Source organism: Nomascus leucogenys, chromosome 22a (genome assembly GCF_006542625.1).
Source record: "Nomascus leucogenys isolate Asia chromosome 22a, Asia_NLE_v1, whole genome shotgun sequence".
Taxonomy (NCBI): Eukaryota; Metazoa; Chordata; class Mammalia; order Primates; family Hylobatidae; genus Nomascus; species Nomascus leucogenys.
Window position 1 is genome coordinate 124991721 of NC_044402.1, and position 250088 is coordinate 125241808.

The 250088-nt window shown below is 40.1% G+C and overlaps 2 protein-coding genes and 1 pseudogene across 3 annotated transcripts; all 3 read right to left on the reverse strand.

Annotated features, from left to right (window-relative positions):
- Positions 1 to 30990: 30990 nt before the first annotated feature.
- Positions 30991 to 54845, reverse strand: FAM124B (family with sequence similarity 124 member B). Of its 2 annotated transcripts, XR_004027820.1 has the most exons (3): positions 53783 to 54514; positions 53126 to 53250; positions 30992 to 32501 (listed from the first exon to the last, which is right to left on the reverse strand). XR_004027820.1 is itself a non-coding variant. In XM_003272427.3 (2 exons), the coding sequence occupies exons 1-2, from the start codon at positions 54512 to 54514 to the stop codon at positions 31866 to 31868; spliced, it is 1368 nt and encodes a 455-aa protein (XP_003272475.2). In that variant the 5' UTR covers positions 54515 to 54845; the 3' UTR covers positions 30991 to 31865. The 2 variants fall into 2 exon arrangements, 1 of the variants encoding a protein (XP_003272475.2); XM_003272427.3 differs by lacking the exon at positions 53126 to 53250 and having other exon boundaries at positions 30991 to 32501; positions 53783 to 54845.
- Positions 54846 to 126803: 71958 nt separating this feature from the next.
- On the reverse strand, positions 126804 to 240525 carry CUL3 (cullin 3). Its single transcript, XM_030802796.1, has 16 exons — positions 239934 to 240525; positions 211197 to 211394; positions 189168 to 189281; positions 168053 to 168213; positions 166972 to 167086; positions 164517 to 164745; positions 159685 to 159830; positions 158783 to 158959; positions 156500 to 156670; positions 155811 to 155918; positions 153230 to 153354; positions 150596 to 150692; positions 148678 to 148812; positions 134755 to 134941; positions 131082 to 131227; positions 126804 to 127275 (listed from the first exon to the last, which is right to left on the reverse strand). Exons 1-16 carry the CDS (start codon positions 239997 to 239999, stop codon positions 127144 to 127146), a joined length of 2307 nt encoding a protein of 768 aa, XP_030658656.1. The 5' UTR covers positions 240000 to 240525; the 3' UTR covers positions 126804 to 127143.
- On the reverse strand, positions 152256 to 153141 carry LOC105739468 (annotated as a pseudogene).
- Positions 240526 to 250088: the final 9563 nt, after the last annotated feature.

Below are 250088 nucleotides of genomic sequence, written 5' to 3' on the forward strand. Positions count from 1 at the left end.
CTGCAAAGTGCACATATTTAAAATTACCAGCCAGCTAGCTAGGCACAGTGGATTGCGTCTATAGTCCCACCTACTGGGAGGGCTGAGGTGTCAGAATCGCTTGAGCCCAGGAGTTTGAGACCAGCCTGAGCAACTTAGTGAGAGCCCATCTGTAGAATAAAAAAAGAGAAAGAAAATTACCAGCCAACAATGTAGTTGTCCTAAATCAGACCCAACACAATTACACAATTTGGATTTTGGACTCTGTGATGGATTATATGATGGAAAGAGCTGGGAACCTCAGGAACAACTGGCAAACCATAAGCTTCTGTGAAGTGCGGAAACATTCGTGGGACAAGTCAGTGACCTCTTGTATGATACAGAAAGATCTTTATGCAGGAACTGGGTTAGGGGATGCAGAAGCCCCCTGCATCTCTCTTGACACCACAGGGGACAGGTAAGAATGGTAATAAATAAATGAGGCTCCAACCCAGGCATTTGGACAAACACAAACACAAAGAAAATGGATCCATAGAAGGCCTGAAAAAAATAATAAAGATAAAAGGAAAAATAAACAAATCAGGAGAGTGAAGAGTAATGGAAATAAATCCAAGAGCTGGTTCTTTGAAAACAAAATGAAAATTTAAAACACACACACACATGGGCTGGGCACGGTGGCTCACGCCTGTAATCCTGGCACTTTGGGAGGCCAAGGCGGGTGGATCACGAGGTCAGGAGATCGAGACCATCCTGGCTAACACGGTGGAAACCCATCTCTACTAAAAATACAAAAAATTAGCCAGGCGTGGTGGCGCGCACCTGTAGTCCCAGCTACTCGGGAGGCTGAGGCAGGTGACAGAGCGAGACTCCATCTCCAAAAAACACACACGCACACAAGTAAATCATTACCTGGTCAATTGGTTCTCAACATGGGTGATTTTGCCCAGACCCCACCCCAGGGGCTATTGGGCAGTGTCTGGAGATATTTTGGTTGTTACAAGGGTGGGGAAAAGGTTGCCACTGGCATCTGGGGTAGAAGTGAAAGACGCTGCTAAACACCCTACAACGCCAGGACAGTACCCCGCAACAAAGAATTATTTGGCCCAATATGTCAGTTCTGCCAAGACTGAGGAACTCTGATTTAATCTAATCAAGAGAAAAGGGTAGAAAGTACACATAAATAAAATGAGAATGAGGACAGAGAAATAGCCTAGCTCAAGGACATTTTTTTAAAACTGTAAAACACTTTTTACTCAAATCTAAGCAAATGACTTCACTCAACTTTAAGCAAATGACAGTAATGTAAACACTGTGAATGCTTAAGAGAGTTTGCTTACTTAATAATCTTCTCAGAAAATATGGATTACCAAAAGAGGCTGCAGAAAAGACAAGACTTCTAAACAAATTATGATAGAGAACATAGTGAAAATTGCAAGAGAAGACAGAGAGAGAACGAGGGAGAAAAATAGTTCTGTCAACATTTTAAGGAACAGATTCCAATGTTTTTTAAATTGTTTCAGAGCATAGAGTAGAGAAAAAACAGTCCTTTTTCAAAGTTGAAGTTACATATGATACCAAAACGTGACATAGCGAGTCAATGCAAAAGGAAATTACAGTGCAATTTCAATTCTGAATGTTAATGTAATGAAATATTAGTCGGACGATTCTGTCAGCACTTGAAAGCAATAATACATGATGACCTGGTGGTATTCATATTAGGAATGGAAGTTTCACCTTAGGAAATTTCAGGTAACTTACCCCTTTAATAAATTATAAAAAATTAATATGACCATTTTTATTATTTTTGAAAGGCATTTGATTAAATTCAACATCTGTCCCTTAAAAACAGAATAGATACATATCTTTGTGTCATGAATTTATGCCCTTTATAACTATCTACAGGATATACACACATATATTTATATATAATTATGTTTAGTTAAATATAAAAGTACATGTTAAATATGTGTTTTTTTCCCAATGCCATCATGAAGAACAGAAAGACTTTTTCTTAAGATAGGCCATTCCAAATATTTCATAGCCAAGAATATAGAGATTATTTCAGAAATGAGCACATGACACAAATAAAACCAAGTGAGTTCTCTCACCTAGAATTGGGAGCTACGCCTGGAAAGTGGCTTTTTATGCAGTGGAGTGTCAGTCTTTAGCATGACTTTGGATTTGTGATTGCAAAGCCTGACTGAGCCTTTAGAGATGTAGAGAATCCAGTGAAATTTGTTTACAAAATTATTAGAGTCCTGGTCTTACCAAATAGGAGGGATACGAAAAGAATTCAGAATTAGAATTAATGAGTTAATTGTTGGTTGAGTTGAACCCAACCAAGTGTTGAGATCAAATCTGATTTCAGAATTAGATAATGTATAATTTTAAGAGGCCTTTAAGACCACTCCATTTGAGAGGCATGGACTTGAAGTCCCTCTTGGCTTAATGGCCATGAAAAAGGGCTCTATTTGTCCCTGTGAATGGTGCAAAAAATACTCTCCCATTATGTTACTCCAGATCTATGCCCCAACCAAGACTGCTGGTTGTATGCAGCTTCATTAAGTATAGAAGTAAAAACAATCTATGCACATTGAGTAGTATAAACATTGTTAATGCTTAAGAGAATTTGCTTACTTAACAGATTAGCCTAGTCATTCCAGTGTAAAAGGGCATTTGAGTAATTAATTTAGGCTTGAATCTTTAAGATGAAAGGAATAAGAGAAATTGACTAAGGTCATAAAAGGTATAAAAACATGTAAGAGAAGTTAAGATTCTCCATATGTACAGTTTTAATGCATCTGATTTATCAGACTAAGATTTGAGAAGATTTGTGCGTTAATCAGGCATTTAAAGTACTTCAAAGAAAATAAAATACATTACATTTATAAACACAGTTTAAATGTTTAAGGGAATTTTAGTAGGTTATAAAAAGCACCCTTAAAAGTGATTTTTGCAACTTGCTAGAGTTATAAATAGATGACAAGATTCATAATTTAATTTTCAAAGCTTAAGGAAGGACTGGGTTTCTAAATTTATAATTTATTAAAGTTATAAATTTTAATAAAGCCAAATTTTTACTTAATAAAATCAAATTTTAATTTTGGCATACCTGGATTAGAACCCGAGTAATCTTATTTAAGCACAAACTCCTCCCTCAATAACACTAAAACCCTCACTTTTACTTGGAAATCACAAGCACTCAGGACACGTCAGCCTGGAGAGCCTGGGGCCGTCTTTAGTGCTATAGGGAGAAGGCTGCCCAGGAGCAAGGCCAATGCAGAAGGCAGAACCAAGAGATGAAGAGATGGCCTCTTTTAAACCTCTGTATCCCACCATGCCTGAAATCTGACCTACCCTGAACTTTTGTGAGCCAATACAGTCCTCCTTTATGTCTAAATTATTCTGAGTTGTGATTTTTCTCACTTGCAAATAAAAGCATTCTAATTGAACATCTTCTTCCTTGCGATCTTCTCCCCCAGCATTTAAATTAATGGTCATGTTAGGGCAACAAATTATCTCAATTTACTTACACATAAATTGTTCATAGTCCATCTGTAAAGTGACTAGAAAGTAATCAGACAAGTTATAGCATTTTTGCTCTATCAGTGGAACGCCTGCAAATCAGAGAGGAAGGAAAACAGGACACTCAGTAGGAAACTGGACAAGGAATATTAAAATGCAATTCAGAGAAGAAAACGGAGTCTTCTCTAGGGTCAGAGGAATGTAAGTTAAAACAACCCTGAGATTCTATTTTCATCCATCAGATTGCCAAAAATTTAGAATTTTGATAAAATCATTTCTTGACAAAGATGTGAAAAAACAAGAATTATGCACTGTTAGTGGGACCATAGTTTATGTGTTCATTTGGCAAACAGTCTGGCAAGATTTTGTGAAATTGAGCACACCAATATCCTCACACGCAGCTTTTCTACTCCTGAGTCTATAGGCCAGAAAAGTTATCTCACAGATGCCCAAGGGACCAGGTACTAGTGGGATGAATACAGCACCGGGGTTTCCAGGAGTCAGAGACAATAAACATGCTCATCGAAATGAAACAGATAAGTAAAATGTTCACCACATATACACTATAATGCTGTACAGGAGGAAAGAGAAAGGAAGGAGGGAACTAGCTGCACATACAGAAACATGAATGGATCGCCAAACCGTAACACTGAAAAAAAACAAAAGCTCACCCGCGTAATCCCAGCACTTTGGGAGGACAAGGCAGGTGGATCTCTTGAGGCCAGGAGTTCAAGACCAGCCTGGCCAACATGGTGAAACCCTGTCTCTACTAAAAATGCAAAACTTAGCTGGGCGTGGTGGCAGGCGCCTGTAATCCCAGCTACTTAGGAGGCTGAGGCAGGAGAATCGCTTGAACCCAGGAGGTGAAGGTTGCAGGGAGCTGAGATTGCACCATTGCTCTCCAGCCTGGGCAACAGAGCAAGACTCAAAAAACAAACAAACAAAAAAGGAACAGAATGGATCTAGGGCACAATACCATTTCGGTACATTTTTTAAAGCAAGAGCAATACTGTGTGTGTTTCATTGGACACACATCTAAAGAAACTTGCTAAAAGTAGCTTGGAAGGGCACATAGTAAATATACAAGACGTGAGGAGGGGAATGAAATTGGGAACCAGGAGTGAAGAGAGAGGAAAATAAAATTAAAATAAAAGAGGGGCTGCAGCATAAAATGATGGTGATGAAGTGCCATGAAATTAGGAGCACAAATCAGCTCAGTTTAATGCCGCTAAACAATCTTGAGGATCATACTGTGGAACGGAAAGAAAAAAAAAAGAGAAATAACTTAAATTTCCCCCAAAGGAAATCTGGGCTTATAAGCGCAACAGAATCGCCTGCAGTTACTACAATTTACCATAGATGCTAACTGTGTAGTGAAATGGACGTTTATGAAATAATAGTCTGTGGCCGTAGCAGAGGGAAAATAGAACACAGGATTACATGGAAACCATGGTTGCAACTACATCAAAAGGATAAAAACGCACAAGAACACAGGGAAACAGATGTACGTGTAAAGAAGAGGAATCACAAATTTTCTTTAACAGAAAATCAAGTCGGGCACAGTGGCTTACACCTATTATCCCAGCACTTTGGGAGGCCAAGATAGGAGGATTGCTTGAGCCAGGAGTTCCAGACCAACTTGGACAGCATAATGAGAACCCATCTCTACCAAAAATAAATACATAAAACTAGCCTTGACCTCGAGGACTCAAGCGAGCCTCTTGCCTCAGCATCCAAATTAGCTGGGATGCTGAGCTACTTGGGATGCTATTTGAGAGCTACTTGGAATGCTGTTGCAAGAGGCTCACTTGAGTCCTGGAGGTCGAGACTGCAGTGAGTCATAAATGCACCACTGCATTCCAGCCTGGATGACAGAGCAGGACCCTGTCTCAAAAAAAAAAAAAAAAAGGAAAAAGAAAACAGACAATTATAAAGTACTTTTGAAAATAAGGAATTAACAGAATATATGAATTGATACAAGAATCACATCACGATTGCCCTTCTTAGCAGCCAAATATTGGCTATGGCTTCCTTGTTTGCTTTTAAGATTATAGCAGCTGGGCTCTACCACATGCCCCCAAAGCAAACTGTTCAAAACCCAGATGCTGAAAAAGACCTCAGAAGAGATGTGAGGGCCGGGCGCGGTGGCTCACCCTTGTAATCCCAGCACTTTGGAAGGCCGAGGTGGGCGGATCACGAGGTCAGCAGATCGAGACCACGGTGAAACCCCGTCTCTACTAAAAATAGAAAAAATTAGCCGGGCGTGGTGGCGGGCGCCTGTAGTCCCAGCTACTCGGAGAGGCTGAGGCAGGAGAATGGCGTGAACCCGGGAGGCGGAGCTTGCAGTGAGCCGAGATTGCGCCACTGCACTCCAGCCTGGGCGACAGAGCGAGACTACGTCTCGAAAAAAAAAAAAAAAAAAGATGAAGAGATGTGAGGAAATTTGACAAAATGTTTACAGTTGTTCTAGGTAGGTGTCATTACATGAGGCTGTGATGCTATTTTCTGTACTCTTTTGCATATTTGAAAGATTTGATAATTAAAAGTAAATATAAATTAGTGTGATAAGATGCAAAATGGGGCCAGGAGCGGTGGCTCACTCCTGTAATCCCATCACTTAGAGAGGCTGAGGCAGGTGGATCACTTGAGGTCCGGAGTTCGAGACCAGCCCAGCCAACATGGTGAAACCCCGTCTCTACCAAAAAAAGTACAAAAATTAGCTGGGCGTGGTGGCACATGCCTGTAGTTTAGCTACTTGGGAGGCTGAGGCAGAAGGATCACTTGAGCCCAGGACGTGGAGGTTGCAGTGAGCCGAGATCGTGCCACTGCCTTCCAGCTTGGGCAACAGAGTAAGACCCGATCTCAAAAAAAAAAAAAAAAAAAAAAAATTCTAAATGGCCATCTCAGAACCTGGCCCGGAGGGGGTCTGCAGAACACCCTGGTTCCTCTCCCATCCCCTCCAGAGCTCCCCCCACGAGACCTCGGAGTTGGCACCATCCCTCACCTGTCACCACCTACCATGGTCATTGTTTTTTACCTGTTGCCAGACTTGCCCACTATCATTACTAAAACGGTCAAGCTTTTGTTGGAACCATTGGTCATTTTCATCCTTCTCTGTAGACAGTGGAGCAGATCACCTCCATCTGGGGATGAAACTCTGGACGTAGGAACAGAGGAGCAGCAGCAGCAGCCTCCACCCGGGAGCTCAGGCCACAGGTGCCTCGGCTGGAATGGTGCTGTCTGGTGCTGCTGCTATTTCTACTGCAACCACCACCGCCCTGATGTAGGGCCTCCCAGGCATTCTTGGCCCCTGGGCTTCTTTATGTCAGAAATTTAAGATGTGCCTGATCACCATTCTGTGGGGATATTCTTGTAAAATAAAAATGCCTAAATATGGAAAAGGGGGAAATCTGGAACTCGGCCATCAGCAGTGCCTCTTAGTCTATTAGCGGCCTGTGACCCGGTTCTTCCATGTGGACGCCCTGGGCCGATGATTCCCAGGAGCTGTGGGAGCCCGGGTGGGGTGGGGGGAGAGCAGGAGGGAGGTGCTGAGAAACTCCTCTACTACCAGCTTTGGAACAATCGGTTTGACTTTTTTCCTAGCCTACGAACAATGCTGCCTCACTTTTTGTTGTCTGCTGGTGGATAATCCAAGACCCCAAACCTAAGATGACAAGATCACAGTAGGTGCGATCGTTCTGCTCCAATTCAGGGCTTTTGAACGTTGGGCCTTTGCTTCACTCTTCTGATGCCCTGGGTTTTATTGAGAACTATCCCTCGATAACTCCTCATCCCCCTCCTTCTTCCCTCCTCATCTCCTCTTGTTCTCCTCCTCCTTTTTTTCTTCCTCCTCCATCCTCCTCATTCTTCTTTCTGTATCTGATTATCAGTCCCAGCCATGTATTGAGTTCCCATAAACTTCTTGAGCTTCCCTGAGAGCTAAAGAGACTTGACACCTTCCCTGCCCATGAAGGAGCTTCTCATTTAGTTGGGACAATAAGAAACCACATGAAAAGTTGAGCCTGTGGGTGTGCAGTGGGAGCTGTGTACTAACTCACCAGGACATTCAGAGCCTCCTCAAACAGCCTGGGAGAAATGTGTCCACTTAGCACCTCCTAACCAGCAAGAACTCAGCTGGGGCTGTACAAAGGTTAAATCTTCAAAGGTCAGGGTGGTATTGGGGGTTTTTAATGATGTGAGAATTCTGCCCTCATCGGCCTCTCAATTGCTCGTACTTTTTCAGAGCTAGAACCCAAATGGGATGCTATCATATTAAGGCATAGGAGGACAGGATTCTAAGGAGGGCCTAAGACATGCTGTCTTTGCACAGGTCCAGAAATCAACGAACATACTCAGGATATGCACCTCGCTCTGACAGGGGGATGTACAGGGTGAGCAGGGCCCTGGATTCACATCCTCAGGAAACCCAAAGGACTCCATCAGCCAGGTATTGCTCTGGAGGAGCAAAATGAGCCCTCCTTCCCAGTCCTATTTCCACTCGGGTTCCAATGAGCCATGTTAGAATAGGAGGGAGTGGTTTTAACACGACTCAGGATATAATTTCTTGATTGATTTCCTTCGTGTTTCTCCCCAGAAGATTAAGACTATAGAGCTGTTTAAGACGTTGTCAGGCAACTCTTCCTTTTACATACCAGGGACCTTCCATATTTTAGGATCCTGATTAATTTTTTTATTTATCTAAATTATTGCCACAAACAAGACCTAGATTCTTATTTTTAATCAAAAAGCAAAAAGACCTGTATTTGCCCCCTACAAATACACACTCTTTCCATGTTCAACAAAGAATATTTCCTGCTCAATCTTAAATAACACTTAAAAGTTACGGGGTGAGAGGGTGATGAGAAGGGTGAAATAGGAATAATAAAAGACCAGGAAGAAATATCACGAGAACAACAACCTCTCTCCAAAATAGTGTCACAGCCACATGGACAGCCTTCAAGAGGCAGACAAATTACAGAGTCCGTGCAGCAATTCATGAGAATAAAATGATTGAATATTGCATAGGAGATGGATCACAATTAACATCTATGAACGTCCTATTTTGGGGGGGAAAACAAGCTAGTTTCTGATACATTTTAGAAAAGGTTTATGTTAGTTTAGAATCAATGTGAAGTTTTCCCTGTTAGTAATATTTTGCTTATTTTAATTTCCAGTGGTTGGAAATGTTCTCTGTAGATAAGGTTTACAAAATATGTAGCCCGATTTTATAACAGATAATCCTCTCATTCATTAAAAAAAAAAAAAAAAATGAGGCCGGGCGCGGTGGCTCATGCCTGTAATCCCAGCACTTGGGGAGGCAGAGGTGGGCAATCAGGAGGTCTGGAGATCGAGACCATCCTGGCCAACATGGTGAAACCCCGTCTCTACTGAAAACACAAAAAATTAGACGGGCATGGTGGCACACCCCTGTAGTCCCAGCTACTCGGGAGGCTGAGGCAGGGGAATGGCGTGAGCCCAGGAGGTGGAGATTGCAGTGAACCAAGATCAGCCTGGTGACAGAGCAAGACTCTGTCAAAAAAAAAGGAGTAAAATCAGTATAGGAGGTAGCACCAATCATCTCTGACAAACACAAAGAAATTTGTAATAATTATCTATGAAGGAATGCTTAAAATGGTCAGGAGTTCCTAGGAATTACAGCAGATGTCCTGGTGTTTTGGGTATTTGGCCCCAAATCTGCTAGGTTCAGCCCATCTGAGAATAAACATAAGCTAGGGACTTGTAGAGACAGCGACAGTGGCCCCTTCCTTGCTTCAAAAGGTTTGAGGGTGTTTTTCACCAACTTTAGGTTAGTGCAGATTTTTTTTTAATTTAGTGCAAATTCTTGTAAATATATGTAAGGCAACAAAACAAGAAAATGAAAGGACTGATCAAAAGCAAGTGACAGAAACTAATCCATATTTAAATGAAGTATTGCATAATCAACTCTCAGAATGAAAATACTTCCATTTCTCATCACAAGGTGGCGATAGTACCCCGCTCATTTACTATAGATGCACCCAAGGCCCTGGGAACTTGCAAATACTCATTAAAACAGTGAGAGTGTACATTGCGGATGTGTGACACCTTTTGCCTGTGCAGGTCAAGATTTCTTCAATGAAACGGAATTAATTGGGTAAATATTTACTGAATGCTACACTACAGGAAGCCCAAAGATTCTTGGTTCTGATATAGACCTCGCGGTGTTACCTCGACACATATTTTAGTCTTCTAGAACAAGATAGACTCTTGAGTGGGTTCCTGGCAAGGTCTCAGACTATATTGGCTTGGATATAACTCCAATAAGACATAGTCTTGGAATTTTCCGAGATGCAGATAGTCTAAAATTGGCTTCCTTGTGACAAATTACCACAAATGGTAGGGATTCTTTAAGGCCAGTTGGAGTGGCCTGGGTGCCAGCCTCGTTTTCTCCGTATTTGTGCCCCCGATGACAGAATTGCAGGTGGCCTGGCTTAAAGTGGACCTCCCATCATCACATCACCTCCACGCATCCTGTCCCTACTCTGACCCCTCAGAAGGGATATCCTCTCTGACCTGCAAGTGGCCAAAACACTTTGAGACTTTTGGCTGGGGAAACCAGCAAAACCCACCCACTGCCGAAGCCAAGCCGACTTCCATTTTTCTTAAAAAAGTACATTTTGGCAGGGCGCGGTGGCTCACGCCTGTAATCATAACACTTTGGGAGGCCGAGGCCGGCAGATCATGAGGTCAGGTGTTTGAGACCAGCCTGGCCAATATGGCAAAACCCCGTCTCTACTAAAAATCCAAAAAAATTAGTCAGGCGCAGTGGTGCGTATCTGCAATCTCAGCTACTCGGGAGGCTGAGGCAGGAGAATCACTTGAACCTTGGAGGCGGAAGTTGCAGTGAGCCGAGACTGTGCTACTGTGCTCCAGCCTGGGTGACAGAGGAAGACTCTGTCTCAAAAAATAAAATAAAAAAATCTAAAAAATTAAAAATAAGTAAATGAAAAGTACATTTTAATGTAAGGCAATTAATTTGAGTTCATTTGGACAAATGGAGAACAAACATCAGAGTATCATTAAGAGTATACACTTATTTTAGCTTAATGAAATTTTGTGTGTACATATATTTCATTCATTAGAAGCATATTCTTTCATTCTTTTCTCCATTTGGATGAATGCATAGTCCACTCTGCACCCACCTTCTCACTAAGCTCATCCTCTCTATGATGCTATGTTCTTTTAACCGCCCCATGCCACCTGCATTAAAAATGTTTCCTGGCCGGGCACAGTGGTTCACGCCTGTAATCCCAGCCCTTTGGGATGCCAAGGCAGGCAGATCACCTGAGGTCAGGAATTCGAGACCAGCCTAGCCAACATGGGGAAACCACGTCTCTACTAAAAATACAAAAAATTAGCCAGACATGGTGGCACAAACCTGTAGCCCCAGCTACTTGGGAGGCTGAGGCAGGAGAATTGCTTGAACCCGGGAGGCAGAGGTTGCAGTGAGCCAAGATCGCACCACTACGCTCCAGCCTGGGTGACAGAACCAGACTCGGTCTCAAAAAAAAAAGACCTGTTTCTTTTTGGTTCTTGAGAGACAGACTCTCTAGAAATTTCTAAATTTCTAATTTAGAAATTTACCAGCAGTACGCTGCTGGGCAAGTTAAAACAACACAACTCTGAGGGTCGTGTGGGATGAACTGGGTTCACAGGTGCACAGCACGTGGCACAAGGCCCGGCACAAAACACATGCTCTGGGCGTGTTCGCCGTTCCTATTCTGATTGTTCTATATGTCGGGCAGCAGTTTCCCCACTTGTGTCTTTTTATTCTGATGCTTTGACATCTAGGACCTTGCTGACTCTAAAGAGACTGCCTGAATAAGGCCAGCCAATTTCTAGAGATAGTAAAGGACTCACCTGCAAGTGCACCTTTCAGATGCCAAGCAACCACCCCAGAGTCCACACCCAGCCACCTCCTTTAGCATCTCTCATAGGGCCCTCAGACTCAGGCCACTATTCCCCTGCCCTAATCACCCTAGAGCCAAATACCAGACAACCAGACACAGTCCCTCCACCCCAGAGCTCACTAGAATTATTCAAACTAGCCAATCCTAAGCCTGCTTAGCCCACCCCTCCAGGGAAACCAGGATAAAGATTCTTACCCACTATTCCCCTCACCCCTTCTGCCTCCTGACTTGCCCTGGTGCTCCCCCATGTGGCTCTGAATGGTGTGGCATGCCCCCTCCACCAAGAGCTGTGAGCAATAACTATCTTTACAATGGCAGTCTAGCAGTTGTCTCCTGATCTGTTGGCCTCACCATAATTAAATTATATATAATTGAATCATAATATAAGTATGAATAATATTCATAATTGAATAATAATAAAATCTACATTTTAAAACATCATTTTAATAAGGTTCAAGACAGTTTTGAAATATTGATATTTTCAACATGATTAGAATAAATTTATACCCATAGATATGATTGCCAACTATAATGCATAGAATTATTATGTAACATCTATTATGAACTAAACATTCTACTGTGTAATTTAGAGAATATAAGAACTTTTAAAATAATCTTTAGTCTTCATCACCCCTCATTACTCCTTAGAGGAATCAGGTACACGTGCAACATAGCATGGATGATAAGACAAACTGTGATCATTGCCATTACAGAGATACAAGGAAATATGGAAGGGTAGGAAAAGGAGAGACTAATTATGGGAAGAGATTTCCATCGTGGATAGAATCCAACATATTTAGGCTGGGCGCAGTAGCTCACACCTGTAATCCCAGCACTTTGGGAGGCCGAGGAGGGCAGATCACTTCAGGTCAGGAGTTCGAGACCAGCCTAGCCAACATGGTGAAACACTGTGTCTACTAAAAATACAAAAATTAGCCAGGCGTGGTGGTGCATGCCTGTAATCCCAGCTACTTTGGGAGGCTGAGGTAAGAGAATCCCTTGAACCTGGGAAGCAGGGGAACGCAGTGAGCCGAGATGGTGCCATTGCACTCCAGCCCGGGCAACAAGAGCAAAACTCTGTCTCAAAAAAAAAAAAAAAAAAAAAAAAAAAAAAAAAAAAAAAAAACAAGAAAAAGTAAAGAATTCAACATTTTTATTTCCTTTTATATGTTCTACATTTCTTTATTCAGTGTTAATTTGGAGATTTACAAAGACTTAAAAATCATTTTTTTAAACTAGTACATTCTTAATTCAAGTAAATCATTGCCACCTGACAAGCTTTTTAGCCTCCAATAGAACAAATTATGAGTCTTTACTGCACACAGTTCCTTCTAAGAGTGAAATGAATCACGAGAACTTGTTATAGTTGGAGAGCTCAATTATATACGTGGGCAACTTACATTTTGTTGCCAACTAACTTGGCCTCGTGACAATCTAGTAGGCTGCAAGTTTGCTTGGCATAAAGTTTAACTAGGAATGAAAATTAGCAAAAATAGAAATTTTTTATCCTTCTATTATATAGTTTGACTACTTCTGTGGATTATTGTTTTTCCACTTAAAGATAATTTTTATGATCAATAAAGTATTACACAAACAAGAATCCACTTAACACTAATATCAATTAGGCATCAGCACGTCCCTGTGATGTACATGAGTCATCTTACATAAAAATGACTGCAGTGATTTTTAACAGGAATTCTAGGTAGTCCCACTAAGACTGGGACTTGTGAGGCTCATATGCAATGACAGGTGTCTTTCTTGCCTTTTCTCAGTTGCTGTCTTCACCTCTTCCAGGTAAAAATGGCCTTGATGAGGCCATTGCTTTCTGCCACTGGCCCTTTCCCACCGTGTCTGTGCAAACGCCCTCATGGCCTCTTGTTAGCCTATATGGCATCCTTGTGTAAATTGGAAAAAGGAAAACTTTCTTTGAAACTTTCAACTGCCCCCTCTAAAAAATTATCTTAACAGACATGAATCCAAAAATGCGAAAGCAGTGAAGGTAGTTCCTCAAGTGTGCACACCCAACCTGTACAATATGATAGGACCCTGGTTGCATGTGCAAAAGAGAAATGTACCTTCCTGTCTATCCCAGTGAATACTGGATGTCTGTGTCCATGGCTGTTTGACAAAATGCTAGTGTTTTACAATTAATAATATAGAACCAAAGTTTACAGTTTTTATCAATTAATATTCCAGGTTATTCCAATCATAACCCCACTTCCCATCACTTGCATTCTGATCATCTTAGTTCTGAATTAGAGCTAAAGGATACAGTTTATGCTGGCAGAATGAAAACATCCCTGGACCCCAATCTCTAATGGTGACCTGGGATTGATGTACAGAATTGTGAATTTTGTTCTTCTGTCCCTTTTCCTCATCCTTCTAACTGTGGATACATCTTTATTAAGAAAATGACAAGAGGCCAGCTGCAGTGGCTCACACCTATAATCCCAGCACTTTGGGTGGCCAAGGTGGGTGGATTGCTTGAGTCCAGGAGTTTGAGACCAGCCTGGCCAACATGGCAAAACCACATCTCTACTAATACAAAAATTAGCCAGGCATGGTGGTCCACACCTATAGTCCCAGCTACTCAGGGGACTGAGGCAGGAGGATCAATTGAGCCCAGAGGTTGCACCACTGCACTCCATCCTGGCTCATAAAGTGAGGCCCTGTCTCAAAAATGAAAGGAAGGAAGGAAGGAAGGGAGGAAGGAAGGAAGGAGAGAAAGAAAGAAGAAAGAAAAGAAGAAAGAAAGAGAGACAGAGAGAGAAAGAAAGAAAGAGAAAAAAGAAAGAAAGAAAGAGAAAGAGAGAAAGAAAGGAGGAGGAGGAGGAGGAGGAAAGGAGGAAAGGTGGGAAGGAAGGAAGGGAGGGAGGGAAGGAAGAAAGAGAGAGAGAGAAAGAAAGAAAGAAAAGAAAGAAAGAAAAGAAAAGAAAGAAAAAGAAAGAAAGAAAGGAAAGAAAGGAAGAAGAAAGAAAGACATGGAAAGATAAAAAAGTAGAGTAGACCAGCTACATTTACATTTTTACATTTTTTGGAATGAAAAATAATGCTGAGAACATTTCTGTGGGTGTCAGTGGAAGTTAATTATCACCAAATCAAACTAATAAAGTAAATAATAATGTATATTACTACAAAAAATCAAGTAAGGTTTACATGGGTTTATTCTTCAATGCTACCTTGTCTTAGTCCGTTTTGTGTTGCTATAACAGAATACCTGAGACTAGGTCATTTATAAAGAAAAGAGGTTTATTTAGCTCATGGTTCTGCAGCCTGAGAAGTTCATGAATGGGAGATAGCATCTGATGGCTTCTGGTGAGGGCCTCATGCTATATCAAAAGATGGCGGAGGAATGAAAGAGGAACTGGGTATGTGAAAATAGGGAAAAACACAAGAAGCAAACTCATTTTATGACAACTCACTCTTGAAGGAACTAATGTATTCCCATGAGAACTAACCCAGTCTCATGAGAAAGACATTAATCCATCTTAATGACCCAACTCCCACTTAAAGGCACCACCTACCAACACTGCCACATTGAGACCAGGCCTTAACATGAGTTTTGTTGGGAACAAACCATATTCAAACCATGGCATTAGGTATGGTAGGTACAAATAGGTATATTTGTTAGTATTTTTTGTGGAGTCAAAATAATGAGGTTTAAAATGATGTATTAGATTAATATTCACATTCTCTTAAAAAATGTATTTTCAGATCTTTTATACTACTGAATCACATACTTACAATGCATGTTTATCATGCCTTGCCCTCACCAAATACACACACACATACGTTTATCCACAAACACTACACACTATGTAATTGGTTGGGAGTTGAGGGTGTCAACGTGTGGGTATGCCCATGAACATACATTCACCCTGGGAACATCGTCTCCATGTGTTTTTGTGAAAAGATTTGAGAATTACAGTGTATGAGTTTCCCACAGCTGCTATAAAAAATTACTACAAATTGAGTGACTTAAAACAACATCAATTTATTATCTTACAATTCTGGAGGCCAGAGTCCAACATGTATCCGACAAGGCAAAATTCAGGATGTTGGCCAGCCTAGCTCCTCCTAGAGGCTCTAGGGAAGAATGTGTTTCCTTGGCTTTTTTGCCTTCTAGAAGCCACCTGCATTCCTTGGTTCATGATTCCGTCCTCACATCCCACCACCCTCTTCCTCTTCGGTAGTCAAATCTCCCTCTGCCTCCCTCTATAAATTCATTTACACTACAGGATAATCCAGAATAATCTCCCCATCTCAATACCTTTAACTTGATCACATCTGCAAAATCCCTTCTGCCATGTAAAGTAACATTCACAGATCTGGGGATGAGGAACTAGGTATTCTTTGGTGCCGGTGCTCAGCTGGCCACATGTGGCAACGTCATGAAGAGGCAGGAATCAGTGAGTCAGACAGCCTGGGCTCCACTTACTAGTTGGCAACAATTTATACTCTTTTTGCTTCAGTTTCCTCATTTAACCAATGAGGAATATTATAATAGTAACTCTCTTGTGGGGTTGTAAGAATTAAATGAGTTAATAAATGTAAAAATCTTAGACTCTGAATTGTACACTTTAAAAAATCTTGTTTCCTCAGCCATATTGAGTGCCCATCACGATTATTATTATTCTACCAAAGAATTGCACATCCCAAAGACAGACACAGACACACACAACCCAGGCTCATTTTGTCTTTTTATTTTTCTTACCTTGGTTCCAGGCCCACAGCCAATGGGTGCTGGCTCTCCTCTGTGTTTTCCAAGCCCGGTGCTTAAGATGCCCAGAACCCTCCAATTCTCCCTGTGGCAACCCCTCACTGATTGCCAGGGACCTTGATTCAGCTCCTGTCACACTAAGTGAAAGGTCCTGTTGCCACGGCCGTTTGGCAGCTGAGAGTGAGATCTTGGACCGATTCCTTTTTCCCCATCCTGCTCCCGTGATCTGATTTCTCTCCCATCAGGCTCAAGCCTTCCTTCTCCCCTCCTCTGCATCACAAAATCACCATCCAGAGACACATACTCCTTTTTTCCTTCAGTGTTTGTCGTGGAACAGACTTGTACCATGCAGTCACTCCCAGCTCCCAAGTCATCCATCCGACAGCAGGTGACCTCACTGGGTCTTTGTGCAACTCTGACTCAGGGGTAACTAAACAGAAAACTGCAGAGCTATCGGCCAGGCGCAGTGGCTCACACCTGCACTTTGAGAGGCCAAGGTGGGCGGATCACGAGGTCAGCAGATCGAGACCATCCTGGCTAACACGGTGAAACCCCGTCTCTACTAAAAATACAAAAAATTAGCCGGGCGTGGAGGCGGGAGCCTGAAGTCCCAGCTATTCGGGAGGCTGAGGCAGGAGAATGGCGTGAACCCCGAAGGCGGAGCTTGCAGTAAGCCTAGATCATGCTACTGCACTCCAGCCTGGGCGACAGAGAGTGACTCCATCTCAAGAAAAAGAAAAAGAAACTACAGAGCTATCAAATGAAAAAGGAAAGCCTTTGCTTTTGTGTGAAAACTGAGGCTCTATCACTTCTTTCTTAATACATTTAAAACATGGCCTTCATCTCCTCTTCCTGGATACCCTCCTTTTCACGCCACTCGGGGCAAGAAAACTGGTCACAGCCTCACATGACAGCTGAAAGGATAGAGAATGTAAGTTTACTTCATCACGTACCTTTCTATTTCCATCCACTTCTGTAGGCTTTCTGCAGAAGTAACCCAACAAAACCTAACACAGGCACAGGAGCTTAGAATCTTAATGTTACCACGATATAGAGATGTGCTGGTCTGTAGTGTAACTGAATGGTGCCCTACCGTATTAAATTCAAGTGCTGATAAAGAGCGCACTTTTTAGACTTAATCAAACCTGCCCAGGACACTGATATACTTTTGCCTTTTTCTTAAATGATGCTCACAGCAAAAGGGAAAAATTTTCCTTGTGACGCTGACTTTGGCTGTCTCCCTGGACTATCTCTTCTTTATATGCAAGCTGCAAATATTCACAAAGTCAAATTAGGCATCAAATTCAGACTCGCCCAGACTTTCATGGGTGTGACTGAAAGCAAACTCTGGCCCACGTCAGTGTGGTCAAAACAGATGAGTAACCATCGAAGGAGGTGATATGCTCACTAATTATATATCTCGAGGATCTGATCCCAATCTGGCTTTCATTCCTTAGGTTTTCATTCCTATGGCAGGCTTTTTTAGGGCAACATTTACAAAAAGATGCTTATGTTTTTACACTTTTGCACTTGGGAAACATTTTTGTGGCGTCTGCAGCGCCCTTTTAAAGCTTGCTCATTTAGCATAGCAATGTGCGATGTAATTGAAACCTGTTTCTCTGGAGTACACCTCCTACTTTCTTCAAACATGGGAGAACTGTTCTCTTGCAGAAAGCTCCAAGAATCCATTTAAATCCCTGTGGTTGCAAACCAGGCCAATATTTCCTCGGTGCCCAGCACTGTGTGGCTGCTTGGTAGCAGGCAATCAAGACAGACTTCATGGGAAGCTGGTTGGAAACACTCCATGTACACAGGGTGGACACACACAAACCCTCAAAGCGGTGGGGCATCGGTGCTGTCGTTTAATTATCTTTGTGACTGTGAAGTGTCTCACTAGAAATTACTCCATTAAAACTTCTTCCCAGTAGGTGTTTCAGACTGATGAGGCAGCGGCTCAGGTGGTAGAACATGGTAATTATGATTTTTTAAACAACTAGATGGAAGGCAGTCAAAAACAAGTTTTAGTCTCTTACTTTTCAATCTATTAGAACCACTTTACTGCCCATATGAAGGCTTCTTTTCATGCCTCAATTGTTCTGGGCCAATTTAAGAAAATTAAAAATTTGGCAAAGGGATTGACTTGAAAAAGAAGAGTTAGAGTAAAAACATACTTAAAGGCTCTGGCCACACATGGTTCAAGCCTTGGTAGCTTACCCTGTAATTTGGTATGAGAAAAATATTGGGAGGAATGGGAGAAAGCCAAAATTATTTACAGCTAGAATCCAAATAAAAGCAAATCTATGCAATGTGTGGGCTGTATTTATAGTTGTCTTTATCTATTATTAATAACAAAGTCAGCATGTAGCATAATACTTGGCACATAATTTTATTGCTCTGAATTATGGGGCAGAAATGATTGCCTGGAATTATGAAAAACAGGCCTCAGGGAAGTCATATTAAAACCAGGGATCCACACATATGTACATACATACCAAACACTGACACAATAGGTTAAGAGCAGCACCAAATTTATGGACAAAGTGCTAAGGGGCCACAGTCCAAGGAAATCCAATCTTTCATTCTTTCTTTCCCTGGTTCAGGCACTGTTTTATGTCCTATGGATACAGTTATGGAGATGACAGACAGATCCTAGCTCTGATGGAGTGAAAGAGAGAGGAGAGTTGAGTGGGGAGAGACAGAAAGAGAGCAAGCAGTGGAGTGGGCAAAGAGAGGGTGACATGTAATACAAATTAATGACTGAACCAGAAAAGATTATATAAGCGCTCTGTTGTAAGTTGATGGTAGCCCCCCAAAAGGTTATGCCCACACCCTAACCCCCAGAACCTGTGAATGTGATCTTATTTGGAAAAACAGTTTTTGCAGATGTTATTAAATTAAGGATCTTGAGATGAGTTCATCCTGGATTATCTGAGTGAGCCCTAAACCAAATGACAAGTGTCCTTATAAGAGACATAGAGAAGACACAAAGAAAAGAAGGCGATGTGAAGACAGGGGCAGAGACTGAAGCTAGGAAAGGCCTGAAGCCTCCAGAAGTTGGAAGAGACAGGGAAGACTCTCCTTGGGTCCCATGAAGGCAAGTGGGCCTGACAGCACCTTAATTTTGGACTTCTGGCCTCCAGAACTATGACAGAATAACTTTAACTTTATGCTGTTTTAAGCCATGAAGTACATAGTCATCTGTTACAACAGCCCTAAGAAAACTAATACAGGTTCTAAAGGAAACAAAACAGATTGAGGGTCACTGTATGCTGGGGGATCTCACAAGATCAAAAGGCATTGAAAGATAAGCAAAGCCCACATCCCAGGACCCTGATATGGCTTGGCTATGTCCCCATCCAAATCTCATCTCAAATTGTAATCCCTATAATCCCCATGGGTGGAAGGAAGGACCCAGTGGGAGGTGATTGGATCATGGCGGCAGGTCCCCCCAAGCTGTTCTCCTGATAGTGAGTGAGTTCTCACAAGAGCTGATGGTTTCATAAGGGTCTAGCATTTCCCCTGTTTGCACTTCTCTCTCCTGCCACCATGTAGAGAAGGTCCTTGCTTCCCCTTCGCCTTCCGCCATGATTGTAAGTTTCATGAGGCCTCCCCAGCCATGTGGAACTGTGAGCCAATTAAACTTCCTTTGTTTATAAATTACCCAGTCTCAAGTATTTCTTTATTGTAGTGTGAAATGGACTAATACAGATCCCCTCACAGGGGACATGCAAAGGGTCTTCCTCACTTATTGCCAGGTACAGTTTTGGCCAGAAATGGATGCCTGATTTTGCTGTCTCCTCTCTCTTCTGTCCCTTTCCTGCGCAGGGTCCTTCCCTGTAGCCCTGTGGGGCTGGCTCCCTCCCTCCGGTCCCCCCATCCCTCATTCCAACAAATGGACCCAGAGCCACGGCCCCACCAATCAGAGAGCCCTGCCACACAGACCATCCGATTGGCCCAGGAATGGGTGTGTGACTCGGGTCAGGCCAATCAGAGTTCTCCCTGGGGATTTTCTCATGGAGCTCTCCGAAAAGACAAAGTCTTCCCACTCCAGGGCTGAGCTGGTGGGATGTGGCTCTGGGGCTGTGATCCCCTGACGACAGTCTTTTTAGCTACATGACCCAATAACTTTCCTTCTCTCTCTTTTTGTCTAAGTAATCCATTCTCAGTCACTCTTGCTTATAAATGAAAGGACCCTACACTAATTTGAGGCTCTGTCCTGGTAACCTAGGCCAGACCACATGTGGCCTGCAGGATTTGTTTTGTGTAGCCTGGACAATAGTTAACAGTAGGACCTACTTCTCTAAAGGGAACCTGCCTCCATCTTTGTGTCCCCTCCTGCTTCCTTCTTAGCCTGCTAAAGGAGTAGGAACAGGGCCCCTTACTGTCAAAGCTGTGGAAGAGGAGAAAGGAGCAAACCAAAAGGAAAAGAGTAAAAGAATCAAAGCCAACAGAACATCCAGAACCTCAACTTCTTAACATTGTGCCCCAATTTTGTACTTGGCCTTAACCCAATCAGTTTTGCACCTGTATCAGCCTCCGTTATTTGCTGTAAGAGCAGAACTGATTCTGGCTGATTCAGGCTGACAATGAATTTATCAGAAGGCTGGAGAACTGGGCTCAGAAAACACACGAGAACTGTGGCAGAATCACAACCAAAATCAGGCCACAGAACCAGGTGGGTCCAAAGGCTCCGCCGCCCCCACGGTCAAAGACTGGACATCACTTCTTCCTTTGACCAGAGCAATGCTGACCACGTCCCCTCCCCACCCAAAAGAAATCTGCCGCATTCTTGAGTGTGAGCGTCAAAACTCCAGGTGAGACTAGCTGACTGTCCAATTGTAAGTCGTGAGCCCGTCAGGGGAGATGGGGATGGGACATCTTTCAGGTGAGCTCTGCCTCCCACCAAGACTCCTATGGGGGAACTTTCTAAGCATTAATTAACTTTTAAATATCTACCATGTCTTCTCTTGGGGCGAAGCGGAGGGGGAAAAAAGGATTTGGTGATTTGACCACAGTAATTTACATAGTGTTACAACAGTGCCCTCTAGTGACAGACTTTTGATAGGGTGAAAAGCAAGGAAAATAGATACACATCCCATAAAAAGTCCTGCTGAAACTCAGTCCTGCTTAATTCTGTGAATTAGATCATTGCACAAAGCAAGAGAAGATTCCCAAATGCAACTGCAATCCCGTGAGAGGACATAAATGAACCATGACTTTTAATGGGTCTTAGCTTGAATCACCCACCATCATTGCCCGCAGGAACTCAGCCCTATATAATGAGAGTGACAGCATCATTTCTGCTGTGACCCTTGAGCATCGCTTGACCGAAAAGAAAAGCTGCTCCTTAGAAGCCCCCACATCCCCAGATCCCCTCATTTGAGCTGCACCCAGGGCTCCTGCAGTGATTCTGGCTGGTGGAGCCCTGTGAAGCCTGAACGAGCTCTGGGATCTGGCTCACAGGACATGCCTGTGGGACCAACGGAGGAGGCCCAAACCTTAGGGGTGAGCTTCAGATAGAGCACAACAGCACAAACCATGAAAGACACGTGCAGTGATGCTTGTACGCTAATAAGGATGAGATGAGGAAGAAGCTACTGCTGCTGTCATAGCTCTGCAGCCAACAGGCAAACTAGGAAAAGTACATAGCTGAGAAAAACAGAAAGGGCTCTCTGGAGTGGGCCCAGAACTTGGGATACAAACATGAATGATATAGTTCATGTCTGCTATGGTCTGAATGTTACCCCCCCACCCCGCCCCCAGAATTCATATGTTGAAGCCTAACCCCCAATATGATGATATTTGGAGGTGGGACCTTTGGGAGGTGATTGGGTCATGAGTGTGGAGTCCTCGTAATGGAAGTAGTGCCTTTAATAGAAGAGGCACCAGAGAACTGGCTCTCTCTGTCTCCCTCCACCACATGAAGACACAGTGAGAATGTGGCCATTTGCAGGCCAAGAAGAAAGTCCCCACCAGAACTGGACCATACTGGCAGCCTAAATGCAGATGTCCAGCCTCCAGAACCACAAGAAATAAATTGCTGCCCAGTCTATGGTTTTCCGTGATAGCAGCCTGATATGGTTTGGCTGTGTCCCTATGCAAATCTCACCTTGAATTATGGCTCCTAAAATTCCCATGTGGGAGGGTCCTGGTGGGAGGTGATTGAATCATGGGGGTGGGTCTTTCCCCTGCTGTTTGCACAATATTGAATAAGTGTCACGATATCTGATGATTTTATAAAGGGGAGTTCCCCTGCACAAGCTATCTTGCCTGCCACCATGTAAGATGTGATTTTGTTCCTCATTCACCTTCCGTTATGATTATGAGACCTTCCCAGCCATGTGGAACTGTAAGTCCATTAAACTTCTTTTCTCTATAAATTATCCAGTCTCAGGTATGCCTTTACTAGCAGCGTGAAAACAGACTAATACATAGCCCAAACTCACTAAGACTATATCTTACTTTCTGGCTTCCAGAGAATGGAAGCCTCTTCCACATTCCTATTCCTTGCTGTGCATTTGTTGAACAAACTATTTGTAAAAGCAGCTACTCTGGTCCTGACATTGGGCTAGGGCTTGGGTGCCAGGGTTGCTTTAATAAGGTGTTAGCTGGTCAAGCCCCTGCAGCAGGGATTTTAAACTGAAACCCCATGACAAGAAGGAGTCCACCAGACAGGTCTGGGCAGAAAGCTCCAGGCAGATGGAACAAGTGGGGCATGCTTGAGGAGCAGAAAGGAAACCAGGGTGGTGCCAGTTGTGTGTGTGCATGGTGTGGAGGCAGCGTGGACTGTGTGAAGCTCAGGTCACTCTTCTTGCACCCCTCTTCCTAATAGATTGAAGCCAGGCTGTGGGCTAGTGGTCAGAGACACAGACTCTAGCCTGACAGCCTGGCTTCCAATCCTAACTGTGCCCATGACTCATCGTGCAGTCCAGGATTAGGCTCTAGACCTCTCTGTGCCCCAATTTTCTCAACTGTAAAGTTCGGATCATCATAGCACCTACCCCACAGGACTTTTGTGAAGACCAAAACGTTCAAGAGAGTGCCTCGCATGTGGGAAGTGCCAGACGGCTCTGTCCTCAGTATCAACTCTAATTCAGTATTATTGTCTCTCCTTAGAATTATTGTCCTCCACATAAACAGACACTTTTCAAAAGAAAACATACATGCGGCCGACAATCATATGAAAAAAAGCTTGACATCACTGATCATTAGAGAAACGCAAATCAAAACTGCAATGAGATACCATCTCACACAAGTCAGAATGGCAATCGTTAAAAAGTTAAAAAATAACAGATGCTGGTGAGGTTGTGGAGAAAAAAGAATGCTTATACACCGTTAGTGGGAGTGTAGATTAATTCAACCACTGTGGAAGACGGTGTGGAAAGTCCTCAAAGACCTACAGAAAGAAATACCATTTGACCCAGCAATTCCATTACCAGGTATATGCTCAAAAGAATATAAATCGTTCTATTACAAAGACACACACACACACATAGGTTCATTGCAGCACTGTTCTCAATAGCAAAGACATGGACTCATCCTAAATGCCCATCAATGATAGACTGTATAAAGAAAATCTGATACACATACACCATGGAATACTATGCAGCCACATAAAAGAATGAGATCTTTTCCTTTGTAGTGATATGCATGGAGCTGAAGGTCATTATTCTTAGCAAATTAATGCAGGAAGAGAAAACCAAATACTGCATGTTCTCACTTATAAATGAGAGCTAAATGATAAGAACACGTGGACACATAGAGGGAACAACAGACACTGAGGCATATCAGAGGGTGAAGTGTGGGAGGAGGGAGAGGATCAGGAAAAATAACTAATGGGTACCAGGCTTAATATCTAGTGTGACGAAATAATCATACAACTAACTCCCATGACACAAGTTTACCTATAAAACAAACCTGCACATGTATCCCTGAACTTAAAAGTTAAAAAAAAGAAATAAGCTCAGTTAAGAGCAGCTTTTTGCTTGACAATATAGATGTTTATGTAAGAAAGGCCTAAGTTGCATTTTTGACACATGGAAGAAATTTTATATATGACAAAATTATTTTGAGCTATAATCAATGAAACTAATTATGATAATATTCAGAAGTAAATGTCTAAAAACAAATAAAAATAATAATGTCCAAAAAAGAAATAGACAATGAATACTTCTTTTATTAAATTTTGAATATGGAATCATACCAATTAAAGGTAAAAAGTAATAAAGTACAAAAGAAAAAAAGAATTGTTTTTCTCAAAAGACTCACCTCAGAAACATCTGTGGCAGAACTGGGATTTGTGAAAATAATACATTTCTTCTTCCAATAAGAGAGACCTTGTGTCTCCAATAACCCAGCTAGGTTCTCTGGAATACCAAGACTTTTTAAATAATTATATTAGAAAATAAATTTTGATGAAATCATGTTTTTAATAACATACATCCTAATTATGTGGCCTGGGGGCCATAAGCACCTTTTCCTCTTACTTGCTACAGCGAATTTTAAACGTTGTGAGTTGTGAGACATGTTTAAGAAACATCTCAAACCTTGGGTAAGGATTTAGTAGGCCCAAAACGAGGGAGCTGTGGATGCAGAGATCAGTTTGTTTCTAAGTGACATGGGTTTCATTGACCCAGAGCAGAATCCTGAAATGAACTGGAAACCAGGGAGAATTTCCCCAGAGATCTCTTCTTTCTCATTCTCTGAGCTTAGGCAAGGAGGCCCATTTAGAAGTTGCAGCTGCATCACAGCCCCTTGAGGGAATCCTGGGAGATGCAGCAAAGAAAAAGTATTTTAAAACAGAGCAAAGGATAAAGAGAGGATCAAATTGAAGCACAAAAAGAAGGGAGAAACAGAGGGAGAGAAGGGAAAAGAAATAAAAAGGGAAGGAAAGGGAAGAGAAAGGAACAGAGCGAAAGGGAAAGACCAATCCATGATGGCTTAGAGAAGATGCTAGGAAGTCACACGGTAGTGAGTTGTTCAGGAACTTCTGAATACATTTTGTAACATGGAAATGTAATTGAGGAGCTTTTAATCAACAGAAAATGCAGTGTGTGCTTGTGGCTCCATTCTTCTGTTTTATGTTTCCCTTCCCCTTTCTCCATCTTTCTCTGGGAGGGAAGGAAGAAGCCTTTCCACCAGCACCCCTTCCATGCATAACTGGAGTGACCGAGCAGGTTGTTGAAGGGCAATGGAAAGACCAAGGCTGGCCTACAAAGTTCCCTTCAAGCAGAAGGCACATGGCAGCTGCTGCTGAGGCTCCAGCTTCACCTGCCTTTGAAAACCAAGTGTTTCCATCTCTTCCTATCATCTCCTGCCCCACCCTCAAATCTCACATCCCTTGCTCTACTTCCACTAACAGACTAATATGTTTGCCAGCTTCCAAATGTTACCATCTCTGTTAACGTTTAGCAATGAACAAATAATACCTGCAAAAAGTGTGAAATATTATTAATAGGGTTAAAAATAACCAAACAACTGCAGTGCAACTGATTTTTAATATGCCTGTACAGGCATACCTTGTTTTATTGTGTTTGCTTCATTGTTTTTCTGCAGATTTTGGGTTTTCTTTTTTTTTATTTTACAAATTGAAGGTTTGTGGCAACCCTGCGCCGAGTGAGTCTGTTGGCACCATTTTTCCAACAGCATGGGCTCACCTCATGTCTCTGGGTCACATTTCAGTAATCATCACAATAGTTTAAACTTTTTCATTAGTATTATCTCTGTTATGGTGATCTGTGATCCTTGATCTTTGATGTTACTATTGTAATTATTTGGGGGCACCACAAATAGCGCTCATATCCATCAATGTCATATGTGTTGTAACTGCTCCACTGGACGGCCATTCCCATCTCTCTCCCTCTCCTCAGCCCTTCCTACTCCTTGAGACACAACAGTGTTGAAATTAGGCCAATTAATAACCCTACAGTGGCTCCTAAGTGTTCAAGTGAAAGAAAGAGTTGCACCTCTCTCACTTAAATTAAAAGCTAGAGGCTGGGCGTGGTGGCTCATGCCTGTAATCCCAGCAATTTGGGAGGCTGAGGTGGGCGGATCACCTGAGGTCAGGAATTTGAGACCAGCCTAGCCAACATGGCAAAACCCTGTTTCTACTAAAAAAAAAAAAAATACAAAAATTAGCCAGGCATGGTGGTAAGCACCTGTAATCCCAGCTACTCAGAAGGCTGAGGCAGGAGAATTGCTTGAACCCGGGAGGCGGAGGCTGCAGTGAACACTCCAGCCTGGGTGACAGAGTGAGAGACTCTGTCTCAAAAACAAATAAGTAAATAAATAAATAAATAAATCAAAAGCTAGAAATGGTGCAGCTTAGTGAAGATGACCTGTCAAAAGCTGAAATAAGTGAAGTTTCTTGCACCACACAGCCAACTTGTGAATGCAAAAAAAAAAAAGTTCTTAAAGAAAATAAAAAGTGTGACTCCTGTGAACACATGAATGATAAGAAAGCAAGACAGCCGTATTGCTATGTGGAGAAAGTTTGAATGGTCTGAGTAAAAGATCAAACCAGCCACAACATCACTTTAAGACAAAGCCTAATCCAGAACAAGGCCCTAACTCTCTTCAGTTCTGTGGAGGCTGAGAGAGGTGAGGAAGCTGCAGAAGGCAAGTTTGAAGCTAACAGTGGTTGCCTTGTGAGTCTGAAAGAAGGAAGCCGTCTCCATAACACAAAAGTAAAAGGTGAAGCAGCAAGAGCTGATATACAATCTGCAGCAAGTTGTCTGTGAGATCCAGCTAAGATCGTTAATAAAGGGGCCACACTAAACAAAATATTTTCAATGTACATGAAACAACCTTTCACTGGAAGAAGATGCCATCTAGGACTTACACAGGGGAAAAGTCAATGCTCAGCTTCAAAGCTTCAAAGGACAGGTTGACTGCCTTGTTAGGAGCCAGTGCAGCTGGTGACTTAAAGTTGAAACCAATGCCCATATACCATTCCGCAAATCCTAGGATCCTGAAGAAGTATGCTAAATCTACAGTCTGTTCTCTATAAATGGAAAAAGAAAGCCTGGATGACAGCACATCTGTTTGCAGTTTTACTGCAATATCCACTGTTTACTGAATATTTTAAGCCCACTGTTGAGACCTATTGCTCAGAAAAAAAAAAGTTCCTTTCAAAATATTACTGTTAATTGACAATGCACTTGGCCACTCAAGAGCTCTGACGGAGATGTACAAAGAGATAAACGTTTTTTTCATGCTTGTTAACACAACATCCATTCTAGCCCATGGATCAAGGAGTCATTTCTACTTTCAAGTCTTAGGATTTTTAAAATCTAATTTGTAAGGCTATAGCTGCCATAGACAGTGATTTCTCTGAAAGACTTGAGCAAAGTAAATTGAAAACCTTCTGGAAGGGATTCACTATGCCAGATGCCATTAAGAACGTTTGTGATTCATGAGAGGAAGTCAAAATAGCAACTTGAACAGGAGTTTGGAAGAAACTGATTCCAGCCCTCATGATTGACTTTGAGGGGTTCAAGACTTCAGTGAAGGAAGTAACTGCAGACTTGAAAGTAGAACTGACTCTTTGAACCATGGGCTAGAATGGATGTTATGTGAGCAGCATGAAAACAACAGTCATCTCCTTGTACATCTCCATCAGAGCTCTTGAGTGACCAAGAGCATTGACAATTAGCAGAAGAATAGCAAGAGAACTAGAATTAGAAGTGGAGCCTGAAGATGTGACTGAATTGCTTCAGTGTCATAATAAGACTTGAACAGATGAGGAGTCGCTTTTTGTGGATGAGCAAAGAAAGTGGTTTCTTTAGATGGAAATTATTCTTGATGAAGATGCTGTGAACATTGTTGAAATGACAATAAAGGCTTTAGAATATTCCATAAACTTAGTTGATGAAGCAACAACAGGGTTTAAGAGGATTGACTTCAATTTTGAGAGAAGTTCTACTGTGGGCAAAAGGCTACCAAACAGCCTCACATGCTACAGAGAAATCTTTCATGAAAGGAAGAGTCCTGATTGACGTAGCAAACTTCACTGTTGTCTTATTTTAAGAAATTGCCACAGCCACCCCAGTCTTCAGCAACCACCACCCTGATCAGTCAGAAGCCATCAACATCAAGTCAAGACCCCTCACCAACAAAAAGATTATGACTCCTTGAAGGCTCAGATGATCATTAGCATTTAGAAATAAAATATTTTTTAATTAAAGTATGTACATTGGTTTCTTTCAGACATAATGCTATTGCACACTTAATAGGCTACTGTATATTGTAAACATAATTTTATATGCACTGGGAAACCAAAAAATTCCTGGGACTTGCTTTATTGCAATATCTGCTTTATTGCAGCAGTCTAGGACTGAACCCACAATAGATGTGGATTTTATTTATAGAAAAATAAAGCATTCTGGCCGGGCGCAGTGGCTCACGCTTGTAATCCCAGCACTTTGGGAGGCCGAGGCGGGCGGATCACGAGGTCAGGAGATCGAGACCACGGTGAAACTCCGTCTCTACTAAAAATACAAAAAAAATTAGCCGGGCGTGGTGGCAGGCACCTGTAGTCCCAGCTACTCGGAGAGGCTGAGGCAGGAGAATGGCGTGAACCCAGGAGGCGGAGCTTGCAGTGAGCCGAGATTGCGCCACTGCACTCCAGCCTGGGCAACAGAGCGAGACTCCGTCTCAAAAAAAAAAAAAAAAGAAAAAGAAAAATAAAGTATTCTGATCATCAGAAGACTTTCAGATTTAAAAGGTGACACATTATACATTTTAGGGAATACCATATAATTAATTAAGTCTAATTAATTTGATAAATTGGATTGAGCTAGTTCATAGTTTATCCCTGTTGTATATAATCTCTATTGAACTTTGGGATGTATTTGATTATTTGTTATAAACAATTTTCCTCTTAGCTACAGAAACATAAAGTAAATGGCACATGTAGTACAAATCTTAGAAAGGTGGATTTATTTTTTATTGCCTCATTGATTTCACTAAAACTTGTTTCAAAAAAAGTCCTTTGTTCTCATGACATTTTTAAACTGTGGGTCTGAAGGACCAATGGTATTAATAATACACTATATTTTATAATATACAATATAATAATCATAAAAAACTCACATTTATAATGCTTCATGAAATCCAGATGCTTTCATATACATCATCTTGATTCCCCTAACAATCTTTTGTTACAGTTGATAAAGCAACAGAGGACAAAGGAGCCTGACATGTTCAAGGTCACATCAATAGTAAATTTAAAAAGGGAAACCAAAATCTGGGCCTCCCCCACCTAGTCCACTAGTATTTCCATCCCATCATGTCGTAAATTGAATTCCTATGTTGAGTAGTGTGATGGTTAATACTGAGGGTCAACTTGATTGGATTGAAGGATGCAAAGTATTGTTCCTGGGTGTGTCTGTGAAGCTGTTGCCAAAGGAAATTAACATTTGAGTCAGTGGACTGGGAGAGGCTGACTCACCCCCAGTCTGGGTGGGCACCATCTAATCAGCTGCCTGCGTGGTTAAAATAGAGCAGTCAGAAGAATGTGGAAGGACTAGACTGGCTGAGTCTTCTGGTCTTCATCATTCTCCCATGCTGGATGTTTCCTGCCCTTGAACATCAGACTCCAGGTTCTTCAGCTTTGGACTCTTGGACTTACACCAGTGATTCGCCAGGGGTTCTAGGGCCTTCGGCCATAGACCGAAGGCTGCTCTGTCGGCTTCCTCACTTTTGAGGTTTTGGGACTTGGACTGGCTTTCTTGCTCCTCAGCTTGCAGACAGCCTATTGTGGGACTTCACCTTGTGATTGTGTGAGTCAATTCTCCTTAATAAACTCCCTTTCATATATACATCTATCTATCCTACTAGTTCTGTTCCTCTAGGGAACCCTGCATAATACAAGTAGGATAGAATAGATGACATTTTAAGGGTATATTATTTTACAAGTCAATTTTGTAAGGTGACTAATTCACATTTCTCAATATTCTTTCTAATTTTCAGGTACTTATATTCTTGCCCATGTATTATATTAAGAAAATTTAGGTAACATCAAAAAAAAGTGGGAAGGAAATTTCAAAACTTCTTCCTGCTGTGCTTATTCAAAGTTCAGTAGTTCAACTTCCTTTTTTGTTTTAACTCTTATTATAGAAAGCCATACAAAGCTCTTCATCCCATTTTCTAAAATCAAATTGTAGTCTAGGGGAGAGAGAGAGAGAAAATGGGAATGAGAATATGTTGATGTTTTAAGGACAAAAAATATCAATTGAGGAGTCTTGTCTTTGTCCATTTACAACTCTCCTCCGTTTCTATCCCTTTTGCTGAGAAGAGCAACCAAAATCAGCCTAGACTCACTCTTGCAAGATTTGACTTTAGGGCTAAACTCATCTCTGTGTCCAGTTAGGTGTAGTAAGTCTCCAAGTCTCCGAAAGATCCAGCTAAATCAACATTTACACTCTTATGTAACATCTGTTCTGAGAGTGAAGTTCATGGAATTGAATAACCTTATAAATGAACTGAAACACAGGCCTCGGGTTTTTAAAAAATGTGTGTACAGACATAACCAAAAAATTCAGCATATGGGCGACGAGAATTTGTCCATTGCAATTATAATTGCAATTCATAATATGCCCAGTCTCCACCTGCAGATTGCAAATGCTTATCATACCATTACGTGGCCAGTGTGGGCCTCAACTGTGGAAAAAGCTTTTGGAGGAATATATTTGGAATTCAGTATCTTTTTAAAAGTTGATAGAATGAATTTATCATAGCGGTGAAACCATAAACAATTTTTGGGTTTCATGGCCCCAGAATGTATATGTACCATATACACAATGTCTTATTCAAATATAGGCATTCAAAAAATGTTTATTGAATGAACATATATAAATGAATGAATGAGTGCATTTTGTAAAGGAATCTGGGGGTCAAAATGTGGCCAGAAGAACCTAAGTCCTGCTCCAGTGACCAGATCAACCAGTCCAATTTTCCCACTGTGCTCAACGTTCCTCTTTGGTTTGTAACAAGAACCACTGTCCTCTTTGACATAGTGCAGAAACAAATGAGAAGCAGACGAGCAGGAAAGCCCTAGAGCCTAGCATCCATGTTTAACCTGATTTTCTGGCTTCCAGTATTTTGGCTCATTAAACAGGAAAACAAAATTAACTGTTTATAATTTTCAAAACACTTTGCATTTTCACTCATTCCAGATACAAACAACTTTAAAGGCAAAAATCACAAGGAGGGTATGTGAACAAGGCCTAGTTACCAAAAGAGGTCACATGAAATTTAAAAAGCATTCAAGAATAAATAGCAGTCCATATTGTCCAGGGGGATGAGCTATGCAACCTAAGTAAAAATTAAAAGCAAATTAAAGACACTAATTAGTGTTGTATAACATACTGATTCATTTGCATACAATGCAATTATCCTGATAGGTGCTGGATTCAACACATCCAGCTGGGTGAGTGCATCTCCAGGGAACAAAAACATTCGGTTTTTTCCCTGTGTGTTGGCTGTGTTCTCTTATGACTGTGATGGCAAATAAACAATCATTCCCAGCACCTTTAGACTTTGAACATTTGAAATAAAATCAATACACGTTGCACATGGGGAGCATTCAGCCCCTCTCAGAGGAACAACTAACAGGCTGATTCTGGGTCAGTACTCCATTTCTAGAACATTTTATCTGATCTTGTGTTTTAGAAAACCACATTTACTTTATGCTATATAAAGAATTCTTCTTCATCTTCTTCTTTTTCTTCACCCTGAACTTGCAGATGAAAGAGACATTTTGAAATTGTCTTCCTGGTACCAAGGTCCCTCTGGCCAGCAAGTGGCAAAGGAGAGACTCTTTCCTTAAGGACACTGTTGTTTTTGGAGGTAGCCACCCCCAAGGAAGAGGCTGGCAAGCAGAATGGTGGCTGGCTGGTCTGCAAATCCCTTGGAAATCCGCCAAAATAAGTCTGCCTGGGTTCAGAATTTATGATGGTCAACCCTGTGTCAACATTCGTCTCGGCCTCAAGCTTCTGAAAGCTGTTTTCCCGGTTGAGGACCTTCATTCTGGCCTCGGATTCAAGGTGATGAGAAGACAGGTGCAGGTGGGCACCCATAGCTGGGCTGCTGACCTGGAATGACCGGCCACAGCTTTTCCACGAAGTGCCAGCACACCTGTCTGTTGTGGGGCTCCCACTGGGCTCAGAAAGCTCCAGAGAATGCCCCTGGGATCTCTTGCCCTGGTTCCTCTGGCTCCTGGGTTCTAAGGTCCTCTTTGCAGAGATAGAAGTCAGCCTGGAGCCCAGGGGAAGCATGCCAGCTCCCAAGGTGCCATTCTTAACACCAAGTTCTGGATTCAGCTGGACCTATGGGAAAAGGAAAGGAGGAATATACGAAACATAATTTCCATTAACTAAGTGCCAAGAGCTGACTATGCCTCATTCACCCTCTGCCATGCCATGCCCATAGCAGACTTTCAGTAAATTTGGTTGAATTGAATAGAAGTGATAAGTACAATATAGTTATGAGATATCTAATCAGACCCAGCTCCAAATACCTCTCTCTGGGACTCCCTAAATTAAATTTTTGACAGGGGTAAGACTTTGGGAATCAAATGGCCAATTGACAACAACACACTTCTGGTAGAGCAAGTTGTTCAAACAATGCAGACATTCACAGATGTCATTCGGTGACCTCACTGGAGGTTGTAAATGATGTATTTATTAGCAACCATGCAAAAAAAGAAATTTAAAAAGCCACCAAACCATGTGGTTAAAGTTAAGATAAGGATTGAAGTAAGAATTCAATCTTCCAAAGCTGGTGATCCTTCTTTTAGATCATGCTAATAAAAATATGTATCTTGGGCCATTCTAAGACATGTGACCACTCCAGGCAGGCTAATAACTTGGCAGCAATATTCTTTAAATTCTTAGGGCACCATTTATTTAGATTAGAGGCCTGGTATTGTGTGAGAAAACAAAAAGGGGGCGTGGCTTATATGGAAGTTTAGGTGTTTTAATCCTTAGCAATTCCACTCTGGTTACAAACTTACAGACCCCACTCAGCAAAACCCTCACCCTGCAGTTGACTGCACTCTCCCTCCACAGAATGGAGTTCACTGACCCCCCTTTAAGATTTCGACCCTTGGGAGCCTTGCATCCTATTCCATGCACAACACTCTTCCCAAGAAGGTTTCTGGAAAAAGGCAATTTTTTCCATTTCGATAACAGCCCTTGGAAATTGGTATCCAGGATCCATTCCTACCTGGCCCAGCCCCAAATCAAATATCAAGAAGAATGGTACGGAAGAACTTGAAATAAATACTACTAACTGAAAGAAGCGTATCTGGGCTGATGCCTGTAATCCTAGCCCTTTGGGAAGCTGAGGTGGGAAGATTACTTGAGGCCAGGAATTCAAGACCAGCTTGGGCAACTAGCAAGACCCCATCTTTACAAAAAATAAAAACATTAGCCAGACGTGTGGTGCATAATTATAGTCCCAGCTATTTAGAAGGCAGAAGAGGGTGGATCCCTTGAGCCTAGGAGTTCGAGGTTAAATTGAGTTATGACTGCACCACTGCACTCCAGCCTGGGTGACAGAGAGAGACTATATGATGCCAACTATATGACACTTTGGAAAAGGCAAAACTATGAAGACAGTAAAAAGATCAGTGGTTGCCAGGGGTTGGGGGGAGGGAGGGATGAATAAGTGGAGCACAGAGGACTTTAGGGCAGTGAAATTACTCTGCATGATACTGTAATGGTGGATGCACATCCTTATACATTTGTCCACACCCACAGAATGTACGACACCGAGAATGAACCCTAATGTACCCTATGGGCTTTGGGTGACAGTGATGTGTCATTGCAGGTTCATCAGTTGTAACACGTGTACCACTCTGATAAGGGATGCTGACAGGAAAGGAGGCTCTTTTCGGGGGGAAGGTGGTATACGGGAACTCTCTGTTCTTTCTGCTTAATTCTGCTGTGAACCTACCACTGCTGTAAAAAATAAAGTCTATTTCAAGGGAGAAAAAATAATGATACATATTTATCTTACAAGGCAAGAAGGCAGAAATGAGGGCAGTGAGAAAACAGGTCTAGAAATGAGTAAATTCTCTCATATACACACACACACACAGAGCATATTTGTTTGTATAGATGACGCACAGTACATCTCAATTTTCTGATAGAAATGGTGAGGTGCCTATTACCAAGCTGCAAAAACAAACACACAAAAAAACAAGGACTTCCACTGATTCTTTTAGAATAGAAGTTGGCAAATATTTTCGGTGAGGAGCCAGACAGTAAATATCTGAGGGTTTGCCGGCCATATGGTCTTTATCCCAACTACCCAACTCCGCCGCAGAGCAGCCATAGACAATGTATAAATGAATGGTTGTGTTCAGTAAAACTCTATATATGAACACTGAAATTTGAACCTCATTTTTTTTATGTGTCATGAATTTTTTTCCAACCATATAAAAATAGAAAACTATTTTTTGTTCCCGGGCCACAGTTGACCAAGCCCTATTCTAGATCAATGATTCTCTCTCTTTTTTTTGAGACAGAGTTTCACTCTTGTTGCCCAGTCTGCAGTGCAGTGGCGCAATCTCAGCTCACTGCAAACTCCGCCTCCCAGGTTCAAGTGATTCTCCTGCCTCGGCCTCCCTAGTAGCTAGGATTACAGACATGCACCACCACGCCCAGCTAATTCTGTATTTTCAGTAGAGACTAGGTTTCTCCATAATGGTCAGGCTGGTCTCAAACTCCTGACCTCAGGTGATCCACCCGCCTTGGCCTCCCAAAATGCCGGGATTATAGGAGTGAGCCATCTCTCTATCTTAAGAAGTTTTTTTCCAAACCATTTCTTACCTGGAAGCCCAAAATATGAAGCAATCTAATTAGAGCAGCCCTGGTTGAAGTACACAGGGTAGCCTCTGTCTACTGGACCCCCTCTCTAGTTCCCCAGGGCTTCACAGAACCAGCTTGAAAACCGCTATTCTAGAATATCTAAATTCTACCCCTGGGCCAAGCCAGTTCACTAGAGAGCCACACACACACCTGAAACCCCCATCCCACATGTGCTTGCACTGAACCACAGTTGAGTGTGGTGCCCCAGAGTGTGAAGAGAGCTTCCGCCAGCAACAGAAACTCTCTCTAGGGGTGACACTATTGAAGGGATGCTCACTGCACCGCAGGACCTGTCCTTATGCAAACCCATAGGAGAAATTTCTGTTCCCAAACTTTGCTGCACAAGGGAACGTCCTGGGATCATTCAAAAACAATGATGCCTGCTCCCAGCCCATGACTTCCGGATTTCATCAGATCAGAGTACACCTGGCTATCAGAATTGATAAATCTCCCCAGATAATTCTAATATGCAACAAAGTTAGGGAACTACTGCCATGGACCCAGAAAAGCTAGGCTTCAAGTAGTCAGTTAATTTGTGATCGCTGTGAGTCTGTTTCTTATCACATGCAGCCGACCTCCTCCTCCACATTTCTGATAAATTATTTGCCTAATTTCATTTTCCTGTCTCTCTCTACATTTCCCTTTGCTCTAATTCCACAACCCCGCCCCCGCTCCCTTTCTTCCTTCTCTCCTTCCTTCCTCCTGCCCTTGGTTTCCTTTCTTTCCTTTTCATCTGTTTGTTTTTTTAAAAAAGTCTTATCATAAAAGTAGTAATTTATCACCATAAAAATAATTTGATTGTACAAATGTGTAAAATAAAAAGTAAAGCCTTCTCCCCACCCCAACCTCAAATCACCCCCAAATTCTCACTTTCCAATGAAAACTATTTGCTTATCCTTTCAAAATCAGGAGGAAAAAATACTATCTCCGAAATGTCAGCTGGGGTTTCCCTTCCCCTGGAGAACAAACTCCCTCAGTCCTTCAAAGGGCCAACTGTCATTATTGCCTCTTGGAGAATCATTTGATACTGTACCCTTGTATCATAATGTACCTTTTTATTTGACCCAATGACATCTTCTTCTTCCAGAAATGGAAACTGGCATGGATATTTCCATACTCAGAAATGGTTCAGGGGTGATATTAGATTATCCAATCTGGAGAAAGAAATCAATAACTTTGACTCTGGGGCTTGTATTTCATTCTCTAGCAACTGTGAACAGAGAGAGAAGCCTGAGTAATCTCCCCCTTGCCACCTAAATCAATGTCAGATCATAATGAAATTGGTCCTGAAGCCCCAACCAGTGCCAAGACATCTCAGGGCAGCCAGGAAGCGCCCTCCTGGGCCAGCCCAGCTCACCCCTCCACTCCCCTCTGTCATCCAGTCCCACAGCCCCTCCACTGGGCCTTCTCCACCTGCAAATGTCCCATCTTTGAAAGATTCTATTTAAGCCGGGCATTCTGAGGCCACAGGCTCTGGCACTCGATTCCCCATCACATCTGCTCTTCAACATCAATACTCCCAATCCCCAGCTTCTCCCTCTCAGCGCCTCCCATCCACACTGCCTTTCAGAGCCAATTTGAGTCCAAAGACTATCACTTCAACCACTTCTTCACCAATACCTCCAACTCCCCTTGCTATTCCCATTCTGTCACAGACTTCCACAAAATCTCCTCACCTTTCATCCATCTACCTGCCCACATTTTCTGAACATGTGCTCAGGATGCCACAGAAATGCATGGGTCTGTGAAATGGGTGCCCCATGATGGCGTGGTTTCCAGCCTCTCCCAGGCTACCTGCCAGTCCGCCTGTTTCCTTAGTCACCTCTCTCCGTTCACCCAGCAGCTGTTCAAACCTTCAAAACTGTCCTGAAACCTTCAGCAGCACCATCGCCCCCGCTCTCTCTCATCAGATGGTCTGGCCATCTAGATTACCAAGGAAGCAGACGCTGTCACCAGTTAGCAACACTCTCACTGCTACCGTGAAACTTACCTGCAGCTTCACCATTGTCTCTGGGTGAAAGTGACTGGTCCCTGGGCCAAGATTCCCATCACCTCCCGCCTTCTTGGTGACCCTGACCTATCAATTATTCATTTTTCCCACTTTCTTATCTTGGATGTTTAATCTCTCTCCCTCTCCTTCTCTTTCTCTCTCTCTGCCTATTCCTTTCCAACAGCAGTTAAACTTGTTCAAATCTCCTGTCTTGAAAAACACATTATTTCCACCTTCTCTTTCCCTCCAAGTTTCTCTCTCCTCCCCCTTCACTGTCAAACCTCTATATAAAATTTGTGTACAGTCACGTTTTTCTACAAACCTCCCCTTATTTTCTCTACCCATGCCACTGACAAGATAAAATCTAAGCCCTTGGATGTGGCCTGCCTCACCCTTTACTGTCTGCCTCTTCTTACACCATGCTGGTAATTCCCTCCTACCACTCCACTGAAATTGTTCTTGCCAAGGTCATCTACAATCAGCCTGCTTCTCATCATTTTTCTTGAGCTCTTGGTAGAATTTGACCTTGCAGTCTGTACTCTATCCTGAAGTCTTTTTCTTCAGCTTCTTGGCCAACAAATTCCACTGGATTTTCTCCTGCCTTTCCCTCCACCCCTTCTCCGTTTCCATTGAGGGAGCCTCTTCCCTTGTTGGTTCATTTAATGTTGTCATTCTTCAGAGCTGGCCTGGGTCCTCTTTTCTTCTCACTGTACCTGCCCCAGGGCAATCTCATGGGCAACTAGGCCTTCAGTTATCATCGAAATGATGAAGGCTCCCAAAAGTGTAACTACACCTCAGATCTGTCCCTTAAGCTTCATCGCCTCTTAAGCTTCATACTTATCTATCCAACTGCCTTCCAGCCACCAATCCCTCAAACACAACATGCCCCAAATAATCTGCACCAGGAACTCATATCCCACCTCACACCAAGTCTGTTCTGCTTTCTCTTTTCCCTATCTTAGAAGATGGCATCATTAGCTCCCACATGACCCAAGGAAGAGCATCAGTCACCCTTCTCCATACCCCGGGTACAACCAGCCACCCATCCCCATGGACACTTCCTCTTATGGATCGCTGACATTCCACTCTCTCTGCTCCCACTGTCATTCACCCTGGAGCAGGCCGTCATCACCTCTTGTCTGAATTACAGAAATAGCCATCCAATGGAAGTCCCCACAGATGCTGTCACCTCCCACAAATCCATTCTCCACTCCCCTACCAGAGGATTGGATCACACCCTCGTCCTGCTTCAATGATGCCCTACTCTTCTTAAGATAAAATCTAAGCCCTTGGATGTGGCCTGCTTCACCCTTTACTGTCTGCCTCTTCTTACACCATGCTGGTAATTCACCACTTTCTCCATTTCAGCCTCCACATGCTGAAATTGAACATGATTTGCCCTTTCCTATGCCAGGGTTCATATATATTATTTCCTCTATGTGGGATGTGCCTCCTCTAGCCCTTTTTCCTGAAACTTCCTCTCATTGTTAGCTCCAAGCTTACACAGCATCGAGAAGGAAGCCTTCTCAATATCACTAATCTGATTTATGTGTAACTAAATATCAACTCTGCCATTTATTAGCAGTAGGATTTTAGACCACTTACTTAATATTTCTGTCCCTCAGTTTCCTTATATGGAAAAGAAGATAAATAAGTGCCAACATCATAGAGTTGCTGTGAAGATTAAATGATAGTTGTGCCATGCATGCATTTCTTACTATCATCATCAGTAGTATTATTACTAGCTCTCACAGCACAGTCTGAACTTCTCGTATCTGAGTACTCGCCACACCATTTTGTACTTGGCTATTTACTCCTCTGTCTCTTCCCATAGAGTTTGCAATCTGGAATAGCAGGGTTATATACACCTTCTTTGTTATCGTATGTCCAGTGCCTACCACAGTGCCTAACATTCAATAAGTAATCACTAAATATCTGTTATATAAATAAATAAATAAAGCTTAATGCTTAGCAAAGTATGAATTTTTGCACATAGAAATGAATGAGAATGTACCATCTATAAACTAGGCCCCAAATTATTTTACATTAGGTGGACGTAAAGTCTTAAGAAAATTCATAATGATTTTTATTACTATGGCTAGACATTTGTGCAATCTTCTTAAGAGAGCGGAATGTCCACTTTTTTTAAAGAGAAGTCTAAGATCCTTAAATCATAGGGCAAAAGTGAGTGTTACGTTATTAACATAGAAATGCAGATGTTTGGCATTGGAATGAAGAATTTCCAGCAGAAACATAATGCTGAGTGATTGAGATGAATCCCTTCAGGGAGAATTAAGCTCTTGCCAAAAAACAAATTGAAATGCATTTGTAGGAATTCTGACCATTTAGAGATCATCTGTCTAAGAAATATTTGTAAAATGTTACAGATTGAGAGCTAGGTTCTTCAAGTTCAAGGAACATCAGCATTATGTGATTAACAGGAAGATGGTCACTCATTTATAACTCTAAACTCTTGAAAAACAAGTGAAAATACATCATTGAAAAATGATTAAGCTGTTAAGGGGCAGACTCGTATCATGAAGGGAAAATAATGTTTCTCTGTAAGTGATTCCAAGAAGATAGCAAGAGAGGATTTCTTCAACACTGGGGGAAAATAATGACTGCATGGAAACAATTTAGGTAGATAATAAGAAACCTCTAAACAGTGCCAGGCTCACTTAAGGGCTGAAACCAGACTTTTGCAATTAACTGATCCTTTGAAAGGTACTTATCTTCATCAATTGGCCAAAACCACCAATGGCAACGTGCTCTCCTATAATAGCAGGACCCTCCTGAGCAATGCCTCTTTCACAGCAACATAAAGTATTGAGCGAGGGTGTAGAAGTGGGAGTGTGTGTGTGTGTTGGGGGTGGGGTATGTTGGAGTGGAGCTGGAGAATGGGAGGGGAATGAGGGAAACTAAGAGGGAGTTAACAGAGCCTGAGAGCGTACAGCTGAGAGACTCAGAAATGAGAACATGGAGCCCTCAAGAAATGAAGGCTCCATGAAGAAAATAAATTACTTACTTGCAGAGACATTATGTTCTTTTATTTTAAATGGCAAATAAAGAAAATGGAAATGAACACAGCTAAATATCTGTTGATAAAACAAAATGAAACACACGCTTGCTTATGCCAAACCAGTTTCTGTATATACCTTCTTTAAAGAGATAAACTTATTTCCTGAAAACAAATAGTCAGTCAATCAACAAGTATTTCAGAACCAGCTATCTGCCAAGTACTCTACTGGAAATAAACATGTGTAATAAAATACTGAAAAGAGAAGGAGAGTCATAAAGTCCCACATTGTAAAATACAAGAATGGGAAAATATATAATCAGTTACATGTTACAAAGATTTATGTATGAAATGTTCTAGTTAGAAATGGGAATTAACGTGCCCTTGCGCTTCATGAGAGGTTTCAAAGAGGAAGTGGAATTTGATCAGAGCCTTAAAATTGGATAATTGAAGATTAAATGAATGGCATCCTTGGATAAGGAGTAGCTCAGGCAATGCATGGATACAGATGTACATACCATGGAATAGTATTCAGCCATAAAAGTAAATGAAATTGTAATAAATGCTACAGCACTGATTAACCTTGCAAACATCATGGTAAGTGAAGTCAAACACAAAGAGACAAATATTGTATGATTTCATTTATATGAGGTACCAAGAATAGGCAAACTCATAGAGACAGAAAGTAGAATCGAGGATACCAAGGGCAGGGGAGAACGGTGAGTTTGATTTAAAGGGAACAGAGTTTCTGTTTGGGATGACGAGAAAGTTCTGGAAATGGATAGTGGTGATGGTTGCCCAACACTGTGAATGTGCTTAATGCCACTGAATCATACCCTCGAAAAATAGTTAAGATGGTAAATGTATTGTTATGTGTATTTTACCACAATTTTTTTTAAAAGAAAGAAGGCTTCCTAATTTTTTTTTTAAAGGTGAAAATCGTAAGTTTTTGTCTCACGTATTTTACCACAATACATTAAATATGGAAAGCAAAGGTGTGGGAGTGAGCCCAGAGCTCTGGAGGGAAGAGGAGGGTAAGAAGGCTGGGATGGTGAAGAAGTGAAGCAGCAAAGGGAGATTCTTTTTTTATTTTATTTTTTGAGATGGAGTCTCACTCTGTTGCCCAGGCTGGAGTGCCGTGGCATGATCTCAGCTTACTGCAGCCTCAAAAAAATAAAAAAAAAACTATTTAAAAAAATAGTCAATCAACAAGATTCAGAACCAGCATCTGCCAGACTCTACTGAAAAAACATCAAAAAACTAAAAGAAGGAATCAAATCCACAGAAAAAAAATGAAAATAAATCAGTTACTGCCTCAGCCTGCCCCGGTTGTAAGCTGGGATTACAGGCAGGCGCCACCACATCCAGCTAATTTTTATATTTTTAGTAGAGACGGGGTTTCACCATGTTGGCCAGGCTGGTCTCAAACTGCTGGCCTCAAGCGATCCGCCTGCCTCGGCCTCCCAAAGTGCTGGGATTACAGGCGTGAGCCACCACAACTGGCCTGCAAAGAGAGATTCTAGTAGGGGTCTGATGTGAAGGTCTTTAAAGCCAGGCAGGGGTATTTTAATTTGATTTTCTCACCTTTTGTTATTGAACTGAGAAGGAACATAAATTTGGCAGTCATTTAAAAATGTATTTTGATAGCGCTGTGCAAGATGAAACAGAATGCCTGGAGCCAGGGCAAAGGCATTATAATGCCGTAATAATAATGTGCATTTGAAGCAATGTGGGCTTAAAGCAGGAAGGCAGGAAGCAGAAATGATTCCCAAGGAAAATTAAAACAGCTGGGGACTGATTAATGTGAGGGTTCTGAGAAAAAAGGAGGCTTTAAAAACAACTGATGTTTCGAAACCTGGGCAACTGGGAGAAGAATGAACGGAGCTGGAGAAGTTGAGGGCAGGGAGAGGAGGGCTGCAGATGATGACTTGGTTTTGCCTGGATTGAGTCTGGGATGGGGATGAGACATTATGTTTAAATGGTCTATAGGGAGTAGGAAAGAGGCTAAAACCTCAAGAGACAGAGGAAATTCAAGTACAGGATTAAGTTGAACAAAGTGATAACCAACCCCACAAGGCGATTTTTATTTCGTAACCTCAGTGGGGAAATCTTTGGTGCATGGCAGTGGTCCTCATTTGGGGTGATTTTTGTCTCCCAAGAGCCATTTGGCAAAGTCTAGAAATATTTTTGGTTGTCACAACTCGGGGGTGAGTGGGCCAGTGTTACTGACATCCAACTGAGAGAGATCAGGGCTGCCAGTAAACATTCTGCAATGCACAGGACACCCCTCACAACAAATAATTACCTCATCCAGAATATGTCAATGGTGCCAAAGCTGAGAAAACATGATTTAGAGAGAGGAAAAAACAGTTGAGTCTTTGAAAACACACACACACACACACACACAGACAGACACACAAAAAAGGAATAGTCAGAGAGAATGAACCCCTTAATTAAAAGAACTGGGTTATGGCAGCCCACAGAGGAGAGGATTTCAAGAAGGCAGGAGTGGCCCACATGTACCAATGCTGCTGATGTCTTGTCCTCAAGCACTGCTGGCCCTCCAGAGAGCAGATTCATCAACTGCTAGAGGAAGACTCAGGGTGCAGAATGGCAGGTGGAGAAGCACCATCAGTTTGTAGCGGAAGGCGGCAAAAACAGACAGCTCAACTGAGAAGCCAGACATAGAAAGAAGGCAAGACACCAGAGCCATCGAGCCAAGGAAAATCTGCTTGTTTGAGTTTGAAGGAGATGACAAGGGCCTCTGGTAACAGAGAAGAGAGACTGAAAATGCTGTGAGCTCATCGAGTGAGCAAACAAATGGGAGAGAAAGGCCCAGAGAGGAGAAACCTCACAGGAAGGAATCCCACCAGCGGGCGTGAACATACACCGCTCGGACGTTTACCAATTAAATCAGTTGGAGGAAAGATTCCCCCAATACGTGTCAACAAACTTAATTTTATTTTTTTTTTTTTTTTTTTTATTTTAAAGACAGAGTCTCGCTCAGTCGCCCAGGAGTGCAGTGATGTGATCTCAGCTCACTGCAAGCTCCACCTCCCGGGTTCACACCATTCTCCTGCCTCAGCCTCCTGAGTAGCTGGGACTACAGGCACCCGCCACCACACCCGGCTAATTTTTTTGTATTTTTTTGGTAGAGACGGGGTTTCACCGTGTTAGCCAGGATGGTTGCGATATCCTGACCTTGTGATCCACCCACCTCGGCCTCCCAAAGTGCTGGGATTACAGACGTGAGCCACCGCGCCTGGCCAACAAACTTATTTTTAATTAGAAGCTGGAAAAGAGCCTCTAATGAAAAAGAAACACTTGGCAGGGTGCGGTGGCTCACGCCTGTAATGCCAGCACTTTGGGAGGCCGAAGTGGGTGGATCACGAGGTCAGGAGTTCCAGATCAGCCTGGCCAAGATGGTGAAATTCCATCTCTACTAAAAATACAAAAATTACCTGGGCATGGTGCCGCGCACCTGTAGTCCCAGCTACTGGGGAGGCTGGGGCAGAATAGCTTGAACCCAGGAGGCGGAGGTTGCAATGAGCGGAGATCACACCACTGCACTCCAGCCCAGGTGACAAGAGCAAGATTCTGTCTCAAAAAAAAAAAAAAAGAAACATTTGTTGGTAATCTTGCAATTTTAAAAAATTCTGTTTGCAACCTTATCCAGTAGGTTATTCTTATTAAAATCTTGCTAAGATATGAAACGGAAAGTGTCATCAGATAAACTGTCATTAAACTTGGTAAGAGGAAAAAGTATCAAGTTTCGCTACAGTGTTAGAAATAAAAGAAGTAGATTATCTAAAACAGGCTGAATTATTTTGTTTTAAACGATCAATTCTATGTACTATATTCTTTAAAATTGTAATGGAAATCAAAACACTATATATTCACAAATATTCTTTTTAAAAGAAAACAAAAATTGTGTGTTAAAAGCTTGAACTTTGGAGACAGAGAGACCTGAGTTTGAAACCTGACTTTATCCTTGCTTCCTGGGTGACTATAGGCAAGTTGTTTAAACTTTCTAAACCTCGATTTCCTATCTTTAAAGTGCAGATATTTATAATGAAACAACACAACACAGTGGCTGGCATATAAATGTTCATTAAATGTTATATATAATATCATATTATTAGATAATCTGTTGTCCTTAGGTAGATTATGAAAAGCTATACACAGGCACTTAAAAGATTGATAATTGTGTCAAATATTTTTGGAACTTTTTTTAGCAATCTGACTTTCAGAGTCAGTATAGTCTCAGTATAGGGAGGTAACATATGTTGTAATCTTAAAATATAATATTAAAATCTCTTCAACTATGTACCATACTCAATACAATTAATGCTAAATATCTTTTGATTGTTTCCAAAAATTGAACTGAATTCTACCCTTAAGAGATGAGGATTTGGGCCTGGCACAGTGGCTCACATGCCTGTTATCACAGTACTTTGAGGCCAAGGCAGGAAGATTGCTTGAGGCCAGGAGTTCAAGTTCAGCCTGGGCAACATAGCAAGACTCCCATCTCTACAAAACATTAAAAAATTATCCAGGCATGGTAATGCACACCTAGAGTTTCAGCTACTCAGGAGGCTGAAATGAGAAGATCACTAGAACCCAAGAGTTTAAAGCTGCAGTGAGCTATGATCATGCCGCTAATGCTCCAACCTGGGTGACAGGATCAGACCCTCTCTCTAAAAAAGCAAAGAAAAAAGATGAGACAGGCCAGGCATGGTGGCTCATGCCTGTAATCCCAGCACTTTAGGATGCTGAGGCTGGCAAATCACTGAAGCTCAGGAGTTTGAGACCAGCCTGGGCAACATGGCAAAACCTGGTCTCTACAAAAAATACAAAAATTAGCCGGGCATGATGGTGCACATATGTAGTCCCAGCTACTCCGGAGACTGAGGCAGGAGGATAGCTTGAGCCTGGGAGAGGGAGGTTGCAATGAGCCGAGATCACACTACTGCACTTCAGTCTGGGCAACAGACCAAGACTCTGTCTCAAAACAAACGAACAAACAACCAAAAAAACAGGTGAGATAAGAGATAAAGTTTTGTCACCAACGAGGCTATACACAGTATAGTTACAGAAGCTTCAAGATGCAGGAGACCTTAGAAAATGACCTAGGCCAGGGTAGTCCAATACAGTAGTCATCAACCACATAAGGCCATTTAAATTGTTAAAATATAATAAAATTAATAATTCTGTTCATCAGTCTCTCCAGCCATATTTCTAATGCTTAGTCGCCACATGTGGCGAATGGCCACCATATTGAATAGCACAGATATAGAATATTTTCATCATCACAGAAAGTCCTGGAGGACAGTGCATTCGTCTAGAGAAATGGGTCTCAGTTGAGAAACGGGTCTCCATTGAGAGCATATGTGTGAAACCAAACCTTTTAAAATCACATGACTTTCTCCCACATGGCTGTCTTGGAGAGTTATGTGGATTCTAGCTCAGGTGCTGATTGCAGGGGATCCAGAGGTGAGGCCCCAGGACTGCAAGAAGGCTACACAGGCATGAGTTTCAGCTCATCCATATAATTAAGTCGGGAAAAGCCTTCAGAATGGATGGCTGGCAACCAACATGTGTTGTCGAGATGGCACACCCCAGATTGTACTGATGTTATACTCTTGTTCTGTTACTGATCTGTCCTGCCCAGGTCGCAAGAATAGGACACCACCCTATCCTAAAACCTCCCTAGCTTCCAGGGGGGTTTTATCTTGTAATTTATAAAGTTTTCCTACAGAACATCAAACAATGGGGGTGGGAGGCGAGATGTGTGTGAGCTTTCCCACTTAGTCAACTTGGGAAGCAGTCACTCTTATCAAGGAAAGAAGACCTAGAAGGTGGACCTCAGAGAGGAAGGGAGAAAACCATCCTCCTTCACTGTGTGAGTTTGGCCTGGAGCACCTCCAGGAGAAGGGGGTACAGAAGACTTGGAGGAGACCTGGGAGGGACCTCAAGGCCATAGCTTGCCTGGGAGCTCTGAGAATAGCGACATCTAGAGATGCTTGTAAGTTATTCTTCTGGCCTAGAATTCTTTGGGGGGTTTTTCCCCACCTCTTTATCCTCAACTCTTCAGAAAGATCTCGTTGAAATTGCAGCTTGGTCTCAGCAGTGTTTGGGGATGGTTCCATAAGCCCAGAGTGGTGGCAGCAGCAGTTACTGGTGGAGGACACAGGGCCTGCAGCAGATGCTGATCTCTCCAGGGGCAATGGCAACACACAAGCAACTGGGGGCCCAGTGAGGAGACCAGGACAGAACCTAAAGGACCTGCTCTAGCACACCTGAGAAGCCACATCTTAGGGACTGAAAGCCACCAAGCAACACTGACTTCCATGACACCACGATCTCCTCGTCCTCCTGGCTTTGTGGTTGCTTCTTCTCAGCGTCTCTCACTGGTTCTTCTTCCCTCTCCTCCAGAAGTGCACACATTTTCCAGGCACTGTCTTTACCTCTTCTCTCTCTACACTCTCTTCCTTGGTAATGTTGATCCTTCCCAGGGCTTCAGCCACCAACCCCACCTATGCCCCTAGCCCATGCCCTTTCCTGAGTTCCAGCCCTCAGAGACCACCTGACCATGGAATCTCTTCATCTGAAAGACCTGCAAGCACTTCAAGCCCAATGTGTCCAGACTCATCATCACCTTCCTCTTCTTCACCCTCCATGTCCAATTACTGCCAAATTCAGTCAAGTCTACCCATGCAATTTAACCTCCTATTTCCATTACGAGTTCCCTATTTCAAAACTGCACCGGCTTTGACTGGAAAACTGAAGTCCCCTCTGAAGTGGTCAGTCAAGCCCCCTTCCAACCTGTCCTATTTGATGCTAACAGGATTATGGTCCTAAATTATATATTATAGGTATGAGCATGTCTGCCCCTTCTCTAAACACCATAATAAATGGATTTCTTCAAATCCCATTTTGTGTCCTCCTGCACCCATTTTCAGTGGACCAAAAATTCTCTAAACTCCTTTGAACTCTCCAGCCTTACACTTCACTATAGCCCATTCAGTCAATCTCCCAAGTCACACTTCCTCCATGTTACTTGACATCCTCGGTCAATTTCACCTTCTCCTTCCCTACACACAAGGTGGGTGGCTGCAGCTCTACAGTGCATTTCCTGCAGGCTGCCTGGTACTGCAGGCACTTGCAGGAGGGTCCAGCTCCTCATTAGACCACGAGGGCAGTGTGATCCCGCACAGAGCACCCACCCAAAGGCTAACAAGGTCATGGCTGTCACATCTCCCACGGGGCCATGAAATATAGACCTTGCTGAGCGTTTCAAGTGGCTTTGAGGAAGGTTTATCATTTAATTTATAAAGTTTGCCTACTGTACATCAAACAGTATGAGAAGATCACCAATGCTAACTCAGTGACCTAGAATTCAGAGTCTGCCAGAGCCCGACACCAAAGTCATGGCCTCTACCCTTGGATTGCCCATGCCGGGGGCGGGCGGCAGGAGATGAATGCATCAGCAGGTAACTCAGGGGAGAAGAGTCATAATGCAAAAAGTTGAAAAAAAATCTATAAAAAGTACAAAAAATACAACTTTGGACACGGGTCTCAGCTGTGGAAAGCTGAAAGCCAGCAGTAGTTGACTAGAGATACTGCATGTGGTTGATTTGACAAAATAGCTTATTCGACTGAGGGCACAGTTTAAGTTGCAGGAGGTTTAAAAAAAGAGGTGGGCATCTTCACCCATGCTACTTTCCCCCAGAACACAAAGACACTGTCACTACCACCAGAGGCAAAAGCACAGGGAGAAAAGCAGAGGGACTGTTTGAATGAATAAAGGGAAGGTTGAACCCACTATCATTTTGCACCCACACTAAGAATTGAGACAGCAGAATTAAAACTGCCAAAGGAAAAACAACGTCTGGCCCAGAGCAAGAACTCAACAAAGTTCTGAGGAATGAATAAACGTGGACTTGCCTTCTCATGTACTCGTACATTCATTTACTGAGCATCTATTTGATACGCTCATATCACTGTCATCAAAACCATCCATTCTAGACTCTGAGAGGCATCAGACGGTCTGTAATGGCAAGAGGTCATGCGGAAAACGCATTGCTCACTGGGCACGCTGGCAGAGACAGCTGACAGCCTCTCACATGCACAGATCACAATTGCACCGCAGTTACATGGTCTCCAGGAGCTTCTACTTTACCAAGCACCACCATGTACATTCTCTCATTTGACCCTCATAACACAAATAATCCATGTCAGTTCCATTCATAGGACTCATCAGTGACTGCTCATTACATCAAGGATAGAATAGAAGCTACTTAGCCAGGGTTCATTCATAGAAGGATGTTTTTGCCTACCATGTGCCAGACACTGACCTTAGGTTCTATGTTCACGGGAGTGAGCCCAAAAGGTCTCCCCGCTCTCAGCACTTACATTCCATGGCTGACCATGTTGCCGCTGATCCAGCCTCAGGCCACCTGCCCCTCCTCTTCCCCTGACTCCCCCTCCCTTCACTCCAGCCACATGAAACCTCAGGAAGTTTGCTGAGCATGGCCCGCTAAACAGCACCACACCAACATCGTCACCCACGGTCACCTGTTTGAGACACCCTTGCTCCCTTCTCCAACTGGCTAATTCCTCCTGGGCCATCCAGTTCAGGCAGATCTGGGCATTGCTCCTCAGGAAAGCTTTCTCACCGCCCCCCCCCTCAGCCTAGCTCCCCTCACATGCAGGTCTTCTGCACACATGCCTCCATCCTGGCCATGTGGAGGGATGGTCTGCAGAGAGGTTAGTTTGTGGTTATGGTTCTTCCTTTAATAGGTATCATTTTCTTACTTTTGCTGAACATCAGCCATTTGGGGCCACTTTATATTTGTCTCCTCTGCCCTGATCTTCTCTGGAGACCCACAACCTTCTCTAAGAGTCCCACAGAACACCACACAGCATCTAGGGGTAGAAGGCAGAGCCTTTGCCTCGGGGCTAAACTGATCCATATAATCTCACTTTCCTGCATGTAATAATTGATTTAGAGAAGAGAATCTGATCCCAGTTGGTCTAACTGAAATCCAGATATTTTGTTGGGCCATGGTGGTGCAAGGCACTTGGAATCCACATGAAGGATGTAGCCCTCAGAGCTGCTGGCAGCCAGCTGGCAACCCTGGCGGATGCCCGGCTGAGGATAGGGCCAAGACAGCAGTAACAGAGCTGGGATCTGGATCCTGAGTACACAGTGTAAGGCCTGACTACTCACTTACAGAAGCCAGACTCGCTACCCAGCCCCTCTCCCCAGGACCCAAGGAAGTTTAGGCTGGATTTTCTTTTCTTTTCTTTTCTTTTCTTTTCTTTTCTTTTCTTTTCTTTTCTTTTCTTCTCTTCTCTTTTCTTTTCTTCTTTTCTTCTCTTCTCTTTTCTTTTCTTCTCTGCTCTGCTCTTCTCTTCTCTCCTCTTTTCTTCTTTTCGAAACAGAGTGATATGGTTTGGCTGTGTCCTCACCCCAGTTTCATCTTGAATTGTAACTGCCACAGTTCCCATGTGTCGTGGGAGGAGCCCAGTGGGAGGTGATTGAATTATGGGAGCGGGTCTTTCCTGTGCTGTTCTCGTGATAGTGAATGAGTCTCATGAGATCTGATGGTTTTAAAGATGAGAGTTCTCTGCCCAAGCCCTCTCTTTGCCGCCTACCGCTATCCATGTAAGACGTGACTTGCTCTTCCTTGCCTTCCGCCACGATTTTGAGGCCTCCCCAGCCACGTGGAACTATGAGTTCATTAAACCTCTTTCTTTTGTAAATTCCCCAGTCTCAGGTATGTCTTTATCAGCAGCGTGAAAACAAACTAATACAGTAAATTGGTATCAGTAGAGTGGGGCATTGCTGAACAGATACCTGAAAATGTGGAAGCGACTTTGGAACTGGGTAACAGGCAGAAGTTGGAACAGTTTGGAGGGCTCAGAAGAAGATAGGAAGATGTGGGAAAGTTTGGAACTTCCTGGAGATTTGTTGAATGACTTTGACAAAAATGCTGATAGTGATATGAACAATAAGGTCTAGGCTGAGGTGGTCTTAGATGGGGATGAGGAGCTTATTGGGAACTGGAACAAAGGTGACTCTTGTTATGTTTTAGCAAAGAGACTGGCAGCATTTTGCCCCTGCCCTAGAGATTTGTGGAACTTTGAACTTGAGGGAGATGATTTAGGGTATCTGGCAGAAGAAATTTCTAAGCAGCAAAGCATTCAAGAGGTGACTTGGGTGCTATTTAAGGCATGAGTGAATAGTGAATGAATTCACTCATAGTAAATGAGTCTCCCAATATCTGATGGTTTTTAAAACAAGAGTTTTCTGCACAAGCTCTCTCTGTTTGCCACCATCCATGTAAGATGCGACTGCTCCTCCTTGCCTTCTGCATGATTGTGAGGCCTCCCAAGCCACGTGGAACTGTGAGTCTAATTAAACCTCTTTCTTTTGTAAATTTCCCAGTCTCTGGCATGTCTTTATCAGCAGCGTGAAACAAACTAGTACACAGAGTCTTGCTCTGTCATCTAGGCTGGAGTTCACTGGCAGAATCTCGGCTCACTGCAACCTCCACCTCCCTGGTTCAAGCGATTCTCCTGCTTCAGCCTCCCGAGTAGCTGGGACTACAGGTGTGCACCATCATGCCCAGCTAGTTTTTGTATTTTCAGTAGACAGGGGGATTTGCCATGTTGGCCAGGCTGGTCTCAAGCTCCTGGCCTCAAGTGATCCACCTGCCTCAGCCTCCCAAAGTGCTGGGGTTACAGGCCCAAGCCACCACGCCCAAGAATTTTCTATCCTGAAAAATTCACTCCATTTGAAGAATGAAAAGCTATCTGGGAGCTACAATGTGTTGTCTTTGGATTATGGCTGAGCCTTTACACACTTTCCTCAGGCACTTTTATTATATGACACCAGAAGCAGAATTTTCCAGAAGGCGATCTCTCACTCTGTTTGCAAAAGCTTAGACTCATGGACTTAACAAGAGGAGATCAAAGCGTGTTTTGGAGTGAGGAAGCAGAAGTCCCTGAGGTTTGGAGGTCAGGACAAAGGTGATGTCCAAGGGAGCTATCAAGAGTGAGAGGCAGCTGGCCGGGCGTGGTGGCTCAAGCCTGTAATCCCAGCACTTTGGGAGGCCGAGGTGGGCAGATCACGAGGTCAGGAGATCGAGACCATCCTGGCTAACACGGTGAAACCCCGTCTCTACTAAAAAATACAAAAAATTAGCCGGGCGTGTTGGCGGGCGCCTGTAGTCCCAGCTACTCGGGAGGCTGAGGCAGGAGAATGGCGTGAACCCGGGAGGCGGAGCTTGCAGTGAGCCGAGATCGCGCCACTGCACTCCAACCTGGGGGACAGAGCAAGACTTCGTCTCAAAAAAAAAAAAAAAAAAAAAAGAGTGAGAGGCAGCTGGGTGTGGAGCTCATGCCTATAATCCCAGCACTTTGGGAGGCTGAAGCAGGTGGTCACTTGAGGCCAGATGTTTGAGACCAGCCTGGGCAACATAGTGAAACCCCATCTCTACTAAAAATACAAAAATTCGCTGGGCATGTTGGCAGGCACCTGTAGTCTCAGCCACTTGGGAAAGCTGAGGCACAAGAATTGCTTGAACCCGGGAGGCAGAGGTTGCAGTGAGCTGAGATCACACCATTGCACTCCAGCCTGGGCAACAGAGTGAGGCTCTGTCTCAAAAACAAGAGTGAGGGGCTGATGCCCCATTCACACCTGAGAAGTGGCCAGGCTCCTGGGACAATCCAGAGAGGAAGAGGGCTCTCTTCATACAGTTGTATCATACAGTTTCTCTTTATCCAAAAAACCCTTCTACACTCCCCAAATGTGACTCAACTTTCCAAAGTAACAAAGTTGTTTAAACTGTGGTTCCATAGCAAAAATGTCAGTCAGCCTTAAAGACAGGAATGATTAATATCATGTCCCTTGCTGCACACACACATTACATTTTTGTTTGACCATGAGGTTGATTTTAAGTACTAGAGAGTCACTAAAACTGAAAGAAATTTTAGATGCCTTGGAAATTATGGGGTTTTATAATAGGCAACTAACAGAAACAGTGCCTCTCTACCTTATGTGAACAAGAAGGTGAATAATTTGGAAATCGTTTAATATAGAATCAATATGATTCATATTTTATTAAAAAGTCAAAGTGATGACAACAAAATCAACCAAATGGAAAGACATCTCATCTTGTAGTCTCTTATTACTTTATCCAATAGGCCTTAAGGAGCTTCTGACCATTTCTTAAGGACAGAAGCCACAGGATATTTTGCTGTGAACATCACATTCATCCCCCTGCTTGCACATTTACACACATACACTGGACTGCAGCGGCTGACCACATGAACTTTGAGGGTAGATAGATACTTCCTATCTTGGGCAAATAACTGACCCCCTGGAAAGCTCAGTTTTCTTATCTCCAAAATGGGAAAAATAGTAACTTCATAGGTTGTTATAAGTATTAAATAAAATTATCAATTTAAGAGAATCCTTAGTATAGGGCATAATATGAACAATAATAGCTAAAATTGAGTTCTTGGCACTATCTTAATTATGTATTTTATAAGTGTCAGGTCATTTCCTGTAAATAAGTATGAGAGAGGATGATGCTAATTCTCTGGTGCCTTTATTGTGCTAATGAAGAAACTGAGGCCCACAGTCATACAGCTACTAAGTGTCCAGGCTCACATACCATGAAAGGCAATGCACGGCAGCTATCATGACTAAATACACACATGCTATGTTAGGTTTTCGAGGATGTTTACAAAGGAAGGCTTTAATTTCAAGATTTTTTTAAGAAATCATTCTATTTAACTTGGTATGTGGTAAAATTTGACAGTGATGCAAGATGCTTAAAAATTAAATCAATACGAGTTGACGGGTGCAGCAAACCAACATGGCACATATAACAAACCTGCATTTTGTGCACATGTACCCCAGAACTTAAAGTATAATAATAAAAAATAAAAAATAAGTCAATAGCACTGCAAACTTAACATCCCTAAACAAGCTAGGCCAACATAGTGAGACCCCGTCTCTAGAAATAAAATAAAATAGCCAGACATGGCGGCATGTGCCTGTAGTCCCAGCTAATCAGGAGGCTAAGGTAGGAGGATCACTTGAACCCAGAAGTTGAAGACCTCAGGGAGCTATGATGGCATCACCGCACTCCAGTCTGGGCAACAGAGGAAGACTCCCATCTCTAAAAAGTGAAAAAATTAAAAATTATAAAAACCGTCTCTAAACACAAGTATGACTTCAACTTCCTTAGGTCGGATGAGAAGAGCTTGTGACATTCCTGAGCCCAAAGAGTAAACAAAGGATAGGGGTATAGTTGATGGGCATTTAAACGGCAAGCCTGAGAAAGGAGGCTGATTCTTTATAAAGATTCTGATCTTTATAAGTAGAATCCTGTCTGATTCTACTATAAAGTACTTGTGTCAGCTGCAAATTCATGGAATCTGAACTTTATTATCTGTCAGATGAGATTTTATGAGATCAGTGATTCTCGACCCTGTTACAGATTAGAGTCATCCAAGAAGCTGTAAAAAAGTTACCTAGGCCTGGATGCTCCCAGAGATTCAGATCAAACTGGGCTGGGGTGGGAATTTATGAAAGGCCCTAAGGGACGCTAATGTGCAACCAAGTCTGAGAACCACTAGCTTAGGCTCATTCCGATGTAAAATTACACAGCTCCATAAGCCTCTACAAGATCTGAGACAAAACAGAAATACCTGAAGCAGAATCTTGTTGCCATCATAGTCCTGAGTCTGCCACCTGGTGCTGCTGATGGGAATGCATGGATTGGGTAGCAGAGGCACTAATTGGCCGATCTCTTGAACCTTAAACTGCAGCACCGAAGACTCTTTGGGGTCTACTGACATTCCCGGGGGCAGCTGCTTCAGGGAGAGCTGCAGAGCAAAGCTCTTGGAGGCATACAGCACGAAGAAACAAAAATTGGTCTTTTGCAAGGTCGCTTCTCTCTGCAGGATCATCTCGTAGAGTCTGATGGCGTCTTCATAGTTATCAAAACTGCAGTACAGCGTCACCCTCAGGATCTCAGAGCCACAGTGCACCTGCCTCACCCCCCAGATGGGCATCTGGCTGTCCAGGCTGTAGAACTCCTGATTGGCAAAAAGGTAGGGACACAGCCTTCCCCGAGTGTCCTGGGTGGGGTAGCACTGCCATGGCGAATGCTGGAAAGAGTCCAGGACGCGAAATAGCCGATCCTCTCCCGGGCTTTCCTGCAGGAAGAGCAACACGGACATCCCTGGAAACCGGGACCGCTTGGAATGGGACTTCTCACAGTATTTCACAGGACTGGCCCGTTCAGACACCTGAAAGAGCCGGACCTCTGGGCAAATGCAATCCAGGAGCTGGTCCAGAGTCCTCTGCAGAAGCGAGCCGTGCCCAGAGTTGGCAAGAAGATGGACAGTCATGGCCAGAGGCCCCTGTGTCTCATCCATGGAGGAACTGCCTGAGGATGACAAAGACAGCGTGTGTAGAAGGCCCACTGTTCAAGTTTCTGAAATGAATGAAGAAACGGCCCAGCCTTCAGCCCGCCCGAAAACCTTCAGCTGTAGCGGCTACTTCTGAGCAGAGCTCTTAACACGTGCTCCTGGCCACCCGTGGACTTGCCGCAAGAGAAGCTCACACCAGCTCGGGTTCAGCAGCCTCCGCTCTCCACACAGCAGCAGTGGGGTCACGTCATCCAGCTTGTGCATAATGTAACTGCTTGTGTTTAGCCTTTTCAGGCGTTCCCCAGGGTTTCTGTATGACCTAAAAACCTACAATCCTGAGAAACACCCAAATGGGCGGCTCTTACAGACACTTAGTAAAGGAAATGACCGGGCAAAAAGGAACATGAGTTGGCTCTGTTAGGCTGATAGCAATCTGTTTAGTTGAAAAGACATCCATCTTATCAACCTACAACGGGTTCTCATTTCCTACTTATGGTTTACAGTAGCCTGCTCCCCCAATCTGAATACAATGACTTCTTGAAAACAATTCTCAAAACTTGACCCTTTGCCAGTTTTTTGTTTTTTTTTTCCTTTATCTCTTTGTTTCATTTCGTTTCTGAACATTTTCTGCTAGGGCATGAAGAGAAGACTTTATCTAAATAATTTTGACTTCACTGAAAATTATTTGCTGTACTGAAAATTCTGAGTGTACTAAAAAGACACTGAGAAAATTAGTCTTCCCTTATTCACGCAAATTCTTTAGGAAGAGTGAGAGCTTTCCAATAATTGCTCATATAATTATAATAATAAATAATTATAATTAACAATTGTAATTATAATTTTTAGTGTCTGTTGAGGATCTACTATGTACCAGTCATAAACTGTTCTAATTCTTAAAGTAATTTTTTTTGCTTTGTTTTGGAGATGGAGTCTTGCTCTGTCGCCCAGGCTGGAGTGCAGTGGCGTGATCTTGGCTCCCTGCAACCTCCACCTCCCAGGTTCAAGAGATTCCCCTGCCTCAGCCTCGCCAGTACCTGGGACTACAGGTGCACCACCACGCCCGGCTAATTTTTTTGTATTTTTAGTAGAGACTGGGTTTTGCCATGTTTACCAGACTGGTCTCGAACTCCTGACCTCAGGTGATCTGCCCGCATTGGCCTCCCAAAGTGCTGGGATTACAGGCATGAGTCACCACACCTGGCCCTTAATGTAAATTAATTTAATCTTGCAACAAACCTATGAAGAAGAGATTATGAGCCCCAAATTACTGATGAAGAAACTGGGGCATAGAAAGGCTAGGTAACTTGCCCAAGGTCTTACAGCTAAGAAGTAGCTGAGGGATGATTTGAACCCAGGAACTTGCTGCACTGCCTCTCTGGGGCCTTGAAGTCCCAGCCTGGGTATTCTTCTTCTTGTAAGGAAAAGATACAAAAGCCAGTTCTGGTTAAAGATCTAGATTTGCAGACTCTTGAGCTGTTGAATCTTAAATGGAATAATCTTCAATGAGAATGTTGTCAAGCTCTAAACAACACTCACCCTAAATATGTTCTAAATACTGATTTAAAAATTATTTGTGGCCACGCACAGTGGCTCATGCCTGTAATCCTAGCACTTTGGGAGGCTGAGGCGGGTGGATCACCTGAGGTCAGGAGTTCGAGACCAGCCTAGGCAACATGGCAAAACCCCGTCTGTACTAAAAATACAAAAATTAGCCAGGCAAAGTGGAGCGTGCCTGCAGTCCCAGCTACTCAGGAGGCTAAGGCACAAGAATCACTTGAATCCAGGAAGTGGAGGTTGCAGATCCCACTACTGCACTCCAGCCTGGGTGATAGAGCGAGACTCCGTCTCAGAAAATAAAAAACAATAAAAATAAATAAATAAATAAATAAATAAAATATTTTTAAAAAATCATTTGCTCTCCTGATAGCTGTGCTCCTCAACAGGTATGAACAAGCACTTTTTCTAAACACAATTCTTCTTAAAAGAGGCAATTGGACCAGGCGAAGTGGCTCACAACTGTAATTTCAACACTTTGGGAGGCCAAAGCAGGACAATCGCTTGAGCCCAGGAGTTCCAGGCTGTGCGGATCTAAGTTCATGCCACTGCACTCCAGCCTGGACAACAGAGCAAGACCCTGTCTCAAAGAAAAAAAGTGTACTTTAAAAAGGGCTGTAAAAAATTAAAATAAAAGAGGCAATTTATGAATCCTTATAATGAAACACAGTGTGACAATTTTTTACATTAAAAAATACTTTTGTGATAAAAATATAACAACTTTTACTTTATATATCTGGATTCCTCTAATAGTATAATACTCTAATTTAAAGTAAAATATTACTGTCCAAGAAAAGGAGTTATTTCTATTCAGATTCACCATGTAAATCTAACCTACAATTCTAATCATTTGTGTTTCATAATTCCTATACTTTTTGCATGGGAAAAATACATAAATACAATTTATAACAGAGGAATTGTTTCCTAGTTATTGTGAGCAGCTCAGTAATTAAATTCATCTTGTTTCAACTTTTCAAAAAATCATTAGAGGATTTTTTTTTTGGCATTACAGATCTCAAGCTTTTTTAAGAAAACTCAACAGCATTCATGTTATGCATTGGCATTGGAAGCAGATAACTTTCTCATCTCTCAGTGTGAACACTCTCCCTTCCGCAACCCTTCCATTCACAGAGCTGATTGTACTTTAGACAAAACTATAGTTTTTGAAATAGGCTTTGAAATTCTGGAAATAACTCTAAAGATTTGAGGAGAAAAATTGTTCCCCTGAAACCACAATATTAACTCACAACATTTTGTACAAGGTAAGTGTTAAAGCTCTTACATAGGAAAAGATTTTGTTTCTTGATATTATCTTCCATCTAATGTGAAAAGACACTTTTTCCCTCATGAGGTTGTCATTTCTTTCAGGATCGAAAAGATTTCATTAATCTGTTGGCAGCCGAAGTGCCAACAAATCCAGGGGCAGGAGGCCAGGGAAGAGGGGGACCAGCCTCATTTCTGACTGGCTGTCTCTGTGATTACTTCCCCAGGAACAACGTGAAATACTGACCTTCCCTAAACCGCCTCCACCTTTGGTCACTGCCTTCCACCCACAACAAATGCCAGATTCTCAGCTGTGCACCACAACACTGTTTTAGCATGGTGCTTCTGTTGAAGGCACAGATGAAAATACTCAGGGAAATCATCAGCTTTGACTCTCAGCACCCAGACAGCTGTCACTTCAATTCTCTATCTTATTTTTCTTAAACTTGGCAATGATGCCCAGGTTTCTGCAGTCATCAGCTCCTGAATGGCAGATGGTTGGTCCACTCCTCACAGCAAATGAAGGGGCTGGTGATGAGTTGCTCAAGCAAACCTAGAAAATCTGAGGCTCTGTTGGAACCCATGAAAATCCTCGGGGATTTGTCCTTTCTACAAAATACAATGGGATGCATTATAACCTCGAGATTCCCACCCACCCCCAACCCAGGAAAACTCTGAGAGAAAGTTTCTTTCCATCTTTAATTTATAAAATATGTTTATCTCACATGTCGAGAGCCAGGCGTTGCACCAGGAGCAGAAGATAGAATCATCACCATCCCCCACTTTGGAGGGGCACCCTAAATGATGCAGTCAGTGCCATGATAAAGGGCACTGCAGGATGTATGGAGACCCCATGGGGAGACACTGAGTTAGATGAGGGGGCCAGGACTGTCACACACTGGTGCAACTGCAAGCAGTTCAAGGTGGCTGGAGTGGAGGTTCAACAAAGAGGTGGGTGGAAGGAAGCCAGGGGCCTGATCAGGAAGGGCCTTGCAGGCCACTTTATGGGGATCTGACCAGAACCACCTAAAAGTCAGCATGAAAAGGGAAGTGATGCTTTGAGGAAGCCACGGGCCCAGCGAACTATGCAAAGTCAAAGGACAGGTTTGTTGGCTGGTTGGATGCAGGCAGAAAACTGCGGTGGCTAGTCCAGGAGGCATTCCAGGGTGGTACTTGCAGATGTTTGGGTGAGGCTGTCAGTCACCAAGTAAGGAATACTGGAAAGGAAGGCAGCTGGGAGTGAGGATGAGGAGTGCAGGGTGGTTGTGTTGTGCGTGGAGGCCAGTGGGATGGCCAGAGTTGAGATGTCCAGTGGCCTTTTCACTACAGCTTTCAAGGGAGCAGTAAACCAGAAAATAGGAATTGGGGAACCGCTGGTCTTCAGGCAGCCATAGGAAAGGATGTGACTACCCAGAAAGAGAAGACACAACAAGGACGGAAGAAGGAACAGGATAGGATTCCAGGAGTACCCAGTTTAAGAGACAAGCAATGTTTAAGTGGCACCTAGGGCAAAATGGAGAGTGGAGTGTGTTATGAGGACTTCAGAACGTGGCCTTGGCTGGGCAGACAGCATCATTTAGTGTTTCAGGCTAACATTTGTGACTCATTCCCCCTTCTCAATTAGGCAAACTCAAAGAAGCAGCTGTCACCAAGCGAACCTCAGAGCCATTCAAGCCTCTGTTTTCCTTGTTCCCAAACAACCTTAACTCTGGTTCTTTGTGTGATATTCACTTGCTAACTAGAGGCAAGGCATTCTAGAACCTGGGGCACTACTTGGAGAAAAGGTGTGGAGAAGGGACCACATGGTGCTTATTTTCTTAACTCCTGACTGAAGCCTCCAACCCTGAACCTACAGCACAGGACTAAATGGATCTGTCATGAGTGAAGGAATCTTGGCATCTCTTAAGGGATCAGAATCCCAGGGAGGCTGAGGGACTTTCCCATCACCACACAATTGGTTATTGGCAGAGCCTGGATTTCCGGGTTTTAAACCATGCTCCCTCACCACTCCTAAGGGGACAATACCATGTAGCTATTCAGGTAAGAGCCATTTAGGCTCAGGACACATAAAAAGGAAAACCAAGCTCCAAAGAGTAGGGATTATTCTCAGAGCCCTAACATTATTCCTGTCCCATACTCTAGATGCCTCTTGTATTAGTACATTTTTATACTGCTATGAAGACATACCTAAGATGGGTAATTTATAAAGACGAAGAGGTTTAATTGACTCCCATTTCCACATGGCTGGGGAGGCCTCACAATCATGGTGGAAGGCGAAGGAGGAGCAAAGTCCTGTCTTACATGGTGGCAGGCAATGGAGCGTGTGCAGGGGAACTGCCCTTCATGAAACCGTCGGATCTCGTGAGACTTATTCACTATCAAGAGAACAGCATGGGAAAAACCCACCCCTGTGATTAAATTACCTGCCACTGGGTGTCTTCCAGGACACATGGGGACTACGGGAGTTACAATTCAAGATGAGATTTGGGTGGGGACATAGCTAAATCATATCACTTCTGGTTAATGTGTGCTTCCCTATGATGGGCACTCCTAAGCCAGTGCCATCCTTGTGCTCAGCCCTTCCCCGCCCCCCCGCCCCCCCCCCCACACATATATCCCAAAGGCCCTTGGGTCAGGGCTCCAGGCTTCTCCTGGGAGTTTTGGCAGAAACAGCACCAGACAAACAATGGAGGGCTGTGCACTCCCATGGGCTCCTTCTAGGGCAGAGGTGGGGAAGGAGGAAGTGGCCACAGTAAGCGCCTTTTTCATGCTGCTGTGGCTCTTAGCTGAAAGCTTCTCTCCTAGTTTCCCAGAGGACACCTCCTGCCCAGCCCCAAACAATGCTATCAGGTTCCTCTTAAATTGCCATCTGTTTCCCCCTTTTCCAGAACAATGCAGCCCAGTCTCAGCCTGTGAGCTGATACCCTGTGTTTTCACAGGTGCACACAAAGAAGGCATGTTTCCTCCTCACTCTTTGTTGTGGTCTTCTGCTGTGACTTTGTTTCCCGTGCTCTGGTCAGTTATAGTTCTCAGCTAAGGCAGAGAAGTCATGTGGAACATGCCGTGAGTCAGAGGGCTGGCCGTTCCACCTGGTTCTGCTGCTCACCCAGCGAGGACCTGAGATTCCTAAATTCTCAGGTTTGGTTTCATCATTTGTTGAAGATAACAAGTAGCAATGGTGATAAGTAACCTGACTTTCTCAACAGAGGACCAAAGGAGCTAAATACCCCAAGCTCCCAAGTGCTCTACTACTGTAGACATCCCAGTGTGAAAGATTTTACATTTCACATTATTTTAACTCCTCAAATAAAATCCAGTAAGTGCCATAGGGAATAAAGTAGTGTACATTATTTTAATGAAATACTATGCAGCTGTAAAAACAACAACAAAAACAAAAGCAGCAAGGTGCAGTGGCTCACGCTTGTAATCCCAGCACTTTGGGAGGCCAAGGTGGGCGGATCACCTGTGGTCAGGAGTTTGAGACCAGCCTGACCAACATGGCGAAACACCATCTCTACTAAAAATGCAAAAATTAGCTGGGCAAGGTGGTGGGTGCCTGTAATCCCAGCTACTCAGGAGACTGAGAAAGGAGAATTGCTTGAACCCGGAAGGCAGAGGTTGCAGTGAGCCGAGATCACAGCACTGCACTCCAGCCTGGGCAACAGAGCAAGACTCCATCTCAAAAAAACAACAACAAAACCACTGAAAGAGGCTGGGCACGGTGGCTCCTGCCTATGATCTCAGCAAGTTGAGAGGCCAAAGCGGGAGGATTGCTTGAGCCCAAGAACTGGAGAACAGCCTGGGCAACATGATGAGACCCCTGTCTCTTCAAAAGAAATTTTTTTAAATTTTAAATTAGCCAGATATGGTGGAACACACCTGTGGTCCTAGCTACTTGGGAGACTGAGGTGTGAGGATCACTTGAGCCCAGGAGGTTGACGCTGCAGGGAGCCATGATTGCACCACTGCACTTCAATCTGGGCAACAGAATTAGACCCCATCTCTAAAAACAAAAAACAAACAAACAAACAAAACAAAAGAAAGAACAAACTTTGGAGATGTAGGGGAATGAAAAATGACTTCCCTCTACCCTTATAGGTTCTTTGGCTAGGCTACAAGTTAAATTGACATGAGACAGATTAACAGAAGAAAAACTATATTTAATTATGTACGTGTACATGGAAGTCCCACAAAATATGAGGCTCAAAGAAGAGTATGAGACTTTCAGATAATTAAAGCTTCTATAGCATTGTGAGCTACAGAAAGGAACAGAAGCTTGGTGCATCTGGGTAGTGGTGAAGAGACAAGTTATGGGAGGGTGAGAGGAGGAAATGTCTGGTGAATAAAGGTTGTCTTGCTATGCCCTATGGTTAACAATAACTTATTGTAAATTTCAAAATAGCTAGAAGAGAATATTTGGAATGTTATCAATACAAAGAAATGATAAATGTTTGAGGTGATGGCTATCCCAATTACCCTGATTTGATCATTACACATTTTATGCATGTATCAAAATATCATGTGTACCCCATAAATACATACAATTATCATGTATCCATTTTTCAAATAAATAAATTAATTAAAAGTCTCCCAGGTGAAAAAAGCTGTCTCCGAGCAGCCCTCTTCCTGATAAAGATACTTTTACCTAGAGAGACTTCCTTAATAGATGTAAATTTCTTCCATAGGACAGCTTTTCAGAGCTACTCCTGTGTCTGCAGTTTCTCAGAATAACCAGCTCGAAATATGCCAAAGAAGTATATTTTGGGGTGGCATATTCTGGTCTCCTAAGTCATATTTTGGAGTGATGTGTTCTCAGCCTCAACAGAACTAGATCTGGCAACAGCTAATAAGGTTGAAGATTTACATAAACTGTACCTCAGCGCTTGCCCTCCCAGGTATAATCTCTGGAGAAATTCTCTGAAAACACACAAAATAAGACAGATTCAAGACTTTTTGTAGCTGCATTGATTGAAATACCAAAAAAATAAAAACCAAGGAGGCAGGGGTGAGGAGAGAGGACTCTCTAAAGGCATACTAGACAAGGCACAGTGGCTCACATCTGTAATCCCAGCACTTTGGGAGGTCAGGGCAAGAGGCTCACTTGAGCCCAGGAGTTTGAGACCAGCCTGGACAACATGGCAAAACCCTGCCTCTACAAAAAAAAAAAAAAATACAAAAAATTAGCCGGGCATGGTGGTACGTGCCTGTAGTCCCAGCTACCTGGGAGACTGAGGTGGGAGAATCACCTGAGCCTAGGCCCAGGAGATCAAGGCTGCATTGAGTTATGATCATGCCACTGCACTCAAGCCTGGGCCACAGAGAGAGATCCTGTCTCAAAAAAAAAATTAAAATTAAAAAATTAAAAATTTAATGTACACCAGTAGAAGAATAGATCATCGATTTTATTACATACTTATAGTAACATATTTATGTTAAGGAAAATAAATGCTCCCCATTTTAGTTTGAATGAAACTTGCAAACATAATGTTGAGTGAAATAAGTAAGTTGCAGAAAGTGCATACAGAATTATACCATTGATATAAAATTTGGAAATATGAAAAAACTCTCCAATGATTATAGATATAAACCCCAGTAATCAAAGAAAAGAGAAAATCCTGGGGATGAGAAACAGCAAATTCAAGTTGAGGGTTGCCTCAGGTGTGTGTAGGGGAATAAGATAAGTGCATTGATAATACTTCTTTATTAAGCTGGGTAGTAAGTACAGAAATACTCATTGTATGATCTTTTAGACCTCTTTGTTATGCACACACCTCAAAAGATGGCTTCATCACAGTGTTAAATGAAACAAAAGCACATATAGGATATGATCCTTTTCCTATAAGAACTATATATGTGCATATTGTATATGTGTGTATGATTGGTAAACATAGAAAAAAAGCCTGGAAGAATATCAGCCAAATTTGTATTCATAGTATATCAATAGTGAATACCTCTGGGAGATAAAATCATAGGGTCCAAAAGCAGGTTCATTTCTTACTTCCTATATTTCTGCATTATTATCACAGATAAATTACACATCTAATAAACACCATGTATTAGATGTGTAATTAAATAATAAATAACACATGAGCCAATTTGAATAACACATGAACTATAGCCTTCGAATCTCAGTTCTAATGTTTCTTAACAACTACTATGTAGTTCAGGAACTGGGCTAGATGCAGCAGATATCATGATTAATAAAAATTGATACAGCCCTGGTTCTCGTGGTGCTTATATTCTGGTGGGAAAGTCAGATATTAATCAAATACTTCGACTATCCTTAAAGTAACATGGCACCTATATTAAATGCTAGATAAGTTACACAGGATTTGACCTATTCATGGGGGTCAGAGACCATCTTAGCAGAAGAAGCTTGAGCTGTGATCTTTGAAGAGGAGCAGGAGTTAACTGGGAGAAGTGGGCCAAAATCGGCCTATGCAAAGGCGTCACGGCAGGTGGGAGCCTGGTAGAATGAAGGGCTGGTTTATGTAACTGATGGTACCACGTGCTAAGATAGGAATTTCTTCAAGAACAAGTTTGGCTAGGGTGTTGGCAAGAAGGCTTTTGTTGGAGGAGCCTCTGGAAAAATGCCATGTGATTCAGAATGCTCCCAGTAACTCAGAGAAGCAGCAAATCCAGATAATTACTGGACAGACAATAAGAATAGTTGCTAATACTTATTGAACACTTAACTTTGTACCAGGTATTGTTTTAAACACTGATACATACTAACTAATTTAATCCTCACCACAACCTTATGAGGTAAGTACTATCACTATGCCCATTTTACAGATGAGAAAACTGAGAAAGAAGTGGAAAAACAGGAGAATAGAAGTTTTCATCATATGACATCTAGCTATGTAATGCCAAAAGAATCTCTAATTATTGTAGTAGAAAAATGAATGAATATATATTAAAAATATATATCCTTTTTTTAAATTTTACCAAAAAGGCCGGGCGCGGTGGCTCACGCTTGTAATCCCAGCACTTTGGGAGGCCGAGGCGGGCGGATCACGAGGTCAAGAGATCGAGACCATGGTGAAACCCCGTCTCTACTAAAAATACAAAAAAATTAGCCGGGCGTGGTGGTGGGCACCTGTAGTCCCAGCTACTCGGAGAGGCTGAGGCAGGAGAATGGCGTGAACCCGGGAGGCGGAGCTTGCAGTGAGCCGAGATTGCACCACTGCACCCCAGCCCGGGCGACAGAGCGAGACTCCGTCTCAAAAAAAAAAAAATAAATAAATAAATAAATAAATTTTACCAAAAAAATGGGATTCACTGAACTGGGAAAAATAGCTGTGTGCTCCTGGAGGGCTAAGATCACATCTATACAACCAACCATTGGCACAATGCCTGGCGCCTAGTGGGCACTTCACAAATGTGTGCAACCGTAAGGTGGAAGCTGAATAGATATGGTGAATTTTCTACTTGATGCATTACATGACCTCTAGTCCCCAACAGAAAAATGTTAGTTCTTTGTCCACAATTTGAGTCATAAGTCAACCATCATTGATCAGCAATAGCAATCTTCCTTCATGAGAAGTTTAAGAAATGATCCCTCCTGAAACAAACAAAACAAAATAACAAAAACAAAAATCCTTCCGAGGGTTTGCAAGAGAAATTACAAATGTTGTTATAAATGTTCACTTTGCTTTTAGACAAGTGCCTTTCTAAATTAAGGACTTGCATTTATGAAGTGACACATCTATAAATTGGTAAGGATGACGCCAACTGACTTCAAACCATAAACAATTTTTAAACACTTAAGGTGCACCTTTAAAAATAAGCTAGAAAGGGGCTAATACCACACCTCACTATTTGCCAAAGATGATGCTCCGTCAAAAAGTCTGACTTTAATTACCATGTAGATTACAAATAGAGATGGACAGTCTCATGGCAAGAAACAAGGCTTCTTATGCCAACCTGTAAATCATTAAAGCCTGTTCCACGTAAAGCTGACTAGTCAATCCGACCGAAACTAGCGTGCCTGGACGGGTCGGTTGGCCCTGCAGAGCCCGGGGCTTTGCTGTGCTCCGTCAGCTGTTCTTCTTCTACTCCTAATGGGCCTCCATTCCCACTTTATATTTATATCCCAGCTGCTTGAAAAGGCCACGGCTATGCCGACCAGACAGCAAAAATAGAAGAGGAGGAAATAACCATTCACATTAATAACCAATCCATTTTTAAAGCCTGAAACAGGAATTTTGGTCTATTCAGCTTCATGAAAGAATTTTTATAAGACACAAACTGAGACTGTGGTTTCTATGGCTGCCTGGTACAAATATCTTGTGGCTGAGTTTTCCTCCAAATATGAATCATTTTGAAAAGCTTTCTAAAGTTATCTGTGGTATCTATTCTGTGGCATAATACGTGAGAAAAATAGGGGCAGCTCTTGAATTACACACAGTCTAAATATAAACAATAATATTGCTCAAATACACAACTTTAAAAGCTGAGTTTGAACAGTGGGAAGAGAACTGGTCTGGGTGGGAAGAGGACCCAAGCTGGAATCCTCACTGTGTTATGCACAAGGCCAAGTGGCTTTGCTCATTCCCAAAACAGGCCAGCCAGCTCATGGCGATTAGTGAGATAATGAGCTTGCATGTCCCTGGCACAGGATCTGTGCCCGATAATGCTTTCCTTTCTTTAGCGTAGGCAATGTGTGTACTGAATTTCAGTGATTTCATTCGGTACTACTCTATGTGCTTGCTCCATATTTTTAATCCAAGCAGTTCTAAGCGACTTTATGAGAACACACATTTTAACATAAATGCATTTGAATTTACTGTTCTTAAGTAGAAAGCTGAGTGGTTTCTATATAAGGGAAATCTAAAGCCTATAGGATAGAAATTATCTGTTCAGCAGTCCTACTTGAAGATTAAGAACAGGGACTTTTTTTGGTGGGGGGGTAGGAGGGATGGAGTCTCCCTCTGTCACCCAGGCTGGAGTTCAGTGGCGTGATCTCAGCTCACTACAACCTCTGCCTCCTGGGTTCAAGCGATTCTCCTGCCTCAGCCTCCCCAGCAGCTGGGATTACTGGTGTACACCACCATGCCTGGCTAATTTTTGTGTTTTTCGTAGAGATGGGGTTTCACTGTGTTGGCTAGGCTGGTCTCAAACTCCTGACCTCAGGTGATTCACCCACCTCAGCCTCCCAAAATGCTGGGAATATAGGCATGAGCCACCGCACCTGGCCAAGAACAGGCAGGGACTTCTTGACTCCTGGCTCCTTAACCATTACAGAGGCTCCCTACACACGGAAAGGCAAGAGCCTGTCAGAAGAGGCTACTAATGGGAGGAGGGAAGAGAAAAAATGAAAAAATTGTAGTTGCTATTAATGTCTTAAGTCATCAAGCTCAACAGCTATATGGGACCTTAGAAGTCTAGTCCAGGGCCAGGCACAGTGACACATACCGGTAATCCTAGCACTTTGGGAGGCCAAGGTAGGCGGATCACTTAAGCTCAGGAGTTGAGACCATCCTGGGCAACATGGTGAAACCCTGTCTCTAAAAATTACAAAAATTAGCCAGGCATGGTGGCATGCAACTGTAATCCCAGCTACTCAGGAGGCCGAGGTGGGGGGATCGCTTGAACCCAGGAGGCGAAGGTTGCAGTGAGCTGAGGTCATGCCACTGCACTCCAACCTGGGCAAGAGAGTAAGACCCTGTCTCAAAAAAAAACCAAACCTCCCACCCCCCGCAAAAATAACACAACAAACAAACAAACAAACAAAAAAACAAGTCTAGTCCAATTTCCTGACCTTTTAGATTGAGAGTATAAGACTAAAGAAAATAGATTGCCTCAGCACACCCAAGTTTAATATGGTTTTAACTGCAACTAGAAAGCAGTCTAATGGAAGCACTTTAGTCTACAGATGTAAAAATATAATAATAATACTTAACCCATACTAGTTAACCAGTGGGTATCATTTTCTAAATATTTCATGTAGGAGTCATATATACAGTGAGAAAGACAGAGTCCCGCTCTGTTGCCCAGGCTGAGTGCATTGGCGCAATCATAACTCACTGCAGCTTTGATTTCTTGGACTCAAGCCATCCTCCCGCCTCTGCCTCCCAAGTAGCTAGGACTACAGGCAGGTGCTACCATGCTCAGCTAATTTTTTTTTTAGTTTTAGTTTTTATAGAAATAGGGTCTTGCTTTTTTGCCCAGACTGGTCTCAAACTCCTGAACTCTGGCTATCCTCCCACCTCAGCCTCCCAAATTGCTGGGATTACAGGCATGAGCCACCACACCTGGCCACATTTTTTAAACGGCAATTTTCTGTCATTATGAATGAAGAACGCTTGCCCCACATCCCCAGTGCATGCGCCCTGGAAAATTTAAAGTTATTGGAGAGAATACTAGTACTAATTTGCCATTCTGTCATGGGGGCTTTCTTTTCCATATGAGAATACGGTAAAAAAGCAGACCAGATATAACTCACTGAAAGGTAAATTCAGGAAACATCTTCCCACTTAATACACTCTTCTTACCAGGGAGATAACTTACAGAGCTGGGAGGGAATTGCATACCTAAAAGCAATCAGGGTGTAAAGATTGCTGGCTGTCTGAAAAGTGAACTGAGAATGAAGAACGGGTAGAAGGAAATCACGGTGGGCATTCAAAGGAACTGGGCACCGAATCAGTGAAAAGTGCCCATTGACTCAGATTCATGGAATAATCAAAGGGAGTTTGCTATAGAACAACTACATGTAGAACTGTACTCAAGTCAAGGTCAGGGCTTTATTTATTTTATTTTGAGACACAGTCTCCCTCTGTCACCCAGGCTGGAGTGCAGTGATGTAATCTCAGCTCACTGCAACCTCTGCCTCCCAGGTTCGAGCAATTCTCCTACCTCAGCCTCCCAAGTAGCCAACACTACAGGCACGTGCCACCACACCTGGCCAATTTTTGTATTTTTAGTAGAAATGGGTTTTTGCCATGTTAGCCATGCTGGTCTCGAACTCCTGACCTCAGGTGATCCGCCTGCCTCGGCTTTCCAAACTGCTGGGATTACACGTGTGAACCACTGTGCCCGGCCAGGGTTTTTATTTTGTTTTACGTTTTCTCTGCTCGAGTTTGGGTTTCAATAAACCCTAGGTTTAAGTGATCAATTATGTAATAAAGATACCAACTTTTATTGAGATGGCAAGACTAGTGTGCCCATTGTTGCCTTCATGCTTAACAATTAATAAAATAAGGCTAAGTGTTACAGAATAGCTAGCCAGATTTCCTTGTTAAGTTAATGATGTGGAGAGAGAGGGAAGGGCGTAGTCTAGGTTAAAAGAGACTTAAGAGCTATAATAACCAAACACAATATGTGGACCTTGACTGGATCTTGTTCAAATAAGCCAACTGTAAATGACATTTAGGGACAATTGGAGAAACTTGAAAAAAAAATGAGTATTAAATGCTACTGAGGAATTACTACTAATTTTGTTAGATGTGATAATGGTATTGCAGGTGGGTAGGAAAATGTTCTTACTTTTCAGTGATGCAGTTAGTACTTATGGGAGAAATACCATGATGTCTATGATAACTTTAAGAAAAATAGTAGATTAAATAAATTAGCTAATTAGAGTCTGCTATGCTCATTGGCCATCCAAAGCAAACAGACCTTGAGATTTCATTAAGGAAAAGAGCAGCCATTATTTGACATCCCTTGAATTAGTTTACCATGTCCATTTACTCTTACAGTAAATGGTAAAACTCTCCAGTACCATGGAAGCTATATTTCTTAAAAGAAATGAAACACTTTACATTTGGGTATTAGGATCATTTGAAAGTAGAGATTACTAATTTCATAAATGTATATTTTTATAGCATTGTTTTTAATTTTTAAAATGCCTCCAGACGGGCGCAGTGGCTCACGCCTGTAATCCCAGCAATTTGGGAGGCTGAGGCGGATGGATCACAAGGTCAGGAGTTCAAGACCAGCCTGGCCAATATGGTGAAAGTCCGTCTCTACTAAAAACACAAAAATTAGCCATGTGTGGTGGTGCGCACCTGTAGTCCCAGCTACTTGGGAGGCTGAGGCAGGAGAATCACTTGAACCTGGGAGGTGAAGGTTGCAGTGAGACGAGATTGCACCACTGCACTCCATCCCAGGTGACAGAGCATGACTCCGTCTCAAAAAAAAAAAAAAAAAGAAAGAAAGAAAGAAAAAAAGAAAATGAAAATGAAAAAAATGTCTCCAATGACACTTGGTTTTGGCTGTGGGATAGTTTCAAGCAATAAAGCAGTAATAGTAAACATGATGGGAGAAAGCATGGAGGAAAAAAAAAGCCACAGTTAGGTTCTCCCAATAAATTAGACGATATACTTTTCAAAGTGTTAAAGACATGACCAGCAAATCCTTTCTTAGCTTCCTTTTCTCCACTCATAGGTTACGCCAGCTATGGATTCTCCTCTGGGTGGGCTGGAAGGTAGAGAGACAGTCAATGTGGTTTTGAAAGGGCAGGCATCATTGTTCCTGATCTCATCAGTGAACATTTTCTGACTGCTTGGAATGATGCAGTGAGAGCCATGGCCAAAGCAAGCCACCGACAATTGGACAAGAGGCGGCTTTGCAACTGCCACCCCCAGGGCTTCCTGCAGGCACTCAACACCTTGCAGGTCCTCCCTCTGTGAGCACAGACTTTGTCCTCTTTGTGTTAACCTGAAGTATTAGCTTTGACAGCTGATACCTGGCATTTGCAAGGTAAAGCCAGGGTTAATTTATGAGGCATATTTTCAACTCGCTGTTAACTAAAAAGAAAGTCATCATATTCAAAAACGGTCATGATGACAACTCCCATGGGGATGGTAAGTTTGGGCTGCACCATTTTCTCCCCTTGACCCTGCTCCTCTCATGACAAACAGCCTCAAGTTTTGAGAAAGCTGGTGAAGGTTGGGAGAATTATACACTTGGCATGGATGGAATTGTTTTTCTGGGCTTCAGGGAATGGTGCCCTCATTAGCACCACATTCTTGTCAAACGAGCTAACACCACTGCTCTCCACTCTACCATCTATATTAATTTTATCTCTGATTTTACAGAGAGATACTCAGAAAATGTCTTTAAAAGATTTCTATAAATATCCTAATCATAATATCAACAAACATGCTTTTAAAAAAAATCTTGGAAACAATAGTCCATTTGCCTAGTAATTAGTTAACACCCAAGCATGCCTTCAAAGGAAAGCATGACACAAGCACTGTGAGATTCCTATCTCCGTGATCAATGCAGGCTCCTGAACAACAGGAAATACAGTGTTAAAAGAATTTAACTCTACTGGAACTGCAGCTTTGAAGATAGGAATATTTATGCCAGGCTTTGTTGTTCTGAAGTTACTGATTTGTCCCCAGTCACCACATAGGCTCTTAAGAGGTCTAAGAAGAAACTTCCAACCTACAGGGATATATTGGATTCCATGATCTGCAGAATACATAATTCTACACTAAAGCTTTCTGTCTATAAACACACACACACACACACACACACACACAAACACACCCAGGACATTGGTGTTTGTCTGTTTGTTTGCTTGCTTGCTTGTTTTTTTTGAGATAGGGTCTCACTCTGTCACCCAGGCTGGAGTACAGTGGTGCAATCATGGCTCACTGTAGCCTTGACCTCTCAGGCTCAAGTGATCCTCCCATCTCAGCCTCCCAAGAACTGGGACCTCAAGTCCACCACCACACCAGGCTAATTTTTTAAGAAATCTTTTGTAGAGACGGGGTCCCACTGTGTTACCCAGTCTGGTCTGGAACTCCTGGGCTCAAGTGCTCTTCCCACCTCAGCTTCCCAAAGTGCTAGGATTACAGGCATGAGCCACCACGCTTGGCTCTGACATTGTTTACCTTGTTATTAATGCACTGTATTTCACCACAATCAAACCGTTGAAAAATTCCTCCCTGTGTTTGGTCAACATAATTTTGAAATTAAATACTTTAAGACATAGATGGAAGAGCCAAAAATACTTATTTGATCCATCGTAGTTATCATCTACCTCATTAAAAATAAAAATGACTACTTTTCCAGAAAACCTATCAGCCTATGTAATTTTAATTGTTCATTTGCTTTCAGGTTGAAAAATATATGTCTTATGCCGAGCACAGTGGCTTATCCCTATAATCCCAGCACTTTGGGAGGCCGAGGCAAGTGGATCACCTGAGGTTGGGAGTTTGAGACCAGCCTGGCCAACATGGAGAAACCCCATCTCTACTAAAAGTACAAAATTAGCTGGGTGTGGTGGCGCATGCCTGTAATCCCAGCTAGTCGGGAGGCTGAGGCAGGAGAATCACTTGAACCCAGGAGGCAGAGGTCGCAATGAGCCAAGATCGCGCCATTGCACTCCAGCCTGGGCAACAAGAGCAAAACTCTGTCTCAAAAAAAAAATATATATATATATATATATCCACACACATATATATATATATCTCTTAAATGTCAATGATATCTTCCATAGATGCTTACCCAGTGGCCTAAATCTGAAGGATGTGCAGCCATGAATGTGGAATTCGCTAAGCTTGAAATCCTGTTTTCAGGCTCAACACTAGATTTTCTAGGTCTTGACACTGTTTCCTTTCATCTCTTTTAATCATGCCCTGAATTCCTCCGGCACCATGGGACCAGCCAAAATACAGGTATCTATTCAAAAATTTTAACTTTGCACTGATGCAAAGGAATGCTCTGGAAATTTAAGTTAACCCACTGCCTCCACTTTTCTCTCTAGCTTAAAGCTCAGGAAACCAGAAACAAATACTAACATTTCTCTCCAGAAAAAATAAGGAAATAAACGTGCAGGAAGCTTAGGATAATATTGTCACATTGAGAATCTGTAAAAGTAGAAAAAAAAATGCCTAAATTTCAAATAGGATAATAATAAGTTAGAATGCAGCCATACACTAGGAGAATACTGAAATAAATTGTGGCATTTTGTGTGTGTGTGTGTGTAGGGAGGGTGCAGGAAAGAGATTCTCACTCTGTCGCCCAGGTTGGAGTACAGTGGCGCAATCTCTGCTCACTGTAACCTCCCCCTCCTGGGTTCAAGGGATTCTCCTGCCTCAGCCTCCCAAGTAGCTGGGATTACTGGAGTGCGCCACCACACCCAGCTAATTTTTTATTTTTAGTAGAGACAAGATTTTGCCATGTTGGCCAGGCTGGTCTCAAACTCCTGACCTCAAGTGATCTGCCCGCCTCAGCTTTCCGAAGTGCTGGGATTACCAATGTGAGCCACTTCTCCCGGCCAACATTATCATTTTAGAAGCTGCTTTCTAATGCTACCGACTGATGTAAAACTGCTTATGTTAATGTTAAATTTTAAAAGTAAGGATATAGGCCAGGTGCGGTGGCTCATGCCTATAATCCCAGCACTTTGGGAGGCCGAGGCAGGTGGATCATGAGGTCAGGAGATCAAAACCATCTTGGCTAACACGGTGAAACCCCGTCTCTACTAAAAGTACAAAAAATTAGCTGGGCGTGGTGTAATTCCAGCTACGGGAGGCTGAGGCAGGAGAATGGCATGAACCCGGGAGGTGGAGCTTGCAGTGAGCCGAGTTCGCACCACTTGCACTCCAGCCTGGGCAACAGAGCTAGACTCTGTCTCAAAAAGAAAAAAAAAAAAAGTAAGGATATAATATTTCATGCATAGCATATTTCTAATTTTGCTAAAGAAATCTTTATAGGAAGAACAGTTAGGAAAAAAACGTGAATCTCTGAATTATGGAATAACTATGATGTTTTTCATTTTTATCTTTTTGTATTTTCCAAATTATCTGAAATGTACATTTAGAACTTCTATAAAAATAAAACAATAAATTTTTTAAAAAATAAAGTTGTCTAAGCTGGGCATGGTAAGGTGCACCTGTAATTCCAGCTACTCAGGCAGCTGAGGCAGGAGGATCGCTTGAGTCTAGGAGTTCGAATCCAGCCTGAGCAAAAAGTGAGACCCCATCTCTACAAAAAATTTAAAAATAAAATAGCCTAAGTGCAGTAACTCCTTCCTTTATCCTGCACAAAAATGTCAGGTAAAATGAGTCCAAATGAGTTCAAAGTTCATTGGTGAAAACAAAATGTTTAGATTTTGCAGTAGTTTGTGCATTTGTTTTATAATAGATTGAAAAATTTCAAAGCAAATAAAACATAAAATAGAACTGTACATATCCATGATATACATTTACATTTCAAAGGCAGAATCTTAACTGTACATGTGTATACACACACACACACACACACACCAGCAACATTTTACCAAACACAATACCATGTGTTAATTTGAATTTTAGCAAGCTCTTGCAAGCAACTTTTTGAAAGCTCCCTTCAAAACTGATATCCCTATTTTCTGAGACCCTAAAGCATATTGATTTTTCTTTCTTTCTTTTTATCAATAATTACATATTGAACACTGATTATAGGCCAAGCACTATACTAGTGAATAGGTATACATTAACAAATAAAGCAGATATGATCTCTGCGTTTTCTCTTGCTCTCACTAGAATATAAGTATCAATGAATACTACTAAGCTAGTACTCATTACAACTCACAACAGCTCTGTTAAGGAAAAGAACCTAGTGGGGCTCCGGTATACATGAGATGTCGGTAAAGACTTCTCTGAAAGATGAGGAAGAACCAGCCATAGGAATAGCATTCTAGGCAGCTGGGGCAGCATACACAAATGTCCTGGGACAGAAAGGCATTTGCTGTGTTTTGGGAACTGCTAGGAATACAGTGTAGCTGAGGCAGGGTAACTGGTAGGAGAATGATATGGGGTGGGTGGGGTTACAAAGGAGGTTGGCAGGAGTCACAGCAGGGAGTGGCTTCTGCAGGCTGTGGTAAAGGGTTGGATTTGCTGCAGCAGAAGCCAATGGATGATTGTAAGTGTTTAAAAAACATTTTGTTTTTAACTAAATATAGATTCACAGGAAGTTGCCAAGTTAGTACACAGATTTCTGTGTACCCTTCATCCAGCTTCCCCCAGTGGTGTCATCTTACATATATATATACATATATATTACAATATCAAAATCAGGAGATTGGCATTGGTGCAATACTATTAACTAGATACAGGTCTCATTCAGCTTTTATCAATGTTTACATGCATTCATTCATTTGTATACACGTATATAGTTTTATGCAATTTTATCCCTTGTATGGATTCTAGCAAAGGATTCTAAATGAGTGATATAATCTGATTTATGTTTTTGACATCAACTGCTAAGAGGAGAATGGGTTGTGTCAGAAGACCAGTTAAGAGGCTGCTACTTTAATGCAGTGAGGACCAATAGTGGTTCAATCCAGCATTGAGGCAGCAGAGATGGTGAAAATAAATGGAATTATTGGGAGGTAGAAGAGGTGGGGCCCACAAGGCTTGGGGTAAACTTGATGTGAGAGATGAGAGAAGGGAAGAAATGAAAATACTCACAGGTTTCTGGCTTGAACAGCTTAAACAGCCAGGTGGGTGGTGATGTTTACTGGGAGGATGCTACTTCGTCAAGGAGAAGGTTTGGTGGAGGGTGTCTTGAACGTATAAATTTGAGATGCAGATGAAAGAACATTGGGTGGAAGATACACATTTGAGAGTCAACAGCATAAAGACACTATTCAAAGCCAATAAAAGGCCTTGTGCAAGATCACCAATGGGGTAAGTATAAAGAGAGGAGATGAGCCAGAGCAGAGTGCTGAGCAACTGAATACCGTAAATAGCACATGCTTTTCTGGCCTATCATTTGCTTGTCATTGCATCAATAATCTCCTTAGAGAGACTATCAACCTCAAGCTGCAGAGATCCTGCCTTATAATCCTGCTCTATTCTTGACAATGTCTGGCATGGTTCTGTGCACATGAGGAATGCTCAATGAATTCACTTCCATTCAGTAAATATTTGCTAATCATGACCAATTGCACTAGGGAGACAAAGAAGACCCTTGGTTAATTGGTTCAACAGTTACTCCCAACTTCCACCTGTATTAAAATAATGAAGTGAATGGAGTCAGATTAGACATTTTCCTCTCTTCTGATATTGATTTGACTGTACAAAAAAGATATCAGGCCAGGCACAGTAGCTAATGCCTGTCACACCAGCACTTCGGGAGGCCAAAGTGGGAGGATTCCTTGAGCCTAGGAGTTTGAGACCAGCCTGGGCAGTACAACGAGACTCCATCTCTACAAGAAATATTTTTAAAAATTAGCTGGGGCTGGGCATAGTGGCTCATACCTACAATCCCAGCACTTCAGGAGGCCGAGGTGGATGGATCACTTGAGGCTAGGAGTTTGAGACCAGCCTTGCCAACATGGTGAAAACCCATCTCTACTAAAAATACAAAAATTAGTCAGGTGTGGTGGTGCATGCCTGTAATCCCAGCTACTCAAGAGGCTGAGGCATAAGAATCACTTGAACCTGGGAGGTGGAGGTTGCAGTGAGCCAAGATCATGCCACTCTACTCCAGCCTAGGTGACAGAGCAAGACTCCATCCCCCCCCACCCCCAAAAAATTAGCTGGGCATGGTGCCACACATTTGTGGTCCCAGCTACTTGGGAACTTGGGAGGCTGAGGTGAAAGGATCACTTGAGCCCAGGAGATCGAGGCTGCAGTGAGCCATGATCACGCCACTGCACTCCAGCCTGAGTGACAGAGCAAGACTCTATCTCAAAACAAAACAAAAGATGTTAATTTAAAATATTTCATATTTTCTTCTCAATACTGACACCAGCCACCTCTAACAGTGTTTTTTAAAGTCTTAATATCTTATTGAAAAGGACACACAAAAAATGGAGAGATATTCCATGCATTAATTCCAGCATTAATTCTTCTGATCCATAAATCAGAAGAATTAATATTATTAAAATGACCATAATAACTAAAGCAATCTAAAAATTCAATACAATTCCTATCAAAATTCCAATGACATTTTTCACAGAAATAGAAAAAAACCCTAAAATTTCTATGAAACTAGAAAAGACCATGAAGAGTCAAAACAATACTGAGCAAAAAAACAAAGCTGAAGACATCACACTATCTGACTTCAAAATATATTAATAATACAAAGCTATAGTAAGCAACGCAGCATGGTATTGGTATAAAAACAGATACAGAGACCAATGGAACAGAATAGAGAACTCAAGAATAAGTCCACATATTTACAGCCAAATGATTTTCAACAAAAGCACCAAGAACAAACACTGGGGAAAGGGCAGTCTCTTCAATAAAAGGTGCTAGGAAACTGGATATTCATAGGCAGAAGAATGAAATTAGATCCCTATCTCCCATCATATTTAAAAATGGACTCAACATGGATTAAAGACTTAAGTGTAAAACCCAAAACTGTAAAACTACTAGAAGAAAACACTTTAGGACATTGGCTTAGGCAAAGATTTTATGGGTCAGACTTCAAAAGCACAGGCAACAAAAACAAAAATAAACAAATAGGACTGTATCAAACTAAAAATATTCTGCACAACAAAGACGAGAATCAACAGAGTAAAGAGACAACCTGCTGGATGGGAGAAAAGTTGTGCAAACTATTCGTCCGACAAGTAACCAACATTCAGAATATACAAGGAACTCAACTCAGTAGCAAAAAACACAAATAATCCTATTTTTAAGTGGGCAAAGGATCTGAACAGATGTTTCTCAAAAGAAGGAAGACCAATGGCCAACAGGTATATAAAACAATGCTCAACATCACTAATCATCAAGGAAATGCAAATCAAAACCACAATGAGATATCATCTTACCCCAATTAGACTGGCTATCATCAAAAAGACAAAAAATAACAAATCCTGGCAAGGATATGGAGAAAAGAGAACTCTTATACACTGTTGGTGGGAATGTAAATTAGTACAGCCATTATGGAAAACAGTATGGAGATTTCTCAAAAAAAAAAAAAAAAAAAAAAAAACTAAAAATAGAACTACCGTACTATCCAGCAATCCCACTACTGGGTATTTATCCAAAGGAAAGGAAATCAGTATATAAAAGATAAATCCACACCCCCATGTTTTTGCAGCTCTATTCACAATTGTCAAGAGATGGAATCAACCTAAATGTCCATCAACAGATGAGTGGGTAAAGAGAACGTGGTATATATACACAACAGAATATTAGTCAGCGATAAAAAAGAAAAAATCCTGTCATCTTCAGCAATATCAATAAACCTGGAGGATATTATGTTAAGTGAAATAAGTCAGGCACAGAAAGATAAATACCACATGTTCTCACTATGTGGGAGCTGAAAAAAATTGAACTCATAGAAGTAAAGAGTAGAATTGTGGTTATTTGAGACTGAGAAGGATGGAGGAAGGCGAGGGTAGAAAGAGGTTGGTTAATGGATGCAAAGTTACAGCCTGATGGGAAAAATATGTTCTAGTGTTCTGTAGCACTGTAGGGTGAACATGATTAACAATAATTTACTATATATTTTCAAAAAGCTAAAAGACAAGAATTTGAATGCCCACAACACAAATGATAAATGTTAGAGGTGATGCATATGCTAATTATCTTTATTTGATCATTACACATTGTATATATGTACTGAAATATCACTCTATCACATAAATATGTACAATTATTATGTGCCAACTAAAAATAAAAAGGAAAAAAGAACACAATTATTAAAATCACATTTTTGGCCAGGTATGGTGGCTCATGCCTGAAATCCCAGCACTTTGGAAGGCCGAGGCAGGTGGATCACCTGAGATTAGGAGTTCAAGACCAGCCTGGCCAGCATGGCAAAACCCCATCTTTACTAAAAACACACAAAAAATTACCCGGGCATGGTGGCACGCACCTGTAGTTCCAGCTACTCAGGAGGCTGAGGCAGGAGAATCACTTGAACCCAGGAGGGGGAGGTTGCAGTGAGCCAAGATTGCACCACTGCACTCCAGCATGGGTGACAGAGTGAGACTCCATCTCAAAAATAAATCAATTAATTTAATTAAATCACATTTTCTTAATAAAAATATGTATTTTTATGAAAAAAGTCATAATCTTAAGAGTAATATTCCTCATTTTATTTTTTCATATTTAATGACATTGCTGAACAAATGGAAATTTTGATGTTTGGGGGAAGAAAGTACAAATTTCCTAGAATTATCATATGCCAAAATAACAGTTGTTTATTAAATACTTTTGAGAGTTTTTGGAAACTATTAAATGTAGGCTGTGGTGGGTATACTATAATTCCTAAATGATAATGGCAAAACAGCTTATTGATTAATCAAATATTTCAGTTGTTATGGAAACAATTGCTAGCATGTTGGGTGATATGGTTTGGCTTTGTCCCCACCCAAATCTCATCTTGAATTCCCACGTGTTGTGGGAGAGACCCCGTGGGAAGTAACTGAATGGGGGGGGCAGGTCTTTCCCATGCTGTTCTTGTGATAGTGAATAAGTCTCATGAGAACTGATGGTTTTAAAAACAGGAGTTTCCCTGCACAAGCTCTCTCTCTCTCTCTCTCTTTGCCTGCTCTCATCCATGTACAATATAACTTGCTCCTCCTTGCCTTCCACCATGATTGTGAGGCCTCCCCAGCCACATGGAACTGTAAGTCCATTAAACCTCTTTTGTAAATTGCCCAGTCTTGGGTGTGTCTTTATCAGCAGCATGAAAACAGGCTAATACATTGGTTTCAAATATCACCATTGTGAGAAAGTATCTAATATATCAAAAACAAGAAAAATATATTTTATATTTCATAGAGTGCCCTTTGACTCTTCTCTCTGATAGCATGGACTTTGTGATGGGTGCTTTAGCTCGAAACCGAATACACAGTGAGAAGGCATGAGGGTGGTGTGAGTGGCTCCTTACTATGGACCTGAAAAACCTTTTGTTGGATGGATGGCCTAGAGAAACTTCTCACTCTTCAGGAATTCAGAATTTTTGTCCCTTTTCAAAATATCTGTAATTGCATTTAATTGTTTTTTCTAACTTACAAATCAATACCATAATTTTATGTTTTCATTCAGTGACTAGTTATTGGGTCCTATTATGTGCCAGGCATGGTTCTGGAGACACAAAAACAAAAATCCTTGTTTTCTCCCCATTCTAGTGGGGTACTCAGAAAATAAACAAAACGCATCTCATGAAGGAATTCAGGAATAAAATCTGAATGCAGAACAGAGACATACAGTTGTGATGGTGCTAAAGACCAGCGCCAAAGCATAACCCATGCTTTATGGGATCTAGCATTCAAATCATTTTGGTTAGTCCTGTGGACTGACCATGTCTCCCCTCCCCATCAAAATCGTATGTTGGAGCCCTGATCCTCAATGTGGTTGTATTTGGAGATGGGGCCTCTAAGGAAGTAATTATGGTTAAATGAGGTTGATATGGTTTGGTTTTGTGTCCCTACCCAAATCTCACCTCAAATTGTAATCCCTATGTGTTGGAGGAGGGGCCTGGCGGGAGGTGATTGGATCACAGGGGTGGATTTCCCCCTTGCTGTTCTCGTGATAGTGAGTTCTCACACGATCTCATGGTTTAAAAGTATATAGTACTTCCCCCTTCTCTTTCTCTCTTTCCTGCTCTGCCACGGTAACACATGCTTGCTTCCCCTTTGCCTTACGCCATGACTGTAAGTTTCCTGAGGCCTCCCAGCCATGCTTTCTGTACAGCCTGCAGAACCGTGAATCAACTAAACCTCTTTTCTTCATAATTTATCCAGTCTCAGGTAGTTCTTTATAGCAGTGTGAGAACAGATCAATATAAAGGTCATAAGGGTGAGCCCCTGATCTAGTAGGATTCATGTCCTTATAAAAAGAAACAACAGAGAGCTCTCTGTCACTCTGTTTATCATATAAGCATACAGCAAGAAGGCAGCCCTCTGCAAGCCAAGAAGAGAGCCTCGCCTGAGTCCCACCATGCTGGCACCCTGATGTTGGACTTCCAGCCTTCAGAACTGTGTGTGAGAAAATACATTTCTGTTGTTTAAGCCACCCACTCTGTTGTAATTTGTTATGGCAGCCTGGAGAGACTAATACAATTAGTAAGCCAGATAAAGCCTGGACCACCACTTACTGCAATGGTCTTTAATAACTACTTTCTGGTGTTTTAGTTTTATGGCTATTTGACAGGTAATGTCACAGCAACTAAGTCTGACTTGGAGAGAAAAAAAAAACCGATGTGTTATTTACGTCTTACATTCTCCATTCTATTCTTTTATAATAATTTATCCTCTACCTCCTTCCAAACAGATTTGCAACATCCTTACTATAAAAGTTATAAATTGAAATAATGATGACATGGAATAAAAGGAGAAACCAAAAGCAGGAAAATGTGGAAACATGTTCAAGGCGGAAGAACTAACACAGTCATTTGTGTTGAGCCTCTTGATGGCCAAGGAAAACTTAAGGAAGTGAGAACGAGATTGACCATCCTAGAACCAATCTGGGGACTTAGGTGCCATGTGTCATGTGTGATCTGTGCAGGGCCAGCAAAGCCACAGCTGGTGGTCAGCAAATGAAAACTATTCCCCACAGATCCCATTCCCCCAGAGAATGTCTGTATGATAATTTTCCACTTTCATCTAACTTAGCTTCCTGTTCATTGTAAGATCTGAATAAATGCTTTTTCCTCATATTAATTTTTACAAATGAATGAATGGGATTTCAGAGCTACCCAAATCAGAATTTGAAAACAATACTCTTTTGGGTGTTCTTAGGAGGCAGGAAGCATACTAAAACCACCCAAAGGCACCATATAAAAGATTACACAAAGATCACCACTTGTCACTATCTTCAGGATCTATGGTGAATTTGGGAACCTAGCCACCTATCTCCACACTCTAATTTTGCTCTAATTCTGTAGCGAGTTGATCAAACTGTCCTGCTCTCAGCCAGCTATCTAGGACCAAGTCATAATGTAAGGATCTGGGGAGGAATTAGGTGCTGATAAGAAGCTTGCTGTGTGGGCACTTTGCTTAGGAGTGCAGTCCGGCTCTGATGGCTGTTTTATCCTATCTCACTTCCAGCACATTCATTCAGGTATTCATTCATTCATTCATTCTCTCTCTTTTTTTTTTTTTTTTGAGACGGAGTCTCGCTGTGTTGCCCAGGCTGGAGTGCAGTGGCGTGACCTCAGCTCACTGCAAGCTCCGCCTCCCGGGTTCTCCTGCCTCAGCCTCCCGAGTAGCTGGGACTACAGGCGCCCGCCACTGTGCCCAGCTAAATTTTGTATTTTTTTTAGTAAAGACAGGGTTTCACCGTGGCTTGATCTCCTGACCTCGTGATCTCCTCCCAAAGTGCTGGGATTACAGGCGTGAGCCACGGCACCCAGCCCCATTCTCTCTCTTTATACACAATGCCTATACATAGTCACACCCTCACACACACTCACACACACATACACACAGCACAAACAGGCACATACACATACCCACACACACTCACACACACACACACAACACACACAGGCACATACACACTTCCCTTTTACCCTGGAGAAAGCAGATGGAGCCCTTCTAAGTGGTCTCCAGGTCAAAGCCCAGTTTCACATTGTTGACATGTACTAGACTGCTGGGAATGCCCTGGAAAAATCTGACAGAATTTCCTTAACAAGTGTCATGAAATACCGTGTAGGGCAGGTTGAGGTTTTGGGAGAGGAAGCTCTTGATGTGCCAAGTGTGGCATTAGTCACTGTCAGTCCTCTGGGCCCTGGAACTGGGCAAAGATGCCTAAGGGGCTTTGTAGTGCCACGGTGATGCCCTGGGCTGCATCTCCTGGGGGGCTCCTAGTGTCTCATTCCAGTTCACAGCCAGAGGCGCAGCTAAGTTTGCCTGACCCTGGCCCCAGCATGGCCTTGTTGCCCCACTTCTCTCGCCCCACTCCTTTGCCCTGACTGTGCTGGAGGCTTCCACCTGTTCTTCCCGATCACTCTGCACCCTTCTCCTCCCTGGTCTGTGCCCTGAGACTGGCCTCTTGCCCTTTGGCTTCTGCTTGAGTTTGGCCAGTGAGGAGCTCTGGACACTGCAGGACTACAAGGGCAGGAAACTATTTCTCAGGCTCCCTCCCTCCCTGCAGGGTCATCTCAGGCTGACCAACTCCGCAGGTCCCAGCTCCTTTTGTCCCCCTTCCAGGATTCCATGGCTGCCTCTCCCCTCACCCCTCCAGAACTAAGTGCTGCCATAGCACATCCTGGTTCCTCGCCCTGATGTCTTGCATTATTCCTTGTGGTTTCCCTACACCCTGCTCACACCATTAAAACTTGTCACTTAACTCACCTCAAACCACCCAATCTGAAAGTGCCATCATCTGTTTCCTGATGAAACCTTGGCCCACAAGAGATCATACACAGCCTCAGGAGGTGGACACACGTGGATTCTTCACAGCCTGAAACTGCCATTCACTAACATGGGACCTTGGGTAAGTCATCCTTTTAAGACTTTCTCTCTCTCTCTCACTCTCAGCAGTCTCACTTTGTTGCCCAGGCTGGAATCCAGTGGCACAATCATAGTGACAAAGGCAGGAGGCAGAGAAATCCTAGACTTATAGGAGCAGGTCCCTGGCAAAACCCCACCTTCAAGCCAAAAACAGCCTGAAACCCATGGATCAGAGTGAGAACTTCTATTCCTGTTTACCCACTCTCTCCCAATTGATTATTTCTGAATAATGCCTTTTAGCCAATTAAATGTTGCCTTTTCCAGTACTACCTATGGCCTGCCCCACCCCCATCCTGTGCCTATAAAGACCCCATACTCAGTTGGTAGAGGGGAGATGGCCTGACTTTGGGGAGGAGACCTCCTGACTTTGGGAGAAGATGACCTGCCCTTCTCGTCCCCTGTCCAGCTCACCTCTCTGCTGAGAGCTGTTTTCATCCCTCAATAAAATTCTCTGCCCTCACCATTCTTCAATTGTCAAGCATGACCTCATTCTTCTTGGACACTGGACAAGAGCTCGGGACCCACTGAGTACAGGAACCCAGAAAGGCTGTTACACTGGTCCTTTGCCCTCACCGGCAGAGGGCAGCCACTCCATGCAACAGGGCAGGGGCCAAATGAGCTGCTAACACACTGCCATCCACTGAGCTATGAACGGCAGAACTAAAGTAACTAATTAGCACACTAACACCCACTCTGGGGCTTGAGCACCCTTGCCTGGGTGCTGCTGCATTCTGCTTGAGGAGACACACCTGGTCTGGCCTTGGGCCTTGCATGGAGCTTGCTCCTGTTTCAGCAGATTGGCCAGCAGGGTCCTATACTCACTTGCTCATGTGCTCCTTCCTGCAAGGGGCTGAGCATGGCGGGCCGAGTAGACAGGGTGCCCCTGCTGTGAGTCCAGCAAAAGGGCTGAGAAAAATCCTGCATCAATAGCTCACTGCTGCCTTGACCTCCTGGGATCCTCCTGCCTCAGCCTCTGGAGTACCTGGGACTACAGGAACGCATCACTACACTGGCTATTTTTATTTTTAGTAGAAGTGAGGTCTCAGTACATTGCCCAGGCTGGTCTTGGTCTCCTGGCCTCAAGCGATCTTCCCAACTAGGCCTGCATGCCCAGCCAGACTGTTTTTTAATTGGTACAACACAGACGCTAATAGTATCCACTCAGAAGGTTGCCATGAGGACTAACACATTCATCTGAGAGGCCCAGCACCATGAGGGGCACACAGTAATGCTCAATAAACAGCAGTTATTTGGGACAGCAGCTGCCCTCCAGCCAGCATCTAGTTCCCACCTTTCCCATCACCCACTGCTCTTCACCACCATCTGCCCAACACTAACAAGCAGTTAGTTCACACTGTGCCATTGTCCTCTCCTGCCTGGGAACATTTCTACAGGGACTCTGCTAGCTCCTCAAATGATGAGGTTCAGGACACGCTACTCCAGAATATTTTAAATGAAGGTCTTCTGATCTTCCCCTGCCCTTCTCCCCTGAAGCAAGTCATACAACCCTCATGTGAGGAGTGCCTTTCCTATACCAGAGGAAAGGAACGTCCTTATCTCTGAAGATGAAGGGGCACAGAGAAGCATCTGGACAGGCAGGCCTTACTTAGTTTCCCCCAGTTAATTACCATTAGATCACACTCTTTGCCTTCTCTTATTTCTCCACGACTATCCACTCCTTATCAAACCTACTATAGAAAACGCTCTGGCACTTTGGGAGGTCAAGGCAGATCACTTGAGGTCAAGGTCGAGATGGCTTGAGCCCAAGATTTTCAGACCAGCCTGAGCAACATGACAAATCCCCATCTCCACAAAAAAATAGAAAAATTAGCCAGGTATGGCAATGCATGCTTGTTGTCCCAGCTACTTGGGAGGCTGAGGTGGATCACTTGAACCCTGAGCCAGGGGAGATGGAGGCTGCACAGCGCCATGATTGTGTCATGACTGTGCAACTGTACCCCAGCCTGAGCAACACAGTAAGACCCTGTCTCAAACAAACAACCAAACAAACAAACAAACAAACACTGGCTTAACTGTTTCTTCAGGTCTTCACTTCCTTATGTAAAACTTATATTAAATAAATTTGTATGCTTTTCTCTTGTTAATCAGTCATTTGTTTTAGGAGCCTTTGGCCATGAAATTAGGATGAAAAGATAGTTTCCTCCCTTATAATCCCCAGTCACCATTTCCAGTCACTTGGAGATTCTGTCTTCCTCTCTTGTCTCCAGCAGCCATTCCCCCATGGATGGGCTGGCTTCCTGATGGATCATTCCAACACAAGTAGAACAACTTTGGACTCATTCTGACATCATCATCACCCCAGAAGGAAAGGGTCCATTGTTCTCCTGATCCAGACCTCCATGGAGATGCTGCTTATGCTTTGTGCCCCATCTGCATTGTACCAGCTCAACCACGCCCATGGCTTCCCCCACCACCCATGTCGTGATGAGTCTCAAATCCAAATTCCTACGCCTGATCCATAGATCCAGGCCAGCATCTCCACTTTGGTTTCCCACAGGCACCTCAAATACAACATGTCAAAAACTGAGCTCATTCCTCCCCAGCCTGCTCCAAACCCTCCTTTCCTCCCCTTTTCCTTTCCTTGTTATTAACACCTCACTCCCCCAGACTGCCAAGCCAGCAACTTGGGGTGTCACCCATGATTCATCACTCTCACTCTTCACATCCTCTCAGCTGCCAAATCCTGAGGAATTTATCTTTTAAATACCTTTTGAATCAATTTTCTGGTTCAATGGTTTCTCATCTAGTGAACTTCAAACACCTTCTCCTTGGCCCTTTTCCCCTAAACCTTTCTCTGCTGGGCCACCAGAGCAAGCTTTCTGAGTTCATATTCTATCGCATTGCAGGCTTCTATTAACAACATCTACTGTTTACAGTGATGGGCTAGATGCTGTTTTATCATGCCTTGCATGTATTAAATCATTGAAACATCTCAACAATTTTATAAGACAGGCCGTATTCTTATCATCCTTTTTTTTTTTGAAATGGAATCTCCTTCTGTTGCCCAAGCTGGAATGCAGTGGCAAAATCTTGGCTCACTGCAACCTCTGCCTCCCAGATTCAACCAATGCTCCTGCCTCAGCCTCCCGAGTAGCTTAGATTACAGGCATGCACCACCACGCCCAGCTAATTTTTTTGTATTTTTAGTAGAGACGGGTTTTACCACGTTGGCCAGGCTGGTCTCAAACTCCTGACCTCAAGTGATCTGCTCGCCTCAGCCTCCCAAAGCCCTGGGATTACAGCTGTGAACCACTCCGCCCGGCCTATCATCTCTTTTTTTTTCGAGATGGAATCTGATTCTGTTACCTAGGCTGGAGTGCAGTGACATGATCTTGGCTCACTGCAAGCTCCGCCTCCCGGGTTCATGCCATTCTCCTACCTCAGCCTCCCAAGTGGCTGGGACTACAGGTGCCCACCACCACACCCGGCTAATTTTTAGTAGAGACGGGGTTTCACCGTGTTAGCCAGGATGGTCTCGATCTCTCAACCTCGTGATCCGCCCGCCTCGGCCTCCCAAAGCCCTGGGATTACAGCCGTGAGCCACAGCGCCCGGCCTATCATCCTTATTTTTTAAGGTGAGCCAATAGATAGCCTCTGCCCATAGCGTTATTTACCTCTGTGTTTCTTCTTCACCGCTTTCCCACCTTGACCTTCCTCTTCTCCACCTATCACAACCACCACCACTTTTACTTACAGAGACTTAAAACCCTTCAGGATTCCCACTGTCTGCCCTGCAGAATAAAGCCCAGCACTGGGCACCAAGGGGTTCGAGAGCTCCATGCCTGGCAGGCCTTCCATGGCTGGCTGGCATACCTCCCAAAGAGAACAGATCTCCAGCTGCGTCCAATTGCTTGCAGCTTCCCCAACAAGCTGCATTCTTCTGCCTTTTCACATGTAAATTGCCTCTTAAATGTCTGTGCCTAAACCTCATGCCTGCTTGGCACCTGGTGAATTCCTGCTCCTTCTTAGAAATTCAGCATAAGCATTGTTCCCTCCAAAAGCCTTCTCTGATGCCTGTAGGCCTCACCACATTCATATCCATGTTACAGAACTTAGCACACTGTAACAACTACCCTTGAATATCTTTCTCCGAAGGGGAAGGGCTACAGTTCTATTTATCTTTAGATTCCCAGTGCCTGACACATACTAGGTTTTTCAAAGCTTGGTGAATAAATAAATGAAGAAACAAATAAAGGAACTCATGAAGGGCAAACACAAGGGGACAGCTGTGGAGACTGATTTGATATATAATACCCATATTAATTGGGTTTTATTAACTACAGAAATGATTCTAACTTTTGTAACTCCAGAACCTCTTTAGTTATCACATTTCTTGATTATACATGTAGGTTGGAACATGCATGTGAAATTTTTATTCCATAAACCATACTTGATTAGACAAATAATGTAACTATATTGGGAGGGTTTCCTTTTTAAAATAAAAATCACCAAATAACTCTTGTTCAAAGTTAACTTTATCCAGTCAAATACAGTGTCCAGCCCTAAAGCATAGTTATGTATACAAATCTTATCTTTCAGAGGGTATCAAACGTCTAGTGGGGAAATGTGTGAGAGAGAAAAGTTTCAACTGAAATGGAAGTTATAAAAGAATGTGTTTAGACAGACATGCCGATTTACTGTAATAGCCCAATAAAACTTCACATCCCCTATTGCTCAGAACCTTCCTTTTAGGGAGAACTGGGATTCCGTGTTGATATAGACCAATCCCATATTAATCACTTCTTTGCTCTTGAAGAGTCAGATAGAACAAGAGTAAAATTCTCCAAGATTATAATGATAAAATCGTTTCCCTTCATTTGGTAGAAAGAATTTAAGTTTACAGTAAAATCTCCAAGTAGATAGCATTTTCAGAAAAGAGTGTCTGCCTTTAATTTTTATCAGAACAAGGAAAGTTATACTAAACTATTCAGCTTTGTCAACAAAGCCACTTCCTGAGGGCTTCATCTTTAGGCCAGGCACTGGGTCCCGAGGCAGGAGAATAGGGTCTGGAGGCAGGGAACATAAGGCCAATTCTGCTGAGTTCCTAGAACTAAATCAAATGGAAACACTCCAGCTATGACAGGAAATATCCTAGTTACATGGAGCGTACACCAAGTCAATGACTTTGTAACTTTACTTCATCCTCTTCATTTATATAGGGTATACACCAAGTAACCAATGGAAACCTCTAGAAAGTATTTAAACCCCAGAAAATTCTGTAACCAGGCTCTTGAGCCCCTATGCTCGGGCCGCTCCCACTCTGTGAAATGCACTTTCATTTTCAATAAATCTCTGCTTTCGTTGCTTCATTCTTTCCTTGTTTTGTTTGTTCATTTTGTCCTGGACACCCTCCAACAGTAACAGTCCCACTACAACTCCCTCAGAAAATGATGCCGTTTTTCGTTTTGTTTTGTTTCGTTTTTTAGACGGAGTCTCACTCTGTCGCCCAGGCTGGAGTGCAGTGGCGTGATCTCTGCTCACTGCAATCTCCGTTTCCCAGGTTCAAGCGATTCTCCTGCCTCAGCCTTCCAAATAGCTGGGACTACAGGGATGTGCCGCCATGCTCAGCTAATTTTTCTATTTTTAGTAGAGACGGGGTTTCACCATGCTGGCCAGGCTGGTCTTGAACTCCTGACCTCAAGTGATCCGCCTGCCTTGGCCTCCTAAAGTGCTGGGATTATAGACGTGAGCCATCATGCTTACACTGGACTGAGAGACATTTGCTTGTGAACAAAAATTCAAATATGTTCATATACTATGGTTACAAAGGCAAGAAATTAAATAAGTACATTTTCTACAATTTTTCCAACAGAAGCTGAAATGCTAAGAGCTAAATATTCAGTTTACCGTAAAAATTTAAGTTCTGGGAGCCCATTGCTGAGCATTCTGATGGCTCCGGCTTTTCTAGAGTGTTTCTCAGTGTACTATGCTCTGCAAAAATGAGAAATGTGGAATGCTATCCAATTTCTTTCTCTGATAGTTCATCAGCTGAATCCAGGCCAAAAAGAAAAAAGAAAATAGTTGTAAAGAGGCATATTCAAAAGGGTAGGAGATAAGAGGAAAATAATTCTTCGGAGCTATGAGCATCGCTATTTTATGTGAGATAAGGCTATAAAGACAAAGTATTCTAAAGGCTTCCTTTGCGACATTTTCTTGTTCTGTGACCCCCCACCCCCACCCCCAGGGCAGAATCACTTTACAGCAGAAAAGAGGGTGTGTGTGTATTTATATCTCCTTTAACACTGGGGTCTTCTGCCACAGCCATCATGAGCTAATCCTTGACAAGGAAAATAGTTCATTTCATAACTATAGGAAGGTTTAGAGAGCCTGCCTAAATTCGTATCAGCGCCCTGGAACAGGAATTAGATTTCAACTAAACAGAAAAAAATTCTAACAAATACAAATGTCCAATTTTGACTTGGCCGTTACTGGAAATTTGAGGCAATTTTAAGCAAGGACTTGAGGGTCAGACTCGAGGAAAGAGGTAGACCTGCCTTCTTCAGTGAGCATGCATCCTTGGGGTAGGTGGTCTGCAGAGATGGCCACCAACTGTTCCTCCCATCCAGAGGGGGCGTCTGTCTCCACTCCCCTTGGATCTGGGCTGTCCCCGTGACTTGCTTGACCCAATAGGATGCTTCAGAGTAGCAGCATGTGACTTGCAGGTCTCCTTCTTAAGAGACCCTGCAACTTCCACATCTGCCCTCTTAGAAGGGAGCCACCATGTCAAGAAGATTAGGCTAAGCTACTGAAGGATGAGAGACCAGGGAGACAAACAGAGACCACTCAGGAGAACCCAAGCCCCTCAACCCACAGCCAGCACCAAGTCCCAGACCTGTGAGTGGGGCCATCTTGCATCCTCCAGCCCCACTCCAGCCAATATCATGGCAGAGTGACCCAGCCATCCCAGCCAGCTCAGCTGAGGACCTACCACTGTTAATGACCTGCTGAGCCCTACCTGAAGCCCTGACCCACAGGATCTGAACAAATAAAAGAGGAGTTCTTTGAAATCCACTAAGTTGTGGGATGGTTTGTTACACAGGTATAGATGATTCATCCAAAATGTGGCCAGTTATATCAAGAGTGCTTACTTCATCACATTGATAAGAAGCAGTGAATATGTATGATTCTGTGAGCAGAGAATCACATAGGCAGGTATAGGCGTAGCACTGTGCCTATACCTGCCAGGCAATGAATACTCCATAAAAGTGAGTTATTATTTACTATTGTCATTTTCAAAGAGAGCCTGAGTGACCTGCCGGTAGTGTCGTAAAGGGAGTGCTATGGTTTAAATGTCTCCTCTAAAACTCACATTGAAACTTAATCCTCAATGTGGCAGTTATTGAGAAGTGGGGCTTTAAAAAGCAGTGACTGTAACATGAAGCCTCTGCCCTCAAATGGATTGATCCATTCATGGGTAAATGGATTGATCCATTCATGGGTTAATGGATTAACGGGTTATTGTGGGAGTGGTACTGGTAGCTTTATAAGAAGAGGAAAAGAGACCAGAACTAGCATGATAGCAAACTCAGCCTCATTGCCATGCGATGCCCTGTGCCAACTCTGGACTCTGCAGAGAATCCCCACCAGCAAGAAGGCTCTCACCAGATGCAACTCTTCAACCTTGGATTTCCCAGCCTCCATAACTGCAAGAAATAAATCCCTTCGCTTTATAAACTACCCAGTTTCAGGGATTCTGTTATAAGCAACAGAAAACAGACTAAGACAGGGGGTTGTTGTTTCAGACGGAGAGTGTTTCTCATACCCACTGAAGTCCCTCTTCCTCTCCACATATTCACTAGGTGCTGAGGCAGGGGAACTTAAGCATGTTTCCCAGTCCTTTATGCTCCTGATCTGAGCTCACTTTCAGAGTAGAAAACAGAACATTTCCTGGGGAAGCCTCAGCCCCTTCTATGGAGGTCTCTCCTACAGGCTCCCGCTGAGGCAAGATAGTTCTGAAATCACAGACTTCTGGAGTGACCTTCCTCTCCTGCTACCTATGAAGGGTAGGACACCTATCCTGGCATCATGGTGACTAAATTGGACCAGTTGGGTATTCTTTATAGAGCGATGTTAATGGGCAACACAGAGACAGGCAGTTGATATCAAAGAGATCCCAGAAGGAAGATGAATGGCAGAGGACTTGGTGCCTTGGGGAGCAGCAACAATGGCGACAAAGACCGTGAATCACAAAAACAGAGGATAATTAAGGATGCCTGTAGTAACCTGGTTCCTGGTTCCTGCATTCTGCACCACCAACCATGATTCTTTTACAGTGTGTGTGAGGGCTGCTGGGTCTATATGGGAAGTAACTAGGGCCATAATTGCCCTAATATCTTTATAATAAAACTCCACTTTTTGCAGTTACTGTATGGTTAATTTATCTGTCAACTTGACTGGGCCATGGGATGCCCAGATATCTAGTGAAACATTATTTCTGGGGGTGTCTGTGAGGATGTTTCCAGAAGAGATTAGCATTTGAATCCATGGACTGAATAAAGCAGATGGCCCTCCTCAATGTGAGTCATATCACCTAACCTAAATACAACAAAAAGGTGGACAAATGTTGATCTCCCCCCGCGCCCCCCCTCTCTCTGCCTGACTGCTTGAGCTGAGACATTGGTCCTGCCCTTGAATTGAGATTTATACCATTGGTGCCCCTGGATCTCAGGCCTTCACACTTGGACTGGAATTTATACCATTAGCTTTCCTGGGTTTCCAGCTCACAGATGGAAGGTCATGGGACTTCGCAGTCTCCATAATCACATGAGCCCTTTCCTTATAATAAATATCATTCTATTTATTATTTATATATACTGTTGGTTCTGATTTTCTGGAGAATCCTGACTAATGCAGTTACCTTTTCCTCTCCTCCTATTTTTCCCCTTCCTCCTGTTTCTCCTCCCTCTTCTTCTCACAATTTAAAAGATCTAAATAACACAAGAGGCAGTTGGGGAAAGGAGTGTTTTAGCCATTGCTATCTCCTTAATCTACAGCCACCCACTCCAAATAAATATGCAATCTAAGTAAAATCAGTATGTTTGCCTTGCAGATGAGTTCCAGAGAAATAATCTTAGGCATTCCTAAGGAGGTGGCTGCCCCAAATTACCTGCTACACTGGAAATTCTAGCATGGCCACAGAAGACATGCTGCCTTTCTTTTGAACCTTGTCATTTTTTTCACATTTGCCCCTGGCATCACACAAAAATTTGTGTCCAGGGTTTTAAGCTTATTCATAGCCACCATTCCTTTTCCCTCCTGCCCTGTCCAGCATGGCTAAGTGCTCTGGCCTCTGGATTTGTGAGCTAATTCCTATTCCCAGTGCAAGTTCTTCCACCTCCCAATCTTACGCCATCACGAGGATGGTCATGTCAATATAGAAGTCACTGTACTCTTGACCACAGAACTCTCCTCTCCACTTTCACAGCCCCTATGTCAAGCTTTTGTTTATACATCCCACCCAGCTGTGCCATCTCCCCACCACCACCACACCCTCCCACCTACCAAATCCTTTATTTACTCCAAACATAATTCATCACATAGAATTGGCATACTTTACAAATAACATTCAGTGAGGCAAGGCAAGTCTTCGCAGGCCTTTGCTTAAGAGGTTTAGTTATAAAATGCCTAAAGGATTTCTTTATAATATAAACTCAATCTTTGCCATGTAAATCCCATAGTATGGCCCTGAAAGCAGAATAAGAGCATTATTAATTTACTTACTATTTAATTATTCTCCCTTTCCTCTATCACCCCTGGAATGTAAAAATTCCAGAGGCAGGAAGAATCGCTTCCACTTTTTCTGACATCCAAAGCTCCTTTGTATCCTGGGAAGGCTAGCCTTGGGAATGACAAGAAAAACTGGGAATTTCCTGAAGTCAAAATGGATTTTGAAAGACAAATTGTCCCTCTATGTAGTCCTGACTATGGTCTCCTTTCCCATGCTTTTGTTTTAATTGATCATAACTTTGATTACAGAGCTGTTACCAGCTCCTTTGTGCCACGGTATGTAAACTTTTCTATTATTCTTAAATAAAACCAATTATAACTAAGAAAATGCCAACATTTCAATTAGTTTGTGTAACATAGTCAGCCCTCCTTATCCGTGGGTTCTGCATCCATAGATTTGACAAACTTTGGATCAAAAATATTCTGAAAAAAAGAATGAATGCTTGCATCTGTATTAAACATGTACAGACTTTTTTCCTTATTATCCCTTAAACAAAATAACTATTTATACAGCATTACATTCTATTAGGTATTATAAGTAATCTAGAGAGATAATTTAAAGAGGATGTGCATAGGTTATATGCAAATACTACACCATTTTATATAAGGGACTTGAGTATCCTTGGGTTTTTATATCCTGGAACCAATCTCCCATGGATACTCAGGGACAACTACGCTGCTTTTCAGATAAAACAGGAAGTATGTGACTATGTAGAAGACATACACAGTATTACTAATGAATTGGGGTCGTTTGTTTATTTTTTTAAATATCTATTGAGTGCCTATTAAAGCTGTGGCGTGACTTCTACAAAAATAGTTTAGGATTATGAATACCAATTTTAGTAATGACAATTATATTTGTTAATAGCAGCTACCAGGAGTACATAGGTACTTAATATCATTTAATTCTCACAAAAATCCTATTTAGCAGATGAAGAAGCAGAGTCTCTGAGAAGTCAGTAACTTTCCCTCCCTACATCCTATCCTCCATCCCTACACCCCCACTGGATCATGCATCTTAGAAAGGCCCAAATTCAGATTTGAATTGATTTCTTTTGATCACAACTTCCATATTCTCCTACAAAGTCATAATCCAAAGAAGACAGTAATGGAATGAAATATCCTCAGTCTACAAAATACTTTGTATGGTTCATCATTAAAGCCACATTTCCCATCTTCAGCTTGCAAGCAACCATCTAATCCATTAAAATTACATTTCTTGAATTGAGTTTACTCATAATTGCCTTCCTTCACCTCTTAGCTCAACTCGATGCTTTAAAGTATTTCTCCCTATTTTTCTTTTTCTTTCTATTTCTTTCTTTCTTTCTTTTTTTTCTTTTCTTTTCTTTTCTTTCCTTTCTTTTTTTTTTTTTTTTTTTTTTCGCCCAACACTCTCCAGCTTAAAGCTGTGAAGTAATGACTATTCTGCATTGTTGGGGACCTGCTCTATTTGTTTTCTAGCTACTTAACCCACTCACTTGAACTGGAATCCCTGTTGATCAGTGTGAAGATTCAAAGCGGCAAGCTATTTCTCATTCCTACAGTTTACTTTCTACTCCCCAGTTATTGAGTTATTGGGGGTAGGTCCCTCCTAGCTCTACCCATTTTTCTCTAAGGCGTTAATTTGGCAAGCAAATGGCAAAGTCACCCTTTGAATGTTTCTTTTCATTGGGTGAGCATTACATAAGCAACCTGTGACAATGTGGCCTTTATGAAGCAAAACCTGATTCACCCAAGTGAGAAAGGGGAAGAGAGAAGCTTCCTCCTTGATAACGCAGATTACTGGAACTTCCAGGTTCTATTCTGGCTCAGGTAGTCGGTGCTCCCTGCCTCTGCGGGCTTGCGGGCTTGCCCTTCAGATATCTGTGGCTTCATCCCAACTACACACCCTCACCTCTTTGACTCTTCCTCTAACAATAGTGCTGGCACCCTTTAGTGCAAAGAGGAAAGAAGGAACAAGCTTTTCTGTATCCAGGACAGCACACGGTCATAACCACAAGGGGAAAAAGAGGAATGAGGAAGAGTGGATTTCCACAAACCTGGTCCGAAGGAGATGGGTCGGGGAGCCTCAGGAGACTGTGGGACCGACTGTTCCAGTTTGAGAACCCACTTAGAGAACCGGCTGTCTCACCCATCACTGCATCTTTTCATGATGGACATGGGGGAGGGGTAAGGACTGGGGTACTAGGGAGTAAAAGAAGACAGTTTCGGCCAGGTGCGGTGGCTCACGCCTATAATCCCAGCACTTTGGGAGGCTTGGGCAGGTGGATCAACTGAGGTCAGGAGTTCAAGACCACCCTGACCAACATGGTGAAACCCCCGTTTCTACTTAAAAAACTACAAAAAAGGCCAGGAGCGATGGCTCACGCTTGTAATCCCAGCACTTTGGGAGGCCGAGGCGGGTGGATCACGAGGTCAGGAGATCGAGACCACGGTGAAACCCCGTTTCTACTAAAAATACAAAAAAATTAGCCGGGCGCGGTGGCGGGCGCCTGTAGTCCCAGCTACTCGGAGAGGCTGAGGCAGGAGAATGGCGGGAACCCGGGAGGCGGAGCTTGCAGTGAGCCGAGATGGCGCCACTGCACTCCAGCCTGGGCGACAGAGCGAGACTCCCTCTCAAAGAAAAAGAAAAGATATAGTTTCCATGACTTTTTGTTTGTGTAGGGTGCAAAGTGACTGCTGTGTGCTGTGAAACATGGGACAACGGGCTTTGAGCTCAGGGGACATGGATTTGGGGGGAATTCAAAATGTGAAGCGTAACACAGGATTCAGGAACCAGACTAACCCCGGGCAATGAAACAAAACCGGAGAACTCGGACCCAGAGCCAGGGAGGGAGAGGAAGGACGCCGAATCCTAGCGCCCCGCGCTGCCCCCGCCAACCCGGGACGTCGCAGGCCCCCCAGAGCCAGTGTCCAGCCCCACCTTTCCGGGCGCCTGCAGGAGGGGGCCCACACGTCCCATCGCCCGGACCCCGGGCCGGCGGCGCGGCCGAATCCCGCTGCTTCCCCACTGGCCCCGGGACCCGGCCCCCGCTCCGCCGCGCCCCTCCACCTACCCGCCGGCCGGTGCCACGTGTAACGCCGCGGGGGAATCCCCGGGGACACAGGGCTGGCTGGATTCGCCTCTCGGCCACAGCTCTGTGCTCCACGAGCTGCTCCTGCTCGGTCCCCGCAGGACTCGAACCCGCGACACCTCTGCCGCGCCCCAGCCCCCGAGCCCCGCTGGGGTCACCCCCGACACTGCCAGGATCCCCGCCCGGCTGCGGGCACCACGTCCCCCGGGCCTTCGCGGTGGCCCCGAGGGCCAAGACCGAGGACCCGCCGAGCCGAGGCTGCCTGGGGACCTGGTCCATCAGGTTCTGATGGAGTCCGCAGGGAAAAGGCACTACCCGGAAAGCTTCCTGGAGGAGGGGAGCGCGAAGGACGAAACTGGGCCTCCTTCTAGGAGGAGCTTAGTGTTTAAAGTTGGCCGGCCTTTCTCCTTTTCATAGTGATTATTCTCTCACTAAGCTCAGGAAGCACCCCCTCCACCATCTCATTAAGCGACCCGGCTGTGGCTGACTCTCCCCTCCTCTAACAACTGTGGCTCCTCATAGCCGGCACAATGACGTCCAAAGCTGTCGGCTCCTGCACGGGTTCCTGCCTTTGAGGCTTGTCTTTCGCACTCCTTCCACCTGCTCAGAGAACTGCGCCCAGGTGGGTTCAGCAACTAGCAAGTGCCATGAAGAGACCCTCAGAGAAGCGGCCGGCCTACCTGGCGCCCGTTACCCTCTTCGCCGCAAACCCACTCCCCTGAACTGTTTTGCAGTTCACAGCATCTCTCCCGCCTCTATAAACTAAAAACAAAGGAACACTGAAGAGCTCCAGGCTTCATTTTTTTTTTTTTTTTTTTTTTTGGGACGGAGTCTCGCTCTGTCGCCCAGGCTGGAGTGCAGTGGCGCCATCTCGGCTCACTGCAAGCTCCGCCTCCCGGGTTCCCGCCATTCTCCTGCCTCAGCCTCTCCGAGTAGCTGGGACTACAGGCGCCCGCCACCACTCCGGGCTAATTTTTTGTATTTTTAGTAGAGACGGGGTTTCACCATGTTAGCCAGGATGGTCTCTGTCTCCTGACCTTGTGTTCCGCCCGCTTCGGCCTCGCGAAGTGCTGGGATTACAGGCGTGAGCCACTGCGCCCAGCCCCTCCAGGCTTCATTTTTAAATTTTTTCATTCTTGCCTTCCTCCCTGAGCATCAGGAATTTGCAACGGTTTTGCTGCTTCCACGCTCACATAAATGCACACAGCTCACACTCCAGCCCCAAGTGAGAGATTCGCCTTTCGGCCACAGCTCTTCACTCCACGAGCTGTCACGTGTTCCTGTCAGGTCGGTCTCTTCTGTTTCCTATCCCCATCCTCCTCCCTCTGGGATCTGTTCAGCAGATACCACCATGCCAGACTCTTGCCACTTTTCCCGCCCACCCAGGAGATGGGAGAACAGATGTCAGTTTTCCCTTAGCAGTTGAGGCCAGCCAGGGTTTTCCAAAAGGAACATTACTCCTGAAAAGTATTTAAGAAAAAGTAATAAAACTTGCTTTAAAAAGTCAGTCTTGGAAGTTCCAGTTTTTAGTCTTTCCTTCCATTTGCTCTCCTGAAGGTTTGATCCAGAGATGCCGTCTAATCCTTGGGTTGTTCTCCTCTTCCCAAAAGTCTTTCCCCAGGAGGGGTGGGGTCTCAGCCAGAGCCTGGTAGCTGTCATGCCTATGAGATGGTCTTCAGTTAAATGTGCACCGAATTGAAGACAGTTAACTTGATGAGTTGCTTGTTTGTTTGATAGGCCAAGTCTCAGATATCTTCAGCATATAAAAGCCACAGCTATGCTCAGTGGGAGTTACTAATTTTCTTGGAGTGACATCATGTGGTAAAGACAGGACCACCCAGCCTGGCTTTCAAAGTGCTGTGATATGTTGAAAGATGCAAGATGTGGGAAGTGAGAACCCAAAGGCATGAACCGAAGCCAGAATCATGGAATCTTAGGAGTCGAAAGGGACTAAGAATTTCTGACTCCCTCCCACTCAGTTCCAGAAGACCCTAGTAAGGCTTCCCCCAGTGCTCCCTTAAGACCTGTGCCTAGACCTGGGGCCTGAAGGGTATTGTCCAACCTTGCCTGCAAAAGAGAAGAGCCACCCACACCTGAAGAGAGGGAAGCCAGATCAGTTGTGATCGGGCTTCCTCTGTTGCACCTCAAGAAACAAATCAGATGTTCCCTTACAGATGGAACACTCAAAAAGTTCAAAAGGTGTTTTTACAAACGGTTGCCTGATCCTAACGTGCCACGAACACTGGGTGGCTTAATAGTCCCATCAACTAAAGACTGAAAACAGCATTTTCCCAAGTGCGCTCTGTAGGATTCAGTAGGTTTTGGGTGAATAAAAGGATTCCATGGTCAAACACATGCGGATTAAACAAATATGGGACTTAAAAAAAATTAAACAGGGTAACATGAGGGTTGCTTGCAGTGTTAGAGCGGTTGTGTATCTTGGCTGTATCAAGGTTAATATCTGGTTGTGATAATCCACTATAGTCTTGCATGATGTTACCATTGGAGGAACTGGATGAAGGGTAAACAGGATCTCTCATTTGTTTATTTATTTATTTATTTATTTATATATTTATTTATTTATTTTTGAGCTAGGATCTCACTCTGTCGCCCAGGCTGGAGTGCACGAGGCACGATCACATCTCAATGAAGCCAAAAATTCCTGGGCTCAAGCAATCCTTCCATCTCAGCCTTCTGAGTAGCTAGAACTACAGGTGTGTGCCACCGTGCCTGGCTAACTTTTTGTCTTTACTTTGTAGAGACAGGGATCTGGCTATGTTGCCCAGGCTGCTCTTGAACTCTTGTTCTTAGGTGATCCTCCTGTCTCAGCCTCTCAAAGCGATGGGTTTACAGGCCTAAGCCATGGCACCCAGCCCATGATTATATCTTATATTGTTTACCTTATTATACCTATACGTTTATATACATACTATGTTTTTAATATAAATCTATAATTATCACAAAATAAAAAGTTTAACTTAAAAAATCAAACAGTTTGCAGTAGCACTTCTTAGAGAAGTTAATAACCTATGAGATTTTTAATTTTTTTTTTTTTTTTTTTGAGATGGAGTCTCGCTCTGTCACCCAGGCTGGAGTGCAGTGGCATGATCTTGACTCACTGCAGCCTCCACCTCCCTGCTGCAAGCAATTCTCGTGCCTCAGCCTCCCAAGAAGCTGGGATTACAGGTGCATACCACTATGCCCAGCTAATTTTTGTATTTTTAGTCGAGACGGGGTTTCACCATATTGGCCAGGCTGGTCTCGAATTCCTGAGCTAAAGTGATCCACCGCCTCGGCCTCCCCAAGTGCTAGGATTACAGGCATGAACCACGGTGCCCAGCCTGACTTTTAATTTTTAAAAGGGTACCATTCTCTATGTGCCCCCCAGTTATGCTGGTGTGGGCAACTGCTGTACTGAGTCAGAGCTGGTGTGCATGACCAAGAGAAGACATCGGAGTGTTCTGAGGCCAGGTAAAATATCCCTTAAAAGTTCCACTTTGGCCTCTTAGATATATATATAAAGCTGAATTCTTTTTGCATTTGCCTGTAACTTTCTCTTCTTCTGCTGTCCTTGTCCTGTCTGGGTATCAAGGTTATATAAGTTTCATAAAATTAGCCGGATAACTTCCCCTCTCTTTTTTTCTCTGAAATGGTTTAGGATACGACAAATGGCCTGGGCGCGGTGGCTCACATCAATAATTCCAGCACTTTGGGAGGCCGAGGCGGGCGGATCACGAGGTCAAGAGATGGAGACCATCCGGGCTAACATAGTGAAACTCTGTCTCTATTAAGAATACAAAACATTAGCCGGGCGTGGTGGTACGCACCTGAAGTCCCAGCTACTCAGGAGGCTGAGGCAGGAGAATCTCTTGAACCCGGGAGGGGGAGGTTGCAGTGAGCCGAGATCATGCCTTTGCATTTCAGCCTGGGCGACAGAGCAAGACTCCGTCTCAAAAAAAAAAAAAAAAAAAAAAGTAAAAAAAAAAGTAAAAGAAAAAAACGATAGGACAAATGATCCTTCAAAGTTTGGTAAGACCTTCCCTGTAAAAGTTTTCTGGCCTGGTTTCTAGACATGTCTAGAAGACACAATCTTTTTTCAAGGGGTAGAGAGAATGCTAGGAGAAATTTTTGAGGGCTACTTTAATTTCTGTCATGGCTATGGGTTTATTCAGAGTTTCTTTGTTGTTTTGCATTAGTTTCTGCAGTTCATATATTTTTTAGAGAAGTAAATATTTTATCAAAGTTTTAAATGTTCATGTGTAATTTAAAAAATGCTTACTAAATCAATAGATATAGCCTCTTCTTATTTCTTATTATAGACAAAAAACTGGCTTTTGATTTTGTTGATTCTCATTCCTTTTTTTTTAATACTTTGTTACATTCTGCTCCTGTTTCTTTTTTTTTTGAGATGGAATCTCTCTCTGTCGCCCAGACTAGAGTGCAGTGAAATAACCTCAGTTCACTCCAACCTCCGCATCCCGGGTTCAAGCAATTCTCCTGCCTCAGACTCCCTAATAACTGGGACTATAGGCACGCGCCACCACACCAGGCTAATTTTTGTATTTTCAGTAGAGACAGGGTTTTACCATGTTGGCCATGCTGGTTTCGAACTCTTGACCTCAAGTGATCCTCCTGCCTCCGCCTCCCAAAGTACTGGGACTTATTCCCACAAAATGAAATTCTAATAACTTTTTGCTGAATTCCACAAATGTTGGTATGTAACACATTTATTAGTATTCTCGTCTTACATATGCTGTCATTTCCATGGTGCTATCTTTTTAAAATTAATCCATAAATTATTCAGGATTACACTTTAGAGTTTCCAAATGTGCGTGTATATTACTTATTTTATTAGTACTTTTGTTTACTCATTTTTTTTTTAATTGTTGAATTCTTATTTAGTTTCTTTTTTTTTTTTGTTTTTTTTTTTTGAGATGGAGTTTTGGTCTTGTTGTCCAGGCTGGAGTGCAGTGGCTCAATCTCGGCTCACTGCAACATCCACCTTCTGTGTTCAAGCGATTCTCCTGCCTCAGCTTCCCGAGTAGCTGGGATTACAGGCACCCACCACCACGCCTGGCTAATTTTTTTGTGTGTGTGTATTTTTAGTAGAGACGGGGTTTCGCCGTGTTGGGCAGGCTGGTCTCAAACTCCTGACCTCAGGTGATCCACCTTCCTTGGCCTCCCAAAGTCTGGGATTACAGGTGTGAGCCACTGAGCCCAGCCTTCTTTGTTTATTATTTAGTTTCAGTGTGACCAGAGAATGAGTATGGTCCATCTTTCAGGTGCCTGTAAGTTCATGAGTATTGTATGTTTCTCTTACTTTTAAGTTCTTTCCTTTTTTATTTATATAATATTTTATGTAAAAATTAATGTATTTATATATTATAACATTAATTATATTTCGTCTAAAATCGATATTGCTATTCCAGTTTTCTAGGTTTATTATTTGATTACTGTTTGCATGAGACAAGTTTCTCCATCCTTTTAGTTTCAATTTATCTCGTTGATTTCATTTTGTGTGTATTTTCTTTAAGAATACTATATGATAGCCAGGTGCTGTGGCTCACGCCTGTAATCCCAGCACTTTGGGAGGCTGAGGTGAGCGGATCACCTGAAGTCAGGAGCTCGAGACCAGCCTGGCCAACGTGGCAAAACCCCGTCTCTACTAAAAATACAAAAATTAGCCAGTGGTGACGCATGCCTGCAATCCCAGCTACTCGGGAGGCTGAGGCAGGAGAACTGCTTGAACCCGGGAGGCGGAGGTTGCAGTGAGCTGAGATCTTCCCACTGCACTCCAACCTGAGCGACAGAGCAAGACTCTGTCTCAAAAAAAAAAAAAAAAAAAATACTATATGCTATAGTCTGAATGTTATACTCCCAAAATTTGTATATTGAAATTTAATTACCAATGTGATGGTATTAGGAGGTGGGCCCTTTCAGCAGTGATTAGGTCATGAGAGTGAAATCAGTGTCTTTATAAAAGAGGCTCCAGGGATCTGCCTTGTCCTACCATGTGAGAACATGTCTAGAAGGCTCCATCTATGAACCACAAAGTGAGCCATCACTAGAAAACCTGCCTGCTGTTGCCTTGATGTTGGACTTCCCAGCTTCCAGAACTATGAGAAATAAATTTCTGTTGTTTATACCGAGTTGACAGTAATTTGTTACAGCAGCTGGACAGACCAAGACACTATGCCTAGAGTTTTTAAAAGCTTAATCATACAGTCTCTTACTTTTTTATAGCAAGCTTACTCCATTTTCTAATTTTGCATTATTGATTAACATGATTTCTACCCTCCTAGTTTTTGATTTTCTGTTCACCTTCATTTGTCTTTCTTTTCTTTCCATTTTTAGTAGTCTATTGAATTGGTGAAGCTTGCTATATTACCCCCTTTTGTTCTGGAAGTTATTTATAGTGTTTTCGTTTTTTGACTATTTACCTTTAGTTATTCAACATACATATTCATCATATGTTTTTCTAAATAATACAAAATGCTTAGTAATTTTACTTTTTTGTCCTGAACAACAGCACAAAGTCTTTAGCACATATTAACTTCCCATTCACATTTCCTCTTCAATTTATTATTATCTACAGAGTTTTAGTTTTGTACTTCTTACAGCACAACAAATAAAAATTGAGAATATTTTTATAGTCAAAGGTTTATAAACATTCATTTATACTTTATCAGTTTCTGTGATTCCCCTCCTTATTTTGCATTCCATATCTTTCCTCTACGTTTTTTTTTCTTCCTACTGAAGTATATTCTGCAATAATTATTTTAGTGAGGGTTTTCGTGTGGCTTTGGCTGTTGTATAGCATTGCATTTCTGATCAATTTCTGGTCCACAAAATAATTTATTTTGTTCTTCATCCAGACTCTCTCATAACAGTTTTCCCTTTTTATAGGATATCTGTATTTGCCACGGGTTTTGTGCAAGGGAAATGAGTTGAAAGGTTAACCTGTGGAGTCATTTTCAGTTGAAATCAGGGTTAATGACTGCTGAGTTCCTGGTCCTCAGGGGGAAGGACAGAAGCAGCTGAAAACAAACATAAATATGGCAACTTGCCTGACCTGAATGGAAAAAAAAAATTATGGGCAAATGCACATTTCAAAGAGTATTTGGCTTTTCAAAGCTTTCTAAATTTTTGTTCTTTGTTCAGTTCCTATGAATATTAGGGTGATAATGCTTGGTGTGCTGACCCCTGGTGGATTCAGTGAGTGCCTGTTTATGACAATTTTTGAAGGTGAAGTAGGTCTTATTCCAGTAGCCTGATTCAAATGCCGTAAGAGGCTAGGCAGGTTATATAAATATGTCAGGTGACCCCATATGACCATAGATCATAGTGCCAGTGTGGTGACAAATATGCCCTGTATATGACCATACACATGGCGCCAAGTATTTTATGTGCCAAGTCACATAAAACCAATGATAAAAAAAAGTTGGCAAAACACACAAATGTATGAATATTTGATTGAAGAGCTTGATTGGACCAATCAGTTTGGCCCAAACTACCTTGTTTAAGTTACACACAGAAAGATTGTGCCCCTGCCCTGAGGTCTCACCCCAAACTCAGTTTGTAAATTAATAATGAATGTTCTTTCCACGATCCACTCTTAATTTCCAAAAAAAAATAGCAAAAACTAATCAATGCTACAGTGGGCTCTTTTTAGAAACTAATATTAGACATTTGCTGACAAGACCCAATGGGAGAGAATATTATTCTTCAAGCAAATTCATGTATTATTGTCTGTGTTTTAAATAAAAACTTTGGTGGTACATATTATTTGGGACCTCGTAGAGCAACATTTTCTTCTATAAAACATTAAATGTTATACTAATTAAATATTTTTTCTCTAGCTTTTATACAGTCAACTTAAAGTTTAAGAACTTAAAATCAGATTCAAATCCTGATATGCTATATTTTTAACTGGGAAGCATGATTAGAATAAGAATGAATCATCTGAAAGTAGCAAGACCAGTGGTTTTCTAGAATCCAATATTTTATTTTGTCGAGATTGGGAAAAATCCAAATTATATTTCTACTTTGGATATTTTAATTAATTTTAATTGTGATTGTTAAAAGGCATTTAATCTTTTTTCCCCCTGTTTGATTTAAACTTACTTCTCTAGCTGTTTTCCAGGACCTGTCTGATAGATGCCTCACTTGGAAGCTACAGTGGCTTCCTATTACTTACCATGTTAAGTCTGAAATTTTCCACCTGCCAGTCCCCTCCAACATTCTATTTCTTCCTTTTTTTTTTTTTTTTTTTTTTTTTGAGATGGAGTCTTGCTCTGTCGCCCAGGCTGGAGTGCAGTGGTGGGATCTCAGCTCACTGCAACCTCTGCCTCCTGGGTTCAAGCAATTCTCCTGCCTCAGCCTCACGAGTAGCTGGGACTACAGGTGCGCACCACCACATCCAGCTAATTTTTGTGTTTTTAGTAGAGACGGGGTTTCGCCATGTTGGCCAGGATTGCCTCGATCTCTTGACCTCATGATCCGCCCGCCTCGGCCTCCCAAAGTGCTGGGATTACAGGTGTGAGCCACCACGCCTGGCCCATTTCTTTTAACCACTGTATTTTTGGGTCTTAACTGTGCCACTCAAGAAAATCAGACTGCTCTTCTCATGAGAAGTGCGTCCTATTCTCAACTCTTGGCCTTCCCCATGTCCCACATGAATGTGAAGAAGTGGAGTGTGGCATCCCCAGGCAGATCTACAAAGTCATCACAGATGGATTTCTTGGTTCTCATCTCTCCTTCACACTCTCTTCCCTTAATACACTATTGTTCTCTCTTATCTGGTTCCTCTCACAGCCACTCAAGCTCCTGACAAAACTTTATGGTAGCATAAAAAACTTGAGGAATATGTGTGTGTGTGAGAGTGTGTGTGTGTGTACATATATACACACATACATATACACACAAATACATATATATATACATATTTGCATATATGTTTAATGACTTGAAATAATTGTCTAAAAGCAATTATAAAATTTAAAATAAAATATTAATACATAAATTCTTGGCTGGGCGCAGGGGGTCACGCCTGTAATCCCAGAACTTTAGGAGGCCGAGGCAGGCAGATCACTTGAGGTCAGGAGTTGGAGATGAGCCTGGCCAACATGGTGAAACCTCCTCTCTACTAAAAATACAAAAATTTGCCAGGAGTGGTGGCATGTGCCTGTAGTCCCAGCTACTTAGGAGGCTGAGGCAGGAGAATCACTTGAACCCGGAAGGCAGAGGTTGCAGTGAGCCAAGATCGCGCCACTACACTCCAGCCTGGGCGACAGAGAGAGACTCCATCTCAAAAAACATAACTAACTAACTAAATAATTATATAGGACAATAACTCAAAAATACCACCATTTAAAAAAAATCACATATACATACAAACTCTAACATGGACAAAGGCTGCCCATCCATGACATTTACATACAAATTTTAATAGCTGTCTAAGGCAGTGTTTTCAAATTTTAGTGTGCAATAGAATACTTTGTGGATATTGTTAAATTTAAATATTCCCAGGCCCACCATTCAGAGATTCTGATTCAGTGGTGTGGGAAGAAGTCCAGACATCAGGGTGTTTTTAGCAAGCATCACAGATAATTTTGAGAAAAGTAGCTCATGAATGACACTTTGAGAAACACTACCATGAGAAATATTTTTTTCCCCAAATAAAGCAGCTCCTTTCCTGTTTCTATATTTATGAATGATGAGATTATTCTATAAGTAAAATTGTGAAATAGAACATGTTAATTTCAAAATCTTCAGTCTCACCCTTTTTAAATTTTTTTAACATAACGTTTGAAGTTTTAGTTTATTTTAAAGGTCAATTTTAATTATCTTAAATTGATTTTCATTTATGGTAGAGTTTTATCATTTATATCTAAGAGATTTTTTTCCTTCATTTAACATGTTTACTTAATTCTCAGAAATATTTGAGGCTGCATGTTAGAATCCCTTTTTAAAATATGCCAGTAAGGAACATGTCTGAACTTACTTTTTAAAGTTTACTACGTTATTCACTTTCGTTGGCATATCTCCGTTAGAGTTAGAACAGGTAATCAAAAACAGTCATTGACCTGATTCTAGGATTTTGACTGGATATAACTTTTTTTTTTTTTTTCTGAGACAGGGTCTCACTCTGTTGCCCAGGCTGGAGTGCAGTGGCACCATCTCGGCTGTCTGCAACCTCAGGCGTGCACCACCACATCAGGCTAATTTTTGTATTTTTAGTACAGACAGTGTTTCACCATGCTGGCCAGGCTGGTCTCGAACTCCTGACCTCAAGTGATCTGCCCACCTTGGCCTTCCAAAGTGCTGGGACAACAGGTGTGAGCCACTGTCCCCGGCCCACTCATTATTTGGAAGAGAACATATCCTGTGGGCTTTAGGGGAATTTTTAGGAAAACTACCTCTTTTCCTCAAACAATTAATGTCAGAACTTTGATGCAAATTCTCCTTTTCTTAAAACATCTCCTAATCCAGGAGGCTGAACAAGGCTGATCTTCTACCTGGAAAAGTGGAAGAAGTGAGAGGTCACGAGTCACTTGGACATCACTGTACCACCTAAGGCCCAATGGAGAATGAGTAAGGCTACTATAAACATGGTTTATCTGTGCTATAGGAATGCAAAACATTGTTTGGTGTCAGAGTTTGCAAAACATGCTTTATAGCAATTCAAAAATATAACATGTAAGCCTGTAAGACACTGGAGAAACCATCTAAGTCATCTAAGCCCAATGCCTTCATTGTACAGATTGCATAAGTGAAGCCCAAACTTGCAGGAATCCCAAGATCTCACTGGGAGTGAGATTGAATCTTAAGTATCATTCTAAGCCTATGCATAACTTCCAGAACATAATAAGCATAAAATTAATAAATCAGGTTTCTTGGATTAATCGTGAATGAATTGAAATAGCTCCTGGATTTTCTAAGTCTCAAGTCCAATGTCAAACCCAGAACAAAACAATTTTACATCAGAATGACCTTTGGTACCTCCTGCAGGTAATGTGGACCCTGGTATATTTTAGTTGTTTCAAACAACTGAACGCTGTGTCTGTTTTCCTGTATCTTTGCCAACACTGAGCAGTATTAATATTTTTGATATTTATTTATTTATTTATTGAGACAGAGTCTCACTCTGTCGGCCAGGCTGGAAGGCAGTGGCACGATCTTGGCTCACTGCAACCTCTGCCTCCTGGGCTCAAGCAATTCTCCTGCCTCAGCCTCCCGAGTAGCTGGGATTACAGGGGTGTGCCACCATGCCTGGCTAATTTTTTTTGTATTTTTAGTAGACACAGGGTTTCACCACGTTGGCCAGGCTGGTCTTGAGCTCCTGACCTCAAGTAATCCACCTGCTTCGGCCTCCCAAAGTGCTGGAATTACAGGCGTGAGCCAGCATGCCCGGCCAATTGTCTTCTTTTATTACTGATATGGAGTAGCTTTTTTCATGTTTCTTGGGAAACTGTCATTCTCTTGTGAATTTGGAATGCACTTCCTTATTGTGTTCTACCTTCCAATGTTACTGTCAAGGATATCATTCATTCTGATATTTGATATTTGTATGAAGCCTTTCCCTCTCTGTCGGAAAATTTGTAAGCTCTTTTCTCTCTTCCTAGTGTTATGAAATTTTGTTATCATAATGATAGACTTTGGACTGTGTCTACTTTGAGTACTTGGTAGGCCCATTCCATGTGAAAAACTCATTTAACCCTAGGACAAAACTGTTTCTTCGTCTTTCCTCTTTTTTTTTTTTTTTCTATTCTCTCTTTCTGGAATTCCGTTTAGATATCTAACATCCTGAGCCAGTTCTCAGTCTTTTTTCTCACGTTTCCTCCCTGCTTTCCAGTAAATTTCCTCAACTTGATTTCCCAATTCTTCTACTAAGTCTTTCATTTCTATGATGATATTTTTAATTTCTAAGAGCTCTTAACTCTCTAAATATCTTTTATTTTTAGAGCATCCTGTTCTTGCTTCATTAATACCATATCTTCTGTTAGCTCTCTGAAGATAGTTCTTGCGCATTTTCCTTCTCCCTGAAGAGTCTCTCTGTGCTTCTAAGTAAGTTTCTCTGTTTGTCTTGGTCTCTCAGATTTTATGCTTTTGTCATTAGCTGTTAGAATAGGCATCCAAAGGCAGATTGGAAGCTCTGAGTGTGAGGTTTGTCGACCACTGTCTTCACTTTGCAAAGCTCTGGCTGGGCCATTTCTTTAGGGCACTCCTGATGTAAACATCTCTGTGTCTCTTGTCTTGGGGGAAACCCAGTCCACCTGCCTAGAGGATTCATCTACCTGGCTGCCATCATTCTGAGAGCTCTCCTGGGGAAGTGGGCTTCAAGTCTCAGGTTTAATACATCAACTTTCATTTACCTCTCCATTTTCAGAAAGATATCTTCACCCTCAACTTGTTCTGGTGCCCTCTGTTTTATTCTCTCCAGGAAAACCAACAACTTCACTCCAAATCTGAAAGTGGAAGAGAGCCAGTTAAAGGCTCTGTGGAGAGCTAGAAAAGATACTGAAGGTCTAACTTCTTAAACAGACTAGCAAATAATCCTCCCTGGTCTTTTCATCCACTTTCATGGCTTCTTGATAGGTCCAATCCTGTGAGTTTGGAAGGCTCTGTAGAGTCAATCAATTGCTGCATGATTTTCTCCACTGCCCATTGATGAGTCAGCTTTCTAGGAACTTCTCTGCAGATCCTAACTTTCCTTACTGCTTTCTCTTGACCTGTTTGTCCCTGAGGATTATGCAAAAAGCAAACAAATAAACAACTAAAGACTACTTTACTCTCATTTTTGTAGAATGTCAATAGGGAGTGGAGATTAAATGCATGTGTCCAATCTGACCTCTTTAACCAACAGTCTCCATTTACTTTCAGATGAACTTGAGAACCAATTTGTTTCTGCTAAGGCAAAACTCTTGGTTTTATCCATCACTTCTATTTTGTTTGCTCACCCATTTGTTTCTAGTTTTAATTTTATGATATCATTTTATTTTCTTCTGACTTGTTTTGTGGTTGTTTCATTACATGCTTGAATTGAATGCTTAGTCTCTTTCTTATTTAATAACAAAAGCATTGGCCGGGCACTGTGGCTCATGCCTGCAATCCCAGCACTTTGGGAGGCTGAGGCGGGCAGATCATCTGAGGTCAGGAGTTTGAGACCAACCTGGCCAACACAGTAAATCCCCGTCTCTACAAAAAATGCAAAAATTAGCCAGGCATGGTGGCACATGCCTGTAGTCCCAGCTACCCGGGAGGCTGAGGCAGGAGAATCGCTTGAACCCAGGAGGCAGAGATTGCAGTGACCTGAGATCTCACCATTGCACTCCAGCCTGGGTGACAGAGTGAGACTCCATTTCAAAAATGATAATAATCATAAAATAATAAAAGCATTTTACCCTGAATTTTCTTCAGTGTATGGCTATGGCCAAATTCTGTAGTTATTGACATCTAATATTCTCATTGTCATTCAGTTATAAAGAGATCATAATTTCAATTTTTATTTCCTTTCTGACAGGAGTGTTTTAATTTTAATTTAATTTTATTATTTTTATTTTATTTTTATTTTTATTTTTTAGAGATAGGCTCTCACTCTGTCACCTAGGCTGGAGTGCAGTAGTGTGATCATAGCTCACTCCAGCCTCAAGTTCCTGGGCTAAAGTGACCCTCCCACTTTGGCCTCCCAGCGTGCTGGGATTACAGACATGAGCCACCACACTCAGCCTGATAGGAGTGTTTTAGAAGAGTAGTCTTAAGTTTCCAAATGGCATGATTTTGTCATCTTTTTATTTATTAATGTCTAACCTTGCTTCACTGCCCATCGAGAGAAAGTAGGTCTGTAAGAATTTTACTAAATTCTTTTTTACTTTTTTATATTATGCCACTCTTATTTTTAAAATTCTTTTTTACAGCCTGTAAAACTTCATAATTCCCCTATGAAAATAATTTAGACTTAATCATAGTTTAAGTAGCATAGTGCAGGCAATGTTTTTTAAAACATTTATATGCTTTTCTCTTCTATTTGTCACATATTTGAATCTAAGGTGTTCATTCACCACCAAGAGACGTTTTAAAGTGAGAATTATTAAGATTCTTCCACAGAGAAGAAATGTAATGATGAACAAAGAGTGTTCAGTTTCTGACATTTAAATGGCATTTTGCAGTAAGACAATAGGCGAATGAGCTTAAAAGTCAGTAGAAGACAAAGAAATGCCTAAACTCCTTTGCTACCACTTACTATATCAAATGCTAGGCGTAGATCAGAAAGATGTGGAATTTTTCCCAGAGTTCATAGAAAATCATCTTGTCTGCCATTGGGGTTTAACCAGGAGGCTACAATCAGACAGGTGGAGGATAACCAACAGAGGAAGTAAATGGGGGGTTTGTCCCTTCTGGTGCTGAAGGGCAAGACAAAGAGGCAAAAGGAGACTGAGGCACAGGGGGAGGAAGTCACACAGGTGTCCCAAAGTCCTCTTCTTGGAGCCTTGGGTTGGTGAGGAAAACCCACGTTAAAATGACTATGAGGCCTCTATTCCCAGCGGGGATATGGAAGGAGCCTGAAGGCCAGGATGGCCCAGTTCAAACAAGGGAAGCCCTAGGAAACATAAGAAGATAGGCCGTGTAGTTATGCAGCCAGGAGTGGGGACCTAAGTGTGAGGCCCCCACCCTTGTTCACATCTTCAGAGATAGGGGGACACTGAATTAACAAGCAACAGGTAGGGCAAAGTCTGTGGTGGGGGGGCATGAGCTAAAGTGGGGATGGAGGATGTGGGTGAGGGGCTGCAACTTCACTGAAAATTGAGAGAAGGCCTATGAGGCAGTAGGGAGGGGCAAGTGAACCTCTTGGAGCCTAGAATGAATAAACCACGAGTTCACCCCTTCCGGAAGCCAGATGCAGGTAGGGGATACTGGGAGTTGGATGGGACCATCCACCTCTTGGCAGATTCCAGCCAGTGCAGACCTGTATTAGTCTGTTTTCACGCTGCTGATAAAGACATACCCGAGACTGGGCAATTTACAAAAGGAAGAGGTTTAATGGACTCACAGTTCCACGTGGCTGGGGAGGGGCCTCACAATCATGGCAGAAGGCAAGGAGGAGCAAGTCATGTCTTACATGGATGGCAGCAGGCAAAGAGAGAGAAGAAGCAGCAAAAGCCGAAACCCCTGATAAAACCATCAGATCTCGTGAGACTTATTCACTACTATGAGAGCAGTATGGGGGAAACCACCCCCCTAATTCAATTATCTCCCACTGGGTCCCCATATGGGTGAGGACACAGCCAAACCATATCAACACCCAAGGACCAACTCAAGATCAGAAGGCTTTTTTCACCCGAAAACAACACAAGACTCTCTCAGCTCCGCTCCATGTTCCAGATACCAAGCTAGAAAAGATCAGGGAAGGTGCAATGAAACCAAAATCTGCACAGTCATGCCCCCCTTAAACCAAGTTAAGCTTAGAGAGTGCATCAATTGTTGTTTTAAGCCAAATTTGCATAAAACTAAATTGGACTAAAATTTAAAATTTGTCCTACCATTCAGCAGATGGCAGTTGGAAAGGAATTCAGAACTGCTTTAAGCAGAGCTTCTCTCCTGGGAATCTGATTAAATGGAAGTTTCTGATACAGTAGGTCTAGGACGGAGAGTGAGTTTTTTTGCTCATCATTGTTTGTTACATGTTTACTGGCTCACAGTTTTGCAAATTTGAATTTGGATACAAATTTACTTTTGGCTGGAGAATTCCAAAATAACTCTGTTTAGAAAGTTTTGTGGCTGGTTCATAAGCAGCTTTCTTTTGCCCTCAGAGATGCCCCATTGTTTGTCTGGAATAGAACTCTCAGCAAATGTGTTTTCCTCAGAAATTGCCAACTTTGCTCCACACTGCATTTGGAATTTGGTATTGGTGACAAGAATTCCGATGTCAGTCAGCTTCTTTTTCCCTTGTAGGCAAACGGTTTATTGTGTTTGTCAGTTTGGAAAACACATTTTATCCTGAGAAATCAAATGTATGTTTTTCAATTTGTTTCAACTTTTTAAATATTAGTACTGAACATTTGTGAGGCATTTTGAGTTAGAGTTCATGCCATTCTTAAACTTGGGGAGTTTTTTTTTTTTTTGAGACAGGGTCATGCTCTGTCATCCACATTGGAGTGCAGTGACATTGATCTTAGGTCACTGGAGCCTTTAACTCCTGGGCTCAAATGATCTTCCCACCTCAGACTCCCAGTACATAGCCCTACAGGTGCACACCACCATGACTGGTTAATGTTTTTATTTCATTGTTTTAGAGATGGGTTCTGGCTGTTTTGCCTAGGCTGGTCTCAAACTCCTGGGCTCAAGCCATCCTCCTTCCTTGGCCTCCCAAAGCACTGGGATTACAGACATGAGCCACTGTGCCCAGCCAGGAAATTTTCTGTTTGTTTTGGAGGGTTTGTTGTTGTTGTTTTTATTGTTTGGTTTATTTGAGACAGAGTCTCACTTGGTCACCCAGGCTGGAGTGCAGTGGTGCAATCATGGCACACTGCAGCCTCAAATTCCTGGCCTCAAGCAATCCTCCTATCTCAGCCTCCCTAGTAGCTGGGACCACAGATGTGTGCCACCGTGCCCAGCTAATTTTAAAACTTTTTGAAGAGACAGGGTCTCCCTATGTTGCTCAGGCTGGTCTTTGTGTTTATTTATGGCTTATCATCCATTTGCTTGTTTCCTGACACTCCTATTTCACAAATATGGGGCCTCTTTGGTCTATTCTTTATGTCTCACCTTTTCTTTTCTAAATTCTCTTTCTTGATTGTTTAGCTCTGCACTCTGGAAGAGTTCTTTACCCTTCAAAATATTTTCATTGTTGGGAATCTTCATCCCATTCAGTGTTTCTAATGTGTTAAGGAATTTTTTGACAATTATGTTTTTTTTAATTTCTAAGAAGTCTTTCTTATTTTTTATTTTTATTTTTTGGTTGGTGCTTTTTCTTGACCATAAAGATTTATGGTTGCAATATCCTTGAAGACATACATTTAAATATTGTTAAATTATCTTTTGCTTTCTGCATTAATTCTGTCTTACTGGGGCCATTTATCAACTCTTCAGTTTGGCATCCTGTCTTCCAGTGGTTGATGCTATTCAGGACCCGTGTGTGGTTGCTGCTGGCCCCATCCTCACCTGCCATCATAGAGCCTAATTGTATCGTATTGTTGGGGACATGGGCTCTCAGTCTCCATGGTGGTCTGACTGCAGGAGGCCCCAGCTTAGGTTTTACCTTAGGCCGGTGAGTATGTTGGGGCAATTTTATCTCCTGTAATTTAGAGGTGACCTGGCCTGAGCTTTGGAAGCTCATGGGAGTTACTATTTTCTTACATTGGCCTGAGGAAACTATTTGGTAAGTGAGCTTTCCCCTGCAAGATAACTGATGGCAAATATGTCAGTCTCATTTGTATCATCTCAGTTGACATCTGTGGCACCAGCGTTGAAGATGGTACCCATCTCTAGTTTTCAGTGGTGAGAGAGCATTTTCTTTCCACATCAGTGAGACACGTGGGTGAAGAACTTGGAGAAGGATAGAGACCAAGATGGCATGTTCTTAGTCTGCACTATGCTCACATTTCCCTGATAATAAGAATTGTGGAGTGAGAGCAGTTTAGGCATACTACATTCAATGTAACAATCCATTTTATGCAAACAATCAGAGTTTAGAAAGAGGACTACCTTTTTTCCCATACTAGGTAATAGTCCTTTCCAATTCAGAAAGGATTGATACCAGTCAAATTGTTCTGCAGGTAAATGAGGTTAGAAAGAAAATTTTCTAGAATTTGGAGGTGTAATAAAATGTAACATGACGGTGTTCACTATATAGAAAAAAATAAATTTTTCAAGAAAGAAATTCTAAACAGTCATATTTCATGGAAACGTGTAAGAGCCATATCAAAAACTAAACATTCTAGTTAGAGGCCTGACACTACCCGACTTCAATAATTGTTATAGAGCTATAATAATTAAGACAGCATGGTATGGGCCAATAAATAGACCAATAGATCAATAGAACAAAATAGAGAACACAGAAATACATACCCAACTGATTTTTGACAAAGGAACAAGAGTAATTCAATGGAAAAAGAGAATTCCTGCAATAAATGGTACTGACATCCACCTGCAAAAAAAAAAGAACATAGACACAAACCTTGTACCTTTCACAAAAATTAACTCAAATGGATTATACAGTTGTCCCTCAGTAAACACTGGAGATTGGGTCCAGGATCTCCCCACCCCCACCCCATGTATACCCAAATCCATGCACGCTCATCTGCCTTTAGCCCTGTGGAACCTGTGTATACAAAAAGTCACCCCTCCATACACATGGGTTTCACATCTCACAAATATTGCATTTTAGATTTTCCATCCACATTTGGTTGAAAAAAAATCTACATATAAGTGGAGCCTCAAAATTCAAACCCATGTTGTTCAAGGGTCAACAGTATATTTAATACGAAATGCAAAACTCTAAAACTTTCAGAGAATTACTTGGAAGAAAATTTATGTGACCTGGGGTTTGACAATGAGTTTTTAGATTCAACATCAAAAGCGTGATCTATAAGAGAAACAAATGAAAGCTGGAATTTACTAAACTGTCAGACTTCCCTGTAAAACACACTGTTAAAAGAATGAAAGACAAGCCACAAATTAGGAGGAAATATTTGCAAAACATGTATCTGATAAAGGACTTACATACAAAATGTACAAAGAACTCTTAAAATTCTACAGTAAGAAAACAACCCAATTTTAAAGTGGGCAAAATATCTGAACACATAACTCATCAAGAAGATCTACTGATGGCAAAAAAATATGAAAAGATGCTCAACATCATACGTCATTAGGGAACCGAAAATTAAAAATAACAATGAGATATCATGACATGCCTATTATAATGGATAAAATCCCCAAACTGATGATAACAAATGCCAGGAAGTATACGAAGCAACAAGAACTCTCATTCATTGCTGATGGGGAATGCAAAATTGTACAGCCAGTTTGGAAGACAGTTTGGCAGTTCCTTATAAAGCTAAAGATAGCTTATAAAGCTATCATCCAGGAATCCTGCTCCTTGGTATTTACCCAAGTGAGTTGAAAACTTACACCCACACAAAACCTGCACACTGACATTTATAGCAGATTTATCCATAATTACAAAAAAATCTGGAAGCAACCAAGATGTCTTTTAATAAGTGAATGGGTAAAGAAACTATGGTACATCCATACAATGGAACACTATTCCATGATAAAAAAGAAATGTGCTATCAAGCCATAAAAAGACATGGAGGAACTTTAAATGTGTATTGCTAAGTGAACAAAGCCAGTCTGAAAGGCTACATGCTGTATGATTCCAACTATATGGTGTCTTGAAAAAGGCAAAACTATAGAGACTAAAAAAATTAGTAGATGTTTGAGAGGAGGAGGAAAGGAATGAAAAGATGAGCATGGGGCATTTTTAGTGCAGCAAAACTACTCTGTATGATACTGTAATGGTGGATACATAACATTATGCACTTGTCAAAACCCATAGCAGGAGAGAGAAGGGGTATATGGGAACTTGGGAACTCTGTACTTTCTGCTAAATTTCCTGTAAATCTAAAATTGCTCTTAAAAAACAAAGTCTATTAATTTTTTTAAAAAAACAGCATCTTCCTATTCACTCCTTATTTTTTAATTTTTCCCAATTGTAGGTATGTGAAAATGAAATATTGAAGGAGCAAGGAATAATACAAAGTCTTTCTGGATTTATTGCCTCTTTCCTAAGTAGTGCTTGAACTTCCCATATTGCTATAAATTCATGTCATTTGTCTCGCTTCTCCCATTCAATGGTACATTCTCTAAAGTGGTTGGTTAATGCTATGGTTTGAATATGGTTTGTCCCCACCAAAACTCATATTGAGGCTTCGTCCCTAATGTGGCAGTGTTGGGAACTGGTGCCTGTAAGTAGTCATTGGGTTATTAAGATGAATTAATGTCTTTCTCTTGAGACTGAGTTAATTCTCATGGGATAGATTAGTTCTTGTGGGAATAGATTAGTTCCTGAGAAAGTCTTGTTATAAAGCAAGGTTGCTCCTCATATTTTTCCCCTTTCGCACTTGCCTGGTTCCCCTTCCATTTCTCTGCCATGTTTTTACACAGCATGAGGCCCTCACCAGAAGTCACAAGAGGCAGCTGCCCAATCTTGAACTTCCCAGCCTGCAGAACCATGAGGTAAATAAACATATTTTCTTTATAAATTACCCAGTGTCGGGTATTCTTTTATAGTAACACAAAACAGATTATGACAGTTGGGTGCTTTGCATGTTGTGGATTATTGATAGCTACCAGCTAAATCAACCAGCTAATTCTACATCAATTTTTCAAGTTACTTTTAATATTCCAAACCCAAGGATGATAAATTATCAAATATATTGCCATCAGCATGAAAAGAATTAAGATATAAAATTATACTGTTGGACTTAATTTTACATGAGTTTTTACTGGCAAAAACACCTTTACATGGCCTTCTTCAAATGAATTGTACAATCATGTAAAAGGGTGGCCTTTAAAAAAATTGAGAAATAATATTTCATGTTGTAGAGTAACAGAAGAAATGTCAATATGAGAAAAACAAAATAGAATTTACATGCTGATCTCACATTGATATGTCTTGATCTTACTTTATTAAACTCTGATGACATTACTGTGTGGAAGTTATTAAACTTTTCAGGCTTCTATCTATAAAGAAAATAAACCTTGACATATGGTTCACTAAACTAATTACAAATCTGACATTGCAGAAAAAGATAAAATAATTTGTTTACTTGGTGTGGTAGGCTATATAATGGCCCCCCAAGATGTCTATATCTTAATCCCCAGAACCTGTATGTTATTTTATATGACAAATGGGACTTAGCAGATGTGATGACGTTAAAAATCTCGAGAGGCATGATTAGCCTGGGTTAGCCGTGGGCCTAAGGTAATCACAGGGTTCTTAGGAGGAGAGAGAGTCAAAGAGAAAGTGATGTGACAGCAGAAAAAAGTACAAGAGGAGGCACGGAGGCTCACGCCTGTAATCCCAGCACTTTGGGAGGCCAAGGCGGGCATATCACGAGGTCAGGAATTTGAGACCAGCCTGGCCAATATAGTGAAACCCTGTCTCTATGAAAAATACAAAAATTAGCTGGGTGTGGTGGCACCTGTAGTCCCAGCTACTTGGGAGGCTGAGGCAGGAGAACCGCTTGAACCCAGGAGGCGGAGGTTGTGGTAAGCCAAGATCGCACCACTGCACTCCAGCCTGGGCAACAGAGAGAGACTCCATCTCAAAAAAAAAAAAAGTGCAAGAGGAGACAGATTTGAAGATGCTACACTGCTAGCTTAGAAGATGGAGGAAGAGCCCATAAGCAAGGAATGTAGGCAGCCCCTGGAAGCAGTTGGAGGCAAAGAAATGGATTCTCCGCTTGTGCCTCCAAGAGGCACCAACCCAAATGACACCTTGACTTTAGACTAGTGAGACTTATCTTGAACATCTAACTTTCCAAATTGTAAAAGAATAAATTTAACCCACTATGTCTGTGACAATTTGTTACAGCAACAACAGGAAATTTATATACTCAGGCAAAAACAACCTGTTTCATAGTAGCTTTCATTCTGACACAGATTCAAAATTAAGAAAATAATAAACAATAACAACAAAAAAAAAGTTTTGGGGGGTGGAGATGTATGAAAATACGTCCAATCACTCCAGGGACTCCAGGAAATTGAAAGCCTGCTTGGGAAGGACTAAAAGATATACAGGTGTCTTGGTGTATTAGTCCATTCTTGCATTGCTATAAAGAACTACCTGAAACTGGGAAATATATAAAGAAAAACTGTTTAATTGGTTCACAGTTCCACAGCCTGTATAGGAAGCACAGCTGGGGAGGCCTCAGGAAACTTACAATCATGGCAGAAGGTGAAGGGGAAGTAGGCACATCTTACATGGCAGGAGCAGGAGAAAGAGAGAGAAGGGGGAGTTGCTATACGCTTTTAAACAACTAGATCTCATGAGAACTCACTCACTACCATGAGAACAGCAAGAAGGGAATCCACCCCCATGATCCAATCACAATTTGCCAGTAGATTTGGGTGGGGACACAAATCCAAACCACATCATTTGGGTTCTACATCAGGAAACAACTCATACCTAACCACAAGAAGTTGACTTACAATGGTTGGATTTCCATTAAATTCAAGAAAAATACAAATGTTTGTCACTATTTGTAGATCAGAATTTTCAAAAGAAAATGCTACATAGTGGATGAATTCAATGCAATTAAGGAGTCAAGTGTCCTCGACTGGCAACCAGAAGGCTACATCTGGCAGTTGTACCATTTAGACTGTGGTCAAATCCCAAGTTCTTTTCTCTATGGTGAGAATGTGTCTTAGTCTGTTCAGGCTGCTCTAACACAAATACCACAAACTTGGAGTCTCACTTGGTCACCCAGGCTGGAGTGCAGTGGCATGATCTTGGCTCACTGCAACCTCCACATCCCAGATTCAAGCGATTCTTCTGCCTCAGCCTCCCAAGTAGCTGAGATTACAGGTGTGCACCACCACACCCAGCTACTTTTTGTATTTTTAGTAGAGACGGGGTTTTACCATGTTGGCCAGGCTGGTCTCAAACTCCTGACCTCAAGTGATCTGCCCGCCTCGGCCTCCCAAAGTGCTGGGATTACAGGCGTGAGCCACCTCGCCCGGCCAGCAATTTTAAATTACACAGTTACACATCATTAATCTGGAGGTTAGATTTTCTCTGCACTTCAGAATCTAAAACCAAATTGTCTTGCCACATCTAAACAAACTCTTACAACACCAAGCCCTTCCTTGCTCCCTTCCTTCTGTTTCATCCTCATTGACTCCTGCATAGCCATTTTGCCACGTTAGTGATTTTGCTTCCCAGTCTCTAGCACAAAAGAAGCAAAGAGGCTTTGAGAGTCTAGCACAGTGAAAAGGGGGGCAACTCACAGCCATTGCATAAATCATGTAAATCTTTGGCTGTGCTAGATAAACAATATTTTTGTATATATGTAGACTTCTTTATATATTTTATATATTTCTAGTATTTTTACCAAGGAAGGGAGGTATTCACAGCATGTCACCTGATAATGATGCACTTAGCAATGGGAAATTAACTTAAAAACATTTTATTTCTTAGTAAACACATTTCCTAAAAAGTTCCATCTATATGGCCTTGTTCGTGTATTTACTTTTGTCTAATATAGAATTTTATTTAATAATATGCTGTTTCTTAACAAAGGTAAAAGTAGTGAAATAAAATCAGGGTTTAGACTCATTTTATTACTATGTGGTTTGCCATTTGGTGAACTGTGTATCTAGTTCTTTATAATAGATATTATCAATCTAAAGAAAAAATTACCAATCTGCCCTTCAGCTGTCTAGTTTTAAGATTTGATGTCATTCATCATGCATATACAAATGTGCACACTAATGTGCACACATATGCATACATGCATACAAGTGCAAAAAACATTTACTCAAAAATAGATTTCAGTAGTGTGACTTCACAGCTGTTTTAGTTCTTTTTGGGTCATATTGATTGCAAAAAGTGAGGAAAATGGGATTTTTAAGGACTGCAGGAAGTTCTTAGTAGATAATTTGTATATTTTAGGAAGTTACATTAGCAAAAGAGGGGAGGATACTATGATCTGGCTTCGTTTATAAATCAAAGTTTCTACACAATAAGCTCAGTTGATTACAGCATGATGTAATCAAGCTAATGAGACAGCTCAGGTTCATATGCAAGACCATTAACTCTACAAAAGTAGGGGGACCCCCCCCCATTGTCTCATAAATGAATGCTGTTGTCATTAGTGGGTCAGAATGAAGTTAGCATTTATTGAGAACTCACTAAGTGACAGATACCCTGCTAAGAGCTGTTACAGTGACAGCATGCCACCAGCTGCTCCTTTGGGAATTTAAGCTTCAATCTTCTAAGAGAGGTTGTAGAAGGGAAAGTCTCCCACAGTAGTGACAAAGCCATGCATCACTCAGTACTGCCACTGCATGTATTGTTAAGTCCTATGGAAAAGGAAATTTATATGGAGAAGTAAACACTAATAGGCTGTGTATCCACATGCAGGCTGAAGGAGCAATTACTGTGGCCAGGGTCATGAGAACAGCAATAATTAGTGAGTCTCCAAAGGGAAGGTGCATCTTTAGGGGCCAAAGTACAAGCTGGAAGGGGGCCCTTCCTGCTTAACCAATCTCGAGAATTGGAGTTTGATTTTACCAAAGAGTTCATAGGTTTTCTTACATATTTAAGACCTTAATCTGTGTACCAATTTGATGAAATTAGTTTTATGAGTCTCATTTTGTTTACAAGAAATAAAAGTTTTACAAACATGTATTTTTCTTAATTTGTGGCTCAAGAGAATATGGATCATTCTACGAAAGCTCATTAGTGAGAAATAATCCAAAAGTTATGTTTGGGGCCGAGCGTGGTGGCTCACACCTGTAATCCCAGCACTCTGGGAAGCTGAGGCGGGTGGATCACCTGAGGTCAGGAGTTCCAGACCAGCCTGGCCAACATGGTGAAACCCTGTCTCTATTAAAAATACAAAAATTAGCTGGGTGTGGTGGTTGTATGCCTGTAATCATAGCTACTTGGGAGGCTGAGGTAGGAGAATCACTTGAACCCAGGAGGCAAAGGTTACAGTGAGACAAGATCATGCCATTGCACTCCAGCCTGGGCAACAGAGCAAGACTTTGTCTTGAAAAAAAAAAAAAAAAACCCAAAGTTACTTTTGAGTATTAGGGAGTACCACAGTTCTTAAGGGAGTCACCTCCTGTCAGATTAAATTGACAATCATCACAGATTAAATCTCAGTAGAAACACTGCACCATCTAGGTTGCAATAAAAATAGCCAATAGGTTTATACTTATGTTTATGATCTTACAAAGTTGGTGGTACAAACATCTCAATTTTTGTCACCCAGATCTAATTGCTTCACAACCAATGGTTGCTATGGGGAAAAAAAATCCAAATCTGTTCAGTAGGCACTCGCTTTTTTTCTTAGACTTAGAATCATTCTTTTAGTGTTGCTATCTAAACTCTTAGAAATGGGATAGAGGTCACTGAGCTTTGAACACTTGATTTCTAAATTCAACTTCTCCCAGTGAGAATACCTAATTAAAATTGTAAGATCACAGGTTGCCCTTTGTCTATGAAGACACTATTACCAATTCTCCCTCTTCCTCCCCCTATCCATTAGGATCCACTGAGAGTTGGTTAGCTGTGATTAATACTGTGATCTGTGACCATGAGTAGCTTGAAATTAACTGGTCCACATTGTAATCAAACCTCATTTGATCAACATGTTGTCTTAACCAGATGAGGCATTGTAAGTGCAGATAAATTATGTTAAAGAAAACCCCACAACTTGCAAATCACATCAACATTCTCATCTAATCAGTGAAACTGGAAGTTTATGTTTTATTGTACCATGTACAATCTAAAGCAATAGTTCTCAAACTTAGCTGCCCCCAAGAATCACCTCAGGCTTATTAAATAATAATCTCCACAAGGGACATTACTTTTTTGTTTCTTTGTAAAGCTTCTCTAGGAAAATCTGGTGTGAAGCTAGATTGAAAAACACCAAAGCACTGGCCACACTTCTTTTGGAATAGCTTTTAAAAATCTGTAACACTCTTGTATAGCCTTAATGATTACAAACTTTCATTTCTTTGAAAATGGCTTACATTAAGTTTTTTTGTTTCTTTCTTGAGAGTTTCGCTCTTGTTACCCAGGCTGGATGGCAATGGTGAGATCTCGGCTCACCACAACCCCCGCCTCCCGGGTTCAAGTGATTCTCCTGCCTCAGCCTCCTAAGTAGCTGGGATTACAAGCATGTGCCACTATGCCTGACTAATTTTGTATTTTTAGTAGAGATGGAGTTTCTCTATGTTGGTCAGGCTGGTCTCAAACTCCCGACCTCAGGTGATCCGCCCACCTCGGCCTCCCAAAGTGCTGGGATTACAGGCGTGAGCCACCGCGCCTGGTGGCTTGCATTAATTTTTAATTAGCTCAAGGGAAGTCTGGAGAATATGGATGCCTTATTACAAGCTTGGATAACACTAATTTTGGTAAACAAACAAACAAAAAGTAAGGACTCATGAGTATTGCGTAAGAGTCTGTAGGCAAGCTTAAGAGGAGAATCTTTAAAATGGGACGAACACAGTATGTATACAGACTTTCCTGCCCCGAGGGGTAGCCTCCTCAGCACCCTCTTCCCCCATCAGATGTAGACGTTGCAATAGGTTTGTGACCGTCTATTTTATAGTCACACACATACACTGGTTGCCTATTGCTAGAATTGCACTGGGACAAATGCAAATTCTGTCCTTTTCCTCACTTGATTTCACTCTTTAGGTAAGTTTCCTCAGTCTCTTTCAGTCTACAATTCCACTCCATTAGAAAAATCTTTTTTTAATACAGAACATAGTATAGAAAATAAAAAGTTTCATTCTGTAGGTATTGATATCTGACATCAGTTGTATAAACTTATGAGAAAGAAAATACTTTATACCATATACCAATATGCCTAGCTAATATTGCCAATTTTTTGTGAAGGATCTATAAAGTTATACAAGATCAAGTTCTCCAAAAACATTTTCTAATAAAACAATGCAAACTTTCACCAAAATACGTGCCAAGAAAATCTACCTTCAGATTCAAATTCAATTTTCAAGGTTCTGTGCAGTCTGCCAAAACAGCCGGTAACTGGGGACACACGCTTTTAAAAGCACAGGTTTGAGAATTAAAAGACTTGGGTCCAAATTCCTGCACCCCATTAACTATTAGTGGGATTTTGTAAAAATTTTTATGTCACTAAGCCTGAGTTTTTTCATAGGATCTCCATAGGACCAAATGATCTAATACTGGTCAAGTTCTTATCACAGAGATGCTATGCAAGAGGGCTTAGAAGTCAGCATTTAACACAATATGCCGGCTGGGAACAGTAGCTCATGCCTGTTATCCTAGCGCTTTGGCAGGCCGAGGCAGGAGGATTGCTTCAGCCTAGCGGTTTGACGGCAGCCTAGGCAACACAGCAAGACCCTGTCTCTACTTAAAGCAAAAAAAAAAAGCTTGCATGATGACGTGCACTTGTGCTCCCAGCTACTTGAGAGGCTGAGGTGGGAGGATCGCTTGAGGCCAGATTGAGGTTGAGGGTGTAGTGAGCCACAATCATGCCAGTGTACTCCAGCCTGGATGACAGAGCAGGATGCGGTACACACACACACACACCACACACACACACACACACACACACACCCATCTGCAACCACATAAGAGCTGGTATTTTCCATTTTTTACCTACAGTCAACTATCAAGTAACTTCTATTTATAAAATTATCCTTATTCTATGTCATAGCCCCAATAGTGCAGTACAAATTTCAATTTGTGAAGTTCAATTCTTTTAAAGATTTTCTTTCAAGACACTTAGTGATCATTTAGCACATTCATCTGAGATTTACTGAGTGCCTACACCCACTACATACCAGACATCGTGCTGAGGCATTTATTCAAGAATCACAACTGCAGAAAGAATTCTGAGACTGAGAATTTTAATTTTCCCACATTGCAATAAATCTTGTATGCAATAAAGTTTATTAGTTGAACTGTCCTGTTATTAAAATCTTGAAATTTGACAATTTCATTGTTACTAAAAAATACACAAGTTTTACTTTGAGCTCCTCATGTATAATTTTAAAGCTATTTTTGCATGGATCACTCGAGGTCAACTTAGACCCTAAAACTGAGCATCAAATTACTTAAATGACACGCTTACAAATTTGCCATTTCTAAAATTAAATGCAAGGGTTTCAAGACATCCTAGTTGTTTTTCTCCTGAGAGCTAGCGTAATGGCCAATCTCTGTATCATTACCTGTTAAATTTATCTGCCATTCTTACGTCTCTTCTTCCTTCTGGCTAATTTGACATAGGAAAGGCACGCAAAGGAAAACATTTTGTAAAATTGTAGATTTGAATTTAAGGTACATACCTATCTGTGGTACCCACTTAAGTATGTAAAACTTTCTCTAAAATTGTAGGAGACAAAGCGCCTATTTTCTTTTCAATGGACACATTCCAGAATAGCAGCAATCACCTTCCCCGTTTTCCTTCCTACCAAAAGTTGGTATCAGCAAATAATGTAAAGCTAACAAAAACGTGCAAAATTCCATATTGCAATGCTTCAAGTATTAACTTTAGTTTGTCACATTACTATTCATGTGAATGAGGTACAAAATAAATGAAAAATTTTTAATATGGAAAATCGTGTCAATTTGTAACATGGAATATGGATAGGATTAAACCTAGGTCCAACTCCTGGCTCTGCCATTTCCTACTGGCAACCTTGGACAACACTGGTATAATGACAGTTATCTCACATAAAGCCAGTATGACAACTAAATATACATAAAATATTCAGAATAGTATCTGGCATATGATAAGCACTTAAATGTTAACATTTCTAATTATTTCTGCTTTGAGGACTAGAAATGACTTCTAATTTTGCTGACCTGAAATGTTTTTTAACATTCCTATTTATAGAATGCAAAATACTATGCAACATATAGTAAAATACATGACCTACAATTGATATGTAACAGCTTTCCTTCCAAGATTGACACAATATACCATATACTTTATAAAAAATTATTCTATAAAAGTCTTAAGTTACAGTAGACAGGCAAAGATAAAAATCTTTAATACTAGTTACTGAAAATGAGTATCTTACACTGTAAACATTAAAACTGTTTTCCAAATTGAGGAATTAAATAATACTTAGAAACCTAAGATGATGCCAGTGTACTAGTCTTCTAGAGATGTAGGCATAATCTTAAAATCCGTTCTAGGCCTTTCCTGCTACCCAACATATCCGGTGAACAAAACATCAACAAACAGTGCTTCACTATGAGAAGGATTCTTACCAAGAAGGCCTATCATCAGCATCTTGGGGGTTTGATAGTACATAATTACAATGCTACACAGGTGACTCTAGCATACCTTTAGAAAGGCATGCATCTCTTCACCATTCCCTTTTTAAATTCACTGACATAAAGAATCCTTGCAATCACAACCACTTTTTGTGAGGCTGTGCGTTCCCTAATTGCAATGAATTTTCAGTCTTTAAATAATGTTAACGATTCAAAATAAACACTGCCCTGGACTTGATAATGAAGGCAGAGAATTACACTTTAACAGTTACTGAAGAGATGACGTCATTTTTGCAGTTGAAAAACTATGTATCCACCCTCCTAAAAACTCTTCTAATAAATCACCAAAATTTCTCTGTACCAACAGGATGGAATGGTTAGGATGCATTTTTTTTCAAATTAAAGCATTAAAAACTGAGAAAAAATAGCATCTGTGACCTCTTGCTAAAAAGAAAGCAATGTTAAATGTATTTTGTTATAACCTTTATGACCTAAAATAATACTTATGCGGTCAAACACATAAACATTTTGTGTGACCAATTTTTTCAGTGCAGCATCACATCGCCAGCAATCTCCAACCATTCAAATCAACTTCAATTCAGAAATGTTTTACAGCTACACTTGAGACAATGATGTAAACTTAAACTTTACTTTTAATGGCTTAAACTAGCATTAAAATGTTTAATGTCTCACTTAGGAGATTTCAAATAAAGTTTTTACATCGTTCGTGTTTACTAACTCGACAATCTGAGCTGTGCTGTTTTCCCAGGTGTTAAATATCATTTAATTGGGAAATGAAAGCAATAAAAAAATTCTCAAACATGAACTACCATTACTTTCCTATAAACACCTTACCATTACAGAAAATTTCCAATTATGTCAAAATCAGAAGGTGAAACCCTTAGCTTTCCATGTTACACCTGACTTAGTACTGCTCAAATATGGTAAAAGTGTCCTGAGAATAATGTTCACAATATTTTTCATTGGCATCTTAATTGCATCATGTAGAAAGTGGAAAATGTAGAGATAAAGAGCACAAGGCTTGTAATTCCACAGTACAGATGGAGACAAAATTGCAATAAAAGCATATTTGCAAGTCTAAAAGGAAAATTATAACCCAAGACGCATGGGGAAAAATATTTATGTGGAGTTTTTAATCCATATTAGAATTCAGTTGTTGTAACTTGACCATCAATTTAAACAGAAACCATCTTCTGAGACATACATTCTAATAAATGTATCAACAGTACTGATAGTCAATGAAGGGTCAATTTAAACTTATTAGTAACATTTCATTTTTCTATCCAACAGAAATCTATAGTGGTTTGCCCCATTACATATCTGAAACATTGTCTTATGAAAACAAAATGAAACAAAATTAAATAAAATTGAAGATAAAAATACTCTGGAAGCACAGGATATCTGACAAGAATCTTCAGCACAAAGCACATCTTTGAAAACGTGAAACGATGACTCTTTGGAGGACAATAGCTAAATATCCAAGAATCATCAGGTTTGAGAAATATTGCTTAATCACTTTCCAAAACACAGTTAGCTGCAAGAATTGAAGATTTCATTAAAACTATCAAGGTCATCATATTTATTGCATCTTTAGTTTGCATTTTGAAACAGAAAATTAATAGTGCACCACAGCTTCACCAAAATATATATTTAGGGGCAGGGAGGACCTACGATATTTATAAACAAAGTATAGACTGTATGTGCTTTTCAGAGGGGCTGAATTAAATATAACCAGCTGCCAACTTTGTGCTCTGACACACTTGAATTAGTGGGTATGTGTATACTAAATTCATTATTTTTGTCTACAATAAATGAAATAAAAACACCACCCTATACAATCCACTATTAGCAGTGAGTACAACAGCAAAAAAATTATTGTACAATTTATACATACTAAAATATTTTCTTTCTCTAGAAATAACTCAGAACAAAACCTAATCATTATAAGACTTAATTTGGGAAATCTCAAATTACAACAGGGAAAAACCAAATCAGGATGTGTACTTGAGCCCAAAACAAAGGTTCCTGGTCATAAGGCTAGAAGATTAGTAAGTGCAAGTGGTAGAATACAGCATGCTCAAATTGTATGCTTGGGTCTTTGTATATTCATCAAACCTTTCAATTAAATAAGACTAGCTAAAGAAATGTCTTCAGAGCAAGATAACTGGGAATTCTGCATTTCTTTTGCCATTTTTGTTACCCAACTTACACAATGCGCAAAGTGCTAAGCAACACTACAAAACACATTTACATCAACACTGAAGACCTGGGGAAATGAAATCCAACAATTTTATTGTAATAAGCTGTATTTTCTAAATTTCTCTTTTATTTTCCTGTTTTCATACAGTAAAGAAAACAAAACGCAGCACATTCACATTTTCCCGAGGAACTGTAAAGATGATCTCTACAGGGATAAACGTTGTAAAGCCTGAAGCTCAATCAACTGATGTTGAAAACTCTCAAAGGGAGTAAAGGCTTGATCTCAATGGTCTAGAACATGTACTGTAATTTAATAGAAGAGATGGTCGTCTTAATATTTAATGATTTAAAAGAACTTCCCAGTCCATGCGAAGAGTAGAGTCCAAGAATAAATCAAATTTCTGAACGCATTTTATGCTACATATGTGTATACTTTGCGATCCTCAGGTGTTCGTGCCAAATATTCTCTCTCAATAAGTCCTTCAATACGTTTCTTAATAACAACTGGACTTGGTAAGAATCGCGCCTTCAATTGCTGAGTTACCTAAAAAAGAAAGTAGATAGTATTTTTATATAAACACATAAAAATTCCTATCTTTGAACAGAACTGATAATGTCATTTTAACACTCAGAGACTGAACTTTACTAACTGGATTACCAAAGCTAAAAGCACAGAAACTTTAAAAAGGTTCTGTTTGAAAATGTAATATTATGGTTACAACACACTTCCTCAAATCAGAATGAGAATGCTAAAATGGATAGCAGTTGAATAGCTGAATTAGTTGGAATTATGGTAGTGTGAGTATATGCCACCTATAGTTTAACCGTTTTGATGCCGTTATCTACTGACTTCTGGGTTATACTCAAAACTCACAGAACTTGGGTAGCCTATGTATTAAAGAACACAAACTCTGGACTCAGAGTACCTGGATAAACTCAGCTCTACCACTACCAGCTCTTGGGACCTTGGCCCACTGGTGTGTACACTACATGTGTTAACAGACGTAATGCCTTAGAATAAAGAATAATAATGCCCAATCATAGTAAGTGCTTCTGTTGTTTTTTTTCCAAGTACTATCAGGATTCTAAGTACTGTGCTATATATAATAAAAAAACAGTAACTAAAGCAGCAGTCATAGTCTGTCTATGCACTATTCATCAGTCATTTTGCATATATGAGTTTATTTAATTTTTTTTTTTTGAGATGGAGTCTTGCTCTGTTGCCCAGGCTGGAGTGCAGTGGCACAATCTCCGCTCACTGCAAGCTCCGTCTCCCGGGTTCCCACCATTCTCCTGCCTCAGCCTCGCGAGTAGCTGGGACTACAGGCGCCCACCACCATGCCCGGCTAATTTTTTGTACTTTTAGTAGAGACGGGGTTTCACCGTGTTAGCCAGGATTGTCTCGATCTCCTGACCTTGTAATCTGCCTGCCTCAGCCTCCCAAAGTGCTGGGATTACAGGTGTGAGCCACCGTGCCCGGCCTATTTAATGTTCTTAACCCTGCAAAATAAGTTGTCTCATTTTACAAATGAGGAAAATAAAGCCGGAGAAGAAAACTGACATCAACTAGTAGTAAATAACAGAGCCAGCAGAGATTAATCTAAACCTTCTGACCTCAAAGTCCATGTTCTTTGCTCTAATGCATCCATGAGCCAGCTTTGCTTTTACTCTTGTTGATCAGTTCATTTCCCAAAGCCATAATGGATTGATAATTCTTTGGAATCTGAAAATTCAGCACTTCATTCTGCAACTACAATTTATCACCCTTCCAGGATTATCACTCCTGTATCGAAAAACTTGCTCTCAACCCATCACCTGAGATCTCCCACCCTTTGCCCTTCTTTTCTTCCAGCCTATTAACAGCTCCTATCGACTTGCTCTCTCCCCTGTAACAGAGCCTAAACTGCATTCAAGATCACTTCTCTTGAATGCTGTACTCTCAACAGGACCTTCTACTCCTGATTCTTTTGGTCCTATCCCATAAACACTATTTGATTAAACCTATATTCTTTATGTACTACATCATTATCAACCTACCACAGAGCTCTCTGCTGAGTAAAGATGTAGTTGTTACATCATTTGTGTATGCCAGGAGTCAGCAAACTGCAGTCACAGGCCAAATACACCCCACTGCCTGTTTCTGTAAAATTGTACTGAAATACAGTCACATGTATTTATTTATTTTTTATTAGTTTTTTTTTTGAGATGGAGTCTTGCTCTGTTGCCCAGGGTGGAGTACAATGGCACGATCTGGGCTCACTGCAACCTCCGCCTCCCGGGTTCAAGCAATTCTCCTGCCTCAGCCTCCCGAGTAGTTGGGATTACAGGCACCCACCACCAGCTAATTTTTGTATTTTCAGTAGGACGGGGTTTCGCCATGTTTGTCAGGCTGGTCTTGAACTCCTGACTGCAGGTGATCCGCCCACCTTGGCCTCCCAAAGTGCTGGGATTACAGGCATGAGCCACCGTGAGTCACATGCATTTATGTATTATCTATAGCTGCTTTCATGCTACAATTGGCCATTTACAAAAACATCTGCCAATCTTTGGTGTAGACTAGCACAAATTTATAGTATTCAAAAATTCAGCAAGTTCCTGAGCACCATTCTTCGACAAGTATTATTTCAAATTTCTGACAATCCCCTTAAACTCCTCAACCCAGTCCTGCACCAAGCTCATATCGGGTTTCACACAGAGAAAAGAAGCCATTTCAATTTGAAGTTCTTCAAATTCCCACCCTACACATGTACATTTATCCATACTTACACCAAATCTTGCTTAGCACATACCCCTGCACCCTGCCCTAGGTTCTCAGGAAGAGGCACGTTCAGTAACATGTATCAGTACACTACCATCATCATACTCTCTATACAATCCTCACCTTTCCTTTTCTAGAATGTGGTATTTATCCCTTCATCTCATTTGTTTCAATTTGTTTTTAAGAATCTGTTCTTTATTCGTAGGATATAAACATGCTCAGTATCCTCCCATTTTGGGGGGGAAAAAGCCCAAACCCTTCAACTCTACGCTGAATCCTCTAATACTGCTCTGCCCTTTCCCTTGAGCCAACACCTCAAAGAATAAGCCACTCTTGGTGGTTTCCACTTCCATTTCCTTCTCAAGGCACTACCATTGGATATCCACTTTCACGAGTCCAATGAAAATGTCTGAGAAAGCTAACCTGTCACGTAATTGCCAAAGTAAGTGTTTATTCAACTTGGTTTTTTTTCCATGATTTTTGATTATTACTGACCACTCACTCCTTGTAATTCTCTTCCCTTGTCATAGGACACTGTCATTTTCTTTTCCTTCTAAAGCAGTGTTCTCAAATTTGAAAAAACATCAGAATCACCTACAGCTCGTGTTAAAAAACCACTGTTGGGCCCTATCCTCAGAGTTTCTGATTCAATTCTCAGGCTCTGGTGGAACCTAAGAATCTGTGTTTCTCATGAGTTCCCAGGTGATGCTGAGGTAGCTGCTCCAAGAACCACACTGTGAAAACCAGTGCTCTAAAGAGTTTCTGTTGTTAAACTCACCGTTCCTAAAATGATAAAGGAGGGGTCTATCCCATAGTTCTTTCTTGCGCTCCATGCTAACACTGAGCAATTTAATCCACACCTGTAATTTAAACTGCATTCTCATACAGCTAATTCCCAATGCAACTTCTAGCCCTCATGTCTATTGTCTTCCACCTGCCCCTGGATGTGCCAATACACAATAAAGTCAACTTGTACAAAACAGTATTAAGTGACATCTGGACCACAGTGGCACATTACATTACCCTTCTCTTTTTGGTTAAAGAAACAACTCTGTATCTATTCATTCAAGCCAGAAACCTAAAAGGCATCTTCAACTTCTCCCTCTCACATCCCATTATCAATCAGTAAGGCCTGTCAATTCTACTTCCCAATTATCTTGATTCAGCTTTCTACCCTCTACCAATACTTTACTCAGGTCCTAATCCTCTCCCACCTATCTTAATGGCTTCTTAAGGGGTCTTCCCCTCCTTAGTTTCCCAATTTGTAAAATGAAAGCATTTAATGAATGGTAACCATCATTAATTTTTAGAAGGGAGTCTACACAAAGGTATTAATAGCAGTGAAAATCTTTTCTTAATACTTCATGTGACAATATTCTACTATCATTTTTGTTATAAACACATTGGTTCTGAGTGTGTGCACATATTTGGATGTATCACTATGTTTAGTTACCAAGTGAGTGCCATACATTTCATAAGTGTTACATCACTAGGATTTCTTAATTGTAAAATTGTTTTTAAAATTAGTTGAATAATTTTGTTAATAATGTTACTGTTTTTTCTATATTAGCCCAGTAGTGAAGAGTCCTCACCTCCGCTACTAGAACATTGTGCTGCATCTTCTTTCTAGATTTCATTATCCGCACTATAGCAGCTTCTATCTCATGTTTTCTGTCGTCGTCTACTTTCTGCCTTGTTTCTTTCCTCTCTGGGTCGGATTCACCTTGTTTGGCAGCAACTAAAATAGAAATAAAGGCATTTATCATAAATCTAATTTTAAAATTTGGTTTACAAGCAAGCTTATTATAATTCAATGTAATCCACAGATAAAAACCAATTTCAGCCTCTGAATATACACACTTATTAATTTAAGTACACATTCAAAAACTATCTCGTTTAATGTTTACTTGAATACTAAAGTATCCTTTTCAAAAATGAGGAATTTAACTTTGAGGTAATAAAGTCGATTTTGTTTTTATGCAGAATATAATTTCTTACCTGGAAGAAAAATAGTAGCTGAATATATTCAGCAGTAAAATTACCAGTAAATAATTTTCATTGCTTATGACTGTCAGAGGTCAACTGATTATTTTATTACCATGGCTCCAAGCTAAAACTCACCAAAAGTACCTCAGATAGGTGAGTATCTGTTGTCTTACTAACTCAAAATGTAGCTGTAATCTCTAAGGCTTTATGAGGAGACAAGAGCATGTACTGCCAAGATTCAGTCAGTGAAATAAATAATTTAAAAGTACCACTAGGATGTCAGTTCCTCAAATCTCCTTGCCAAAACTCTCCCTAGAGTTCTGTTATCTAACCACTTCTTGTCATATATTTTATTATGCTTTTTATGTCACAACCTCATCACAAATTCATACCAGATTCCAATCTTTAGGAGTCTTACTCTATTCTTCCCTATAGTCTTCAAAGCAACTGTTAAGGGAAATACAGAAGTCTTCTTCTCCTGCAACTCTGCTCTGAATGAAATAGCAGAAAAAGAAAACTGGTGTTTTATTCGTTCATCAAAAGGAGATAGATGTGAAGTTTCTGGAGGTAAAAACTGTAAAATTGCAAAGCAGCACATGGGGCACTGCTGACTGAGGCATGGGCATAGATAGCCACGAGACAGCAGACTGTACAATTTACAAGATCATTCTGGTGCGCGTACCCATTCAGCTGTTTCTAATTAGAATCCTTTGGATAAAAATACTGCTTTCGGTGTCATTTCCCAAGTGTAAGATAATCAATATCTTAGTAAAAAAAAAAATTCGATGAAAATAATCTACTAAGAATGATGCTTATGATGCTTTTCCTCAGAAGTTATGTCATGAAAAAAAAAGAAGTACTGGTTTAAATGGAACTAAAAACACATAAAAATTAAATGTAATGTGGAAATCTTGATGGAATCACGGATCCAAAAAGTGAGATATAAACGAAATTTTTGAGACAACTGAGGCAATATGGGTGGTAAATAGATGACATGAAATTAATTTTCTTGGATATGATATAGGAGATGTGTGCTAAAGCTTTTTAGGGGGAAACTGCTGAGATATTTGTAAATTAACTTCAAATGCTGTAGCAAACACACACACATACACGTGGAGGAAGGCAGGGAGAAAGACAAAATTCTAATGACTGGTAAACGTAGGTCACAGCCATATTGATGTTCATTATAGTGCTTTTCACTTTGTGGATTTGAAAATAAAAAATACAAAGTTGCAGAGAAAGAAGTAATTGTTTACAGAATCCCTTTGGCTCATCTGGATGTGGTCACCTAAATAAGTGTCTTCTTAAATACCTGCAGAAAAACATAGATGTGCAGATTGTGCTGATGATTCAAAATGAGTATTCTTTTTAAATGTGAGGGGAGGGGCTCACTCTGGAGCCTAACACAATACTCCTCACTTGAGTGCAGCAGAAGGGGTTGTTGTGAAAGTGCCTATATATGACCTACATGCACGTTGGGGGATGGAATTTGAGAAAGGCAGGTGGTGGTGGTGGTGGTGGTGAAGACTGTCAACTCTGGAAATCCCCCCCAGATTACAATTAATCTAATTCTTTTCAAAGGCTGTGTTATTTTAGTAATTCCTTTAACTTCTTTGCATGAACTTTTACTACTGGCTACAGTAAAAGCAGCATAAATAGGTAGAGTCTGAGTCTTTGAATATTTGATTATGTTACTGAGCCTCTGACAATAAAACCAATGTGGTCACAATATTTACCACCAAAGAGAAAATTTTGACTTAAACTACGAGTAAGAGCCAAGATCATTTAAAAACCATTCCCAAGAAAAAAACATTGGTTTGTAGAATTTTATTGCTGAAAAGAACTTTTAAGCTCCTCTAGTGAAATTCTTCATCATATATATATTTGTTTTGAACATACCTAAAACACTACATACACATACTCCAGATACACATGTAAGTGTGCACACAACACGAAAATCTAAAAATCTGTGAAGATTTTTTTTTTTAAACATAATACTAATATCTGGTATTATTATTGCTGGACATGATAGAATCTGGGATAACAAAGACTGTTACTTATTTAGGGTACAGTAGGGTGAGGGTAAGGTAATCCAGATAAATATTCCCACATATTTTGCTCTAATTCTAGGATACAAATGAGCCGTAAAATCCAAAACCTGCATCTGCCCAAATGTATAAAGTAGTTATGTCTTGTATTGGAAGAAAAATAAATTTTAATCCATGACACTGGCTAGCACAGTTTTGTTTTATTCTTAATATATATTTATGTCAAGACATGGGCTAATCTTGGCTAATGCAGATTACTATGATATAGTTTACAACTACAAGACAAAGGGGGCAAAGCCTTGCCAGAGACACTACTCTGCTCTACAAAGTATACAGACAAAACAAAAAGATCACAATGAAAAACAAAAATTTAAGTGTGCATATAAAGCTCTAGAATCCATGTACTCTGGTAATCAATTGTATATTTAACATTACTTTTAAAAAGACTATCATAATATACAATATAAGTAACTTTTTTTTAAAATCAACAAATCACAGTCATTTAAAAGATTTATTTATCTTAGGACACTGTTTTATTGCACACATATTTGGCTATAACGAATATATTAGTGCTAGGAAGCCTATCTAATACTAGTTTTTAAGCCAAGTAGCAAACAATTAGTTTTAAACATCAATCAGCAAGCAAGGGTGGAGTGCCTTTTTTCCCCTTTAAATACACAGAAAACAAGCATCTTACATTATGTTAAATGTTTAATGAATAAAATTTTCATTATCAACTTATATGGCTCTATTAAAAATCATTCACATCAGTATCATTTCTATGTTTTTAAATTAAAGATGATATGGGTTTTAAGATTTTGAAACAAAAAATATTTATCAAAATATAAATAGCAACATCCAACTTTTATATAGGTCTCCCAATTCTGAAAAACCTCTAAATCAGCTTTAAAATTAGACTTCCACTGACTATTAGTTAACAACTTAAAAACAATTTTAAGTACTAATATGTTCATGAACTGTATTCTATTTATTGAAAAACATGGAAAGAAGTACTTTGTTCACACTATAAATTACTTTTTAAAATGCTTACTGTACTTGGATTCAAATGCATTTTGATACAAATACTTATCAATAAAAGCTGCTTTCTTAAGCCTAAGTATCATGCAGCACCAGAAAAGGAGTATTTTTAAAAGAAATCCAACAGATGAGATTTTTTTTCTAAAGAGAAAAATATATAATTTTTTGACAGGAAAAATATAATTCCAGATACCTGTTTGAATCTTGACTCTGTGTAGTTTGGATGTGAATTGATCATTAACTGTAAATATATGACCATTTTCTATTTCCTTTGATTTGGGTTCTTTTGTAAGAACCCGCTGTGTTGGTTTACCACAGGCGAGGGACTGTAGGGCTCTAACAAGCTCTCTTTCAGGGATATCTGTCTCTTGCTGAATTTCCTGAAATTTCATCAGATTAACATAATTAGACTTTTTGAAAGATTAAAGTTAGTTAATTAGCAAGTCAACCAACCAAGCAGTACTTAAAAAGAGGTAATTCCATTATATAAATAATGCACAAAAAAGAATTCTCTTGAGTATTATGCTACATCATTAAAATCTTATTATTTGAACAAACGAGAGGAAAGGGTGATTCAAGTTATAAAATATTTAAAAAACATGTACTTTTTTGATTCAGGAGATACAATGGCTAATCTAAAAATGTTATCCAGCAGAGATTATCAGGAACCTGCTTTAACATTTAGGTAAAAATAAAGTGTTAACCAACATATAATTGCTAATTTTATAAATATTTTACAATGTTCCATCCAAGTTTATCTAGACTACTCTTTTGCTTAGTAATTTCTTTTATAGAAAAAAGGAAGGTAAGCCTGAGCTCAGGCCTTCTACCATACAATCAAAATTTACCCTCCAAACTGACCATATGTATTGTATGCTTCTATGACCAAATGAAGAAAAAAAAAAAAAAAACCTGGAAATTACATTACACATAAAAATCAACAAGCAATCTGTTTTGAAGTTCAGGTAATAATCTTTTCGGCGTATTATGAATAGTGATGTGAATGGTATGAACAAAGTGTAATACTAGGGGAGAAAAAGCAGCTCGGGAAAGAATGCTGTGTAATTTTAAATTCACTATTCTGTCAGTGGGACAGCAAGAAAACTGTACAGTTATATGATTTAGTCTCTACATGTCTATAGTGATACATGATTAAGTAAAAGTCTTGACACTAGGATTTATTGCTTTGATGCACTGTATACAGCTGTCTCTTTCTCAAAAGCAGCTTATGAAGAGTGGGCATGAAGATGGCGATATTCAGATTATATGAGTAACTGATCTGGAGAGTCAGTCATTCTCTCTAGACAAGTCTTTGAGCAACAGTTCTGTTCTCCTAAAAAACTGTCAGGTAGGCAAGGATTCAGAGAAATATGATTTTCAGTGATTATGCATATTCATTTTCTTCAAATAATCTCTGGTTATATCTACCTACTTTAGACATTTCAAATAGTATAAATGCTAATCCCAGAAAATAGATACTATTATTAGAATGAAGATGTTTATTATTACATACATGCTAAAAGTGATTTATTTACATACTTTAGTTATTGCTTAATCATATTCAATGAACCAGAAATACCTTAGGTGGTATTTTAAGATTACAGATACTCCCCAGAGGTAACTATTACCAAAAGTATTTTATAAAAGTCAGTCCTAAAACCTTATAGTGGGGAATTCTTAGCTGCTTAAGAATAGAATGAAATGCCCCTAAAGTCATAAGGTTGTATACATAATGAGAGAGTTAAGCATAACAGTAGTTAGTATACTAGACATCTTTCTATTAGAGTTAGGAACAAGATAAGGATGCCTATCTTTACTATTACTATTTTACCCGCACTCTGGTAATCAATTATATATTTAACATTACTTTTTATAAGTAATGTTTTCCTATTCATCTATATATACACATGAATACAAGTATATGCATATACTTGAACGTACATGAACACATCCACCTATACACCAGTATTAGTGTTAAATGAGATCATAACATGAATTTTTCTATTAATTTCTTCAGATTTTTCAGCTAGCAAAAAGAGATTAAAGCTACAAGGAATTCCATAGTACTGTTCTATCATGACACAAGTGGAGATTTAGACTGGATCCAATGTTCTGTTGGTACATGCATTTCTGACTTTGAGCACAAAAGCCTGTTTTTCAGAAACAAATTTCTAGAAATGGACTTGCTTCCTCAAAGTTATAAATATTTTATATTTGTGCCAAGCACAGTTGCTCATGCCTGTAATTCCAGCACTTTGGGAGGCCAAGGTAGGAAAATCACTTGAGCCCAAGAATTCAAAATCAGCCTGGTCAACATAGCAAGATCTGCTCTCTACCAAACATTTAAAAAATAGCCTGTAGTCCCAGCTACTCATGAGCCTAAGGTGGGAGGATGGCTTGAACCTGGGAGGTCGAGGTTACAGTGAGACATGATAATACCACTGCACTGTAGTCTGGGCAAGAATGAGACCCTCTCAAAATTTTTTTTTTTAGTATTTGACAAATACTAATGAACTGCTTTCAAGTTGCTTAACAATTTAACCCCCCACAACAATAGCATATGAATATCCACTCCCTCACACCCTCTTCAACACCAGATTTTCTTTTGCTCATGTTTGGCTAAAAATGAAATCTCATTATTTTAATTTGTACTTCTCATGACCACTACGGGAAAAAATATTTTTATATTTACAGGATATCTGTAATCTTCTATGCTTTCTCTATCTATATTCCTTCATGTTTTTATACTCAATTGTCTTCACACTGATTTACTGATGCTCTTTATAGATTATGGTTTTCAATTTTTATGTTATAAATAATTTCTCCTAGTCTATTTTTAACTTAATATATCTCATCATATAGATGTGTTATCACTTATGTGGTTAAATCTGTTAATCTTTTCCTTTGTTATTTTTGTAATAAATTTTTAAAAAGACATTTCTCACATTAAGGTTACCAAAATATTCAAAATTTTCTTCTATTATTTATATAGATTTGCACTTATATTTAGATTTTCACATTTATCTGGAATTTTATATTTGATGTGATCCATGGAATTGAGGTCTTAATACTACCCTCTTCTCACTCCCACAAATAAAAAAACAATTAAATTCAGTTTTTAAAAATGACAAATTTGAGATCTGGCAAGATGGTCAAACAGGAACAGCTCCAATCTGCAGCTCCCAGCGAGGCTAACACAGAAGGTGGGTGATTTCTGCATTTCCAACTGAGGTACCTGGTTCATCTTAATGGGACTGGTTAGACAGTGGGTGCAGCCCACAGAGGGTGAGCAGAAGCAAGGCGGGGCGTCACCTCACCTGGGAAGCACAAGGGGCTGGGGAACTCCCTCCCCTAGCCAAGGGAAGCCCTAAGGGACTGTGCTATCTGGCCCAAATACTACGCTTTGCCCACAGTTTTTGCAACCCACAGACCAGGAGATTCCCTTGTATGCCTACACCACCAGGACCCTGGGTTTCTAGCACAAAACTGGTCGGCTGTTTGGGCAGATACCAACTTAGCTGTAGGAGTTTTTTTTCTTATCCCAGTGGCAGCTGGAACCCCAGCGAGAGAGAACCGTCCACTCCCCTGGAAAGGGGGCTGAAGCCAGGGAGCCAAGTGGTCTTAGTGGATCCCGCCCTGACAGAGCCCAGCAAGCAAGCTAAGATCTACTGGGTTGAAATTCTTGCTGCCAGCACAGCAGTCTAAAGTCAACCTGGGACACTCAAGCTTGGTGTGGGGAGGGGCGTCCACCATTACTGAGGCTTGAATAGGCTGTTTTCCCCCTCACAGTGTAAACAAAGCCTCCAGGAAGTTTGAACTGGGCAGGTGGCAAAGCCGCTGTGGCCAAACTGCCTCTCTATATTCCTCTTCACTGGGCAGGGCATCTCGGAAAGAAAGGCAGCAGCCTGAGTCACGGGCTTGTAAATAAAACTCCCATCTCCCTGGGACAGAGCACCTGGGAAAAGGGGCAGCTATGGGCCCAGCTTCAGGAGAATTAAACGTTCCTGCTTGCCAGCTCTGAAGAAAGCAGTGGATCTCACAGCACGGCACTCCAGCTCTGCGAAGGGACAGACTGCCTCCTCAAGTGGGTCTGTGACCCCCATGCCTCCTGACAGGAGACACCTCCCAGCAGGGGTCAACAGACACCTCATACAGGAGAGCTCCGGCTGGCATCTGGCAGGTGCCCCTCTGGGACAAAGCTTCCAGAGGAAGGAGCAGGCAGCAGTCTTTGCTGTTCTGCAGCCTCCACTGGTGATACCTAGGCAAACAGGGTCTGGAGTGGACCTCCAGCAAACTGCAGCAGACCTGCAGAAGAGGGGCCTGATTGTTAGAAGGAAAACTAACAAACAGAAAGCAGTAACATTCAACATCAACAAAAAGAATGCCCATGCAAAAACCCCATCCAAAGGTCATCAGCATCAAAGATCAAAGGTAGATAAATCCATGAAGATGAGGAAAACCGAGTGCAAAAAAGATGAAAATTCCAAAAACCAGAATGCCTCTTCTCCTCCAAAGGATCAGAACTCCTCGCCAGCAAGGGCACAAAACTGGATGGAGAATGAGTTTGACAAATTGACAGAAGTAGGCTTCAGAAGGTGGGTAACAACAAACTCTTCTGAGCTAAAGGAGCATGTTCTAACCCAATGCAAAGAAGCTAAGAACCTGGATAAAAGGTTACAGGAACTGCTAACTAGAATAACCAGTTTAGAGAAGACCATAAATGACCTGATGGAGCTGAAAAACACAGCACGAGAACTTCGTGAAGCATACACAAGTATCAACAGCTGAATCGATCAAGCAGAAGAAAGGATATCAAAGACAGAAGATCAACTTAATGAAATAAAGCGTGAAGACAAGATTAGGGAAAAAAGAAGGAAAAGGACCAAACAAAGCCTCCAAGAAATATGGGACTATGTGAAAAGACCAAACCTACGTTTGACTGGTGTACCTGAAAGTGACAGGGAGAACTGAACCAACTTGGAAAACACACTTCAGGATATTAACCAGGAGAACTTCCCCAACCTAGCAAGACAGGCCAACATTCAAATTCAAGAAATACAGAGACCACCACAAAGATACTCCTCCAGAAGAGCAACCCCAAGACACATAATCATCAGATTCACCAAGGCTGAAATGAAGGAAAAAATGTTAAGGGCAGCCAGAAAGATCAGGTTACCCACAAAGGGAAGCCCATCAGACTAAGAGCAGATCTCTCTGCAGAAACCCTACAAGCCAGAAGAGAGTGGGGGGCCAATATTCAACAATCTTAAAGAGAAGAATGTTCGACCCAGAATATCATATCCAAACTAAGCTTCGTAAGTGAAGGAGAAATAAAATCCTTTACAGACAAGCAAATGCTGAGGGATTCTGTCACCACCAGGCCTGCCTTACAAGGGCTTCTGAAGGAAGCACTAAATATGGAAAAGAAAAATCGGTACCAGCCACTGCAAAAACATACAAAAATGTGAAGACTATCGACACTATGAAGAAACTGCAACAACTAATGGGCAAAATAACCAGCTAGCTTCATAATGACAGGATCAAATTCACACATAACAATATTAACCTTCAATGTAAAGGGGCTAAATGCCCCAATTAAAAGACACAGACTGGCAAATTGGATAAAGAGTCAAGGCCTATCAGTGTGCTGTATTCAGGAGACCCATCTCACATGCAAAGGCACACACAGGCTCAAAATAAAGGGATGGAGGAATATTTACCAAGCAAATAGAAAGCAAAAAAAAAAAAAAAAAAAAAAAAAAAAAAAAAGCAGGGGTTGCAATCCTAGTCTCTGATAAAAAAAGATAAAAAAAGACAAAGAAGGACATTACATAATGGTAAAGGGATCAATGCAACAAGAAAAGCTAACTATCCTAAATATATATGCACCCAATACAGGAGCACCCAGATTCATAAAGCAAATTCATAAAGTCTCTACAAAGAGACTCAGACTCCCACACAATAATAGGGGGAGACTTTAATACCCCACTGTCAATATTAGACAGATCAATGAGACAGAAAATTAACAAGGTCCTGAACTCAGCTCTGGACCAACAGACATCTATAGAGCTCTCCACCCCAAATCAACAGAATATATATTCTTCTCAGCACCATATCACACTTATTCTAATATTGACCACATAATGGGAAGTAAAACACTCCTCAGCAAATGCAAAAGAATGGCAATCATAAGTCTCTTAGACCACAGTGGAATCAAATTAGAACTCAGGATTAAGAAACTCACTCAAAACCGTACAACTACATGGAAACTGAACAACCTGTTCCTGAATGACTAGTGGGTAAATAACACAATGAAGGCAGAAATAAATACGTTATTTGAAACCAATGAGAACTAAGACACAATGTACCAGAATCTCTGGGACACGGCTAAAGCAGCGTGTAGAGGGAAATTTATAGCACTAATTGCCCACAGGAGAAAGCAGGAAAGATCTAAAATTGACACCCTAACATCACAATTAAAAGAACTAGACAATCAAGAGCAAACAAATTCAAAAGCTAGCAGAAGACAAATAACTAACATCAGAGCAGAACTGAAGGAGATAAGAGACACGGAAAACTCTTCAAAAAAAAAAAAAAAATCAATGAATCCAGGAACTGGTTTTTTTGAAAAGATTAACGAAATAGACAAGACTGTTAACCAGACTAATAAAGAAGAGAGAAGAATCTAATCACTACCGATCCCACAGAAATACAAACTACCATCAGAGAATACTATAAACACTTTAATGCAAATAAACTAGAAAATCTGGAAGAAATACATAAATTCCTGGACACATACACCCTCCCAAGACTACGCCAGGAAAAAGTCGAATCCCTGAATGGACCAATAACAAGTTCTGAAACTGAGGCAGTAATAGCCTACCAACCCAAAGAAGCCCAGGATCAGACGGATTCACAGTTGAATTCTACCAGAGGTACAAAGAGGAGCTGGTACCATTCCTTCTGAAACTATTCCAAACAACAGAAAAAGAGGGACTTCACCTTAACTCATTTTATGAGGCCAGCATCATCCTGATACCAAAACCTGGCAGAGACACAACAAAAAAAGAAAATTTCAGGCCATTATCCCTGAGGAACATCGATGTGAAAATCCTCAATAAAATACTGGCAAACCAAATCCAGCAGCACATCAAAAAGCTTATCCACCATAATCAAGTTGGCTTCATCCCTGGGATGCAAGGCTGCTTCAACATATGCAAATCAATAAACGTAATCCACCACATAAACAAAACCAATGAGAAAAACCACATGATTATCTCAATAGATGCAGAAAAGACCTTTGATAAAATTCAACACCCCTTGCTGCTAAGAACACTGAATAAACTAGGTATTGATGAACATATCTCAAAATAATAAGAGCTATCTATGACAAACCCATAGCCAATATCATACTGAATGAACAAAAGCTGGAAGCATTCCCTTTGAAAACCAGCACAAGACAAGGATGCCATCTCTTACCACTGCTATTCAACATAGGATTGCAAGTTCTGGCCAGGGCAATCAGGCAACAGAAAGAAATAAAGTATTCAAATAGGAAGAGAGGAAGTCAAATTGTCTCTGTTTGCAGATGACATAATTGTGTATTTGGAAAACCCCATCGTCTCAGCCCAAAAACTCTTTAAGCTGGTAAGCAACTTCAGCAAAGTCTCAGGATACAAAATCAATGTGCAGAAATCACAAGCATTCCTATACACCAATAACAAACAGCCAAATCATGAGTGAACTCCCGTTCACAATTACTACAAGGAGAATAAAATACCTAGGAATACAACTTACAAGTGACGTGAAGGATCTCTTCAAGGAGAACTACAAACCACTGCTCAAGGAAACAAGAGAGGACACAAACAAATGGAAAAACATTCCATGCTCATGGATAGGAAGAATCAATATTGTGAAAATGGCCATACTGCCCAAAGTAATTTACGGATTCAATGCTATTCCCATCAAGCTACCATTGACTTTCTTCACAGAAAGAGAAAAAACTACTCATAAGACCTAACACCACAAAAGCCCTAGAAGAAAACGTAGGCAATACCATTCAGGACATAGGCATGGGCAAAGACTTCATGACTAAAACACCAAAAGCAACTGCAACAAAAGCCAAAATTGACAAATGGGATCTAATTAAACTAAAGAGCTTCTGCACAGCAAGGAAACTATCATCAGAGTTAACAGGCAACCTACAGAATGGGAAAAAATTTTTGCAATCTATCCATCTGACAAAGCTCTAATATCCAGAATCTACAAGGAACTTAAACAAATTTACAAGAAAAAAAGAACCCCACCAAAAAGTGGACAAAGGATATGAACAGACACTTCTCAAAAGAAGACATTTGTGTGGCTAACAAACATGAACAAAAGCTCATCATCCCTGGTCATTACAGAAATGCAAATCAAAACCACAATGAGATACCATCTCATGCCATGTGATGCTGTGCTTCAGTGGTCACGCTCCTAGTCCGCTTTCATGTTCCATCCTGTACACCTGGCTCTGCCTTTTAGATGGCAGTAGCAAAATTAATGAAAGTACTAAAAGTCTCTGATATGCAGAAATAACGGCATAAACTGTCCTCTCTCTCTCCACCCCCCTCTCTCTGCCTCGGCTGCCAAACAGGGAAGGGCCCCCTGGCCGGTGGGGACAGGTGACTCACGTGACCTTATTAATCATTGGAGATGACTCACACTCCTTACCCTGCCCCTTTTGCCTTGTATCCAATAAGTAACAGCGCAGCCAGGCATTTGGGGCCCTACCGGTTTCTGCATCTTGGTGGTAGTGGTCCCCTGGGCACAGCTGTCTTTTATCTCTTTTGTCTTGTGTCTTTATTTCTACAGTCTCTCGTCTCCGCACAAGGGGAGAAAAACCACCGACCCTGCGGGGCTGGACCCTACAGGGTGATGGGTGCAGCGGACCACCATGGCACATGTATACCTATGTAACAAACCTGCACGTTCTGCACATACATCCCAGAACTCAAAAAAAAAAAGACATTTATCACATCCCAGACACCCACGAATACATTAGTTTGCTTCTGGACTCTCTTTTGTTCAAATGAGCTGTCTGTCTATGCATTTTAAATAATGTTAACTTGTATACTTTTTAATAACAGAGAATACAACTGGAATTTTCATAACACAAATAATGCTAAGATGGATACCCCATTTACCCTGATGTGATTATTACACACTATATGCTTGTATCAAAATATCTCACATATCCCATAAATATATACATGTACTATGTACCGATAAAAATTATAAATTAAAAAAAACGTGATATGGTATGTTTTGTTATTAGGACAAATTCCTTCCCCTTTCACTGAACTTTCCTACCCAAGACCCATCCCTTTTCAAAAGTAGTTTTGCCTAATCTTGTGCATTTTCTTGTCCAGATGAATTATGGAATCAGCTTGGCGAGTTTTATTTAAAAATATATATATTTTGGAAATTTCATTTTCGATTTCCTTGAATTTATAGGTGACTTTTAAAAACAGCACACTTATAACATGTAATTCTCCCATTTGGGTACATTTACCCTTTCATATTCTTTAGCTTTTACTGTCTTGGTATAAGTGACCTGTCTACACATTTCTTGTTAAAATGATTCCTGGGAAGGTTATGATTCTTAATAAAACATCCTTTTCTTCATGTAATTTACTGATTAATGCTGGTTTACAGAAAGGGTATCTTTTTTCCAACAAAACTCTTCTAAAGAAATGTTTTCTCACTGATGATCATGTATTACCAAATTGACAGTCATATTATCTACAGATTGACAATTTTTTCAATTTCTTCCTGATACTTATGAATTTCATTCCTTTCTTAGTATATTAGGACCTGCAGAGCAAGGCATAATAGCAGTAGCAAAGATAGGCATCTTCATCTTGTTCCCAAGTCTAACAGAAAGGTGTCTAGTATTTTCCTACTAACTACTATAATGATTTAGTTTGTCATCAGATACAATCTTATGGCATTAAGGGCATTCCATTCTAAGGTGGCGATGAGTCCCCCACTTTTATAAGGAATGAGGACTGACTTTTATCAAATACTTTTTGTTCATCTATAGAGATCAAATGGTTTTCTCCTTAAAATGGTTACTGGCAATTAGGCAACTGCTTATTTTTACAATTATTACAATATCTTGATAACGATCTTTTCAAAAAGTTTTCCTATGCTGACCCTTCTTTGTATTCTAGGGATAAATCCTTTTTGAACACAGTGCATTATTCTTTCAATACACTACTGAATATGACTTGCTAATACTGAGATTTATGCTTTCAGTGTATTAGGATCTAAGGAGCAAGGCAGAATGATGAATAACCTTCAGCTTTCTTTCTTTTGTATTTTCCTTGCTCAGTTTTAGCAAAAAAATTATGCTAGCCTCAGATATTTCCTGAGAGCAGTATGTCTATTTTGCTTGCTGAGTTCAAAGTTCACTAAACAGCCTTCAATTTTAACTTGCTAATTGTGTTATTCAAATTTCCTATATCCCCCTTTTCAACTCTGGTTAGTCAATAAATTTGTAAGGGATTTCCATGATTCTCAAGTTGTCTACTTCCCTTGTACTTTCATTTTCCTTTCTATATTGTGAAGTCATGTCACTAATGATTGCTATAAATTACTGATGAATATCAAATATTACTGTTTTCTATTTAAATTCTGACATTAATAGTGCTATTGTCCGTAGTTTTTAAATTTCAGATTCATTCTCATAAAATTATAAAAATTAAAGAACATTAACAAAAATATGTATTAATAGTTCTTATCCATACCTCTTTCAAAAACCCACTGCTAATTACTAAAGTCCATGGTACAGACTAACACTGTATATATTTCCTATTTTTAGCTGTTCTAAATCACAATAAACTTACCTTTATTCATTCAAAAAGAACACGAAAAGAAAAAACCTCAGCAGCAGTCTGACTACTACAGATTAAATATGACCCTACAAATTAATGCCATCTGTTGTAGCCAGCATCTATGACAGCACGTAATAACCCTGGTATATGTTAATCTTGTGTGGTCCTCTCACTATCAGGGCTGACTTGGGCAACCAAGAAAATGAGAAGTGACACTATGTGTCTTCCAGGGAAAGATCAAAAAGGCACTGCAGGTTCTGCCTGGGTCTTCTGGATTGCTCCCACTTGGGAAAACTCAGCCACCAAGATTTGAGGACAAAGAGCCACACGAAAAGGCCCATGTGGAGAGAAACTAAGGCCGCTTAACAACATCCAGAACAAATTTGCCCGCCATGTGAACCACCTTGGAAGTGTATTCTCCAGCTCCAGTCAAACCGTCAGATGACCAAAACTGCAGACAACATCTAAATGCAACCTCATGAACCCCAAGCCAGAACTACCCAACTGAGTATCTTCTCAATCCCTAACCCACAGAAACCATGAGAGACAATACATTGCTAGTGGTTGTTTTAAATCACTAAACTTTTGAAATTTGTCATGTGGCATTAAACAACACACCATCTTACTGAACTCATACAGAATATTCAAAAAAAAAAGTTTACCTTCCTTTAAATTATTATAATTAAATACTTTTAACTATCTCCACTGATTTGTGGAGGTGATTTCTTTAAAAAGGCTGGCTAATAAAACATTAGCAACAGACTGTAGAGAAACACGTGGTGTGAGTAAAGATACCTTTCTTGTGCCTTCTCACAATGCCCCAGATTTGAGGTGTCAGCAGCCAGCAGGCTTTGGAGCCATAGGCATGGCATTCTATATACACTACAATCAGTTTCTGCTTTGTGACTTAGCTAAAGACGGAAAACTTACAGATATTTTCCACTTAATTTTAACCTTCCATCTAATAACTGCTTATTAGCATCAATGATCCCAAGTCAGATGGGAAAGGGAAAAGCTTGAACCACTAAATTTTCCAGCAATTCCAATAACAGCTTTAAAAAATGAATTTGTATTTTTTATTATCCCATTATTTTTTACCAGGTCTTTATAAGCCAGGATTCTGAAAACCAACTCTAGCATTTACCAAGCAGCTAATTTTGTTTAAAATATTTTAACCATGAAGAGCTGCAGATTAAAAAATGACTACACAAAAACAGCTGTTAGAGATAATTTAATTCCACCTCTGTTTGAAAAGCCTAGGTTTGAGTAAGGTACTCAACGCTTGCTTAATCAATATTCTTGGGACTCAATCAAATATAACTTGCGCTTGAAAATCAAGGTTATAATAAAATAAAAATAAAAGTAAAAAAAATTCAAGGTTACTCCCTAGGTAAGACCCACATGGAAATCCGTAAGAAAAACCTCTCAATTTAGCCACTGAGCTACTCAAATACCTAGATTTCAAGCATTCTCTTTAAATATATCACATAAAAATGATGCTCTCTTAATTATACTAATTTCCGTACTCCCATATAAATGGGATACATAAATGGGAGTATGGACATGAATATTAAATAGGCCTAGAACTTGCTCTTAATTCCAAACACACTATGTTTTTTCTTGTGCTCACCTGTATATGAAAATTGGTTTTCAATTAAGTACAAATATGGAATTAATTTTAAGAGCCTTTCAAAATATTCATTCACTACCTCAAATTTAAACTTAATATGAATCACACGACCTTCATTTTAACCCCAAAACATCCTTTAAATGTACAGGAAAAGACTAATTGGATTTAATGTAATCAAATCATATTTTAATTGGGAGAAAAGGAAAAGGAAAAAAAAAGCATATTATAAAATTACTCTAACGAAAAAACATGGGTGCAAAGAGGAAAATGACTGCACTATCAAGACAGCATAAAATTGGCATAAAGACAGACATAGAAATCAATGAAACAGATCAGAGAGCATAAAAATAGACCCACCCATATATGATCAATTGATTTTTAAATAATGACAAGATAATTCAGTGGGGAAAAAAATAGTGCCTTCAACAAATGATGCTGGAACAAACAACTGACAGCGTGAGGGGAAATGTATCTTAATCCTTACCTTATACTATATAAAAAAATTAACCTAAAATTCATCGTAGACATACATGTAAAAGCTAAAATGACGAACTACTGAAAAAAAAAAAGTAAATCGTTACAATTTCAGGGTAGGCAATAATTTCTTAGGACTTAAAGCATGAACTACAAAAAGCAAAGTGATTAACTGGACTTTTTCAGTACTTTAAAACTCTGCTTTTCAAAAGACATCATTAAGAAAATGAAAAGGCAAGCAACAGACTGAATAAAATACTCAGAGCACATATATCTGATGAAGGACTTGTATCCAGAATTTATAAAGAACTTTTACAATGTAGTAAGAAAACAACCCAAAAAAGATACAAACACTTCACCAAACAAGATATATCAGTAGCATATTAACACATAAAAGATGGTCAACATCATCATCAAAAAAAAAAAAAAAAAAAAAAGAAAATTAAATCCAAAATGAGACACTATTACACACCAACTAAAGCGGCTCAAAATCTAAAGACTGAGGATGATGTGGGGCTGGACCATCTTGCACTGCTGGCAAATATGGAAAATGGTATAGTTGCTTTGGGATACAGTTTGGCAGTTTCTTAAAATGTTAAACATATAGCTCTACTTAGCCTAAATCCGGTATCAGTCCAAATGCCCATCAACAGGTGAACTGACAAAGGATTAAAGCATACAGACAACATGTACGATTCCATTTACATGAAAGTCTAAAAAAAACAAAACTAATTTATAGTGATATAAAGCAGGTCACTGGCTGCCTGGGGATGGAGGTGGTAGGAGGGAATGGACTGGCAAGGGGTACAAAGCAATTTTGGAGGTAATGCTCTGTATTTTTGGGCAATATTCTTGTGATGGTAGTTACAAAGGTGCACTCATTTAAAACTCATCAAATTGTCCACTTATGTAAGGTATGTTTTATATAAAAGTACTTCTATAAAGTTAATTTAAAAATAATAAGACATAACTCAATAAATGTATGATGTTCATACAGTTCCATGATCCATTTTATACAGTTTAATCTAAAAGTATCCAAAGAGACTCTCTAAAGGTTACTCAAATAAGAAAGACTCAAGTAACAAGTGAGAGTTAGAAACAACACAGTTAAAACGTATATAACCACAATCCATACCTCAAACGTGTATTTTTCTCTATTATTAAAGAGCATTAATATCGTCATCTGGAAAGTGGAAACTTGCAATATGTGCTTCCGTGTATTAGAGCCAGTTACTTGTGCACCTCCAACACCAACTTCAGATCCATCTTCCTGTTTCATTTTTTAAAAAATATAAACAAAGATACAATCATTTCCTGGTAACATTTATGTATGTATGTATGTACATATGTATGTTACAGGGTATCACTTTGTCATCCAGGCTGCAGTGCAGTGGCGCAAACACGGCTCACTGCAGCCTCAACCTCCTGGGCTCAAGCAATCCTCCTGCCTTAGCCTCCCGAGTAACTAGGACCATGTGTGTGCACCATCACGCCCAGCTAACTTTTGTATTTTTTGTAGAAACGGGGTTTTGCCACGTTGCCCATGCTGGTCTCAAACTAATGGGCTCCAGTGATTTGCCCGCATTGGGCTCATAAAGTGCTGAGATTATGGGCGTGAGCCACCACGCCTGACCAATTTTCTAGTAACTTTAACGGTATGTTTCAGAAATAGGTCCCATAATCTTCATCCTCCCCCAATAAAACTACATAACTTATTCATATAAAGGAAATCTATTTTTTAAAATGTGTGCACACACACACAAACAGTATTTAGGACTGTCCCTTGTCCTCCCATTGTGAACATTTTAATGTTATCTGAGCAAGTAACTAATCAATTCCCTGTATTTAATGCTAAAATTATTTTAATAGTACACTATGGGATGATAATAATAATAGACTTACAAAACACCACTACTGTTATACTACCACCAAAAGTAACAGGATTAGGTTTCTGTGTGACCTGATCACAGTAAGAGATCAAAAAATAGCATAGCATAGCATGGGGGCTGGGGGAGGACGGGGGAACTGCCATTCTCAAAGCCTATTCCTGCTTTATGATTTAAGGGATACAAAGTGAAACTCTCTAATTCTTCAATAATTAACATCTGCATATGTTTTAAAAATCTACTGATCTGCTTAATAAACTTTAAAAGAACATGATTATTTAGGGAAAAAAAACCCCTCTCTTTTAAAACAAAAGCAGGCAGTAATTAAAAGCTGAGTTCGTTAGTTTCCTTGTCCTTCCCACTTACACTTAAATATGTGTTGAATATTATTTAACTAAATTGTAAAGCACTATTTCCCATTTCAATTAAATATCAAAATTAGAATATTTTTATGGGCATTTTCAGCAATACTTAAACTGATGTTAACAGTGATTCATCATATCAAACTAGTAAAATTCTCATTAAAATCTAAAGCTTATTTGCCACCTAGATGACAATTTAGGTATATTTCTACAGTTTTTCTAGAAGACTTAATATTTTTTGAAGGCAAAAAATCCTGATTCATATCAAGTAACGAAAATAAATTATTACTCTAAATCTCACAATCTAGATATAAAAATATGATTGCTTTTTAAAAATGAAGGCAAATCACTGGTTTAATACTAATTTTTTAAATTAATAACATTTATATATCTAACAAATCTCAAATGTTAATTTTCCCAATCTTGATTTGTTAGAAATAAAGATTATAGGTGACAGAATTTTGAAAAGGGGCTCACGGCTTTGTATGCACTGAAATCAACTTACATTTTACTATTTTATGCAGTATTTTCTCAAACCTAATTTTATGAATAAAATATGTATTTATCCTAATGTTAAGTCCTTAGGGAAGACTATACTGGTGTAGTCTTCATATTTTCAAAGTTGCGGTTAGCAATGAGAGAACAGAAGTAATAAATCAAAGCTAGGATTTTTAACCTTTCTAACATGTGAGACAGGCAGAGAAACAGGAGAAGTAAGTAATTTACCCAAGTCAACATAAATCATACATCAGCTCTAATAGACTAACTTTAAGTTACTTAATACGTTCAAACTGTCAATATTTACCTTTTTAACTGGTCCATAAAATGTGGCATTGAGATCTGCAGAACCCATATGATGCTGGAGTGTGAGCTGTCGACCACTGTGTTTGGCTAAGTAGAACCTTCAGTAAATCAAACCAGGTTTTAGAAAATCAAACAAACTTACACATTTGAAATTACAAACTATAGGATAACATCCCTTAAACGTGTGTGTGTGTGTGTGTGTGTGTGTGTGTGTGTGTGTGTACTTTAAAACTTAAAAGGAAACTTTAGGAATCAAGTTCAGTTTCAACTTTCTATAGGCGAGATCTTGAGAAAGTCCTAAGTAACTCAGCTAGATATTAAATGACAAAGGAAGCACACTAAATAATTTCTACTGTATACTCTGCCCCAACCTACTGCTGCTCAGCCCTTGCTGTTCTTAAGACCACCTTTCTCCACGGTAACCCAATAATCAATTTGTTCTAAGCCAGTAGCAGACATCAACAGTACAAAATATACTCCTGTACCACAGTACAAAAAATACTCAATGCACTAATGCTGAACGAAGGGCATTTATAAAATATTCCTCTGGGAAAAGTTTATGTAACTTTCTTACATATTAAAATTATAAAGGATAAACTCTCCCTTAGTTTTTGTTGTTCAAAATTGATATTTTCTTGAATTTTTATATTTCTGTTTTTTGTCACTATCCACACCATATTTTTTCCAAAGCCTGAGCCACTCTGTGGTTCTTGCCCCAATATAACAATCATCCCTTCACTCTTAGAATTCCTTTTCCCTTGTCGTTTTGCCTTTCTACAGTTTATAAAAAATGAGGACTTTGGGGAGGGAAAAAACCCAACATTTCTGTGAACTCAAGAGACTATAAGCAGTGCCTAAACCAGTAGAATTAGGCAAGTAAAACTAGTTGGACAGCAGACATATCGTGAACTCTTGCAACAGGGTGTTATCTGTGTGCAAGTCTAAAGTGTTATACTGATTCCCTATTACAATAAGGATCATGCAGTTGACCAGGGTGAAGCAGGACTGTTCACAGGATTATGTGAATTGTGGTGGTGGAGACAGTATACAAGATTAATGGATTAAACACCTAGCTGCTTTCCTGGAAAACGGCCTATGTTCTGAAAGACAAATCTAGTTTTTATTTTTTTAATTTATGAAGCTACAAGTCAATAATATGCTAGTGCTTCTGGTTCAAAATGAAAGCAACTGGCTATGGTAATGTAGAGGAGACAGCTGGAATAGCACCAGAATGTTTGAGGCTTTTTAAGTTAAATTCTTAGTTACTTCGCCTTACAAAGATACATGTCAATATGCTGAATATTCAACAAAGATCCAGAATATGGGCTATTTAAAAATACATTATCTCCTGGATCAGCACCAAAAATATCTTTAGTTTCTGTACAACCCACGTCAAGTTTTTAAGTATAGGCAAGTCGAAATTATTTCTGATAAAAATCACAAACTCCACAGAAATCATTCAAGATATATTCAAACAACTTTCAAATACATTTTGACATCAAGGTCAGGCAATTCACCTGGAAGAACATCTTAATAAGTACCAATGAATTTTTTGTAGTAAGATGTTTGATGTCAACCTTTTATTATGGGAATATTTTACATCTCGTACAAAGGAGGCACTGGTACTTGGACACTTAAGACAATTACTAGAATCATTAAGACTAAGGTGAAGAATTTGTACAGTGCCTTCCACAATTTCAAAGAGGTCGTGACAGACACTTGTCCTCCTGGCAATATCAAATGCAGTTTCTTCCCAGTTGTTTTTTCAGATCCGGTTTGAGGTTAACAGTTCACCAGTAGATGTTCTAGAGTATCTCTGCTGTCTCTGATCCCCGCAGCAAGATGCAAGTGGGTCAAGAGGCCTTCTGTTTGGTCACTGATAACTAATCTACACCATGCTGAAGAAATAAAGAAGCCACTCTGGTATTATTCCACTTATAAACACTCTGCAGGGGTGTCCAGCTATCCACGGTCACTGCAAAAACATCTGCCCCTTGCGCAATCAGTTCAAAGACAATGTCTAAGTGTCCACCTTAGGCTGCTCAATGAAGGGGGTGATATACTCATCTTCATCCCTAGTGCTCACACGAGTGGTCTTTTCACAAAGCAGTCTCCACACTGGGTAAGCCAATTATTTTCAGCAGCCCAAAAAAGATATTTGCTTGGATCTTTCTCTGTTTTTTTCTTGCATATCACTCTTGTTTTTTTCATCTTGCTCCTCTTCCTCATCAAAACTGCCATCTCAGAGACTCTGAGTACTAGTGGGAATAAGGTATCCATGTATTTCTAACAATTAGAGTTAGTTGAAGTGTTCAGAAAAGTCCAAGGAATTCTCTGGGTCTAGTTTTCCATCATCACTTACTCTTTTTCCATTTTTACTACTGCTCTAAATAAAGGGCATTTCAAATGCCAGCATATAAACAATCTTTCTAGAGATAAATTATGCCTGCTTTACTTTACTCATCAAGATCCTATAGAGGGGAAAACTGCTGCATGCCAGGCTAAATGCTCCTTTTGAACACGAGGTAATAAATGGAAGACATTCATCCTCAATTACGGATACTAATGTTCAAATTCATTTTTAATTTTGAACACTTATTTGTACATAGTGATACAAAGTCCGATTTTGATTTACCTTCTGAATATCTCAAAAGCATGTCTTGGTGCTGGTGGGATGTTGCACTTTGGCGTGGCTGACTGAGTGGGCCAATATCCTGTCGTGAGCACCCGGACTGTAAGATCAACACCACCTAAAGATACCTATGTAAAACAGAAAGAGATATTCCCCTCAAAATTAACTAGGATTTGCTTTCTCTTCTGTTTAGACATTGTGTTAGATTTACCAAAGCAGTTAGCTCCATGTCTAATATCTAATTAAAAAAAACAAACAAACAGATTTTCTTTTTTTTTTTTTTGAGACAGAGTTTCGCTTGTTGCCCAGGCTGGAATGCAATGGCATGATCTCAGCTCACTGCAACCTCCACCTCCCAGGTTCAAACGATTCTCCTGCCTCAGCTTCCCGAGCAGCTGGGATTACAGGCATGCCCACCACGCCTGGCTGATTTTGTATTTTTAGTAGAGACGGGGTTTCTCCATGTTGGTCAGGCTGGTCTCGAACTCCTGACCTCAGATGATCTGCCCGTCTCAGCCTCCCAAAGTGCTGGGATTATAGGCATGAGCCATCGCACCTGGCAAAAAAACAGATTTTCTTAAAGGTTAGACCCACCCAGTGTTTCCCAAATTTTAACTACATGGCAAATAGCTGTAATTATTTTTTATGATGTTAATTTAAAAACACTGACCAAAGAATAGTTTATGGCACATAAATCAAGTCTTACTGTTATCATTGAGAACTGAAAAGTTTGGGCCTTTTTAAATAAAAGGTCAAGGGGGTCAATTACATCATTTTAGAGAAAATTCTAGCATATCCTTCATCTCAGTTTTAAAATATTTTTACTATCTTAATACATATTTCTAATATTCCAGCACCTATTTCAACTACAGTTAATTAAAACTTTTATGTTTTAACATGTAGCTCACATTCTAACAACCTCTGCATAAGACACTATAGATCCACTGCTACACAGCAGGTGCTCTATAAATAGCTGTACAATGAATAACTACTACTATGCTAGTATCAACTGTCACAATTATTTTCTTCCTTTAAACAAATTAAATTTTTATGTAAACAAGGCACAACAAAAACTCTTAAAGATTAAATATTATTTCTATTATTGATACTCAGAATGCGTTATAAACCATCATTCCATTTTTATCTTACCTCAATGATTTAGTAATATAAATTTTTAAGGGGATGAATCAGATTTTATGAATATCAAGAAGCATTCTACACTCAGATTTCTTCACAAGTATCCACTAAATGATTACTTAACTTTAAGGAAACTGAAAATAAACTTAGATGATGCACAGAAGAGAGGATCATAGAGGAGACTCTTAGATGGTGTACTGGGGAAGGTGGAGAACTGTTTATACATTCGCAAGTTGGTTAGGGGAAGGGAGGGTCACAAAGTGGTCAGTCCATCCATCCCATATCAATATGCATGGGATCTACCCCAATCTTCCCTATAGCTTTCAATGTGTAAGATTAGTGGAAGAAAAAAATTAAAAAACTTACTAGAGCAAACGAAAAATACAAGAAAATATATCAATATATCAGATTTAATTACAAATCCCTAAACACTCTAAAAATAAAAATCCAGGATAATTACACTACTATTTCCTGTCCACCCGAAATTTCTGTCATGGACTTGCATCTTTCCTCCTCTCAGCTCTTCTCCACTATAAACACTGATATTTATAAAGCAAATCATACAACTATCTACATTAGAGTCAGAATGTTTTCATAGAAATGAATGGTTATTCTACAGAACTAGGTATTTTCACATATCTGGTTTGCAAGACTATGAGACCAGTAGAAGTGACGATCTCATATTTAGATAACAAAGGAAAAGACTCACAAATCTGTTACATGGTTGTGACACATTTTAACCATAAAGTAGTACATGGTGATTTTAAAAATTTAAAAACTGTAGAATTCTCTAAACTTAAGGTTAAGTTGAAAATCAGAGTAAAAAATGCAACTAAATTCTGAATTTCATTAAATGCTCACAAAACCCCCATCAGACTCCAAAGCCAAAGAAGTTCCAGCTCACCACCTTTGGGGAGTTATACCAAACACATTTATAATACATTAATTTCTGTGTTTTTATAGTCTCACTTCACCTGCTACGCACCCTTAGGATGTAAGTCCCATTTAAGCTAAACTTACAGAGGAGAATGATAGTAGTGAGGTATAGGAAGGTCAGGTGACTATCCCAAGATGACACAATCTTGGGGTAAAGTGAAAAGAAGAGTACTGAAACTTAGTAAACTTCTGTTAAGCCCAGTACTCTTTCCACAATTTATAATAGATTTGTATTATCTTTATTAACAACAGAATAATTCTCTTTATTAAACTGTCAGTGTATTCCTTCAAGTGGGAAGAAACAACTAAATTTTAAAAGAATAAAAAGTTTTAACATAAACACAGAAAAAGAGGCAATGTGAAGGAAAATAATTTTAAGTACTCACAGATAAAGCACATGTTGTCACTAATGACATTTATAGAAACAACTGTCATCTGCTAAGTGGATGAAAATACCCATTACAAAAGACTTTACATGAATATCTAAGTAGAAATTAATGCAGAATCTTACACCAGTTGCCTGTAGATGTTGCCTGAATTCATCCATCGTTGTGTTTGAGATGCTCATATCCCTAAACATTCCTTCCAGTTTTGACGTGAACTGGCATCCACATTCAGTCTGTGGAGGAAAAACACAAATAAACACAAATAAATGGTAGATTTTTCTATGAGAAAGTACAGAAAGAAATAAATTATTTCATGTTATTGCTATCCCTGATAACCTTCTTGTAAATTTTTCCAATAGTTGCTCTATGCCGTGGTTACCAAACTTTAGGATTTTAAAATGCAAATTCCCAGATTCTTTCAGAGATTCCAATATATCCCCATGAAAGGCAGGACCCAGAACTCTGTTTTTAACTAGCATCTCAGGTGATTCAGGTGCAAGTATTCTATGGACCACAGTTTGCGAAAAAGAACTACATGGCATAGCCTCTTTATTGTTTCCCTTTTACTAATCCTCCCTTCCAGGCCTCCATGAATGTATCCTGACACACCAACAGAAATTCCAGCAAACTCTGAATGTCCCTGAACTTGAACAAATGCTAGTGTAGTCTGTGTTCTTCTCCAAAACAATCTACCTTTATTTCTAGAAATAAACACTTAATAATCAACCAAATAATTTCCAATCACATGTTGTCAGTACACAATCATGATAAACCTCAGTTAGGTGCACTCTATTCCATCTAAAACACACCTTACCTTTAACTTAGATATCATGTTTTTTTCAGAGTCATCAGAAACACTTTTATTTGTGAGAAGTCTCCTTGCCAAGTGTTGTTTATAGTAACGTTCAAATACATCTTTTTCTTGCATAAACCTAAAAAGGACCATTGCTTTATCCAGTATTGTTTCTACTTCTTGTTCTGTTAGCTGCAAAATTAAGACGATGTAACAATTATACAATTTTAGTTCTACAAAAGTAGTACTACGGTTCATTTACAGCTTAAAAACACTATTGTTTGAAAACATAGATATCTGGTTGACATACATCAGAAAAAGGGATACGGTTTGAGAAAGTGTCTCCTACTTCACACAATAGCATCATTCTTACATTCTCATTTAGTGCATCATGAATGAGGGGTTGGAGTGGAATTCTATTCCACAGAGGGCTACCACTGAATTGGAGGCATAAGGTAATATAGCGCTGGGTTAAGGGATGACTGAGAACAGATGAAATGAAATTTTAGTCACAGAGATTATTTTATGAAGCCTTTGCATATGCAGGCAAAAACTTACACAGCCAAAAGACGGAATTTTTCATTTAAGCTCACTGAAAGCCTAAACTGTGCAAACAAAAGGCAATAATTTGTTATAATCCAAACAGTAAAAAGGCCATTGCCCTTACTTTTTTTTCTTTCTATTTTTTTTTTCTTTTGAGATGGAGTTTCACTCGTTGCCCAGGCTGGAGTGCAATAGCGCCATCTCGGCTCACTGCAACCTCTGTTTCCCAGGTTCAAGTGATTCTCCTGCCTCAGCCTCCCGAGTAGCTGGGTTTACAGACATGTACCACCACACCCGGCTAATTTTGAATTTTTAGTAGAGATGGGGTTTCTCCATATTGGTCAGGCTGGTCTTGAACTCCCGACCTCATGTGATCCGCCGCCTTGGCCTCCCAAAGTGCTGGGTTTACAAGCGTGAGCCACTGTGCCCGGCTGCCCTTACTTTTAAATGAGGGCAAAAGGATTCTGTGGCAGGTTGTACTAACATATTTGAAAAATGGAAGACCAAATGAATGCATAAATTAATACACCTTTCTATTCTGTGCATCATTAGTGATTTTGTTTCCTTATTGCAGCTACTGCCTGTAAAACCTGTGACATGTTGCTTTTCCCTTTGGTGTCACAAATTCCAAAACGAAGTCAAAAGAGACCAATTCAGATGTGAGCATGTTTTATGCTTCAGTTGATTTTCTATGCTGTCGTGAGCTCCTCATGTTACAGAGATATCATATATCACAAAGGCTTGAAACTGAGCTACACCAACTATTTTCTGAGATCTACTCTATCTATGCCTTAACATTCTTGGCATCCAATTATTGTTTGACATATAACCTCCAGAACCAGATGAGAGCAAACAACACTCTGTACTAGAAAGTTTTCTAGTTCTTTAGCTTCAGCATGCCTAATTCTCAGTCATAAACATGACTGTTTACCAACTACAGCTGTGTAGTTGTTCAGTTTTTTTTTTTTTGAGACGGAGTTTCGCTACTGTTGCCCCGGCTGGAGTGCAGTGGTGCCATCTCGGCTCACTGTAACCTCCGCCTCCTGGGTTCAAGTGATTTTCCTGCCTCAGCCTCCTGAGTAGCTGGGATTACAGGCATCCACCGCCACACCCAGCTAATTTTGTATTTTTAGTAGAGATGGGGTTTCACTAAGTTGGTCAGGCTGGTCTCAAACTCCCGATCGCAGGTGATCTGCCCACCTCAGCCTCCCAAAGTGCTGGGATTACAGGCATAAGCCACCACACCTGGACAGTTGTTCAGTTTTTTTGAGACAAGGTCTTGCTCTGTCGCCCAGGGTAGAGTGCAGTCATGCAATCATAGCTCACTGCAGCCTTGAACTCCTGAGCTCAAGTGATCCTCTGCCTCAGCTTCTGGTACAACAGGGGTATACCACTGTGCGCCACTAATTTTTTTCTTTTTTTGTAGAGATGGAGTCTCACTATGTTAACAAGGCTAATTTCAAACTCCTGGCCTCAAGAGATCCTCCTGCCTTGGCCTCCCCAAATGCTGGAATTATAGGCATGAGCCACCAAGCCCATCCAGTTGCTTGTTTTTGAAGCCAATTACACATTGAGTGAAATGTCTAACTACTTTTGAGCATGTCAAGTATTTCAAGCAATATTTTTTAACAGACCATGGCACACATTTAAGCACAGCAATGGGTCATGCTTAATTTTTATCTGTGAAATGTCCTAATTTTACATATAATTTTATATCTTTAAATAAAATTAAATGTTATTTTCAAATGCATTACTACTTACCCCTTTGACTCCCTTTTTCAGCTTATCATCAATAAATAATGAGAGGTATTCAGGAGACCTGGAGTTGAGGTTGAGAAAATACTCAAAGTCACCCGCAATAGTTTGTTTAAAGAGCCGGTCATTGTTGAATGATTCCAGAAGGAAGCGATCGAACCTACTCTTCAGATCCAATAAGCCCTTAGAAATAAAAACAAAATTTAGGACACATTATAATAATTTTTCCATAAATAATACACTTATGACCATGTATGTATATCTTAACTTTGCTGGTAATAAACATGTATATTGATTTTTAAACTTGTAGTTTTGATATTATTTTCAAGCCTATATCTAAGCCTCTATTAAAAATGTCAATGAGAGAAGTATTATAACTTCCACATATGTATTAATACAATGCAAACGAACCAAAGAACCTCCTCACTGTTTCTCATTCTCCTGTCTTGATGGAATGGGTTAGCCAGGGAAAAAAATTAGCTTAAAAAATGTACCAAAAAAAGCTGATTATATTAAAACACAAAACATGGCACATAATTTATTCATAGTACTCCTTGAAAACAAAATATTTTCAAACAAAAAATATTTAAACCAGTTGTTTTTTCCAATATACTACAGTATACAAACACTAAGGCATACCAAAGAACCTCACATTCACGATTGAGGCTATTTAAACAAGGTCTTCATCAAAGAAGTTAAATGAAAAGTAGCAGTTGAATTTTAGCTCCCTGATACAAATACGCACACCTTGCAAAATCCTAAAATATGTAGGATAATTACAGATATTAATTTACTGCTGGGACAATTAAGTTGAAAGTACACAATACACAGCACGGTAAAAGTGGCCTTTTTAGCACTTGTCAAAATGCCTTTATCATAAACGCAGAGAATCTTCTGGGTTTACTTACCTGGATATAGTCAACAGGATTCTTTCCTTCTCCTTCTTCAGAAACAAGAGCTTTACCTTGCTCCCTCAAATAGGAACTCATACACTCACACATTGTTTTCAAACCATTTGGCACACGACTAAATAACTTGTACATGCAACCAAGGTCTACAAATCAGAAAACACAAATTGGCTACATTAAAGATTAAAGAAAAAAACACGAATCTCTGTTCATGCTATAATACTTAGAAAGGCTAATTTCTCCATTACCCCCATTTGCTGACCACACGACTATTAAAAATATACATATATTGAAATGAAAACATGAAAAAGTAGGCTAGTTAATGGTTATTATTGTAATTTATAAAACACAACTTTTAGATGAGATGCTTTGAAAGCATCAATTAAATGTCCTAGCAAATTTAAATTTACATGGAAGAAGAGATGCCAGAAACCATAATAAACAAGTAATGTCACAAAAACATGGCAACTGCAGTTTTGAGTTCATAAATACTTTATCCTACATAACTCTAATGCAAACCTAATGACACTACAAAACGTCTACAAAAAGGGTCACTAATTAAGAGATAATTGGTAGTCCCTGTAATGAGGAAGAAATTTTAAAACCAATTTAAGTCTTATGGGTATTTCCAAAGGTTTAACTGATAATCATGAAAGCAAATCAAATGAACTATACTAGGATTTACTTCATTACACCTCAGGTAAAGTTTTTATGAAATGTATAATATAAACACCACTTCTTAAATATTTTCCTGAGAGCAATCCCTAATGTTTCCCAGGTGGCATCCTAAGCCAATATCTGTACTTCAAAATTTGGTCTATCTCACTATACTTTTTAAATTTAGAATGAAAACTCTGGATCCTATCCATTTTTTAATATCATTTTTCACAAGACTAAAATACAGATTTTAAAATACAGTTTTCCCATATGTCTAGTGTTTCTTTGCAATAACAACTTACTGGGAGAACACAGTGTCAGAACTTTACAATAATTTTAAAAGTTTTACAATCAATAACTTTTTAAAATGGAGTTAAGAGTTTCTAGATCAGAGGCTGACCAATGTTTTTTCTGTAAAGTATCAGATAATAAATATTTTAAAATGTGAGCCATAGAGCTCTGACTCTACTCTGACACTGTAGCAAGAAAGTAGCCACAGAAAATACATAAATTAATCAGTGTGACTATGTTTCAAATAAAACTTCATGGACACTGAAAGTTTATATAAATTTTCATGTGCAATTAAATACTTTTGATTTTTTTTTTTTTTTTAACCAAACTGGTAGTGCACCAGACAGGCCCTAATTTGCCTACCTTGGTCTACAGTTCTAAGAGTAGTTTAGAGCTTAAACTAAAGTTGCATGTATTTTAAAAATAATTCGAAGCAAGATTTACAAAGTTTCACTAAACTTTATTTCAGTGACTTTCAGCAGCAAATTTTAGTTTCCATTAATAATATATGCCCATAGTAACCCACACATGGCAATTTTATAGCTTCTCACATACTTACCATAAATTACAACCAAGTTACCCATATTTAGAACAGGTATTACAAATGCAACAACAATTTATGGACACATACTACAGTAAATGTGGCACACCAAATACTTCTAACAAAATGGTTCACAACTTGTCTATTTCACTCCTATGTTGTTGTAAGTTTTGCTTAGATATTACATGTTGTGTATTTAGTTGTACATAAATTACTTCAATTTCATTGTATTTAAATGTTGGGGTAAAGGGAATGTAAAAGTAAATGAAAATAATCTGGCATTCAAAAATTAAATATCATTATTTCTATATACACTTCATAAAATAATAAGATACTGGCGGGACACAGTGGCTCACACCTGTAATCCCAACACTTTGGGAGGCTGAGACGGGTGGATCACAAGGTCAGGTGATCGAGACCATCCTGGCTAACATGGTGAAACCCCATCTCTACTAAAAATACAAAAAATTAGCCGGGCGTGGTGGCGGGCGCCTGTAGTCCCAGCTACTCGTGAGGCTGAGGCAGGAGAATGGCATGAACCTGGGAGGCAGAGCTTGCAGTGAGCCGAGATCCTGCCACTGCACTCCAGCCTGGGCAACAGAGCGAGACTTCGTCTCAAAAAAAAAAAAAGATACCATTTGAACTTAATTTCACAGTGCTACCTGCATCTAATAACCAATCCAATTTATCCTCCATTCACAGTGAGAAAACTGTTTTTCGTTTTCTAATTTATGAGAATTTGGCTTCATAATGGTGAAGTTGCCTCTGCTATATTCTCAACAAGAGCAACATTTTTTCCAAGAGCAGGGCCCACCACAATTAAGACATTTTGCCACTAGGTTTCTAGTGGAAGCTCAGAAAAATTAACCCCCCCCACCTTTTTTTTCTTAAGACAGATCTCCCTCTGTAGCCCAGGCTGGAGTGCAGTGGCGTAACCTTGGCTCACTGCAGTTTTGACCTCCCAGGCCAGATCAAATGATCCTCTCACCTCAACCTCCCAAGTGGCTGGGACTATAGGCATGTGCCATCATGCCCAGCTAATTTTTGTATTTTTCATAGAGACAGGATTTCACCAATTTGCCCAGGCTGGTCTTGAACTCCTGAGCTCAAGTGATCCACCCGCTTCAGCCTCCCAAAAGTACTGAGATTACAGGCGTTTGCCACCCTGCCTGGACAAAAACAGGATTTTAAAATTTAACTTAGAATCACAGATAGCTACTGTGTTGTTGGAAACCTAAGGTACTAAATAAAGGAGAACTCTGGTGAGTACTGTTATGGTATTCCTTCATTCACGTAAGTGCTCGCCATGATAGGCATACCTGACACCTTTTACATACATCTCCACACAGGTTACAGAGATGCTGTATTTCAGGTATGCCCAACAACCTCTCCATCAAACATTTCCTAGCCCCTAAGGTAGGTAAGAAAGCATTCATTCAATACCTAAACAGTACGTTACATAATTTATCAATACTCATTTTGTTTAAGCAGGGCAAATGCTTTGCATAAAGTCCTAGTCTACCAGAGACCATTTAGAGAAGGGTCATCGAATTAGAACCCGTGGGGCAAATACAGCCTGCCATCTATTTATGTACAGCTCATGAACTAAGTATGGTTTTCACATTTTTAATGGCTGAGGAAAAACTGTAAAGAATACTATTTAGTGACACATAAAAATTACATGAAATTCAAGTTTCAGGGCCCATAAATAAGGTCTTATAGAAACACAGTTAGGATTATTCATTTGTTATTGTCTAGGACTATTTTCTCACTGTGACTGCATGGCTCACAAGCCATTTTATTCAACAACAAAAAAGCTTGCCAACCCCGGACTTGGAACTCAATTTTAGAAAACACAGCAAACATACTAGATGACTTCTGATTTTTTTTTTTTTTTTTTTTGCTTTTACAAAAAAGGTTTAACTGAAGCGTCTTTTAAAAAGGAAGTCTCTCTAGTTTTTTTTTTTTTTTTGAAAATTACATATAACTTTTCAGGGATTTCTCATATATATAAACATTTAACAATTTTAAAACACAAGGTAAGGATTCCACTAGAGATAAACATGGCTCAACTTCCCACCAGCTTTCGTTTTCCTTTCTCTTGTATCCTCCTTCTCTTTATAATTCTCCTTTAAAAAACTTTTTTCATTCCCTACATAGCTCATGACCCCAACAGGCAGTATGTATTTCTTTTACTAAAAAGAAGTGGATAAAATATTGCTTAGATTTCATCTAGGAAACGGGAGAACAAAGGACCATGTCTTTTTTATTTCCTAATACCTTATCAGTAGTAAAGGCAAAGTTTTTTTTTTTTTTTTTTTTTTTTTTGAGAAGGAGTCTCGCTCTTTCACCCAGGCTGGAGTGCAGTGGCGCGATCTCGGCTCACTGCAGGCTCCGTCCCCTGGGGTTCACGCCATTCTCCTGCCTCAGCCTCCCGCGTAGCTGGGACTACAGGCGCCCGCCACCTCACCCGGCTAATTTTTTTGTATTTTTTAGTAGAGACGGGGTTTCACCGTGTTAGCCAGGATGGTCTCGATCTCCTGACCTGACCTCGTGATCCGCCCGCCTCGGCCTCCCAAAGTGCTGTGATTACAGGCGTGAGCCACCGCGCCCGGCCAAGGCAAAGTTTTAAAACAAAGCATCAGAAACTAAGAATAGAGGATATGGTTATTGTTCTTTTAACTTGTGATTTCTTCTAGGATACTTGTCACAATTTTTTTTTTTTACCCCAGGAAAATAAATAGCTATAAAAAACAAATGTTAGTTATCTCAAAAATGTTCTTTACTTTTATGCACTCCTCCTTCCTCCTTTTCCATTCTGTAACTTCAGTGTTCCCCAAACCAATCTAATTTATCTAAGTATGTCAATATGGAAGACACAGGTATTTTTGCATTTTCAGCACCCTGTCACAACTAAATCCCAAATGAAAGTCTACAAAAATCTTAAGGTGGAAACTTAAGTTTTAAGAGAATCACAAAACCCCAAGAGAGTATGTAGGACTAAAGACAGCCCACACCCTTTGGTATACAGCAAGTACAGGAATGAATGAGGAGCTCACTGGGCTCACCAATACTATTACACCTTTTATCTTCTGGATTAAGAGAAATGTAAAATGAGACTTAAAGACAGGAAATGCTCAATTCATTAGAAATATCTAAAATCTTCATTAGTAAGACAGAATCAAGCTTGGAAATCCCATCAAAGTTAACAATGGAGACAAATTAACAATACACACCACAACTTCTTGAAAGCTGATATTATCTGCTTTAATTGTAGGAAAATTTAAAAAATATCGATAAGGCAGAAAAAGGATTTAATTATTTTTCAATCGGTAACACTTACCTTCTGTCTTTCCATTTTTCAACATATGTACTAGCCCAGAATTCTCCATTTCAACTATAGTCTTCATGTGCTTGGAAATGAGTTCCCTTTCAACCACCTTTACAATTGGTTCTTCTGTTGATTTGTCAAGGCAGTGCATCACTCGTTCTATTTCTTCATTAATTCTAGCTTCTACTTTCTTTATATATACTGAAGCACTGTTTTCTGCTAAAAATTTCTGGCTTTCCATCTGCAATTTAAAAAAACATATTTTTTTTAACATAGAAGAAAAGTGTGTTTTTGCTTTTAGCTGGGTTTCTACAGTGTTTATAATAAATCAGCCTAAATAAAATAAGTACTATTAGCATTTTGTGTAATTTCTCATTACACAAAAGATTGATATAGTCTGAATTATATCCTTTAAAGCCTTTGGTATTTACGTAATACTAAATTAAAACATAATCTGTAAGCAATGTTTTTCAAACTGTGCCAATGTACTCCAAAAAACAGCAGAAAAAGTAAATACACACCAGTGAGGGTCAAAAGTTTAGAAGCATCTGACTCCAAAATACAGTGGGACGCTCTTTTTTTTTTTTTTTTTGAGACGGAGTCTTGCTCTGTCGCCCAGGCTGGAGTGCAGTGGCGTGATCTCGGCTGACTACAAGCTCCGCCTCCTGGGTTCATGCCATTCTCCTGCCTCAGCCTCTCCGAGTAGCTGGGACTACAGGCGCCTGCCACGACGCCTGGCTAATTTTTTGTATTTTTTAGTAGAGACGGGGTTTCACCGTGGTCTCGATCTCCTGACCTCGTGATCCGCCCACCTCGGCCTCTCAAAGTGCTGGGATTACAACCGTGAGCCACCACACCCGGCCTTGATTTGTTTTCATGTAAAATTATAACCAGAAAGATTCATCATGTTTATCATAAGCTTTGCTGGCATACTGCTGGTTACTTAAGTCTTCCTGCCACCCCACTCCCAGTCTAAAAACAGTAAACATATACACTAAAGTTTGAGAATAAGAGCTTTTAAATAACTATTAATCCTTTTTTCTTTTTTTTTTTGAGACAGAGTCTCGCTCTGTCACCCAGGCTAGAGTGCAGTGGTGCAATCTTGGCTCGCTGCAAGCTCCACCTCCCGGGTCCATGCCATTCTCCTGTCTCAGCCTCCCGAGTAGCTGGGACTACAGGCGCCTGCCACCACGCCCGGCTAATTTTTTTGTATTTTTAGTAGAAATGGGGTTTCAACGTGTTAGCCAGGATGGTCTCAATCTCCTGACATCGTGATCCACTCATCTCAGCCTCCCAAAGTGCTGGGATTACAGGCGTGAGCCACTGCGCCTGGCCAACACTTTAGCTTCCTACTAATACATCTGTTTTGGCAACACTACAAAATTCCTACTGTTAACTGCTCAGGTAGTTACGGTTTTCAGGAAAAATGCCTTGTTACAGTTACCTTATAAATACTATCTTATGTTTACTAGTACTCAGTTATTGTTATTATCATCATTTCGTTACAAATTAGTACCAGTTTAGCTTTACTTTTAGCAATTTAGTTGTTGGACCACTGTTGCAAATTTCTACCAACAGTACCATTGGCCTGTAATATTTTAATCAACAACCTTTAAGGCAAATATGCACTACAGAATCATCCATATCCTTATGTGTGTTTTACTAGTAATTTAAGTGACTAAAAGCCTGCAGATAAGACTTCGTTGGCGATGTACTGCTGTGAATTTATAGTACTTAAATAATTTATAATATTAGATATAGTAAAACGTTAAGGATATTTCTAAGTTTACAGTTTTATAACATACAGTTGACCATTGAACAACACAAGTTTGAACTGCACAGGTCCATGAAAGTGGATTTTCTTCCTCCCCTGCCACCTCTTAGACAGCAAGACCAAGCCCTCCTTCTTCTTACTCCTCCTCAGCCTACTCAATGTGAAGACAAGGATGAAGACCTTGATGATCCACTTCCATTTAGTGAACAGTAAATTATAGTTTATCTTCCGTGTAATGGTCTTAATAACACTTTCTTTTCTCTAGCTTACTTTTATTGTAAGAATACAATATGCAATACATATACAAAATATATGCTAATCAACTGTTTATATTACCTGTAAGGTTTTCAGTCAACAGCACACTATTAGTTAAGTTTTTGGGGAGTCAAAAGTTTTATGTGGACTTTCGACTACACAGGGGCGTCAGTGTCCCTATGCCCCACACTGTTCAAGGGTCATCTCTGTTATTTTAAAAACCATGTGTGTAAGTTCAAGCTCTTCAATTTGTTATCGATGAGTTGCTTAACTGGAATGCTCAGAATGTGAGGTAGGTGTGCTGATGGGCATTTTTTGCATACTCCCCTCCCTTAATGGGCCTCAGTTAAAAAAGGTCAAAATAGTTAAATTAGTAACTATATTAAATAACATTAAGAACATCTTAAAAGATTATTTATTTACATTTTCATGGATTACCTGAAAAAATTCTGCAGACATTTCCAAAAAAGGAGCCTCAAAATCTTCTTCATAGACTGATCTTCCTTCGAGACCTAAAATCATTAACATCTGGCAAGCATTTCTTATTGCGCCTCTGTCGAAAAAAGTTATATCACTTCATAATTAAATTACATTAAATAATTCACATAAAAATTACAAAAGAAGTAGGTAAAAATATCTTCAGGACATTTAACTCTTATTGAAGTGACCAATCTCCAATAGGGCACTCATGTAAAACAAAAGGATTTAGCCTAATTTTAAGTTGCAAAGCATATCTTGACTGCACAGCTATTTCTCTCAAGGTGTTCTTACTCTAAAATGTCTAAATATTTCTATGTATTTGAAAACACAGAGAGGCTGTTCATCTGGAAGAAGGGAGACAGGGAGATAGACAGATTAAGCTGTACTGCCAGACACGGGTCCAATATACAGCTACTCCTGGGCAATATAACTTTTTGCACTACATGGATTTTGGACAATCCTGATCAAGCACCAAAGACAAAATAAAAAGAACTTTACACATTTTCATTTAACAGCTATTCTGAAAACAGATAAGGAGAGAAAAAAATCTTGCATTTCAAGCCACTTTAGCTGCAGCATCACCAAAATGACACTGCAATCATTGTTATGAAGGGGGATGAAATCTGACTTAAAAGGGGCACAGCAGTTCTTAGTCATTTTAGACTATGTTCAATAGTTTTCTTCAAAAATGTTAGGAATGAAGGACAAAAGCCCTTAAAGAAAAAAAAATACAAATGTTATTACACAGAAAAAAGAAAAAAAATGCTGGCATGAAAAATAAATGAAAAGCCAAAAGTGACGACTAGCTGAAAAGCATATTAAATAAAAGCTTACAATAGTCTCTTCTAAAAATATAAAAGATGTGTGCTTTCAAATTAAATTCTGGGTAACTGTTAACTCTGATACTACGTTTCTGAGGATTTTCCCAATGTGCTGAACATTCAAGCTTTTATTTATTTTAATAAAACTAAGACAGTGAATCGTTCTCAGGATATAATCACTAAAACCAAAACCACAAGAGTAAAGAGAGAAATTTTACCTGTCTACAACTTCTCCTTTCCGCTCTCTTGCAATCATATCCAATAGAGTTTGCCGTAGATGATCCCTAATACACCCATAACGTACAACTTGATCTCGAAAAATAATTAATCCCAAATTGTAGACATTCTCCACATTATTTTGTTGTACATACACACGGTCCTACAGTTAAAGTCATATAAATGTGAGTACAGTTCTTGTGAACATAATAATTATTGTGTGCTACAATAACAAATAAAGGAAATAAAATTCCAAAAGCAATCATTTTTCAGGTGAGAAACACTTCAAACAATCTTAAGCAATGTGCAACTTTCTAGCACCTCTCAAGTTATATAAAGTTAAGTTTTTACAATTGACAATGGCTATAAATGGTGGCCCATTTACCTAAAGAAAAAGGGTAAAAAGTAAGCATCATAGCCAGGAAGAAAAAAGCAGAGTAAAAAAGGTAAATAGTAAGGTAGCACACTTTCTCCCCAAAGCTACAGCATACTCAAACATGGTTCGTTCTTAAATACTGTACCTGAAGATCATATTCTTTGAGGTAAAATTGAGAGCTGAATAAAGTACGGATTTATACAACTTAGATTGATTGTTACTGATAAATATTAAAAGGTTTTAATGCATAAAATAGAACAGCATTAAGTATTACATAATTAAAACACCTCTACTTACTGTCACTTCAAACAGATATAATATTAGATATAGTAAAAGAACTTTCAAGTTCTTACCAACATGATTATAGATATCTCAGTTTATAGAGCACAGATAATCCACAAGTGCTGTGCATTCCCTGAAAATCCATATTGATAGCAAAATACACTGAAATAAAACTACTGTTTTTTGTAATGCACAGAAGGATTAGTAATATAACTCCTTTCTCGTCTCAACAGGGATCTCTCTGGGCTTTGCTGGGTCTGTGAGCCTTCTAAAATTAGTAAGTTATTATATGTTTGTTCACGTTTAAGTACTTTGGAAAGAAAGTCCATATCTTTCACCAGATTCTTGAAAATGAATCTACAGGTTATAGCTAACAATAAGGTGAACACGAACAGAGCTCTACCATATTAACAATGTAACCAGAATAATATTAATCAACTTTCCAAACTTTTTTTTGTTTTTTTGAGATGGAGTCTCATTCACTCTGTTGTCTGGGCTGGAGTACAGTGGTGCCATCTCGGCTCACTGCAACCTCTTCCTCCTGGGTTCCAGCAATTCTCCTGCCTCAGCCTTCTGAGTAGTTGACATTACAGGCATATACCATCATGCCTGGCTAATTTTTTTATTTCTTTGTGGAGACAGGGTTTCATCAGTTGGCCTGGTCTTGAAAGTCCTGACCTCAAGTGATCTGCCCACCTTGGCCTCCCAAAGTCCTGAGATTACAGCTGTGAGCCACCACGCCCGGCCCCAAACAATTTTAATTAAATTCTCTACATGCAGTCCTTGCTGCATATGACATCATTCCTCCAACCTTCTCCTTTCATTCATCTTGTATGATGGTATACACCTAATAACAAGGAAAGCTATTTTTTATATTATCTTCTTCAGTGCTCACATTTCTACATTCTATATAATCTCGGCACAAGCTCCCATTTTTGAAATCTTAACATCAATTTTCGTGATTTCAAAATGTTTATTGATGACTTTGAACTTCTTGGACTTCACACTTCCATCCTCAAGATCTTAAATTCCAAGTTTCCCTCTGACCACATCCTTTTTTTTTGATACAGGGTGTCGCTCTGTCACCAGGCTGGAGTGCAGTGGCGCGATCTTGGCTCACTGCGACCTCTGCCTCCCAGGTTTAAGCGATTCTCCTGCCTCAGCCTCCTGAGTACCGGGACTACAGGTGCCTGCCACCACGCCCAGCTAATTTTTGTATGTTTAGTAGAGACAGGGTTTCACCATGTTGGCCAGGATGGTCTCGATCTCTTGACCTTGTGATCTGCCCGCCTTGGCCTCCCACAATGCTGGGATTACAGGCGCGAGCCTCCGAGCCCAGCCTCCCTCCTTTCTTTTGATGGCTGACACTGTTTTTTTTTTGAGATGGAGTCTCGCTCTATTGCCAGGCTGGAGTGCAGTGGTGCGATCTCGGCTCACTGCAATCTCTACCTCCCAGGTTCAAGTGATTCTCCTGCCTCAGCCTCCCAAGTAGCTGGGATTACAGGCACCCACCACCAGGCCTGGCTAATTTTTGTATTTTTAGTAAAGATGGGGTTTCACCATGTGGGCCAGGATGGTCTTGATCTCCTGACCTCGTGATCTACCCGCCTCGGCCTCCCAAAGTGCTGGGATTACAGGTGTGAGCCACCGCCTGTAAACCTCCTCTTTCATCTCACATGATCTCCAGGCCCAACCTTTTCCTACTGTCATAACTAATTGTGTTTTACTTCTCAGCATAGAACAATATGTACATAATAAAAACTAGCATAACTTTAATAATTCAAAAACCAACAAGAATCCCTTTTATTATAAAAATGATCACTATTATTGCTTAACTTAACTATTTTACAAATTTGATTTTTCTAAGTTCTACATATAAGTATATATTGTATAGAAAAGCACCAGAGACAGGAGAATACCTTTTAACCAATGTGATCAAAACCACTATCTGAATGGCTAAAGACAGGTAGTAAAACAGGGAAACTATTAAACATATACACACACTTGCATCCTAAACATTTTAATTTAAAAATATAAACGTTCATTCAGACATCAGGACTTTCTTTGAAAATGAGTCCTGTGACTGAAGCTCAAGACTGTATACATACAGGCCAGGTGCGGTGGCTCATGCCTGTAATCCCAGCACTTGGGGAGGCCGAAGCAGTCGGATTACTTGAGGTCAAGAGTTTGAGACCAGCCTGGCCAATATGGTGAAACCCTGTCTCTACTAAAAATACAAAAATTAGCCGGGCGTGTTGGTGCGCACCTGCAGTCCCAGCTACTTGGGAGGCTGAGGCAGGAGAATCAGTTCAACTCAGTAGACGGAGGCTGCAGTGAGCCAAGACAGTGCCAATGTACTCCAGCCTGGACGACAGAGCAAGACCCCATTTCAAAAAGAAAACAAATAGTGTACTTATAAACACTCATACATAATAAATTGTCTAGCATTCCTAGCTCAGTTTCATTAAGGTGAAGCATGAACTAGAGGCATCTGTGAAGTAATCTGAATGTAAAATCCTTCTAGGTTTTTTTTTTTACTATTTTCACTCCAATGTCTTAAATTACCTACACTTAATTCAAACCAGTATGTAGCCATTTGCTTTTAGGAAGTCTTTCCAAAGCATCCAATCCTGCTTGCCAAATAAAAAATTTTATTTTTTCCACAAGATTTTATCAATTTACACAATATTAAATTGTATATTAATAGTAAGTACAATTGGAATACACAGGTTTGAAAAACACAACAGAACTTCTATAAGCACAAAGTTCAACTGGTAAGCGAAGAATATGGAAGATTATACTGGAAAAGTAGCCTAACAGTAGTGAGAGAACCTTTTATCGGGATTTGCAGCTAGAATAGAAAGTACTGGCAATTCTGACAAGTCCTTTGTTCACTCCTGCTTTCAGTCTCTATAAATTTCCTTTTCTGGTCATTTCATATAATTATCCCGTAATATATAATCTTTTGTGTCTGATTTCCTTCATTAAGCATAAAGTTTGTAAGGTTTATTAATGTTGTAACATACAACAGTATTTCCTTCTGTTTAGGGCTAAACAGCACTCCATTGCATGGATATACCACATTTTGCTTATCTATAAGCTGATGGATACTTTGACTTGTTTCCATTTTTTGTCTATTACAAATAATGTGGCTATAAACATTCGGGTACAATATTTTTGTGGACATATGCTTTCATTTTTCTTGGGTGGATTCTAAGAGGAATTACTGGGCTGTACGGAAATTATCAAACTTTTCTAAGGGGGATCTATCATTTATGGTAACTTTTTAATACAAAACCGCTAATAATAAGAATAATATTTGATGTGAAGTTAGGAATTCTTTATATGATCCTGGCTCTACTGTTAACTGGCTATGTGACCTTAAGTAAGTCACTCATTCATTGTGACCCTCAGTTAAACAAACGGCTGGTAAAGATAATCCCTAAAACATTAATATCATTTCCTATGAAACTTAATCCTCTCACCAAAAAATAATATACACACAGGATCAAATACATGTATACTTCACTACTTCTTCCCTTTCTATTTGTTACCGGTCTCCCAGGGCTTGGATTTCCCGTCCCAACTTTAAGCACAGTGATGGTATCGCTACTAAAGGAGGTAAATCTATTACTTTATGGCCTACAATGTCTGCTATCTAAAGCCCTCTGGCAAAAAGGCAGAAAGACACCAGTCAGAACTGATGAATTCTTCAGGAATGCTGTGTATAGAGGAAAATGATGCTTCAGTAAAGGAAGCCAAGGCATGTGATGAGAACACATACAGTTTTGAGCACCCCAATCCAGAAATCTGAAATCTAAAATTCTCCAAACTCTGAAACTCTCAGCATCAACATGATGCCACAAGTAAATTCCACAACTGACCTCATGCATCGGGTTGCAGCCAAAACTTTATTTCATGTACAAATTACTTATTGTACAAAATTACCTTTGGGCTATGTATATAAAACATAAATGAATTTTATGTTTAGCACATGGGTTCCATCCCCACAATCTCTCATTATGTATACGCAAATATTCCAAAATCCCCCCAAAATGAGAAATCTGAAAACACTTATGGTCACAAGCATTTCGGATAAGAGATAAAATCAACCTGAATCTGGAAGGTGTAGGCAGAACATAGAATGTTTAAAGCCATGGGTTACTGTGGTATAAGAGCTAAGCCTTTGTCTTTCAACTTGAGACTGTCAAGATGTGTGTGATTATAATTAAATGACATATAATATTAAGAAAAACTTGATAACCCTAAAATTTCATTATAGATAAAAAAGAGCTAATCAATGCAGAAGAAACACAGAAACTTAAGTGTGGCTCTATAAAACTATTAATAGTAATACTAAATAATCATTTATATTAAATGTCTGACATGTATGATTAATTACCATCACGTACAATTAAGGGTACAAATGCGTAACCGTTGAGTATTTGTGTGCATATGTTAAACAGAAATGTATACATATATTCACAGTAAACTTGTGATATGCACATGATATGATTTTAATATCATTTAAATTCTTGTGAGGTTTTAATTTTTATGTGTCTATTTTTTAAGATTTTTTTAAAAGTCCCAGCTCCGGTTAACCTCTAACTAGCAATCTCAAAGTATGAACAAGATTTTAAAAATCATTCCAAAAGAGAAAAAAAAAATTAAAGACTGATTTTAAAATGTCTTAATCCCAGGCTTTGACCAAAATGTAGTATGAGTTTGACATTAGTCACTTACCTACTAAAGAGAGCTTAGCAGAGATAGAAAGTTGGTGGCTTTTTCTATTTGCCTTTTTAAAGCCAAAAACAGGCATTTTAAATATAAAATGTTCTGAAAAACATGTTCGAAAGCCTAATGTGAGTCAAGCATTATATTTACATAAAGGGATGTGAGTTTCATCACCACAGAGATAAATCACATTTTAAATCTCTATTTACAGTTCTCTCTCAAGGGTTGCTATTCCTTGGCCAAGCAGGCCTGCAATGAGCAAAAACTTTCACAACCTAGGTGGACCTGTGGTGAGAGACAGGAGCCAATGGTGGGGATCCATCTCATGACCCCCTTTTCACAGCTGGTTCTGCGTCTGACTTCATCCATACAGTAAGCTTGATAAACCAACTTCATTTGTAACATAAGCACTTCATTTGTAACATAACATCTATCTCACAATGCTATTCCACTCATTTCTACTTCTAGTCCTGAAAATAAATAGCTTTTAAGACCAACTTCCCTGCCAAGAACTATAAAGGCTGGATAAAAAAATACAAAAGCACCACCTGTTTTAAAACATCAACTAGGACAGGCAGGTCTCCAGGAGTTGGAGTGGAGGGAGATGGAGTCTTTCTAAGCCACAAGAAAAGGAAAGCTCAACCAGGTGACCTCCATGGAAAACTCCTGCAAATGCTTACTCAAGGCCTAGGGCTCTTTGCATGCCCAGAAGCCACGAGGACACCAACAAAATGCTTGGCCCTACAAGACCACAGATAGTACTACTTCCACCATCTTGGCAAAGATGTGCCTTTTCCTCTTCACCCTACCAACATATCTAAATAGTTAAATGACGTATAAGAAATCAAATTCAGCACATAAAAGTATGCTCAAAGGTGTCAAGACACACGATGCAAAAATACAGTTCCTATTGAAGCTAAACCTACGCAAAGTCAAGGGGTGTCTCTTAAAGTGCGCTAAATTGTTTCATTACTCAGGGAATGGCATTACAAACAAATTAAATAAAAAGTTAAAATAAAAACAAATGTGAAAATGAAGTTCAAAAAAACAACTTAACTCTTACTACTTAATTTACCTGCAAGAAAAAGTTTAGTAAATATTTTTAATAGTCATATGTTACAGAAACGCAAGCTAGGATAAATGGGTTCTGGGCAAAATCAATGGTGCACCCAAGGAAAGAAACAACTTAAAAATTGTTATTTTATCATTCCTATCTAATGTTTCATTTGTAACTATGAGTAAACAGGTGTTTGAGAACAAATTCTATAACTAACCTTTGGGTCACATTCAACTCTGAAAGCTTAGTATAAATATAAATACAAGAGTCCTCTGGTTCTATTACAAAGTTTAAGGGAGCTTTTAATAACATGTTTGCTTTAAAGTCCAGTAGTTTCGTACTTTCTTTTTTTTTTGGGACAGAGTCTCGCTCTGTTGCCCAGGCTGGAGTGCAGTGGCACGATCTTGGCTCACTGCAACCTCTGCCTCCCAGGTTCAAGTGATCCTCCTGCCTCAGCCCCGCTAGTAGCTGGGATTACAGGCATGTGCCACCATGCCCGGCTAATTTTTGTATTTTCAGTAAAGTCAGGGTTTCACCATGTTGGGCCAGGCTGGTCTCGAACTGCTGACCAGCCTCGGCCTCTCAAAGTAGTTCAGTACTTTTAATACTACTCCTAATAGACCAAGGATGGTTATTTATTAATACTCATTCATCTATCCTCTGCCTGGTCCCACATACGGCCAGCAGTAGCTATTTATTTAGGGGGAAAAAAAAGTTAAACAATGTGTGAATTCCTGTGAAAGTTGGTTTTTTAAGCTGTCAAGCTGGCTAATCAAACTCTTAAATAGTTCTTCTTTCAGTGTCTTATCCTCATACTAAGAACATCTGTAACTGTTTGTGTCTACTACTGTAAAAGAGAATAGGAAAAGACAAATGTAAACAGGGTTAAAAAATCTTTATAAGTATTAAATACTTACTCTGCTAGTAAGCTAGAGATAAACCCTGAAAAGTTAAACTCACATTTAAAATTAAAAAAAAAAAGAGGCAAATAACTCTATGGCATGTCTGTCAGAACATGTTAGAACCTGCCTTACCAAATTTAATCACTAAGGTAATCCTCTATTAACAAGTAATAAAATATTTTCAAACAGAGTTCACTTTCGAATCATGAAATAAATACAGATTTAAAAAGGTTTAACACAATGAAGACAGAAATAGAAAAATTTTAAATGAGCAGAAAAGTAGCAAAAAGTTTCTACTGCAGAATCATAATGGGGGAAAAAGTCTAATTATAATTAGATCAAAGTTTAAAGAACTGTCTCAATACTTTCCGTGATACCAGTAACTGACTACATTTCTAAAACAGCACCAGTAACATATGAATTAGTAAACTGTACAAATAAACATTTCTAGATATATAAATATTACTGATAAATTTGGTAGAGAAGCATATGATATGGTGTCAAAAAACCTGGTGTAGGCTTAGCCACTACTGAAAAGCTCAGAGTTTCCACCACAGTAAAAATTTTCTTAAAATCTTTCTTGGAAGGCCAAGGCGGGCGGATCACGAGGTCAGGAGATTGAGACTGTCCTGGCTAACACAGTGAAACCCTGTCTCTACTAAAAAATACAAAAAAAATAGCCAGGGTGTGGTGGCGGGAGCCTGTAGCCCAGCTACTTGGGAGGCTGAGGCAGGAGAATGGTATGAACCCGAGGAGGAGCTTGCAGTGAGTCAAGATCCTGCCACTGCACTCCAGCCTGGGTGACAGGGTGAGACACTGTCTCAAAAAAAAAAGAAAAAAAAATCCTTCTCAGGGGTCTGAAAAATTTTAACAAGAAAAACAGTTGTGAAAAAATTTTATTTAAAAATAATTTCCATTTAAGAATTGTCTACCAAGATAGTGGACAAATCAAATCCATGTTTCTCTAAAGTTGTGTAAACTGCAATAATTAATAAAATAAAAACACTGTTCTCTACTTCAAATTTAATAATCTAGAGGTCAGAGGAAAAAAAAACAGTTAATTACACTTTGAGGTCTTAGAGCAATGAATTTATAAGACTATCTTTCATGAAAGAAGACCTGTATTAGAGAAGCAATACAATTCAGTGGTTAAGAACACTGATTCAAGAACCAGATAGCCTCTGTTTCAGTCTTGTCTCTGCCATTTACTAGGTGTGACCTTAGTATCTGTCTCAGTTGCCTCATCTGTAAAATAACATCTACCTCAAAATGTTATTCCACCTTTAGTACTGAAAGAAAAGCTTTTGTAAGACCAACTCCCCTGGAAGAACAACTATAAAAGCTGGATGAAAATAAAAAACTACCACCTCATACCCATTAGAAGAGTTATTATCAAAAAAAACCACAAAACACAAAATAAAAAACACAAGTTTTGACAAGAATGTGGAGAAATTAGAGCTCTCGTGCACTGTTGGTGGGAACCTAAGATGGTATAGCTGCTGTGGAAAGCAATATAGCAGTTCCTCAAAAATTACAAAAACAATTAACATAGGATCCACTACTTCCACTTCAGGGTATATACCCAAAAGAAATGAAAGCACAGTCTTGAAGAGGTATTTGTACATTCGTGTTCATAGCAACATTATTCACAGTAGCCAAAAGGTGAAAACAACTCAAGTGTCCATCAACAGATGAACAGATAAACAAAATGCGGTCTACACATACAATGCAGTATTATGCAGCCTTAGAAAGGAAGTAAACTCTCACATATGCCATAATACGATGAACCTTACGGACATGCTAAGTGAAATACGCCAGTCACAAAGGGACAAACACCTTATGATTCCACTTACGTGAGGTAATGAGTGATCAAATCATAAACAGAGAAGGTAGAATGGTAGCTGGCAGAGGCTTAGTGGAGGGGAAAATGGAAAGTTACTGTTTAGTGGGTAAGAATTTCAGTTTCGCAAGATGGAAAGAATTCTGGAGAGGATGGTGGTGACAGTTCTGTACAACAATATGAACATACACTTAATAGCTCTGAACTGCACACTTAAGGGTAGGATGGTAAATTTTATATGTATTTGACCACAATTAAAAAAACAAACCAAAAACCCCCAGTGTTTAAAAGCATCAAGACTAACAAAGGCAACCTAGACTTGTGGGGCCAAGATTCCGGGAAAAGGCAAACATACTGAGAGGAGCCCCATACCAGCCTTCACTGGTTCCCTTCAGTCACTTGCTGTATTTGGAGGACTGGAAATAAGAGCCCAACCAGAAAGACAAAAGTGGGGTTGGTTACCAAGCAGCTAGGACTTAAGAGGTCAAGGTTCTGAAGAGGAGAGAAATACAAAGAGCTGCAAATTCTGCAAGAAATTTTTCACTGAGATGTTTACTGATACAGCACCCTAAGCAAGGGGTGATGACACCAAGAATCCAAACAGAAAGTATCAAAAGGAGGCTGAAGATCTGTGCTGAAGAGACAACTGTTAGAATTCTAGGAACATTAATTCAGAAGGCAACCCGGCAAACACCTCGGGCTTTCTTTCAGTTCAGACCCCAAAGGAACTATGCTCTGTGAATAGGTGTCTCCTGGAAATAAAGGCAAACTGTTAACAGACCAACGCTAACTAAAAGCTAGCCTCAACTAGATCATGGTGAGCTGACTGTACTTTACCTGCCTGCCGGAACAAAATTAAATTTACTTTGGAGGAAGGTATCATCCAGGGCCTCCACAATTTTTCACACATAATACTGGAATTCAAATTTTAAAACACCATGCTTGCCCCTTTCCCCCACAAAACAAAACAACAACAACCCAGGATCAAAAGTATAAAAACCAAAGGGGAAAAACCCTAAGAAGTCAAAATGTTCTAAGACCTTTGCCCTACCCAGAAAGTGGTTAAGAAACAAAACAAAAAACTAATCTAATGCATATTATCTCTAAGGTAACTACTAAAATAATAATAACATGTAAATAATAAGCTAATGGGGGGTGGGGGTAATAAAATACACTTATTAATCTAAAGAAAGCAAAAAAAAAAAGCTGAGGAAAGTAACAAAGAACAGATGAGACAGAAAAAAATAGGACAGTAAATTTAAACCCAAATGTACCAGTAATTATTTTAAATGTAAACAAACTAAATGCTTCAATACATAGAACAAGTGATACACCTTAAAACTCTGGGTTTATCATAAACTATTAAACAGTCAATTAATGTAATTCTTTTGCACTGAGGTGATTGATAGGGCACAGTGGTGAAGACCATGAGCTTTAGAATCAAATTCTAAATTCAAATTTGTATCAAAAATCAAACACTGCAAATTCAAAGGCTTAAACCCAATGTTCTACTCCAGTTATTCAGTAAATGTATGATTTTGGCAGGTTAATCTCTCTAACCTCATTCTTAATCTTTCTAACCTCAGTTTTTCATTCACAAAAATGGAGATAACATTCAACTTTAAGGTCAAGTATTTAAAACATGTGGCACAGTGATACAGGTATGTAATAAATGATATCTGTTGTTATGTATTCGGAAAAACATTTATCTTCAAAGAAACACAATAAATTTTTTTGTTTTATTGATCTCCTGAAGTATTGCTTAAAAATAAAAATAATGATAAGATAATAATATTGTTACGATTAAATAAATTAACATACATAAAGTACTTAAACAGTGCCTGGCATGCACCAACAGTGAAAGTTATTATTTGCTCTTTTGAGTAGCAGTGTTGGGGAGACTTACAGCCAAGGAAGGCTTACATTAACCTACTTGAAGAGTTCCTAAAGAAACTGTGATCAACTTAATCTACCCTGTTTTCTTCCTTCATTATCATAATTCCTCAGACACCACACCTAGCTGTTCACTTTCAGTTTTAAGATGGTATAAAACTTAAGAGCTAAAAGGGCTCTAACATTTAAAATAATCTAATCAACATATCCTTACAGATTCCATAGATAGGTTTCAGGCACCCATAAACCCCTTGAAACTGCACAAAGTATGTGTTCTATGGTATGTGCATGCACACATGCCTGCCTCTTCCAGGAGAGAGTTCATGAAATATGACCATTTTCCAAAGGATCTATGACTCCCAAAAGATAACAATCAGATCTCTTGTCCAATAATTTTACAGATACAGAAACAAGAGTCTTGAGAGGGTAAATAACTTAAGCAAATTAATGACAAAGCAGGAACTAGTTTCTCAATTCACATTAAACATTTTTCTCACTACTCCAAACTTCCTATATACATTGACAGAGTCCACTTTATGTACACAAGTTCATTCCCTTTACTCTATCAAGATGTGATGTATTTCTGGGCTGGGCACTGTGGCTCATGCCTGTAATTCCAGCACTTTGGAAGGCTGAAGCAGGTGGATCACCTGAGGTTGAAAGTTCGAGACCAGTCTGGCTAATGTGGTGAACCCCGTCTTTAAGAAAAATACAAAAAAATTAGCTGGACGTGGTGGTGGGCACCTGTAATCCCAGCTACTCGGGAGGCTGAGGCAGGAGAATCGCTTGAACCCGGGAGGCAGAGGCTGCAGATTGTGCCACTGCACTCCAGCCCGGGTGACAGAAGGAGACTCCGTCTCAAAAAAAAAAAAAAAAAAAAGAAAAGAAAAGGAAAAGAAATAATGTGCTCTATTTCTGACCACAGGGTCTACTTCACGTCAGGCAGTGTAAACACTGAATACTTGCCTTCCTAAACTTAATGTCATGGACTGCTAAAAACATCACTGCATACACCCAGAAAACAGTTCACAAGGCACAGCAATCAAGTTTATCATTCTCCAACCTGGGCGACAGAGCAAGACTAAGTCTCAAAAAAAAAAAAAAAGTTTACTGTTCTATTAATCTGTTTCAGATAGAGGCTGAAGAATATTAAATAACATTTTTAAGTAGAAAGAAAAATAAAATAAAAAAGAAGCAGGAATTCAAGGAAGGAAGAAACCCTTATTATCAGGCACATTCTTAACCTTTACAGTATTTCATGATGCCCTGGTTTCCTTGACATAAGGCCTAGCACTTGGCTTCTAACTATAAAAAGATGCCGGGGTACTGGACACTGGTCAGTCATAGCTATAAAAATTAGAGCACGAGGCCAGGCGCGGTGGCTCACGCTTGTAATCCCAGCACTTTGGGAGGCCGAGGCGGGCGGATCATGAGGTCAGGAGATCGAGACCACGGTGAAACCCCGTCTCTACTAAAAATACAAAAAATTAGCCGGGCGTGGTGGCAGGCGCCTGTAGTCCCAGCAACTCGGAGAGGCTGAGGCAGGAGAATGGCGTGAACCCGGGAGGCGGAGCTTGCAGTGAGCCGAGATTGCGCCACTGCACTCCAGCCTGGGCGACAGAGCGAGACTCCGTCTCAAAGAAAAAAAAAAAAAATTAGAGCACAAATGGGGAAAGCCTGTCTTAAAAAGACCTTTCTTACAAAAGCAAAGTCAGTCAAAACGTTGAAGAGGTATAGCCCAAAAGTCACTGCATCCTATTTCTTCTAGTACATCATTCTGAAAGCAGAGAAGGTGCCAGGAAAATTCTTAATCTATCTGTGCTTTTCCAGAATATAGTTATTTTCAAAATTCTCTAAATGTGCAACCTAGAATATTGTGAACGAACTTTTTAAAGAGCTAAAATCATCAAAATCTACATGAGAAAATACAGACCCACAGACTCCATCATCTCTATGTTCTCATCCTATCTTCTGGCCTCCAAAAAGGCACACAAATTCTCCACGGTAGCTTTAGCAAATAGAGTACAGTATTCATCTAAACTCTGCTCCTTGCCACCTATTACCTTTGGTTCGCACTATGAGAAACATTCGCACTACAACATTCGCACTAATGAGCAACCTGACACACTACTTAAAGATGCCTAAATTTTAATCTTGCATTTTATCAAGATTCCCTCCAGCCACACATTGATATAAGCAAACCTTGAACCTCATCATTAGAAGACATCAAATAACTCTGGCATTGAAGATCATCTTTTTCTTCCCACCTCTCCTACTTTGTTACACTTGAATGATCCCATTTCTCATTCTCACTAGATCTCCAGGTCTACTGATCCCAAATACGTAATACTTCTATTACATGGACGATATGAGATTCACTTGCTTCCTTTAACAGCACAGACCCACAGCAACCATTTAAAAAATGCTACTATCTTAGAATTCTCCCCCACACCCAAGAGGGAAAATTCTATCAGTGGGTCTTCCTTATTTTGAACACTCTTCTCTGAGGCTAAATACCCTGGAAAAAGGACAAACTCTAACTGGCTCCACTATACAAAATTTGTGCCAACTCACCTAAATTATCCCCTCACAACTATAGATAATCCATTTATTTACACCTACTTGGTCACAGCACAGTGAGCATTCCATTTTTTTCCTTGTATTAGTTTCTTATAGCTGCTGTAAAAATTACCACAAATTTGTGGTTTATCTCTTCTCTTATATTCTAGAATTCAGAAAACTGAAATCAGTTTCAGCGGGCTAAAGCAAAGATGCTGGCAGGGCTGGCTCCTTCTGGAGGCTCTCAGGGAGCATCCATTTCCTTGCTTTTCTAGTGGCCATCTGTCTTCTTTGACTAGTGCCCCCTCTTCCATTTTCAAAGTGCATCACTCCGGTCTGTTTCTACAATCATATCACCTTTTTTCTCTGACTGACTGTTTCATCTCTCTGGTAAGAACCAGTATGATTACATCAGTTCTAGGGGAACAGGCCGGGATAATCTCATCTAAAAATCCGTAACATAATCACATCTGCAAAGTCCCTTTTGCCATATAAAGGTAATATTCCCAGGTTTCAATGATTAGTCATGGACATATTTTGGGATTGGGGGGCTAGGGGATAGCCTACCACACTCCTTAAGGGCTCAACAACTCACATGCTTCTGTCACCCTAAACTGATGGTCCTACCTTCTACCTTACTAAGGAGACTAGAATAACAAAAGAGAGTTTCTCAGCTTCTCTCCTCTTCATAAAGTTATTTTTACACTCCACTTCATCTCTTTACCCATCCTTGATGACTTTCCAAATAGCTCAAAGAAGCAGTGACCCTCCTTTCTTGGGTTACTCTCTCCCCATTCCTTTGAATTGATTCCCTCTGATCTCCTTTCAGAATAATTTGCAATACTACTCTACCTTTGCTGTTTGTGAAAATGACTGGAAATACAGACAAATTCAAGAAGAAACACAAAAATACCTTTGAAATTCTCCATAAAGTTTTGCGCAGCAATTCTTCTATTAGCCTTAACAGAAGATCAAGATAGAAAATCATTTTGTTCCCTTTGACATTAACTGTAATTGCTCGAGTAGCCTATAGAATACTCTCTATAATTTTCCCTTAATATTATATTCATTTTCATAGCTTGAAAGAGAAAAATGAACCAAATACTAATAAATACTTATGGATTGCATCAATAATTCAGGCTGTAATATAATGTATATAACAAACTTTCTGTAACATCAAATCTTTTCCCAATCATTAATCATTTGAATAAAACTGAAAGTGAAACATATTAACCAGTCCCAAACTATCTTATAAGCTAAACATAGAGTTATTTCTTTAATAAAAGAATGAATCGGCTGGGTGTGGTGGCTCATGCCTGTAATCCCAGTACTTTGGGAGGCCGAGGTGGGCAGATCACAAGGTCAGGAGATTGAGACCATCCTGGCTAACATGGTAAAACCCTGTCTCTACTAAAAAAAAAAAAAAAAAAAAAAAAATTAGCCAGGTTGTGGTGGTGGGTGCCTATAGTCCCAGCTACTTGGGAGGCTGAGGCAGGAGAATGGCATGAACCCGGGAGGCGGAGCTTGTAGTGAGCTGAGATCGTGCCACTGCACTGAGACTCCCTCTCAAAAAGAAAAAAAAAAGAATGAATCAAATTAACATACGTAAGTAAAGCGGGGATTACAAACTCTTAATGCTTTCAGGAGCCAAACAGGTAATGCAAGTCTCAAACATTAGGAAGGGGTGGGGTGGCAGAAACTAGAGGCCACATGTTCCATCAAGAGACATGTAGAGTTGACTTTCTGCAACACCAAACCTGCCAAACAACAAAGTTATGTGGGACAAATTGAACAATGGTTATCTCCATGTAACCTGTGACTTCATTTACATTTTCAAGAGGCAGTGTGTCCCACAGTATCATGCATAACATTTTAGACATAGACACCTCCTTGTTAAGAGTAAAAGTCAGCTAGGCCAGGCTGGTGGCTCACACCTGTAATTCTAGCACTTTGGGAGGCCAAGGAAGGCGGATCACGAGGTCAGGAGATCGAGATCACGCTGGCTAACACAGTGAAACCCCTTCTCTAGTAAAAGTACAAAAAAATTAGCCAGGCGTGGTGGCAGGCGCCTGTAGTCCCAGCTACTCAGGAGGCTGAGGCAGGAGAATGGTGTGAACCCGGAAGGCAGAGCTTGCAGTGAGCCGAGATCGCGCCACTGCACTCCAGCCTGGGCGACAGAGCGAGACTCCATCTCGAAAAACAAAAAACAAAACAAAACAAAACAAAAGTCAGCTAGCTGAGTAGGTAGTGGGTGGGCAGACAGTGAAGTTTCTTATCTCCTCCTGCTCTGGACCTAAGATCTAAAATCCCAATAGTTAGAGCCAGTAACCACAAGAAACGTGCATAGTTGGTAATAGAACCTAAGAGTCCAGGTTGAGGATAAAAGTCTTACCAAAAAAAAAAAAAAAAAAAAAAAAAAAAAGTGGAGATGTCCACAGAGAAAAACTTTTTTGATTTTTGAAAAATTAAAAGCATATTTTATCTTAAATGAGGTATCGGTTAGAGAGGTGCATATGTTTGTCAAAAATCATTTTGTACACTTTAGTTCATTTCAACGCATGTTAAATTTTACCTTAATTTTAAAATGCACTTTCAGTTGGGCACAGTGGCTCATGCCTGTAATCCCAACACTTTGGGAGGCTGAGGCAGGTGGATCACTTGAGCGCAGGAGTTCGAGACCAGCCTGGCCAACATGGCGAAACCCCATCTCCACCAAAAATACAAAAATTAGCCAGGAGTGGTGGCACGCACCTGTAGTCCCAACTACTCAGGAGGCTGAGGCAGGAGGATTGCTTCAACCCAGGAGGCGGAGGTTGCAGTGAGCTGAGACTGCGCCACTGGACTCCAGCCTGGGCGACAGAGCAAGACCCTGTCTCAAAAAACAAAACAAAACAAAACAAAACAAAAGAAAAAAAAAACATAAAAATGTACTTTTAAGTATATTTTAATTAAGCCTAGAACACTACACATAAAAAGGCAATATAAGTAAATGAAGGATATGAAAATTTAAAAAATCTTGCAGAACATGAAGGTAAACACTTTCTTTTTGAACCTAAAGTAGCCTTTTTTTTTTTTTTTTTTTTTTTTTTTTTTGAGATAAGAGTCTTACTCTGTCACCCAGGCTAGACTGCAGTGGCATGATCTTGGCTTCCTGCAACCTCTGCCTCCCAAGTTCAAGCAATTCTCCTGCCTCAGCCTCCGAGTAGCTGGGATCATAGGCAGGCACTACCACACCTAGCAAATTTTTTGTGTTTTTAGTAGAGATGGGGTTTCACCACATTGGCCAGGCTGGTCTCAAACTCCTGGCCTCAAGTAATCCACCCACCTAGGCCTCCCCAAGTACTGGAATTACAGGTGTGAGCCACTGTGCCTGGCCTAAAATAGCATATTTTTAATAAGCATTTTTAAAAAGTGTAGTTTATTTAAAAAAAAAATACTATATAACTCTGCACCAACTCATTAAAGATACTATGTAAGTGCCTAGTTTGTACAAGGAGCTGTGGTAGGTATTAAAAACACAATAGTGACACAAACACTGTTTCCATCCTCATACAGTCCAGTGGGCAAACTACACACTGAACAGTTGGTTAATGACTGTGATAAATGTTGCAAAGGAATAGTACTAGGTACAATGAGAGCAACTGCAGCCAGTGGAGAGTACGTGGGTCAGGGAAAGCTTACCAGAAATATAAGGTAAGACATAAAGGATAAGTAGAGCAAGTGACATTAAGGAAAAAAAAAATTATAGAAACATTTCCAGACAGAAGACATGTAAAAGAATTCCAAGATAAGAGAGAAGGATTTCAACACGGCAGTAACATGATCAGATTTGGCTTTAAAATAGTAATCCTGGGAGCAATATGGAAAACAGAGAAGAGCCCAGTGAACACTGTAAGACTAGCGACACTGAATATTTCAAGAGAGAAATGAAGGTGGCTTGATGTTGAATAACAGACAATAAAGAGAAAACTGGAGAGTCTAGCAACAGATGATGTAGGGAGAAAGAAGGAACTTATAAGAATAATTCTCAGGTTTCAGTATGAACAACTGAATGATAGTGATTATGAGCTCATTTGGACATGCCAAGTTTGAAGTACTTCAGAGAATGAAGGCTCCATTAACCAGACAAGTGAATATATGAGTCTGAATCTCAGAAAATGAAGCTAGAGACGTGCTTTGGGAATCATCTGCAGAGGCACATGAAGCTACATACGGTGAAGACAGTGTACCATGAGAAGAACTAGGACTAAACCCCAAGAATGCCTCTATTTAAGGGGGGATAGTGGGGGCAGTTAGTAGTCGTTGGAGGAGGAGGAGAAGCTAAGAAACAGTAAGAAGGTAGGTAGGAGGCACACAAAGAGAGTTCTTTGTTACAGAAATCAAGGAAACATGTTAGAAGAACGAAGGAATGACCAACTGTGGCAAATGCTGCTTAAAAAAAAAAACCAAGGAGAATGGAGATTAGCAGTCTCTGTATTCGGAGATGAAAACATACCATGGTGATACTAGTAAGGGCAAAACTTAACATAATAGTTGAGGTAGAAGCTTAACTGTAATGTATTCAAAGTGTATGAAAGATGAGAAAAGGAAGATGGCAAATGTCAACATTTCTTATGACACATTTAGCTATGAATGACACATGACAGATCCTGGGAGACAGCACAGGGGTTCACCAGAGAATTTAATAGAATTGTATTTTGAGGACTGAGTGAGTGGCTTGAACATGTTTAATGCTGGTTGAGTAAGATCCAGTATGAAAGGCAGAACTCTAAAATACTTAAGGTTCATGACAAGGTAGAAATGGATTGACCCACAGCACAGGTTGAGACGTGGCCTCTGACAGAAGAGGACACCACCTTCTACTAAAAGAGGAGGGAAAAAGAAAAACATAAAAGGGGAGAAAATACAAGTTCTAGATTTAGTGGCAAAAAATGAACATACTTCCTACCTGATGCTTTCTCTTTTCTCTGAGAAATAGAAGGCAAGATCATTTACTACAAGGGAGGGAACCCAAGGGAGAGATGGAGGTCTGAAGAGAAATAACTGCTGGAGCAAGCTGACTAAAGAAAAAGAGTGAAACTGCTGGGCAGTGTGAAGGGTTGACCACAGGTCTGTGATGCGTCAAACAGTGGCATCAAACTACCCTGTATGAATTTTCAGTTCATGCAGCACTGTGGTACTACCGAATGGGTTTGATGAAAAGATGAAGGGACAAGAAATAATACCAGTTAATCTCTAATGAGCATATTACTATGGGCCAAGCCCTACAAGTGGTTTACATGAATTGTTCCACTTAAGCCTCATGACTACTCTACCCAATATTATTTTCATTTTATAGATGAGGGACCTGAGGCGTGAACTAATTAACTTCTTGACCATGTGTAGAGCCAGAATTCAACGTTTGAGATTTCATTGCAAAAAAGAAAAAAGAAAAAAGAAAGAAAAAAAGGGAGGAGGAGGACTGAAACAAAACACTTTAAAAATAACATCAGAGTATGCATATGTATAAAATTTTAAAATACTTCTTTTGTCAAAAGAATAAACCATAAGATTACAAGTGGTTTTCTATCTTAATGTTAGTTGGGATGTAATTTAAAGACTCACCATATTTAGAACTTCGAAAACAACAAGCTAACTTATTTCAAATTTATATGCCAGACATTATGATATATGTTGTCACATACCATCTCATTTAACTTAAAAATGATAACACAAGGTTAATTTATAACCGGATGAGAAAAATGATGTTCAGAAAAGCTAAATAATTTGTTATACCTTTTATCAAATCCCTTAAAAGTGAAGTGTCCTCTCCCTGACCCCCTTGCCACTAAGCCCTTACAAAACCAGGGGTAATAGGCCTGACTGAATTCACAGAGCAGAACAAAAAACTTTACAGCTGTTTGTTCTCATTGGAAATTCTTTCCAAACATTGCTTTATTCTACCAAGTGAAAGAAACTAGGACAAGCTCTCATCACTACATTAAAACTAAAAAAACTAGAAATAAAAATATAAAAAGGTAAAACCTTGGGAAAAAATAATTATATCCAATACACAAACATAAACACTGAAGTAAAACAAGTCATTAACTTATTAATTTTGGAGTGATACAACAATTAAACTTAATGAATCTAGCGTCATTCTATAACACCAAATTTTTTTAACTGAGAATTTAATCTCTCTGAAAGTTATTAAACAGCTTAGATCAAAGTCAGTGTTTTCCAAATGATCTTGCTGAACAGGATTTTTTTCTTGACTGATAAAAACAAAATACAGCAATAGCCAGTGAAAAATGGAATATACATGTGAAGAAGCTAATATCCTTAAACAAGACCAGCTGCAATATCGCACTGCAATAATATACTATTAAGAAAAATAGATGGCAGCTATGAGCGTATGACTATCAGAAAAAATACTTGTATTAATATGACATCCTCTCTCACTGAAGATGTAAGAATTTAGGATTTAAAAACTTGTAAGAATATTCAGCTTTTGTTTCTCACTGTCATTTAACAACTCTTAAGGAGATGTTAATACGGTTTTTTCCATATTTTCCATTTTAAAGGACAAGTGCTAAATACTAAGAAAAAAATTAAATCATTCCCTTTCAGTTTCTCATTCTAAGCATTCACTAAGTATGTGAACAATTACGATTTTTATTGATGGCCGGGCACGGTGGGTCATGCCTGTAATCCTGTAATCCCAGCACTTTGGGAGGCCGAGGCGGGCAGATCACGAGGCCAGGAGATGGAGACCATCCTGGCTAACATGGTGAAACCCCATCTCTACTAAAAATAAAAATAAAATAAAAATAAAAATAGCCGGGCGTGGTGGCGGGCACCTGTAGTCCCAGCTCATCGGGAGGCTGAGGCAGGAGAATCGCTTGAATCTGGGAGGCGGAGGTTGCAGTGAGCCGAGATCATGCCACTGCACTCCAGCCTGGGCAACAGAGCGAGACTCCGTCTCAAAAAAAATAAAAATAAATAAATAAATAAAAAGATTTTTATTCACATAGGCTTCGGTTGGCCCTTACAAAGAAAGTACTGTTCATTTAAAAAATAAAAACCACCTTCCACACTGAGACTTACTATAACTAAGTTAGACAGAAAGTCATTGTGTTTTGAAATGTTTAATTTCCTTTTTTTTGAGACGGAGTCTCACTCTGTTGCCCAAGTGAGAGTGCAGTGGCACGATCTCAGCTCACCGCAACCTCCACCTCCCCGGTTCAAGCGATTCTCCTGCCTCAGCCTCCCAAGTAGCTGGGATTACAGGTGCCCACCACCGCACCTAATTTTTGTATTTTTAGTAGAGACAGGGTTTTGCCATGCTGGCCAGGCTGGTCTCAATCTCCTGACCTTAAATGATATGCCCACCTTGGCCTCCCAAAGTGCTGGGATTACAGGCGTGAGCCACCGTTCCCAGCCTTCAAATGCTTAACTGCTTAAAGGAAGAAAACATTTAAAAAGCTCTACTTACCATGTACATTAGTATGTCTCTAATCATCACCATAGCTGTTTGATGATCATTCCAAGCTTGATTTAGCGTTTGAAGAAAGTTGTTATTCAATGAATTTAGTACATCTTCTCGCACCTAGTAACAGAAGAGCTCATTAGTTTGCACACACACATCCACACTCATATATATAAGCATGCACATATCTGTTTAATAAAATAATGAAGTGGAATCCTTAATTTAAATCAAAGAAATGTTATAGGCTAGTAGAAGTATTTTAAGCTATAACTTATACACAGATGAGTATCAAATGTATACGTATAGTACAGACTTCTCTTCTGATCTCCAGAACATAAATCAACTTCCCAGGTATTTCCCAACCCTCCAATGACTTGACATCATTGTCAGAGTAAAATCCTATATTCTTATAGTAAGTTACAAGGGCCTGTAAGACTGGCTTCAGGCTACTGCTGAATTTCCTACTACACCTTCCCTTCCCCAACTTTGAATAACGGTTCAGAATACTGATTTTGGAGGCAATTACCTGGGCTCCAATCCCAGCTCCCTAACAAACTGTGTGACCTGGGGTAAATATTTAACCTCTGTGCCTCAGTTTCCTTATATGTGAAATAGCATTCTTCTTGTAGGATTGTTTTAAGAATTGAATTAATGCTAGTAATACACTTAAAACAGTGCTTAGTACTCAGTAAACACTCTATAATAAATTACTCAGTATGCTTCAGCTACAATGGCCTCTTTACTAAATACAGCAACTGTGCTCTGCCATTCCTTCTGCCTCAATTCACATGGCTCGTCCCACTCACTTTATTTTGCTCAAATTTCATCTCTGGAGAGGTCTTTCCCAACCAATTATTTCAAAGAACCCCTAGCTCTACTTCTTCACCATACAATTTGTTTTTCGTCATAGCATTCATCATTACCTACTATTTTACAGTTTATTGTTTCTTCCACTAAAATGTTAATGTCTCCATGGTGGCAGGATTTCTGTCTTTTCCATGTGTCTATCCCACACCTAGAATAGTGCTTGGTATATATAATACCATTTATTTCATATCCCTGCCCTCCAATGCCATGATTCACCTCCAACACAAGCACTTTCAGGATTATCTGCTTTTGCACATAAAGTTCCCTTGAGCCTGAAATGTCTTTCCAATCCAACCCTGATAAAAGACTGTTCAAGACTTCAAAAATTCCTTTCCACAGTCCACAAGCTTAGTACTATCCTCTCTGATAAAATGTTATTGACCACTACCCCTTGCTGCTATGCTATCTGCCCAATAGAAAGACCATTTCACTCAGAAACAGAATCTAGACTCTGGTTCTTGTTTTATCACAAAGTCGTCGTGTGTTTGTCTCCAAGTTCCTGTAACACTTTGGGACTATACTGCCAACTTCTACAGTTATTCAAATCCAACCAACCTTCCACAATCCAGCTAAACTCTCAATAACTCTAGACTAAACAAAACTCTTTTATCTCCAAATATCCTTTACCATAGAGAATTTCTAATAGTGGTTACACTTTTTCAGATTGAGAAAAAGCTGAAGTCATGGTGCTTTCTGAGAAACATCAACTATTTAATGTATGTTGAGATATACAGACACCTCTAAAACAATTATAAATACACATAAATAAAATGCCATTCTGTATCAGATCTAATATGAACAAGTGGCTAAAAGTGCCAAAGAAAATACACACGACACACTGTAGAAGAATAAATTCAAACTAAGAAAACAGAATCTTTGCCTACATATTGGGGAAAACGAGGTTATTACATTTAATGATGAGACAATATATCTAGTCTACTAAATGTACAGTATAAAAATCACTAGGCCTATACCACATAATTTAGAATTTTATCATATATTTAATCTTTTGTTCACAAGACTAAGCTCCATGACTTCAAGTTACATCATCCAGAAATTCCTCCAAAAATGTTAACTATATCAAGTTAGTTAATAGAAATACTTATACTAAATGAATAATGTATCATTTGTTTCAACTCATTAAACCTAGCACTTGTCAGATGCAAATCCCCCCCACAAAAACCCAGCAAGTTGAAAACGTGCTTATTTTCAAAATTTTACACCAAGCTCCGTATTCCTTTACTGAAGAGTAGCAATTAAATTAAAATCATGACAATGCAAGAGCAATCTATACTACATACAAAAAAAATACGTATTTCAAACATCAGAATATCAAGCCCATTAATTATTCTTAAGGACTTATATGAACTTCTACATACCGCTATATTATAAAATTAAGTTAAATGTTAACTACATTAAAATCACCCTGAATTTGGAACACATAAATGTGCCTGCATGTTTGTTGAATGAATGAAAAACTGACCAATTAAATAAAAAGTTAATGTTATAAAACAAGGCATGTTCTTTAAAATCACTGATTTGTACATTTTCTAATAAAATATATCAAGGATTTACATATTTGTCATTTATATTTATACCTGCCTTTCAGCAAAATAAAATGTGATCTACTAGTACAATGTGTCATAATTGCCTTATTTGCATCATACCTCAAAAAATTATCCTGACCAATAACAGTGAATTTTACTAGCAGAAAACAGCTACAATTAAGAGCTAATTTTATGTTTATTTTTCAATTATGCATACATACACATACACACAAACTCATGACTGAAAGAAGTAAAATGAATGCCTTAGATACACTGCTGCAATGTCTTCTTATTCAGATTACTCTATGAACAAAAAATTTTTCCTCTAACATTTCTGTAGAAAATAGTTGAAAGTGAACAGATTATTTATTCAAACATACACAATAAAATGGTAGGAATGAGATGAAGATTATGAAGATTAAAATAGGCTTTTAAAAAGATGGTTAAGTTGGCACATAAACTACACATTAAGTGAAAAAAGGATCTTTATTTTACAAATTATTAACATCTTATAAAAAAATTGAAAAAGAAAGCAAGCGTGGGAAATATGGTGGGAGGGGTAACATTGTTAATCTCATGGCCTAACACAATCACCTACTTTCTGTACCAGCAAAGCAAATGGGAGGGAACCCTGCTGTACAGGTAATACCAGAACCAAAACGGCCTACGGATTAAGTATGAACAGATAATTAAAGAAAACCTATACTAAAATTACACAGATAAAGAGTTGGAATTTGAAGAGAGAGACATGGGAGAACAAGTAGCAACACCAGAGAAATTGACAGCAGGATGGGACCAGCTGTGACAAAAAAGATGAAGTACAAGTAATGGAGAACTGATGGCTGTGCCTGGCACTAGCTTTGCAAAGAAGAAAGAGAAAGCTCAAAACAGTGGATCACAAATCAGGCAGAGAGTTAGAGTCACCCGAAGAGCTTTTACAAACAGATTTTAAGTACGATGCAGTAGTGCATCCGTGGTCTCAGCTACTCACGAGGCTGAGGGGGTAGGATCGTTTGATCCCAGGAGTTTGAGGCAAGCCTGGGCAACACAGCAAGACCCTATCTCTAAAAATAAGTAAGACTTAAGTGAAGAGAATGAGAAAACAAGCCACAGATTAGGAGAAGGTATTTGCAAAAGACAAAGCTAATAAAGAACTATTACCCAAAATATATAAAGAATTCTTAAAACTTAGAAAGTAACTCAATTTTTAAAAAGGCAAAAGATCTTAACAGACACCTAACCAAAGAAGATATACAGACGGCAGGTAAGCATCTGAGAAGATCATAAGTCATTAGGACACTGAAAATTAAAACACCAATCTGATACCATTACATACATTTGAGAATGGCCAAAACATTGACAACACCAAATGCTAGCAAGGACGCAGAGCAAAAGAGTATCTCATGCACTGCCAGTGGGAATGCAACATGGTACAGTCACTTTGGAAGGCAGTTTGGCAATTTCTAACAAAACTAGACATACTCTTACCATATAATCTGGCAATCACACTCCTTTTTTCTTAAATGAGCTGAAAACTTATGTCCACACAGAAACCCACAAAGTGTTTAAAGCAATTTCATTCATAATTGCCAAAACTTGGAAGAAATCAAGATGTTCTTCTGCAGATGAGTGGATTAATAAATTGTACTACATTTAGAAAATGGAATATTACTCAGCACTAAAAAGAAATGAGCCTTTAAGCCATGAAGAGATATGGAGGTAACTTAAATGCATATTAAAAAGTGAAAGAAGCTAATCTGAAAAGGGTATATACTGTATGATCCAACTATATGACATTCTGGAAAAGGCAAAACTAAAGAGATAGCAAAAAAAAAAAAAAAAAATAGGTATGTAAGTAGGCAAAGCACAGGATTCACAGGGCAGTGAAACTATTCTGTATAATACTATAGTAGTGAATGTATGTCCAAACCCATAGACTGAGTTCATTCCAAAAGTGAGCCCTCATGTAAACTATGGACTTGGAGTGATGATGACGTGTCAATGTAGGTTTGTCAATTGTAATAAATGTACCACTCTGGTGTGGGATATGCATAGTGAGGGGAGGCTGCGCATACGTTGGGGTAGAGGTGTATACGGGAAATCTTAGTACCTTCCATCCTCCACCTTTTTTTTTTTTTTTAGATGGAGTCTCGCTCTCTTGCCCAGGCTGGGGTCCAGTGGTGCAATCTCGGCTCACTGCAACCTCTGTCTCCCAGGTTCAAGCCATTATCCTGGCTCAGCCTCACAAGTAGATGGGATTACAGGTGTGTGCCACCCCACCTGGCTAATTTTTGTATTCTTAGTAGAGACATGGTTTCACCTCATTAGCCAGGCTGGCCCTGAACTCCTGACCTCAAGTGATCCACCCGCCTTGGCCTCCCAAGGTGCTGGGATTACACTGTGTCCAGCCTCTCCACTGAACTTTGGTGTAAATCTAAAACTGCTCTAAAAACCAAACTTTGTATTTAAAAAAAAAGAGAGGGAGGGAAGGAGGAAGGAGGAAGAAGAAAGAAAGAAGAAAGAAGAAAGCAGAAGAAATATTTGGGGGCCACCCAAGATCAATAGACAACCCTAATTTTAAAGTATCTACCCAGGTGATTCTGATACAACATCCAGGACTAGGAAACCACTGGCTCCCACACTAGCCATTTCTGTCTCTTCCCTTTGCAGAACTTCTTCAACATGAATACGTTTTTATATTGTTGTAATAGCCGTATTTATGCAATTCTAAGTCCTGCTTTTTTCTTCTAAAAAACAAACAAAAAAACACAGGATCCATGTGCAGAACGTGCAGGTTTGTTACACAGGTATATGTGTGCCATGGTGGTTTGTTGCACCTGTTGACTCATCCTCTAAGTTCCCTCCCCTCACCTCCCATCCCCCAACAGGCCCTGGTGTGTGTTGTTCTCTTCTCTGTGTCCACGTGTTCTCAATGTTCAAATCCCACTTACGAGTGAGAAGAGTCCTGCTTTTCTAATGCCACTGATTAACATTTAATATTAACCTTTGGTTTAGGAGAAAAATACCTAGCTGTATCATATCATTTCCAATGCACCATAGTGATCCAAAGAAAAAGGTTATATTACAATAAAATGTAAGAAGAAAATGTCATCTGGTAATTTTAAGCAAATGATACCAAAAGCATAATTTATAAAAGAAAAAATGCTAAACTGGACTCTACTGAAATTAAAAACTTTTGTTCTGTAGACACTACTGAAATAGTAACAGAGAGAAGCTACAGAATAGGAGAAAAAACAAATGACTGTATCCAGAACATATTAAAAAAAAAAAAACAAACTCTTAGAACTTAGCGATGACAGCAAATAATTTAACAATGGGCAAAAGACTTGAAAAGACACTTCACCAAAGAGGATATACAGATGGCAATTTTGTACATGAATAGATGTTCAACAACGTAAGTCATTAGGGAAAAGCTAATTAAAACCATGAGAAACCCCTACACACCCACCAGAATGGCTAAAATAAAAGATGCTGACAGTATCGAGTGCTGACAAAGATTTGCAACAACTAGAACTACCATAAACAAAATGGTACAGCCTTACCAGAAAACAGTTTGGCAGTTCTTAGGAAGTTAAATAACATCACACGACCCAGCAACCCTACTTCTATGTATTTATTAGAGAAATGAAAACTTACATTCACACAAAAATCACACACAAATGTTCATAGCAGCTCTACTCGCAATCACAAAATGTCTTTCAACAAGTATATAGGTAAATGAATAAGCAAACTGTGGTACATTCATACAATAGAGTATCAGCCATAAAAGGGAACAAATTATTGATACAATAGTTTGGATCAATCTCAAAATAATTATGCTGAATGAAAGAAACCAGACTCAAAAGATTACAAACTATAATTCCAATTATATGACATTCTTGAAAAAAAAAATCCAAAACGATAGTGTTAGATAGCAGATCAGTGGTTGTCAGGAACTAGGGGTTAAGAGAACTATAAAGGGATAACAGAGGGAGTTTACTGGGGTCAAGCAACTGTTCTGTATCAAGTGTGACAGTGGTTACATGAATCTCTATGTGTGCTGAAATTCACAGAGATATATGAAAATAAAGGTCAATTTTATTATACACTAATTTTAAAAAATTTGAAGTAATTATTATTTGAAAATTGGGCCCTGTTTCCTTATTATTTTATCATAAACATAAGCTATGATGCCACAAGCTTTATTCATAAAAGCAATTTAAATTCCAAACAATGAAATAATTGTTAAACAATTTGAGTGTATCAACCATATGAAGCACTCTGCAACAATTCAAACTTGACCACTATTCTTTGTTTCTGTGGATATAGCTTTTCTTGCATTTTTAAAAATTAAATCCTTAGCAAAGATTAAAGTGGAATTACTGTCAAAAGGAAACCTTTTTCTTTTAAGAAACAGGGTGTCACTCTTTCACTCAGGCTGGAGTACAGTGACACAATTATAGCTCACTGCAGCCTCAAGCTCCTGGACACAAGTGATGCTCCCACCTGAGCCTCCCAAGTAGCTAGGACTTCAGCAGCACGTGCCAGCACTTCTGGCTGTTGTGTGTGTGTGTGTGCGCGTGTGTGCGTGTGTAGGTAAGGGGTCTTACTGTTTTGCCCAAGCTGGTCTCGAAGTCCTGGCCTCAAAGAGATCCTTCCATGTTGGCCTCCCAAAGTGTTGGGATTATACGCATGAGTCACCGTGTCTGGCCTATTTTTCAACTGTATAATAAAACCTGCTTAATGATAAATTAATGTCCAAGCTGCAATATACACATCCTCAAGTCAGTCAAATTACTGGTAAAGAGAAACAAAAGGAGTTGGAAAGGAGGATGACAGGAGAGAAGTGCAGGCATTAGCATGACCAGGAGCTACAGGCTCCCAAACTTTGCCCTTGAGTTTTCATTCCCAAGTATCTCCATGGATTGACAAGGAAGCTGATACTGGGCCAGCAGCTCTTGGGCTAGTTGGAGAGCTGAAGGACATAATGTGCAGTTCTCCCATACCCCACAACACACATAATTGTTTTTAATCATTAATTAAAATTTTTTCACACTCTAAATTTCAATGCCTGGGGCAAAATCCCAGCCAGCCAATCCTAATTAAATGTCTAGGTAAAACAAAGAAATCATCAGCTAAAACAAATTAAAAACTTTAATTCTAAAGTTCATTGAAACTAAAACAGAGTCACATAATCAATGATGATATGGAATACTGAAAACTGAGGACTTCCTTGGTAAACAAGTCTCCAAATTCAGGACAACATTAGGTCCAAATATAGACAAATCCCCAAAGTACAGAAATTTATACTTGGCATTACTGTCCATCAAAAAAATACTAATCATGTATTAAAAACATAAAATGAGACATAATAACATGGAGCACATCCTGATTATACCAGGACATTAAAAAGTATCACAGAGGTATAATAACTCAAAGGTATGTCATTTTATAAATCTATAGTATTTTAACATTCACCCAGAAGCTAAGATAATCAAAATCAGCTAAGGTTGAGTATCACTTATCCAAAATGCTTGGAGGCCACTCGTGTTTCAGATTTTTGATTTTTTCAGATTTTCGGTTTTTTCAGATTTTAGAATATAATACTTAGCAGGTAAGCATCCTTAATCTAAAAATCCAAAATCTGAGATGCTCCAATGAGCATTTCCTTAAAGCATCATCTCAGCACTCAAAAAGTTTTGGATTTTGGCTAGGTGTGGTGGCTCAGTGCCTATAATCCCAGCACTCTGGGAGGTTGAGGTGGGCACAATGGCTTGAGCTCAGGAATTCAAGACCAGCCTGGACAACATGGCAAAACCTCGTCTCCACCAAAAATACAAACAATTAGCTGGGCGTGGTGGTGCGTGCCTGTAGTCCCAGCTACTCAGGAGGCTGAGGTGGGAGGATCACTTAAGCCCAGGAGGTGGAAGCTGCAGTGAGCCGAGATCATGCCACTACACTCCAGCTAGGGTGACAGAGTGAGACCCCTCCTATCTCAAAAAAAAAAAAAAAAAAAAAGAGTTTCAGATTTTGGATTTTTGGATTAGGGATACTCAACCTCTTTGCAGACAACTGCCCAGGGAAGTCACTAACTAAGGACTCTGACCAAGTCACCTAACCTATCTAGTCTGTAGCACCTCTTTACCTGTGATGTGACTATGGTTGATTAGATCAATGACATCATGTTCCACTGAAATGCCTTACTTAGCACCACTGCAGAAAAGACTTCATTTCCCCTGATTAAATATGATTTATAATAGTTTTGTATGATTTTTTAAATTGGGGCTTCTATTTTAAAATAAATGACAGCCACTGGATGCCTATCTTTCTGGCTCTAAATTCCAAAACATGTTGCCTGTTTCATCTGTTAAAGACAGCATAATACAAAAGCATGCAACATTTACTATGATCTACAAAAATAGCACTTAATGCCATAATTTCTTCAATCACTTTATTAATGATGGATAAGTTGCTTTTAGTTTTTTACCATTATAAGTAATGTTACAAAAACATTCTTATACATATAAAAAAGTTAAAAAATAAAAATAGCATTTAAAGTTCCACTTAAAACATACTTTTTTCAGTCCTGCATTAATCACATGTGGTCTGGGGGTTTGTCACTTTATAAATTGTGCCAGTTACATGAATTTTATTCTTCCAAGGAATGCCATTAAATAATTCTTGAAGATTTCAAAATTTTTCCACCTTATCATACCACAGTGATATGACACAAACCTATCAATAAAAGTGGCTTACTAGAGAAAGTGAATCTCAATGGGAGTCAAGCCATAAGGTATAGAGGACAGCTGACACAACTGTTTGGGGAAAAAGCTTCATGGCTCTTTCCCTCACCCTGAGAATTCCTGATCTAAAAGGTTAAAAAGAAACACTGCAATGTTCTGCTATTTTTACAGAAGTCATATACAATAAATAGGGGCAAGCCAGGAATAAGGACACTTGCTTTCCTTTCCTCTAAAGGACAGAAATTTCTGAATGACTGGAAGGAACTCTTACCTCGTACTTTGAGGAATTCTTAATGCAGTCAAACTCCAATTATTTGTACAATTAATATAAATTTGGTTAACAGATATTGCTGTTATAACACATATAGCAATCTTAAGATTTCTGTATCTCAAACAAGCTTCTACTAAGGCCAAGATAATTAATTTTAAGTTTTGTACACATTTTAAACTAATGATGAGATTCCTGAATAATATAAAATTCACTATCCTTTTCATACAGTAGACTGTGTTATTCTCATTATTTTTAATTAACTTTAATAATTAAGATGGCAATAGTGATCAGAAAAATTATACCAGTATCCTTAAAAATACAGTAAGATAGCCACTGTAGGGAAAAAATTTTCTCCACTGCTGCCAGAAGATTCTTCATTAAGTAATTTTCTAATGTACATAGTAATGTAACTTAACAGCATTTCACAAAAAGCACACTACTCTCAATTTCAAAATCAAATTCATTCTCAGTGGAAATATTCCCCATTCTTACTCTTTGCTTTAAGTGTCCAAAATGAAGCTCTTAAAGAAATCAGGTCCTATTATCAGATATCAACCACTCATTCAAAAGCATACAAAGTATTTCCCCAGACTGACAATTCATGTATTTATGTTTGTTTCCAGCAGTCAAAGCAGGGTGCTAGGCACTATGGGGGATACAAGACACTTTCAGCCACTTTATAATCTCTGAGGGAGAGGGGAGAAGGGGGAGCCTAATATTAGCATTCAAACGACCTCAATACAAAGTAGAATACAATAAATAGCACTACAGAAAAGTTACAAAGTTCAAAGAAGGAACACAGAACAGGTGTTAGGACAATACACTTTCACAATTTCATACCTAAAGATAATTTGCTACATGTTGAAGCAAATACTATTTTAAAAATCACATAAAATTTGACATTTTTTAAAAAGGCATTCTTAGTTCAAATATGCTTTTAAACTGGTCTTAAAATAGTATGACTTAGAGAAATCAGGATTTCTCAATCAGTACAAAATACTACTATGAAAAATGATAGCTTTTTACTTACTGGCTGGAAAGGAATGCAGAAAGAAAAATGACAGTACACCACAGAAAAACACCACTATGACTTATCGTTTGTAAAGTATCCTATTCCCAATGGTTAAGATATACATTAAAAGCTATTATTATAGCATTAGTATCATGGTTAAACTTAGTAACAGGCACACTGACAGAATTAATCAGGAAAACATACACAAAGCATGACAACATAGCTACCAGTATTTTTGTTCTCTTGGGTAGGATGGAAAAAACCATGGTTTCTCAAGATTACATGACCTGGTTCTAAGCCGACTGACAGACTTCGATCTCAAAAAAACGGGCATATATCCCGATAATCACCTGTGTTTTTAAATGGTTGTTAGATTTAGTAATTAACTTGAGTAGGGAGAGGTGTTACCCCACATAGAGAAAAAAAAATGGATCTCAGCTATTTATGGCTATGAACCAAGGTAGTTTCCATTTTGACTGCTGGTAGTATTCTCAAAGATTCATTTCAACAGGCAACTGAGTGCCGACCACATGCAAAGAGCAGGAGACACAAAGATAAATGAACAGGTCCTACTTCATTTATTTATTTAGTAATAGAAGAATATCACTAAAAAATACAACAGAAATAGGATGGGGGGGTACTTGCCCTCAAAGTACTTACAGTCTACTTAACAACTTAAGCAAAACAGCTGATAGTTAACATGGGCAAACTCGTTAAAACAACACTTTTAAGCCTCACTCTCCCCCAACATCATTTCTCTTCCATCCCTTTCAATGTAGAAACAATTCAATTTCCAATGTCCTTCACATCCCAAGGTTGCTGTTTTCCTGACTCTCCAATAATCCCTTTTTCACATGCTATCCCCGACAAATCTCTGTCTCTTTTGGGATTACACTATTTATATTTAGGTCACTATCCCCATATCATACCCATTAACAGTTTTCACACCTAGCTCACAGTCTCTTCTCACTCCTGTCACCACCATCCCAAAAAAACATAATGGGTTGAGTACCTTCCAACAACTTTTAAGTTAAACATCAAGACAAGATAGCATGAAAACTAAAGATGAGCAAGCAGCAACAAGGCACTGAAAATGGCACTCATCCTAAATACCTGACTACATCTTCTCCACTGCAGTCAGCCTTTCTAAGGATTAAAAAGCAATGGCTCTCACCACCAACAGAATAACACTCAAATCCCCTACAATGGTTTTCAAAATCTAGCCCAATCCACTTTACTATCCTCATTTCCTACAAAAACATTTGAAGATGCTTTTGTTCATCCTTATGAACAACAACATGTTCACCTTCCATCTACACTCATCTGTCTCACTACGCTCATACCTACCAGCCATTTTTCTCATTCAACTTTCTCTCCTTGTTATCTACCGGGACAATATTTTGGCTTTGCTCACATGATGAATCTTGAGTAATGCTTTAAGTATAATCGAAAGTGACCTCCTCTTTCTACCTTGCCCTGAATTCCTCAGGCAAAATAACTCCCCCTCAAATCTGATGACCTCACTAAAATTATGGGATTCTTGCTGGCAAGAATCATGTCTTACTTATTTTTGGGTGGCTGAAACATAGGAGAAACTCAATCTCTGTGGGCCTCTGAAATGAATCTGTCTTTGCTAAGGAAAATCTTATTCCCAAGTGTTTCTATCAATATCCTTAACTCACTGCACTCATTACATATTGTATATAAATGCCATTAAAAACATTAATTTTGATGTTTTCCATTAAATTAATTTTTGCCTAGAAAGGGAAAAGCACTCCAAAAGCTTTATTATAAAAGGAAGTCTGTTTAAGTAATTGACATAAAGAAGAGTCCACAGTTTACCTTAAAGTTACCAACTTCATGTCCACATAAATATCTTAACTTACTTACAAACATAAAATTTAAAACTGGTTCTTCTTCCCCATCTAGAAATAGGGAGAAAAGTATATTGAAAAAGTAGTTTACACAGAGACAGCATTTTCAGCAAATAAGACCCTAGGTACAAAAGATAAATGGTGAGGAATTATTTGTTCTACAAAAAGACATTGCAGTTTACAAAGAAATTCAAAAAAGAAAGTCACTTGAAACTTGAAACTATGTCCCCTTCAAGGCTGCAACTTCCCTACCGGTAAAACAAAAGTGCTTAGAACAGATTAGGACTACAAGGCATAGAGCCAAGTATGTAAGTCTAAAACATAACTTCCACAAAGGCAGGCATCTTTCCTTGATATAGTACAAATGCTCACAACAGTGCCTTGCTCAACAGGCAGTTTTCTGAATAAAGGAAAAGTGAGCAGGATGAAGCTCCTCTTATTCTGGCTTCCTCCCATTCAATCGAAGTAAGATATTATTTGAAGAATAGGACATACGGATAGAAAAACTTTGAAAACCACTAGAATAAATGTTCTTTCCAATAATAACTAAAAAGATAAGTTAATTTTAAATGTTAACTTTTTTTGTTCAGCTATTTTTCTAAGAAACCAACTTTCAAAGTTCAATAATTTTTATAGGTTCATTTATGAGGTTACCATGTTATTTGATTATTACTATAGTGTATTAAAGATGAAGAATTAAGCAAAAGGTAAATCTAAGAAAACTGCTAAGCATTACAAAATTGAGATAATAAAGCTCTTCCCATATTAAAACTAAAGTTTCTTCCCTGACTTCAAGAAAATTAAAAATTGAGGCCAGGCACAATGGCTCATGCCTGTAGTCCCAGCACTTTGGGAGGCAGATGGATCATCTGAGCCCTGGAGTTCGAGACCAGCCTGGGCAACATGGTGGAAACCTTGTTTCTACAAAAAAAAGACACAAAAATTTAGCTGGGCATGGTGGCACGTGCCGGTAGTCCAGCTATGTAGGAGGCTGAAGTGAGAGAATCACCACAGCCTGGGGAGGCGGAGAATGCAGTGAACCAAGACTGCGCCAACGTACTCCAGCCTGGGCAACACAGTAAGGCCTGGTCTCCAAAACACAACAACAACAACAACAACAACAACAAAGCTGGACGCTGTGGCTCACGCCTGTAATCCCAACACTTTGGGAGGCCAAGGCGGGTGGATCATTGATGCTAGGAGTTCAAAACCAGCATGGACAACATGGCAAAACACCATATTTACTAAAAATACAAAAATTGGCCAAGCATGGTGGCACACGCCTGTAATCCCAGCTACTCGGAAGGCTGAGGCAGGAGATTTGCTTGAAACTACAAGGTGGAGATTGCAGTGAGCCAAGACGGTGCCACTGCATTCCAGCCTGGGTGACAGCAAGACCTTGTCTCAGAAAATAAATTAAAAAAAAAAACTGTAATGTTTTTATTCCAAACACATGGCACAGGAATAAACAGTCTTAGAGACTATTATCTTCCTAAGTCTTAATAACCTAAACTTATCAAGACACATAATCATAATTTTTAAAGTTCTTTGCGCTAAAACAACCAACTCCAAACTCATTTTATAGATTAATACTTTAAATTCCAGAAACGTTTAGTAATTTGTTCAAGATTATTAGTGAGAGAATTAGTCCCAATGCTCAGTTCTATTTTCTACCTATTACTTTTCCCACTGCAGCTGCATCTAGGTTATTTCTTACTATTAAAGTGCTCAACAGGAGTTAGAAGAAAAGGCAAGTCCTTCGTTACTCTACAACAAGCTTAAAGACTGTCAGGTTTGAATCCCAAATAGGAACCTTACGAAAGGAGAATGAAAGAAGATGGCTCCACCCTTAACATGCCCACAAGTAGCAAAACTAATTATTACTATTTCTAAATTTAAAACCATGCTTTAGTATCTGAAATACATACATATACACATATACGCACGCGCGCACACACACACGCACGCAAAATGGCTGTGAAAAACTGTAACTCTGCTAAATACCTGTCAAATATTATTATCTTATAATGTAAGATTAGAGCTAAGTCTTAAGTACCACTAACTCTGGCAACTTTTCAGTCTCCACTGCAATCCTCAATGTATCTGAACACTAAGTGTTTAAATTCCTCAGGGTGCAATCCTGGGCCCTCTTTTCTCTTGTCTCTGTGACTTCATTTACTTCCAGGGCTTTAAATACAGGTTGGGTACTCCTCACCCTAAACGCATGGGGACCCGAAGTGTTTCAATTTTCAGATTTGAGTATTTGCATATACATAATGAGAGATCTTGGGGATGGAATCCAAGTGTAAACATGAAATTTATTTGTTTCATATACACCTTATACACATAGCCTGAGGGTAATGTTACATTTTAGTAATTTTGTCTGTGAAATAAAGTTTTGGCTGTGCTTTGACTGTGACTCCGTCACATGAGATAAGCTGTGGAATTTTCCACTGTGGCATCATGTTGGCGCTCAAAAAGTTGTGGATTTTGGAGCATTCTGAATTTCTGGATTAGGGATGTTCAACCTGTACCATCCATATGTTCACAATTCCCAAATACACATTTCCAGTTCAAACTTCTCGGATAATTTGATTTGCATATCAAATTTTACAGGTATCTTAAAACTAACCTGTTCAAAATGGAGCTCCTTTGTCTGCCCCAAATCTGTATCAGAAAATTAAATCACCTAGCCAGTTAGCCAAGAGCCAAAAACCTAAAATTGATCTTGGATTTGTCCCTGTTTCTTATTCCCTACAATCAATCTGCTAGCAGGTAACATTCTTTCTACATCCAAAATGTATTTTAAAACTTTTCTCAATCATAACTGTCACTACACTAGTATAAATCATCACTGTTATTCACCTGAATTTCTGGATTACTCCGTCTTGGTCCCCTTATTTCAACTCTTATGCTAACTTATTTATCTTGCTTAAAATCCTTAAATGACTTCCTAATGTACATATAATTAATTACAAAGCCTTCTGCCATGGCTTCAAGGTCTGGCATGATCTGGCTTCTGCTTCTCTCTGCAACCCAACCTTGTCCCATTCCTCTCCATTACCAACTCTTAGCTCCCCAGTTATGACGAGATTTTATTCAATGTCTTTAGAAGTGGCAAAGAATAGCCTCCAGCTTTTTTTTTTTAATTGCTCTGTTGCCCAGGCTGCAGTGCAGTAGTTCAATAACAGCTCACTGCAGCCTCAAACTCCCGGGCCTCAGCCTCCTGAGAGACTGTGACTACAGGTGTGTGCCACCAAGCCCGGCAATTTTTTTTTTTTTTTTGAGACAGAGTCTTGCTCTGTCGCCCAGGCTGGAGTGCAGTGGCACGATCACGGCTCACTGCAAGTTCTGCCTCTTGGGTTCACACCATTCTTCTGCCTCAGCCTCCTGAGTAGCTGGGACTACAGGTGCCCGCCACCATGTCCGGCTAATTTTTTGTATTTTTAGGAGAGATGGGGTTTCACTGTGTTAGCCAGGATGGTCTCGATCTCCTGATCTCGTGATCTGCCCACCTTGGCTTCCCAAAGTGCTGGGATTACAGGCGTGAGCCACCGCGCCCGGTCAAATTTTTTTTTTTTTTTTTGCAGAGACAAGGTCTCACTATGTTGTTCAGGCTGCTCTCAAAACTGCTGGCCTCAGGTGTTCCTCCCACCTCAGCCTCCCAAAGTGCTAGGATTATAGGCGTGAGCCACTGCACTCAGCCTGCTGCCTTTTTAAAGTTTTATTGAATACTGCGATGTTCATTCATTTACATTTGGTCTGTTGCTGCTTTTGTGCTACAAACACAGACTCTGAGGCGCTATGCCTGAGAATGTATGGCTCAGAAAAACAAAAATACTGACTATCTGGTCCTTTACAGAAAAAAGTTGTACGGCCATTCACTTTGCCTAGAATACTCTTCAACCCACTTTTCTCGTGCATGCTCATTCTTCTAATCCCAGTTTAAACACTATCACTTCCTCAAACAGCCCTTTCTTGACCTATGTGGTTGTCTTTATCATTTTTTCCTCTATCATTGTATCCTGTTTTCTTATCACTGTATCCTGTTTTCTTGATTATATTTTATAACTAAATACTTGTTTACCTGTTTACTATCTGTTTCATAAGTGCAGGAATCAGATGTGTTCTATTTACCAATATATTCCTTACACCTAGCACAGAGCCTGGCAAACGGTTTTGAATGCTGAATTCTGTGACGGGAAAAGTCTTACAGGATACCTTTGACACTCTGACAAAATGATATATATTCTAAACGTCTTTAAATCTGAAAAGCAGAACTTTTTTCCTCCATTACTATGCTTTTTTACTTTATTTAGAAAAAAAGTTAAAAAACAAATTCCTGTGTAAGTTGAAATGTTTTCATTTTCTAAATCAAGAGTTTTCTTACGGTGAGGTACAAAGGCCACATTACACCCTAAATTTTGCCTTGTGGTCTTGAGAAATGAACTAAATTCCTATGGGTGTCAGTTTCCTCAAAGGAAACATTCTTCCAGAGACAAGAAAAATAATATCCTACCAGAAGTGCTGTTATTAGAGCAACAGTACTTATATTTTCTATGCCTGCTTCAATTTTGTGAACTTATTTTGAAAGCCAACAATCAGCTACTTTCATCCCAAAGAGATGTCCTCTCTGAAGCCTCCTGTCATCTGCTGTCTGGTAGTCTGTGTTGCGCTACTTTACCAAAATGTTTGACTTTGTTCACTATCCTCACCTTGAAATCAAAGTACCAACAAACTATATAACAAACCAGCCCTCAGTCCATGTAAAAACTATATTTCCTTGGAATTCTTCAATGTGAAAAGATGGGTCTTGGCTATGTATACCATAGCACTAAAAGCACTTTGCTTTAAAATAAATATATGGTTTGTCAGGCAGTTCAGCTAACTGCCAAAAGCATTATGAATTAAAAACTGATGAGCAGACCAAACAGTAATGCTTTCAGAACAACAAAAAAAAGGTATATTCTGTGAGATTAAAGATAAGTATTCTGATACCACAGAACCCTGAAAGAATATTTCACCTTCTAGTCAAAAGATGCAATGCAGAGATAGGCAATACTGATTTTCATGCAAACTATGCTTTTGCACATTGTGTCAGTAACATCTCTAAGTCTCATTTAGTAGAACAAACTGAGACTTACTACCTTAGGAAACAAACATGTCAGATGGTCCTACCTATCAGTTAATAGTTCTCTTTGGATAGTGTCCCCTTCAATACAGTAGTACTGTGTTTATATGATTATTATAATTGTTTCATAAAATAGGAGTAAACATGAAAACAAAAGCACAGAAACTAGCAGAGGCTTCAAAACCTAATTCACTTTAAATAATCAATGAACAGAGAACAGACATAACTAAAATTGGTACATTTCCTAGTCAAAAATTGACTGGTCAAATGAGTGTGAAACAAAAGAATAAATAAATAAAAGAACATTTTCAGATGCTGGCAATGATCATTAATGACTATGTATAAGGAAAGTAAATTTAAGAATTTAGCATATACTGTATATTTTAAAATTTATTTAGTATAATCAACCTGAATGCATGTTTTGAGGAATGTATAATAAAAATTGCCTATATTCTGAAATGATAATTGCTATGGACTGAATGTTTGTGTTCTCCAAATTCATATTATGAAGCCCTAATCCCAAATGTGATAGTATTTAGAGGTGGGGCCTTTGGGAGGCAATTAAATCTTGAGAATGGTACCCTCATTAACAGGATGGTACCATTATAAGATACATGAGAGACATGACCTCTCTCCCTCCCTGCCCTGTGAAGACACAGCAAGGAGGTGGTTGTCTACAGACCAGGAAGGGGACTCTCACCAGAAAAATGAACCTGCAAGCACCTTGATCTTGGACTTCTCACTTGCCAGAATGGTGAGAAATATTTGTTTAAGCCACCTGGTTTATAGGATCTGTTACAGTAGCTTAAGATGAGGAAGACAACAGTTAACCTTAAATATGGGACCACTTTAAGCAACTTATAATATACTGAAACTCAGAGTTCTCGTGGAGTGACTGCTCACATAACTTCTGTATCTACTGGACCATATCTTCAACATCCAATTGACCCTACTGGAGCCCAAAACTTGGTCACTGAAACACTGATCTCACACTCTGGCCTTCTCTCTTCTCCTCACTTTTTGGACGAGCCACTTCTCAACCCTAACACACAACTACTGATGTTTTTTTCTGCATCTGTGCCCAAGGTTTAAAAAAACTGACCTAGCACACATTCAGGCCAACTCCTATTAAGCTATCTTCTTCTGCACTTGCCAATTCCTTAGTATATTCCTTACAAAGGCTACTCCAAGTCTCTTCGTCTCATTTTCAGAAGATGGATGGTTTATCAGATTCATAATAATTTTAGAAATAAAGAATCTCAAGGATATTATTTCCAACTCCATTATTGTACATTAAGTAAATTTAAAGGATTCCTAGAATTTAAAGGACTAGAGCTTTACAGACAGTAAGTCAATTAACTTGAAGCCCCTTATACTGAATTTCAGCATACTCCAACTTGATCATTCTACCTTAGGAGCAGATCTACAGAGAATTCAAGGGCTCAGACTAAAGCCACATTGCCTGAATTCAGTTCCAGCTAGGCCACTTAACAGCTATATGGATCTGGACAAATGACCAATTATCTGTGCCTTGGTTTCTTCATTTGTAAAACAGACATAATAGTAGTATCTGCAACATTGGGCTGTGACTGTTAGCTAAGTTAAAACATGTAAAAGCACTAGAACTGGGCCTAGCACACAGTAAATGCTAAATAAAAGTTAATTGTGTTCATTATCATTCCCTATAGAACCTCTGGCAGATGAGAACATGCCCCTCTTCGAAGTTTACTTCTTTTCCATTGTTCTTAATTCCATACTCTCTGTATTCAATAACTCAGCTGTTCCAATCTTCTCTCCTTCAGCAGCTTTAAACAAAATTCTTCCACTTGTCCTTCTTTTGATGCCAAATTTCTTAAATTGGTCTTTTCCATTTCCCACACCTACTTACTATAGTTTGCTCCTAAGATTCATCCCTTGGCTCTGGGCTCTTCGTTTTCTGAACTCCAACACTTGTTCCTCAGTATATGTTACCAAATACCAAATGCCAAATCTCCACATCTAATTTTGAGTTCCTGCCCAAGCTCTAAATCTATGTGTCTCCAAACATACGATATCTCTACTTGGGCATCTTACTATGATCTCACACTCAATTTTCCTCACATGCAAAATGATTTCTAAGGTATCTTCTGAGTATAAACATTTTCAATATACTCTAAACAAAACATCATATTCTCTACCCATTTCAAATCAGTTTCCCACTATTACTTCACAGTATTTGCTATTGGTGGCACTATAATTCTCCCAGTAAGCAAGCTTTGTCTAGACTTAGTTTAGAATTTCTGACATCATCCATTCATTTCTAGCCTATCACTTTACCCAGATCTTTCCAGGTCTTCTCCTGATTTTATAAACCTCCTCTCAATTTTACATTTATAGCATCCTCATAATATGCTGCCACATAATCACCCACTTAAAATCACATCTTCAAATATTCTGTCACTTTATCACCCACTTAAAAACCTCCAATAACTGTCTACGGTTTAGTCCAAATTACTTAGCCTGGCTCCCAAATTTTTCTACAATCTGTTCTCAAACCATCTTTGTAACACTACAATCCACTAATCCCCATAATTATTATATGCCTCAGTCAAACTCTACTTACCACCTAAGTTTAACCGACCAGTTTATCTCTATGTATTTCACAACATCTGCCATCATGGAATGCCTTCTACCACACTGTTTATATCCCAAATATTTTCCAAGGCTCAACTCAATTTCATTATTTCCCATAAAATCTTACAGCCCAAGGCAACCTCTCCTTCGTTGGAATTCTTAAGCCATTTATTGCCTATGCAACTCACTTGCCACTTAATTATATAATGCCTCACACGGTAATCTAAATGTGTGTATCATCCATCTCTCACATCACAATAAAAACCCCAGGAAAGGACAGTATCGTATCTCTTTGCATCCACTACATTATCACTGAAAGCTGTGCATAATAGGCACTTAATAAAAAACTGCTGATTGTGTGAAAAACACAATCACCTTGCTTTATAAGATACTAACTGCCTGGCTCATGTAATTCCCTTTAAGAGAAAGAAATTATAGAAGAAAGAGCAGGAATAGAAAATTACTGTTTTGGAACCATCATAGTAATAATGATTCATGCAAGAATCATCAATGGATGCTAAAACCATCACATGAAAGTTTCTAGGGAACAGGATATTCATACAGTGTCAAAATATATCTGAACAGATTACTTATGAATTACAAAGGGAAAAAAGGTACCTTCACAGTGGAGAAATCTGGCGGACACCAATGATCAAAGTTAACATCACCAATAATGGGATAAACTGACATCAAGTGCCTCCTGATGTGATGCACTGAGGACACAACATCACTTATGTATTATTCCTGCCAAAAATGCATAACCTGAAACTAGTCATGAGGAAACAATCAGACACACCAAAAACTGAGGGATAATCTACAAAACAACTGACCTATACTCTTCAAATATGTCAATGTGCTGAAAGACAAAGAAAGGCTGAGGAATTGAACATGAGATCCTGGACTGGATCCTGGATCAGAAAACAAATTGCTATAAAGGAAATCACCGCTAAACAGGACAATTGGTGAAATCTGAATAAGGAACGTATTAGGCAACAGTATTATATTGTTAAACTGCCTGATTTTGATCACTGTTCTTTGGTTAAGTAAGATTTCTTTATTCTTAAAAGAAATGTTGCAAAGTCTTTTAGGGTAGATGAAATCTAAAACTTATTCTCTAATGGTTCAGCAATAACAATATTGGTAACAGTAATCATAACACATATCAATAGAAAAACTGGCAAAAAAATATAGCAAAATGTAAACAACTGGTGAATCTAGGTGAAGGGTACACAAAAGTTCACACTGTGCTATTCATGAAACTTTTTTTCAAAATAAAACTTAAAAAATAATACCCCAATACCACATAAAGACTATGAGAAGTTTTTATCAGTCTGTGTGGTATTTTACATTTTATTTGACAATCTTAAAGCAAGGCATTGTAATAAAAGTTATTTTCTAAATGAAATTACATTTTACATGCATTGGAAGAGTTCGCTCTATAAAAACATTTGTTCTAAAAAAATACATCTTCCTGAAATCAGAGAACCATTTTTAATAATGTGAACAGCCCAACAATAATTTGTCTTAAAAAAAAAATTCAAATGTACCACAGAACTCAGTTAAAATAAAGTCAATTTTAGTTAGTGATCCATCTTAGAAATATATTTTAAACACGTAGTTTTATTGTTTTCAAAAATACAGAAAAATGAGAAAGTAAAAATGGGCTGATTAAATCATTTTAAGGAAAAAATTCCTTGTAATTAACATATTAATAAGCATTTGTGAATTACTGAGTTTTCTTCATTATGATTTATAGAAAGCATTTCTTATAGCTCACAAACTTCATCTCTCAAATATCAAAATTTTTGATTTAGCTGATTACAAATTTTTCATGAGTGCTTATAATAGTCACGAATTAGTAATTTCTATAGGCTTCTGGCACCTTTAAAAAGAACACTTCCGGTCAAAGTCCAATATAGTATAAAGGATTTTCTACATTCAATATAGTATTAGCAACAGTCCTTTAAAGTTTGATACCTTATTTATGAGATGTTCGGTAACAACTTCTCTTAGTCCAGTGTAGAGCTTTTCTCCATGTTTATGCAAAACCATTGTATATGCATTTCTATAGAGCTCCTCAAAACTAAGACCACTGTTATTCTTACGCTGGATTTCTTGAATTGCATTTTTCAGAAGGTCCCAAATGCTGTTTACATATTTTTCATCCATGGTCATCTGTAACATCCAAGAGAGAGAAGAGACAAAAAAAAAAAAAACAAAAAAAAACCAATGGTTGAAAGTCTTTCTATATTTGTCCATATATAGTAAATATTGTATTATATAGATATTATAAATCTATGACACATAAGAACATTAACAACCTATTTTAACAGGGGAAAAAAAAGGGATACATTTAAAAATACGTTCTAGATCTGTTAGAAGCAATTTCTAATCTTTTAAGACCTCCCTCCAATCTTACCTGGAGCAGAACTCTTCACTTTAAATAAAATCATAATGATTTATATACCCGTAAGTCACTTACCCCTTATTTCTCTCCTACCAAAATACTTGCCAAATTAAGTCCCAACAGCCCACATACTCCTGACATATATCCGTATAGCTGAAAGAAAATGAAGAATAACATATGCCCATATTTTTGGTCCATCTGAGTTTAAATTCATGACCACTAACGTTAAGCGCAGCCTTCATGCAACCCCACAATTCCACTAATCAGTCTACTGAGTCTACTCTTCTAGATGATTTTATACCACCTCCTCCATCCTCACTCTATGATTATGACTGCTTCCTATTCCACTGAGAAAATAAAAACAACCCGATGAGACACTATACAAATTCCCATCATATTCACACACCAATCAACCTGATTTTATGCCAATAAAACCTGCTAGGTTCTTGTGCTCAAAGTGCCAAGTTATTGTACTCGAAGTATAGCATAAGGACCAGACAAATAAGCAACACCTAGGAACTTGTTAGAAGTGCAGAATTTCGGGCCCTACTCCAGACCTACAGAAACAGAATCGACATTTTAACAAGAACCCAAGGTAATATTATACAGAATGAAATTTGACAAGTAAATCTCTAGTTCTATGCCAAACCACCTATTGAAAAGGCCTCCCTTGGCCGGGTGTGGTGGCTCATGCCTGGAATCCCAGCACTTTGGGAGGCCGAGGCGGGAGGATCATGAGGTCAGGAGATCGAGACCATCCTGGCTAATACGTTGAAACCCCGCCTCTACTAAATATACAAAAAAAAAAAATTAGCCGGGCGTAGTGGTGGGCGCCTGTAGTCCCAGCTACTCGGGAGGCTGAGGCAGGAGAATGGCGTGAGCCCGGGAGGTGGAGCTTGCAATGAGCCAAGATCACGCCACTGCACTCCAGCCTAGGCGACAGAGCAAGACTCCATCTCCAAAAAAAAAAAAAAAAAAAAAAAAAAGGGAAAGTCCTCCCTTTAGTAATCACTCATCCAAGCATCATCAAAATTTTTCCTCTGGTAGATAATTTCCATTCACACTGAAAACTGTCAGTTTCACCACACGGACTGGCTCATGCCTGTAATCCTAGCATTTTGGGAGACTGAGGCGGAAGGATCACTAGAGCTTAGGAGTTTGAGACCAGCCTGGGCAATATAGTGAGACCCTGTCTCTACGAAAAAATTTTTTAAGAATTAGCTGGGCATGGTGGCGCATGCCTATAGTCCCAGCTACCCAGGAGGCTGAGGGAGGAGAATCACTTGAGCCCGGAGGCAGAGTTTGCAGGGATCCAAGATCACAACACTGCACTCCAGCCTAGGTGACAGAGCAAGATCGTGTCTCCAAAAAAAAAAAAAAAAAAAAAAAAAGAAAAAAGAAAAAAAGAAAATTGTCAGTTTCCTATGTCAAAAACAAATCCTCACAAACCCATATATTCCTTCAGCACCATCTAATCTCTCTTTCCATTTATGGCAAAATCACAGGCAAGAAGGGGAGATTGTACATACACTGTCTCCAAGTTCCATCTTTCCATTATATCTTGAATCCACTCCAATAGGGCTTTCATCTCCACCATTTCACTGAAACTACTCTTGAGAAGGCCACCAGTGACTTCTATATTGCCAAAATCTAATGGGCAAAGTCTCAGTTCTCCTCTTACTTGACCTATCCAGCAGCATTTCGAAGAGCTGATCACTCCTACTCCTTGAAACAAATTTGGCAAGGCATGGTGCCTCACACCCGTAATCCCAGCACTTTGGGAAGTCAAAGTGGTAGGATCACTTGAGTCCAGGGGTTCAAGACCAGGTTGGGCAATATGGCAAAACTCCGTCTCTATTAAAAATACAAAAATTAGTCAGGCATGGTGGCATGCACCTGTAGTCCCAGCTCCTTAGTGGGGCTGAGGCAGGAGGATCGCTTGAGCCCAGGAGGTCGAGGCTGCAGTGAGTGGAGACTGCGCCACTACACACCAGCCTGGATGATAGAGCAAGACCCCGTCTCAAAAAAGAAGAAGAAAAAAAAGAAACAAATTCCTCAATTAACTTCCAAGCACTACAATCTCTTGTTTTCCTTCCACTTCTGTCTCCTATTCATCTGTTTTACTGGCTGTTAATTATCACCTAAACTTCCAATCCTAAGGCTCAAGTTCTCGATTTCTTATCTAGCCACACTCAGTTTTCTTTTTTTTTTTTTTTTTTTTTTTTAGCCACACTCAGTTTCTGGGTGGAGTTGATGTCATCTATTCTCATGGTTTTAAATCAATCTTAAAATTGATACATTTTCTGTTTGGCTGCCTCTGTCACATGCCAGAGTCATATATCCAGCTACCTACTCAATGTTTCCACTTGAACGCGTAGTAGGCATCTCAAACTTACCAAGCCTGAAACAGAACTCCTCATCTTTTCCCTCAGTTGGTTTCCCCTGAAGTCTTTTCCAACTGAACAAATGTCTACTCCATCCTTCCAGCTGCTCCGGCCAAAAAGCTTGTGATCATAATTAATGACTGTCTGACCCCACTACTAATCCAACAGAAAATGCTGTTGTCTCTAACTTCAAAATGTATCCCCAGAATTCAACTCTTTCTCACCACTTCCACTGCTACTATCCTGGTCAAACCACCATCACCTCAAACTGGTCTCCATCTCCACTCTTGGCCTGCTATCATCAGGCAACCAGGGTGATCGTGTAAAAGCATAAATCAAATCATGTCACTCATTTGCTCACAACCCTCAAATGATTTCTCATTTCCCCTGGAGTTAAAGTCGAAGTCCTTACAAAATGTTCTATAAGCTTTATTCAATCTGATAATCTCTCAAATTAATCCGTTTTTTCCTTTTGTTCACTCTGCTCCATGCACTCCCTGGCATACATCAAACAAGCTGATTTCAGTGTCTTTGTATTTGCTATTCTTTCTGTCTGAAATGTTCTTCCCTCAGTTTCCTGCATGGCTCAAACCTCTACTCAACTGTCATCTTACAGTGAAGTTTTAAATGCCCACCTTATTTACAGTAACAGCCTTACCTCACTATTGATCCCCAACTCCAACCCACATTCTTCATTATTTTCCTGGTCTCCCTCTCTACAACCAAATGTCAGCTTCATGAAGGCAGGGATCTTTTTTTCACTGCCAAATTCCTCAGCCTCTAAAACAGTATATGGCACATAACAAGCATTCATACTTGGTGACTGATTTTCTGCTAATATCTGACTAATGACCCCTTTGTAAATGCCACTTAAAATCTCCAAGTTCTGCATTTACAACCTAAGCAACATTGATCAGCTTCACACATACTTCTGATCTGAACTGGATAAAAATTACTGAGTTAGTGGAATCCTCTCCAAGTCATGTCTGATGTGTATGAATGTGAAAAGAGGAAGGAGTAGGCAAAATCGTTATTTTAGTCACCCTGGCAGTAAAATACCAGCTCAACTCTCAATCAAGAGGATCCTTAAGCAAATGACTCAAACTGAGTCTTGTTATTCTAATCTTTTGTGGAGAGCTTAAGAAGGAACTTTAACAGAACAATTTCTTTTCTTTTACCGAAATCCTATGCTAGACCTAAGTCTGTCAGAGACTTTTATCAAATGACTGTAAAAGAATTTACCCCTACACCTATACTGCTACCTCTTTTTAATCAGATATCCTGGTAGACAGGATGTCATCCATATGAAATGTACTGATGTGGCTAACTTTTCACAAACAGAAGATTCAAGGCCATGTAATAATGATGGCCTCAAATACCATAGCTATGTATGTGCAATGTGGTTTTAGTTTGTTGACTGCATATGCTTAGGTTCTAATAAAGCAAACTAAGATACTACTTCTTGACATTGAGTAACAAATAGATAAAGTAAAATAGTCAGAACAATTTCAAAAAAGAGCAAAGTTAATGTCAACTATAAGCCTCAAAGATACCTATACTGCTAATAGCTAAGCAAAACACCAAATCATCTTTTCAGGCTCTATAACCTAAGACCCCCTGAAAGCCAGAAAAAGTATTAAAATGTCTCTACCCAGAGTAAATTACTAAATTTTTCTACTAGAAGCTGAAGAATTTTAAAACTATAAAACCAAGAGGCTTCAAACATTGTAAAATTACTCTCACATTATTATAACAACCATTTTCACATACATACATCAAGAGCTGTTTTACTACACAAGGTTGTATGTAGTGTTTTGTTTTTATTCTTTTTAAGTTCATGCCTTATTGATAGATAAGAGATGGGGCTGCAGGAAAAAATGTTCCTTCTGGTGATAGCTAAGGTTAAAAATTTTTTTAACGAATGAGAGGAAGGGCCAGGCACAGTGGCTCCCGCCTGTAATCCCACCATTCTGGGAGGCCAAGGTGGACAGATCACTTGAGGTTGGGAGTTCGAGACCAGCCTAGCCAACATGGTGAAACCCTATCCCTACTAAAAATACAAAAAATAGCCGGATGTGGTGGTGCGTGCCTGTAATTCCAGCTACAGGGGAAGCTAAGGCAAGAAAATCGCTTGAACCCGGGAGGTAGAGGCTGAAGTAAGCTGAGATCGAGCCAGCCCACTCCAGCCTAGGCAACAGAGCAAGACTCTGTCTCAAAAAAACAAAACAAAAGAAGACAATGAAAACAGACCCAGAGAGATTAAATGACTTACCCAAAATCACAGAGCTGGGGTTAGAACTTATATATCCTAAAACCTAGTCCAAATCAGTGGACTAACGTCACATTCCATCGTGCTAATATGGTAAAGTAACATCACGGTCACTGATTATCTTGGTAAACATAGTTAGTATATTGGTAGAAAACATAGGTTTTGCTGTCAGACAGGCTTAAGTTTGTGCCACAGCTTTGTTACTCACAAGCCATGTGACCTTGAGAAAATTAAGTCCTGGGTTCAATAACAGTATCTATCTCAAAGGGCTGTCATGAAGATTAAATGAGAATGTCAGTAGATTTAATGCAGCCCAGAGCACAGTATAATCCCTCATACATCAACTAAGGAAAGTGCCCAATGATAGAATCTCTTGAACTCTCATCAACAGTCATCAAATAAATGTCAGAAAGAAATATAGCTTTTTCAAGCTTAGCAAATATACAGATATGAGCTAAAACAAAGGCACCTTAAGAGTAACACTATGATAAACGCACTTCAGTATAATGTAGCTTTCTTTTAGAAAACATTATTCCCCTACATCTCTTGTATACTACTTTTCCAGAGCCATTTAAATCATTCTCATCCTGAGAACTCTGTCCTTGGCTCTTGTCACTCTCTACTGGGTCCCTATGTATTTTCATTCGTTGTCATGGTTACATCTAGTATCAGTACATGTAGGGTTCTAAAACTTAAGAGGGATTCCAGAGGTTCCTAAAACAATAAACAAAACTTTCCAAGTATACTGTGTGTGCACTTCTTTTCTGGAGGGTAGGTCCCTAATTTCTATCAGATTTCCCAAGTTTGTCCATATCTTAAAGAAGATAAACTACAACAGTCCTCCTATCTACAGTTTCACCTTCCTTGGTTTAAGTTACTAGCAACCAACCACTGCCTGAAAATATTAAATGAAAAATTCCAGAAATATCAATTCATAAACTTTAAATTGCATGCCATTTTATGTAGTATGATGAAATCTCATGCCATCCCACTCAGGATGTGAATCCTGAATTACATCTTTGTCCAGCATTTCCACACTATGTTACACACCCCACATCCATTAAAAACTTGGTAACTTAATAGCCATCTGGTTTATCAGATCAAAATCACAATGCTTATGTCCAGGCAATGTTTATCTTACTTAATACTGTCCCCAAACCACAAGAGTAGTGATGCTGACAATTCAGAAATGTCAAAGAGAAGCAATAAAGTGCTTCCTTTAAGTGAAAAGGTGAAGGTTCTCTACTTAGTAAGGAAAAAAAAAGGTATGCTGAGATTGCTAAGATCTATGTTAAGAACAAATCTTCTGGCCCAGGTGGTGGCTCATGCCTATAATCCCAGCACTTTGGGAGGCCTAGGTGGACAGTTCACTTGAGGCCACAAGTTCAAGACCAGCCTGGCCAACATGATGAAACTCCATCTCTACTAAAAATACAAAAATTAGATGAGTGCGGTGGCACACACCTGTAATCCCAGCTACTTGGGAGGCTAGGGCACAAGAATCACTTGAACCCAGGAGGTGGAGGTTGCACTGAGCTGACACTGTGGCACTGTACTCCAGCCTGGGCAACAAAGCAAGACTCTGTCTCAGAAAAAAAAAAAAGAACACATCTTCTTTTATCCATGAAACTGTGGAGAAGGAAAAAAGAATTTGCACTAGTCTTGCTGTTGCAACTCAAACTACAGAAGTATGGCCACAATCATTCACCTTACTTCATCTCATCACATAGGCAGTGTATCATCTCATACCATCACAAGGGTTAAGTACAGTACAAGATATTTTGAGAGACCACATTCATGTTCTTTTATTACAATATAGTTATAATTGTTCTACTTTATTATTGTTGTTGCTAATCTCTTATTGTTTCTAAATTGTAAATTAAACGTCATAGGATAAAACATAGTACATATAGGGCTCAGGGCTATATGGTTTCAGGTATCCACTGGGGGTCTTGGAATAAACAGATTCCCTGTGGATGGGGTGGGGACTTCTGTACTGGCATTTACATTAGTGGCTCCCAAACCTATACTGCCTGCCCAGATCTTCCCCCCAAAGTCTAAAACTCTTGTTTCAACCACCTGCTACACATCTCCAATCAAATGCTCCAGACACACATCAAACTTATCATGTCAAAAATCCCTGATGAACTCACCATCCAAACCTGCCCAAACCTTCTTCCTGTAATCTCTAATTAAGTTGTGGCAATACAAACTACCTAATTATACAAGCTAGAAGCATAAGCCTTATATTTTTTCTTCTCTCTCATCTCCTTCTTATCCAATCATCAAGTACTACCGACATTAAGCCCAAGGTATTTCTCAAATATGTTCCCATTTTTTCATCCTGAATACAGCTGACCACTGAACCATGCGGGGGTTAGGAAAAACTGACCTCCTCTGCAGTCAAAATACTGTGTATAACTTTTAAGTCCCCCAACTACTAATAGCTTACTGTCGACCCAAAGCTTTACCAATAACATAAACAGTCTATTAACACCTGTTTTGTATGTTACATGTATCACACACTGTATCCTTAGAATAAAGAAAGAGAAAAAAATATTAAGAACATTGTAAGAAAAAGAAAATGTATTTGGTATTCAATAAGTGGAACTGGATTGTCATAAAGGTCCCCATCCTTCTGGCCTTCACATTCAGTAGGCTGAGGTGTAGGAGGAAGAGAAGTAGTTGGTCTCTTAGGGGTGGCACAGGCACAAGAGATGGAAGAGGTAGAGGTAGAAGGGGAGGCAGGAGAGGCAGCCATACTCTGTAACTTTACAAAAAGACATTGTAATTTGCCTGACTTTTCTGCTTTTTCATTCCTCTAAAAATGTTTCTATCTTGTCCCAATCCTTTTGCCACTGTTTGTTTTAAGTTTCAGTGCTCACATCATAGAACAGTCCATGTCGTAAAAGTCAAAGCATTCTTGAGTATCAGACACCTCCTGCCAGATTCTCTAATGTCAATTCGGTTTTTGGCACTGCTTCTTCTATATCTTCCTCATCATCTGTCACTGGTTCAGAAGCGCTCATCTCCATCAAGTCATCTTCTGTTGATTCTTCTGGTGTGATGTCCATTAGCTCTTGAATTTCTTCAAGATCCGTATCCTGAAACCCTTCACGCCCCACTTTACCACAGTCTTTCATGATTCTGACTGACTCTGTTGTAAATCTTGGGAAGTCATGTACAACATCTGGACACAGTTTTCTACAGCAAGAATGTATCATTTCGCGCTAGATGGCTTTCATGGCTTTTTAACAATGATGGCATCTTCAATGGTGTAACCCTTCCAGACTTTCGTCATGTTCCCTCTATTGAGGTTCTCTTCCATAGCAATGACTATCTTTTCCATAGATTACTACTACTGCGTTTAAAGAGCCTTAAAGGTCCTTATTAACCCCCCATCTTCCCCATCTACAGGCTGAATTAAAAACACTTTATTTAAGGTCAAGGATACCACTTCAACACCTTCAGTGTTGAAGAACTCATGAAATTCTGGGTGGCTAGGTGCACTGTCTAATAGAAAAATACTTAAAAGGCAGTCCCTTACTGACAAGGTACTTCCTGACGTCAGGGACAAAGCACTGATGGAACCAATCCAGAGAAAGAGTTCTCACTGTCCAGGCCTTCTTGTACAACCAAAAGACTGGCAGCTAGTGTTTATCTTTTCTCTTCAAGGCTCAGGGGTTAGTAGATTTATAGATAAAGTCAGCCCTGATCAAAAACCTGACTGTACTTGCACAAAACAGTAGAGTTAGCTTATTCCTTCCTGCCTTGTACACCCTAGTATGTGCTTCTCTCCCTTACTAGTCAATGTCCTTTGTGGCACTTTTTTCCAGAATAGGGCACTTTTGTCTACATCAAAAACCTGTTTAGGCAGACATCCTTTGCCTTCAATGATATTCTTGATGGTGTCTGGGAACTTGTCTGCTGCCTCTTCATTGGCAGAAGCTGCTTCTCCTGTTACCTTGACATTTTTTAAGCCAAACTTCTTTCTAAAATTATCAAACCATCCTTTGCTGGCATTATATTCTCCAGCTTTAGATCCTTCACCTTCCTTTGTCATATAATGACTTTGCTTTTCTTAAATCATATTAGAATCAGTAGGTATACTTTTCTTACAGCAATCCTGCACCCACATACAAGCTGCATATTCAATATGAGATAAAAAAGTATTTTGCAAAAAGCACAAGGTTTTTGCACCAGCTGGCACAGGTGTAGCAACGGCTTCACAAACTTCCTTTTAACAATGGTCCTGGCTTCATTTACCTTGAAATGGCAGGTAACCACAGCTGCAGAACTTAATCTAGTACACATCAAGCAATTCAACAATTTCTTGTAATGTCATGACTTTTCTCTGCTTTTTGGGAGCACTTCCAGGTTCACTGGGGGCACGTCCAATGGGTTCCATCGTGTTATTCCAGGTTTACAGTATTCCACTAAACATAATGAAAAATATGTGAAAACCGCAAAAGAAAACTTTTACTACACTACAGAGAGAAACTGCTCACACGAAGATGATTAGTCACAAGGTGTTTTTCTGTTTGTTTTCATTTTTGTTTTAGACAGGGTCTTCTTCTGTCACCAAGGATGGAGTGCAGTGGTGCAATCATAGCTCACTGCTGCCTCAAACTCACAGGTTCAAGGGATCCTTCCGCCTCAGCCTCCTGAGCAGCTGGGACGACCAGTGTGTGCCACCATGCGTGGCTAATATTTTTAACTTTTTTTGTAGAGATGGGGGTCTTGCTTTGTTGCCCAGGGTGGTGTTAAAACTCCTAGGCTTGGGCCAGGCATGGTGGCTCACGCCTGTTAATCCCAGCACTTTGGGAGGACCAGGTAGGCGGATCACCAAGTCAGGAATCGAGACCATCCTGGCTAACATGGTGAAACCCCATCTCTACTAAAAATACAAAAAAATTAGCCAGGTGTGGTGGTGGGTGCCTGTAGTCCCAGCTACTCGGGAGGCTGAGGCAGTAGAATGGCGTGAACCCAGGAGGCAGAGGTTGCAGTGAGCCGAGATCGTGCCACTGCACTCCAGCCTGGGCAATAGAGTGAGACTCCATCTCAAAAAAAAAAAAGAAAAAAAAAACCCAACTCCTAGGCTCAAGCAATCCTTCCACCTCGGCCTCCCTAAGTGCTCCAGTTTCAGGTGTGAGCCACTGCACCTAGCCACAAAGCATATTAAGTGCATACTTGCAACATCTGAGCTCACCCTGATAGCAGCAAGAGGTGGCTATACAATGTATTACAGCAGTACAATATGTACTACAGTTAATTTTATGCAGTTACAGTTTAATACTGCATCTTTACACTTGTTTACATTTCTCTTGACTGCAAATGGCACCATGTACAATCTGTAAGTGCATGCCTAAGTTTTAATAAATTTTAGCTTTTTATAATAGATTTGTGTATATTTTATGGTAGTAAATGACACACAGACTAGCATCTACATATATTGTATGCATTCGTAACATTTTTTTTTTGTTGTTATTTTGAGGCTACACAGTTCATCTGTGAGTATTTTCAAATCTCCATAAAGTTTTCCAATATATTTATTGGAAAAAACCCATGCAGTAAGTGGATCCATGAAGTTCAAACCCATGTTGTTCAAGGGTCAACTTTACTACTGTCTTAAAACTTTCACCTAGGCCGGGCGCGGTGGCTCACGCCTGTAATCCCAGCACTTTGGGAGGCTGAGGCAGGCGGATCACGAGGTCAGGAGATCAAGAACATCCCGGCAAACATGGTGAAACCCCGTCTCTACTAAAAAATATAAAAGAAATTAGCGGGGTGTGGTGGCGGGCACCTGTAGTCCTAGCTACTTGGTAGACTGAGGCAGGACAACAGTGTGAACCGGGGAGGCAGAGTTTGCAGTGAGCGAAGATCGCGCCACTGCACCCCAGCCTGGGCAACAGTGAGACTCCATCTCAAAAAAAAAAAAAAAAAAGCTTTCACCTAGTTCACTGCAAGAGCCTTCCAAACAGTATGAACTCCAACCTCATGGAATCTACCTCCCTCAAAATCACAATCAAAATAAACATAGGCACACCATGACCCTGTTGAAAACCCTTCTATGGTAGCATAGCATAGACCTAGTTTATGCTCACTTCTCCACACCTGTCTGACATGTATTTCCTAACAACATTAAACCAATGGGAATTCTTAAATATACAACCTGCTGTTTCTCACTCTATTTCCATCACTGTCACAGCCCCTCCCCACTTATTTCAGTTCCCATGTCTTTTTTTCCCCCCTGCTTTTGGTCCTCCTTTGCTTTGCCTTTTCTTTATCTGATTCTTTACACATATCTTCTGAACACAGCTCAGGTGTCACAACCTCTAGGAATCCTTCACTGAACTCCTCAAGCAAAGTTAACAACTCTTTCTCAGTTCTTCCACGATATTTTATAGTGTAAACTATATTTACTTAACTATACACTAAATAAACTGTAGTGTATTTTCGTTTATATGGGAATGTGGTGATAGTCTATAATATAACTACTAGTGACAGTTTGTAATCATCACTACACTCCCATATAGCTTAATTATCTGTTCATGCATCTTCTTCCACTAGACTATGAGCTTAAGAGATTATGCATTTTTCTTCAATGCCACATAGAAGGTTGTAAACAAATGTCTGTTGAATGAATACTACTTTATCCATGTTATACCAATGTAATTTTGACAACACAAACTTTTTACTTATAAGGCACAATGATACAGGAAAACGGTTGAATGTGTTTACCCTCAGCAATTAATCTAATTTTTAAATGATCAAATCTTTTTCTAACAGAAGTAATGTACAAGTAACACACTTTTAAATTTTAAATCAAGCAATGTTGTCAGATTTTTCCCATTCACCTAACTAAAGGCCTCACTCAGAAGGCTGCTTAATCATTAATTTTAGTAATAAATATTAACTGGGAAAAAAACGGTAGACGAAATAGGCCCTTCAGAAGTGGATCAATAAGCTACAATCTTTCCCTAAATCAAACAAGTCCAAAAACTACATATCAAATGAAATGGGCTTCAAGTGCAGATTAACACATACACATGATGGGGTCTTGGCATCAAATGCACGTCAACAGCCTTGGCAAAATAATGATGTTACTAATGAGCTTTAATCTTTCCACTTGCCCATCCCTGACACAGAAGCAACATTAACTGCTACTGAAAATTTTTTTAAATGACTAACGTTCAACTCTCACCTCATCAATATGTTAACAATAAAAACTTTAGGCTATACTTCATTCCAGGAGCAATAAAATTTAAAGGCTCTAACTTTATGTATTAATATGTTTTTTAAAAGAGTAGTAACATTCTTTTAAAGTAACATTCTAAATTATTTGAGCAGGGCTTTAATCCCATTGATAAACTGATTAAGTTGCAATAACTGCAAATACACTAAGGGATCTAGCAACCAATGCGTCAGCAAAACAATAAAATAAACTGCACACACATTTATCATCTATATACACAAACATATAATATTTGCCATCTAATTATATCAGATGTATACAGGACCCTTCCCCAAGAAGGCTAAGTTACAAAATGATCAGCAAACAAAGTAAAATCATTCAGCAGAAAAAGAAACAAAAGCTTTTTTAAAGGAAAGATATAATTAAGGATTCTTAAATGTTTACAGTTTAGTGAGACTTTTAAAAACCAAGTCAAGAATTTAATTTTTAAAAGTGATCTTTGCCTCCTTACCTCCCTCCAATCCAGGATTACAATTTTCTCATCAGAAAAGTATCAATAACAATAAATCTATAATTGTGTTTGTTTTCTTTAAAGCAAAATCTTTTCATTTACATTACTTCAGATGATATAAAAATATAACCTTCAAAATGCCTGAATTTGAAAGGATGTCAGTCTATTATATACTTACACATCTTGAAGGTTCTGTGATTACTGAGAGAACTACATCATGAGACAAATTAAAACCAAACGAAGTGAATTCTTAACATCTACTACATACAAAGGACAAGAAGTCTTTAGTCCTCTGTGAATAATTTTCTACAAGAAAAAATTTAGAACAGGGTGGGTGGGGGAAAGGGTGAGAATTTGAAATTCCAGGCAATTCAGAATGACACAGCTAGAAAAAAAATAAACAAGGGAAAATACTTGATCTTAATTTCAAGCTCCAGCCTCAAAAAAAGAAAAAAAAAATGCTTTGGTACAAGTATCTGAGGAATGGTAGTATTTTTTAAATCTGATACAACTAAGCTATTAATTATGTAAGGAAGCTCCCTCCCAAACTATAAGCACCTCAGAGTAGATAAGGTCTTTCTTTATGTTATTGTACCCCTTACAATGCGTGGCACAATGTATAGATAATATTCAAAAAATATGATCTGAATACAGTCCATTTGCAGTTAATGATGAGTCTTATTTGATGACTAACCAGTATATAATTACTTATGACATCTGCAATAATACCATTTATCCATCAGTTATTCCTTAAGCAACGTCAACCATCAAAAATATAGCCAAAGATCCAAGCTTTGAGAAAAACAGCCCAGTGAGACACATTCAAACAGACTTTGAACAAATTAACCTTTCAAAGCTCACTTTCCTCATTTGCTAGTGGCCAGAGAAATGTGAGATGGTGGACTGTGGGGTAATTAAAGAAGTCTGTGAAAGCATCTGGCACACAGCACTAGCTCAATAAACATGTTTGTTTCTTCCTTGCCTATGCAGAAGAGACATATAGCCTTGATTAGTGACTTAAAACCGAATGTAAAAACTACTGATGTTTGGTTAACTGGTTTCTCTGGTTACAGTGGAGAACAGATGGGAGTGGAGGAGTGCTGCCAAAAAAAGAGCTGATGTCAAGGAAAAAGAAAAAAAAAAAGATTATCAATTAGAAAAGCACAGCAGCATGGGACAATTCCATGAAATCACAACCTGATAGACATTCAATTGGGCTCTAATATCATTAAATTACAGAACAGTAACATTCATAATGAGAAAGTTAAATCATCAATAGAAGGTTCAATTATGATTTGCATTTCAGTCCTCAATATGAGTAGGCTATCCAAAACTCCATTTGAGAATCTGGGAAATTTGAAACAATTTTTTCAAAGACACAAGGTCAAGCTTCCAGATTAGCCTATTTATGTCCAGAGCAACTGAGCCAAAAGTACTAACAACTCTTTCAACTATATCTCTGTGAATGACTTTCGCATATATGGAAAAAAAGGTATGTATAACATTTCAAAATGTGATAATGACCACAACAAATAAGATACAATAATGTAAGTATTCTCACTGAGGTAAAAAGCTTGTCACTGTCCTACTATTGGTGCTACTTCCACCCATAAAAAAAGAGATGTTACAGGACTCCCTTAAACACATTTTATCCAAAAAACACAGTAGTCATCACAACCAGAATTCAAACATCGTACTTACAGACCCTCTGTATTAAGAAAATTAGTGATTATATCTAAAATCAACACTTTAAAATAAAATGTGTTGCATTTCCCAATATACTATGAAATCCAAAACACTACTATTTATACTATTTAACACTAGTATTTATTTATACATGGGTCACATGTATATAAAGTTACTTTTTATACATTCATCTATGATAATGTATAAAAACTCTATAAACTGTAAGACAATGACAAATTGATTGTACCTAAATCAATTACACATAACCCAAAGGGAAAGGAAAAAAACATACAAAATACTGAACTACCATAGTTTGCTCTGTCTTTGAATGACTCTAACTGTAATCAAGTAAGATATGACAGCAAAAGGTCTATGACACAAAATTGTTACAAAAATCTGCTATAAGTCTGTTTAAAACTTTCCTACAACTGTCAACTCACCAAAAAAATGTACACAAGAACACAGCTAACTTTCCCACTGCTTCACATTAGAACTTAACCATCATTACTGAACCATACCATTCGTAAAGAAAAATCTAAGACTAAAAAAGTAGGTAATTTTTGCAACATCACACAAAATATTTCAGACAAAGGCCACAGGAAAAGACACTAGTAGTCGGTGCCTAGATTTATGTATAAACACAATTGTCTTCTACTGAAATTTTTGGAGCTAGAATAAGCCTAATGTAACCCCAAGTTAAAACCCCTTCATTCCACAAAGAAGAAACTGAGGCTAAGGAAGCTTATCCAAGATCACACAGAGCAATGAAGGAGTCCAAGTGTCCTAAGCTGAGTGTCCTCCCAGGGTACCATGTCAACTCAAATCATCACAGTGCTCAATACTGAGAAATCATTTTATAATTAAACAGGCCAGTGTTAATATTGAGTTACTATGGCTACATGTTTGCTTCAGTCTGCTGAAGAGAAAAGAGCTTTTAACCAGAAATCAAGCTTCTGGTCATGGTCCTTCCATAAATTCAAGTCAGGAGTGTATCCCTTGGTAAACCACTTTCTCCAGACCTCTGTTTCCTCATCTGTTGAGAAAGAACAGATTATCTCAAAAGTCTCTGTGATGGTTTGAATGCCTGTGCCTCCTCCAAAATTCATGTTGAAATTTAATCATCAATTTAACAGTATTAAAAGGTACGGTAATCCAGGTGCAGTAGCTCACGCCTGTAATCCTAGCACTTTTGGAAGCCAAAGTGCATGGATCGTTTGAGCCCAGTAGTTCGAGACCAGCCTGGGCAACATAGTGAAGCCCTGTCTCTACAAAAAAAAAAAAATTGCTGCTGACCTGCACCTGTCGTCCCAGCTACCCAGGAGGCTTTGGTGAAAGAATCCATTAAGCCCTGGGGGGCGTGGCTACAGTTAGCCAAGATCAAGCCACTGCAATCCAGCCTGGGTGAGAGTGAGGAGAAAAAAAAAAAAACAAAACAAAGGTGGGGTCTTCAGGAAGTGATTAACTCATAAGGGCAGAACCTTGTGAATGGGATTAGGTGGCCTTATAAAAGAGGCTGACAGAGTTTTTTCTTGCCCTTCTGTCTCTGCCATGTGCAGATACAGGATTCCTCCCCACCAAAGGATTCTGAGAGGACAGTGCATCAAGACATGGTGTTGGAAGCAGACAGCAGCCCTCTCCAGACAGCAGAACCTGCAGCACCTTGATCTTGAACTTCCCAGCCTCCACAAGTGTGAGAAAATACATTTCTGCTCTTTATAAATTACTCAGTCTGCAGGATTTTGTTATAGCACCACGAAAAGATTTCAAGAGTCACTTTTAGCGCTCAAAAATTAAAATACTAACACAAATAAGAGCACACAAATTATTATTTTATTTAGCTAGTGATAGCATTCATCAAAAAAGCATATTTCTTTCATGTCTCATTTGCATACAACAAAAGTAGTAAATTACTAGAGAATTTAATCTTTGTATTTCTAATACATTTTACTGTTTAATCTATCACTTTAGTATATTCTTAAAGAAAAAAATTGGGCCGGGCGCGGTGGCTCACGCTTGTAATCCCAGCACTTTGGGAGGCCGAGGCGGGCGGATCACGAGGTCAGGAGATCGAGACCACGGTGAAACCCTGTCTCTACTTAAAAAAAAATACAAAAAAATTAGCCGGGCGTGGTGGCAGGCACCTGTAGTCCCAGCTACTCGGAGAGGCTGAGGCAGGAGAATGGCGTGAACCTGGGAGGCGGGGCTTGCAGTGAGCCGAGATTGCGCCACTGCACTCCAGCCTGGGTGACAGAGCGAGACTCCGTCTCAAAAAAAAAAAAAAAAAAAAAAAAGAAAAAAATTAAAAATCAAAGTATTTTAAACATATTAACTTCAAGGAATCACTTTTTGCTAAGTATATACTTAAATTTCTATTAACCAAATTTTTTTTAATGTGTGTTGTCAGCCTTACAATTTAAAGTAGCAAAGTGTTAACTCATAAATAGGTCAACTAGTAATAATAAGCCTTTCTTACAGGTTATGCTTTTGACTGCTTTATTCAAGTCAATACGCACTAAGGTCCCCTTAAACAAGTTATATATTCAAATGTTACTGAACAATGCACATTTCCCAAGTTTTTCATAACTTTTATAAATGGTCCATTTACTTAAAGCCAGTAAAACTTAAGCTTACGAAGGAAGCTTACGAAGCCTTCTTCCAACGCCTAGAACCTGAAGTTAGATTCTTTTTGTAAAGAGAGTAGTGCACTGTATAAGCTTCAGTGTCCCCGGATCTGCCCCTGGCTAATAATTTAAAAGGTAACCTTAGAATTAATTTTCTGTATAATGAAAACAACATGAACTTTTCAGTCAGACATACCTGGAATCTGAATCCCAACTCTGCCCTTCTCTAGGTGTATATGTAATATCATAAATATTTTACTAGTCCTCTCTGAGACCCAAATAGATTTAAAACAGGAGTAACCACATTATACTTAAAATTGTTTTGGGGATTTCAAATAATTAGTTCAAAGTATCTAAAACAGCCTACCACAAGTCAGACATTCAACAAGTTGTTACTAATCTTATAAGGCAACCTCTAGTGGAAATGGAAAGGAATTGAGATGAAAAAGAAAAAGGAATTTTTCACCATTACTTTGGAGAGGACAGGGCAAACAGAAGAGGCTAAGTGTTGCTCAGTTAAGAGCTGTTTTAGGTAAGAATGACTTACAAACACATATGTCAAGGAATTCCTCTTAGCAATGATGGCTTGCTTTTATAAAAAAGTATCTCTAAGGAATGTTATATTTTCTTAATGTAGGTAAAAATTCCCCTTTGAAGTCATTTTATTCATCTGCTCAGCAGTAACATTTCTCATTTAAAGAGTAAATGTGGGTCCATTCCTTTCTCAATGATTATAAGTACTAAATGGAGGTCAAATTAGGAAGTTTTGCTTAGTTACATTTTCAACTTTAAAACTGAATTAAAAAAAAGAATGCTGTCTAGTAGCAACAGATTTGGATTAGGAGTTAAGGCAACTACAGGATCAGTTCTCAATTTCCTATTAACCGTTATCAAGTTGAGCAAGTAGTATTCTCCTCACCTTTAAAAAAGATTCATTAATAATTATTACTAGTGATTTTAAAGCAATTTAACAGAATTTCTTAAAATGAGATCTTTTACAGAACCCCACATACAAATGGTAACACAGGAGCTGCTCTCAAGGACCACAGAGGGAGATTTCGAAGATTTCTACTTAACACTTCCTAGGCCTCCCGGGTCCTAGACACCTTCCAGACTCCCTGTAAATGTTTGAAAATAACTGCCCTACATGAAACAAAATTATAGTTGAAAATTTTGATTTTATGATTGGGAAATTCTTTTAAATGTCTTAGTGATACCACTATTAGAAAGCATTTTCTGATATGATTTCATTTAATCCTTACAATTTGTGAAAGACTGCTGTAGTTCTCATCTTAAAGAGGAGGAAACAAACTTAAAGAGTCTGTTAGTTCCTTTATTTAATATTGTGTACTATATGCTGGGTGCATACTGCTGTACTGATCAAAGTCATAAAAAAGACTGAGGCCTCCTCAAGAAAACTATGCTCTAAAAAAGGAAATAGAGATTCCTCTCTGAAGAATCTTGGCTGTGAAAGGAGGTAGTTACTATAATGCAGAAGACAGGAAAAAGACATCTTCCTTCTCTGAGACCAGAGGGAAGGAGTCGAGAATGAATAAAGATGCAGATTAAATAATATAATTCGAAGGGAAGAATGCTGAATGAACTTTGAACTTTCACCTAATTACATTCCTTTTCACAGTGATGTAGTAGTTAGGTTTCTTGATTAAAGTTTGGAATAGCTCAGGCAAGAAAGGGGAGAGGAAGCTGACCAGGGACAGAAAAAGATACTGCTCAGAGGCACTGAGAATCCAGCTAAATTAGAGACCACTGTCTTGCCATTTTCTCCAGGAGTAGCTAGAAAATATGTTCAGTGGGGGCAAATAGGTAGAACGATCCAAGATGCTTTCTGCTGCTATTTCTGGCCTTGTTCTGGAGAGGTAGTAAGAAAGGGGCAACTGGTAACATAGGTGGAAGTGAGCGCTTCGGAGAATAAATGGGTCTTCCTGAGATCATGGCTTGGGAGAATAAATGGGTCTTCCTGAGATCAAAGGGCACATTAACCTGAGAAGGAACCAAGCAACAAGATAGAATAATTAAATAATAACAGCTTGCATTTATTTATAATGCTTATTATGTGCCAAGCACTATTCTAAGGAGCTTTATATGTATTAACTCCATCTTTAGAACAATTTTATGAGGTAGGTATCATCATTTTTTCCTCTTTACAAAGGAGGAACAGACAAGACACTAAGTGATTTGCTCAAAGTCCTACATCTAACAAACAGAAGAGCTAGGATAGAATGCAATATGGAAGTTTGAAGATTTTTAAACTAGTAGGATGACAAGCTCTAAGACAGCATGAAGATCTGTGCAATACATGCCTGTCTGATCGCCACTGTAGATCCAGGACCTGGCCCATAGCAGCAACACACAATAAATGTACTTTAAATTGAATAAATGAATGACTTCCACATGCAATGAACAAAATTAAGATAGAGGCTAGACATAATATCTGTGAGGAATGTATTAACATAGTATCTGTGAGGAAGGTATTAAACTCAATGACAGAGGGAGCATGAGTTCAGGAAGTCAGATGGTCATAGGGAGAGCGCAGGAGAGTAATTCGCAAGCCAAAAACGATGATGATGGACGTGGCAATAAACCACATCTGGGCCCAATAATTCAAGGACTATAAGAAAAATAGAAACCTCAATTCAAAAAGATAAGCCTGAGAAATAGGGGACCAGAGTGTACAATTTAACAGTGTGACAGGAAGGGATGAGATACGAAGAGCAGTCATGGTGGAGGAAGTGAAATGTACAGCACAGCTAGTAAACAGAAAGACTGGACCGCAGACTAAGTCTTCTGACTCCCAATTCAGGGTCACTGACAATTTCAACTCATTTTTCCAGGAGACTAGGCTGACTACCCTGCTACATACAGAAAGTGCCACATGATCTTTAACGACCCTCTACTACATCTTAAGACTTCACTTAGAGCTACAAAAACTTCAAACATTTCAGAGCATCATTTGCGCTGACTTGCTGAATTTATCAATTACTATAGTTTGGCTTAGAGGACTAGTTTCTCATTTAATCAATCATTCACTAACCACTCACACTATGCTAAATGCTGTGTGGTTCAAAAGGGTGTCTGGCATAAGCTTTGGACAGGGACCACAACCTAGTTCAGGAGTGAAAAAAAAGGGGAGGGGGAGGAAAAGGAGGAGAAAGGGAGGAAAGGAAGGAAAAAAGAAAAACTAGATGTGTTTTTAGATGCACATATAACGTACATATTATAGAACATGCAAACCAAATGAGTGTTTACTCCTTCAATAAAGTTACGAGAGGTTACACACTTACTCCAAAGATTACGTGTGATTCATATAGGAACTTCTGTTTTTGAAGCCACCTCTCAAGAGCCAATAGGATTCTTTAAGTATCCCAGTGGTACTAAACCCATATCCTTTGAGAATGCTTTCTTAGCACGATTCACAAACTGGCTCTGCAGGCTTTTCAAAACTTAAATTCTAGAAGTTGTACAATAAAATGACACGATCACTAAAATAAGTGTATGGCATTCAATGTAACTGCTTGCAAAAACAACATCCAATTTTAATATTGGCCTAATCATGGTTAATATTGGTGTAACAATAGTTAACTATGTGCTAAGTTCTATTTTAAAGCTTTATTTTATTTATTACACGACAAACCTGTAAGGTGGGTCTCATTAGCAGTCTCATTTTACACAGGGGAAAACTGAAGCTACAAGAAGTTAAGTAGCTTGTTAAAGGTTATGCAGCTAGAGGCCGGGCGCAGTGGCTCACGCCTGGAATCCCAGCACTGTAGGAGGACGAGGCAGACGGATCACGAGGTCAGGAGATCGAGACCATCCTGGCTAACTCGGTGAAACCCCGTCTATCAAAAATACAAAAAAATTAGCCGGGCATGGTGGCGGGCACCCGTAGTCCCAGCTACTAGGGAGGCTGAGGCAGGAGAATGGTGTGAACCCGGGAGGCGGAGCTTGCACTGAGCTGAGATCATGCCACTGCACTCCAGCCTTGGTGACAGAGCAAGACTCTGTCTCAAAAAAAAAAAAAAAAAAAAAAAAAAAAGGTGATGCAGCTAGAAAGACGTGGAGCTGGTGGTATTCAAGCCCACACTCTTAACTACTATGCTTTCAGTCTCTTTACTTTTTAGTCACATCCCTATATTCATATGTTGAATACTCCAGTGCAAAAGTAAATGAAAATTCTCTACAGACTATTCATAGTTTTATTCTCCTAAGTAGTCAAAGAAATGCAAATTAAAGCATTAAAGTACTATTTTTTCACCTATAAAATTAAACATACATTATGCTGGGTAAGACACTGCTACATAGAAGTTAAACTGATACAACCTTGAGAAATACAATTAATTCTTAAGAGTGCTCACTTTAGAGCCAGATTGCTTGGGTCAGAATCCTAGTTCTACCACTTGGAAGAATACCTTAAGCAAATTATTTAGCCTCTCAAAGCCTCATTTGTAGAACAGATAATAGTAGTATTCTATAGAGTTTGCTCAAATGAGTAAGTTTAGATATGCAGAGTACATGATAAGCATTTAGAAAGTGTTAGCTATTATTATTACCTTTATGGAGGTCAATTAGGTAATATATTTCAGTTATGTGTAACCCAATAATTCCATAATCATAGATGGGCTCAAATATTTATGTGTCTAAATAGTCAAAGTTGCAATCTTTTTTAACAGAAAAAATATGGACTCCCTGGAATCAACCAAAATATTTGGCAATAGGGAAATGGTTAAGCAAACTGAAGTATGATAGTCATTAAAAACTATGTTTTCAAAAATTACAGTAAGAAATTTTTTAACAGCAGCATATACAATGATTATCTTATCTTAATTTTACTGTCTGTTCAGCCAAGAGTATGAAATTAAAATTCCAAAAACACATGAAAATGTTAATGTTGTTTGTTTCCAAGTGGTAGGATTACAGGTGATTTTTTTATTTCCCTACTTATACATTTAGATAATTATCAATTTTTCTACCAGGAATATACATCATTGTTATAATTAGAAAAGTTACTAAAATAAATTCATTGCTTTAACAGACTATGGTTGAACAGTTTTCACAAGACACTGATAGACTAATAACTAATTGTAATTCATGTGTTAACTCAGTGATTTCTTCTTACTAGTAATACCTTTACATTCTGTTGACCTTACAATGGGCTAACAAGAACTGAGTTGGGCGGATCACGAGGTCAGGAGATTGAGACCACGGTGAAACCCCATTTCTACTAAAAATACAAAAAAATTAGCCGGGCGTGGTGGCGGATGCCTGTAGTCCCAGCTACTCGGAGAGGCTGAGGCAGGAGAATGGCGTGAACCCGGGAGGCGGAGCTTGCAGTGAGCCGAGATTGCGCCACTGCACTCCAGCCTGGGCGACAGAGCAAGACTCCGTCTCAAAAAAAAAAAAAAAAAAGTTGCATTATTTAAAACTACAAATTGTCTAGTAACTTTTATATAAACCTAACAAAACTACTGAAGACCATCCATGTACTCTGGAATGAAAATAACAAAAAATTACCTCTAAAGTCTCCCAATGTATAAAGAAAAGGCATACCACTTTTTCTAGCTTTAATCATATAATCTTCCTGAACTGGACAAATGCTTTCATCCCTTAACTTCATTTAATGAATGATGTACAAACAAATGAAGCATTCTCTAATTTGTTTGAATCAAGTTCGTGATTTACGTATTACTTAAAAAGCCAAATTTTTACATTATATTTCGTATTACTTAAATAGTTTCTAATTCAATATTGGTACTAATAATTTTCCAGGTTCCTCTGAATTGCTATCTAGAAAGACAAGGCAAAATAAACACTTTGTTAATAACAACAGCATGCTTTTATTTTTCTAACTTCTAAAGTCAGAGTAGTACTAACAGCTATGATAATACTGGCTGTCCCAAAACTACAAACAGTATCAGTTTAAGTGTAAGTAACACTTTAATGAATCTGTTTCACCTTGTTTCATAACATGAAAAATTAAAAGCAAATTTATAATTAATTCTCTGCTCAGTGTGATCTGCAAGACTACCATCCAGCTTTCCTCTATGTACCAGTCCAGGTAGTACGATGCCAACAACTACCTTCCCTAAGAAAGAGAAACTTACTATGAAGATGAAAGCTGTTCCCTCAAATCTGGCAAACATTTCTGTAGCTCGAAGAAAAGAAAAAAAAAAAAAAACAACGATTAACCGTACCCATCTGTCCTTAGACTCTTCCTGTTCTTAAGTATATCACAAATGAACATAAAACTCTTTCACTAATGTGAGTCGCCCTGTATGTTCCAGGTAGCAGTCACTTCCAAACAGTTGCTGTCCGTGCTACACAGGTGGAGTTCATCTAGTATTAGGGAGTGGGCATTTTATCATAACACTCTTTCTCATGATGAGTTAGCAAGCTTTTATAAACTAACTGAAGCTACTTCCAGGACCCCAAGGTAGAGATCTTAAGAGCCTGATTACGTTCTGGAGACAGTCACCTTCCTAACAGGTTTCCCAAACTCTGAAGGCTAGGCCAAGAAAGGCTTCATTACCACTTGATACAGGGGAGAACAGCATTTTCATTCAAACATACCCCTCCAATTCTAATCGAGCTCCTCAAACCCACGTGGGCAAAACCCCAGATAGTAAAAATGGTAAGAAATGATTTTTCAAAGATAAAGACAATAAAAGATTTACCTGAAAGCAACTAATCCTACATAGTGAACAAAGCCCAGGAGTAAGGAAGAGACTCCCTGGGGCAGAATTATTTGATCCAGACCCACATTATTTCCAGGAGTTTCACAATTACTGCCTGCTTTCTTTAAAAAGTTTTGTGGTCCTTGTTGTTCCTTTGCATACAAATAAAAATTTAAACATTATCAAAAAGATGTGAAATGATATATTTTGTGCAAAGCAGGAAAGCTTATAAACTGGAATAAACTTTTCCTTTGTCAACAGCTTACAAATACAGAAACGTCCTTATTGTCTTCCATCTTAAAAAGAATTTCTAGGAAAAGGTCTATTTAAAACTGCAAATTGTGCATTAAACTGTTGTGTATTATAACTTATACAAACAATGATGAAGGTATACTTACAATACGCACTAAGGCTGAAGTGCAGTGGCTCACACCTGTAATCCCAGCACTTTGCGAAACAGAGGTGGGCTGATCACCTGAGATCAGGAGTTCAAGACCAGCCTGGCCAACACGGCGAAACCCCATCACTACTTAAAATACAAAAATTAGCCAGACGTGGCGGCGCAAACCTGTAGTCCCAGCTACTCAGGAGACTGAGACACAAGAATCGGTTGAACCCAGGAGGTGGAGGCTGCAGTGAGCCAAGATCATGCCACTGCACTCTAGCCTGGGCGACAGAGCAAGACTCTGTCTCAAAAAAGAAAAAAAAATGCACTCAAAACACTAAAAAGAATCTGATAATACTGATAGGAATTTATCTGGAGTAGTATCTATAAAATATCTGGTAAGTTCAATTACCACTCTATTTTGCAATGAAAACAAAACAATCTCAAAACATAATTCTATACTTTTTTATAAGTTAATTTTGTAAAAATCTGAGATGAGTGCTTGAGACTTTTTTTTTTTTTTTAAGACAGAGTCTTGCTCTGTGGGCTAGGCTGGGGAATGAAAGAAATGGGGGGGTGGATTTTGGTCAAAGGATACAAGTTTTAAAATGAATAAATTGTGGAGATCAAATGTGCAGCACAGTTAAGAACAGTTAATAATACTATATTATATATTTTACATTTGCTAAGGCAGTAGATCTTAATTGTTCTCATCACACAGACATAAAACACAGAACTATTGGCCGGGCGCGGTGGCTCACACCTGTAATCCCAGCACTTTGAGAGGCCAAGGCGGGCAGATCCCGACGTCAGGAGTTCAAGACCAGCCTGACCAACATGGTGAAACCCCATCTCTACTAAAAACACAAAAACTAGCCAGGCGTGGTGGCACACACCTGTAATCCCAGCTACTCAGGAGGCTGAGGCAGAAGAATCGCTCAAACCCAGGAGATGGAGGTTGCAGTGAGCCGAAATCGTGCCACTGCACTTCAGCCTGGGAGACAGAGCGAGTCTCTATCTCAAAAAAAAAAAAAAAAAAAAAGGTGATTATGTGTTAGCTTGATGGTAGTAATCATGTCAGAATGTATACATATATCAAAACATCATGTTGTCCATCTTAAACGTATGTAATTTTTCTTTTTTTTTTGAGACAGAGTCTCACTCTGTTGCCCATGCTGGAGTGCAGTGGCACGATTTCGGCTCACTGCAACCTCTGCCTCCCAGGTTCAAGTGATTCTCATGCCTTACCCTCCCGGGTAGCTGAAATTACAGGCGTGTATCACCATACCTGGCAAATTTTTGTATTTTTAGTAGAGACAGGGGTTTGCATGTTGGCCAGGCTGGTCTCCAACTCTTCACCTCAGGACCTCAGGTGATCCGCCTGCCTTGCTTCTCCCGAAGTGCCAGGATTACAGGTGTGAAGGTGTGAACCACCCTGCCCGGCCGAGTGCTTGGCACTTTTGGTGAAACTATAGTTTCCCTTAAATTACAGTAAGTATACATCCAAACAACAGATGTAAAATACGATAATTTTTAAATATGTACATATGTGGAACCATAAACAATTAAAGATGTACATATGTATAACCATAAACAATTTTTTTTTTTGAGACAGAGTTTCGCTTTTGTTGCCCAGGCTGGAGTGCAATGGTGCGATCTCAGCTCACTGCAACCTCGGCCTTACAGGTTCAAGCGATTTTCCAGCCTCAGGTTCCCAAGTAGCTGGGATTACAGGCATCCGCCACCATGCCCCGCTAATTTCTTGTATTTTAAGTAGAGATGGGATTTCACCATGTTGGCCAGGCTGGTCTCAAGCTCCTGACCTCAGGTGATCCACCTGCCTCGGCCTCCCAAAGTGCTGGGATCACAGGCGTGAGCCACTGCACCTGGCCATATTTTTTCTTTACAGAACGCTATGCATTAACTACTTTTGACTAGCAACTCATGCAGTCTGTAGTTATGTACAAGACTGCCAATCTGGAAGACAGGAATTTTGAAGGTCTATAAGCACATGGTTAGTAAGACAAATCTATGAAATACCCTACCACTGAGATATACATCTATCTGTAACAAAGGGCCATAAACTGTAATAGTTCTTTCCAATGGGAATCACTTATGAATGTTATTAATACTTACTAAACAGTAATGAAAATTCTTCTTTTAGAAATCAGCATCTATTAACTACTGAATATCAAAACTAGTCACTTACTTCATGTAATGTTTTCAGAAAAACCTGCAAATGTTATAGACAGAATGGGTCCAAATTAGCTTATAGTCATAAAGAAGCTAAAAAAAAATTCAGTTCCAGTACTATGTGGTAACGTATCACACAACGTTATTATACTGGTCAGCTAAAGGAATAACGAAATTCTCTCCCACCTCTTCTCCCCAACAATATTTGCTCCAAAAGGCAGGGATCTTGGTCTTTCTAGCTATACTGACAGACCCCCAGAACAGTGCCTGGTACGTAATATTCAGTATTTGTTGAACAAATTAAATGATGGCAAAACAGGTAAGAGCAGGGAAACCTGAAGAGGTCAAAGAGTTTGATTACACATACATGAACGTACAACTGGTCAATCAAAAGGCCACTAACTTGAATGAGTTGATGTCAAATTTGAGTTATTCCACATTTCAGCAAAAAATCTTATTTAGAACGTGAGACTTCAAGAATTGAGTAGTGTAAGGCCGCACACACTCCTAGAAAATCTGTTGTATAGGCCTGGCGCGCGGTGGCTCACTCCTTTAATCCCAGCACTTTGGGAAGCCGAGGTGGGTGGATCACCTGAGGTCGGGAGTTTGAGACCAGCCTGACCAACATGGAGAAACCTCGTCTCTACTAAAAATACGAAGTTAGCCGGGTATGGTGGCGCTTGCCTGTAATCCCAGCTACTCAGGAGGCTTTTAACCCAGGAGGTGGAGGTTGCGGTGAGCTGAGATCGCGCCATCGCACTCCAGCCAGGGCAACAGGAGCGAAACTCTGTCTCAAAAAAAAGAAAATCTGTTGTATAAAACTATTAACTTCATAAAATTCTAAGTAATTCTAAACTCTAAAGTGGTCAGAATTTAGTAGGAAAATTTATATTACTCACAAATTCATAACCCAGCTCTTTGCCCAATTATAAGGGAAAACATACTAGTAAGCTTCGTTAGTACTCGCTTGTCAACATTTCTCACGTTTACTTAGAAAAAAGTTTGAAACATTCAAAAAATCTTTTAATTATTATCAAAACACTTAATTCTCCCAAATACATCGTACCTATTTACACAGAGCAGAGGTTTCCGCACACTGACTTTAGTATTTATGTTCTTACAATTTCAGAATTCTGCATGAGGTGTATCCTTTTAAATTTTAGGAATTCAGAGAGGTCCTCCTATTCTCTGAGACTAAACTCCTTGACTCAACTGGGGCAATCATATCAAGGTAAGTCTTTCCTCACTGCAACTGCAATTCAGGAAAAGCATGCTTTAAAAAGTGACAACAAATCCCCCTCTTTCGCCGGCACATCATATTAAGTATTTATGAATCTAAGAAGGGAAGACCAAAATCTTTCTCTAATTTTACTTTTTAAAATCTTCTGTCCGATTGCTAGTTCGTCTGTCTTGGCGTATGCCTTTTATTGTAGCGACATAGGCAAGTATGTCCAGTTCGTTAACAGTACATTTTAATTGCTTGCCATGGGGTAGCTGAACCAGATTTGACACCCAAAGTTATATCCTATATACTAAACATCGCAAGGGTAGGACTCAACGTAATGCCAAAAAAGAAAAAGTTTCTGAGCAGAACACGTTTGCTGTCACTGAAGGCGATGAAAGAAAGCAACTTCGCAAGGCGACTACACTTTCTTTGGGCTCCCAAGGCTGAGAAATGGAGAACCAATTGTCCGGTTTGTTGTCTGTTGCTTCCCCCCACCCGGCTTTCCTCCGAGTGGCGAGGCAATCCTGCACAAGAGTTTGTAAAGTGCTTAGGAAGCTTGTAAGATGAAAGACGCTATAAATACACCCAATGTTACTAGTTTATGACCACGGAGCATTCCGTGGAACCACTGTCACTGCGTTGGGGGCAGGTTGATGGCATAGCCCTTCCTGGGGAGGGGGGCAGAGAGAGAGGGCAGACCGTTCACCACCCTAAAAGCTAGGCTGGGTAATTTTTCAAAGTGTAGCGAAACCCCACGTGAAAAGTTCCACACACGCCCCACACAGGGAGGACTCCGCCGCTGCTAGCAGCGCCGGAGACTGGGCCTACAACCCCGGCAACGTGGGGAGGCGTGGGGCGGCCGAGGGGCCCCGGCAGCAGCCGACGCCCGCGGAGCGGCTGAAGGAGCAGCTCCCGGACGGGGGCGCGGCGCCAGGCCAGGGCTCCCGGCGCGGGGAACGGCCCGGGAGGGCGGCCGCGCCGGGGCCCCGCGCCGCCCGGTTGCCGGGAAGGCTCGCGCCCCGCGGCCGGCGGGCGTGGGGGAGGGGAGGCCGGGCCTGCGGCCTGTTGGGGGACTTCAGCCCGGGCCTCGCGTGCGGCTCTCGGCCCGGCCCCCGGCCCCGGGGTCCCGAACGCCGAGGAGAGACTCACCGGAAAGGCCCGGATCCGCATCTTGGTGTCCTTCCGGCTGCCCGTGCCTTTGCTCAGATTCGACATGGTGCTCGTCCCCTCCCCGGCGGCGGCTTCAGGTCGCGCTCCGCGACGCCGGTGTCACATTTAAGGCGGGCAGGCAGGCTAGGGGCGACGCTGGGGGGCGGCGGCGGCGCGGCCCCCAGGCAGGGCTGGGGAGCTGGCCGGCCCCTGGGCAGCCGCGGTGGCGGCGGGGGCGGCGGCGGCGGCTCGGGCTCCGGCGACTCTGACGCGGCTGGGGGGCTGCGCTAGCACGGCGGCTCCGAGGGGTCCCCCTCACGCCCGGCTAAGCTCCCTTTATCGCGCTCCTCCGCGATGGCGGCGGCGGCGGCGACGGACAAACATCTCACTGCGCAGGCCGAACGTCGTCCTCCTCCTTCTCCTCCTCCGCCTGAGCGAGACGAGATCCGGCCCAGAGGGTGGAGGGGGGAGGAGGGAGGGAGGAGAGCCGGAGAGTGAGAGATGCCGGGGGAGGGAGGTGGGAGGACGGGAGGGGGAGCCCGGCGGCCGCGGCGGCGGACGCTCAGATCTCGCGAGAAGAGGGCGAGCGCGCTGCCCCTGGCGGGCGGGGCGAAGCCCGGGAGAGGGAGGGCGCCACCGGAGGGGAGGAGGGGAACAGGGAATTGAAGGAAGTGGGGGTGCCGGCGGGGCGGGGAAGCGGGAAGGGGGCGTGGCTGAGGGCGGGAGGATTAAGCTGCCTTTTTGAAAGAGGAGCGCCAGGTCCCGGGTTCTGGGTGGAGGTGGTTGCTGATTGGTGGAGCTCGGAGCGGGGGTTGGGAGGGTCCTGGTCACGTAAGTTCGGAGAGCGGGAGCGGGATTGTAGTGGGCTGGGCCCCACTGGGCTGGGGCTGCAGGAGGGTAACCTTGAGGAGGAGCACGGGGTGCTAGACGTATAACTACGTCCCGAACTGGTTTCTGTGTTTTTCTAGGGCATGTGGACTAGGGATGGGTACTTGAGTAGAAGCCAGCAACTTGAAGAGTTTGTGTAGGAGTTACCTGCAGTGTCGGAAATTAGTGTCCTGTATGCTCAACAAGGTATTCGGACTGGGTGTGCACACCACAGCTCTCAGGACTGGAGGGTGGAAATTTAATCTACAAAGTTCCCTTAAACTGCATAAGCTTCGGGACCTCTTGATTCACTGATATTTTCTGGTGGACCCAGGGCTTATTCATGTTAAAACCTGTTTTTCATTACCATCAGAATAAACTGACAGCTCCATTAATGAAATGCAGCATTTGGTAAATGATGTTAAGTGGAATGATAGAAACCTATCTTTAACCTACCAGATAAATCATTTCTACCATTACCAAGAGTATTGTAGATTTTTAAAGCCAAAATTACCGTCCGATTCAGTTGCTGTATATTTGAAAAGGTTTTGGCTTTTGGTTTTGGGGGAGAGGCGTTTGGTCGCTTTATAGTCAAAATGTCTAATTTGACTCATCGGTTTTGCTGTCCATTTATTATGAATTGTACTTCCTCATTTACCTGCTTGCCCAATTGCTGTTATGTTTGGGTTTCTGACTCTGCAAGGGAATACATGAGTTCCTATTCAAGTTTGTGTTCTTCCTATTTTAAAGAAGCATCTGTTTGGGGGATGGATATCTACATTTAGAAGCTGGAATTTTAATACGTTTAAATAGCAAACTTAATATAAAGTGAAATACACTTATTTGTTGACTGTAAGGTTGTATTTGCCCTAAATTAACTTAATCCTGATGACTAAGCTTATGAGCGTTGTGCTTAAAGCCCCTTCTTGCTTAAAACGCCCCATTGCAAATACCATATTTTCTTTTTTTTTTTTTGTGGGAGCTTTTTGGTATTGGCTAATTAAAGCAGGAGCTTAAGAAACAAGAATGTTGCTTAAGACAATATCTGTAAATACTGAAGCTAAAAATAGGTTATCAAGAACTGAGTTGATAAACTAAGATTGGGAGAGGCTCTGACTTCAATATAAGATAATGTCAGCCTTGAATAGGAGTTTATAATCTCTATGCTAATTGAACCTCCATTTCCGTAACATTATAATATAATAACAAACAATGTTTTTCTCTTGGTTGTACTCTCATATGGCCCAGTTTCTTTGTAATGTAAGAATTTATGTTCAGAATAGGGATCTCTGAGGAACCAAAAAAAGAAATAAAAAAAATGTATTTTAAAAAAGAATATATGTTCTTGGAGCCAGTGTTTGAATCTCAATTCTGCCACTTTACTAGCTGTGTTTTGCGTCTTTTGGGGCATGGAGTTGACAATCCCTAGAATTCCTCATCTGTAAAATGGAGACAATAACAATACTTCCTCCTTGGGCTACTGTGAAATTTAAATAGATGAATACGTTTTAAAGAGCCCTGAGAGCTGGGCATGGAGCAGCAACTTACCACCTGTTGGCTGTTATTAACATGGGCATTAAAGCCAAGGTTATACTACTTCCTTTATTCAATAGGTAGGTTTCTAAATAACAACAACAAAAAACACTTGTATGCTTTTATAAAATGAGTCATATTTTGAAACTAAGCCAGTCCCCGACATTTGGATCTCTCAGACTAATAAAATATTTTCTGATAAGCTAGGGAGTCAATATAGGTTTGGCAACTTTATATTGCCAAGGGTATTAAAAAGGAACAACTAGCATAGATTATTCCCATCATTTATTAAAAAGTATTTTAACCTCAGAAATGAGGGAACCTCCATTTTTGAATAAAGGACAGTTCCTTGAATTGAACAACCTCGTAATGAACAATACGTCACACTAATTTTTCTTATTTCACTGTGAACCGAAGGAGACATCATGGGCCAGCATTTAGAAACCCACTACATTAAGGTATGTTTCTACTTAATTGTAAAGCATATAGTAAGTATAGTAATTCTAATGTATTTGTTTTGTGAACCCAGATTTTCATGTATTGGTGTTGCTTAACCAAAATTTAGCTGCATCTAAAAGAATCACTGTGAACTGTGTCTTCCCTTAAGCTTTTAACCACCAAGGATCAGAAAAATGCTTCAAAAAGAATTTGTCATTAAGAAGTCTGCTCATTTATTTGTTCAGTTATTCATTTATTCAAAAATTATTATTGAATGGCTACTGTATGTCAGGAACTAGGGTGAATGAGACAGATGGGACCTGCCATCACATCCTTTTATACATCTCACAGTTTGTAAACCACAGACCCATATTGGATTTGGCCCCAACTTTGTATATACTTCAGTCCAGAAATCAGATATTTTCCTTCCTGTGGAAGCAACATCCTCAGAATGTCTATGAAATACTTTCTGAAGCAGCAGTAGACTATTTTTCTGTGCCCAGTCATATTCCCTGACTTGCAAGTAGCAAATAAACTTTCACGATGTTGCTTTTCTGCAAACTGCCACCTGATCTAGCAGAGAAAGCAGCACTGGAATAGGAACTCACTAGATCTTGCATGCCTGGCGATTGGTATTCCTACTCATGCTGACAGTGTCCTGACACAGGAAAACAGTGGCCTCATTTCCATTTATTCTTTCCATTTATGCATATGGAGCACGTGCATTCAGAGAGATCAGGCAGTTGGGTGGGCCAGCCCCTTTTCTACATCCCAGTCTGTAAAAGAGCCATATAAGGTGTGAGGAGCTGGTAAAAGGGAGTAATAGACTCTCCTTGACCATCAGTTTCTAGATACTCAGGATACCAAGTCACTTTAATCAATGTTTCAGATCTGCTGATTTTATTGTACAGATATTGGTTATTAAAACAGCTCAAAGCCTACCATTTCAATTTGAAAGACCTGTTCAATGGTTTTGAGTAGACCAAGACTATGTTAAGAGAAAGAAAATGTTTTAAGTTGGAAGGCAAAGATGTATAGATATTATCAGCTCTTGGAATGGAAGGGCTAGATCTTCTACTTTCTTGTCTCTACCAGGCAACTAATAAGTATTATAGGCCATTAGATGTGGAGTTGTATATATTTAGGGTAGTAGCATGTGCATGTGCATTATAAGATGACATACTGTTGGCGAATACCCCATTGAGAACATAACCACAGATGCTTAAATATGTGAAAACTGTAGGCCTTCTCCATGCAACTTTTCTACTGTGTCCTTAAAATTTTTCTTATATCATTGAGACAAGAAGCATATGAGACACATAAGCATATGAGACAAGTTACATCTTAAACTAAAAATTGTTAAATGTCTGATTATATCATAAAAATCCATCTCAGTATTTCATCATATGGTCATGCAAAAGAAAATCATCTCCCTGGCAGCTCTGGAACTGTTCTGGTTGGGTTGGACAGTCTGTTTATTCCACATGTACCCAATAAATTAACATTTTGTAAATAAAAATATCTATACAACCAACTAACCTAATTTAACATAATATAGATTCTCAATTTAAAAATATAGGCATGGCTTCTGTGTAATCTTATTTCAAAGAAAAAGAATTTCTTCTTATTAATACCATTGTAACAGTAACTATATCAAGAAACCTCTAGGGGACAGTTATGAGTATGTATTGCTTTCATTCATGACAAGTAAAGTATATGTTGAAGTTTGTAACTCATCAGCTCTGTCTTTGTGAAGTAAGTTAATTTTGGAGTTGAGATAAAGCATTGTGCCAAAAGAGCTATAAAAATAATGGTTTAAATTTTATGTTAGATTTAGTAATTGTATGAATTATAAATACTACAGTGGACAAATGTAATAAAATGGCATTATCTTTTTTTTGTTTTTTGAAATGGAGTCTCGCTCTTTTGCCCAGGCTGGAGTGCAGTGGCGGGACCTCAGCTCACTGTAACCTCTATCTGCTGGGTTCAAGCAATTCTCCTGCCTCAGCCTCCCGAGTAGCTGGGATTACAGGTGCCCATCACCATGTCTGGCTCCTTTTTTGTATTTGTAGTTGAGATGAGGTTTCACCATGTTGGCCGGGCTGGTCTCGAACTCCTGACCTCGTGATCCACCCACCTCGGCCTCCCAAAATGCTGGGATTACAGATGTGAGTCAGCACGCCCGGCAATGGCATTATCTTTAAACTTCTTTAATAAGCTCTTTGTCTTCAGTTCGTAATAAAACTATATTCTTAACTCTTATATCTAGAACTGGTAGAAATCAGAATCTGAGAGGAGCCCTCCTAAAGAAAAGAACCTTTAAGAGACTAAAAGATATAAAAATTCTTGGGGCCGGGCCAGGCGTGGTAACTCACGCCTGTAGACCCAGCACTTTGGGAGGCCAAGGTGGGAGGATCATCTGAGGTCAAGAGTTCAAGACCAGCCTGGCCCATGTGGTGAAACCCTGTCTCTACTAAAAATACAAAAAAAATTAGCCGGGTGTGGTGGCAGGCACCTGTAATCCCAGCTACTCTGGAGGCTGAGGCAGGAGAATTACTTGAAACTCAAGAGGCGGAGGTTGCAGTGAGCCAAGATTGTGCCACTGCACTCCAGCCTGGATGCCAAGAGCAAAACTCCATCTCAAAAAAAAGAAAAAAAAATTGTTGAGGCCTATTTCTAGCCTGAAATTGATAACATGAATTCCTACAGTAAGTTGATTTTTAAGTTATTGGTCTCTGAGTCCTCTAATTTTTGCATGGCTGGATATTGGGCAAAAAAAAACCCCTTTAATGGGCAATTCTGAAATAGCGTGACAAGTGGACACCTTGTTAGGATAAAACCAGCAACTTTACATCAAACCTAGTTAAAAACCTTTTAAAGAATTTTCATTTATGAGAAATTGGTTGAAAATGGTATGGAACTTCTCTGTTACTGAAATTCTCATTGAGAAGTGGCTATCTCTACGTGAACCTTTGGGGTTTTTTTTGTTTTTTTTTTTTTTTTTGAGGAAAAAAACTACTTTAGATGCTTGTTGTAAAGGCAGTTTCATATTCTTCTGTTAATTAGTATAGTGATGTTTGTCCTTTCTTGGGGAGGGGAGGAGGTATTTCCTATTAGTACCCTGGTCTCTTGTTTTAACAGAATCACCCACTGGGTGTGGTCTTGGTGGATAGTGGCTTCCACTTCCTACCATGGTAGTCGGAGGGGTCTGATCTTCCCTGTCCTCTGCCCAGTTTGGCCTGGGAGTAGAGGTATAGGGAGACACAGGCAGTCAGACCCTCTCCTAGAAGCTCTGACTCTTGAGTGGGAGACACAGGCAATCAGACCCTCTCCTAGAAGCTCTGACTGTTGAGTAGGTGACTGAAGGACACAGGATGGTTGGTGGGCACTCAAGCAGTGGCAGTGGGTGGCCTGGGCTCTACCCACAGAATGACTTTAGTTGCAATTCCTGCTCCTCGACTTTCCCGCTGTCCTCTGGTTCCTGCTTGTTGTCCAACCCTGGTCCTCCTACCTCCCCTAGTTTTCTGTGACTCCAAACATGCCTTCCCCAGATTCCATTTTTGCTTAAAATAGTCAAAGTTTGTTTCCCCCATGTGTCACTCAGCATCCTGGCAGGAAACAGATGGCTCACTCCAACAGGGAAATTGAGAAGAGTTTAACTACAGGACTTTCACAGAGTATCGGTAGAGATAGAGGGTGATCAAGGGATGATGAAGCAGCTTAGGACTAGCAACAGCAGGGGGCCTTGCACTGCTTCCAGGCTTGAAGGACAAAAGGGAAGTGGCCACCAGAGATTCTTGCTGTTACTGTGGGAGAGAGCTGCCTGACAAACTGAGGCATTAGGGGGGAACCAAAGCTACTGATGCTTTCTGGCACAGTGAGAAGGCTGCCAACAGACAAAATACCCGCCTCACTTTCCTTTTTCCGTGGGATTTCTGACTGGTGCCTCCCATTGTATGAACCTAACTGGAAGCCAGAGCTCAAGGGAGCCATTGATGGGAGCCATTGATGGAGTCCATAAAAGTCACAGGGGTACAACTGTCCAGGGTGGAGAAAGGTGGACATTAGATCTGGAGAGGCTAACAAGGGATGTTCGTGTAGACCGCTTGTAAACAAGCCCTTAGAGTGGTAACAGTAAAAAACATGTATTAATATAAATTATGGTAAAGTCCCTCATAGAGTTACAGAGTCTGTGGACTGTAGGGAGGTGTCTAGCTGAGGAGGCAAATGGAGACTAGTATCCAAGGCCTGTGCCTTGCGAGGGCCGTTATCAACTGGAGGACAGAGCACCTGTTTGCTTGGTCAGAGATGCCACCTCCACTCTAAGCTTTGGAGCTGTGGAGCTGCATTTGTTCTGGAGGTGGGCAGGGCCTTTTGTTTTTTTCTGATTTGCACAAAGCCACCATGTAGATTAGCAGTGGCTCTGTGCATTGCCATGTTAACTCATATATTAAAGTGTAAAACAACAGAGCATCATAATTAAAAGTGCCAGTTCTGGAATCAGACTATCTGGGTTCTAATCCGCATTCTGCGGTGTATCAAGTGAGCCCCAATTATTCTCATTAGTAAAATTAGGCTAATAATAGTACCGACCTCACAGACTAGTTTGAGAATTAAATGAAATAATGTAGATAAAGTATTTAGCACAACACCCTGCACATACTTTGAATTCAGTATTAGTGATTAATTTCTAATCTCATCTTTGTTTTTTCAGTCTAGGTTTGGTAAATGACACAAGCGTGTTTACTAGTTTCTGCCCTTTTTTTTTTTGGACACAGTCTTGCTCTGTCTCCCAGGCTGGAGTGCAGTGGTGCAATTTCAGCTCACTCTAACCTCCACCTTCTGGATCAAAGCAATTCTTATGCCTCAGCCTCCTGAATAGTTGGGACTACAGGCACGGGCCACCACGCACAGCAAATTTTTTGTATTTTTAGTAAAGATGGTTTTTTGTTTGTTTTTTGTTTGTTTGTTTGTTTTTGAGATGGAGTCTCGCTCTGTCACCCAGGCTGGAGTGCAGTGGCGCGATCTCAGCTCACTGCAAGCTCTGCCTCCCAGGTTCACCCCATTCTCCTGCATCGGCCTCCCAAGTAGCTGGGACTACAGGCGCCCGCCACCACACCCGGCTAATTTTTTGTATTTTTAGTAGAGACGGGGTTTCACCGTGTTAGCCAGGATGGTCTAGATTTCCTGACCTCGTGATCTGCACGCCTCGGCCTCCCAAAGTGCTGGGATTACAGGCGTGAGCCACCGCCCCCAGCCAAAGATGGGGTTTTGCCATGTTGCCTAGGCTGGTCTCAAACTCCTGAGCTCAGGCAATTTACCTGCCTACTTGGCCTCCCAAAGTGCTAGGATAACAGGCGTGAGCCACTGTGCCTGGCCTAGTTTCTGCATTTATGCAACTACTACCACATCCTGTGTCTCTGTCTCTTCCCTGATGCCCACTTCCATTATTTCTTACATAGTGACCTCTTTCATTTATATCTTGTACCTATAATTTCATCCTGTCTCAGGCATATCACTTTCCAATCAGCATTCATCTTCCCTGCAATATTCATTTTACTAGACCTTTCCACTAGCTGTCTCTTATCTATGAAGGAAGTTCCCAGGTTATCTGTCCTTCCAGGGATAGTCAAGAGCAGCAAGGTTCCCAGAAACAATGGAAAAGAAGAAACAGTGATGGGAACTCAGCTTTGAATTTTAAGCCAGTTCAAAATCTTCAACAGGCTTTAAATTATTGACACCCTCTCAGTATTTAGATTAAGATTTGGTTCACTACACACCTAGGATGAAAACTTTAAATCTATTATAATGACTTTAAGATGTAACAATGGGCTAAAAATAAACGCACAAAGTAATGTATACTGTCACTTCTCATGAGTTTTCTTATACTATGTTCTTTCTAAAACACAAGCATCATAAACTTTGGATTTGTTAACTACATACATGTGGTCCAATTCATCACCAATTCATCATCATTTGTTCGCCTGCATTCCTTTCCCCACTGAGATCACGCATTTATCATGTCCAAGAGGGCAACAATGCTGGACCTTACCTCACTCATTACAAAAACAGAAAAGTTAAGGGTCTCATGTTAATCATAACTACATGGCAAATTAAATCACCCTTAATAATTTGATCAAAACTATGATACTATATTTTCCAAAGTCCTTTTTTTTTTTTTTATTTGAAATGGAGTCTCCCTCTGTCTCCCAGGCTGGATGCAGTGGTGCAATCACAGCTCACTGCTCCTCTGCCTGGGCTCCCACTTTGGTGGCACTTGAGGAGCCCTTCAGCCCACCGCTGCACTGTGGGAGCCCCTTTTTGGGCTGGCCAAGGCCAGAGCCGGCTCCCTCAGCTTGCAGGGAGGTGTGGAGGGAGAGGCGCGAGCGGGAACCGGGGCTCCGCGCGGTGCTTACGGGCCAGCTGGAGTACCGGGTGGGCGTGGGCTTGGTGGGCCCCGCACTCGGAGCAGCCGGCCGGCCCTGCTGGCCCCGGGCAATGAGGGGCTTAGCACCCAGGCCAGCGGCTGCGGAGGGTGTACTGGGTTCCCCCAGCAGTGCCAGCTCACCGGCGCTGCGCTCGATTTCTCACCGGGCCTTAGCTGCCTTCCCGCGGGGCAGGGCTCAGGACCTGCAGCCCGCCATGCCTGAGCCTCCCACCCCCTCCATGGGCTCCTGTGCGGCCCGAGCCTCCCCGATGAGCGCCACCCCCTGCTCCACGGCGCCCAGTCCCATGGACCACCCAAGGGCTGAGGAGTGCGGACGCACGGCACCGGACTGGCAGGCAGCTCCACCTGCAGCCCCGGTGGGGGATCCACTGGGTGAAGCCAGCTGGGCTCCTGAGTCTGGAGGGGACGTGGAGAACCTTTATGTCTAGCTCAGGGATTGTAAATACACCAATCAGCACCCTGTGTCTAGCTCAGGGTTTGTGAATGCACCAATCGACACTCTGTATCTAGCTACTCTGGTGGGGCCTTGGAGAACCTTTGTGTGGAACTCTATATCTAACTAATCTGATGGGGATGTGGAGAACCTTTATGTCTAGCTCAGGGATCATAAATGCACCAATCAGCGCCCTGTCAAAACAGACCACTGGGCTCTACCAATCAGCAGGACGTGGGTGGGGCAGGATAAGAGAATAAAAGCAGGCTGCCGGAGCCAGGAGCGGCAACCCGCTCAAATGGTAGCTTTGCTCTTTAACTAGCTGCAATAAATCTTGCTACTGCTCACTCTTTGGGTCCACGCTACCTTAAGAGCTGTAACACTCACCGTGAAAGTCTGTAGCTTCACTCCTGTAAGCCAGCAAGACCATGAGCCC

What these genes read in the sequence shown, in the direction of transcription:
- CUL3 (XM_030802796.1), bottom strand. Translation starts at nt 239,999, where the DNA reads ATGTCGAATCTGAGCAAAGGCACGGGCAGCCGGAAGGACACCAAGATG. An exon ending in TGAAAAAGGGAGTCAAAGGG is followed by an intron (nt 156,671 to 158,782) that starts GTAAGTAGTAAT and finishes TTAATTTTGCAG; the next exon opens with CTAACAGAACAAGAAGTAGA. An exon ending in GCTTTTGAGATATTCAGAAG is followed by an intron (nt 150,693 to 153,229) that starts GTAAATCAAAAT and finishes GATTTACTGAAG; the next exon opens with GTTCTACTTAGCCAAACACA.
- FAM124B (XM_003272427.3), bottom strand. Translation starts at nt 54,514, where the DNA reads ATGGATGAGACACAGGGGCCTCTGGCCATGACTGTCCATCTTCTTGCC. An exon ending in GCAACAAGATTCTGCTTCAG is followed by an intron (nt 32,502 to 53,782) that starts GTATTTCTGTTT and finishes CTTTTCCCATAG; the next exon opens with GTCCAGCTGAATCCAGAACT.